At 44.5% G+C, this 275,953-nt stretch overlaps 4 protein-coding genes across 8 annotated transcripts; all 4 read right to left on the bottom strand.

Moving 5' to 3' along the window:
* Positions 1-99,376: 99,376 nt before the first annotated feature.
* Positions 99,377-175,246, bottom strand: LOC118092250 (uncharacterized). Of its 5 annotated transcripts, none has more exons than XM_088654309.1 (7): positions 175,047-175,246; positions 147,063-147,150; positions 146,297-146,397; positions 130,739-130,855; positions 124,687-124,838; positions 105,392-105,508; positions 99,377-100,760 (listed from the first exon to the last, which is right to left on the bottom strand). In XM_088654309.1, the coding sequence occupies exon 7, from the start codon at positions 100,743-100,745 to the stop codon at positions 99,738-99,740; it is 1,008 nt and encodes a 335-aa protein (XP_088510435.1). In that variant the 5' UTR covers positions 100,746-100,760; positions 105,392-105,508; positions 124,687-124,838; positions 130,739-130,855; positions 146,297-146,397; positions 147,063-147,150; positions 175,047-175,246; the 3' UTR covers positions 99,377-99,737. The 5 variants fall into 5 exon arrangements, with proteins under 5 accessions (XP_088510435.1, XP_088510436.1, XP_034986007.2 ...); XM_088654310.1 differs by having other exon boundaries at positions 147,054-147,150; XM_035130116.3 differs by lacking the exons at positions 124,687-124,838; positions 130,739-130,855.
* ARL4A (ARF like GTPase 4A) lies at positions 171,726-175,246 on the bottom strand. The gene is made up of 2 exons (XM_035130120.3): positions 175,047-175,246; positions 171,726-174,280 (listed from the first exon to the last, which is right to left on the bottom strand). Exon 2 carries the CDS (start codon positions 174,180-174,182, stop codon positions 173,580-173,582), a length of 603 nt encoding a protein of 200 aa, XP_034986011.1. The 5' UTR covers positions 174,183-174,280; positions 175,047-175,246; the 3' UTR covers positions 171,726-173,579.
* Positions 175,247-184,656: 9,410 nt separating this feature from the next.
* SCIN (scinderin) lies at positions 184,657-239,555 on the bottom strand. Its single transcript, XM_035130115.3, has 16 exons — positions 238,728-239,555; positions 234,680-234,834; positions 233,072-233,233; positions 225,487-225,636; positions 212,467-212,559; positions 212,194-212,326; positions 211,970-212,058; positions 209,624-209,839; positions 208,026-208,147; positions 207,133-207,223; positions 203,905-204,075; positions 202,796-202,973; positions 202,247-202,368; positions 193,065-193,142; positions 190,394-190,454; positions 184,657-187,612 (listed from the first exon to the last, which is right to left on the bottom strand). Exons 1-16 carry the CDS (start codon positions 238,927-238,929, stop codon positions 187,479-187,481), a joined length of 2,157 nt encoding a protein of 718 aa, XP_034986006.3. The 5' UTR covers positions 238,930-239,555; the 3' UTR covers positions 184,657-187,478.
* Positions 239,556-249,517: 9,962 nt separating this feature from the next.
* On the bottom strand, positions 249,518-265,424 carry C11H7orf78 (chromosome 11 C7orf78 homolog). The gene is made up of 6 exons (XM_035130119.3): positions 265,208-265,424; positions 263,549-264,010; positions 259,573-259,657; positions 256,032-256,180; positions 252,635-252,715; positions 249,518-251,579 (listed from the first exon to the last, which is right to left on the bottom strand). Exons 2-6 carry the CDS (start codon positions 263,987-263,989, stop codon positions 251,310-251,312), a joined length of 1,026 nt encoding a protein of 341 aa, XP_034986010.2. The 5' UTR covers positions 263,990-264,010; positions 265,208-265,424; the 3' UTR covers positions 249,518-251,309.
* Positions 265,425-275,953: the final 10,529 nt, after the last annotated feature.

The raw sequence follows: 275,953 nt of genomic DNA on the forward strand, positions 1-275,953 counted from the left end.
TTGGATTCTTATCTCATTATACATAATAAGTGATCTTCAGTCATCTCAACCCTTGCTTTTTCATGCAAGACCATTTGCAGTCGTTTACAGTCGTCAACAGCTATCAGTCAGTCAATCACCCATTTCCACCACCCTTCTGAATGATACCCCCTCCCCACCCTTTCTCTACATAAGCGTCTGGGGACTTCTATTTCAGTGTATCTGAAGAAGTGTGCATGCACACGAAAGCCCATACCAAAATAAAAACTTAGTTGGTCTTTAAGGTGCTGCTGCAAGGAATTTTTTTTATTTTGAAAAGTGCTAAACTTTGATGGGACCATAAGCAATATTCTCAATTAATGTGTTGCTGGACACCTTTTCATCTTGCACTTTCCAACTTAGAATCATATTCCTGGCAAAATAAACAACACCATGCTCAGAGGTTTAAGAACATAAGAAGCACGTAGCATCAGCCCCAAAGCTCACCTAGTCCAGCATCCTGTTTTAACAGTGGTCGATCAGACCTGCGGGAACCCCACAAGCCGGACCTGAGCAACAGAGAGCTCTCTGCATCTGCAATTCCCAGTAACTGGCATTCAGAGGCATATAGCCTCTGAAAGCACAGAACAGCACCATACAGTGCAGCATAATGCAACACAAATTGCATTGTATTGTCGAACGGTCTACTCTGCTAAGTGCAAAATTTTTATATTTTTAGAAGGTTCTTGGATGGTTTATTGCTTTAAAATAGAATAGACAAGGCCCTGGAACAAAACACAGTAGTCCACTTGCAAAGATCAAACAGCGATCAGCTCTGTGTCTGCCCTGGGGAAGCCGCTACTTCACTTATGACCTGAGACTCTGTAACCAATTTTGGGGATTCTTCTTTTGCAGAATGTTGTTATATTTTATTGTTTATGTCCCTGGTAGCCTTAGGCTATGAAGGACATAAGGATGCTTTTGTGTTTTATTCTTCAGAAATCAGCTGTACTACAGGTATTAGAACACTTTCCCCCCTTCTTTGGCATTTTATAAGCTTGTCTGCTTGTAAAACATTTGGTGGACGAGGGGGTTCAAGAAAAGAAAAGTAATATCCTCCTGAAGCAGTATATAGTATACACATGCATTCCCCTGGGACGAACTCTTATTTTATTGTTCTAACTCTTTTGATTGTTATTATTTGTGTTTGTTTTATTGTACATTCAGGATGTTTTAAAGACTCAATGTATTTGTTATTGTGCATTTTAACTATGTATAGTTTTCATAGTTGTAAATGGCTTTGAAGCCATTATTTGCCATGTAGGCTGCAAATAAAATAACATGCCGATATAAATAACAAAATATAAATAAAATAAAACCAGCATTCATGATATTCATGAATATTGAAATTCATTCTACAAAACAGCAATGCTGCAATTAAACTCAGCCTTTAAAATGTCAACAAGGGGGGGAAACCCAATACCAAACACCTTCAGCTGATACAAAATGCCACCCTAAAAAGCCAGGTTTCAAAAGTGAAATATACCGTATATTCTGGCGTATAAGACGACTGGGCGTATAAGACGACCCCCAACTTTTCCAGTTAAAATATAGAGTTTGGGATATACTCACTGTATAAGAAATATGACCCGGCGTATAAGACGACCCCTGACTTTTGAGAAGATTTTCCTGGGTTAAAAAGTAGTCTTATACGCAGGAATATACTGTACTTGGAGACGTACAGTGATTTCATGCTCTTTATTGCAGCTCGGAAAACAGTGAATGAATTTCCCCCCAAACCTCAGGCTTTATATACATTATTACAATGAATCCCATCTGATTGGTTGATTGTGTTTCCCTCCTGGAGACTGATTGGGCTGCTACTGCAGGCCAATCAGTTGTTGTATTCTAGCGTCTTATCGGCCTAATAGGCTGATTAACTTCCTCCTGGGGTCTGATTGGGCTGCTCCTGCAAGCCAATCAGGTTGTTGTGTTCTAGGATCCTACCTGCCTATTGTTCCAGGATCCAAGCTTAGTACATAACAAATAGGAAAGCAGTCCATTTGACACATCAAAGTGCAGGTAGATAAATAGGTACAGCTCCGGCGGGAAGGTAAACAGCGTTTCCATGCGCTGCTCAGGTTCGCCAGAAGCGGCTTAATCATGCTGGCCACATGACCTGGAAGCTGTCTGCGGACAAACGTCAGCTCCCTCGGCCTATAGAGCGAGATGAACGTGCAACCCCAGAGTCATCTGCAATTGGACCGAACGATCAGAGGTCCCTTTACCTTTATGACTACTATGTTCCTAACGGCATGTTCCACTCAAATGATGAGCCACAACATTCTGTACCACCTGAGGTTTCTGAACTGTCTTCAAGGGCAGCCCTACGTAAAACACATCATCACAGTTCATGTCAATGTTGCATTATGACAGGATGGTCTTCCCTTTTCCATAGATATATTCTTGTTTGCCTAATGTTCAGCAATCATGTTTACTCAGAAGTGAATTGTATTGACTTCCATGAGGCTTCTTAGTAGCATTGCTTTTTGGACAGCCTGATCCTATGCAGGCTGACTCAGACATAAGTCTCACTGGGTTCAATATGTATACTTCTTTCAGTGTTTGCTAAGCCTTCTTCAAGGTCATGAAAGTGTATGGAAGACTAGGGCCTAAATCCAATACTGACCCATTGAACGCAGTGTGACTTACCTCTGAGAAGAAACAAAGGATTGCACTCCTCAAAACTTAGCTTCAAAACTGCTGAATCCACAGACCACAACATTTCCCATATCTGTCAGAAAAACATGTTTTATTCCTTTTCTTTTACAAGCATTCTCAACTGAATGCTTCTAAAAGAAATTTTTGCTTGGGCCCAGTTATCAAGAGCACACACACAAAAAAACTTGCACAGCCTGTTCTTGTGCCTCTAACAGCAGTATAATCTGACTAAATCAGAAGGTGGAAGCCTTTCAGAGCATAAAGATCCTGTTTGCTACTGATTGACAATTGTAGAGCATGCTGATGTTAAAAAGTAGAAGAACAGGGGCTGGTGAAAACATGGGGGGGGACCTTCCATTCTTCTTTTAATGTGCAGCACCTGCCTAGAACTATTGTCAATAGCCACCATAGAGACATTGATATGATTCACACACAAACCATGGGTTTAGCATTATGGGAAATGAACCATAAGTCAAGGTTTGGAGATGGTTTTGTTGAAACAAGTCATAAGCTATAGTTTTAAAATAGCGTTTTTCAACAAACTACCGTATGTTTACCATGCAGCACAGCTCATTGAGTTTGGACAACATGGCAACTGGTGGTGTACCTAAAAAATGAAGCAAAACATACTCCTCTTCATGGCTGTGTTGCATAGGGAGTGTACAAGGCCCAAGGAAGCTTGGCTCTTTCTCAAAACACTAAACTATAGCTTACTTTGAAGCAGCCCATACATAGTGTTACCTAGGGTTGTTGTTTTTTTGGCAAGCCTAGCCCCAGTCAACAATTTATTCAGGCTTCTCTCAGGTCCCCTTAGTCAGCCCCCAAGTTCAATACCTCTTCTGTCAAGGAAGTAATTTCCCATTGTTTAGTCAACAGCTTTGCAATTTCCCTCCATTATTTCTCCATCTTTGTGCTGTGGTCTCTCTTTTAACCATTCCCCACTCCTTTCCCTCAAATGAGTGCTTCTAACTTCTGCAGCCCAGCCTACCTCACCTTGCCTCAGCCTTCAATCCCATCAGAAGTTTCCTGCTTCCATATCTCCATGCAGTCCCTTCTCATGCACATAGGCCAAGCCAGAGTAGGCAGGCATCAGCCTGGCCTAGTTTCCCCAGCTATGCCATAGACACTATTTAATATAGGCTAACTGACGCCAATGGTATGGAACACATGCTTTTCTTTCAGTGTGTGCCAAGCATTCTGCAAGGTCATGAAATGCTCAGCACTTTTCAAAATCGAGTTGAGAGGCGGGGAGAGAAACTGGGATCAAATTTGCTAGTGGATCAGCAACCGAAATACCACCTAACCTGTTCCATATTTGGCCAGAAAGCAAGAAACAGTTAATAATTGCCTTGCTGATTCAAACAGGAATGTGCAAATCCACCATTTTAGGTTTCTCTCTGTTGCTCATTTTCCAAGTCTTAAATTCTTCACATTTCCATGTCAATTTGCATTATAAAAAAAAGTCTTCATGAAAAGTCATTAGCATTCTAATGTGGATTTCTCCTAATATACACACCTTTGCAAAGCAATTTCCCCTATATATTCATGAATACATGCATATTTATGCATACTTCACATTATATTTGTGATGTGTTATTATTACCCTTGTTTCACAAGCGGGTTACACAACTTAAAGTTCAGCATTGAAAACAGTTGAAACAAAATCCAGTCACAGGAATAGAAATATATGCATTTTGGTACACCTTACTTCGCTGGCAAAGGCACTGAATAATTCTGAGAAGTGTGAATTTCGGAAGGTGGCTGCATTTTTGGTTCATGCCTTGTTTCAGTAAGTGTGGATTGGGTAATGCGACTAAATTAAAATTCTCCCCCAGCCCTAGACTCAAACCAAGCTGCATCTAGTCCAGCATTCTGCTTTCAAAAGCAGCTAGCCAGATATCGAGTCTGGCACATTTAATCTCTTCAGATGAGGTAACTCTAAGCACTGTTTATGAGATCAAGAATCTAGTCAAGGAAACCTGAAAAGAAAACCAAAACATCGACTCAGTACTAACGGAAAGTAAGATTTAATTATCTCAGCTCTCACACACCTACGCCTGAGAGAATGTATTTAGGATTATACACCCTGATCATGTTTGTTTGTGGGCTTTTTAAAGTTGTTTTTTTTTTGTAACCAGGCCTCTTTAGGGCTTATGTCACACAGCCTTCTCCTGTTTCATCTCATATCCAAAGGTAGATGCTGCACGGAAAAGAACATAGGGTATCTGGCACTGGAGAGGTTGTGTAACCTGCAGGGATGACTCAGGATTATTTTGGAGAAGCTTCAAGACTGCAAGGCTTCCCTGGCACTTGTGGTGAGAATCCCCCGGAGCTCAAACCACTTGACAGTCAACAGAGAGGTGGATCTCCCTGCTGTTTCAAAATAGACAAGTTAGAATAGAAACACCTAAGGAATGTGTGCACACCAATATAAAGCACAAGCCCTTCACACAAAGAATCCTTTAAACTGTAGTTTGTTAAGGGTACTGGGAGCTACAGCTCTGTGGTGGATAAACTACAGTTCCCAGGAGGAGTGTTCTTTAAACATGCTTTAAATGGATGGTGTGTATACAGCCAAGAAAAGCATGGAAAAGGAGAATGTACAATTTAGGCTGTGTGTGTGTGTGTGTGCAATGGAATTCAGATTTTGTTGTTGTTGTTGTTTAGCCGTTTAGTCGTGTCCGACTAAAAATTCAGATAAAAGAGTTAACTAAGAAAAATAGCTCAAAGGGTAAATTCATATCCATATTATTACATATCTGTTTGCCGTAACTTTCATGTTAACCGGATGTCCTTCAATTTGTCTTCTTGAGCAGAACAATTTCTTAGATTACTTCAATGTCTCTCTCCCCCAGTAATTTGAAATTTTGTGCTCTGTTCAGTCAGAGTCTAAGGGGAAGACATTTTCATAACAGGGTGCTGGGGAGGCTGCTGGGGAAATGCTTGCCAAAAAGGAAAACACAAATACAGTCCAGATTCAATTGCCTCACCAAGTTAAGGCATAGCTGTCAAGTCTCCCGCTGAAAAATGTGGGATCAGCAGCAGCGCAACACCGGAAGTTGCATAGAAGCAACTTCCGGTGCCGGCACCACCTGATTTCCGATGCCCACACATGGGCAGAGCGACACCCGAAATGGAGCCTCCCTCAGGTAGGAAATCTGGGAGATTTCCAGGATTTTTTTCCATTCAGGAGAACAGCGGGAAACGGATTAAAATCCGGGGGTTTCCCGTGAAAAATGGGAGACTTGGCAGCTATAAGATAAGGAAAGCTAAAAGCTTGCACCAACTGAAATTCTAAAGACATTCTCAACTGCCCATAAGGCAGAAAATGGGAATAAAACTTTTGAGGCATTAGACGATAGGGTTGGGCACAGCACTAATCTTGTGCATGGAGTTGTGAGGGTGGGTGCAAAAGGTCTACACCTATGCTCTTGCAGAGCCAGTCAGTATACAAGAGACAGAACTCAAAGAAAGCAAAACATTTTTTAATCAGAAAAGTATCTTGGGCACCTCAAAGTCAAGCAGGTTTACAGTGAGATAGACCTTCATGGATTAGAGCTCCCTTCATCAGATGAAGTGCAGATCTTCATACACAAGAACTCACCATTGCCCAGCAGCTCGATATAATCCCTTTGAGATCTCCAGAGACAGGCAAAAAAACATTGTGCCTTTGCTTGCGTCAATAGATGACTTTGTTTTTTCTATGAATACCTCCAGTCTCAAAAAATGCCAGCAAGGCAGATTATATATGTTTTTTTGCTTCTCTAAATATGCTCCCTCCAAAACTGGTGAGAATGGTTCAAAGCAGCACCTGTGATAAGTAACATTATCTCCTTGTAAAATGAATAAACATTTGTGATGGAAAAGAAATATAACATCTGCGAAAAAGAGTGCATTGTAGCTTCATCTATTCTGTGCCTTCATCTATTCAGTGTCCAATCTTTGTTCTTTTATTCGGTTCTGTTGTTGTTGTTGTTGTTGTTGTTGTTGTTGTTGTTGTTGTTGTTATATTCAAATTTGAATCAGTTCACAGCAGGCCTGCCAACTTGAATAAAATATTGTAGGGGCCCAGATAAGCCCCGCCCCACATAATTGATCACATGGTACAGTGCACACACACCATTGGAATGGGAATGACCATCAACTTTGTAGGGGGCCCCAACTCCCTCAAATATTTTATTGTGGGGGTTGAAGCCCCCCACAGCCCTTAGGAGTTAGCTGCTATGGTTCACAGCATAAAACACAAGATACTGTGCTCTCTCTTCCTATCTGGCAAATTTAGCATTGATGTTCTCAGGCAATACCTAAAACAGTCATCTCCAACCAGTTGCCTTCTGACCATTGGCCATAGAGGCTGAGGCCAATGGGAGATGCAGTCCAAACCATCTGTAGGCACCAGCCTGGGGCAGCCAGGAACTTCTTTGCATCCTCTGCTGAAAGAGTTATGGATCAAAGCAAAGGTCCATCTCATTCCAGCAATCTGCTTCCCACAGTGGCCACCTTGATGCCTTTGGAAGCCCACAAGAAGATTGTGAAGGCAACAGCCTCTCACACAGCATTCAATGGCATATTGACTCCAGAACATAAAAAAAACTTTCTTCTAGTGTGTGAGACAATTGAACCATCTACTTGTATGTGGTTGTTAAACCACTCTGGGAATTTTAGCTCTGTGAGGTGAATAGCACCCTTAGCAAACTACAGCTCCCACCACTCTTTGGGGGGCTGCCATGACTGTTTATATAGTGGTATCATAGTCATTTAAATGTAGGACGTGAATGTGGTCTAAGCCCCCTACTTGTACTTAAAAAGAAAGAAAGAAAATGGATGCAAGACCAAAAAAAAAGCAGGGATGGATTCTGAGTTGGTGATGTTCTCAACCCCCCTGTTTTTGCACACACACACACACACACACACACCAAACAAAGGACTTGTGTTACTAGTAGTAATACAATAATCTGGCAGGTAATAGAAAACTCTTGAATAGAAGGAAAACGAATGGTTGTGGAACAGGAAGACAATCACCGATTCAAGCACAGCACAAAGGAAGCACTGTGCAGGCATGTTCTGTAACCTTGACAGACGAGTTTTATATATCTTATGCCTTCAACACAGAGGTTTATGATTTATCTGTGCTCTGAAATGAAGACAATGTTAGCACTTATTCCTAGTAAAAAGAAAGGAAGAAATGTGTACGGGGAAGGAAAGGGACTGTTCGGCTTTGTACAAAGAGGGAAATTTAAGGACCAAGGATGGGTGACCTGTCTTTTCTGGGTTCTCTCATTTTCTCGTTCACCCCCCCCCATCTTAAGTTCGCTTCATAGTTCCATATCAGTTTTATTTTTAAGTCTTAATGAAAATTCATCAGCATTTCCATGTAAATTTATAATATACATGTGTTTGTAGGCAATTTTGTCTAATGTGCACACTTCTCGCCTAAAAGAATATGTTTTTGATTATGATTTTATTGACTATTTGCATTTTATGGACAATTGGCCTTAGTTATTTTGTACACATTACTGGACAATTGGCCTTAGTTATTTTGTACACATTCAGAGAACTGAACATTTCAAAAGATAAGTTTGTCTTTTGGTTCTCCTATTGTTTTGTAAAGTGTGGGTTAGGTAGGTTAATCTCTAAATGTAAATAGAATTGAATTTTTCTCTCATCCTAACCTGGAAGTGAGAAACACAGAAAGATGTGCATTTGAGCAAGGATGTGCTGTTATTCTATTAAGCTGTGATACTGCTGCAAAAATCTTAACTAATTACAATAAACACATTTAACAATCTAAAACACAAATAAAGGCATATATGCAAATCAAAGACAGGTCAAGCAGCTCCTGCCCCACCAAAAGAGGCCACAAATACTTAAAAAAACCTCTTCAAATTAAGGGCCAGAGGGCCCAGACAAAACTGTACCCTTTTCTGGAACTATAGAGAGTACAGGCTACTCTGAACACGGCGGCCAGGATGCTGTTATCCCAAAGATGGAAGGACGACACAATACCTAGAAGAGAAGAGTGGACAGTAAAATTGATGGACTATGCTGAGATAGCCAAAATGACTGGAAAAATCAGGAATAATAAATGTAATAATAAATGTAAAGCAACCAGGGAGGAGGGATGAAAGAAACTGACAGTTTAGCTGAGGGTGGGAGAAAATAAAGTACAAGTTATGTGTGAAAGCGGAATAGGAGAAGAAATTACAGGAGAAGAGTAAAAATACTTTGAGAGGTATGTGGAGGTGGAAGGGGGAAACTGTGTGTGTGCGTGCGCGCGTGCACGTGCCTGCGTGCGTGCGTGTGTGTGTCTGCTTAAAGACACAGGATCAGCAAATTCTGTGTGAGGAAAAAAAATGTCTGCGCCTAACTCAGGACTCAGTAATTTTCAGACATCTCAGGTGGGTCCTAAGGGTACGGGGTTTGAGAGGCTCTAGTCTACACTGACTGGCCCTCCCAAGCTTCAGGCAGGGGATATTCCCAGGCCTACACGATGATACTAGAGAATGAATCTAGGACCTTTGACATGAAAAGCAGGCTTTCTACTACTGCGCTGTCCCTTTCCTTTCGCACAACACACACTCCTTTGACCCAGCCCTTTTCTTCTAGTTCAGCTCTGATACTGAAAGTGAGCTGGGTTGGGAGCATGTGTCTGAAGCGGCAGACCAAGATGGGGGGAGGGTTCAGCTCCCCTTACCCACACATTCTTCTGATCTAAGAAATCAGTTTCCACCACACATCCCTCCCTCATAGACAAATAAACAAACATGGCTTCCTCCATTGCTTCGCATCTGGCCCCATGCAACTGTCAGGGATGTCAAAATAATCAGACTAAACACTTCTGCCACCACAGAGAATGCAGCTCATTTCAAGTCAGTCCCTCCTTGGTATTCATGTTTCCCATTTAATGTCTCATTAATGTTAAGACTAAGTGGCAAGGCAACCCCATCAGAATTCAGATCTTGCAGCCGGCTCTTGTTCATAAAATTTTAAAAACACTTTTAAGAGAGTATTGTCCAGCCAGATGCTGTTGCAAATTAATTTGTGCTCTGGGAATTTCACTTGCTATATGAGCACATCCACCACTGCACAAAATACAGCTATTTTTCTAACATGTATGAAGCTGACTTTCTTTCTTCTTGAATGTAAACAGAAAATTGAGGATAAATAATTTTTATCTTAGGACATGAATTTCTTTCAAGGGTAGTCCAATGCATGGCCCCTGACACCTTTTTCAGTGGCCTTTGACAACCTTTGATTCCCTCCCCCTGGCCTCATGCTGCCTTCCCAAAGAAGGAGGCATGAGAACTCTGACAGGGTCCTAGAGTCCTCCCGCCTTCTTCCCAAAGCCTAGTTATTGCTTTCCCAGCTTTGTGAAGGAGGTGGGAGGACCCTGCCAGAGCCTCACGCCTCCCTCCCAAAGCCCTTAGCCAGCACTGGGGAAACAGCATGAGGGCTGGGCTGTGGTGCTCCTTCCTTTCCTCCTCCCGTCCCATGACCACAGGTTCTCTGTCAAAGTACTCTTGTGGCCCACGTGGCATGAAAAGTTGGGCCACCCTATTTTAAATCAATCTATATATAAAAAAATGTAGGCATTGCGCACGCGGATGAAACAGCCTTTCTCCATAACCACTGAACCGTAATGTAACAAATTTGGCCACAACATTTCATGCGCACCAGGGAGGGATCTGGCGTAATTCCCCCCCCCCCCAAAAAAACACACACCTTTCACACCTAAAATAATGATTGCACACAAAAAAGTGGCGTGCAAATTATACATCATCAGCAGAAGCTCTGAAGACTCCAGCAGCATCCAATAGCCGCGCCACCAGATGACATCACAAAATTCCACAGCAACCAACTGAAAACAGGCCTTTTGTAGCAACAAGGCCCAGCTTTTTCAATAGGCCGCAGCATTGCCAAGCAGGGGGAAACAAACCAGAATAGGGCCTTCCACAATGGGGGGGAGGGGGTTTGGCACAGGGATGAGGCACAACAAAGGGAGGGGGAAAACACATAACCATGGGGGGAGGACCCTGAGTCAGCCAAAGCAGTGGGGGTGGGGGGTGGGACAGGGAAAACTGAGTAGGCCGCAACATAGCCATTGGGGGGAGGTAGGACCCTGAGTTAGCCAAAGCAGGGGGGGGGGACATTTTCAGGAACACGCATGGGTGGGGGAGTCTTATTTTTGAAACTTACCGTAGGGGAGTCAGGGTTGGGACAGGGCAGGTGAGGGGACTCTAAAGGGAGACTGTGAAGGTCCATTTAACAGGAAAGGGTCCATTTAACACAAAAACCCTCAGCAACGCGTGGCCGGGCCAGCTAGTAAATAATAAAAAGACGCAACATTTTGGCCTGGTGAGATCCTCCATTGTCTAGTTCATGTCCCCCTTTGCGTCAGCATTGGATGTGTTCTTTGATGACATTTTCCCTTCTACAAATAAGGAAAGATAAGGTCTACGTTTATTAGAATTATTGATGCTGGTGGGTGTTGCATCATTGGCTGATTCTTCCGAACCTATTCAGACTCATCTTTATTTTCACAGGGGTGAATGTTATCATCCAGCCTTGCATGCAGGCATAGACCTAGGCACAATACCGTCCATTCCAGGAGCCACATAATGGCTACTAAGGGAGTCCAGCCTGACTTTCCCCTTACAAGAGGAGGACGGTTTTTTGCCCTCCAGATAGCACTCTGCCTGCATTCATCTTTGGTATGAATTATGCATATGCAGGACTGCTTGAAGAGATAATAAGGTGCTTTGGGCTGCAGAAGCCTCTGCCTGATATTTTTGTACAGCTCAGACAGTCAGCTACTTAGAATTGTTTGTCAGGGGAAGGATCAATGTATGTCAAAAAGTTTCACTAACATACGGCACTCCAATATAATGTTACAAAGTTACCTACTTAGCATCCCTCATTCTCAAAGACCTACAGATCCATAATATTGAACACAACTGAAGCAAAAGTTAAGCACCTCTAAGTTTCATTTATTTCAGTGGGAGTTACTAAAGCTGGTTTTCAATTAAGTGTCGTCTCCTGCAATATGCCAAGGAAGACAGCATGATAACAGCTATTTGATAATATCCGTCATGTCCCTATGGCGCAAAATTGCTTGCTGTTGACTTTTTGTTTCTGTTTGCAGAGAGGGAGCAATGTTAGTCTCTGTTTCAGAATACATAACAAAGCAAAAAGTCATGCTGCACCTTACTTGTCCCCTGGGTACCAGTATTCCTGGGTGCCAGTATGGCCCCGATAAACTGCTTCTTCATTTCACTAGGAATTGTAATATTGTTTGCAGAGAGCTAGCTGGGCTCACAGGGCCATAGTGCCACCACTGCTTCCTTTAACATGCTGTTGTTTTACAGCCCCCCAAACAAGGTGAGTGAAGGGGACAGAACATAGGGAATGCATGCCCATACATTTTGCAATTGCCGCTACATTCCCATACACACATGGACATCATCATCTTCATCATCTATTATTTATACCCCACCCATCTGGCTGGGTTTCCCCAGCCACTCCAACCGAATATTAAAAAACAATAATCTATTAAACACCAAAAACTTCCCTAAACAGGGCTGCCTTCAGATGTCTTCTAAAAGTCTGGTAGTTGTTTTTCTCTTTGATATCTGGTGGGAGAGCGTTCCACAGGGCAGGTGCCACTACCGAGAAGGCCCTCTGCCTGGTCCCCTGTAACTTGGTTTCTTGCAGCGAGGGAACCGCCAGAAGGCCCTTGGCGCTGGACCTCAGTGTCCGGGCAGAATGATGGGGGTGTAGATGCTCCTTCAGGTATACTGGACCGAGGCCGTTTAGGGCTTTAAAGGTCAGCACCAACACTCTGAACTGTGCTCAGAAATGTACTGGGAGCCAATGTAGGTCTTTCAAGACTGGTGATATGTGGTCTCGACGGCCGCTTCCAGTCACCAGTCTAGCTGCCGCATTCTGGATTAGTTGTAGTTTCCGGGTCACCTTCAAAGGTAGCCCCACATAGAACGCATTGCAGTAGTCCAGGCAGGTGGGCAAAGTGTGTGCCAGCTGGAATGGTCAAGCCAAAAGGAGAAGGGCACAGGATGGGAGCATTTGCAGAGGGCAATGGTTTCCCAGCTCCTACCCCCTCAAAGCCCTACCAGGCATCACTTGCTTCCCAGCTAAGCTATGAAGGGAACATGCTATCAACAGTGCTGGATTTATGTATAGGCTATGTAGGCTAAAGCCTAGGGCCTCTAAATCTAGGGGGCCTCGCCAGCTCGCCAGCCCGCTCCCCAGCGGGCAGTCTCCCCTCTCCCAAAATTGCAAACCCAAGACTTCATGCGAGGGCAAGGAAACTCGGGCCTCTAAATTCTTTTTTTTTCACAGCCAAAGTCTGCAAAATCTTATACAGTGGTACCTCAGGTTACAAACAGCTCAGGTTACAAACACTTCGGGTTTCAGACTCCGCTAACCCAGAAGTAGTACCTCAGGTTAAGAACGTTACCTCAGGATGAGAACAGAATTCGCGTGCAGGCAGCGCAGCGGCAGCAGGAGGCCCCATTAGCTAAAGTGGTACCTCAAGTTAAGAACGGTTTCAGATTAAAAACGGACCTCTGGAATGAATTAAGTTTGCAACTAGAGGTACCACTGTAGATATAAATGAAATCCATCTAGATTGCCCTGGTGCGGGGGGGCCCTTAGGAGTGGCACACGGGGCCCAATTTGGCCAAATTGCTCCAATTGCCTTAAGGTCAGTCCTTCTAGGTCCCTGGTGTCACTATTCAGAGTATAGACTCAAGGACTTGTTCTGGAAATAAAGGGGGGCACTTATTGGAAATCAAAACCCCGAGACAATGAGCCCAACCACCTTTTATTCATAGTCGCATAAGCACCACAGCATGGCCATAAACCTGTACGTTCAACCACTGAAACATACACCCAGTAAGTGCCCAATCTTGTTTTTGTACAATTTTGTTTGTTCTCAGCAACCAAAATTATATTAACAGTAATCCTTCTAGATGGTTAATTGGTTTGGCAACTTCCATGCACATGACGTGTGATGCTAATTATTTCCCCAAAGAGTTGAAAACTAATCAGAGGCAGCTACAGTTGCAAATGGCAACAAAATATCTGTGAAAGGAAGAGGAGCAGGTTTGCTCAAGTGTGTTGCAGGTAGAAATACTGTTTGTAATGAAGTAAGAGCAGTAGTTTACTTGCTCGAATTAACAAATAAGAAAGTTTTGAGAATTAAAATTCTAGATTAAAATTGATTACTTAATTGAGAAGGGGATTGTAATAAAAACACTGTGGCCTAATTTGAATAGTAGAGTGCCTGGTATCTGGTGGGCAATCTCATCCTTTATTTCCACACTGTGGCTGCAGACCAAATCACCTGTCAGGAGAGTTATGAGATTCAGGTGAGGGTCAGATGCCCTGTCAATCCCAGCAGGTATATAAGAGGATGACCGCCTTGGCCAGACCTTTGCCCTGGCCTACTCTATTACACTGGTGTAAACCCTGGTGTGGGACATGGTTGCCGCCATTGGTTAAACCATAGAGCCTAGAGCTTGCCGATCAGAAGGTCAGCAATTTGAATCCCCGTGAATCGTCCTAGCTCCTGCCAAATTAGCAGTTCGAAAGCACGTCAAAGTGCAAGTAGATAAATAGGTACCGCTCTGGCAGGAAGGTAAACAGTGTTTCTGTGTGCTGCTCTGGTTTGCCAGAAGCGGCTTAGTCATGCTGGCCACATGACCTGGAAGCTGTATGCCGGCTCCCTCGGCCAATAACGCAAGATGAGCACCGCAACCCCAGAGTCGGTCACGACTGGACTTAATGGTCAGGGGTCCCTTTACCTTTAACCCTGGTGCACCGGAAGCCTAGAATAGCAGCAAATAAAATCCGCTCATTCGTGAGTGACTGATAAGACTTGTCATTCCAAAGCTCCAAAATAGAGGCCTCTCTCCAGCCAGGCCTTTCGCGGTTTTTTAAAGAACTTCATTCCCCCCCCCCCAAAAAAAAGCTTATTCCACAAAAGGTTTACAAAGTTCAGTTATTGCTGAAAGGGGTAAGGACAGTGAGGTGATGTAAGCAGGAAGCAAGACCACAGTTCCTCTAGTTGGCCCTCTTGCTGTGAAACAAGCGAGTGGTACTGTGGTCTAAACCATAGAGCCTCTTGGGCTTGCTGATCAGAAGGTCAGCAGTTCAAATCCCCATGACAGGGTGAGTTCCCATTGCTCTGTTCCAGCTCCTGCCAACCTAGCAGTTTGAAAGCACACCAGTGCAAGTAGATAAATAGGTACCATTGAAGTGGGAAGGTAAACGGTATTTCCGTGTGCTCTGGTTTCTGTCACAGTGTTGTCCGTGGTGTAGGAAGAGGGGTGCGGGGTGTATGGGCTGCCCCGGGTGTCATCACTGAGGGAGGTGACCACGGGGCCTGGCCTGGCCTGCAGCACGCCCAAACCACATGTCTCTCCTCGGGAGTGACGCGGTGGCTCAGGCACATACAGGCTCCGCGCTGCCCAAAATGGCAACATGGGGCTTTCGGACTCCGTAGAGGTTCCACACAGTGTGTGCTGCTCCGGCTTGCCCCAGCCCCGGGTGCAGGGCATTTGCACCGCCCCGGGTGCCCAAGCAGCTAGCTACACCACTGGGTGTCCCACTGCACCAGAAGCAGTTTAGTCATCCTGACCGCATGACCTGAATAGCTGTCTGTGGACAAATGCCAGCTCCCTTGGTCAGAAAGCAAGATGAGCGCTACAACCCCAGAGTCGCCTTTGACTGGACTTAACCATCCAGCGGTCCTTTACCTTTACCTTTGTGAAACAAGCACATGTATAGAGATGGAAACATAAGCCATGTGGCCTGATCTAGCATCTCTTTGTGATTAAGACCTAAATAAAAAGCCATTACCTGGGAGATAGCTCAGTTGGTAAAGCATGAGAGTCTCAATCTCGGGGTGTGTTTCTGAGCCCCACATTTGGCAATGGGTTGCTGAATTGCAGGTTGTTGAACTAGATGGCCCTCATGGTCCCTTCCAACTCTACAATTCCATGATTCTATTATTCTAAGACTTGGCTCCTTGCAAATATAAAATGGCACCACCATTCATTACAATGGATGGGATAGATCAGTGAGCATGGCTAGATGGACATCACAGACCATGCAAAGTTCTGGTTCAGAGCATAAGCCAAATGAACTGCCTGCCATATGAAGGACTTCTATCAAGGAAGAAGGAGAAAGAATAATACAAAACATGTGTAAAGTGCACAGCTTTGGATTTGACAGGGGCTTCTGCAGATCCTTTAGATCTGACAAACACTTGCGCCATGCACTTCGCCAAGCTCTGTGGGAGCATTTCTACAAACAAGAACAATGTACAATTCAACAGGCGCTGCTTAGGGCATCGATTTGTCTCTCTCTCTTCCCCATCTCTCTCTCCAACTAAAAATGTTTCTGAATATTGAAGAGTCCCACTTCAATAAGAGGGGGGCGGGGGGGGGCGGAGAGATGTAATAGACTTGTACTATTCTTGAAAGCAATTTCAAGGTCACAGAGGTCTTAATCAATATATTCTTCTCGTTCATAAACACATTAATTGATTGAATAGCACATGCTGGGCAAAGAGGCGAAATGTGTGCCATTGAAAGGTCTGCTAGAAAAAAAGTTGTTGTTCCCTTTTTCTTTTCATTTTGTTCACATTATAAATAGCAAATAATAGCAGCTCCCCACTTTCCCCAGTTAACAGATGGGGGGGGTTGTTGTAAAAGGTAGCTTTTTCTTTGCCTGCAGTAACGCCAATTATTTCCTATGGCTAAATACTTTTTAAAGATGCAAGATTATCAACAAGTGCTGCATTTAACTGATGTGTGGAAATGTATATGTATGAGCATATTTCTATATTATTATTATTTTAAAAAATACAATCTGAAATGAAGTCAGATAAATGTTACCTGCCAACAGCTTGTAGAAGTGGTCAGATTGCTTTATTAAAATTCTTTTTTGGGTAAATTAAACACTTGCTCAGTATAAGAATATATAGCAGCCCACACGGGCAAGAACAAGAATTTGGGTTCTCCTCTCTTCTTAATCTGTAAAACCAGGGGATTGTCTAGCTCCTGGCAAGTCACGCTACACATTGGTGGACTGAGTTTGGGTAGATTGTGTTGCATTGACCTGGTAGGTAATCTAAGAAGTAATCCAAATATGTTTGTATATACTTATTAGAATTCTACCTTACCCTTCACCAGTTTTGTTATCCAGAGAAGGCAGATAACATGAACAAACACGCATTTGGGCGATGTCTATGATCAAAGAGCAGAGTGGGTGGGAACATCTATGCAAGACCACCTCAATGCTCCACCATAGACTGGCTACACTGCCAGCGGAGGAGCTTCATGCTCTGCCACCAGGGGCAGAGAGCAGGTGCAATGCCCCCAATGACGTGGCGCATGTTCTGGGGGCAGGGCGTGTGGCACGTTTTGGGGGCAGGGCGCACTGTGTGCAATGACATGGCACACGTTTTGGGACGGGGGTGCCGCATTTTGGGGTGGGGTGTGCCTTTGGGGGGCAGGGCGGGCAGCAGCAATGGCACCCCTGGGATCGCGTCGCTCGGGGCGATCCACCCCCCTGCCCCTATCTTCCTATGCCCCTGTACACTGCAGACCTTGGGTGGTGTGCAGGGTGGTCTCAACCACCAAACCTCTCGAGCTTGTTGATTGTAAGGTCAGCAGCTCGAATCTGCATGACAGGGCAAGCTCCTGTTGCTTTGTCCCAGCTCCTGCCAACCTAGCAGTTCGAAAGCATACCAGCTCAAGTAGATAAACAGGTACCACTGTGGCAGAAAGGTAAATGATGTTTCCATGTGCACTGGCACTCGTCACAGTGCTCCGTTGCACCAGAAGCTGTTTAGTCATGTTGGCCACATGACCCAGAAAGCTGTCTGCGGACAAATGTCAGCTCCCTTGGCCTGAAAGCAGAGATGAGTGCCACACCCTAACTGAACCGTCCAGGGGTCCTTTACCTTTTTACCCTACTCAGAGTAGGTTCATTGGTGCTGATAAGTCTAATGAAATTTGGTTCATTGATTTCAGCACATCTACTCTGAATAGAACTTAGTTGAATACAACAGCCCCTTCTGAGAATCTTTAGATAAACACAGTTCTACAACCTTGGCACTCAATGCATGAAGGTTGGAAATAGAGCCAGTGCATCTTGGATTGTTTGGGTTGGAGCTTCAGCACGAGTCCTCTCCCCAAGTTAAGTCCAGTCATCCACCCAAATGCATGAATGTTTTGACTGCTGTCTGTCTGTTTCACAAGCCCAGCCAATAATGTCATTCCCACCAGAGAATTTATCTGAGTAGCAGTCTCAGATCAAGTGCAAACTGCAAATGCTTTGATTAAAAACGCATAATGGAAACCCTTGCAGGATGGCTGTTTGCGAACATGTTCATCATCCTCAGTTTGAATCAGAAAGATGTTTTCAGGCTAAACCTCGCACTTGCTAGGACTTGAAGCCAAACCATAAATCTAATCCACGGGATCATCCAGTTCATATTACCACAGCATCTGAGTGCTTTATAATCTTTGCTGAATTTATCCTTCCATGTCTGTCAGGAGCATACAGACACAAACAAAGTCATATTCATCTTGATACCCAAATTGCTCAGTTGGCTCTGGTCCAATAAAATGAACAGGGGTTGTATCGGTGATGACATTCCAGGGCAGCAATGTTTGTTCATTATGCTTGTTTCTAAGCTCTAGATTTGCATTGTCTCTCAAGACGTATGGACTCTTTAGTTTATGATTACTGAAATATGCATGAACTAGCAGCCTCAGTTCCAGCATTGCACAGGAATCATATAAAATAAAAATATGTGCAGCTTTAAAATCAGTGGTTAAAATCAACGCAGTTTTGAAAAGTTCCATCCACCATCTTGATTCAGAATGGTGTCCAGTTGTATCCAAACAAGGGCAAAAACTTGCCCTCTGACCTCAGGGACCATGGTGCACAATTTGGTTACAATAGCATAAAAGGAATCCAAATGCAACTTTTCAAAGTGTATTGTAGCTGAAGAGTGGCTGAAGAATGTGGAATTTTGCAGTGGTTGGGTTATTCATGCAGAAGAGACTACAGAAGATCAAGCTCTAAGACACACTGTCCCTGTTCAGATGTTCCTCCTCCTCCTTCCCCTCCTCCTCCTCTTCCTCCTTAACAAGCCTTTTGGCCACACATGCAAGACCCTTTGCTCATTCATGTGAGAAAGTAAACAAACCAGAATGTCTTCCATTAATTACAATTTTGTGTTTTGTTTAACAGCTTTGGAACAACCCAGGATTTTAAGCCATGGCTCACAGTTCACTTCCTGTCCTGGCTTGGTTTGATGTTCTTAACCACAGTTTGGGTGAAATGGGGGACAATGGTTAAAGAGAAATTTCCTGATTTGCTTGCCCCCACCACAAAGGGTGCTGTGAAGGGACTGTAAACATGGCTGAAAGGCTAATTCACATCATTAAGATGAGATGCGATCATCTGAGCTTTCCCACTAACCATCACTTAGTTCTCTTTTGCAGCACACTTTCAGGACCATAACAAAATCCTACCCCTTTTACAAATCTGCACAAAGTTAACTTCTCGTAGACTAATTTAGCTGGCAGGTTACCATCAAAGGTCACGACCCACAGATCTCATTGCTGCCATAGCAGAAGATGATGATCCTCAAGTGTATAGGGCTCTTTCTCCTTCCACAAGTAATAGTGGCAAAACTCAACTGGCTCGTGGCAGCTTTCCTACTGTGCCACACCCAGTGATTATGATATACTGCAATTGGTTCGACAGCAGGGGTGTGTGGAACCCTTTCAGCTAGAGGTCTGCATTCCATCATGGGAGACCATCCAGGGGTTGCTTGCTAGTTGTGGGTGGAGCCAGAGATATAAAAAGCAGGTAAGGCCAGATATAAAGTGGGTGGAGCAACAGATTTGACTCTCTCTTTCTTATATAATTTTTATTCAATTTTCTGTTTTACAGTTTAAAATACTCATTTACACATCCTTAAGATATCAATGACTTCCCTTCTTCTCTTTCCATGGTTCATTTTACATATCATTAACCCCCCCTTTTTTTACAGAAACTATACCTTTCAGTATTCCATTATTACATCCATCATAACTTATTTACACTGTTGAATTTATCTTAATGCTGCCAGAGTTTTCAGCTGTACACAGTTATTTCCCATACATTCAATAAACGTTTTCCAATCTTCTCTAAACGTATGTTCTTCTTGTTCTCTTATTCTGTATGTTAAGTCTGCAAGCTGAACATATTCTGTCAACTTAAATTGCCACTCTTCTTTAGTTGGGACCTCACTCATTTTCCATTTTGGGGCTAACAAAACATGGGCCACAATAGTGGCATGAATAAATAACCTTTTTTAGACACCTGGGAATTTCAGTCTGAATTATCCCCAACAGAAAGGACTGGGGGTTTTTGGGGGGGAGGGGAGTACTTTTAAACTTTTTTTTTTCAATTTGTTATGGATCATTTCCCAATACTCTTTTACCCTTTGCAACAGATTTGACTCTCATATTTGTACAGCCATGCACAAGTCACAGGTTTCAGACCCAGAAACATATCTCTCCCTCCTGATGCAAGAGGCACTGTCTCACTTCAAGGATGTACCCACTCAGGCAAAAGGACCCAAGGGAGACATGGAGCAGGAACATGATCTGGGGAGAGTCTCAAGGGCCAGGTGGAAAATCTGGAGGACCACATTCAGCTCCCAGGCCAAAGGTTCCTCACCTCTCTTCTACAGGAGAATAATAATAATCTATAAGCCTTTTGAACCTTCTGTGTATCTTTTCAGTGGTCATTTCAATGAAGATTGTAACCTGCTGGCAAGAATCCACCCAGCATGTCCGCTAAGATCCATTTCAATTTGGCTTGCCTGGGATCCTTCTACCTGGAAGTTTCCTTTGTTGTCACAGCAAACTGGTGGCAAGTCAACTAACTTGAACATGTAAGAACACAGACCCATTCTGCCTTATTTTTTGCTCTGAAGACCTATATGCCAGACAAAAACCTTCCAGAAATCCGAAAGCCTCAGCCTGCAGAACATTTCTGAAAAGAAGAAGAGTTGATTAGATATCATCTGTACTTATTCCATGTCCTTCAGCAGATGCTGGCACACATGTATCTCTCCATAATTATAAGCTTTGCAAAGCTGAGAGAAGAATTATAATTAAAAACAGTCACGACACACTGAAAGAATAAGTTCTAGAAGATCTATTGCACACATCATGTAATTAATTATACCATACTGTTCTTGGCTTAAATGCTCTGATGGGGTTTTTTTTAAAAAAGGGGGAAGGAACTGAAGACAAGAATAATTGGGCCATTTGGTGGGTGCACCCCCCCACACACACACACAGCAAATCAGCAGCAGCATTGATGCTCTTAATAGACCAGTTCTTGAAGTGATGCATTGGCAGAAGCCTCAGTGAAATGAATGAAGACAGTGTTGCTGGCAGAGTTATTTAAGAGCCGTGCCACAGACATACATTAATTCCTATTGCTTCTTAGCTCGAGCCTAACTGAAGGCCGCTAAGACAAAACGCTTACAATGGTAGTAATCATAACTCTCCTGCAAAGGAGAAGCGAAACTGTGGAAGTGTGCCTAGTGCTCATTGAAAGATCTAGGGTTGGTTTTCTGCAACTCCCTTTGGCCATGACCCTGATGGAGATACCACCTTAACAACTAGACTGTGTGTTTGCTGGAAGGGCAACAGTAGGGATCATTCCGTCTGTAACTTAAGGGTTAATTCTGTTATCAGTAAGTCAGTTAACCAAGGGGTGTGTGTTGCTTAGCAACCAAGCAGAGTTGCATGGTTTCTAGTGAGGAAACACATGCAGTGATCCTGTGTGGCTCTGAAAGAGTTTTCCACTGTATCTATAAGGCCTAAAGAAGGAATGACAAAACTTCTCTGTTTATTTCTTCACAAACTGCTGTTGAACAGTGGTTCTTTCCTGACATAGACACTCAGATTCCCCTTTCACTTCCATGGAACATGCAAAGATAATGTTGTTGTTGTTGTTGTTGTTGTTGTTGTTGTTGTTGTTGTTGTTGTTGTTGCTTACATCTGTTAGTTGGTTTATAAAAGAAGAAGAAGATATGTCTCAAAGTGATTTAGCAACAAAATAAAACAAATAAAGTAAATGAAAAGCCAAATTTAAAGTGGTGTGCAATACAATGTTCTTAAAAGTGCTTGTCCACAAATGCAATGCCTCACCCCTTCTAAAAGAAGATTACCACAGGATGTCTAACATCTCAGTATGTCAACGAAGCACAAAGTACATTATCACCGTAGAGATTAGCTGACTTTTGCATGTTGTGTGACGAGAGCCGGAAACAGTCTCCCCTATATTGTTGATAGACTACAGCTCTCACTTTTGCCATGTTGGGTGGAGTTGATGGTGCTTGCTCCTAGACATCTGGAGGGTACCAGGTTGGGGAAGGAGGCCAATCCAAATAACTTCATCAGAGGAATTTTAATGTTGGGCTGCTCCCAGGAATGAGAAGGGTTTTGGGGATTTAAGTTCTCTTGAGTGGGTAGAAATTAGCTGTGGCACTGAGCTATCCAATGCATGCAGGATGTGCAGCCACACATTCAAGTCCCTGCAAACAGACTCCCAAGATTTCGTGTGTGTGAGAGAGCTATGCAGGCAGCTGTTGCAAAAGCATGTGGCATCGCTGTGGAATCTGCAACAAGTGATGTACGAGGAGGGAGTTTTTCCAGAAGGAAATATAAATACCAGAGGTGCATATATAGACTATTCAGTTACCACTTTGAGATTTTTTCATGTCTTATTTTGTTAATTTGCTTCAGATAACCCGGAAAACAACAAAAGTATGTCAAATACTGTTGTTAACTGAATTTCAAAAATTTATAGAGACAACTCTACACACACACACACACACACACACACACACACACACACACACACACAAATCTGCACTATACAATATAAATAGGTACCACTCCGGTGGGAAGGTAAACGGCATTTCCATGCGCTGTTCTGGTTTTGCCAGAAGCGGCTTAGTCCTGCTGGCCACATGACCCAGAAAAACTGTCTGCAGACAAATGTCGGCTCCCTCAGCCAGCAAAGCGAGATGAGCGCCACAACCCCAGAGTCGTTCGCGACTGGACTTAACTGTCAGGGGTCCTTTACCTGTACCTTTACCTACCACATTAAACAGCCGTTGCTTCCCCCAAAGATTAATGGGAAATGCAGTTTTTCAAAAGTGCTGAGAGCTGTTACGAGATCCCTATTCCCCTCACAGAGCTACAATTCCCTGAGTGGTTTAGCAATCAGGCCCTCTTCCCAGGGAACTCTGGGAATTATAGTTTTGAAATGGAAATAGGTGTTTCCTAGCAATTCTCAGAATTCATCATGCGAAAGGCTGGACTAGATGAATCCCAAGCCGGAATTAAGATTGCCGGAAGAAATATCAACAACCTCAGATATGCAGATGACACAACCTTGATGGCAGAAAGTGAGGAGGAATTAAAGAACCTTTTAATGAGGGTGAAAGAGGAGAGCGCAAAATATGGTCTGAAGCTCAACATCAAAAAAACCAAGATCATGGTCACTGGTCCCATCACCTCCTGGCAAATAGAAGGGGAAGAAATGGAGGCAGTGAGAGATTTTACTTTCTTGGGCTCCTTGATCACTGCAGATGGTGACAGCAGTCACGAAATTAAAAGACGCCTGCTTCTTGGGAGAAAAGCAATGACAAACCTAGACAGCATCTTAAAAAGCAGAGACATCACCTTGCCTACAAAGGTCCGTATAGTTAAAGCTATGGTTTTCCCAGTAGTGATGTATGGAAGTGAGAGCTGGACCATAAAGAAGGCTGATCGCCGAAGAATTGATGCTTTTGAATTATGGTGCCGGAGGAGACTCTTGAGAGTCCCATGGACTGCAAGAAGATCAAACCTATCAATTCTGAAGGAAATCAGCCCTGAGTGCTCACTGGAAGGACAGATCGTGAAGCTGAGGCTCCAATACTTTGGCCACCTCATGAGAAGAGAAGAATCCTTGGAAAAGACCTTGATGTTGGGAAAGATGGAGGGCACTAGGAGAAGGGGACGACAGAGGACGAGATGGTTGGACAGTGTTCTCGAAGCTACGAACATGAGTTTGACCAAACTGCGGGAGGCAGTGGAAGACAGGAGTGCCTGGCGTGCTATGGTCCATGGGGTCACGAAGAGTCGGACACGACTAAACGACTAAACAACAACAGCAATTCTCAGCAACTTTAACAAACTACAGCTGAAGAAGGGTGTGAGAGTGTGTGAAGAAACTAGCCCATTGCACAAAGTTAACTTACATTTGTTGCTCTGCCAATTTTTGCCTCTCAACCCCCCACCCCCGGCATTTGGCCCTCAAGTTTAAGATTCCTACATTGCAAGGGGTTGGGCTAGATGACCCTTGGGGTCCCTTCCCATTCTACAATTTTATGATTCTAAGCTAAGGTTACCAGACGTCCCTGTTTCCTGGGGACAGTCCCTGGATTTACAAATCAGTCCCTATACAAAATCCATTGAAGTTGAAAAGTGTCCCCGGACTCATCGAAAAAAACCTGGTAACCTTTTTCTAAGCTAAAACGGGTTCTCTAACCCTGGTCTATAATGAGAAGCCACATAGGAAGTGCATATTAGCTGTGAGGTGGAGCTTCCTTTTCTTGCTTTCTCAAACTCCACACATTCTGATCTCTACCTGACAGGGGTGCCAACTTGAATAAAATATTGAGGGGCCCAAGTAAGCCCCACCCTGCATAATCAGTCACATAATGTGGTGCGCACACCCCATTTGAATGGCAATGCCCACAAACTTTGGGGGAGGCCCAGCCTCCTCAAATATTTTATTGGGGGGGGCAAAGAACCTTGGCCCCTAGGAGTTGGCTCCTATGCTACCTAATAAGTGAAGATTGATCTGTGTGGAGCATAGCTGCCAAGTACCCCGTTTTCCCCGGGAAACCCCCGTTTTTACGTACCATTTCCCAGTAGGCCCCCATTTCTCTTCGTCTCCTGTTTTTCTCCCTAAAAGTCTCCTGCCGACGGCCATTTCCCCCCCCCCGCCTGCTTTGGCCATCTATGGGCACCGAAAATGGCCGGCGCCGGCGCCAAAAGTCGCTTCTACACATGTCCGGAAGTGCGTAGACGCAACTTCCGGTGTCAGCGGTGGCCATTTTTGGTGCCCATAGATGGGCAGAGCGACACCGTAAGTTGCGTCTATGCACTTCCGGACATGTGTAGATGCGACTTCCGGTGTTGGCGGCGGCCATTTTTGGTGCCCATAAATGGGCAAAGCGACACCGGAAGTTGCGTCTACGCAACTTCCGGTGTTGCGTGGCTGCCGGTCTCGGATTCTGCAGTCCGGGACTTGGCAGGTATGGTGTGGAGTGTTTCAGGGGTATCCTCTGTGTGTGAAGTTACCTTTGCTTTCTCTGAGTAAAGCGAAGTGCCTGTTCCCCACCCCTCTCTCCTGCCAACAACGAAGCATCAGTTGACATGGAATTCAAAGTGCCAAAATCTGCTGGATGTGCACAGACATGACAGGCTTAAAAGCCCTCTTAAGTGCCAGCAAAAGCAGCCTGACAAATTTACATCCAGCGGATGATTAACACTGCGCTGTCTGGCTTCTGCCTGGTGTTCAGAATTAATTCTTGTTGCATTCTGCCTGTTCATGCAAGTAAGCGTCATTACCAGGCAGATCTTCTGGCATCAGTCAGGAGAAAAGTACAGTATGTTAGCAATGCTAAATGTGCCAACACGATAGCTTCTCATATTAATATGGCAAAGAAAATACAGCTGCTCTCTCAACAAATGGTTTCCCCAAGCTCAAGATACAGAAAAGCAGGCACCACTGTTATTTCACCTTTGGTTGTTCCATAGGCCCATTTAAATATCACATCTCCATTCTTACCGACTCAGCTAAACCAAGACAGTTGGCAGGTAAGTTACAGTGGTAGGTGCAAAGTTAGTGCAAAACAAACCAACGTAGGAGTATGTTGAGAAATAAGATACTGTCCCTAGACTCTAGATATTGCGCCCATGGAAATGAGTGTAGTTGTAGGGCATGATACCTATTGCACTCCAACACAAACCGCTTGCTTGTTTGTCGTCCAAAGTGCCCTAACATTATGGAATTATGTAAAGGGGGAATCATAGGGATGCCACAAGATTGCACTTCTCCCTGTTTGCGTATAGGATGAAAAGGCTTAATAGCCCATGACTCAGCTGGATCAAAACAAATCTGATGATCTGCTTGGTGGATAAGAGAGTATCATGGGCAAAATCCACCCAACAAGCAGGAAGCAGATTTCTGACTCTTATTGAATGATTCAGAGCTCTTTGGCTCCAGAACAGGTCCTGCCTGCAGAAGGAAGTGTTGCAACCAGGCAAACTTTCATGAGATGCTATCCTTTTTCGCTAAGGGTGTACCCACTCAGGAGTCCCATGCTCTTCCCACTGTGACCCCCTGCACCCTGGTGATGCAACAATGGTTGAGGGTGGATTATTGTGTTTACAATAATGCAGAACTTCTCCTGAAGGGAGGGAGGGATTCTGTATATGCGTTATGCAAAACTAAATCACCATGCAGAAAGGTGCTGATTCAGATGTTCCTATGCAAAAACAGCCCTTGAAGCCCCTTGATGGGTGAGATTCCAGGAGCGGGTGGCAACTATAGGGAGCCGTTAAAAAACAATAGCACAAATCTGAATCCAGTCAAACATTCAGGAAACCATGTTATTCTGGAAAGAAGAAGCAAGTTGTTTATTTTGGTGAGTTTGGCTTTGAAAAATTCATTAGATCATTCCTAGAGGACAGTTTCTGAAACTGATTCAATGTAGGAAAAACACTACTAATTGTGTCTAATCCTGAGAACCCAGATGGTGTAAAATTATGTGGTTCCCTTGAAATCAGTGGATTTACATCCATTTTAACAACGGCTGCTCTGGCCTATTTTGAATTCTACTTTTTTGAGAACGGGAAGTTAGATTGACAGGTGAAATGGCTTGGATATAATGAGAGCCACAGCCTTCCCATTGGCAATCCTTCTGCCTTTGCCAAAACAAAACAAAAAACAAAAAAAACTCCTAAAATCAACTCAGGCTAATCTATTTTTCTTAGGTTCCAAAGCAGGACAGATGGGTACCGAAGCAGAACTGCCAACATTTAGTGTGAAAGTCTGTTCTTGTGATATTCTCAGCTCTAAGTAGTAAGGGAAGAAAATGCAAAAGCAATAGAAGCATGTTTCTTTGGAAAGAGGGAAAAAAGGGGGAGGGACCCTTCAGTGCGCTGACTGACCATCATTTCTATTTAGTTCTCTGTGGGTTCCTATCAGCATGTTGAATTTATTGTTCCAGCGCATTGAGGATCCAACTGAGCATCCATTATGTTGAGTTACTTGTTGGCAATTGGAAAACTTGCTCTGCTTATCCAGTGTGTTGGTCAGGTTGATTCTGAGCCTTTCTGAATAAATAAATTCTTTCTTTTCACCCAAAAGCAAAGGGAAACCGCAATCTTGTCTGAAAAGCAGTAGGAACATAGATCAGCATTGGTACAGTAGTACCAAACCAGGAAATATCTGCACTGCTTGACTGAATTTAAGGTTTGTGCTGCTGGGTTGTTGTTTTTTGGTGGGGGTTTTTTGGACTCCCTATAGCTTGAGACCCACTCCTGCAATCTCATCCTGCTGGAGATCAGGGCCTCAACAGGGGGTTTTTTTTGGTGACCTTGCCATTATGTCTTAAATCAATCAGTCCTCAGGACTTTGATGGCACAGACATTGCCCCTCTACTTTACTCTGGATTGTACTGCTATGGGGAGAAGAGCTCCAGGATCAGCTTTCTCCAGCCATATTATCAAAGACTATGATTTTGTTTAACATGTTTATGCCTTTCCCCCTTTTCGGTAACCAAGACAGCATTTAAATCACAAAATCAAAGTGACAATAAAGGACTCAATAGACATGCATGCAAAACCCTACAATTTGCCCCTCCCGTCAGCGGCAGAGCAAGCCAATCGGGCTGCCATGGGGTGGGGCGAGCCGGGGCAGGACACTCCATGGGGCCTGCCTCCTCCCACTTAGCCGCCCTACAGCTGAGGGGGTGGCGGCGGATGGACCATTTGGGGCAGCACGGAGTCTGCGAGATGCGTTGCTCAGGTGCACTGCAGGCCCCATGGTGATTGCCGCCTGGCATTTTGTTGTCCCCCCTCAGTGGTGACATCTGGGGCGGACCGCCCCCACTGACCCCTCTTCCTCCGCCCCTGCCTCCCGTTTGCTTTCTCCATCTAGACCAGGGATGGGAAACCAGATCTTGCTGAACCACAACTCACATCAGCCCTAGACAGCATGGTCAGTGGTGAGGAATGACAAGAGTTGTAGCTCAGCAAAATCTGGAGGGCCACAAGTTCCCCACCCCTAACCCTTCCACACTGCAGTGCATGAGGGGTATTTTTGTACCTCACAGTAAGATGTTCCACTAGTCGCACTCTATCCAATGGATAAAAATGATATGCGGGATATGTTAATAACAGTGCATTAATCCATGCAGATGAGCAGAGCCCTTTGGCGCATGGTGTATTCCCCGTTTGGTCCATAATGCCCTGTTCAGAAGGAGGCTTAAGTTATTCCTATTTAAATCACCAAAGCCTTTCTGCAATTAGCAGTGTTTTCACAGTTGTTCAAATTAGGCTGGGCCGTTAGAGACATTTAATACATATTCCCATTACAAGTGCTGTGATTAGAGGGAAGGTCAAAGAGTTTATGCCTTTGACACTGCCTAACAGAATACAAATTCTCGGCTGCACGTTGCCTTGGAAACCTTGCACATGGACATTCGCACGACGCTTTCCTTCTAAAGGCCAATCTCTATCTAGGCCCTTGAAGATTTTGTACAGTCCGCGAAGTGCAAGTGTTTGTGTTTTTTTCCTAGCACGCTTCCTTCAGCTAATAAAACAAAGCGCAGAGCAACCAGGCATAGCTGAGGTAAGGTGTCTGCCACTTATGTGCCTTATTTAGTGCTTCAGCCTGATGCTCAGGGCTAGCTTTGAAAAAAACATTAACAGTTTAAGCAGCACGAGATATTTTGATTGGCCCAGTGACCCACACATTAAGCACCACTCACACTTGGTCATCCTGCACATTGCGAAAACAGTTTTTGTAGCACAAGAGGAAACATCACTTGCGTGGTGAAAATAAATCATCCTGGTCCTTGTCTTCTTTAAACAGGAATGAGATGGATGTAGTACAGTAAATCCCCTCTTGAATGGACCTCTGGGGAAAGGCGTCAACACAGTGGATTTGTCAGTGATTGGTGCCTCTTTTCTGCAGCTCAGGGGTGTCTAACCTGCGTCCTTCAATCCAGCATGTGGAGACTACACTTTTTAAAGAAACTAGTTCCAGTTCAGGTCCATTATTGTGCAAAGAGAGGAGCCCAGGGCAAGATCAGGGCAAGGAGTTCATAACTGCACAGAAGCAATGGAGTTGTCCCAATTGGTGGGCATGCCCACCAGCCAAGCTGTTAAAAGACAGGGCAAGGCATGCTTACTTGTGAGACTCCTGAGCCCTGTGGGATTGTGGAGCATCCAGGTTAGGCTTGCCTGACATGTCCTTGTTTCCGTGTGTAAAAATGGCACCAGGGGGGAATTTTGCCGAATCGGCAAAATATCTTGGAACTTTGCGGGTGTCGGGAAATTTGCTTTTTGAAATAGGGCAACCCTAATGCAGGTGCTTATTGTGTCATGGAGGATGTATCGGCTCCCAGCTATGGGGATGCCACTGGGTCCTGGGTGACCAAGCTGTGGATTCCTCCACTCTTAGTGGTGGGCTAACACCATCCCTGGATTCCGCTGTAGCACACAGGAGAGAAGAGGGGAGACGGGAATCTTGCTTCCCTAGCCAGCCAACTGCCTCTTAGGAGGGGGAAACACACACACCCTCCAGCCTCCCCCCACCACTTCCATCACAGTCTGCCACTCCACTCCTGAGCCCAGGAGTGGCTCAGGACTCATGACAGATGTTGGTTTTCTCTATTTCATTTTATTACTTTGAAAATATTTGATGAAGAGCAGGCTCCGAATACTGTTAATAAAAGAATTTCACACTAAAATGCTGGCAAATCTTCATGCAGATTTCTTTCTTTTTTTAATGCTAACTCCTGTATATATCTGGAGAAAGGAATTTAAGATTAGAGAAATGAAATAAATGAGAAAGTGAAATTGACCGGATTCTGCCATGCCTGCTTTTGGATGACCACTTTATTGAGCATTCATCCTGCTTTGTCTGCACAATTTTTTCAGAGAGGTCAGATGACATTGTTCTAAGCCACCCAAAGTGGCTGGGGAAACCCAGCCAGATGGGCGGGGTATAAAATTTATTATTATTATTATTATTATTATTATTATTATTATTATTATTATTACAATGACTGCCTGTTGGTTTATTTGCAGGAAATTTCTACAGCGTTGCTCCAAGCCATTGTCATCTGACACTTTGGAGTGCATTTTCCCATCCCTCTCCCATCTCAAGTCCAATTTGGGGAGTGGGGGAAAACTAATCAAGTTGAATTGTGCAACCTGAATTTGCCAGTACAGTGGTGCCTCGCAAGACGAATTTAATTCCTTCTGCGAGTCAATTCATTTTGTGAAAAATTCGTCTTGCGAATCGCGGTTTCCCATAGGAATGCGTTGAAATTTCTTTTTCTTTTTTTGCTCATAGGATCGCATTAATTAAATTTCAATGCATTCTTATGGGAAACCGCAATTTGCAAGACGAATTTTTCGCAAAATGAATTCGTCTTGCGAGTCACCATCAGATCGCAAGACGCATTCGTCTTGCAAAAAATTGGTCTTGCAGGGCATTCGTCTTGCAAGGTACCACTGTACATGATTGAATCACACCTAAAAATAGCAAGAGTCTGGAGGTGCCCATAAAGGTAAAGGTAAAGGGACCCCTGACCGTTAGGTCCAGTCGCGGACAACTCTGGGGTTGCGGCGCTCATCTCGCCTTACTGCCCAAGGGAGCCAGTGTACAGCTTCCAGGTCATGTGGCCAGCATGACTAAGCCGCTTCTGGCGAACCAGAGCAGCACACGGAAATGCCGTTTACCTTCCCGCCAGAGCGGTACCTAGTTATCTACTTGCACTTTGCTGTGCTTTCGAACTGCTAGGAGCTCACCCCGTCGCGGGGATTCGAACCGCCAACCTTCTGATCAGCAAGCCCTAGGCTCTGTGATTTAGACCACAGCTCCCATATTCTCATTTAAAAGTTATCCCTGATTTATTTCTTGGAGAAATGAGCCTCAGTTCATTGCTGACATATTCAGGTCTGAGACCGATTGAGACTTCTTAGCTGGGCTTGACACTTAAAACCTGAAGCATTGATGGGGTTCCTGCTGTCTTCCACTACATTAGAGTGGAAATTCATTTAGACAAAACATTAATTTATTATTATTATTTTCAGGGAGGAAATGACTGACTTAAGAAATGCGGGAGAGGGAGAGAGGACTATGGAACTGCCTGACTTTTCCCTCATTGAATAATCCTCTTTTCAAAATATAATGTCTCGACCACTATCACCACACCATAAAATGTTCTCTTTGAAGAATATCTGTGCTTTTTCCTAATGGCTAAGAGAAAATCCTCCTTGCTTAAGACTTCTGGGAATGATTTGCTTTGCAAGCATCTTTCTGCTTGCAAAATCTCCTACCTAGTTTCTGCCTGGACCCTCTTCAGGTCTAGGTTGGGGAGGCTGATATGTGGGTGGCAGGGAGATTGAGGTCCCAATTACAGGACAGAGGATATACAGAACTTGAAATAAGGCAGCTAGTGCCCTATGTTCCTGTATTATTTTGGGTTATTATTAGTCAGAACTGTACACAGCATTCCAAATGTGGTTGCACCATAGATGACTAATTCACAATACTAATAGATTTGCATGACCGTGGCACTACTTACATTGGCATGAAAAAGAAAATAATGCAAGGTAAATAAAAGACAGCAGGTAATGGGGATGAGTTGGCAAGTGGGGTAGAGAGGTTTTGGGGGTTTTTAAGGCTTGGGTGTGTTACCTTTAGGAAGCCTTTGCTCAGAGCAGAAACTAGCCTTGGCACACATGCCCCATGTGGGTTTGCGTACACACACACCTCAACGCATTTGTTCATAAAGGGCATAGAGAAAGTAGTTTGAAAGAGGCTGGAGAAGAGATAGCCTTTCCAAATAGTAAAATTGTCTGTGTATGTATCTGGCTTTCATTCAACCTTAAAGTAGATCTCCTCAAAGAGTAACAGATCATTTGAGGAATTCTAAGAAGTATTATGACCGGGTGATGACCAAAGGGAAAATGAAAAAGTAAAAGTAAATTGTTTGTTAAAAGTAGAGCTTCCATGTGCAGCAATTGTCTATCTGAGGTCAGGTTTTGAATTGGATTTCTTTGGTTACAAGGCTTCATTTCCATAAGAGCAGCCAAGATCTTCTGGTGTGTGTGTGTGTGTGTGTGTGTGTGTGTGTGTGTGTGTGTGTGTGCGTGTGTGCGTGTGGTCTTTTTGAGGCTTTTACCACCCCTCTTTTTGTTTCCTGACAAATACAGTTCCCTGGCAAGCACTGGTCAGCCAGGCTGAATCGAAAGGGTTTGCACAGAAAAGCATGGCATTAAAATACCTGGGTGTGTTTGTCTAACTTATCTTGTTTTCCTAAGATCCTGTTGCATATCTAGGATAACTGGGAAATAAATAACACTTATTAAATTCATATACTGCCCGATACCTGCAGGTCTCAGGCTGGTTCACAAAATAAAATCACAATATAAAAACACAAAATACATAATCAAAATAAAAGCAAAAGCTACACAATAACCCCCTCCAACGCATTTTAAAATGGCATTGGATTATTTTTTAGAGATTAGTTAAAGTCTTTAAAAGTTCTTACACACTGCAAGTCTCAAGTCCTTCCCCATTAATATAAAGAATTGTAAATAACATGGTTAAAGCAGAAGGGGGAGTGAGATCTGAATCTGAAAAAGCCAATGCACATATTTACAACAAGCTTATCACAGGTTTTCATGACTCTAAAGAGAGAGGGGAGAGTGCAAATATATAAATATAATAGATAACAACAGATGTAAGATTAAAGTGGGGGGAATTCTGGCCAATGCAAATTCTCCCCACACTCATAGAACTCACCGCTCAATTAGATCTCTCCTTGAGTCATCCGTTGGCCGGAAATGATGAAGGTGGCTGTAAAGCCTAGTGGTCTTGTCTTTCCCATGCCCTCCCACAGTGCCAGACCCACATAATGACCCACATCAGAAATGTGAGGCATAGGTTTGCCTGAGGGTCTCTTGATGGTGTTAGTCACAGGATGGGGTAGTTATAGATATGCTGAGATGTGTGTGCCTGGCCCTTGACCCCTTGTTGATTGGGTGTTCTCTTGCAGGTGTGGGGAAAGAGGTTCTGCATGAGGAGGGACACTGAACTGGGGAGTTCTGAGGCATTGCAAGGAAAGTTTCATACACTAATTATTATTATTATTATTATTTCTACCCTGCCCATCAGGCTGGGTTTCCCCAGCCACTCTGGGCAGCTTTCAACAGAACATTAAAAACGGAATAGAACAGAACATGGAAAACTTCCCCAAACAGGGCTGCCTTCAGATATCTTCTAACAGTCGGATAGTTGTTTATTTCCTTGACATCTGATGGGAGGGCATTCCACAGGGCAGGCGCCACTACCGAGAAGGCCCTCTGCTTGGTTCCCTGTAACCTCACTTCTCAAGACACACTTCTAGATACGAAAATATCCGGTCTTCTGCCCAGATACATTTTTACCTTCAGAAATCAAGAGTGTTACAGTGGCGAAATAAAGCTGAGTTTAGAATCAAAACGAGGACTACGTTTCTCTTTATCAGGCTGGCAACAGGCACCTGTCTTTTGACTCACTGAATGCTCTGTAAATGAAGGATTAAGATGGGAGAGAGAGAGGAGAGAAATGGTTATCTGATCTACGGTATCTAGGAGCATGGGTGCAAGCAAAGGTCCACTCCCCACCCCTTGCTGACACGCTGAAAGACTGGTGCCCTCTGGAAAGTGTCACCCGGGGCAGAGATACTGACTGCCCACCCCCCACGCCGCTAAGGGTCCTGCCTTTGCTAAATACTCTGTTTTAAGGAACAGCATAAAAGACAGCGGGGAAATGCCTTGACAAATAGAGGGGCATTTCCTCTCAAGCTCTGTTGCTGCACACACAGAACATTTTGGACACATGAAAGAATGAGAACTCCTCTCTTTCTCTGCAGGCTCTGCGACACTGTTATGAAGACAGAGGCAGTTCGACATCTGGAGGCCTCCTTTACAAACAGTCCTCTGTGATTGACTTATTTTTTGAAATATGTATTGAAATCATCTTTATTTGGATCTTCCATACCTTATACCAGACTGAGAGAGGACTGACATAGACAGACAATGCCAAGCAGAATCACATCTAGACACTCCACACGGCTTTGATTTGTTTTATTTTCGCAGATAAAGTCTCTGGCACTGAAACCGGAGGAAGGATAGTAAAGTATTTGGATTCACTTCACACAGCTCTGTTGTCATGCCTCAGCTTCAAAGGCTTTTTGTTTTTAACAAGATCAGGGTGACTCAGCAGCTCTGGTAGGAAGATATTAAAATCTGATGGTCAAAGTAGAATAAACAGAGATACCGGGAGATACCGAAATTAAGAGACAGTTTATCAAGGAATCTGCCTGAGCCTGCCATCTTGATTTATCACCTTAAAATAGTTTGTGTGTTCTTAATCAGATGTGCCCACAAAGTGAGTCAGTAGCGGATGGGGACACGGGTGGCGGTCTAAACCACCGAGCCTCTTGGGCTTGCCAATCAAAAGGTCCGCAGTTCGAATTCATGTGACGGAGTAAGCTCCTGTTGCTCTGTCCCAGCTCCTGCCAGCCAAGCAGTTCGAAAGCACACCAGTGCAAGTAGATAAATAGGTACCGCTGTGGTGGGAAGGTAAAAAGCGTTTCCGTGCCCGTGTCCTGTTGAGCCAGAAGCGGTTTAGTCATGCTGGCCACATGACCCAGAAAGCTGTCTGTGGACAAACGTCAGCTCCCTTGGCCCGAAAGCGAGATGAGCGCTGCAACCCCAGTCGCCTTTGACTGGACTTAACCGTCCAGGGGTCCTTTACCTTTACCATTACCTGGTGTGACAGAGGCACACCACTGACCTCCAATTGGTTGTGATGCTGCTGCTTACTGGGAGGTAGAGGGAGCAGGGAGAGAGGGCAAGGTCATTTCAGAAGGAGAAAGGGCTGCTTCACAGCTGCAGGAAGAAATGCCTAGTTACGACATAGTGGAGGAGGAGGGGGGAGTGAGAGAGCAGCCAGCAGAGACCTCCCTGGAGAGTCTGGAAAATCCTCATGTCCCTACGCATTCAAGAACAAAGAATGCGAAGGACCATTACTCCCGGGACTTCCCATAAACTTTCAGGATGTTGTTGGGGACGGAAGAGGAGGGGCTCAGAGTAGCCAACTTCTCTTCATGTGTGGAGATATGGATTCTTTGTCTCACAGCCAGATGACTGAATAAAGGCACTCTAAATTACAAACTGCTCTTAATTTTCACCTCTGACGCTACCAGTGGAGGAGAGAGTTCTCCACACCTGACAGGTGCAAACACATTGCGTGCAATCTGCCAGTGCATTTGCACACCATCAGCCTCACTGCCATCACACCCCTCTCTCTACCTCCCAGGAAGCAGCAGCAACGTGACCAATTGGAGGTCAGATGAGAAGCACTGACAACCCACCATGCTGCCAGCTACCGAAGCCAGTGTACTATATACCCTGTGCTTATGCTGTGGTGATTGATTGCTCTCCTACGCTCTTGAGTGCCAGTCTGCGTCTGAGGATTCCATACGTGTAAATGTTTCTAAACCACCAACATCAAGGGTGGATGGGGGTTGGGCAACAATGACATTCGTAAAACAAATACAAAATACAGCCAACATAATGAATTCATTTTCTTATATTTATACCCTGCCTTTCATCCATCATGGAACCTGAGGCTGCATACAGTACTTCTGATTACTCCATCCAGGCACTGAAGCTTTTTGAGGTTTAAGGTTTTATTATGTTTTTTATATACAGTATGTTGGAAGCCACCCAGGCAGGGTACAAATAATAATGTTTTATTATTATAGCTTCAGCAAAGCGGTGGCCTCATACGGTGGCCTTAAAACCATTGGAACCAGAATCCAATATGGAAATTATTCTGCTATGGTGACATATACGGTATCAGTTACATAGGCATTGTCTCTTTTCGACACATTTTCAGTGCCTTCTTTTTCAACAAACCTTTTACGCTGAGATCTTTCTCCCAATCAGTATGTATATTGAGTTCATATACATATGGGCTCATACATTTCCACATAGGAGATTGCTTTTGATTCTCTTTCTACATAGAATTTATTTTTAATTCTTTTTTACATAAGGATCTCCCCCCCAAAAAAACCCTGTTTTTATTGTTGATGTGTGGTTTGGTTTTGGTTTGTTTGGGGGGTTTTTAACTGTAAAACCACTTTGAGATCTTTTATGGGAAGTGACTCACAAATGGAATCAAATCAAGGAACAACAGAAAATATATGAAATTTGCTGGAGGAAGGAATGCAAAAAACAGAATCTCTGCCCGAACACCTACTCCTGTCAAAAACTTGCAAGAGATGCTTTTTCCCTGGGGTTTCTATGCTTCTTCTTTTTTGTGTGTCTCCAGGCAGCACTTCAGTCCCATAATAGCTTACTGAGATTTTACTTCTTCCCCCAGCAGAATGCACTGCCTAGACAGCTTTCAGGGCTATAAGTGGGTCTCAAAGTCTGGATACACTCCGCCTTCCTTCTCTGGGACTGCCTTCCCTGTGGTTTTATGTAAAAGTGCTGTCAGTTTGGGAGCATTTTGGAACTGAGGGGTATGGAAAAGTAGGGCAATGATTTCTAATGAGATGCCTGAATTAGCAAAATGCTCTTCTGTATGCACAGGGCGCAGCAGAGACCAAGGCTGCCTTCACTATCCTCCTCTTTCCGGCAGCTGAGCTGGGTGTATTTGTGACACAATCCCCTTCTCAGAGGTAAATATGTCCTCCTTGTGCAATCAGACACCTTGTGGCGCGATTGTCTCATCAGGTCATCACTTTCTATTCATTTCTATTAGAGCTTTTCTTCTTCTCCCACACTTGAATGGGGAGGAAAGCACCACTTCATCACACTTCGCCGCTGACTGATTTAGGTATTCAGCCCATATCAATTCATATGTCATTCTTGAGGGATTTGGGTTAAGCAAATCTCCAGTTTCCGCGTGAGCCGCCCTTCGGATTATTTGCCTGTTCCTCCCCTGTTGAAAGAATCAACAGAAAGAGACGAGCTCAACGTAAAGGCATAAGTACACATTGCAGGCACTACTGACCCACATCTCTCGCTAGTAACGTCATGCAATTGGGAGGAAAGTCTGATACGACATCGCGGCACACGCATTCTCTCACCTTCCACAAGCAATATTGAATGAAACAGAGCAGGGAGCGGAAAAATGCTAACATGAGGACATCAGATCAAGGAGTGTGGGTTTTATTTTTTCTTTTCCAGAAAGGCAAGAGGTGAGACACAAGTTGGTAGCACAAATGCATCTTACTGTAATGTACAGAGGAGAACTCAGGGTATGTTTGTTAGATGGCATTCTGAACAAAACCCATTGCAACTACAAAATAATAATAATAATTAATAATAATAATAATTTTTATTATTTATCTCCCAACTAAATATTTCTTTTTAAAAAAAACAACAACAACAGAACACTAAACTTTAAAAACTTCCCTAATATACCAGGAGTGGAGGAACAACCTACCAGCTGAATCCTTTCCCCACCCTCCATGGGTGAATCTTGACAGGTGGATGGGACCGCCCACCTGTCAATCACCTGTTGCAGTTATGATCTGAGGTGACAACTTGAAAGGGGTTCGCTGTCAGTGCCAACCAGCTGATTTGTGCAAGAACTCACTTTCAAAGGGGGATAGTTCTTGGTGCAAGCAAACAGACCTCAGGTCGGTGGCTCTCAGCACCCATCAGCTGATTAGAGCTAAAGTCTGTTGGCAAGTGGTTTGAAAAGAAGTCACTTGCAAACAGACTTCAAAGGGATGGGTCTCAGTGACCCATCATCTGATAGGCCAGCCCCATTTAAAAGCAAGCTCTTGCAATCATCAACACTATATTACACATTATACTTCATTCTTGGCCAGGCTAGATGAGATAGTATGGGGGTGAGTGATTCAGATTGGGACAGTGGCACTGGAAAAGGTGCAGCAAACTTGTACCCACTACCACCATGCCATTTTCCTTTTGAAAATTATCGCTCAAAGCTTCTATTTGCACTGCTAGGGAAAACGTACGTGTTCACCCTTCCCAGTGTTTCAGTTCTGATCCAAACATCTCCCACCATCACCCAGTTGCTTATACATACACCCACACACACCCCAACACACACACCAGGAGATTCTATCCTGAATCTCCACTGTAACTATCAGCCCCTGAACACTGACTTGTTCACTTCCCATCTGATCTAATCAATATCTGGTTGGCACTTTCAATCTACTTCCACTGTGCCTTAGACGTCGTAATGGCTTTTCAGCATTGGCTTTCAACACATTTCCTCTCTGCTTCAGTCCACAGTCCACATCTCTCAACTTCTCCTAATCCAGGACAAAGGAGCCTTTTGCTCTCCAGATGTTGTTTATCAACCATTGACTATGCTGGGCTTATTTATTCTGTGATAACAGATATTAACTATAGGCACATGTTTGAGTGTCATCCACCTAGGCACTCATATAAAATTGCAACCTGATTCCTAAAGCACTTGGCAGATAGAAGGCCCAATGCAATTGTCCAAGACTCCATTCCCTTGTCTTGAAACAAGCTTCAAGAATAGATTGACACAGATGGGCTCTCTGTGTGAGCATGCAAGAAGCACTGGGGGGCGGGGGGAGAGACTTCTAATTTAGTTTTCATATACTTAACCAATATTGAGCTAGACATGTTAAAAGCACCTGCTATTTATGCTAGCTTTATAAATACTATTTACAGATCTCTCGCCCACACTCTAATCCTTGGGAGAAATGTACTTCCAAAACGGCTTTGGATTCACATTAAAACCGCCTAATCCTACAGGCTTGAAAATATCTGAAAGCAGAACGAATGCCATTCCTGGAGGCCACCACCTCCCACAAGATGAAGGGGAAGTTCTGCTGTTTCCATCTTCCCCAGTGGTAATGCTATTGAAAGCTGCCACCTGCCGTGGATTTACCATATTTAGTTAATTCGGGTCTTGGGAAGATCCATGAGATTTGAAGGGATGCTGTGTGCATATTATGGTTTTCTCTGTGCAGAAGAAATATCTCTCTTATTTTAATAACGCCATTTAAGATCAATTCAAGACAAAGTGTTCCATCAAAGAGTTGGCGCACAAAAAGGCAAAAATTCAGTGAACGGAGGAACGGATTTATCTAGAGGAGATTCATCCTGCTGCCTATTTCTAAAGATCTTTCATAATATATAATATAACAGAAGTTGGAGGGGTTGCCAGCATCGTGCCCATGGGCAGAAATGCAGCCACAAAGGCCTCCTCCTGGTGCCTGCAGGGGACTTCCCCTTGTCTCCCCACCACCACGCTTGAAATTAGGCCTTAAAGAAGCATACTCAAAAACTGCAGCTAGTAAAAGGGAGAACTTTGCAATCTCATTCTTTCACCCTTTAGCAATAAGTGTCCAGTCCTGCTCTACTCATCGTAATAACCGCAGAATAAACAAACTCTTGCTTCTGACTGCAGGCAAACAAACATGATTCTTTCTTGCTGGCTGGGTAGAGAACACAACTGAAACTGTAAAGCAGTGGGGAGTCCAAAGGCCAGGGTCTCTAACTCTAGCCAGAAATGCAAAGTTCTAATGTTTAACTCTTTATGGGTCACGTTCCCATATGGACTGTTCCTCCCCACACACACAAGATCTCTTAAGAAACAGCAGGTTAATTGCGATCATGGAAAACCCACCCACTCTCAGTGTTCACTGGGTAGATTTGTGAGGAGAGTGGGCTCTTCCAGGTACAGTTTTTGGGGTCCCTTTACCTTTACACCCTGCCTTATTCACTGATTTTTATTTTTATTTTAGGGTTCTAGTCTTAAACTGCTCCAGTGTTTACTTTAAAACCACCTGTTGTTCTTGAAATATAGGCTGTCATTGTTTGTCATACCACAAATTAAAAATATAATTATCTCCTTCCCTCCCCCCCCCCCCAAAATGGAGTGGGGGCAATGCACAGCTCTGTAGAGGGGATGGTGCACCCTTTAAAAGGGAAAAAAGATAAAGGACCCCTGGAGAGTTAAGTCCAGGCCAAAGTGACTATGGGGTTGAGGTGCTCATCTTCCTCCCAGGCCAAGGGAGCCGGCGTTTGTCCGCAGAGAGCTTTCTGGGTCATGTGGCCAGCATGACTAAACCATTTCTGGCACAACAGAACACCGTGACGGAAACCAGAGCACACGGAAATGCCATTTACCTTCCTGCCGCAGTGGTGCCTATTTATCTACTTGCACTGGTGTGCTTTCAAACTGCTAGGTTGGCAAGAGCTGGGACAGAGCAATGGGGGCTCACTCTGTTGTGTGGATTTGAACCACCAACCTTCTGATCGGCAAACCCAAGAGGCTCAGTGGTTTAGACTGAGTCCCAGTGCACCCTTTAGCCTCACCCTGGCTACAGGGCTGAGCCCCCAGAAATTTGGTCATGCTCAGCCTCCTTTTGCCTCTCATTTCACCTGATAAAATCTTTTGCACAGAGATCCTTCAAGGTATATCCCCTGAATGCCAATTCTGATAATCAGGTTTTCTGTTCCATTAACACTGTTAAGGAAAGTATAAACTGATATCTTGTGGTTAGGCGGGAACCCCACACATTTCTAGTGAGGTTCTGTTAAAAAAAAGAAAATGATTTGTGAAGTTTCTTCTTCTTCTTCTTCTTCTTCTTCTTCTTCTTCTTCTTCTTCTTCTTCTTCTTCTTCTCCTCCTCCTCCTCCTCCTCCTCCTCCTCCTCCTCCTCTCCAGGATTGGTCTTATACTGTAGTTTTCCTGCTGGGAGATCCTACTGGAGTTTTTGTTTGTTTTTTTAAAAAAAACCAAAACGTGTCTTTCCCCCTCCTCTCCAGAAGTAGAGTACACCCACGGCTCTCCAACTGTGAGGCAGGCCTCCCCAAGGAAGTGTGGGCAGCAGTTGCTAAGAGAAGTTTGAAGCAGTAGCAGAAAGGGAGGAAAGCATAAGAGAAATTCAGATTAAATATAGAAATGCAGAAAGAGATGATAAGAGAGAGCGAGGGAGCCGTGGAGGAGGTGGGAGGCAAATCTTTCCAATTGCTTTAGCAAATGTTAACCTTGAAATCTAGACACTTGTGTGTTCTCAACGAGATCCTTCTTTTGATGAATATATTATTTTAAGTTTACGTTATATATAAGTGCATTGTTTTGGTTCGATCGTTTCAATATTATATGAAGAGGCTCTCTGGAGAAATAGCCATGCTAGTCTCTTGCAGGAAGAGTCTTGCTATAGCTTTTGGGGAGCACAGTGCACCCCCAAAGCTTATGCCATAATATACATTTGTTGTTCTTGAAGTTCTCACAATTTTAAAGCTCGTAAATAGCATGGGTTCAGCAGCAACTCCTTGATCAGGGATAGGAAATCTGCAGCCCTCCTTATGTTCTTGGACTCCAACTCCCATCAGCTCCAGCTAGCATGGCCAATAGTCAGGGATAATAGGAGTTGTAGTCCAGGAACTAGGGATGTAAGAAGGCAGCAATTTCCATCCCTTCTGTAGTCTTCACAATCAGTGCTGTTTCCTTTCCGCTGCAGTTATATGCTATGTTGTGCATCTCCATTTAATGTAGGCTACGTAAGTTACGTAACTGTTTCTGTAACTTACATTCATTTAATTGTAAATGAAACATCCAAACAATACTTTAAAAAGTCATTCGTTATGTATCATTTGTGGACTTTTGGGGGTAGGGTTGCCAGGTCTGCTTCCAAAAAATAGCGGACAAGCGGGGGGGGGGGTAAATTAAATTAAATTTTATATTTTCTTATTTGCTGCTGCATCTTTTTCTTTCGCGCCTCTCCTTTTTGTTCTCCCCGCGAGTCAGGAACAGGCGGGGCAGAACTCTGGCAAGAGGCGCCTCCCCCCCCCCCATTTTTTAAATGTCTTGTGAAACAATTGAGTATGATTAATAATTTTTTCGGAGAACCGAGTTCAATGGATATTCGATCTTTGTCTCATTCTTACTTATGAAAAAAAAAAGACAAAACGCGATTCTCCTATCCTTATTCTCTTAGACTGTACAGCTTTAGATTACGTACCATTTCATCATAAAGCTTTTGAATTAAAAAAATGTCCACTATTTAGTGGAAAAAAATAGTGAACATAATGTGAAAAAAGCGAACTGTCTGGTCAAATAGTGGACACCTGGCAACCTTATTTGGGGGTGGGAACAGGATGTGAATACCAGTGGCATTTGCATGCCTGATTTCCTATTCTTGACCACAGACAGAAAGCAACAGTTTCTGCTTCCTTTCTCTGACATCCCTACCAGTGACACCAAGGCCACAGGTTAGTCACCCCTGTCCCACAGAGGGTTCTGAGTAGTAGCTACACATTCCCACTGATTTTAACATATATATATATATACACTAGGAGCAACAAGACAGATTGTGGATAATGATCTTCCAGCACTATTTGTGTTACACAACTTAAATAGAAAACATGTGTATGCACAGCATCAGACAAAACAAAACAAAGTTTCCCAGGTGATGAGTTCCAAGCACAAGAGTGAGGTCAACTTTTTAGAGATGGGCTGGAAGGAACAACCAGAAATAGATTAGGAGTGAAGGGATAAGGCCAACTGCACAGGGTGGGAGAAAACAAGCTGGAATGTTAACCATTAAAACCATTACAAGAGGCTAAAGAGGTAGGAGAGATGGGAAACAGAACTATTTCACCAGCTCCTCTGAATGGCCAATACCAGTGCCAGATTTACGTAGGTTTAGCTTAGGGCCCCATTCTCTTGGGAGCTCAAAAAAAAAAAAAAGGAAAAAGACCTGGATATACATTTCCAAAATATAAGATAAAAAACTAATAAAATAAAACCTACATACAGTGTTTTGTGTTGTGTATGGACCTATTAGGTCCATAAATTACCAATAGCATATATTCAACACAAAAACAGTTGACAAAGGACAGCTGGACATATAAAGGGCCCCATTACCTTCAGTAGCTTAGGGCCTCATCAAACCTAAATCCAGTCCTGGCCAATACCTTCAGGCTCTGAAGGTCCCTGAACTGTTTTCACTCCAGCTAGTAAAGATAAGAGCTTTAAGAACTGGTACCCAATCTTGCTTTTCACCTCCTCTTCCCTGCCCTTAATTTCCCTTAATGGCAAATTAAGCTGACAGAAAACGCGCAGTTTGCAAATTTAACATATAGAATTAGAGAACAAGAAGAACATACATTTAGAGAAGATTGGAAAATGTTTATTGAATATATTGGGGGGGGGGACTGTTTACACCTGAAAACGTTGGCAGCATTAAGATAACTTCAACAGTGTAAATACGGTATGGTGGGTGTATTAATGGAATATTGAATGGTTTAGTTTTTGTAAAATATGCAGAAATCTATGATATGCAAAACGAACCATGGAAAGAGAAGAAGGGAAGTCATTGATATTTTAAGGATGTTAAAGTATTTTAAATTGTATAACAGAAAATTTAATTAAAAATTATTAAATAAATAAATATCCTGATTAATAAAATGTTTTCTGGCATTTTATTTTATCTATTCTTGCATTTATATCCCCTCTTTCCCCCATGGAGCTGAAGATGACATATGCTCGTTAAAAGGGGTTCTTCAATCATGGGTTGCAGGAGGGGAACCAGGATGACCCTGGGTTGCTAGGCAGATTAGGCAAGATGGCCACGGGATGACTGGGCAGTTTGGTGCTGTTGCTGGGGAGAAAAGCATGTTGCAAGTTGTGAAAGGTACAGCCCCTAGCGTATATAAAGCCCCTGCATGGTTCTATTGGTTTCACTTTTGCCAAGCGCTTTGGATCTCCCGCCCGCCCACCTCCTTTTTAAAGGTTTCTTGTGAATTGACATTGCTGTGCCTGTCATGGGGTCGCCTGCCTTGGGACAGGGGCCCGGTAGGAGTTTTGTCCATCTGGCTGATTGGCTGTTGCCATTTGGTTTTTGCCTACTGCATAGCAAATCGTCACAACTTGTAAGGTTGGCAGTTAGGCATTGGTTAAAATTGGCTGGTAAGAGGAATATGGAAAGGCTGGGCTGTTACGCAAAATTGCTGCTGCTTATAGAGGTATTCCGTTAATGGAATCTTGGGGCTCGAAGGGCTCTCGTCAGTACTCCGGTAGGGGATTGGGCCAAACACAGAGCAAATTGAGCCTCGGGGAACATTCGAGGTGAGGACAAGGGAAGGGCCTGTGGTACACAGCTCCGCCCTCCCTCAGTGAATGTTTACCTACCCTGTTTCTCATATTTTAAGACATACCCATAAAATAAGCCATAGCAGGATTTTTAAGCATTCAAGGAATATAAGCCATACCCCGAAAATAAGACATAGTGATAGGCGCAGCAGCAATGCCGGCCGCGGCAGGAGGAGGAGGAAAAAATAAGACATCCCTTGAAAATAAGCCATAGTATGTTTTTTTGAGGAAAAAATAAATATAAGACGTGTCTTATAATATGAGAAACACGGTAGTGACTTCCACAAATGGCTAGAAGAAGTCAGTGCAGATCTGTCCCAGGGCGGGGGACAGATGGATTAACCAATGCCTAAGCAACCACTCACATTTGAATGTATTTAAATAAAGTTGTGGCCAAAATAATGCCAAAAACCTTAAACTTAAATTATGTGTATTGTGTGAATTTATTGGGGAGAGACATCCTGTGACCTCGACGCACAATCTTCTTCTCACAACTACCGTGTGAGGTAGATTAGGCTGAGAGGTTGAGCCCAAGGTCACCTAGTGAGCATCGTAGCTGAATAGGGATTTGAACCCTGGCCTCCTTGGCCCCAGTCCAACACACTAACCCCTACACTATGGTGCTATAACGAAGTAATAAAGCATTTTCAGGCATTGCTAAATCATGCAGCATCTTGAAGAAGCAGAAAATAAATAAGGTTTTGCTCAAAAGAAATTCGGGGAAGGGTGATTGCAAAACAGGCTATTGGAAAATAGTCAGGACTCGATTAAAATTCAAAAATAGTTAATGGATTATGAAGAAAAGTACACCTGGTAATAATCAACAGGCTGTTGCAAGACGTTCACAGCGCAATAAATAAAACGTACAGTCGTGCAGCACAACTTTTTATGTTAGCATCTGTAAAGCAGCTGCAGATTATTCGTTCTTAACTTGTTCTTAAAGGACCCCAGATGCTTAAATCCAATCCAAGGCGAATATGGGGTTGCAGCCAGTGCCGGATTTATGTATAGGCTAAGTAGGCTGAAGCCTAGGGCCTCTAAATCTAGGGGGCCTCACCAGCCAGCCCACTCCCCAGAGGGCAGTCTCCCCTCTCCCCAAATTGCAAACCCAAGACTTCATGCAAGGGCAGGGCAACTCAGGCCCAGCAGCTATGAGACTCAGGGCTAGCCAGTAGAGATGTAAAATTTCTGGAAATGAAGTGAGAGCAGTAGTTTACTTGCTCAAATTAACAAATAAGAAAGTTTTAAGAATTTAAATTCTATATTAAAATTGATTACTTAATTGAGAAGGGGATTGTAACAAAAACACTGTGGCCTAATTTGAATAGTAGAATGGCTCCCATACTAACTCATGGCTGGCAGCAATGGGGCTTGATGGGACAGAGGCAAGAAAAAATGCCCTCTGCTGCACCAACTTGCAGCAAATATAGCATCAATGTAAAATGTAGTCCCTAATTTAGTCAGATGTAACTGAGTGCTGTTCTGTCTGGTTTAAAAGAGATAATAAAGTTCTTATCCAGCATCCTGGCTGGTATGTTCTCCAAGCCTTTGTTCTCGCTGAACTGGAGAACCTCTTTACACACGTACTTCAAGGCATGTCACTGTGTTGTCTCTTCCCTGCCACAGTTGACCAAGGTTTCATTTTTACAGGTCAACCAGATGACTGCTGTCTTATCAGCCCAACAGCTGCATTGCTGTTACAATTAACTCATCATGCTATTAAGCCGCCACTCCAAATACGCTCTGTGGACAAAGCATTATAATGGCACCCTGCTATTTCATCTTTTCATCCCTAATTTCTGTAAGCATTCAACCCAAGACAGGCATTAATAACTTTTGAGATGGAGAGGATTATTTCAAAATTGCACAATGATAGGTTCCTTTCACGAGATTTCTTAAGGCTAAAAGGAGCATGAGTGGGAATAAACAAAAGACCTTGAAAGGTGAAGCAAAAGAAACTTGGAATGGATTGTTCTTCTTATATCCCCTCTCGGAATGCCATGGTAACACGAACAAATATGGGGTCATTATATGACATGCTAGTCCTCTGGAATGAAAGACAATGGCTGTTTGTGTCCTTGCACACACATGGGCTTTCATGCTACAGCATGGTTTAGGGGTTTGAATGTCTGACAAGGACCTGGGAGACCAGGGTTCGAATCTTCACCCAGCCATCAAGCTCACTTGGGTGACCTTGGGCCAGTCATTGCCTCTCAAACCAACATACCTCACAGTGTATTGAACCATGTACATCACCTTGAGATCCTTGGAGGAAAAGGTGAGATACAAATGCAATAAATAAACCATAAGCTATCCTTGTAAAGTGAAGACACAGTTTAAAAGTCTTCTGCCTGTTACTCTCCAAATACGGTTGGACACTGGCTCTCATCAGCCCCAGCCAGCATGGCTTCTGGTCGGATGGGGAGGGGTGGTGCATGTGGCTCCATTGCTCCCCTGGCTTACCAAAACTGGATGTCATTGCCTCTTACCAAAAGGGGGAGGGGGAACGCACACAGTGCTTGGTGCATGTTGGCAAGAGCAATGGATTGGCTCTGCTTCCACACTGGGCTCCTCAATAAGTGGTAGTAGTAACCTGCAGTTTTCAGAAGTCAGGGGAGCAACAGAGCCCCGTTCCCAGAGCTTCTCTTGCACCACACTGTCATCCACTGCTGCTTCTCATCTTCTCATGATCTGGTTGATTTTTGGGGGCAGACATCCCCAAACTTCGGCCCTCCAGATGTTTTGGACTACAATTCCCATCTTCCCTGACCACTGGCCCTGTTAGCTAGGGATCATGGGAGTTGTAGGCCAAAACATCTGGAGGGCCGCAGTTTGGGGGTGCCTGTTTTTGGGTGTGTGTGTATGTGTTCAGGGCCAGATTTAGGTTTGATGAGGCCCTAAACTACTGAAGCGAATGCAGCCCTTTATATGTCCAGTTGTCCTTTGTCAACAACAAATTGCTGCTGTTTTTTCTGTTGAATATATGCTATATGGTAATTTATGGGCCTAATTTTGCACATAACAAAATATGTATTTTATCAAAGTAATTGTTGAACTGGAATATAATTAAGAAGAAGTAAAATGATAGTGAAATAATTATTAAGCTCTAACTGTACGTAGGTTTTTTTAAATTTGTTTTTTATCTTATATTTTGGAAATGTACATCTATTGTTTTTTTTTCCTTTAAATTTTTTGGGGCCCCCCAAGAGAGTTGGGCCCTAAGCTATAGGCTGTTCAGCTTATATGTAAATCTGGCACTGGGGATGTTTCTAGTTAAACCAGAATCCAGTGAGAAGGGAATGCGGGTCAGAACAAACCCACAGAAGAATAATGGAACAAAATGGGAGGAAATTCCTATCTAGCAGCTAATCGGGAGTTGCTCACCCTGTGGAGCAGAGCTGCAGCAATAAGATCAAGGAAACAGATAGATTTTACAACATTATATTTAGACACCAAGTGAACTGGGTGAAATAGGAATGTTGTTCCTTAAAATTTTGACACACTATCCAATCTTCTAACAGTTCAAGCAGAGTCATCTATTTTCTATGGATCAAATCTAAAAGAAAATATTTATACCCTGCCATCAGCACACCACCAATTTGGGGAGTAGAATAGTTCACAAAACCTGTGAATGTGAATGTTATGGGGCTTGAAGAGGAACTCATTTCAGAATTATTATTTTTCCCCCAGAATTTGCTCTGATTTTAAAGGAAAAGTCAATCTCAACACTAGCGCAGTGAACCTTGAGCTGATTTTTTCTTTTAATCTGCCAACCGTAGCTGGTTGAAAAAAGTACGTCCTAAATTTAGACTGCGAGTAGATTGCTGGAAGAATAATTAGGTATTGTTACACAGTTTTTAAAGAAAGAAAAGCTGTCAGAGACTTGTCCTACTCGTAGTAGCAATATGGTTAATTATATGCTCTTTTCAAAGTAATTGAGTCTGATCAGTCCATCATTCTTCCTCTATGGCATGCTAGAATAAAGTGATCACATTTTAAGGAGAGTTATAGCACAAATAAAGAGCTCGGCGTTTGAAATAAACTCTTGTACCCTTTGCAAAAGGGCCTGGAGTAAATTGCCTCCAGGCAGCAATTTACTGTAGGCGGCAACAAAGCTTCAGCGCACAAATATGCTCAGTTTCACCACCCCTTAGTGTTTCCCCCTTTCACCTCAGCAAAGGATACAGCTCTCTACAGACATCACGCAAAAATTGTGGAGCCATCTTTTCCACTCAAATTAATGGGGCAGCTCACCATCCAAGCACATAAGGGGCATGGAAAGATGCAATCGGTTGGCATCCGTCTGTGTTGGGAGACATTGGAGGAGTGTCCCTTTGTAGGCGAAGTCAAACTGTTGGGAGCTTACAGCACCTGCTGTGGCTGTATGGGAGAGACATGTTTTGTTGCAGCTGGGGCAGATGAAGGTGTCTGGTTGTGCTGATGGAGATGTACCATGTCGTTTCTTGCACCCCTCCCAGCAGTCATTCTTCCTCTGGTCACTGTACACAACCTGACTGTCTCCAGGTTGTCTGCAAGGGATTTGCTCACTGCGGAGTTGATGTTGCAGCCTTTATGTCACATTTGAAGACATCTTTATAACACAGAGTTGGTCTGCCAACAGGACTGGTGCCTTAATACAGCTTCCCATAGAGCCACATCCTTGGGGATCCTGCCACCTTCCATTCTGTGGACATAACTAAGCCAACCTAGATGTTGCTGAGCCTGAGACAGTTTCTCCCACTCCTGCTGTGACAAGCTCCCCCCCCCCCCGATCTCCCAGAACCAGGAGAGGCATGAAGAGGGTAGAGAAGAAGTCTCAGATTACTTAGGGGAACTCTGGAGAGGAAGGGACTTAGGCACCTGTGGGGAGGCAGGGACCTTCAGCCTCAGCAACTGCTTCATGGGGGGAAACCTGCTGAAAATGAGTTGATGTGCTTATTAGGCCTGACACTCCTGTGCAGATCCTATTCTTAAATAAAGAGTTAACTCCAACTAAGTTGGTGTGATTTACTGCTAGCTCGACCCTGTCAAAGGCTATCTCATTGCTTCTGTTGAGCTGCCAGCCTAGTTGGCTCTTCTATGTGGAGTGCAAGGGGACATCATTTCCTTTGCCTCAAATGTATTTGGCCAACCATGATTTCCTGTTTCATTTGAACCAGGAAACTGACTATAGCACCTTCTGAACAATCCAGGATATTGGACTGTCTTCGAACTATGGTTTGATGTTGCAGCTTGGGGACCACTGTTTCGCAGTTTAGATGAAATATTAAATTGGGGTTGATCGGAAGGCTCCTGGCTAGTTCACCTGCTCGTGGAAAAGGAGTATTGAAGGGGCCATGGGCACATTTATTCATGTATTAGCCTATTAAGCAAAGTTATGATTACCCATGCCAGTAGCTCTCTTTAAGTAGTTGCCTACATTCCACTTTAATAAAAGTATTGAGAAAGACTTGCTTTTATAAGCCCTGAAAGGTCAATAAAAGGGAAACTGATTTCACCATGTATTTATGACCTAGTATATTTTCTGGGGCCTGTTGAGTTGCAATTTGGTTAGCTGGACATGCTGGGTCAGATGCTATTACCCTTTTTATACTAGTGTACATGCACTTAGGTAACTTTTAATTATAGAGTCCTGACTGCTTGTAAAATAGATGACTCCTGGCTCCACCTAAAGCCATTGTTAAATGGACATATTTAGATGGCTCACGTGCACCAAGGTTTTATTTTGCTGTCTTTCCCTCTCCTCTTTCTCCTACCATTAAAATGTGCCCCCCCCCGGAAAGTACAATCAAAGGAAGCACACACATGTGCTGCCATAGGTTTCCAGCACTGTAATAGAATCTAGGGGCAGAATGACCTGGTTCACACACAATGGTAAGTCATTTTTTTAAATCCATGGCTTAGCATGGTGTGTGAAACCAGCCAAATGGTTTATGTACTGCCATCATCTGGAACTCACCAACATTGAGTTCTGGCACCGCTTTGTTGCGTTCCAACACCTCTGTGTTGTGGTGTTGTTCCCCTGAGCGCTCAGGACTGTATGGCGGAGATGGTGAGCAGCAAGGTGATTTGGGTTGTGCAGTGGCTGCGGAGGTTGGTGGTTTATAAAACAGGTCAACAAGTTCTGGCACCTCTTTTCCTAGAAGAAGAAAAAAGCCCTGACTACCATGATACCTCAATTTGAACCTTGGTTTGTTTTAACTATGGTTCAGCATCACATGCAACTCCAGCTCCCTTCATTTACCATAGTTTGTTTTTGCCACCCCACTGCAGACATCACCAAACTTCTTCTTGTTGTTGTTGTTGTTGCTGCTGCTGCTGCTGCTGATGCTGTTGTTGTTTAGTCATTTAGTCGTGTCCAACTCTTCATGACCCCATGGACCAGAGCACTCCTGTCTTCCACTGCCTCCTGCAGTTTGGTCAGACTCATGTTGGTAGATTTGAGAACACTGTCCCACCATCTCGTCCTCTGTCATCCCCTTCTCCTTGTACCCTCAACCTTTCCCAACATCAGGGTCCTTTTCCAGGGAGTCTTCTCTTCTCATGAGGTGGCCAAAGCATTGGAGCCTCAGCTTCACGATCTGTCCTTCCAGTGAGCACTCAGGGCTGATTTCCTTCAGAATGGAGAGGTTTGATCTTCTTGCAGTCCATGGGACTCTCAAGAGTCTCCTCCAGCACCATAATTCAAAAGCATCAATTCTTCGGTGATCAGCCTTCTTTATGGTCCAGCTCTCACTTCCACACATCACTACTGGGAAAACCATAGTTTTAACTATACAGACCTTTGTCGGCAGGGTGATGTCTCTGCTTTTTAAGATGCTGTCTAGGTTTGTCATTGCTTTTCTCCCAAGAAGCAGGCGTCTTTTAATTTTGTGACTGCTGTCACCATCTGCAGTGATCATGGAACCCAAGAAAGTAAAATCTCTCACTGCCTCCATTTCTTCCCCTTCTGTTTGCCAGGAGATGACAGGACCAGTGGCCATGATCTTGGTTTTTTTGATGTTGAGCTTCAGACCATATTTTGCGCTCTCCTCTTTCGCCCTCATTAAAAGGTTCTTTAATTCCTCCTCACTTTCTGCCATCAAGGTTGTGTCATCAGCATATCTGAGGTTGTTGATATTTCTTCTGGCAATCTTAATTCTGGTTTGGGATTCATCCAGTCACCAAAATACAAAGGCATAAGGCAAGAAAACAAGCTAATCCTTGGAGACACAAACCATGGTTTGTTTGATCATCTGTTTCAAGGTTTTCTTGCAGACAGGAACAGGAACAGGATACCTAGCAGACCTCCTTACCGAATATACCTCAGATTGATATCTGGGATCAGGAGCAGGGAAGCATCTTGAGCCCAAGGGCCAGATTCCCTTCTAGGCAACCTCCCAATGGTCGCATTCCAGTAGTGAATGGAACTAGAGATAAAAGTGGGCAAGAAAACAAATATAATTATTACCTTTCTACAGAAGGCTAGTTTCCAGGGAGGTCTTGCTGATGGAATGCTGATGATTGGTGGAATGCTATTTTATGAAATCTTATGAAATCTTATGAGAGTAGATCTTCTCAGTAATGGCACCCATATCCTGGAACACCATCCCACATGCAGTCAGAAATGCTAACAGCTTCTAAATGCCTTCTGAAGACTCGTCTGTTTATGCAGGCTTTTCCTGGCTTCCCATTGCACTGTTATTTTACTGATGGGTTGCATGCCAAGTTCTCTCCCTAATTTCTCAAATTAGTAAAAGTGGGGTTTGACCAATGGATTTCGCAAAGCCTAAAAAAATAACTCAAGCTAGCTTCCTCAGGAGCTTGGCTTACAGAGATGCCATCAAAGACCAAAGGCAGGTGATGATGGAGTCATTACCCTGACAAAAGGTGAGACATTCAGTGTCAGACATGAAGGGGGGTGGAGTTCCTCCCCCCTCCCACCAACTGTGTGTTGGTTAGCAAAGGACAATGGCAGAGTTGGGAGGGGAAGGTTGCCAGCTAACAGGGGGCATGATGTGACCACAGGAAGAAATGTTGCCTTTAAAACTGAGGTTTTTGAGCAAGGGTTTGGGGGAAGGAGGAAGGAGGGGCCAGAACTCCATGTGTGCTGGCACCAAGGGGGGGTGGCCGCTAGCTGCTGCTTTGGGCTCAAGCTTGTTGAAGCTATGAGAGGAGCAATGAGAGACATCAAGACCCCAGGTTTTAAATAGGTGTAAAATAAAGCGTATTTCTTATAGACATTGGTCTCTGCTGGGCCTCATTCCAAAGGAACACAAAACTTTGTTAAGTGCCAAGACCTCTGGAATTTTGCTAATGCTTGGCAGAGATTGGGGTGGTCCATATTTGGGGGGGCACCAACCAGCATGCCACTCATTCCTTTATGTATGCAAAACAATTGCTCTGTTTGAATGAGACAGCCCCCCTCCCAATTAAAGGAGGATCCATCTGGGCAAGCATGAATCTCTGGCCTGGAGCAGCTTTTTTGAAAAATAATAATGATTGTTTAGAAGTGTCCAATTATTATATTACCTAGGGACAAAGAAACTCTTTCTTTAAAAGATAATGACAACGTGAAACTTTGATTACCCATTTCACTCCTTGCTCTCGCTGGCATCCAGGGAATGCCTGTGACCCAAGCAATAAAATTTCTAAACATGCTTTGTGGTGGCAGCAATTTGTTTCCTAATTGGGGCATCACTTGCAAAGTTCTCATTAAAGAGATTAAAAGACCCTGTACCAATGGCATTCCCAGCTTTAAGAAATCTTTCACCTCTCATTTATTGCAACGCTTTATTGCCTCTCTAATGAGCCCCCAATGATAACAGATATGCAATGTGCTACATTCAGTCAGACACCTAAATGGCTTTTTAGGTAATCAGAGCAATGGCTAGGAACCTGATTTCTTATATTGGCTTTCGCAAGTGGAGCTCCTCTGAAAACAATACTTTGCTCAGATGGCTCAGGTGAATTCCCACAATCCGAAAACACAAGCACAGCCCCCTGCTTCACTTCGCATGGGAAAACATATTTGGTCAAACTATTTCGCTAGTTAGCACAAAATACACGGGCTTCCTAACATCTCTCTGTACCCTCAACAAACTACAGCTCCCAGAATTATTTGGGGGAAGCCATGATTGGTTGAAGCGACATCAATAGGGCTTTTAAATGGATGTCGTAAATGTGGCCTTAGCCTGCTATGCAGTACTAGAGTTGCCATACATCCAGAATTTTCCAGAGATATCCAGCAGTGCCTGGATGGAAATTGGCAAAAAAAATGTCCAGGAAAATATGGACATGTGGGAGCCCATGTCGGCAAGCTCAACAACTTTCTGTCCAGATTTTCACTGCTTGAAATATGGCAACTCTGTGCGGTACAATCCTATATATGTTTACTTGAAAATAAAGCTAGCTAGCTATGTCCAATGAGGTTCACTTTCTTGTAAAATGTGCTCATGATTGTAGCCTTTGAGTCTTCCACCACATTTCCACACACAGCTCATTTTGGCTGGTTCAAGAATCAACTGTATTAACTTGCTGCATCCAAATGTCTCAGCTGGTTCATAATTGTCACTAAATTTTGGCGCAGACTTCCACTTCATTTGCTCATATTTGTATTGGTCTATTGGTTTCTCCCACCCACCCCCTCTACTTTATGTGCCAGAGTTGCAGCTTAGTTTTTATTCCTGCCAGATCTATTTGGGATTCAATATTTTTCTTTGCAGAGAGTGCTTGTCAGGAGAAGCAGTAAATAACATGATGGATGCTGTTCTTTATATAAAGGAAAATGTGGCTTTTTCCATTATAAAGCACGAAACACAAGTGTGGAAAGCATGCAACAGTGTCTTCTCAACCTCTATTCTTATACAGAGTGGCCCAATGAATTCTTACTTGTTTAAACTGGTCATGGTTTGCTATTTAGAACAAGTTAAATTTAACACAATTGTGGCTACTGCACAAGCGAATGGAAAATATTTTCCCCTCGTTTAACGTATGTTTTATTGGCTGTACCGTGAACTCTGTAAACAAGCTGGAGTTTTCAAATGCACCATGCATGCTTGTTTGGAATGCCCTTAAGCAATCATTTTTGCTTCTGTGATTTACTTCAAGAAAATGATTATCCTGTAGTACTTTACTGTGGAATGAAGCTTGTTAAATGGGAAGATGATTTTCCACTGCCAGACAGAGGCAGCTCAAATACCACTCCCCCACCACCACCACCTCTAATAGTCCGGATTATTAAAGCATGCTGTCATTATAATGTTAACAGCATTTGTAAGAAGTGATATGTTGGCTGTAGATATAGTAGATTGCTAATCTGTATTTTGGATGGCTTGCAGCACAAGTGCCAGATAAAGTGTTTCAGAGTCGCGGTTAACATCTGTTGCGGGCAGTGTTGATTTTGCAAGGAGAAATTGCTTCCAACATCAAACTCTAAATCCAGAGTTTCAGCAATACAGGTGAGCAACATCATAGGATAGCGCAGCTGATGGAGCTGGTTTCATTACCAGACACAGGCAATAAGCGATAGCAAGGCTGGATAACCCCTTCTTCACCACAAGGGAATGGCAGCTTTCTAGCATCCCAGATCCCAAGCCAAAACAGGGTGCTTTGGAAATATTTGGTGCTTCCCAGAGGTGAAGTGGGAACTGTATGAGGCAGCAGGAATCAAAGCAGGAATCCTTGAAGGACTTTGCTGCAACTCAGATAAACAGACATTTAAAAAATGGCTGTAGACCAGTGTCTCCAGAAAGCATAAGTAATGGGTCTAAGATTAGGCAAGGTAAAAGGTAAAGGACCCCTGGCTGGTTAAGTCCAGTCAAAGGCGACTATGGGGTTGCGGTGCTCATCTCGCTTTCAGGCCGAGGGAGCTGGCGTTTGTCCACAGACAGCTTTCCAGGTCATGTGGCCAGCATGACTAAACTGCTTCTGGCGCAATGGAACACCGTGACAGAAACCAGAGCGCACGGAAATGCCGTTTACCTTCCTGCTGCAGCGCTACCTATTTATCTACTTGCACTAGCGTGCTTTCGGACTGCTAGGATGGCAGAAGCTGGGACAGAGCAATGGGAGCTCACCCTGTCATGGGGATTCAAACCACCGACTTTCAAATCGGCAAGCGCAGTGGTTTAGACCACAGCGCCACCCACATCCTTGGTTCTAAGATTACTATGATGCCATAATGCCAGGGTGGGTTGATGGTCTATCTTGTAATCAGAGGAAATGGTTTTACCAGCACTTTCCATTTCCAGCAGCTTTGAAAGAGTGAAATGTATACCTATATGCTTGAAGGAGATGCCAGGGTAGGGAGGTAGAGCTCTTTTGTGATTGACAAGTCACATCTTAAGTAAAAGTAGCCAGTGCAGTTCATGGAGTGAAAAGAACAATTCTGACATAGAAATACAGTGGTGCCTCCGGTTGCAAACAGGATCCGTTCCAGAGGTCCGGCCACATCCCTAGGAATTTGCAACCGGAGGACCGCTTCTGCGCATGCGTGCGGCACGGTTTGGCGCTTCTGTGCATGTGTGCGGTGCGAAACCCGGAAAAATACTTCTGGGTTTGCCGCGTTCACATCCCAAAGTTTACATATCCAGAGGGATACGTAAGCGGAGGTACGACTGTACAGTATGTATTTCAGAGATGATTTGCTGCATTTCCAGTTTGGTATTAAAGCACTGAATTGGGAATGCAGAAGCTTCCCATGCTTACTACTGAAAGTGCAGCTAGTGGGACATGGATTTTCACGTTTGTGTTTTTCAAATGTTCACCAAAACCTTTCATCTTGCATTTTAGTAACAGTCACCTGAATCCAAAGGCATAATCCATTGTGGAAACAGCCATCCCACCAAAATCTGCAACAGTTTAAGTTTCAGGAGGAGGCAATAAATAAGAGCTCGGTTAATTTACTGAGAGTGTAATTGAAAAGGCTTCCAATGTGTTAAAATGAAAGCACTCAAAATCTTAACAAGGCAGATTTAAGTATTTGCACCTACAATAATCTCTTCACACTACACAAGAGGTTAATGTAAGAAACAAATGGTGAGAATTAAAATAGTAATTTGAAGGGAAACGAGAACGAGAATGATAGTGAGCTTTGTTTTAATCCACACAATTAGAGAACTTGCACATCACAGATAGATGCAAGGTAAATAAAATAAAGGAATCCCCTCAGGGTGCCATATAGTACACCAGGGGGCTATAATAGGATTTAGCTTCTTGATCACTTGTTTGTTTTGCTGCAGAGTGTTTGGCAACGCTCTTAAGTCAATTTTGCATCGTTAAAAACCAAGAGAAATACAATAAGAAATAATCGAATGCAATACAACACGGTCCTGAGCATAAAGGACACTCTGCAGGGCAGACCAACCACAGTAATTATTTGAAAAGGCAACCTAACGTTTGCCTTGCACCTGAGGAATAACAACATCTCTGATGACCACTAAAAGTAACTGAACACTTCTCCCAAGATCACACTACACTTTCACCTTTGCCCTTTAGGAAAAGTGGGGGGTGAACAATTAATCTGCCTTCACTCATCTGTGGTCCTCCAAATGTCATAATTCAGAGACATAAAAGCAAAAGTAAAATAAAAAAATTCCTTCAGTAGCACCTTAAAGACCAACTAAGTTTTTATTTTGGTATGAGCTTTCGTGTGCATGCACACTTCTTCAGACCTCTGAAGAAGTGTGCATGCACACGAAAGCTCATACCAAAATAAAAACTTAGTTGGTCTTTAAGGTGCTACTGAAGGAATTTTTTTATTTTACTTCGATCCAGACCAACACGGCTACCTACCTGTAAATAAAAGCAAAAGAAGAGCCCTGAAAAAGCACATCAGAAGATACTGCTGGATCAGGCCAATGGCCCGGCAATTCCAGAACTCTGTTCTCACAGTGGCCTGTTCTCACAGAGAAGCCTGTAAGCAGGACCTGAGTGCAAGAGCACTTTAGTGCAGGCACCCCCAAACTTCGGCCCTCCAGATGTTTTGGACTACAATTCCCATCTTCTCCGATCACTGGTCCTGTTAGCTAGGGATCATGGGAGTTGTAGGCCAAAACCATCTGGAGGGCCGCAGTTTGGGGATGCCTGCTTTAGTGGTTTCTAGCAGCTGGCATTCAGAAACTTTAATTGCTGCCTTCAACCGTGGAGGCACAGCATAGCCACCATCACTATTATTATTTATTATTTATTACATTTCTATGCTGCCATTCATCCAAGGATCCCAGGGCAGTTTGCTATATGCAAACGCAAAAATACATTACATAATAACAAACAAAAACAACACACACCCAGTTTAAAAGGCCATAGATTGATTAATTAGCCAAAAGCCTGGGAGAAGAGGAATGTTTTTGCCTGGTGCCTTAAGACACGTAATGAAGGTGCTAGGTGAGCCTCCCTGGGGAGAGGATTCCTCTGCTCATGGAGGAGGCACACGAAGAAGGGCCTCAGGTGATGATCTCAGGGTCCAGGTCAGAGAGAGGCAGTCCTTGAGGTATTGCGGTCTAGTGTCAGGCTTCGGGGATTCCGATCCCTCCCACGATGGCAGCCAAGAAGCAGATAAACAATAAAAGTTCTTACCAAGCCATATATTCAATAATTCACAGAGAGCGACAAAGGATGCAGTCTCCCTAAAATAATGGTGTTGCTCTGAGTAAAGTCCCACCCCTTCCATCTCTCCCATTCTACATCACCCCTGTCTCAGCTAATCTGAGCTTTCAGCCTCTGAGCTTTCTGTTCTATATGCTCAATGCTTGCCTGGTCCTGGGAGAGGTGGAGGGGAGGGGTCAGGAATACTTTCAAAGGACACCGAGTCTGTCAGCTGTCTCTCCCCTGGACTTTCAAAGGACACTGAGTCTGTCAGCTGTCTCTCCCCTGGTGCTTCTTCTTCCTGCTGCCCCTCTCCCAATATTTCCCAGCTTCTCCCCTCTGCAGCCTCTGAAGTATGACCTTCTGCAAACCACTGTTCTAAATCTATACTATCCTCCTGTTCTCGGGAAGGTGCAGGAGAAGGGGTGGCAGTCCCCATCATTCCTTCCTCAGCCCAGCCCCTGACATATAGTAGCCATTGATAGTCTTATCCTCCATTAATTTGTCCAATCCTCTTTTAAACCATCCAAGTTGGTGACCAACAACATCCATCTGGAGGGCACCAAATTGACTGCTTCTGCCTTTAAAGTACAGTATATTCCTGCGTATAAGACTACTTTTTAACCCAGGAAAATCTTCTCAAAAGTCAGGGGTCGTCTTATACGCCGGGTCGTATTTCTTATACAGTGAGTATATCCCAAACTCTATATTTTAACTGGAAAAGTTGGGGGTCGTCTTATACGCCCAGTCGTCTTATACGCCGGAAGCATAGAGATGCATTCAGTGCTATTTTTCTAGAAAAATTGGTGACAGAACTCACCATGAACACCTCCCTTGTTCTCTTATAATGACATTAGCAATGATGCCCACTTGAGAGGTGCTGGAACTGAGGTCCAGTGAGTTCTGGCTGGGGGGAAAAGCCCTGGATGTATTACTATTAAACATATTAGATAGTTCTGATTTATGTCAGAGGCAATGCCATATACTGTAACTGCAGAAACAAGATTGTTTGGGCAGACAATCCAGAAAATCTAGAAGTAAAAATAGGTCATTTCTGGCATAATTCTCATACTTTCCATGCTGCAGCCCAGCACACACACACACATATCCTTGCCATTTGGCAGGGAAATTCAGGCCGCAGATCTTCAGCAATGGCCATAATTAGCATGCATGCCACATATCACTTCAAATGAGAGGCATGTGGTTTTGACCAAAATAGATTGCATTTCTTACTTGCCATAGATGAGTGGTGAAAGGTATTCCTAAGAAAGATAGTTTTGATTACACTTGGTGTCCCTTTATCATATACATAAATAAAATAGGTGCATTTTTCCACCTCCAGCCACTCAAACTGGCTTATGGAGGGCCTATCTTGAATAATGAACTTTGTCTAATCATACTGCTCTTCTCTCTGAGCTGTATATGTATTTTACAGAAACTAATATATTGTGCAACTGGACTCATTATTGTTTTTATTTTATCATAACATTCTATTAAAATGACAATAAAAATTTATTGGGAGGGGAATAACTAACCCAAAATGAGGGGTGGGCCACTACATGCAAATCATTGCCCTCTTAATGCATACAGACATTTTGGCAATGGGGGAAGGGGCTGCAATATGAAGCTAAAATGCTCATCATTTGCAGGAAACATTTCCCTCGCTCTGATTTGGCTTCATGATGCTGTCATGTAGCCGAATCTAATTGGCTACATTTGAGTTGTCAGGCAGATTAAGAACAATGCTTCTTGACCTTCCTCCAATTTGACCTAATGATGTCACAGCACTTGTGTGGTTCCCAATTGGCTGAGATTGCCTAAAGAATCAGCTCTTGATGGGGTGGGTTTTTTTGGGGGGGGGGATGGTGGTCTGCATTGAAATTTAAGGTAGGAAGTTTCTGGAAACTTTCCCTCCCAAACCTTTTGCTCCAAAATAATTTGTGAGCAAATATTTGATGTAATACAAAAAAGAGAGAGAGAGAGGAGTGGGTGGGAAAGCAGTATTCCAGAGTGCTGAGTTTCTTGTTCTGATATCCGTATCCAACCTATTTGTCCTTCTGGAAGTTTTTAGATGTTTAGACTGGTTTATTAATCTTTTCCTAATGAAAGGCAGCTAGTCCAACTTGCATTAAAATTTCACCACAACTGACTATTGTATGATGGATGGCCACCATTTCCACACAAATGGAGTAGATCCCTTAGCTAATGAAAGCAAACAGAAACTGCTCCTCATTATGCTACCTCCCAGACTTTTCTAACTGCCTTTATCTCAGTGTCCTTGATGTATTACATTAGTGTTGTGTGCCCGTCCTCCAAACTCTCAAAAAGTTTTCTCTCCCCGCTCTCCCAAGACAATAGTGTTTTTCTGACACATTCCACAGGACACCTTAAAATTTATTTTAAATGCCTCTATAATTTTGGTGGGGGTGGAGTTCGGTAGCCAAGGGTAGTGCATGTGATTTCATTCCAGTAAACATTTTTCCAGCAGGGCCCAGGCTGGGTGGCGCAATGCGCCAGGGCGCCTGGCCACCAGAGGCGCTGAACGGGCACCGAACGGCTGGTGTCCGGTTGAGCGCGGCAGCCAGGAGCTCCATGCAAGGTGGCAAAAGCTACCTCTCCTCCTCTTCTTGTAGAACCAGCGAGACTCCTGCCTAGAGTGGCACCACGCGCCTGCTGCCACACTAGGCAGTAGTCTTGCTGGTTCTACAAGAAGAGGAGGAGAGGAAGCTTTTGCCGCCTCACATGGCCGCACGTAGTTAGGCAGCCCCAAAAGCGCCCTCCACCCCAGGCTAAATTTTGGGAAAGGGGGGGCACCGGAGGGACCTTTGCACCACGGTGCTGGATGTGCTTAAGACGGCCCTGTTTTCCAGCGCCCTCTGCAGCCTCCCTGGATGCCCCCACTTCCTGACCTGAAAAAGCCGCAAGGGAGGAGTTACCTCATGATTTCTTCCCTTGACGTTTGAGAAGGCTGGAGATTTCGCCCATGACGCTCCTGTGAGCACTCACTTATTTTGTTTTTAAGGGAAGTGATCCCTTCCCTTATTGATTCCATACTGATTTCTCTAAAATTAAAAAAGACTTAATTTTTTAAAAAACACTAATTAACAGCTTTCAGGGAAAGGTGGGTGCTCAGTATAAAAAGGTAACGGTAAAGGCCCCCTGGACGGTTAAGTCCAGTCAAAGGCAACTAGGGGGGTGCGGCGCTCATCTTTCTTTCAGGCCAAGGGAGCTGGCGTTTTTCCACAAGCAGCTTTCCAGGTCATGTGGCCAGCATGACTAAACCGCTTATGGCACAATGGGACACCGTGATGGAAGCCAGAGTGCATGGAAACACCGTTTACCTTCCCACCACAGCAGTACCTATTTATCTACTTGCACTGGTATGCTTTTGAACTGCTGGGTTGGCAGGAGCTGGGACAGAGCAATGGGAGCTCACCCCATTTTGGGGATTCAAACCACCAATCTTCTGATCGGCAAGCCCAAGAGGCTCAGTGGTTTATTTTTTTCCCCCATGGTCTACATAAAAATAGATTTTATTTTATATTTGTTTTTATTTGTTTTTTCAAATAATATTTATTCATTTTTAACATGAAAAAGGCTCAGTGGTTTAGACCACACCGCCACCCGCTTCCCATATAAGAGTTGATCTGTAGTGCGCAAAGCTCAAACAATCAGATCCATCAAATTCCACAGATAAATTCATATAAAACAGATGTGCCTTCTATCCCTAGTCATGCTTAAGTCCTGTTAACATCAAGGCCTACATTAGTGGTTATTAACTTGTCCCCTGGATTTCAATGAGGCTTAAGCATCACTACGTACTTTCAACTAGCCTGGTGCCAATGGTAATATTAACTAGCAATTCACATATCCCATTAATCAAAGGCGAGCATAATATTTATTGATTTATCATATTTACAGGCCACCTTTTCTTCTGCGAGCATGAGGTGGGATGTAGGTTTCTTTCCCTCCCTATTTTGTCCTCCTAACAAAGCTGTGAGGTAGTAGAGGAGAGCTAGCCTGAATTTGACGGATTAGTTGGGCTATAATAGAAAATTCTGATAGGAACAAGTAAGTAATAAGTGGAGGAGATAAAAAGCAGGCATTTGCTACAATATGTTAATAGGTTTCTAGCAGCATTTTTTAAAAAATCATTAAAATAAATATTCTTTTGGTGTTTCATGAACATTCGGATGACAGAAGTCGAAGGGTCCGACTGCAATGTGCTCCAATTATTTTAATTCTGCCTGCTTTAATCACAAGGTGATAACAAACACAGCTGCATAGGCTTCCTTTTCCAAAAATCTCGTGCCACATTCCATGATCTCAGAAATTTGGAAGCCGATCAAAAATGGCAGGCCATCTGCCTCTCAGACAATTTATCTTCTCCTTCAAAGCTGTGCATGTTCACCAGGAAAGATTTGTGGAGACAGAGCTATTTCGCTCCGGAGACAGACCCTTCCTTTCCTCAGCAAAGCACTGCCCCTTTCTCGCAGCCTTGACAGTAATTGCTCGAGTGCCTCCGAGCCACACAAAGATGAGAACATTAACCACCTGATTATTTTTATAAGGTCACCACCGCACCGCTGAGTTAACCACCAAGTTAAGAAGTGCCGTCCCTGACAGATAAAATGAGCAGCCTTGATTTCCCCCAAGTTTGGCCATAATAATCTTAATTTCTGACTTGCAAGGCTGCCAATTACTTCAGCCTGTCCTTCATCACAGTGACCACCCAAAAAAAGGACAGGAATTCTTTCTTCTCCTCCTCCTTCTTCTTCAGGCTTCTCATTCCCTGTTTCAATTAAGAGCTAAGAACCTTTAAATAAAGGTTAGTGAAGGAATAATAGTCAAAAGGTTCAGAGCTCAAAGGAAAAAAATGCAATTACATTTAATTAGTTTGATGACTAATGCTCACCCAGATTAATGGGGCAGTTGAAAGTTCAGCTCACTCCATCTGTCCCAATTTGTGTGGCAATTACTTCTTCTGTGGTCTGACTCCACGAGGTCTTGACCTGCCTTATTTGGGTCTTCAGCACAGAGAATCCCTAGATCATCATCATTTGGATGGCGTGCAATTTCAAGCTAAGGATGTACACTTGTAATGAAAACATTATTAAGCATTCATTTGGCTTCGTGAAAAGGCTTTTGACTATAAACAGAAAGGCAGTGAGTGAGGACTGTGATATAGTGGTTCGGTTCACTGAAATTCATAGTTAACAGGAAGCTTAGCTGCGGTTTGGAACATTGACTGAATTGGCAATCCATGGTTTGTAATCAGCCAGCAAACCAGAATGGGAAACCACGATTTCAAATGGTTTTGTTTTATTTATAAAGCACTTTATAACAAAATGTGGACTGTGCAGGGTGGGACCAGATTGCCCCCCTGAAATAAGCCAAAATCTCAACCCAGTTGGATTCTACAAAGCTGTATCAAATATGGAAATTCATCAGATCTTGTCTTATATTCAGTGTGTGTGTGTGCGCGCACACACACAGACACACATGCCTTTTCAATACAGGGCAGACTGCGCCTATTGAATAATAATAATAATAATAAAACAGATGGATTGTGATGGATGATATGAGTGAAGGATCTGTGATTTGAGGAAGTTTGGCAGTGTGTTTTTCTCCCATTCATCCTCTGGACTATTGAAGATCCACAACTACAGTAAATTCTAGATTCTACGTTACACAATATCGGTCCACATCAAGACCAGTTCCAGCTTTGTGAATACAGCAAGACATAACTTCATTTTAGGATACATCTGTCACAACAATTTTGACCATCATGGCTGTGAGTCCTGGAAGACCTGTTCCTTGCCTTGCAGGCCTTTTCCCACTTGACCTGGGAAGGTGAGGCCCTGACTGAGTCCAGCTACAAAATCTGAGGCTGCTGAAAAGACTATTGGGTTAGAGCTTGGGGGTGGGGGTGGGGTTGTTGCTGCTATTGATATTCTTTTTTCTATATTTTTAGATCTTCTTATGATTTATGTGGAAATTGTTGAATTTGGTTGTGTACTTTTAGATGTGTTTTATTTATTGTTCATGACTACTTTTGTTACATTTGTGATTATATGATTTTATTTCATGTTGTAAGCCGCCTTGAACATGGTTTAACTATGGAAGGGTGGCATACAAAGAAAATGATGTATGCATGTAATTTTGACTTGCGGGATTTATATGACAATGACCATGAGTTCCTGTCATACATAGTGGAGGAACTGCTGTTTTCTTTGTCATGGTGGAACTTGGTATTGAGGAGGGACAGTCGTTGCGCTGTCATGGAAAATTCAATGCAGCAGAAATCCCTTAGGATGTATTTGCTCCCAGCCAGCAGGTGTCACAAGTTATTACATTTTTATTGTTTCACATCTCACTATCAAAATACTATACCCCAGCCACTGGAATTATTAGCTCTGCTTCCCAAGGAAGACAGATGATATTCGGTCAGCTTAACGATCAAGAAATTATATGCCTGGGAGGAATTCTGCCATTTGTGCTTTCAAAAAATATATTGAAGTTAATTAGAACAGTGTTAATGAATTAGAGGTTCCATTTCTGACCATCATGCCCCTCTTGATTCAAGACAGTCACCACTGAAACTTCATGTTACCCAACCCTCCTTTAAGCCTGCCTCTCACCATCTACGGTTTCAAACATTACTGAAAACCAAACCAAAATGAATGCCTACTTGACACTTTAAAAACTATATGCAATAGGGTTAAACGTTCCCTCAATGCCTTTAGTTCGTTGTTTTTAGGGTCAGGGTGCTAAAATGAGTACCTGAAACATAACCCCCAACCGTCCCACTTTGAACATCCTAGAATTACAGAAGTCATCCCAGCTTCTGATTGGATCCCGGAATGTCCTGTTTGGGCTCCCATGACAGCGCAGCCTCGAAAGAGGCACCCTTTGGGGGGCCATGCACCCCAGTTTTCCTCTGTGGCATGTTGGGGGGTATGCTGAAATTGTGAGCAGGCAGCTGTTGTTTTAATGTTAGTGTGCATTATTTCTTATTGAATGTATACCTAGCCTTTCTTCTATTATATCATGGGGTCAAATGCAGCCCACCAGTCCTCTCCTGGCCCTTGGACCCCTCTCCAGGCCACACCCCCTCCTGCTAGGCCACACCTCTTACCGGCCCTGCTTCACACCCCAAGCATTTTTGATGGGCTGCAATGTGTCCTGCACTCTGATTGTGTCTCTTGCTTGCCCGGATAGAAGATAGGGAGATGGATGTGTGAGTACAGAAACTAGCCTGCTGTACAAAGGTAACATTTTCATTTGTTGCCCTGCCTACTACTGGCGTGTGGAACCCGGAAGATTACCCAGAAGGTAACGTGGCCCATATTCACCACTCCCATGTTATGTAATTCAAAGGGCTTTTCAAAGAGGCCCCAAGCAGTCTCTCATCAAGGTGCTGGCTAGAATCAGATCTGCTCAGCCTCAGGAATGTTGCTGCATCGTGGACCTTAATATAGATGTTCTTGCATATTGCCTTTCATCTGCCTACAGCCTCTTGAAACCGTCTGCAATTATCAATTTTAAGTGACATTAGGGTTTCAGCTACTGCCTCACAGATTATTATTTTTCAAACATATTACAAGTGAGTCAATAATTTTTATGGGAACTAGTCATTTTATTTAAAAAGTCCATGCAAGCTTTCACACTGAAGTTCAACCTCAGGCATAGGTGTTCAGAGCCAAAAGAGGATAAAATTATAAGTTACTACAGATACATAATGAGTTCTGCACCTCTTTAGAACAAATATAGGTAATGATAATTGCAGAAGTCTTAAGTAACAAAACCCAGTAGTGATTTGTGAAGGCAAAAGAGAGAGAACATTTTTATCAGGTTTGGTGACATTGTGTTTTTGTTTTGTTTTTCTTTCTTCTTTGTAATATTTTAAGATGATCATGTATTTTTCACACAGAGAGGAACACGGCCAAATAGCTAATTAGCAGTGTGTGAATTGAATGGGAAGAGTCAGTTTATTTTGAAAGGTATACGTTTTGCATGCAAAAAGGTCCACATTCTGTTTCCAACATCTCCAAGTAAGACAGGGGCTAGGACCTGACTGAAACCCTGGAGAGCTGCTGCCAACCAGTGGAGAACAAATGGAGACCAAATGGACCGATGGTCTTTTCTCGGTGTAAGGTAACTTCCTATGAGTCTGGGGTGAAGCCACGCTGTTCCATAATGCAAGGCCAAGCAATTGTTTTTCTTTCCAGTCAATCTGGTTCTAGATATGTGGTGATTATTGGATAATCAGCTGCATCAGAATCTTTGCCTTTGGGGGAGGTTAGCCACTAGAGTGCATGGGACTTCCTTGGAAGATGCAAGACCCAGTTGCCTAGGCTTAGTGTATCAATGAGGGAGCAGAGGTGCTGGGGCACTACTGCTGAATTAGCACATCTTGTGTATATACATCAGGCTGTCAGGCCACTGTTGATGTTTTACTAATGAAATGGATTATTAGAAAGATGCCACAAGTTCCCATTCCTCTGCCTTCCAAAGGACTCTGATCAGTATAGGCTGTCCATGAGAAGATGGAAAGAATCAAAACTTTGTGACTGATTGGATAATTTGTTTTCTGACCCTCTCACAACCAAGATAAATCCACAGGCCTTCTCAGAGCTTGGTGACAATCAGACTTTCATCTTCCTTGGGTTCATAACTAATGTAGGACTGACCTCTACAATGTATTTTCTTTGGTTTGCTTTAGTGTGCAGGAATGATGGATAAGCAGCCATTTTAAAGTAGAAATGCGGGCTTCATTCATTCACAGGAAGCCCGTCCTTGATATATTTCCTCCTGCCACTTCATGGCCTTCTCTGAGAACTGGAAAGACCCAGAATCCATTTGTTGTCCCATATGTGCTCCCTTTATACTTGACTATGACAACTGTAAGTAATATAATAACATGTGGAGTAAAGGTAAAGGGACCCCTGACCATTAGGTCCAGCCGTGACCGACTCTGGGGTTGCGGTGCTCATCTCGCTCTATTGGCCGAAGGAGCCGGCGTACAGCTTCCAGGTCATGTGGCCAGCATGACAAAGCCGCTTCTGGCGAACCAGAGCAGCACACGTAAACGCCGTTTACCTTCCCGCTGTAGTGGTACCTATTTATCTACTTGCACTTTGACGTGCTTTCGAACTGCTAGGTTGCCAGGAGCTGGGACTGAGCAACGGGAGCTCACCCGGTCATGGGGATTCAAACCGCCAACCTTCTGATCAGCAAGCCCTAGGCTCAACCCACAGCGCCACCCATAAGTCAATAAAGCAAGGAGAGGAAAACCCAGTAGGATGATCGTGATATTTCAGCCCTCTTACAAGCAGACGCCAATAGAGGACAGAAAAGTAAATGTTTCGGATTGAAATGGTGTGGTTTCATTAGAGGGCAGAAGAAAGTCTCAGCCAACCTAGCTCTATGGAAAGGGAAAGGAAACTCTCATCAAATGCACTAAGCCAAGCATTCCTTAAAACATAATGAAGTAATATTTCTTCATTAGTATCATCACTATATAATATACAACTACGGGGCAAAACTAAAAACAAAACAAAATGATGGCTTCTTGTTTAGAAAAGGTCTCCAATAAGAAGTGGGTTTCCACACGCTAAGATAAAGGAAATCACAATGTTTTCCTAAAATGGGGGGGGGGGGAAGGGAGAAAAGGAAGGGAAGCAAATGATTGATTGCTAAAGCTGTAATTCAATCACAGGGTAATCTGATGGTATCTCAACCTGCACAAGATTTCCTCTGGAAATCCTCGGTATCCTTCAGCTGAATAATAGCTTGGTCATTAATCTCTTCTACCCATTATTCTACACCGATATAATGACAAATGCATTAATATGCATAGCCCCATTGACAAGTTACTTGTGTGAAGGGGCATTGTGTGATTAAAGGGGCTGTGGGGCCATGCCTCTGCACTCACCTCTGATATGTGGCCTTCCCACAGAGGCACCCTCCCATCACCACCCACACATCAGCACGATTGTCTGGGGCAGGAAATCCAATGAGTGAAGAATTCTCCAGATGATGGAATTGTGGCTGTGCAAGGTTCAAGGATGAAGTTAGGTTTCCCCATCTCAAATCTCCAAACTAATGTCTGGGCAGAGGAAACAAAGCTCATCACCACATCCCCTTTAATTCTGCAATGCCCCTTCACATGAATACCACAGCTCCTAGTCCCTGGTGAGATTCCACTGTCTTTCTCTTGTCTTTTGGAGATAAATTGAAATCATTTTTTAAAAAAATCTCAGCATGCTTTTAGCATGTAATTATGCTGCTGTTTTTAGACGAATTCAATCAACTGCTGTTTTTGATTGCATTGCTTTTATTGGCATTGTTTAATAAATTCCTTGCTGCAGTTATTGCCATGTATATTTCTACTGAGGCAACAACTTGGAGGGGGGGGGACAGAGAGAGGTGATGCTTTATGTCCGCTGTCCCCATTTTGTGTTCTGCAAATACTATGGACTACAACTCCCAAAAGCCCCTGGTAACATGGCCGGTGCCAAGGGACCATGGGAATTGGTATGCAACAACATTCACAGAGAGCCAACTTGGGGGGAGGCTCTTATAGCTTGTAATTTGAAGACTCAGCTAGCTTCCAGGTGTTCAGAAATGGATGAATGAAATATGTGTGTACCTAGGTGAACCTTGGGTAATTATTTCATTCGCATTTAAAGCAAATGTCAAAGTGGGATAAGCAATTAATGAGTGACTGCTTGCTCTTTCTTAGCTAATAAAACAGCAAACGCCAATGAACTATTCCTATTGTGATGAGTTTGTGGGTGCCAGACCTCTAATCCCTAAAATTATAGTAAGGGACCATTAAGAGAACGGAAGAAAGGGGGCTCTGTGCCAGAGGTCAAATGGGTGGGGCCCCTCCTCCAGCTCTCTGATGGTTAGAAGGACAAAACCTATGTTTTTTAGGGCAGAATTGGCTTTGATGTGAGCTAAAGGAAGAAAGGCGGAGAAAAAAGCCATGGCTAATTTCTGCTGGAGTCCAAGGCTGTGGCTATGGGAGAAACAGTACCCTTTCGAGGTGTTAATGCTGTGAACCCCTCCATCATAAAGACTTCACTGTCTCCAATGTGCCTCATTCCCAAAAGAAAACACAAACCCTGGGATCCCCGGAGTCTTGCAGCATTTGAAGATTAGGGTGGCGTGTAGCACTATATAACATTTATCACCCAAGCATAACTTCTTTAATTTTTGTTTTTAGACAATACACTTCTTGTGGTGCCTTCCAAGTATTGTTGGAATACAAATCCCATCATCTTAGCTTTTTGGCCATGTTGGCTGGGGCTGATAGGAAGAAGAATCTGTAGGGTACCACACTGGCTTACCTTAGCTGTATAAGAGAAATTGCTCTGCAAAAAAAAGGTGCATTTAGCAAAATTGCTTACAAATGTGTATCAGGAGAAATTTGCAGTAAAATGCTGGTGAATTTACACGATAACTTTTTTTAAAAAATAAAGAATCACAAACCTATGCAGAAATGTAGAGAACTCTAACTTAAAATTGGAAAACTGAAAAACCAAAATGGACAGGTTTGGCCATCCCTAGCTTAGAGTGTATATAGGTTTGGATTAAGCAGACACCAAATGACCCTGGCACTAGTTTTCAGAGCCTGATTCTAGAGATCTGCATACACAGATGGCAATATGATTAATACTGTGATGATGTTCTAAAGTGCAATCTGGCAATGTGGTGCCACAACCACCCCTTTTGCATGTTTTGAACTGTGCTTAAAGCCACTCTGGTTTCAACCTGCCAGTATAGCAGGGTGCCTTATCACTTAGCCAAGACATGCATCTGTGGCTAGGCGAGAGAAACCTTACATAAAAACGAGCCCATTACAACAAATCTATATTCAGTAAAGTCAGAATTAATGAGGTTGCTAGGATGGAGAAAGAAAGGAGTCCAGCTAATGAACCCTTTCTGATATGTATATGTAAAAAAACAAAACCACAATTAAATATAACTCTACTGGGCAGACTCCCATTAATGTTTCACCTTCAAGACTTTCAATCCCTTCTAATTACTATTAACATTAAAAATTAATTAGATAGTCAGGAATATTAATGAAAGATTAAGTAGCTTTTCTTTTAACATAGATCTCAAAAAAAAGAGAGGCGGGGAACAATAACAAATGACTTCTCCCTCCAGCACCGTCAAATAGCTTCTTATAGCTGAGATAGCTCAGTCAGTAGAGCATGAGGTTCTTAATCTTAGGGTTGTGGGTTTGAGCCCCAAGTTGGGCAAAAGATTCTGCATTGCAGGGGGTTGGACCACACGACCCTTGTGGTCTCTTCCATCTCTACAATGATTCTATGAAAGTACCCACCTCAGAGTTTTCAAGAAAATTCATCTCACAGACGACGGCTTTTCTCACACTTTTTGATTAAAAGCCTTCGCTTTCAGTCATCTATACTTCACAAAGCCAGAGAAAAGAATGAGTGGGAAATTAGCATTGATCGGAATTTGCATAATCAATTGGAAGGGCTCGCTGGTAGAGCAGCTGCTTTGCATGCAGAAGGCCTCAGGATCAGGCCCAGCCCATTGATGATGCAGGATTCAGCAGATGATTCAGCAGTAGAAGCCCAAGAGGTGTCACCCACATCACCTGCGCTGCCTGCCCCCTGCCATCTCCAGCAGCAGCAGAGCAGCTGCAATGGTTTCCAGTGAGATTTCAGTGAAATCTGACAAAATCTTGCGAGCTATCACCAGAAACGCTGCCACTGCTAGCACTTCATGGCCCCCAATGCCAGTGCTTTGCAGGTGCCACCACTGGCGCACAACACAGGTAAGAGAGGCACCAAGGGAGCAGGGCAGCAGTGGGGTGGAGCAAAACAGGACAGGCCACAACTCCCCTACTCAGGATCAATCCCTGGTCAGGGGAGGAGGAAGGGGGTGTGGTGGGGGCAGTCCACCCCCGGTGTCACCACTGAGGGTGGGTGACAAAATAATAATAATAATAATTTATTATTTATACCCCGCCCATCTGGCTGGGTTTCCCCAGCCACTCTGGGCGGCTTCCAACTGAATATTAAAAACAATACAGCATCAATGTCAGGCAGCACTTACTGTGGGGCCTCCAGCACGCCCAAGCCATACGTCTCCCCTGGGAGTGACATGGTGGCTTGGGTGCCTGCAAGCTCCATGCTGCCCCAAACGGTCTGCCCGCCGTCTCCCCCTCAGCTGTAGGGTGGCTGAGTGGGAGGAAGCAGGCTCCTCGGAGACCCCACAGAATGTCCTGCCCTGGCTTGCCCTGCCCCGGGTGCAGGGCACACACACCACCCCAGGCATCCAATCCCTTGGTGTCTCTTGGTAGGGCTGGAAATGTCCCACATCTGGAAACCCTTAAAAGTTGCTGCGACTCAGCATAGACAATGCTAAGTTGATGGAGCAGTGGTCTGCCATACCAAAGACTGACAGGGGCAGGGCCGGCTCTAGGGGGTAGGCTGGGTGGCGCGGGTCGCCAGGGCGCTGGGCCGGCAGGGGAGCGCCTCGCTGCGCTGTGCGCTGCGCCCGCCCACCAGCGCCGGAGCGATCTCCGCACCATGGCGCCAGGGCGCCCAATCTGCTTGAGACGGCCCTGGACAGGAGACAGCAACAGAGGTAGGAAGCGCTCAGTTAGCACCATAGAAGCCACAATGAGTAAGTTAAAACAGCAGGATTCAAACCTGGAGAAACAGCGACATTAATTTAGATCTCCTGCAACAACTATGTAATATCTGCACATTTTAGGACTAAAAATAATTCATCGTCAGCCCACTTCCACTCCTAGGTCTCTGTAAGACAAGTGTGGATGTTTTGAGACTTTCTTATTTTGAAGGCATAACCATCTTTCTCCACTTAAAAAAAATGTCTTCCCTTCAGAAACATTATCTATCTTGTGATTCATGCCTTACATTATATGACATTTAAAATCTGGCAGACATTTTTGGCGTTTTAGAGGTGGCTGCAATTTTGCAGTTGCTCTATAGTAAAGAGTGCGAGCGGTGTCATGCAATAACCAAACAAACAGTGCCAACGGGTGTGAACTCCAACTTCCCAATTCTTACCCTTTTGCCTTCCCACCACCCAAGAAGTACCTCCTAATACCTTGTGTTAAAATTATTTTTGAAACATGCTAAGCCTGAACACAGGAAAGATAGCAATTTCAAAGCATACCACCCAATGCTTAGACGTAAAGATTCTAATTGGCTTTGGGTTGCTCACCTTTTCATTACCCAAATCCTTCAAATGCTCTTGGCAAACGTTTTTCTCCTTTGTCTTTAGCAAGTTCAGAAAATTGTTACAGCAGCAAAAGAGAGAACAAGAAAGCAGGGAGAGGCAGAATGAAGTATATGATCTCCCACATGGAAGGGAGGTATGTGTCCCTATTGCTGATCATATTTTCTTCAAGTTCAGTCTAATCTCACGGGGTTGAAATTATAGGAGTGACTCAAGTTAATTGCACATGCTCATAAAACCACATAATCACACAAATGCAGGAAGGTCATCCGGGTCACACTCTTTTCCTAGAGCAGGATCTGTCCCGCATCCCCACGCATCCCTAAGGGATAATTAATATTATGGTGCAATGTGACCTGTAATCAACCACAGCACTGCCACAACCAAACGATTGCCTAGGTGTGAGGTCATACAAATGAGAAGCCAGGAGGGTGAAGGAAATCCTTCCTAATCCCAGTACGCCACTGCCAAGCCACATCGTACAACTGATAGTCGCATATGTACTTGAGGAGGTGAACTTTTCACCTGGCCGGTACGTTTCATTGCCTAAAACAGGGCTGGTGAAGTTGTGGCACTCCCGTTGTTGTTGAACTATAATTCCCATCATCCGTGGCCATTGCCCGTGCTAGCTGGGGCTGATGGGACTTGGAGTCCAGCAACATCTGAAGGGATACGGCTTCCTTGCCCCTGGTCTAAACAGAGTGCCTGTCAAAGCTGGCCTATCCGTGAGGCAAGGTGAGCTGCCTCAGGTGACAGGATGCACAGGGGCAGCGGATCCAGTCTCCAGGGAATGCAGCATCCCCCTGCCACTGCTACTGTGGCAGTGACAGCAGTGGCACTCTCTTTGGAGGCCAGATCTGCCGCCTCATTGGTCCCTGCGATGCCACCTCTACAGTGGGTTCTTGGCAAATGGAAAGCGCTTCTGATTTTCTCCTTCACCCTTGTTCCTGATATAGATGTTTATTCCCCCCTTCCTCCTGGTGTATATCTTCACTCCTCCTCCTCCTCCTCCTCCTCCTCCTCCTCCTCCTCCTCCTCCTCCTTCTCCTTCTCCTTCTCCTTCTCCTTCTCCTTCTTCCCTGGTGAGAGGGGGACAGGCAGCACCATTTTGTGGCTCACCTCAGGTGCCAAAATGCCCATTAAGCTGTACATGTGGGAGCTATGTCCAGGCACCCAGTGAATGTATATGGACTGAGGCCTGCCGCATCACTGCTGTGTTCATTTCATGCACTTCTGGACATCTGAAAAGTCTTCAGCATTGTAATGGTGTTGTTGCGGCTACTCTCAAGTAAGGACGCCCAAGTCCGTACTTCTCTTTAAAGGTTTTATTGTGCATAGTATTTACAGTGCAGAGATAGCAGGAAACATGGCCGCTTAGTCACTCACAGAATCCGGGAGCAGATATTTCCTGTTGTGTGACCAGCATAAGAGCTTGGGCACCCTGAAACGCCTCCTCCCGACCTTACGTTTAGTGGCGCGCCTTAATTCGGGCGCCGGAGGGGGCTGCCTGTTCCCCTCCACCTCTTGGTCAAGACGGTGCAAGGGCTCTCTCCCACATCACTGATCTTTGCCTCCTCCATCCTGCTAACTTCGTCATTCCTCCCACCTGACCCACTGCTGCTGCTCTCACTGGGCAAAGTGCTGGTCAGCAGAAAAGGGGGAGGTTCCCTGCCGACTATGCTCTGGTAAGCTCTAGGTTAGATTACTGCAACGTGTTATACATAGGGCTGCCTCTGAAGACGGTTTAGAAACTTCAGCTGCTGCAGAAATCAATGGCCAGGTTGCTCACCCGGGCAAGATGATTTGAGCATATATAACACCAATCCTGGCCTGAGTGCAGTGGCTGCCTATGAGTTTCCAGCCCCAATTCAAAGTGATGGTTTCGACCTAGAAAGCTTATTGTGCCCCAGAACCACAATACCTCAAGGACCACCTCTCCCCATATGAACCGACCTTGTGATCATCACCTGAGGCCCTTCTTCGTGTGCCCCCTCCATGAAACATCCGGAGGGCGGCAACACAAGAATGGGCCTTTTCTGCAGTGGCTCCCCAGTTGTGGAATGGTCTCCCCAGGGAGGTTCTCCTGGTGCCTTTGTTACATATCTTTAGGTGCCAGATGAAAACATTCCTCTCCAACCAGGCCTTCAGCTATTAATCAATCTATGGTATTTTAAACCGGGGGTGGGGGGATTATCTTTCTCCAGTTTCACTGTTATTGTATTATGTCTTTTGTGTCTTACGTTGTAAAGCACCCTGTGGTTTCTTGATGAAGGGCAGCATATACATTTAATAAATAATAATCGTCATCTGTTCGGTGTACATGCGTTCAGTGTATCTACTCATGCGATCAGTCCATTTAATTATTCCTGCTGGTGTAAGTTAGCTTTTGGATGGAATCCCACTTGGCAGCACAAAGAGGATGATGTAGGTAACAGACCTGGAGAAACTCATCTTGAACTCCTATAGATCAGCAACATGTGCTGGGTAGAGAAATTGCACTACTCTACACTGACACCTTTACAAAAGTATGGAGGACCACTTTGTACATGTAGTCACCAGGGGATCAACTACTCACACAGTGATATGTTAGGGTTGCCATATGTCCAGAATTTCCCGGACATAGCTGGAATATGGCAGTCAGAAGCTGTGTCTGGGTGGAAACCGCTGAGATGTCCAGAAGAATCCGGACATATGGCAACCCATGTTGGAAGTCTAGATTTTGCTGATTTCCCTTAAAAACAGCTCAAAAATGCAAAGGGTTTTAAAAAAAATATTTTGCAAAACAAAAAATAAATAAATCCACAAAAACTCAACAACTTTGTGCAAAACTAAAAGAAGCTCAACAACTTCGGAGGAAAAAAAAACACCCACAACAACTTTCACTTTTTTAAATACGGGAACCCTATGAAATGTGCTTACAATGAACATTTGCACAGGTAAAATGCATGATTGTCACGCCAACTTTATTGGGGTTCTTCTGTGCACATGCGCTCACTCTGATGTTCACTTGCACACAAATAGCATGAACATCTATGAACAGATGGAACAGGTAGGGCAGAAGGCAGAAAGGAGGTGGAGCCAAAGCCAAAGGCAGGCAACTCCAACGAATTCTGGCATTGCCCCTATCCTCTCACCTCTTGAGTTCCACAAGAGCAATCCTAAGACAGACGAGGAGGAAAATGACAGGCTGTTCCACCTCCTGGGATAGATGTCAGTAAGGAGGTTAGCAGGTGTGGGCTGGCTGAGGGCAGACTTTGGCTGATGGGGCAGAGTCCCCTTTGCCTTAATGGACCAGCCTCCATCTACCCAGGATGGAATTTACCATCAGTGGTATATGCATGAAACTCATGAAGCTTGAGCTTTGGGACCTGAAAATTTAAGTCCGCCACAGGATATATGTATTAGGCTGTGGTTCTTGTGGGAGCACAAAAGAGGCAAGGAATGTTGTGTCGGTCACAGAATTCACCTTCCTGAAAATGTCAGGTTTCATTAGAAAAGGCAGCTGTGTACTGATCTTGGTTAAAATTCCAAGATAGATTCAAATGTGTACAATGGTGTGATGGAAAGCACATGGGGAATGACTTCTGGAACCTAAGGGAGAAAGGGATTGTAAACTAAGGCACTCAAGGTTTTAAAACATTACAACCAATGAATGCTGCAGACTGTAGAACAACAGAGTTTTCAGGCTGTTGAGGGCCAATTGAGGAGATGATGTTATCTGCTCCCTGACCTGGGCTTCTCCTGTTCTTGATATAAGAATGTTGACTCTTTCCCCTTTCCTAGGATTAGCAAAATAAAAATAAGTTAGACGAATTAAAACATCACAGAAGGCTATATTACTTTAGGATGAAGACAGACAGACAATAGGAAGTGCAATATACATTGTTTCAACCAACATTCATTAATTTGGGTGAATGGCTTTTCAGACCACCACCATCACATTTACACTGCGTGACTGTATGCATGTGTTTTTTTTTTGTCTAAGCACAAATCAGCCAGCATGGTGTAGTGGTTAGTGTGTTGGACTAGGACCTGGGAGACCAGGGTTCTAATCCTTGGGAAACTCACCGGGTGACTTTGGGCCAGTCGCTGCCTCTCAGCCTATCTCACAGGGTTCTGGTAGGGATTAAATGAGAGGGGTTAAATGTGCCACCTTGAGCTCCTTGGAGAAAAAGGCAGGGTATAAATGCAATTTTAAAATATATACACAGTCTCAGGTGCATGCAGGGAATGTGCATAGAACAGAACAGGACTGTGGCAGCAAACTTCCATTTAACCATCAATATGTTCTCTTTGTTGGTCCAAAATGTTCTGTGTATAAGGTCTCTTTGTGCAGTCCCAAGCCTGGTGAAAGCACTGCCCACAACTGTAGGTACAGCAGCCATGTGGGCCTAAGCAGCATCTACAAGGCCACAGCTTTGGGTGGAATTTGTTACCTAGGTGCAGAATCCTGTTTTGTTTGTTTGTTAACTCAGAGTTTACTCTCAAGACTATGACAAACCTTAATCTTTGGAAGGCAATTTGGAAATTTTCGCAAAAGGCAGAAAGAGACAAGAGAATTCTCTAACACAGTGGTTCCCAACAGGTGGTCCGGGGACCCCCAGGGGTCCGCGAGCTATGCCAGAGGGGTCCTCAAGATGCTATTAGATGCCAAGCCTCTGGCCCGCTGGAACCGGCGGAACTGCCGCTGCTGGTCCGCTGAGTGCGCCCGGCCGGAGACTCGGCGGAACCCCTGGGCCTAGAGGCCCGAAACCGCCTTCCAGGCCGCGGACCCCGCGGCGACCGCGTGGGCGTCGGAAACGTCCGGCGGAGCAAGCGAGGAGCCGCTGAGGCCCCCCACAGGCCCGCCAGGCCGAAGCCGAGGGCGCCCGGCCGACGGCTGAGCGGAGCTCCGTGGCCCGAGACCTCCCACCGCGCAACGATCCTGGGGGGCCTGCTTCGCGACTGCAGTCGCCACCACCCCTAGCTGCCCAAGAGGGGGAAGGAGCCCCCCAAGCGAAGGCCCCCGATCCCGCAGCTCCTGCGCGCCACATGGGGAGCCTCGTGGGGACCCGAAGAACAAAGGCCGCACCAAACCTGCTGGCGCTGCTACCGCCGCAAATACAGCCACCCCCAGAGTAGGAGAAAAGAAGAGGGGACGACAGGGAAGAGAGGGCCCCACCACCACCCTCAACCCAGGTGAAAGGGTAGAAACCTCCCCCCCCTCCAGAGGGAAACCCCCTGACCCCCAGACGGCCATCACACCGCCGCCACCACAGCCACCACCACACCAATGCCCCCCCCCCAAGAAGGATAAAGAAAAGAGGAAAACAACTGAAAAATAAATAAAACCACTTTTTAATTTTAGGATTAGGAATTAATGGGGGTCCTTGTCACAATAGCGGCTCGATAAGGGGTCCTCGAGAAAATTTTGTTGGGAACCCCTGCTCTAACATTTGGGGCTATTGCATCCTCTGTTCTAATGCCTACACACCCAGTTCTTTTTGTTTGCTAAGAGCAGGAACTAAATCCATCTGTGCATGCCCACTGGGAGTTAGTTGCTGGCTCTTTTTCATGGCGCACAAAAGAGCAGAAAGCTCAGAGCTCCTCCACTAGATGAAAGAGATGGTCTGAATTGCAAAAGGGAAAGGAAAAAAGACCAGTTTCAGATCTTGTGTGCCACTGTGACACGTTCATCTTCTCCTCCAGAACAAGTGGTAGACAAAGGACCTTTAAAAGTGTAACTGGTTGACAAGAAAAATATTACCCCCTCCCTTTCTCCAGAGTGGTCTCAGGCGCCATCTTTATTAACAAAGTTAAACAAAGTTCTTCCAGGAGCTCAAGACATGCTCCTTCTGAATATCTCTGGTTCAGCTGCAGTAAAATGCATATACTGTAGATATTGATCAAAAGAAATCAATAGACCTGCACGACCAAGTTTTACACATTCTGTAAAAATATGTATTTTCTTCTGATTTCAGTGGAACAATGACTTTGGGGCGTTATTGTGAGGATTAACTGGGATAACCCCATTTGCACCACACTGATCTAACACTGCTGTTTGAGGTGGGATTTTGCTTCCTCTCCAGATTTTCCCAGTCCTGATGTTCATGGCAGGATTTCTGTAGCTAAAACATAGTGTCTTGTTCCTCCCCTTCTTCCAGATTTCCCCCCTTTTGTATCATGCCACTTAAACAGTGGACCTGAAGGCAGGGACTGTATTTTCCCTGAAATAAGCGTCTTTGGGAGCCTTTATCAGCTGAAGAGCAGGATTAAAATGCCAACATTTACTCAAATTTATCTCCTCTTACTCTCAACTAGGGATGGCCAAATCTGTCCATTTTGGGTTCGCTCAGTTTCTCACATGTCCAGGGACATGCTATTTTACTAGAAAAAGAGGTGCCAGAACTCACCATGAATGCCTCCCTTGTTCTTCTATAATGGCAATGGTGCCCACCTGAGAGGTGCTGGAACTGAGTTCCGGCGAGTTCCAGCTGAAAGAAACACCCTGCGTCCAGCCTTAAGTTTAATTTGCTATTCCTCTCCCAGAGCTACAATTTCCAAGAGTGCAGTCCCGCTTCACAGGGAACTCGAGGAATTGTACCTCTGGGGGGAGAATCGGGGTCTCCTAACAACTTGTAGCACCTTTATGAAACTACAGCTCCCAGGATTCTGTGGGGGAAGCCATGACAGTTTAAAGTGGTATTGCAGCATTTTAAATATATGGTGTGACTGAGTCCAGCAACGTCAGAAGGCCAACCAAGGGTACCCCATCCCAGACACAGGGCTTTTGCTGCTTATTATCCTTGCCTCTTCCTTCCTCCCCTTCTGCTTCTCAAATACATTTCTGCATCTTTTCCCAACGTCATTTTATGAAGCTGCACACTTATGGTCCTGCATAACTTTCTTCCTTCATGAAATAATCAAATTGTATTGCTTGGTTCTTTTGTCTCTGAGTTATAATAGAATTAAAAGTGTTGGATAGCTACAACTAAAATTAAATGAAAAACAAGAGGGGAAGCTAAGAGCTGCCCCCAGAGAACTGGCTGTACCGTGCAGCCTTTTCCTGTCTGGAGAATCAAAAGATTTTCAGTAAAGTGTTTGTGTGCTCAATGTTTTGGCAAGTTTGCCAATAAAAGCAGGGAGTCAACATGGATCACCAGCAGGTCTTTCCCCCCTCCTGTGTGGCTTTTAGCAAATGTTATTTGCTCGGGAGCTGGATAACATACCCTCCAACATTTCTCCAATGAAAATAGGGACGTCCGTCCCATTCCATAATGATAATTTTACTATTTATAGCCCACACATCTTACTAGGTTGCTTCGGCCACTCTGAGCAGCTTCCAACATATATAAAACATAATAAAACATTTAAACATAAAAAACCCTTCCGTATACAGTATTGCCTTCAGAAAGCTCGGGGGTCGGATAACTCCATACTCTCCAAAATTTCTCCAATGAAAATAGAGACATCCTAAGGAAAAGTGGGACATTCTGGGTTCATATCAGAAATCGACATGGCTTCTCTAAATCAGGGACGTCCCTGGAAAAGAGGGAAACTTGCACAGTCTGGAATAAGGGTGTCTTTTCCTACAGAAATAGGCTGTGTGTTGTTTTTTTAAGTTGACAAAATTGCCTGTAGTGATTGGTGCCCATTGGAACTTGGTAGGGCAGAAGACAGGAAGACCAACAGTAGATGGCGCCAGAGACAGGTGTCCCAATCCTCCTTACAAGAAGTAACTCTGAGCTTAAGGAGGAGGATAGGTAGGCCATCCTCTGATCTGGTTGTAAGTAAGAAGGCAGGCAGGTGTGGTCACTGTCCCACAACACAACACACTTGACCAAACAAAGCAAATATGTGTACAAATTTCAAGCAGCTTCTATAGAAGACACACAGACAGGGCATAATGTCCTCCATTTTGATCCAGCCAGCTACAAAGGTCCCTGGATGACAAACTATTATCTCTCAACCTAAGGTAAAGGTAAAGGGACCCCTGACCATTGGGTCCAGTCGTGACCGACTCTGGGGTTGCGCGCTCATCTCGCATTATTGGCCGAGGGAGCCGGCGTACAGCTTCCAGGTCATGTGGCCAGCATGACAAAGCCGCTTCTGGTGAAACAGAGCAGCACATGGAAACGCCGTTTACCTTCCCGCTGTAGCGGTTCCTATTTATCTACTTGCATTTTTGACGTGCTTTCGAACTGCTAGGTTGGCAGGAGCTGGGACCAAGCAACAGGAGCTCACCCCGTCACAGGGATTCGAACAGCCGACCTTCTGATCAGCAAGCCCTAGGCTCAGTGGTTTAACCACAGCGCCACCTGTCAACCTAATATACCTTTAAAAAATTGCTGAATGAATAGTAAGCCTAGCCGAAATGGGGAGCACCTGCAGCTCACTGATAGAACATCTGCTTTGCATGCAGAAGGTCCCAGGTTCAATCCCTGACATCTCCAGGTAATACTAGGAACATCCCCTGCATAGGCGCCATCTCTGGGCGGCCCTGCATGTCGAGCCAACCACAAAAAAATCACTCTGGGTGTCTGATTGGGCCACCAAATGTGATGCCCAATGAGGCTTGTCGCAGCTGCAGGAGCGTGCAGCAGGCCCCACCAGATCCCGTCACACTGTGTGACGTCATGCACTGCATTGGGTTGCATCGTGCCCTGTGACACCATGCATGCAGCACACATGACATCACACATGTGCGCCAAGCACCCCCAATGTGGGGCGGAAACTAGTGCACCGGATCACTCAGTGTAGACAATATTAAGCTGGAGTGACCAGTGTTCTGGCCCAGAATAAGGCCTGCTTCCTGTGTTCCCATAACGTGATATACACTGCCATGAGTTATCTGAGGAACAAGGCGTGCAATTAAAAACAAACTGGCTCTTCTGCACTGCTAGTTGCAATTCCTGCCAGCTCCTTTTGTCCAAATTCCCCCACCTTCTCCAAGAAGGTGGGGAAATTACAGATAGTTTAACGGAGCCAAGCATTCAAATAGCTTTTTTCATGGTATACTTTCCAGGGGCAGAATAAGGGGCATTATACCACCCAGGAATTGGCGGGGGAAACCACTTGAACAGTTTTAGCACAGAGAGCTTTTTTCCACGACTCACAGGTGAAAGGACAATGTGAGATCGGCTCAAATTACATGAGGAAGCAGATCCTGTCAGCAGGACTTCATTATGCCATGATGTTCCTGATTCACATGTGGAAGAGCACTTATGCAGAGCACTGGTGACAAGCACAATGCAGATATTGCCTTGAGCTTTGGCATTATATTTTCCCCTCCATCTCTTAGCCTCTATTGGCATGCTTTCTTTTGCTTTTAAAAAGAAGAGAGTTATATTTGCCACAGCGCTGCTTGTTTCAAGGCAGAGCTAGCCTGGAATCTTTGTGTGGTTCCCAAAGTCACATTTGCTTACCATCATCTATTCTTACTGCACCTGAAACGGCTTTTGGAAAAGAGGGGCTGAGACATGGAAAAGCAGATGGGACACGGTGATTCACAGAGAGAATGCTAGACCAGAACTACAAACCTTAAGGGAGCAAGATTTGCAAACATTAAAAAATAAATAAAAAGTCAGTATACATATCCCACCACTTGTGGAGAGAGAGAGACAGAAGACACTCAGTTGGTGCCCCATTCCTGGAAGACACTAATTCTGCTCTATCCAGGTTGAACAAATAGTGTGAGGCCATTTCCTCAACCCATCTGTGTTCAGTTAATTATAATAATATATCTTCTGCATGTACAAACTGGTCATGTGACTGAGAACCCTGAAAAAAGCAGGTTTCGTCCCCTCAGAAGCAGTGCTTTCGCTGCATTTTGCATCCAAGTTAAGGGACTTCTTTCTTTTTTAAGGAAAGGAAATACATTTTTAAAGGTTCCCTACCTGGAAAACCCCTAGACTGATGTGCCTGAAACTTGGTAGACTTCATCCACCCTGGAAGAGCTCGTTTGCCTGCAAATTTCATCTACTTATGTAAACAGTACAGAAAATCATCACAGCTGGTTTTAGATTCCCCATTATAGTCAACTGAGTGAAGACAGGACTTTGGTTTTAACAAATCAGATTCGGACCCAAATAACTAACTGAAATTGAATGAAACTGAGCAGATCTGAAAAAGATTGGGATTCTTCCAAATGTTACATATACAAGCTGAATCTTGTGGTTAGCTGAACCCCTCATTTACAACAATCATTGCTATAGCTTTATCCTCCATGATTTATCTAATCCCCCTTTAAAATCACCTAACCTGATAATTGTCACAACTTGTGAGCTTCATAGTTTAACTATGTTGATGCACGAACAACTACTTCCCTTTGTCTTTCCTGAATCATCCACATTGGATGGGCCCTGGGTTCTGGCATTAATGTTGCACAATTGTTTCATCACAACTTGTGGGCTGAATTGGTCCAATGGGTTCTTTTTTCAGCAAGGATTATCAAGGCACTGGGACAGTTTGGGACAGGAGCGAACGGCTCCCCGGAACCAATTGCGTCCTTAAACCAAGGTACCACTGTAATGCTATATCAGCACAGGCAATGGACTACACTGCAAACATAGGACTGGGGTGTCCAAATGCATCCCCACTGTTTAAAGCTGCCTTCTCCAACCTGGTCCCCTCCAGCTGATTTTGACTAGAACTGCCTTCCGACATCCATGACCATTGGCCAGGAACCAATAGGAACTTAGTCCAAAACCTCTAGAGGGCACTAGGCTATGGAAAACTGACATTTAGACAAACTGATTTAGAGCTGCGGATGAAAGATGGAAAACCTGTAGTCCTCCAGGTATTGCTAGACTACAATTCCCACCATCCCTGACTTTTGGTCATGCTGGCAAGGGCTGAGGGGCATTGGAGGCCACCAGTGCGCCATCCCTGCTATAGATGGCATGGCGTCTTTCCCCCTTCCCTTGTATTCATATATGGGCAGATTCATGTTGATGCTCCCGAAGCATATCGATGAAAGAGCGGAGCTAATAATTATAATCTAATTATCTGAGAAAACGTTCTCCTCACCGCAGGCTCCCTCCCCTTCTGTTAAATGACTTTCTTTCCCCTAAAGTGGCAATCATGAACAGAACAAGCACAGCATGGGATGTCACAGGTACAAAAAAAAGACGGCAGCGTGAAACGGCAGAATCTCCCAGCATCTTCGATAATTGCATTCAGCGCCCCATTGATTATTCTGCAATTAGCAACTGTGTCTCTCCTGCCTCCCGGACGTCAGCCAAACCCTTGAAGGATGCTGGATGTGGCACAATCACTACAAGTCACAAAAAAAAACTATAGTGACCTTTAAAAATAACAAAGTTTTGATGTGCAGAAAAATTACAGTGCCACAGCCTACTCCAGCCAGTAAAATCAGCACACACAGCGCTTGTGATTCTAGAAAAACTGTGATAATATTTTGGTTCTGGCTATCTTGCAGTCAGAATATTTGTGTTCTTAGTAGCAGCAGGAAGCTCTGGGATGGGTAACTAGTATCTTTCCAATATGTTCCCACACATACCCGGACATCTCGGCTTCAGTTTTGCTGGTAAACATGGACACGGGCACAGAGCCCAATGCTTTTTTTTATAAAAAAAATTTTTAAAAGAAAGATCCAAAATATAATCTGCTAAGAAAGGCACTCAGATATAGCCTTGATTGTTCGCAAACTGGCAAGATAACCATCCCGATTTCACCGGAATTAAAGAATCCATCCTGGCTTCTGATTGGATGTCCTGTTTTCGATTCCAAGCTCCTACACATTTCAGCTGGCTCCCACAAGAACTCAACACCCAAATACGCATGTCTTGCATGCGAAAGGAGGCGCCTGAGATGGAGCCCATGGAGGAGGTAGAGGGAGAGCTGCTGCTGGTCCAGGCCAGGCTGCCCCCACCGAGCCCAGAGACTGCGCCTCCTCCACCCCACCAGAGGAGGAGAAGGTGACGAAGAGGAGGAGGATGACAATGGAGAAGAGGAGGAGGAGGAGGAGCTGGTGCAGAGCTGCTGCTGGTAACAGAGACAGGGGGCTGGGGCTGGCTCACATGGGAGGCAGCAAAAGACGCACGTCCCGGTTTTAACCAGCAGAATGCTAGATGGGATGGCTAGAAACTAGCATTGTTAGCCTTAAAGATTTGAAGATAAATAGTGCAAGACAGAGAATGTTAGCACAGGGATAGTGTGTAGAACTTGGCACCAAAGTTTCCAAGTGCACTGGCTATCCTAACATTAGTTTTTCTCAGGCATTTTCCTCTCAAGCACCTGAGAGAGAAAGGGGAGTCACGGCACCCACCCCGTTGGTGAGAAGGGCCTGAGGCAGGGAGCCTGCTGTGCTCACATAGGCTCCCCATGCATTTTATAATCCCATTCTGATTCACACAGGGAGCATGCTGGACCAGATGGGCCATTGGCCTGATCCCGCAGACTCTTCTTATGTTTTTATGTACTAATTCAGTCCCAATGGTCCATCTAGCTCAGTATTATCTAGCTGGTATCGACTATCCAGTAGCCTTTCTCTGCCAGGCCTATTTGGAGATGCTGGAGATCAAGCTTGAGACATTCTGCATGCAAGGCAGATGTTCTCCTCCTGAGTTACAGGCCCTTGCACTCTGAACTGTAGAACTGAGTTATAAGTCTTCCTAGCGTGGGTTTGGAAATGCAGACAGGTGCCCACACACTCCTGTAGGGTTTAATTTCCTCTTGATTCAAAGCAAGCATCACCCAGGGCTAGCATCCGCTATAGTCCCGCTCATAGGAAAGCATATGTGGGTCACTTGAGCTATTATCTAACCTTCTCAAGGCGCTGCGATTTATTATGGTTGTTATTTTTTTATTTTAAAAAAATCAGTTTACGTTATTCTGCCCCAAGGCACTCATCATCACTTGTGGAACAGATAGGGAGCAAGTGGCAAATGGGATTAATGACCAGGATTAAGGTCTGAGTCACTGTGGGGGTTGTTTGCTGACGTTGGCAGGCAGGCAGGCAGTAGCCGCCACTCTGTGGGGAATCTAAAGCAAACATTTCAAGGTAAATGTGCAATCAAGCGAGCTTCTGTTTTGTTTCATCTTGCTTTAGATCTTGGAACACCAGGCTGTTTATTCAGGTTTCTGCGTTTACCTGTTGCTGCCATGACTACACTTCCCTCAGCACACCTTAGCTTAGTGCTGGTTGAAGGCACCGGGAAAATGATGGCCGCCTTCCAAATCCACCTGCCTACGTCAATATCCCATCGTTTAATGGTGCATTGCACCGTGTGAACTCTTTGGCAGTGTATCCTAATGTTTAGAGGAGCTGGAGAACAATTGCAGCTTGTCTCTTCCGTCAGGCTTGCTGACACACAATAAACCTGACAGAGAAGCTCCAAACAGAACATTCCTCGCAGCTCAACTTGCCCACCTGTTTAATGCCGAGGCTCTGAGTTTTCTCAGACTTGATTTCTGAGGCTCAAGTATGTAAATAGTACTTCAAGGGAACCACAAGTCAAGCTCAGCAGCCCATTTTTTCCTGATCATCTAGGGAAGGAAATGTACTCATAAATTGCTTTCATGTGAAAAGGACTAAACCCTTCTGAGTAATACCCCTCCCCGCCCTCTGACTATACATAAGGGTCTGGTGACTTCTGTTTCAGTGTATCTGAAGAAGCGTGCATGCACACGAAAGCTCATACCTATGACAAACTTAGTTGGTCTCTAAGGTGCTACTGGAAGGAATTTTTTAATTTTGTTTTTTTTCTGATTTGGGTTTGTTTTTAGCCATGGTAATTTATTTCTTGCACTTGCACCATGGCTTTCCTCTAAGGTGCTCAGGGTGGTGTTCATGGTAGGGCTACGCACCAGATTCTATTGAGGCCCAAATCCCAAGCCAAATCTGGTGGCACCCGGGCCTCAATTGAGTTGGTTGGAGAAAGCGCCAGATCGCTACAGGTTGGGTTGAGTAGATCAGAGCCATCCAGGGCTGTCAGAAGGCAGGAAGGAAAGAGAGGCATGATTGAGAAGAAGGCTAAAAAAACTGCAAAAAGAAACCTACGAGGCGGCTACATCTTTAGAGTAGAAGATTAGGCAGGCCTCTCCTCCTTGCCCCCAGAAGCAACACAGCTGTTAAGTAGGACCATGAGAGCCAATTCCTAGAGGTCAAGGGTTCTTTGCCTTCCCCCCCCCCCAAATAAAATGTTTGAGGGGACCAGGGCCCCCCCAAAAAAGTTAATGGGCATTGCCATTCAAATGGTGTCCGTGCACTGCATCACAGGAGTGATTTTTGGGGTGGGGCTTACCTGCCCCCCCCCACCAATATTTTATACAAGTTGGTACCCCTGAGTAGGAGGATCTGTTCCTGGACACATTCCCTCATGACTGTATTTTAAAATGAGGTTTTGAAAACTCTTTTAAAATCCTTAGCCCCACCACCCTCAAATTGCTTCAGGGTTGGATGTGTGGCCCCCCAGGGCAACACTGGGTGAATCGGGCCAATCCAAGGTCTACAGATCAGGGCTATATAAGGCAGATCAGGGGTCTCCACACAGTCCTAGTTCATGGAAGTTCTTCCTACAAACACACCCATTTTATAATTACAGTGGTAGTAAGAACTTAATTTGTTCTGGAGGTCCATTCTTAACCAGAAACAGTTCTTAACCTGAGGTACCACTTTAGCCAATGCATACCTGCCAAGTCTCTCGTGGAGAAATCCGGGATCGGCAGCCCGTGCCGTTTGTTAGGATTCATTCCCCGTCTGCAGTCATAGGGTTATTGTGTATCATATGACTGTATGTGTTTTCATTCCCACAGAGTGGAAGTGACGTAGACAGGATGTTTACGTGGGACTGTTGTTCCTTTGTTCTTTCTCTTTACTGGCTGTTATGCCAGAGAGAGGGAGCCATGATGTAGAGCTCCCAGTTTGTTTATATGTAAATAAAGCAGTTTAGCCTTATTTACTGACTTGTGTGTTGTTCATCATGTTTGTGAGAGCAATCACATATTTGGCCTGTGGGACCAGTCTGACAACTGGCCCCCGGGACGGCTAAATTATTGACACCGCTTTGCCCATCTATGAGCACCGAAAATGGCCGGGGCCGGCACCGGAAGTCACGTCTACGCATGCCCGGAAGTGTGTAGACGCAATTTCCGGTGCTGGCACCGGCCATTTTCGGTGCCCATAGATGGGCAAAGCGACACTGGAAGTTGCGTCTATGCACTTCCAGACATGTGTAGATGCGACTTCCGGTGCCGGCGCCGGCCATTTTCTGGTGCCCATAGATGTGCAAAGCGGCACCAGAAAAATGGCCGCCGACAGGAGCCAAAATAAGGGAGATTAACGGGAGAGGAGCTAAAACGGGAGACTGCCGGGAAACAGTAAGGAAAAACGGGGGTTTCCCGGGAAATACGAGGTACTTGGCAGCTATGGCTAATGGGGCATTCCGCTGCGGCCGCGCGATTTCTGTACTCATCCTGAAGCAAAGATCTTAACCCGAGGTACTATCTCTGGGTTAGCGGAGTCTGTAACCTGAAGCGTCTGTAACCTGAAGTCTCTGTAACCCGAGGTACCACTGTACAACAAGGTGGTTGAGAGTAAGTACTATGGTGGCCAACGTGGTGATGACCTCCAGGTGTTTTGGGGCAACACCCATCAACCCCAGCCAGCAGGGTCAGTGGTCAGGGATGATGTGAGTGGCAGTCCAACAACATCCAGAGGCCAACATTATACCCCGCCCATCTGGCTGGGTTTCCCCAACCACTCTGGGCGGTTCCCAACAGAATATTAAAAACACGATAAAACATCAAACATTAAAAACTTCCCTAAACAGGGTTGGCATCAGATGTCTTCCAAAAGTCAGATAGTTGTTTATTTCCTTGACATCTGATGGGAGGGTGTTCCACAGGGCAGGCGCCACTACTGAGAAGGTCCTCTGCCTGGTTCCCTGTAACCTCACCTCTTGCAGTGAGGGAACCGCCAGAAAGCCCTCGGAGCTGCACCTCAGTGTCCGGGCTGAACGATGGGGGTGGAGATGCTCCTTCAGGTATACTGGGCTGAGGCCGTTTAGGGCTTTAAAGGTCAACAGCAACACTTTGAATTGTGCTAAGAAATGTACTTGGAGCCAATGTATGTCTTTCAGGACCAGTCAGTGGCCACTCCCAGGCACCAGTCTAGCTGACGCATTCTGGATTAGTTGTAGTTTCTGGGTCACTTTCAAAGGTAGCCCCACGTAGAGCACATTGCCTTAGTCCAAGTTCAAGGTGAGCCGGGTGGGGATTTGAAGCTAGGTTTCCTCAGTGCTCCCAGTCCAAAATTCTAAACGCCACACCACATCTCATCTCTGTGTGAGGCGTTTAGCTGTATCAAAATTATTTCATAGTATCTTTTGAGAGAAAATGCATCACTCTGTTTACCTTTTTGCACCATTATCTTCTATTTACATATCTGTTGATGCCTGGGCCGATTCACAAAACTACGTTTTGCAGAAGGGATTTTCCCCATGTGCGAAAGTGCCTGTGGTTGAGAAATGTTTGCCTGTATGGAATGCGAAGCATGTGGTGGACATGCATTTTTGCTGTGATCCTGATTTAATGTGCCCATCGTAAATACTTCCTTGGAATTTGGGTGAGGTGGAGCACACAGACGTCAAAGTTACTACAATCTATCCAGGTTACGACACACACACTTTCTGGACGTGGGCAAATAAAAACACCATAGAGTAGCAAAAGGAAGGGGGGGGCGAAGCTGGTTGTGTGCACTGTCTTAGTCAACCATGCTTAGTGTTTTAAACTTAAATGCTCACGCAGAAAAACCTTTTAAAAAGCAAGAGATGAAACAGAATACAGTAGACTGAGACAGAACAGTACCAGATTGCATTGTTCTATTCCTTTTGCAAAACGCATCATCCATAAGTCTGGTCCTTGAGTACAGTATGTATCGTTTTATTTAGAACAGGGACGAGCTAGTCTAAAAACAGCATGCGTCTGCACACACACAAGAGAGAGACAAATGTCTTAAAGGCTGGGCACAGCTTACCCTCCCTGAGCCCCTCTTCAGGGCTCTTCTGGCTAAAAATTCTTCAGATGTTCTTGGCTGACTGAAGCTATTTTCCTTGCCTGCCGCTTCCCTGTCTTAACGCACAGATCTATGGAAGCTAATGAATGCCCTGTATCCCAGTGAGCTGCTCTGACCTAGCTATAAAATGCTTTTAGTCAGCTAACTGGATAAAAGAGCTTAAAATAGTGTGGCCTTTACTTTTTTATCAGCTTGAAATTTTCCAGCCAACCGATCCTCTTTATTTATAGGTTGCTCCACTGTTGCAAATGGGCGGTTTTAATTCTAGGCTGATCCTCAGGAGGAGGAGGAGGAGGAGGGGAAACCCACAAGATTTAACTCTGTACGATTCTTATTCCAAGGGCTGCCCCCGAACACCATGGCAGTGTCCAAAGGATGAGCTGTTAACTAGCTTGTTGGCACAGATCCTGGAGGGTGGGCCATAGCAAAGGGATAGAGCCTCTCCTTTATATACACAATGTATCGAGTCCAGTCCTTGACATCTCCAGAAGATTGCTGCTGCCTGAAACCCTGGAGAGCTGCTGCCAGCCAGTGTACACACTATTTAGCTCTTATATTTATTGGTGTTCATATCCCACCTTTTGTCCAAGGTGCTGGCAGAGCTCTCCCTTAACCCCATCCCCTATCCTAATAACAACCCTGTGGGGTAGGTCAGCCTAAGAGACAGTGACTGGTTGAAAGCCATGGCCAAGTGGGGATTTGAACCCTAGTCTTCTGGGGCCAAGTCCAGGACTCTAACCACTACATCACACTGCCATAAGTCAGGTTCCTATGTTCCGAGGAGGACGTTTTTTGTGGCTGTGGGTCTTTGAGCAATGCCAGTTGCTGTTTTCTAGTCCCATTGTGAGCATAAGAAATGCCTTATTGTTTGTTTTTGTTTACACTGTAAAAGCTCTTTAATAAACGTGATAATGAGAATCCCATGTCTAGAATTTGCCACAGTCTCGCACAGCCATCTCCTCCTCAGCAGCATACTTCCCAGATGGCGCAGAGGAACGCTTTCCCATGGGAATTATCGCTTCGGCCCCGAGAAGGCACACCACTCTCATGCGCTTGCCCTCGGTGACGTCACACGTCAGCTTCTGCCTGGTACTCTGCAGCATGGCAATGGATGCTAAGGGGGTGTGTGTGTGTGCGTGTTTGTGCGTGTGTGTGTGTTGCATTTCTCACATCTGTAATTCAAATGTAAAACTCAAACCAGCTAAAACATACCTGTGATTGCAGAATGCCATTGTTCAGCTTCCCAACTCTCAGGGACAGCATTCACATGTACACATGCACAGAGTGCTACAGAGGCTGAGAGATGTATTTAGTGTGTGAAAATCACGAGGGTTGTTTGTTTGGTTTTTTTTCAGCTATTCCTCTCTTTGCCCTTGGAAGCCTTGTAAGAAGCGGCTGCAGGAGAGGGACTGTGAACAATATCATGAAAGGGGTGTTTCCAGGATTAAAGTGAAACTGTGAAGCTCCCTTTTTATTGGATACTGTCACAGTGGCCGGAGCGGGCTACTTCAGAGTAACGACTCTACACAGCTCTGCATTTTATCTTTTATTGGTGCTGCGTATTTACAGTGCTGAAGGCAATGCTATTTACAAGAACACATCTTCTCAGCTTGAATCAAAACCTCCGAATGGCGTTTGGCGCGTTTTTCTCCAACATAACAACTTGGGGAGACCCATCCTCTTCCCTCTCCGCTTTCTGCGCAATTCCGGAGTTGGGGGGATGGGTCTGCCCCCCTTGCTTGCCCCTTCCTGTCCCACCTGGGACCCTGGCTCCGCTACCTTGTCTGAGCCTCGGACATGACTTCCTGCTTCCCCACTGGAATCGGAACTCTCCCTGCTTTCCCCTGCGCTCGGGGATGGGCTTGAACTCAGGAGGGGAGGGACTTCGCGATATCCCCTGTCCCTCACAGATACTGCATGTTGTTTAAATAAACTTGTTATATTCATAGTATTGGTATTGGGGTTTGGGGTTTTTTGGTATGTTATTGGATTTGATATTTTTTGCTATGATGTTGTGAAATTGTTCCTACGTTATTGTTTTGCTATGCTATTACAATTTCTTTGGTAGCGTTTGTCTGAAATGTATTCCTGATTTCTTTGTTGTAAGCAGCTTTGAGGTGATTTTTTTTCCGTGGGAAAACAGCATACAAATGGATGGGTGGATGAAAATTACCCTGGTAGACTGTTTCTTCCATGCCTGGAATTTCCACCCTTTTGTTGCTTACTTTTTACACTCCATTCAAGCATTTCCCCCAATTTACGTCTGCTTCCCAACCCCAGACCTGATCTGAGGAAGTTGCCCCATACGTACACTACTTGCAGTGTCAGCCTGTCCAGTGTAGGCCACTAACCCACGATTCAGGTTTTTCAGGGTCACTGTGCCTTTGATTAGAAGCTTCCTTCTTTGTGGATTCTAACTGCTCTAATTGCTTCCTGTTCAGCCATGCCAGCATATTATTGATGAATTGCCCCTTAATTCCTTATAAATTAGTCAGTGCCTGTTCCCCATGGGAAGCAGCTTTAAACCCCTGGTATCTTTTATTTATTTTTTCCTTCTCCATTTTCATTCCACGCTTTTTAATTCCTCTTCCACTTGGCTGCAGAAAAGCAATCTGTAACAACACTCAAGGGCCTTCATGTGGAAACAACCTGCCTTTGCAACTGCCCACTCAGGCCTACAGTTGTCTTTATAAACTAGGGACAATTTCCATAGAATCTGATACAATAGTCATTTCCAGAAGACATATACCAGTTTGGGGCAGGAGAAGGGGAGCTTATTATTGTAACAGTGTGAGTTGTCCTTCGCTTCTGCTTCTCTTGTCCTTTGACCATTTCTAGCATCACTCCTTTTACCCTTGTTACCTAAGATTCCTGTGCTGCAGAGGGTTGGACTAGATGCCTCTCGGGGTCCCTTCCAACTCTACAATTCTATGATCTTTAAAGGAACAAAAAGGCTAGGAAAGCCTGCTTGTGTCCTTCCTTGCACAACAGCCTTGCAAAGTAGGGCAGTTGTGTCCCAAACTATATGGCAATCACTGCTATCACCCTCCTCCCTTTAACACTTACAGCCCCCGTTTGGGAGGGAATTCTGGGGGAGGGGGGTCAAAGTGGAGCATGCCCTGCACTTCTCAGCCAAATTCTCCACATAATTCATCAGAAACAACATACCCTCCAACATTTCTCTGATGAAATTAGGGATGTTCTGTAGCATGCAACTGGCTTTCCCACCCTGGAGGTTCAGCCCAACCTGCCCTGTGAAATGATATTTCTTTTTACATTTCTTGCACTGCTCATTCTTGCCCCTGGCTCCACCCACTCCCAGCAGGCACTCCTTGGAAGGTTGCCCAGAAAGGAACCTTGGTCCGCAGCTGGAAAAGGTTGTCCAGATACCATACCCTGGGCATCACATTTTCCTCTGTGCAACCCACTAAGAAGTAAAAGTGGTAAGTGCAAATTAAAGCATGGCACTTGGTTTAATTTAATGTGGTTGTTAACCAATGTCTAGCTAATAAGTGCACGCAGTGCTCTTTAAATCATAACTAACTTTTGGTACAGTGGTACCTTGGTTTTCGAACAGCTTTGTTCCCGAACAACTTGGAATGCTGCAAACCCGGAAGTGGGTGTTCCGGTTTTCAGACTTTGCCTCGGAGGCCGAACGTGCTCCTGAGCTTCCGTTTTCACTGTTGCTCTGCTCATTTGAGTCCTCTGCATAGTAATTAAGCCTTTTCCCCTCCTGTTTCTGCCCTTGCACCACTCATTTGAGCCCCCCCCCCCATCATAATTAAAACCTTCCGTTTCTGATTGCAGTGTTCTGAGGTGATATTTGATGCTTTTGGTTCTGCTATTTTTTGCATTTTTCTTTGTGTGGCTTTTTCATTTTTGTGTCTGTGGCTTGTTTTTCATTTTATGAATGATTGGTTGATTGATTGTGTGACTGTGGAAATGGATAAAAGCCCCCCATCCAAACAATGATTATAATCAGTGCAGGTTTATCATCTGCAATACTGTCTTATTTATTTAATAGTACAGAGCATTGATTATTGCTTTCATTTCATGGATCAATGGTCATAGAATCATAGAACCGCAGAGTTGGAAGAGACCACAAGGGCCATCCAGTCCAACCCCCTGCCAAGCAGGAAACACCATCAAAGCATTCCTGACATATGGCCATCAAGCCTCTGCTTAAAGACCTCCAAAGAAGGAGACTCCACCACGCTCCTTGTCAGCAAATTCCACTGTCGAACAACTCTTACTGTCAGGAAGTTCTTCCTAATGTTTAGGTGGAATCTTCTTTCTTGTGGTTTGAATCCATTGCTCCTTGTCCGCTTCTCTGGAGCAGCAGAAAACAACCTTTCACCCTCCTCTATATGACATCCTTTTATATATTTGAACATGGCTATCATATCACCCCTTAACCGTCTCTTCTCCAGGTTAAACATACCCAGCTCCCTAAGTCGTTCCTCATAAGGCATCGTTTCCAGGCCTTTGACCATTTTGGTTGCCCTCCTCTGGACACGTTCCAGCTTGTCAGTATCCTTCTTGAACTGTGGTGCCCAGAACTGGACACAGTACTGGTCTTGTTAGATAGTAAAATTCACGTTAAATTGCTTTTTTAGGGGTTGTTTTTAAAAGTCTGGAAAGGACTAATCCATTTTGCATTACTTTCTATGGGAAAGTGTGCCTTGGTTTTGGAACGCTTTGGTTTTGGAACAGACTTCCGGAACAGATTAATTTGAGAACCAAGGTACCACTGTATATGAATACATGATATTATCAAATTATAGTTTATAGGTTGTATCCAATGTTAGTCATACTCAGATACATCTACTCTGAGTAGAACTCCCATGTATACATATGTGGATGTCCTATTTTATTTATTCAATGATTTTTTGCAATTAAAAAAAAGCTAAAGAAAGGAAATATAGTTCTTGATTTTGCATTGAAGAGAATGCTGAGGGATAGCTCAGTTGTCAGAGCATGAGACACTTAATCTCAGGGTCATGGGTTCAAGCCCCTCAGTGGGTGAAAGATTCCTGCATTGCTGGGGGTTGGACTAGATTATCCTTGTGGTCCCTTCCAACTCTACAGTTTCATACTGTACCTTTCCCTTATCCGTGATCACCTTCAGTCAGAGATTGATTTTTTTAAAGAGCTTTTAAAAATGGGGCCATTGGAAGTCTCTTTTTAAATGGGAGAAATGTTTCATAGGTCTGGAAGCTTTGTCAATTCTAGCTGTTATTCTTGCCAAAAGGAGTGTACTGCAATACTATCATTAGTTTTCTGTTTTGTTTTTTTTATGTCCCTGCGATGCCTTCGGATCCAGCACTGGTGGCAAACTTCAATGACAAAAAAGAAGGAAAGCTAGCTGTTGTCCCTGATGCCAGGTATTCTCAAGCCAAGAACAGCAACCTTGGGAACTTAGCCATGCGGCCTTTTGATACTCAGAACTTCGACAATGTGTTGGCTGCCACATGTGATCTCTGGGAAAGAGGCTGCAACTACAGTTTGTTTCCAGCTGGCTTTGCCAGGAGCCAGAGAAGGCGTTGACAGCCGAGAGATGACAGGCAGCAAGCGCTCAGCAAGCCTGCCTTGCCACACAGATGTTGTCTTAATATAAACCATTGTGAGGCAGGAGTTACAGTTTTGGGGGTGGGCTTGGGAGGCACAGTCTCTACAACACAATGCTCATGCAGCAACCTTGAAACAAGTCACAAAGTTTTAGGCTGGCCTTCGCCACAGAGTCATGGTAAGGCTCATGTCCCCAATCCTGGTTTTCTTGACAAAAAGGTGGGGTTAGAATGTAATGTGTGTGCATTTACACTGACTAGCCTTTCAGACCCTATTGTCCCTATTTTCCAGGGCCAGTCCCAGATTTAAAGGAGCCATCCCAGTTTCTGATTTGATCCAGAAATGTCCCTCTTTTCCTTAGGACGTCCCTCTTTTCATCAGATAAAATGTTTGAGAGTATAGGATTATGTGACACGCCGCTTGGGTGCCTGGAGTGGGGGCGTGTCCTGTACCCGGGGGGTGGGGCAATCCGCGCCCATTGGGGCAGGGCGATCTGCCCATGGGGGCGGAGCGAGCCTCTTCGATGCTTGGAGCCTCTCCGCTGCCTCCCCCTCAGCTGTAGGATGGCTGAGGGAGAGGCAGTAAGCAGATGCAAGTCCCACGCTACCGTTTCAGGCGGTGCGGAACCTGCAGGCACCTAAGCCACCACATCACTCCTAAAAAGTTTCGTGAGCCCAATTTATTTTTTATTTTTTAAAAACCCTCATTTTGTCAATACGCCCCCAGGGATGACACCCGGGGCGGACCGCACCCCCCCACACACACCCTCCTTCCTCCCCCACTGGTGACACCCCAAGCCAAGGAAATAAGCAACTATACAACCTTTGGAAGACATCTGAAGGCAGCCCTGTATAGGGAAGTCTTTGAATGTTTTATTATGTTATTATATATGTTGGAAACCTCCCAGAGTGGCTGGGGCAACACAGTCAGATGGAAGGGTTATAAATAATGAAAAGATGATGGTGACGATGATGATGATGATGATGATGATGATGATGATGATGATGATGATGGAATGACCTACCAAGCCAGGCAATTGGTCCATCTAGCTCAGTAATGTCTGTGCTGACCAGAAGTAGCTCTCCAGGGTTTGAGGAAGGGGACACACCCCATCCTGCTGGGAAATGCTAGGGATTATATCTGGGACTTTCTGCATTCCAAACAGGCCAGCTCAATTGCTATGTACACAAGTGCACAGATTGTGCCCTCGTTGGATGTGATGTGTGGACACCCTTAGATAATGTCCTTGGTGGGGAGGTGGTGGACAGGACAGAATAAAGTAAAGCACGAATCCTTGGAATATCTTGCTTATCTCCGTGTGGCCGCGTGATCAAAGCACTGACCTGAGTGTCCCATACAATAAAGACCTCCAAAACTTGGCAGGCTTCTTTCAGGCGTCTGGGAAGCAACTGGCTGCTGCTGCTGAGATTTCCTTCCTGATCCAAGTGACACTTCTGTGAGGAAGAAAACATTTTGAAATGCAAAGCAAAGGCTATGAATCATCAGGAATGTGATTTCACCCGCCTCCTGTTAGAGCAAAAACAAATATGATTGCCTCAGAATCAAATCAGAGCCAACTATAAGAAGGTGGCGGCAAGGGTCATTTAGGGTCATTGCTATTTTTTAAATATTTTTTAAGCGTAGCTGTGTTTCTTCAGACTACAAGTACATTACAGGTATAGAAGCAACTGTATTGATAAGTGACGGTGTATTGATAGTGGACTACCTTCATGGTTAGAGGTAGCAATATTTCTGGATACCAGTTGCTGGAAACTGCAGGAAGGGTGAGGGCCCTTGTGCTCAGGTCCTGTTTGTGGGCTTCCCACAAGCATCTGGTTGCAGAAGGCTTTTCTCATGTGAGCCATAGGTGTGGTGTTGTGTTCAGTCCAGGGACCACATCTATGGCTCACATGAGAAAAGCCTTCTGGAACCAGATTTGTAGATTTGTAGCCCTCTGTTTGAAAGAGTCTCCTATTTGAAGGGCTGGTCTGTTTAAACATAAAGAAACTAAATCTGCAGTCCTGACCCCACGAATAAGCCTGTTGAATTCAATAGGACTTGCTTATTGAATGGTAAGGATTGTGTTGGAAGACGAGACGGGAGGGTTCCTGAAGCTGCCCATTTGGTACCTGGACAGCACACTGAGCAGGCACACAGATCACCTGGCTGTATTTCTATTTAAACAATGGGTTTTTGTTTTACAACTTGCCTCTATGCAACTTTGCCTATATAGATGTGTGTCCTCTATTTGGGAGGCGGGGGGATGCATAAGCTGCCACTGTAATTCAAGAAGTGAATCAACTTTGTGGTGTCCCCTTTTGTACATTCCGGCATCTCCTCTCCTTGGGTTGGATCAAGAGCAACGGCTTGTTCACACACACTACACTGAATACAAGTACAAGCTGTCCCTAGGCAGGTACAAATGCTTGTCTGAAACAGTGTGCATTTGTTGATTTGCACAGCTCCATCATAGTGTACGCAGGTACACAGACTATACACTTGTTGAACATTGTTTGTGAATAACCGTATGACTGTCCAGCTCAGTTACTTTTCCGGAATGTAGTGTCCACTGTGTGAGCACTCCTCAAATCACCCACACTGAGGTCCCATGAAATCTATATGAAAGTATACACAGGCTTAAGTGTGACTGATTTGCTCTGGATCCAGCCCCCTCTCAGCTAGCAAGCCTTCCAAGTAGCTGTATATATGAATCTGTTGAGTTATCAGCACCAAGTTGAGCCTATCAGGGTTCAGAAGGCACACTAAGCCATGAAGAGCTGTAACCAGAATTCCCTCCCTCTCTTCCTCCCCTGCAAAGAACCCTTGGAATTGTGGTCCTGTGAAGACAACTGGTTATCTCTAATCAAATAATACTAACCTTTCCTTAGAACATATCTGACGATCATCAAGGATGATGCCTTATGGATTTTATTTCCAATTCGTGCTTTAAGGTCATGCTTCTATCAAGCCCCACTTATTGGAACCAGAACTTCCTCTGATCATATAAGAGTTTTAGAATCATCTTTCTGAGCCAATCCTTTTAACACTGCCAGAATTGGCGACAGCTTTGTATGCTGTCTGAAAGGGCTCCAAGCCGGGAATTAGCTGTGTTTTGTCCGCACGCTGCTCTGCAACGAACCTTGGAAGGTCCCAGTGGTGGAGCACTTTATATTCATTAAGTATACTTTTATCCAGCCCTTCATCTTACAATTTCAGAGCAAGCTACAATTCAGTTTAAACAGAACGATTGACAGTAGATAATAACACCCCTGAAGTCGATCTTAAGAGCAGTCATAAAACGCCCCATGGAGTTGTACTTTTCCTCAGAACAACCTGACTAGTCAACTAATCCTAACATCCCAAAACATAGGTGCACAAAAGTTTCCAGTATCACGTATCTGGTTGGGAAAGATCACTGTCTGAAACCCTGGAGAGATGTTGCCAAGCAATGGCAATATTAAACTAAATGGGCCAATGGTCTGATTCATTGTCAGACAGTTCCCTGAGTTCCTGTGTGTCCTAAGCTGTCCACGTAGATCACAGTACTGTATCCTTCACTGCAGATGCCTATGACTGCATGTGCTGTATCGATGCTGGCATTATGATCGCAGCACGGTGTGATGGAGGAGAGCTGGTACAATGTCTGCCAGAGTGCCACATCACTCATGGTTCAATGTACCATGCTGTCTGCCCCATCACCCCTCTTCCCACATCAGCCTTCTGGCTATTGATAGACGAGACAAGGCCTCTGAAAATTGCCCAGGAGAATGCGACTCAAATAGCTACTTATGTTATGAAAATCAACACATAGCGGTTTTATTCCTTAACAATGTGATCCTCTCAAAAAAAGGGGGGGGAGCTCGCAGTTTGGAAGTAGCCTCATCCAAAAGCACTTATTTCTGGCTTCCTAAGTAAACATGGCCAATCTGAGTCAAAATGATGAAGTGTCATTAGAGAACCACATTCTGGGGAAAACCTGGGATTTGTGGACTTCAGAATATCCATAAGTATAGCACTGTCTACAAGTGCCATTTAAGTGAAGCCCAGTTCAGAATTACTGTACATCCCGCACTCCATTCTCAAGGCAGAGATGCAAACGCAATTCCATTGTGTCTGTAAAGATGGCAATTATACCTGGGGGAGGGCATGTTTCAGAGGAACACGAAAGGGTGTAAAAAGTCTGTTTTGCTATTATTTAAATCAGGGGTGACCAACCTGGTGCCCCCTGGTGCTGCTGGACTACAACTCCCATCATCACTGTGCTGGCTGAGGCTGATGGGAGTTGGAGTCTGCCAGCTTTCGGAGGGCCATAGCTTAGCTATCCTTGTACCGGTATCTCAGGTTTGTTTTGTATACAGAACTGCACATACTGGAGGAGGAAGGGGGGCAGGGGGAGTGCACCACCCCCAGCAGCGTGATCCGGGTAAGGTGCCATTGTGGCTGCCCCCCCCGCCCACGCTGGGCACCACGCCCCCATAGATGGTGCGTCACACCCCCAGGACACGCACCACACCCCTGCGAGCAGCACGTCACACACCCAGGACATGCGCCACACCCCAGGACACATGCCACGCCCCCGGGGTGTGCACCACGCCCCCCAGGATGTGCACCAGCCACGCCCCCACCTGCTCTCTGTCCCCCAGTGCCAGAGCATGAAGCTCTGCCACCGACTGCAGATACATTTGGCTAGAGAATGAAAAGGTAAGAAATACATCATGTTTCAATAGTAGATTTTATTAATTCCATAAGTGCTAGGGTTTATTATTATTATTATTATAGGAGATTACAAAGAATACAAAAAGCCACCCCAGTACACCATATCTCTTGTGTGCCCCATTCTGAAGTTGTCATCAATGCATAGCTTTTTAGCTTGATATATGTGGGAACAGGACTGGTACTAAAATGGCGTCCGAGGCTGGACTTAACTCAAGCCATTGATTGGTTTAGAACCATCGTAAATATTGCAATATGGGGAGGGGCAGCATCTGCAAATTGCTACAGTGGTGATAGCGCGGCAAAGCAGCAACTGCATGCACATGAAGCCAATCGCTAAGCTGTGTGCAGGGCGAGTTAATCACTGGTGGTCAGTGGAACATAACATTGGTTCCTCAACAGAGATGGCAATGGTGTAGGCAGGCTGATAAAATGTGCTATGGAGGCTGGTGTAAAAAGCTAAGCGCAAGATCTCCACAGAGTTCAGGTTTTCTGGGAAGAGGACATGAGCAATGGGCATAGCACTCTCCTTGGTCATTCCTATCTCCAGCTCCACGCCTGTATAATTGACACCCTTGCAGAATATATCCTCTTGCTTGTAGAAACGCAGAGTTTCCAGAGGTTCCGAGTCAGGAAGGCTGGTGACGGAGGCGATTTTGTCGATCAGATGGACGGCCTTTTTGAAATCCTCCTTGGTGGGAGGGAGCATCCTATCCCTCCTTTCTCGGCGGAAGAGAATCTTGCCTTCGTTCTGAGAGATGGGAAGTTTGCAAATCTCCACCAGGGAGGAATTGGTCTCAGAGTACTCCCATACACACTTATTCTGGGCCCTGCGTCCACAGTGATCCCAGAGGCCATGGTCGTTATCCATGTGGCATCGGTATTTATTGGTTCCATATTTTGCACAACGGTAGTTGTTGTGGCAGGGCAAACCAGTGGGGGTCACATCGTGGAACGGAGAGCAACGTTGCCTGCCATGGCCTGTATCGCAGTGAAACCCCTCTTCAGTTGCTCGGCATCTATCAAAACACATTTTGTTGTCCTGAGCATATTCGGCGAAGCCCTTCTCGCTGATCAATCCACAGTAGTTCCATTTTCCATTTTTTAAGTAGCAGTAGTGGTAGGAGCCCCCCCAGAGATCACACAATGTGGCACATTTTTCACCTGTGCTTCCCAAGCCTTCTTCTAAGGAACAGTAGTCCCAATCTTTCCCGTTGCCACCACTTTGCTTGCACCAGGTATAACTATAGCCGTGAAAGTCACAAGCGTTTGTACATATCCCCTCGGAGCTTGTATGATGAACAACAACTTGGGAGAGAGTGGAAGGCAGAACAGAAAAGAAAAAGAGTAAAGTCACAGGAACACCCATGATGTTCTTCAGACTCTAAAATGAAAAGACAAAAAAATTAAAGTAACTATATGCATCCAATAACATGTTACATCTCTGTAGGGTCCCCCACCCATCTTTTATGCCTGTCTCTTTCATTACAAATCCATACACTCCAACATTTATCCAATGAAAATAGGGCTGTCCTATTCAATGAAGATGATGATGATGATCAAGGTTATATAGTAACTCATCTCCTTGGCTTGGGAGTCACGTAACTCCATACCTTCCAACATTTTTCTAATAAAAGAGGGGTGTCCTAAGGAAAAGAGGGACATTCCGGATCAAATCAGAAACCAGGACAGCTTCTGTAAATCCGGGATGGTCCCTGGAAAATAGGGACACTTGGAGGGTCTGCAAATCTCTTCTAATAAGTTTCTTTTGTAATGCTTTATACTGCTTACACCTTAAAGAAGCGGAGCATTACAACATATTTTTTTTGTCAAGAGCCATCCTGAGAAAGTTATGAAAGAGTGGTCTATATAAAGGTGTTATATAAATATCAATCAATCAGTGACTTGAAATGCATTCCCAGCAGAAAAACTTAACAGGGAGCCCTCATTAGAGACATTGCCTAATATCAGAGTCAAACGGCACCAGCTATTTCTGGGTTATATCCAGGGGGAAACAGCTGCTGCTGTCCTATGCTGTCTTGCACTGTCCATATCTAAGGCTGTTAGAGGAGCAGGGGCAATAACCCCCCTGGAGGCTCCACAGGAGCAATGGATTGCCCCATACCACAAACTTTTCTGCTTGCTGCAGACGGGAGCAGCAGCAGGGAAAGATGTAGAATAAGCCTAACACAGCCTTCTCCAATCTGGTGCTCTCCAAAGATTTTGACTAAAACTCCCATCAGCCTCAGCCAGCATGGCCAATGGTCTGGGACAATGGAAGTCATTGTTGAACAACACCCAGAGAACACCAACTGACCCAACAACCAAAACATATCACATACTAAGAGTGCCTTGAAAGACCTTTCCAAAAAATGATCTTCAGGGCCCAGGAAATTTGAACTTGGATTGGAATGCTTTCTCTTACAAGATTCTACACCCATTACAGCTGGGGCAGCCAGCATAGTGCCTTCAGGATGATCAGCCCAGCCATCATGGCCAGGAATCTTCATCAGAGGTCCTACTTCACATCCAATTGCCAACATTTGGCTGAGACATGGGACAGGGCCTTTTCAGTTGTGGAACCCAGGCTCTTGAGCTCTCTAGGAAGTCCCTTTGGCCCTCTCTTCATTGCCATCTCAGCAGGCTGCCAAACCTGTTCTTCTTTCTTCAGGTCTTTGGTATAATTTCTGTCTTCCACCCTGTCCTGTGAGTTCATTACTGAACTCATAGTTTATAGCTTATTATTATTATTATTATTATTATTATTATTATTATTTACTCATCTCTTTTATTAACACCCTCTTTAGCACTCTAACCATTGCAGCATCCTTCTCTTCTGTTTTGTGAACCATGTGATTACATGATCACTAAGAGTTAATGCTGAGCGAATCCATGATGATTATGGACTTGAATCTAGGTCTCGTAAGTCAAATGTGACCCTTTGGAGATCACTGGTTCCAACAATGAATAACAATGAGATAAATTATCTGTGTTACAGGCAGTGAATTCAGAAAAGCTAACTCAGCAATGAATTCCCTGGGCAGGGGAGTAAAGTGCAATCAGTCAGCCAATAGGTTTCCAAATTTAACAGAAGACTATGGAATTCCTTACCACAGTCTAAGCATCTTCCAGGAAAAACAAATCATTTTTTAAAAAAATGCATAAGCATGGAAGGCAAGGGAGTCCAGTCTGTCATTCCTGGAGGTCCTACAGGCACTATCAAGTTGGGGCCCATGATATCTATGTAACCACTTTGCACATAGGACATGAAATAGCAAGGCACAACAACTGGGGAAAGGACCATGTTTTCCTAGAAATAAAGGGTTGTAGGCAATGTTAGTCCCACTCAGAGCAGACCCATTGAAATGAAGGTGTGTGACTAACGTAGGTCCATTCTTTTCATTGTGTCTGCTCTGAGTTGAATTTAGTTGAATCCAACCCAAAAATTTTGTAGTGCTGGAAGTATGCAATTTCTTTGCAATATAGGAATCTTCCTTAAAGGAAGACATCTGGATTGCCCAGAACAACTTAATAACTGCACTTTTTACCATGGGGGCAGGAGGGATGACTCAACCTCTCTCATTCACAGTCTCATGTTTTGCATTTGTTCTGAATTTTAGCAAAACACGAAAAAAACCTGAAACCAACTCAGGGGTGGTGCTGGTGGGAGCAGAATGTTTGCTGCTTTGAAACTTTCCCTTCCCTTCCCTTATGCACACAGGTTATATCTAATATTACTCAGACTCAGAGTAGACCCATTGAAAATAATGGACCTAAGTTGTCATGTCCATTAATTTCTACTCTGAGTAATACTGGATACAACCCACATGACATAATGTCCCTTAAAGACTATTGTCCAGCATATCAAATTTTGACAGTGAAAAGACTTTATAAGTCTTGGCCAGTATCTCTTCACAATAAAGTTGTGGTGTAGATTACTCAAATGCCCATTTTATACCCAGGGAACAGATCCTGAGAAAGTTAAATTGTTCCTTTTTAAAAAAAAATTTAAAATTAACTTTATTGAAATTCAAATTAAAATACAATCACATAATCACATACACATTCAAAAAAACAAAACAAACCATAATATAAATAATATAGAAATAATAACATACAAAATCATATATAAATAATAATGAAAACATATCATATAATGAAATAATGATGAAAATGTAATGTAAAAATTAATATCATATAGCGTCAAACAGAAATAATTATACTCATAATCATAAAGAAAATACAGATTAAAGAAACAAAATCCATACATTCAAATATTCATACCCAAAATCATAATAATCAAAATAATCCAGATACATTTCAGCTATATTCACCTCAAATTATTCCCCTATATCTCCTCCTTTCCTGTCAGACTTCCACTCATCTCTCTCTCAGGTTCTTTAAATACTGTATTTCGGTACTGCTTCCCCTCATTCCTACAAATATATATCCTATAGTTCTCGAATATAATCATAATTCACAAAAAAGAAAAAAAGGATTTATCATATTTCAATTTTATCAACATAAATTAAATCAAATCAAATCAGCTCAATACGAGACTTTAGAAATAAACCCAGGATTTTATCGTGGGGCACTGTCCCTTCATGTATTCTCCAAATTTTTCCCAATTATGATGAAATTTCCAACATGTTCAAGCAGGTTCAAGGTTGAATGAGTTGTTTTCTACCCATGTTTTTAAAGTTTAAAGTCCAAGTGGTCAAACTGACCCAGCCCTTTCCCAATTCTGCTGAAATCCTTTCCAATTCTGACCAGTGGTGCTCCCTGGTAGGCACTGAATTGATCAGTGGCACAGACCAGTCCTATGTAAACATGGGGCAAATCTATCAAATTCACACTTCGAAAGCAGTATGAAAAATGAAACGCAGCTATCTTTTGAAATTCATCACACATATCCAAATTTTGCAATGCAGTTCTTCAACTAACGAAAGTTTACAAAAATGCATACATTTGGGGAACTCGCTAGCAAAAAAGCAATGTGTACATTAGCTGCATACCCACATGTGATTATTAGGAGAAATTCATGCCAAAATACGGATTAATTTTCATGGGGATTTTTTTTATTTAAAAATCATATATTGCTGCAGAAATGAGGAGAACTGATTAGCAAAATGAGACATGGAAAGGACCAAGCTGCCAGATTCTTCCACCCCTAGTCATACAGAGAGCATACACCATCAATATGTTAATTTTTCCCCAGCTAATGAAGAAGCTGCAGGAAGCATTTCTGATAAAACCGTACACAGGAATAGGAAAACACAGATCTCCACCATGGCGTTTTAATTCAACAGCCTCATTTCTGGGGATAATCGTTCAAACTAAGAATGGCTATTTCCACAGTTACAATCCTGCTAACTGTACTTGGAAGTGCAAAAAGAAAAAGAAGCCCAACAAAGCAGAAATCAATGGGGGGGGGGGAATTGTTAGGCACTTCCCACAGAAATACAGAGCTGTGGTGATGGAGGAAATGCTCAAAATTATATTGTCCCAAATGCCACCAGCAAAACAAGATACGTATATCAGACTAAAATTGCAACTGGATAAATAATATATACAGCACCATCCTTGTGCTTGCTCAGAAGAAAGCCCAACAGATGTCAATGGGAATTGCAGCATGTTCCCAACCATGTCTCCTCAGAGGTATGTTTTGTTGAATTCAATGGAGCTCACTCCCTAGAAATGGAGGCTAGGTTTGCAGCCTTATTTTCAAGTATGCTTATCCAAGCATTGCTTTCCCTCATCCCCACTGCGTATTCCTTCTGTTCCTGAGAAGTGAAACACCCATTTCTCCTCCTCATTGTGTTTCTAACCAAATAAGCAATTTGGTTTTGCCTTGAAATGGGCATAACATGAAGCTCAAAAATAGGACTTTATGAGTTTCATTTCTGAAGGAAAGAAACCTGACTAATGCGATAAATCGTCATCATTATCCTTGTCCCACTCTTATTTATCCTAATTAGCCAGAGCTCTGCTAAACAAGTTGTCTCGGATACTTACTTTTGTCCTCTCTAAACTCTCTCCTTGCTCGCTTGCTCTCTGCTGAACCCCCAGGAGCAATAATGAACAGGCAATACTTTTTGCTGTTTATATGCTGAGGAAATTCAAGCCTTTGACCTAATTCAAAGCAAAAAAAAAAAAAGTTGGGGAGGGAGAAACGAAAGGAAAACCTTACATGAGGCGGCTTGGACACAGATAGAAAACTTCTCTCCAACTCTTCATCTAACTTAAACAGATATCCAGGCAAGGGGTTGATGGAGCAGAGTAAATGGTACAAAAAGTTTCTGCCTACCCGCTACTCCCGCTAAACTTTACCCTAACCCTCCCTAACACCCTCCGTTCTTCAAAGAACTTACCTCAGTTCTCTTGCAGGCTGATTGCCATTATTTGAGATATTTTTTTCCTGCATCTGTTCAACAAATATGTGCAAACCTTAAAGGTAAAGGGACCCCTGACCATTAGGTCCAGTCGTGGATGACTCTGGGGTTGCGGCGCTCATCTCGCTTTACTGGCCGAGGGAGCCGACGTACAGCTTCTAGGTCATGTGGCCAGCATGACTAAGCCGCTTCTGGCGAACCAGAGCAGCACACGGAAACGCCATTTACCTTCCCCACTGGAAAGTACAATGAACACAATTGGTTGTGGATGTCTGTTCGTAAACTGAAGCGAACTTTCCCATTGAAAGTAATGGAAAGTGGATTAATCTGTTCCAGACGGTCCGTGGAATACTTAAACTGAAGCGTTCATAAACTGAAGCGAACTTTCCCATTGAAAGTAATGGAAAGTGGATTAATCCGTTCCAGACGGGTCCGCGGAGTACTCAACCTGAAGCGTACTTAACCCGAAGCATGGGTGTAATTGGTTCCGGAAGTCTGTTCATAAACTGAAGCGTTCATAAATTGAAGCAAACTTTCCCATTGAAAGTAATTGAAAGTGAATTATTCCATTGCAGATGGGTCCGCGGCGTTCGTAAACTGAAAATTTGTAAACCGAGGTGTTCATAAACCGAGGTTCCACTGTATTTGCACTTTGATGTGCTTTCAAACTGCTAGGTTGGCAGGAGCAGGGACCGAACAATGGGAGCTCATCCCATCACAGGGATTTGAACCGTCAACCTTCTGATCAGCAAGCCCTAGGATCTGTGGTTTAACCCACAGCGCCACCCGTGTCCCACGTGCAAAACTTACTACACCTAAATTAAACTGGCTCAGTTTTCATCGAATTTATAGTTTTCTAACTAAGCCCCAGCCAAGTTTGTGCCCACATAACCAAGTCTTTACCCTCAAGGAAGTTGTATTTTTCATGGCCACTATTCACTTGTGGCACACGCGAGTGAGGTGAGCACGTTGGGCGGCAGCTGCCGTGGAATGTCGAGGGGGCCCAGACCCCTCCTTGAAATTTTGGGGTGCCCTCGGCCCCCCACTTCCCCAGATGGTCCCCTTCAGTAGCATGTGCTTAGAAAATCAGCAAAGCAGGGGAACCCCAAAAATTAGATTTTTGATTTTTTTTAAAAAAGGATCAAAGTAGTCATTGAGAAAGAAGCTATTTTGATTTCAGCGTGCATGTAACTTTTGTGCCATTTTGAAAAAAAATAAAATGTACTGTATTTATTTTGAATCAAATATGAGGGAGGTTCATAATATGTTCAGTGCTTCAGGCCCCTGCAGGTCTTAATCCGGCTCCGCTTACTCTCAGTTCCCCTTTGGCTCTTTAAAATCATCGAGGATTCTGACATTTCTCATCTTACTGTCATAAACCACCTCCACATTTCCAGAGAAGTTCATGCTCTTTTCAAAGCCTTATTATCTGTTTAGAAAAGCATGACTTATTGGGGGGGGGGGGGAGACGACCACTGAAAGTGAACTGGTTGCACCCTGTTCCTGAGAACTCTTTGGCTATGAGAGTGCATTTTTTAAATGGCATACCTTATTTTTCATTTTCGTTTTCATCCCTTAGAATGACCTGCGGACAAGAAACTTAATCTTACTGTGGCTGGTGAAAGGAACGGCAATCTGCCCTGCTTATCCGAAAGAAAGACCAAGTGGGAACTTCACTGTTCTAGATATAAGCACCTTTATGTGGTGAAATGGTTACATTTAGGAATGAAGGGCAGGATGTGTGGGTGGGTGGGTGTGTGGGTGTGTGTGTGTGTGTGTGTGTGTGTGTGTGTGTGTGAGAGAGAGAGAGAGAGAGAGAGAGAGAGAGAGAGAGAGAGAGAGAGAGAGAAGCACTGGGCCCAGGATTCTTTGGGGAGAGGCCATGTTTATTTGGGGAGAGGGCATATGTTTAAATATGCTTTAGATGTGTGGTGTAGATGTGCCCAAAACGTCCAATGTTAAAAATTCTGGACATATTTACTAGGGGCATGCATTGGTTATGTGTGGGGATGATCTGGGGGTGCATTTCCCCCAACTTGAATTTAAAACAGGGGTCCCACAAACCTTGTGTTTCTTTGCCACTCTTTCAGTAATACACAGTTTTCCTATACAGTCGAACCTTGGATTCTGAACGCCTTGGTACTCAGACGTTTTGGCTCCCAAACGCCGCAAACCCGGAAGTGTGTGTTCCAGTTTGTGAACAATCTTTGGAACCCGAACGTCCAACTGGGCTTCCGCAATTGGCTGCAGGAGCTTTCTGCAGCCAATCGGAAGCCGCACTTTGGTTTCTTAATGTTTTGGAAGTCAAATGGACTTCCAGAACGGATTCCGTTCAACTTCCAAGGTACAACTGTATCTCTGTTTCTCTAGGCTCATAGGCTTTGCGAGAAGTGAGGAGCTCTAGATTAGTTTTGGCTGAAGTACAACAGTGGATTTTTAAAAAAATGTAAGTTAAATAAGTTGCTCTTTTTTAACAAATAGAAAAGGTGTTTCCGGCAATTTTTTAATTCTTTTAATCCCTGTATGGTTTGTACACCACTGAGGGATACTAATGATTAAACAGAATATACCGAGGGTTGCCAGGTCAGGAGCATCCTCAGACACGGAGATTTCAGGGCTCAAACTAAAGCCAGGTCCAGTGATGTCATGGCATGGGGCTCAAGAACATATCATTCAACTTAAAAAACAGAAAGTCTAACAAATGAGCAAATATGTCACCAGTTGGAAAATTAAAATAAAATCCTTAACTACTGTGGGTGTTCCCAGGTCCAGCTGAAGTGTGGGGATCATTCCTTGTCACATGCTTAGGTAAAAGTAAAGGTAAAGGACCCCTGGATGGTTAAGTGCAGTCAAAGGTGACTATGGGGTGCAGCGCTCATCTCTCTTTTCAGGCCAAGGGATCTGGTATTTGTCCACAGACAGCTTTCCAGGTCATGCGGTCAGCATGACTAAACCGCTTCTGGTGCAACGGGACACCGTGACAGAAACCAGAGCGCACGGAAATGTCATTTACCTTCCCACCACAGCAGCACCTATTTATCTACTTGCACTGGCATGCTTTCGAACTGCTAGGTTGGCAGGAGCTGGGACAGAGCAACAGGAGCTCACCCCGTCAGGCGGATTCAAACCGCCAACTTTCTGATTGGCAAGCCCAAGAGGTTCAGTGGTTTAGACCACAGCGTCACCCTTGTCACATGCTTTGGGAGCTTGAGTAGGGAACATTTAAGGTAGCGTACGTGCTTCTCACCCAAAGGGTTTAATTGAGCTCAGGCCAGGCTGCTCATGAGAAGGCTGTTTTAAGAAGAGCAGAAGCTTGCCTGGTGGTTTTAGATTGGGACACTCACAATGAGGAGGACAGAGCACAGGCAGGTGCCCCTGAAGGCTGCAATCTGAAACCCACTTTCTAAGGACTAAGCCCCACAGAACTCTATAGGACATTCTTCCACAAAGCTATCCATAGCCTACTGAAGTTCATTTGTCTTTCAAAAAAATCCAACCGTTCTTTTCAGAAGGAGCCATACATTACACCCAGCTACAACATGACTGCATTTGTAACACATGTGCAGGGCCGGCCCTACGGCAAGGCTGGGTGCTGCGGGCTCTGGGAAACGGGGCGGGGGGGGGGGGCGCCGGATATGCTTAAGACGGCCCTGCACATGTGTAATAATCATAATAGAACTGCAGTATTTCTCCCCCCCCCCAATATATTACATCCTACAGCAGTGGGAAATTTACATTGTTTCCACCACCATCGAAACACACCAGGTGTGAGATCTACACAGTGGTCCCTGGACCATGATGAAAGGAGTCCATAGCAAGAAATTGCACTTTTCTGTAGGTAACACTGTTTGAAGACAGTTCACATTCTTAAAATGGACAGAAAAAGGATGATCAGTCTCCTCCTTGCACTGAGCATAGTTGATGCTCCTGACCGGCAGTGAGGTTATTGCTGCCTTGCCTTGCCAGGAATTTCTAGTGCATACTTTCTGTTGACTAGACAATCACAATTTCAACATTACAGCTAGCACTAAGGTAAAAAGGTAGAGAAAATGAAGAGAGAAAAGGAGAACCAACAGCAGCAGGTAAGGTTAGAAACCATTTCTTTTAATTAATGGACACTATGTCTGTTAAAGAACAAAAACAGGTTGCATCAGCAATCATTCAATTGCTCAAACAAAAATTGGTTAAAAAATAAACCAAATATCCCATTGCTAGAACAAAAGCAGATTTCATCACCGATCCAATTGCTAGTCCCAACTAGAGCAGACCTATTAAAGGAATGGAACTTACATAAGTGTTGACTTAAAGGTAAAGGTAAAGGGACCCCTAACCATTAGGTCCAGTCGTGACCGACTCTGGGGTTGCGCGCTCATCTCGCATTATTGGCCGAGGGAGCCGGCGTATAGCTTCCAGGTCATGTGGCCAGCATGACAAAGCCGCTTCTGGCAAACCAGAGCAGCACATACCAAGCACCAATTAATGGGTCTACTCAACTTGAGAGTTTCAGGTGCATTTAGTCCAGTATCTCCCTTACAGCAGGGGGTTATTCTGCTGCTATTATGTGGCAAGAAACGCTGTAGATCTCGAATACTAAAGGCAGAACAAGCAACACGTTTCTTTGTTTTAAAGCAGCAGGTTTTGACAGAAGAGAACAGAAGTGTCAGAAGAACTGGATTTAAATAAAGAACAAAAATACAAGTGTTCAGAATACGTACTTTGTATTAGAAATACAAGTCATAAGCAACAGTGGTCTCTGTCTTACACATTTGAAGAACTGTCTACAGTTCTTAAATTTTGCACAATGCTCTGCTTTCACAAGAGGAGTCAACACAGAATTCCTATTGTCAGTCCATGTGTTGCCCATATGTGAAAGCACCCTCTCGACATGAGCATTGCTTACCAGGATAGCGAGTGCAGCACTGACAACTTGCAGCTGAAATCTGCAACTCAGTAACTAGCCATTTCTGATCTAGAGGAAGATGTGATTTTCTCACCACTGGCAGAAGCTTCTGAACCAAGCTTGAGCTCAACAAATAGCTCATCTGCCTTGACTTCAACACCCTGGTCTGTAGCCACAAACATGGTCTAGGCATAGCAGCAGTGATGGGAGTTCTCAGGGTCCTACCATTTCTCAAGGTACGGTATGTTATTGCCTGATTAAAATCTGGCGGGTACCTTTCGTAATACATGCATGTTGAAAATCAGATCGCTGTTTCAGACTTAAGGACAATTTTCCTCCAAAAAATACTTGGTACCTGGAATTTATCAGTTTCTCTGGCATGTTGCACATTGAACTGTGGAGCTGTGCGTGCTTACTGAGCACTTTGCTTCCAAAACAATAAGAAAAAATTGCATAGAATGATGCCCCAAATAGAGGTAGCACTCTGGGAGAGAAATCTGAGAAGCGGTGTCGCTGGTTGCCTCATCAGCCTGTTCCCCAATAAACTGCCACATAGTATCACTTGTCTGCTCCTCCCCAGGCTCATGGAAATTTGCTTTTATGGCAGGCCACAACTGAAGTAGCCACTCAACATCTGGGAAGAGAGAGAGAGAAAGAGCCACCATAGGATTCTTTCAGTTTCTTGTTTCGAATCTCTTGGAGAACTCGATGTATGCTTTATGACCAAGGCCTCCACATCGTTTTTACTTTTCAAACAGGCACGTCTGGCAGAATTGTGAAGAACGTGGCAATAGCCGTTTGCCATTACAAGATAACTTTTGTGTGCCTTTAGTATTTGACTAAACATACGAGAGCCCTACCCAGCAAATGAGACTCAGATGACTTTCTAGAAACGTGGTACCCTTTTGTAGCACATTCTGTCGAGAAACTTTACCATCCACCACAATCACATCTGGGATCCACAATATATTTCTGTAATATGTTTGTCTGTACTTCCTGGGGAGTGTGGAGGGATGGGTTCTACTGTAATGGTTCATCATCATCGTAATTTTTTAAAATCAGTAAAATACATTTAAAAAGATTGCGGCTGGGAAAAGCTGGATAAATTCATATCAGAACTGTGACCCAGTTTTTAACAGGAAGGGTGAAATCGTTTTTTTTGTCTGCCAAGGGTGTTAGGTTTTTCAACACATGCAGTCGTCAAATCAAGACTAGCCACCTTTTTAAAAAAGTTAATCCTTAGCCATACAATAATTATTCCAATTTAGCAGTATAGGAGAAAATTCAGTGGCACATATATTTACAACTCTCTCTTTTCTCTTATGGACATGCATTATTAATTAGGCAAAGAAAAATGTAGGATCCAATTCAAATCAAATGGCAGCTTTTCTGCAGGGTCTCCAAGGAGTTTTTCAGCTGGATGAGCAAAGAATTGCTCTCCCATTAACATTAATGAGAGCTGTGCTTCTGATCCCGTCTCAGCATAAAGACAAAAGCCCACAGTTGGGCAATACTTTTATTGGAACCAATCAAAACGTCACAAAATAGAGAGGAAACTTTGGGGTTTTCCAGAATTCTTCTTCCTCATATTAGAATGTTACACAAAGTTGGGGGAGAGGTACAATAATTAAACCGGATGTTGTAGCCATGAGAACTCAGGGTCCCTCCATATGACCAATTTGTTGAGCATTCACCATCTTGATTTCCTGGCACAAAGTTCATGTGGAGGTTAGATTATATCTAGTCTTAATTTATTTGTGGGGCAGTTATATGACAATAGGCATTCATCCTGTATCTATACTGATTTACTTGACAAATGTTTATAAGTCTTCCTGTTAGTTTCACAGCCACATCACTGCTGGTGTGGAAGCCAGTAATGCATTTTTAAAAATGAGTGGTCTCTCACATGTGTGAATATGTTTTGGCGGGTGGTATCTATTGCCACACCAGTCCATCCATTTGCACCTCACCTGAGCACAACCTGTTTTTTTTGTTTCCAGCGACCCAATCAGTATGAGTGCACCTATTTCCACTTATTGCCTCATGCTAAAGGCACAACAGTCCAGCTTCGAAGGGTCTATTCTCAAAATCTCAACACATGTAGGATATTGTCTTGGGTAGTGCATCAGAGCTTTAATGTTTCTTGTGCCAACTTCTCTTGGGGTAAGCTGCAGAAATAACCCCAGCAAATACTTGAAAAGCATCAAGCCACTTCTCAAAGGTTCTCACCACATTAAGGGAGCTGGCGTTGCCCTTGCCCGATGTAACCTGCTTATCCTTGTCTGTGCATTCATTCATTCATTGGGGGGAAGGAGTTTGAAACGTACACACAATAATAAAAGGACCCTGGAATCAAAATGGTGCTCCCGCCAAATTAACTGGGGCTAAAACCTCCCCCAAATCGAAAAGGAGGATAAAATGGCAATCGGGCTAACAAAGGGGGGGGGGTTTCCGGCCCTAGGAAATTCCCCACCAGCCCCCAAGCAGAACGGTAATGAAAAATTAGCTAATCGCTCAGAGAGGGAACTCTCAAAGATGCCCAAAGCGATTGGCTGGACAGAACAGTCCAGACAACGAAATGCACAAATCGCCCGATAAATTCAAAGCCCCGAAGCTGCAGCCACAGCTGGAACCGAGAACAAAAAAGCCGCTGCGCAAAGAGCCCAAGGGAAAATTACCGTAAGCGGGCAGTGGCAAGCTCCACAGACCGGGAGTGCTCAGGGGGCAGAAGCCCCATGGGGCGAAAGCCCCTCTAGGGGGAAGGGGAGGGAAAGGAAGGAAAGGGAATAATTGGTTGAGGGGAAGAAAACAATTGGAAGGAATTAAAGGGAAAGAAGGGATAACGGAAAGAAATCACCAGGACAATCCGTCAAAGGTAAATCTCTCTCGGCTGCACAAAGAACACGCTGTTAACTTTTTCCGAATGCACGCACCAACAGAGGAAGCTCTGAGTCACGTGCATGGGTATATATAGGTCCCTCAATCCCATTGGCCAGATTGAACCCAACATTGAGGGACCTACCAATCTGGTGTTGTGGCTGACCAATCTTACCCACCCACAACACAGGAGGTCGGTCTCCAGGTCTCACCGCAACACGTGCCCACCATTTTATATCTAAATGAGCACCAAGCTGCAAGGAGGCTGATGTAATTTTTTTTTATAAAAAAAGCTACATCATCATGGTCATTTTGAAATCCTTCTGTGGGCCCTGCATATGTCCTAGAAACAGGAGCACTAAAGTGCATGTCAACAGCAACAGCCTGAACCTTGTTTGTCACTAGATTAACTAGAGAGCCCACGAGGACAATGATTCAACCCTTCGTGCCCATTAGACCTGTTGTGAAAGGTTTCATTCACTTACCAGCTGGCAGGGTGGAACACAATCTAAAGATGGGAACAAGCGCAATGTTGAGAGCCAGACTGGCCTCCCTGCAATCTAAAACCAAAGTGGCAATTAATTATGGATGGAATGTGGCCAGGCGCTCCGGCATTAGAATCCAATGAGACCACACAGAGGAAAAGGCAGCCCTGCATCACGTCCTGGGCACTCAAAGGGAGAGTGGGGTTTCCAGAACTCCCAGAATAGTAAGAAAACTGACCCGCAGACCATTATCTGTCTTGGATTAAGGCAGCATGGTCATAATTTGGTGTGTTTTCTTCTATGTCTTGGATTTATGTGACTGTTTTTCATTCACCCGGTAATTTTCTTCCTTCGAGCAGCCAAAAGTTGACCTCTACACAGACCCACAGGGGAAAGTCTCACAAATTTAGTATGGCATAAAGGTAAAGGGACCCCTGACTATTAGGTCCAGTCGTGACCGACTCTGGGGTTGCGGTGCTCATCTCGCGTTATTGGCCGAGGGAGCCGGCATACGGTTTCCAGGTCATGTGGCCAGCATACACCAGTATGGCATACACTTCTGTAATAATACATTTGTTACTTTTTAAGGCTCTTGTTTTTTGCTGCAACTGACTAACACGGCTGGAAATGGGCATAAAGAGTCCGAGAAGACTGGAGAAGAGGAGATTAAGGAGTGACATGAGAGCTATTTTCAATATATGAAGGGTTATCGAGCAGAAGAAGGAGCAGGCTTGCTCTTTATTGCTCTGGGGCAGGACTTAGGGGCTCCTCCAGATGACTTGTTTATTGAGTATTCATCCCAGTTGACTTGCACAAAGTTTACATGGGGATTAGATTATATCCGGTCTTTATTGAGCATCCATTCTGATTTGTTTGCAGAAAGTTTATATGTATTGAGGAATGTGCAGCCCAAAGTGAGGTGGTTCAGGGCTGCGATGTTAGACAAAGAGGTGAGTCTAGAGGGTGCATATTTATCCTGTTCTGTTCATTTCCTCCACTTAATTCAAGGAGCTCGGAGCAGTATGCTAGCTTCGCAACGTCACTTGCCCAGCACCTGCTCCCGCAAACAGAGCTTTTTTTTTATTATGATGCTGCTGGTGATGATGATGATGAATGTTAATCTTTATTAGTCGCTTGTTACCAAGGCAAGTGCGTCAACTCTATGGGGCTGAAACCTCTAGAACCTCCCCCCCCCTGGCAATATCCACTGGAATGAGGCTTAAAGGTAAAGGTAAAGGGACCCCTGACCATTAGGTCCAGTCGTGACCGACTCTGGGGTTGCGGTGCTCATCTCGTGTTATTGGCCAAAGGGAGCCAGCGTATAGCTTCCGAGTCATGTGGCCAGCATGACAAAGCCGCTTCTGGCGAACCAGAGCAGCACCCGGAAACGCTGTTTACCTTCCCGCCAGAGCAGTACCTATTTATCTACTTGCACTTTGTCAGGCTTTCGAACTGCTAGGTTGGCAGGAGCTGGGGCCGAGCAATGGGAGCTCACCCCGTCGCAGGGATTCGAACCACCGACCTTCCGACCGGCAAGCTCTAGGCTCTGTGGTCCCACGTCCCACTGGAATGAAGCTTAGCCCCCCCAAAAAAATAATAATCTTGAGGAAGCCTGGCAGGAAGTCATCCCAGGCTGCACAGCGGTGGGAAACACTGCACAGACCATGGCGGCCTGGCAGAAAATGTCACATCAAGAAGAGGTCCGACTGGCCTCTCCCAATACGACAGTCATCACACACAGAACGCACAACACACATCACATGTGTGATGTCAGCCCCCCCCCCCATGTCGGGCACAAGTCAGTGCCTGTAACTGACTTACATTTAAAAGCATAAACATAAATATATTACACCCTTACAAAATTATATAAAACCTTTACATTCTCATAGAGACACCTACAATTCATTTATACACCCACACAGATACACACAAAACACCCCACACTGGGAAACTTTGATAGCCAACTAACAGAAGATCCCTTCAAACCAAGGGCTTCTTCAAACAGAGCAGAGATGGGAAACATGTAGCCTCCCAAATACTGCTGACCAACAATTCCTATCATACTTTTTAAAAACATACATTTTTATTAAACAAATTTAACAAAAACATTGTCAATTAATATAGCTAATTACATTTCCCCCTTTTATACCCTCCCCCTCCCTTCAAAGACTTCCCTCAGCTCCCCCCTCTGATTTGTTTACCCATGTTATTCTCTGCATGTTATAAAATTGTACATATCATTACCTTATCCAGGCATCCCCAAACTGCAGCCCTCCAGATGTTTTGGCCTACAACTCCCATGATCCCTAGCTAACAGGACCAGTGGTCAGGGAATATGGGAACTGTAGTCCAAAACATCTGGAGGGCCGAGGTTTGGGGATGCCTGACCTTATCTATCCTATGTTCTACTAATAAATTGTGGATGTTTATTCAAAACCTGCCAAGGTGTTCAAGTCCTTTTGTTGTCTTTTTAAATAGTTTGTAAAAAGTTCCCATTCCTCCTTGAAGTCACGGTTATCCTTCTCTCATAGTTTGTATGTTAATTTTGCCAGTTCCGCATAACTCATCAATTTTTCTTGCCATTGTTCTTTCGTTGGGACCTCCTCATTCTTCCATCCTTGTGCCATCAAGACTCTTGCCGCTGTTGTAGCAACAATTCATATCATACTTGACTCTTGGGCCACACTGGCTGAGGCTGATGGGACATCTGGAGGACCACAGGATAGCCCGCCCCTCCCCCACCTTAGCCAAGCTGACATTCTTTCTATCCCAACACAAAGTCTCCATCCTTAAGCTGCACAATAACCACGCCACCTTCGCCACTCCTTTTTCACCCCCTTTCTTCACCCCCCAAGATCCTTCATTGTTGCAAATCTTAGGACAAGCAAGCTCTGCACAAGAAATACGTCTCCCCGTCTGCATTCACTCGTCCTGTTGACTTTTGGCATTTGCCAAACGCTGAACTGCTAACCAATGGGTTTATAATAGCTGCCAGAGAAGAAAAGAAGTGCTAATGAGCATTTGCTCCTTTGTCATCGCCGTGTGTTTTTTCCATGGATTCTGCTATTTGTCATTGGCTTCTATCTTTCGGCGGAGGACAATCGTGCCAGCTGCTATCTGAATGGGGACTTTCCAGCTACATTTAAAGAGAGTGTTTGTCTTCATTAGGGTTTTGTACAAATTCATTCAGAAGATACGGTCACACTGTTCCTTAGGCGGACCCTATCTCTGAGCTCTCACACTGCTTAGACCAAACATTACAACTCACTTTATGATTTTTGTGTCACTTTCTGCCTGTGTTAAAATCTGCCCATGATGCACTCAGACCATGTTATGCAAATAATAGATTCAAACTAATAATTTATTGGAAACATTTTTTTCTAGTTTTAATTTTTTTTGGTCCTAGCGCAGAGCTTATTTAGCCATAAAATCAAAACACTACGGCTTAGCAACATAATAGACATGACATAAACAGGATGATAGTACAGAACATCCACACATACGGTAGTCCTTGGAGAAAGAGGAAGGAAATAGGATAAGTGAAGAATAAAGGAAGTTCCATTAACCACTGTAAAGGGGAAGCAATCTAACTATTTGAAACCTTTGTGTTTTCAGCATTTTTCAATAAGCATCACTTCTTGGGTCAAAAAAAATATGCTCAAATCACAGTGCAATTTCTTGTTCACAACCATGTTCAAAGGGAGGACGACAACACAGTCCTATGCATGTCTACTCAGAAATAAGCCTTACAGTTACTTATTCCCTGTTTCTCTTCCACAATAGAACTCAAGGCAGTGTATTTGGAGTTCCAAAGTTGACTCCCACCCAGCCACCGCTTCTCTTCAATAAAGTTCAGTGGTTCAGCTAGGGCTGGACCTCATGGCCTCACAGTACAGGTTCCCACAAGGCAAGGGGCTTCAAATGACCACCCAGGGAGTAGCAGATAATACAAGCTTCAGCAAACAGGCCTGGCATTTGCTAGTCAGTCACCACAGCATCTTTTCTCTTAGCAAACATTTTAGGTATTTTGTATTGTACATTGCTTCACTTATTTCCCTGGTTATCCCTCATTTGTATTTTATCATGTTGAGTTCCTTTGAGATTCCTTTACATGAGGAGGAGGAGGAGGAGGAGGAGGAGGAGGAGGAGGAGGAGGAGGAGGAGGAGGAAGAAGAAGAAGAAGAAGAAGAAGAAGAAGAAGAAGAAGAAGAAGAAGAAGAAGAAGAAGAAGAAGAAGAAGAAGAACTTATAGTCATCCAGCCTTATCCATGGTTACAGAAGTTGTTGTCTTTAAAATGTATTTTCCTTTTCTGCAGCAAATGGGACTTATATCCAAGTAAATGTGTTTAGCATCACAGCAACAGAAGCAAACTCCATTTTCTTCCTGAAGTCATGATTTAAGTACCGGTAAGTATAAAATGTAAAACTGCAAATTATCAGAGAATTTTTCTTATGCCAGTGTTGGCAGTCTTCTCCCCCCGCCCCAATGTATTGACAAGGTTGCTGGCTGCATCATTTGCAAACGGGATGCGGGTGGCACTGTGGGTTAAACCACAGAGTCTAGGCACTCTAGGGCTTACTGATCAGAAGGTCGGCAGTTCGAATCCTCGTGACAGGGTGAGCTCCCATTGCTCGGTCCCAGTTCCTGCCAGCCTAGCAGTTCAAAAGCACGTCAAAGTGCAAGTAGATAAATAGGTACCGCTCTGGCGGGAAGGTGAACGGCATTTCCGTGCACTGCTCTGGTTTGCCAGAAGTGGCTCAGTCATGCTGGCCACATGACCCGGAAGCTGTACACCGGCTGCCTCGGCCAGTAAAATGAGATGAGTGCCACAACCACAGAGTTGTCCACGACTGGACCTAATGGTCAGGGGTCCCTTTATCTTTACCTTTATACCTCTGGGAGCAGGCCCTAGAACATTTTTCTAGAAAATGGAAAATTCAATAAAGAGGCAACTCATAACTGAGAACATGTCATGTAATCCCTGCTGAGCAAATTGGGAAACGGAGACTGAATGGAGAAATGGTACGTACCAAAGTTGCAGCTGTGATTTTCATGAATGAAGTACTTTTAGAAGCTACATTGATCATGGAAATAGTAGCAGAAGGGTATCCTTAAAGATCAAAAATAAAAAAATTCCTTCAGTAGCACCTTAAAGACCAACTAAGTTTTTATTTTGGTATGAGCTTTCGTGTGCATGCATTTTTATTTTGTTTCGACTCAGACCAACACGGCTTCCTACCTGTAACTTAAAGACCCAGTTCTTAACATTACATTTCACCCAACTATCCCTGAATCCAGATATGATCAAGAACCTTATGGTGAAATCTTGATGAAAAAGCCCTAACAGTACATTCACTGTTCTATTCCATTTTTACTTAGAAATATTATTTTCCTTTGTTTCCCTCCCCCATTCAAAGTAAAAGGAAACCAGCAATGCAACTCAATTAGAATATGCACATTGCAAATAAAATTGAATCCAAAATAATCTGTCACTGGATAATTTAAATGTAGATTTAAAGCTCTACATAAAAATGTAACCACAAACCTCAAAACCGGAGGAACCTGTTTCACCAAAACCACATTGAGAGTGATGCACCAGCCTAATCTTCATCTGCATTTAAAATGCAGATCCCATTGAATTGATGGGACATAACATTGAAATGGAGATGCTCATCAGCATGATCTGGGGCCACTGGTAGTTGCATTAGTAGCTCACAACTTGAAATGGGTCTTGGTATTTGACAAAGAGGCATTGCCAGAGCAAATTTGAAACTCCACAGCTGTACCTTGCATGTATTAGAACAGGCACGTCCAACAGGAAGATCATGATCTACCGGTAGATCACTGGCTCCACCCAAAGAAGCTCAACAACTGTGGCTCCCCCCAAAAAAGCTCAACTTCTTTGCCCTGCAGCCCAGAAACCCGGGGCTCCCCCCCCCCAAAAAAAGCTCAACAACTGTGACCTGAACCCAAAAAAGGGGGTAGATCACTGCCAGTTTTTAACTCTTAGAGTAGATTGCAGTTTCTCAGGAGTTGGCCACCATTGTATTAGAACTTTAACTGAGATTGCCCAGTCCTAAATGCATTTGCCTTGAGGCATAGTTCTGGGCTCCAACATGTGAAAAGACCAGGTGTGGAGAAACTGTGTCAGCTGGAGGGCCACATTCCCTCAAAGGCAACTTTTTAGAGGGGAGTGGGCATCAGGCATTCCTACATGTAGAACTCTCTGTCAGACAACCAAGAGGCATTATCACAATTTAAGGGCACAATCAAGGAAAGCACAGGAGGTGAAGGGTGGAATTATTATTATTATTATTATTATTATTATTATTATTATTATTATTCCATGTGAATTAGCATATGCAGATCTGCATCCTCTTTCCCCTTCTTTCTTTCACGAGTTTAATTTTGGCAATGCACAAGTAGTCATCCTATCCAGCAGATCTCTGCGCCTCTTCTTATTCCTTCTTTAAAAATACCAGCCACAGGTTCTGATTGCTGAAATTTCCATTTACACATTGGAGCCCCTCTGAATGCAAGACGATAGACTGGAGCTATAATTTGAAATAAGCGCAGTTAGAAATAGTAGGATTGGCTCCAATATAAAGTGAAAACAACTAACAAAAAAAAACTTGGTGGGAAAGTTTTGTATGGTTATTTGGCGTATACCTGCGTTATCTAGCAGGTTGTTTCTTATGACAGTACTTCTGAATAGGCATTTACCAGTAAGTTTCTTAAAACAGATCCCGCACATATGTATACTATATATTGTGATGGGTTTCCTATCAGATTTCTGGGAACAGGGTTCTCAGTGTGGGTGGGCTTGAGTCAGGGTTGGGTTGACATCCTTGAGATGTCATCACCTTGACTAAAGAGTGATCATTCAGGCAATGTGCTACTATGGGAAGGAAGATGGCCCCAAAAGGCAAGTCAAAGGAGATAACCCATCCAGATTCCACCACCATCTAGCTGGGGACTAGCAGCAGGGTAGGGTAGGGGAAGGTGTCTGCATGTGAAAAGAATAATAAATACTGAATATTCCTTTGGGAACCTTTCTCAACCCCAAGGGTGCATTCTCTTCTGTGCAGCCTTACAAGATCCACATGTCAATGCTGGGTGGAGCCAGGAGCAAAAGTGAGCAGAAATACAGATTCAGTTGTTACCCTGGGACAATAGGCCTTCACACTCTCATGCAGCCCTCTTTCCAGGCAGATTAGAGGCATGATCAGAGTTCAAGAATGCTTTCTAGTCAGGCAAAAGAAAAATTATATGACCATTTCATTTTATTGGTTTGGTTCTTCAGTTATCCCACTTATTTTTTGAACTACTGCATAATGTATTCTGATTTGGGCTGTAAAAAGATCCTCCTTGAGCAACCTCCTCTGGAACAAGCCTATTGATTTCCAAGTGTAAATGGTTTTAAAATGCCAATCAAAAACCATGCACTGCCACATATGGCATCTTTCAAGAGGTGGAAGTTTGTAATATTGAATATAACTCCTCATTAGCATTTTCTTTCAGTTCACTTTTCCTCATGTATTTAATCCCTTTATCTCCTTTATTTGCAATATGCCAAATATATTCTCATCTTTCAAAAGTGCAATTATAATTTCCTGTCAGGGGGAGAGAGAAGTGGGGGGTGGGGGGGAAAGATTAGCAGTTTTGCACACCAGCTGAAGCAGATGCCTTTGGAAAAACAGCAGCTGTAATTTGAGGATACAAACTGTTTTTTCACATGTTAATGGCGTTCATAATACAAGCCAAATATGCCTGTTACAAAAAAAAAAAGGCTTGCAGGCTCTTCTCTTTCTTGTTATCTGGGCCGCTTTGTGCAGTTCTGGCCCTTCAACTAGAGAGAAGCAAACAGGGCTGGACTTACCAAACAGGAAAACATCAGGATACTTTACTTTGTTTCATTTCAAAAGGGTTACCATGGAAAAGGTTCCACAAAAGGCAACCAAAATGATTGAGGGCCTGCCCTGTGAGGAAAGGTTGCAGCCTTTGGGACTTCATAGTTTATAGAAAAATAGCAAGTAAGATGCTACATAACAGAAGCTTATAAAAATACACATTGCATAGAGGAAGTGGATAGAGACAGGTCTTTCTTATTTCATAGTGCTAGAACTCACAGACATTCAGTGCACCTGAATATTGAAAATTCAGGAAAGATAAAAGCAAATATGACTTCACATAGTGCAGAATTGAACTATGGAACTCACTCCCACAGGAGGCAGTGATGGGTTCCCACGAGGCAAGACACAGTGATAACAGCAAGAACCTTTATTGAACTAACAGAGCTGGACAACATGGGCAAAGCAACTGCATATATACATTTCTGAAGGCCTGGGCCACTCCCACTCCCGACATGATTGGCTGTCTAAACTTCCAAGCTGCGAATCATAACTCAGAGTTTAAGGGCCAATGGCAGAGGCCCAAATCCTGAAATGTTCTGTGATTGGATATCATGTATCAAATCAGAACACAGGAGCTCAGAACCCTTAGTCCAGACTCGACCTCAGACAGACACAGACCACTGAATACATAACAGCCACCAACTTGGAGGCCTTAAAAGAGGATGTATGGAGGACGAGGCTATCAGCAGCTATGAGCCACCATGGCTATATTCTACCTCCACTGTCAGAGGCAAAATGCCAGCTGCTGGGAATTGCAGGTGGGCAGAGCGCTGTTGTGTTTGGGTCCTGCTTGTAGGCTTCCAACTGGCTGGCTGCTGTGAGAACAGGACGCTGAACTGCTGTAATCATGGATGTGCAATATGGAGGAGCTCTGTGAAACTTCCTTTGAAGTCCTGAATGGAGTCACAACTTTTTTTTCAACTCTAAAGTTGTTGAGCTTCCTTCTTCAAAAACAGCAAAAAAAAAAAAACCAACCCCCCCGCAATTTTTCGATTGACATGCCTAAGGACAAAGTGCCACCTTTCGGACACTCCCCCCAGACATTGGTGGTGGTTGTTGTTGGGGAGGGAACCACTGTCCTAGAAAACCACGGAATAATCCTTTCCCTTATAGCATTTTCTCAGTTATAATCGCCTGCCTTGCTGCAATTTGCCTTGCACTGCAAAATGCAATCTTTACATTTTGCTGCCACACAGGGCAAAACAAGAGCAATTCTACCAATTTGGCCATCCTAAATCCTCTCCCACCAAAGTTCCTATTAACATTAAGGAGAGGGAGGGAGAGATGGTGCCAACATCACATCCTATTTGGCCCAGAGATGCTTTTTTCATTATTTATTTTTTTTTTAAATTTCCTTCTATTCTTCCTTTTGGGATATGCCTTTCTTAAAGTGGCTTAAGGGGGGGGAACAACTGAGCCACACAGGGCAGTCTCGAGCAGGTCGCGCGCCCTGGTGCTGAGGGGTGGAGATCGCTCCGGCGCCCCTGCCCTCGCAGGGCGCAGCATGGTTTCCGCGCCGCTTTGGCGTGCGGCGCCCAGCCTACCGGCCCGGCGCCCTGGCGCACCGCACCACCAGGGGTCTACCTAGAGCCTGCCCTGGAGCCACACTCAAATAATCCCATGTAGATCAAGCTGGGCTATGCATTTCATGTGAATCCTTTCTAAGCTGGAGCCACATTCAGTGCCACCTTGCCCCATGAGGTCATAGGTAGGTAGCTGCCTTAAACTGAATCAGACCATTGCTTCATCTAGCTCAGTATTGTCTACACTGACTGGCAGTGCCTCTTCTAGATGGGATCTCTCCCAGCTCTCCCTGGAGATGCCGGGAATTGAACCTGTGACCTACTGCATGCAAAGATAACAACAACAACAACAACAACAACAACAACAACAACAACAACAACTGTCCTGAAATTTCAGCATCTCATTCAGAGCTGTTGTCAAAAACTCCATGGTTCTGGAGAGCTTCTGAGAAAAAGCTGTTTGATGCTCCCAAGCCAATCAGGCGACAACATCAGATGTGTGTTTGTGCTGCGGTTGACAGATGTGTGGCCGGCTTCTGTAGCCTATTGTCAGACATAGCCTTGGAGCATTGCTCTGGCACAAGAACTATTAGGATGGACAGACCTTATGTGGTGGACATGCGATAAGGTTAAAAAATTTTGGGAGATGCTTTACAATGAATTGAAAAAGATGTTTAGATATACCTTTCCAAAAAAACCGGAAACATTCTTGTTAGGAATAATAGGAGGAGAGATTAGGAAAGAAGATCAAGTACTGTTTATGTATGCGACAACCGCGGCTAGGACATTGTTAGCCCAAAAATGGAAATTACAGCAATTACCTACAATCGAGGAGTGGCAGATAAAAATGATGGACTATGCTGAACTTGCTAGATTGACTTGCAAGATCCGTGACCAAGGGGAGACAAGGTTTCAAAAGGACTGGAGTAAATATGTGGATTATATGGAGAAAAATTGTAGATCTTTAAAAACTCTTGCAGGACTGAAATAAATCCTACGAACTGACTAAAAAGTTAAAAAGGAACTGCAAAAAATGGAGTTGATAAGAAACCCGCATGAAGGGAGGGGGGGAAGTCAAAGCTCGGCAGAGCAAGATATAAGATGAAAATATAAGATGTTTTGTATAAAAGATTGGTTTTTTTATTTTAATTTGCTAAATTTGGAAAATGGAATAAAAATTTATATATATATATATATATAAAAAAAAGGATGGACAGACCTTGCAGGGATGATGTAGTGGTTTATGCGGCTTCCCAGAAGATGAGAGGTCCATTTGCTTTCATCTCAATGGATTAACAAAAGCCTATACAGGCAAAGTCATCACCATATTCATACATAGAGCACCTCCTGTATTCTGTATAGACTTGTGCCCTGAGGAACCAAGCAGAGGCCAATAAATTACTTTGCCAGGACCAACAAGCATCTGTCAGTCAGCAAAAGCTATCAAAGTACTATCATCTCTTTTGTCATTTAGAAAAAACGGCTGCTTTTCCTTCCAGGGATACTGCACATAAAGACAAATTGCTAATTGGCTTCATTAATGCTATGATGAGCAAATTGGAAAAGACTTGAAGAAATGGCCCCTTCCACTTTATGGTTTTTAATCTTATTTCTTTACAGGATGGAAGGCACAGTGGGTCAGTTTCCTATTCAAGTTTGAGTAGCAAGGTAAAAAAAATGAATAAAATTGGGCTTATTTCTTTGACGCCTTCATAACAGAATAGAGACAGATAAGGGCGAATGGAGTGCATTTCTATTATTTTCTAAGTTAATGAATGGGAAAGGGAAATCATTCCAAAGAGGTTCTTATATGGGGGGGGGGTGTTACCTATTAAAAGAACAGTTTTCAGAGGGCTGGAATCCCAAGCGCATTTTTAACCTCTTTGCAATTTGTCAAATCTTGAGCAGTTACCAAGTGAACTAGGATTTGCGATGGGGAAGTGTCTTTTCTAGCTGCCAAAATGATTTTTTCCCCATCAAAAGATTGGAAGAATGGCCATTATATTCCAGGTGCATCCATCTTAACAACCAGCAACCCAACTTTTTGAAAAGCTGGTGGCAGATAGTTAGATGCACTCAGAGACCCTCTGCAATCCAGCCAATCTAAAGATTATGGGAGAAATAATCCCAATCACTGCACAATGTGGAGAACTGGCATGGGAAATGTAATTATACGTAATCGTTGGCTATACTGAAAATCGTTATCTTTTAAAAAACCTAATATCCATCTGACACAAGCCATGTCACCAAGGGAAATGCACAATTTCAGTGGAAACATTATAAAAATAGCTAGCAGAGGCAGAGAAGAGACACTATAGAAGCGGCATCCCATTTTACCCTCACAAGAACTTTATGAGCTACATGAGATGCCCAATAGAAGGTTGTTCCCTAAGGCTAATTGCAGTGTGTGTGTGTGTGTGTGTGTGTGTAAGAGGGGTTATCTCCATCAGGATCCCAGTCAGGGAGAGGAGGGTTAAACCTCCCCCATGCACTGTGGTCCCAATTACATTACCCCATGCCTATTATTAAATGTTACAAACCCTAAAGTGGTTTCTAATGGTACATCTAGACCAGGCATCCCCAAACTGCGGCCCTCCAGATGTTTTGGCCTACAACTCCCATGATCCCTAGCTAACAGGACCAGTGGTCAGGCATGATGGGAATTGTAGTCCAAAACATCTGGAGGGCCGAAGTTTGGGGATGCCTGATCTAGACTGTATATCTATTCATCTATCGCTCTCATCTATACGCACACATACCTGGGAGGCAGTCCCATTGAACTCAGTGGGACTTAGTTCTGAGTATTCAAGTAAAGGATTGAACTTTTAGTGTCGTGTCTCATCTGACCCGCAGTTCTATCGAGGTGGGAATCCAAACTTTAGAAAAGTGTGAACTCCAGGCAGTGGTTTAGCAACTAAGGGCGCAATTGGGAGGGGGGGCAGGTAAGCCCCACCCCACATAATCAATCACATGATGCGGCGCAATGCCCATCAACCGCCTCAAATATTTTATTGGGGGATGAAGACGCCTTGGCCTCTGGGAGTTGGCTCCTATGTATCTGAAGGACTATCTTGCACTAAGAGGGTGGGGAGAGAGAAAGCAGTAGTCATTCTTTTCTATTAAAAAAAATATATACATAAACACCTAGCAAGCCATTCAGGATGAATGTGAGACGCGTGCTCATTGCCCTGTAACTGTCCCCATAAACAGATCAGAATGAATCCTCATTAAAGACTGGATGCAATCTAACCTCCACAAAAGCTTTGTGCAAGCAAATCGGACAAATACTAAATAAACAAAAAATAAACAAAATATTTTATTTTGTTTCGACTACTTCAGACCAACACGGCTACCTACCTGTAACTCAATAAACAGGTAATCTGAAAGGGCCTTAACTGCATCAAATGATAAATAAGCAAGGCTGTTTGATGGAGGGTTCTTTAATGAAGAGGGCTAGATTCAAGAGCTTCTATTTTGTGTGAGTCAGCTTTGTGAAGAATTGCGCCTGGTTTGGTCCAAAGGTGACAGACATTTTAAGGTCCCTGGGAGACTTTTCACCACTGTGGGGACTTTTCCTCGGCAGAGCTCTTCCATTTCAAGCAAAATCTGTCACTTGAAATGTTTGGTCAGTATGCTGCCTCTCACAGAGGCCTCCCATCTGCCCTTTCCCCTCCCTTTCCCGAGTCATTTATATGCAGGCAAGCAGAATTATTTAGCTGTTATGTATTATAAGATGATTGAGAGGCTTGGAGACCTGCATTTCAGCAGGTCAGACACCGCCTCCTGAGGGGCCCCCAAGCGGATTCACATGCAAATAGTGAAAGGTTTGAGTGCAAGTCGCAAAGAGGCAGGAGTGGAATTGCTGTTGACGAGGCAGAGTCCCACATGTCTGCCTATCCAGGAGAATAAAGGAAGCAGGAACATTTACACAGGCGAGGCAGGCCTAAGCATTATTCATACCCATCACCTGTCTCCGCCACAAGACGGGCAAATCACAATCATTGATTGCTCAGGCACTCCTGCTGGAGGGAAACGCAACAAGCAGAGCAATAAATTTCAATTCCGCTTTGCATTTGTGAGTTTAAAGGACAGCGCTGGCTATTCCAATCACTGACTGTTAAGCAAAAATTCTCCTGCCATTGCCTGTCAGTCTGGTCAGTTCCAGATCTGTCTTCCTGGACTTAAAGCAATCCTGGGGAGCCTTGGGGGCAGAAGTCCAGGGCGCCACTCAACACACTTACACCCCACTTTTCGGGGTAAAGACGTCCCCTTTTCCCCAGGCTTTCAAAGGACTGACATGATTTTGTTCTGCTGTTAGCGTGCTGGCAAATCTTCCTGTGGCTGCTATGGGAAGGGGTTGTGTGTGTGTGTGTGTGTGTGTGTGTGTGTGTGTGTGTGTGTTTTGCATGTGTCTGTCTGACAAATGGCCATCCAACCCCTGCTTAAAAACCTCCAAGGAAGGACAGTACACCACCTTCTGAGACATAGCTGCCAAGTTTTCCCTTTTCTCGCGAGGAAGCCTATTCAGCATAAGGGAATTTCCCTTAAAAAGGGGGAGAACTTGGCAGCTATGTTCTGAGATACTCCATTCCACTGTCAAACAGCTCTTGCTGTCAGAAAGTTCTTCCTAATGGTGATAATGGTATACAGTGTATTTTGGTTTATGTCAGGCATCCCCAAACTGCGGGCCTCTAGATGTTTTGGCCTACAACTCCCATGATCCCTAGCTAACAGGACCAGTAGTCAGGGAAGATGGGAATTGTAGTCGAAAGCATCTGGAGGGCCGAAGTTTGGGGATGCCTGGTTTATGTATTTAAATGCAAGTTGCTTGGAGACCTTGGTAACAAGTGATCAGAGGCATAGCATGGGAGCAGGGGGAGCACACATTTTTGAGGGGCACAGGCACAATCAGGCGCCCCCACAAGAGGCACAGAGCTCTGGCAGCTGAGGCACAGTGGCAAGTGGGTTGGTCTAGTGGGTGGGTGGGTGGGTTTGTGGGTGGAGGCAGCAGGCGGGCTCCATTCACCCTCTGTGCAGGCCCTGCGTACGCCTCCCTGGTGTGCCCCACCCCAGCTGCCCAGTCCATCAGGGGCCGCAACCCACGCTACACCACTGCAAGTGACTATACTACTGAATCTAACAACAGAATGAGCACCAGGGTCCCAAACACATCTGAGCTGCCTTACCAGTGGGAAGGCTCTTGGCTCATTTATGGCTATTAGCCATGATGGCTGTGCTCTGTCTCCATAGTCAGAGGCAGCAATGCTTCTGAATACCAGTTGCTGGAAACCACAGGAGGGGAGAGGGCTCTTACATTCAGGTCTTGCTTGGGCATCTGTGTGGCTAGGACAGGCATAGGCAACCTTGGCTCTCCAGATGTTTTGGAACTACAACTCCCATGATCCCTGACCACTGGCCCTGTTAGCTAGGGATCATGAGAGTTGTAGTTCCAAAACATCTGGAGAGCCAAGGTTGCCTATGCCTGGGCTAGGAAATTGCCTTATCAGTCATTCCCTCTCGCTTAATGACAAGGATTTCAGGCAAAGGACATTGCCAGCTCAACCTGAAGATGCCTGGAATTGAAATTGGATCCTTTTGCATTTGACGCAGGTGTTCTACTGCATTAACTGCAGCCCTTCCATGGGGTGGGGAACCTGTTGTCCTTCAGAGGTTGCTGGATCACAACACTCATCATCCCTTACTGCTGGCCAGGCTACAGACCAAAAGTTTCCCCATCCCCTGCTCTTGAAGTACAGAGGAGTTTTGTAGGCACTTGCATGAGAGAATGGAAAAGGAAGTTGGGGGCTTCTGTCCTCTCTGAAGCTAGCCTAGCCTTTATCTTCTGTGTTGATGCTTCCCTTCCACCTACTAGAAGCCTGGGTTTGTCCATACATGCACATGGGGAATAATTTCCACAATGATGACAGCCATAGGAAGAAGCTGCCCTATACCTTGGTCCCTCTTTCAGCATCAGTCTACACTGAGTGGAAGCAGCTCTTCAGGATCTCAGACAGGATTCTCATCCAGCCCTACCTGGAGATGTTAGGTATTGAACCTGAGACCTCCTGTATGAAAAGCAGGTGCTCAAAACCACTGAGCTCCGGCCCCAACAGTCAAAGTTGCTGCTTGCAGACTACCAGTTGGCCACATCAGATTTGGAGGTGATGGACAGAGGATGTGAGTTCGCTTTCCAGGAAGCTGGTGTTTACTGAGTCTGTTCATCGGCCAGTTAATTTGAATTTGACCAGTTAATTAATTTATGTCATTTGTGTGTGTGTGTGTCTATAAAGGGTGGAAGGGAGGAAATCTTTGGAATGATACTTTGGTCCAGTTCCAAACTAAGCTGGTGTAATGACAACTGCTTTTTCTTCGGGGAAATGGGATGCTATATCAAAGGAGAACACATTCGAAAGGCACGCCCAGAGCAGTTACTGGAAGATCCCAGGGAGTTGGAATTGAGAATGAACGATAATCTACAGAAATACAACATTTGGAGTTCATTTCTTTGACAACACTCAGACCATAAGTTCTCCTTTATATATATATATATATATTTAAAAGCCAAAAAAGAAGGTGTGGTCTTTTCCCTTTTACATTACACTACCTGAAATCCTTGCATATCTTTTGGGGTTTTGTCCTTGATGTCAACTCAGAATGGATTGAATTGATTTCTTTTCTTTTTCTTTTTTATTACAGTTTGGATTTTTTTTATATAAAAAAATGTACAGGAAGACCATTGCGAAATTGGCTTGTAAAACTGAAAGGGGTGGTGGAATGACCTGAAAGATGTTTAGCTTCTAGTCTTTCTTCAATATCTTTCGTCATAATTCCCTGAGATCATGAGAGCTGGGGACGGCATAGCACAGGTCACCCTTTCAATTCCACAGGAACCTTATTATGGAGTGTGAATAAAAAGTTGTAGGAAGCTGCCTTAGACCCGGTGGTCCATTTGGCTCAGAACTGCCAACTCTACACTGGCTGGTGGCAGCTCTCAAGGGTTTAGGATCGGACACTTTTCGAGCCCTTCCTGGAGATGCCAGGGATTGAACGTGGAGCTTTCCCCTTAGAAACATATGCTTGACCACACGTACAATGAGGAAAGGCTCGTTATATAAATCCACCCTCAGCTTTACGCTAATATGACTACTGTACTTCCAATTTGAGAAGAGCTGATTATAAATTCTCTTCAGATAAGACTTTTAGAATCCCTGTAGTTGAATTCACAAAAGGATACACACCACTCGTCTTGAGTAGAATTCAATAGGAATTACCTGGGTCAGCCTTGGCAGGTAAGATGTGCATGGCAAATCACATTGTTGCCTCTGCCATTCCTTCTCTTCATGGCAATGGTAGTTCCAACCGCTTCCTCAACACCACTAACCTGGGCTCTGTAATAATAATAATAATAATAATAATAATAATAATAATAATAATAATAATAATTTATTTATACCCCGCCCATCTGGCTGGGTTTCCCCAGCCACTCTGGGTGGCTTCCAACAGAAATATTAAAATACACTAATTCCTTTACAGCTGCCCTGCCTCCTCTATCCTGCTTGGTGGGTTTTTGCTTTTGCTTTGAGGTTGGCAGTACCAGTGACGCCCTGCAGTTCCTCCTTCCCTGCCTCCCTGTAGGGAAACAGGAGATGGAGAGCCTCCTTGGCTGGGCAGGAGGCAGCAGGGCTGGCCAGACAGTGGGGCTGCTGGCTCTGACCCTCAGCGCCAGGCACACAAACACCCTAAAGCACAGGGCCTAAGGCGGGTGACCCTATTTGTCTCCCCCTGGGATGGCCCCAGGAACTCCAATAAGAACAGCCGAACCTCATCACTCATTTCTTTAACTACATTGGACCATGCTTCATAGTACCGTGGTACATTGGTTCTCAAGCTTAATCTGTCCCGGAAGTCCGTTCCAAAACCAGTGTTCCAAAACCAAGGTGCACTTTCCTATAGAAAGTAATGCAAAATGGATTAATCCGTTCCAGACTTTTAAAAACAACCCCTAAAACAACAACTTAACATGAGTTTTACTATCTAACAAGACCATTGATCCATAAAATGAAAGCAATACACAATGTACTGCAGTCACACAGTCAATCAATCAGTAGGTGAACTGGGTTCCACACAGTCACAAAAAGAAAGAAAAAAGAGCCACAAAAACAGAAATGCAAAATAAATTGCAAAACAGGCAGACCTTAGCGTAGCACTCAAAACGGAACTGTGGCACTCAAAGCTTAACACTCAAAACGGAGCACGTTCAGCTTCCAAAAAAAGTTTGCAAACCGGAACACTTACTTCCGGGTTTGCAGTGTTTGGGTTCCAAGTTGTTTGAGTTCCAAGGCATTTGAGAACCAAGGTACCACTGTACATTAATTCCCATGCTTCTTTGCCATTCCAAAGAGTAGAGGAAAAGCAGCAAGGCAACAACCGGGGCAAAAGTTGTTCCAAAATGTCTATTCAAAGTTCAAAACAAGTATCATGAAGATTTCTCATATGAGCACAAGTTAACTAGTAATGCAATGCATCCAGGTACAAGTGAACCCCCCCCCCAAAAAAAAAAGAAAGGGGGGAAAGATGCTGGCCAGACATGTCCTAAGGAGATTAGTTTCACTACAATGGATATTAACCGAGTGATATAAATTGCATTGGGTCTTGTACACAGGTTAAGCTGGTTTGGCTGTCGAGGGCAGTTAAGATCAACCAGATGCAGGAGATTAGGTTTGCCTAGTAAACCCTCCAGCCTCTGAGACGGCAGAGCCCTTGCCTTTGACCCCTGCAGTACTATTTAAACAGCAGAGACATCCCAATCTGTTCTCTCTGACAATAGGCTTCCAGCCAGGCTCCTCATGCGCCTAACTCCCCTTTGTCCTCGATAACGTAATGCAGAAAGGAAGCCAAGGCTGCCGCCTGACTCGGTTTTCTTTTTGTTTTCTGCTAGAAACCTCTCTTGGGGAACAAGACTTAGGTCGCCTCCAGACTCTCAGTGTTAGGGAGGGAGAGGTGTGAGAAATATGGTTCCATTTGCATTTAAAGGCGAACCTTCCTAATTAGCATTTTACAAATCAATGCGCCAGCTGGAATGCAGCCGTCCTTCGAAATTTGCATTTCTCCAAATTTTGCAATGTGGTTCTCCGGCCATGTAATGTGTACAGTTATTCAGTTTTTCTTTTCATACAAAGGCCTGGGTGTGCCGAAAACATGTTTTACTGTCAGGCAAATAAACAGGAGTAACTTTTTCATTTATTTATTTTATCTAAAAATATGTAAAGAAGTCTTTACTCCTTCAGCAATTCCCTTTTGCCCTTTCGAAAGCGCCCTGTGCCAATTACAGTCTCGGGATAATGAATCCATGGGGGGGGGGTGCACCCCTACACCTCTATAGGCATCTACTGTGCCCACTTTTAAACGTCTGCGAAAACTTTTCTATTCCACCAGCCCTATGGAGGCAATTAAGAACACATCTTTCCACCATGGTTAATTGATGTCTGTTTATAACTTTCTTTTACTGTATATGGTTTTTATTGTATGCTTTCTGTGTTCTCACTGTAAATCACTTTGATATATTTCTTCTTGTGATAAAGTGGTATATAAACATTTTTTTATAAATAAATAACTAGTTTGGCAAATGGCTACTTAGGGATTGTTCTGTTTCCTGGCGCAGAAGAATTGCATTTTGAATTGGATGTTTCACTGTGGCCACAACCACAATGTATATTTAAAGCACTCTTACCCCAGAGTCATGGCTTTCCCCTCAAAGAATCCTAAGAACTGCAGTTTGTTAAGGTTGCTCAGAGTTGTTAGGAGGTCCTTAACAAACAACAGTTCCCAGGATCCTTTAGGAGAAAACGTGAGCCTTAAAGTGGTGCAACAGTGCTTTAGATGTACAGTGCAGGTGTGATTTAGGGATTCACTTTTTGTGAATCGGATTGTGTCCCTCGTTTTACATAAGTCAGGCACGTCCAACAGGTAGATCATGCTCTTCCAGTAGATCACTGGACGTCTGTGGTAGATCACTGGTAGATCACTGGCTCCCCCCAAAAGAAGCTCAACAACTTTGTCTCCCCTAAAAAAAGCTCAACATTTTTGCCCTGTGCCCCCCAAAAATGTGGCTTTCCTCCTCTCTAAATGAAGCTCAACAACTTTGATCTGAACCCCTAAAAACGGGGCTTTCCTCCTCCTCCCTAAAAAGCTCAACAACCTTGACCTGAACCCCCAAAAAGGGGGTAGATCACTACCAGTTTTTAATTCTGTAAGTAGATTGCAGCCTCTTGGGACTTAGCCACCCCTGATATTTTTTTAAAAAAATGCTTCAAGGAAGTGAAGATTCTTCTTTGCAGCTGTAGGTGCTGGTGGAGACAAGTCTGCAATCGGAGTGGCTGGTGTTTTGACCCACAGAGTTTGCCGGCCGTGGTATTACCATAATTACAGATTGCTGTCCTACAGCTCTAAGCGGCTTCTGCTGCTTCTGACACAGATGCATGTTGACTTGCAGCTCCCACTGTAGTTAAGTTTCAGTTTCCAGGCAAGGATCAGTCTTCCACGCCATATTTCAAATCTTGCCATAGCGCTGGAAACAGCCAGACGCATACAGTAAGCGATTAGGCGGCAGCGACTGAGGCCACACGCAGACTTAGCCCTCCCCGCGAAATCCAATTCCTCCAGCTCCAGCTCAGAGAAAGTGCCCCGGTTTCACTGCTTTGCTGCTCCGAGCTTCATGCTAGGATTTAATATCTGCCTTGTGGCAAATCAGCTACTCAAATAGCTCTAGAGTTATCTAAAGGGAGCTAATCGGATGTGGTTCCCAGGCAAATGTGTCTTGTCGGGCAGTGCTCATGCTTCAGTTCCTCGCTGTGGCTTGGTGTGCAGAAGATTGAGCACGTAGCAGGGTTTATGGCTTCCTTGTACTTATTTGCACACCTGCAACGAGATGTTATTATGGGCAATCTGAACGAAAGAGGACAAAAAGCCTTTGCATGCACTCTTTCTTGACCTTTGGCACAGTGTTCGTCTTGCCAGCCAAAAACTCCACCTTTACCCTGTCAAGAACGGTTTGCCTTCAGAGGAGGGGCTGAACTTCTCTCCTTGATACCAAGAGGAATTCTGACTTCTCACTGATGGCAGAAAATGAATATATAGGTACACAGGAAGCTGTCTTATCAGACCATTGGTCCACCTAGCTCAGGATTGCCTACACCAGGTGTGGGAAATTGTTCATCCTGAGGGCCGCATTCCCCTCTGAGCAACTCTGTGAGGGCCATTTGCGATATCAGGGTGTGTACATGCCATACATTTAAAGCCCATGGGGGGGGGGGAATCTTGGGAACAGTAGTTTATCAAGGGTGCTGGGAATTGTAGCTCCGTGAGTATAGTTCTGAAGATTCTTTGGGGAAAGACATGTGGTGTGTACACAAACTCCAACCCTCACTTGGGAGCACCCTCTCTGACGCAGACTGCATTTTACACATAGGCACACACGCAGAAGCCTCAGATAAGGCCTCCCTCACCTTTAGCTGTGGTTAGGAAGAGGGATGAGTCACCTTCGAAAGCTGGCTGCTTTCACAGAACAGGGGTGCCTATCTCTTATCATTAACCAGGCGCGTAGCAAGGGAGGGGCGAAGGGGACGGGCCGCCCCTAGCTCCACTCTGGCAGGGGCAGTGCGCGGGGGCAGCGCTCCCGGCCCTTGGCCTACCCCTCACCTCCTCCGCCCAAGCAGGAAGAAGCAGAGCGCCGGCCAAGCAGAGCAACAGCGCCAACCCAGACGGACTGTGCATGTGCGGACATGCGCAGTCCGTCCTGGCTCGTCCTGGCACACGTGTCGTGCGCCGTGACATCACGACGCATGCGTCAGGATGCATGCATGCTGCAGAGCGATGCCCTGCTCCCAGGCAGCCAAGCAGTACCGTTCGCCACTGTCATTAACTTCTTTCATTGCTGATCCAGCTCTCTCCCTTACAGTAAGAAAACACAGCAAGGAATGACTAAAGAGATGTTCAAATCTCAACTCTCCCATGTAAAGTACCCCTGGACAGTTAAGTCCAGTCAAAGGCAACTATGGAGTTACGGCATTCATCTCGCTTTCAGACCGAAAGAGCCGGCGTTCGTCCACAGACAGCTTTTTGGGTCGCGTGGACAGCATGACTAAACCGCTTCTGGCGCAGCAGGACACCGTGAGGGAAACGAGCGCACAGAAATGCTGTTTACCTTCCCACCGCAGCAGTACCTATTTATCTACTTGCACTGGCATGCTTTCAAACTGCTAGGTTGGCAGAAGCTGGGACAGAGCAACGGGAGCTCACCCCATTTTGGGGATTCAAACCGCTGACCTTCCGATCAGCAAGCCCAAGAGGCTCAGTGGTTTAGACCACAGCACCACCCGTGTCCCATTTTACCTTTTATCTCTCCCGTGTACTCACTGGATGGCCTTAGCCAAGCTGTTCTCTCCCTCAGCCTCTCCCCTCTCTGTTTGTGATGGAGGTGGGTATTAATACTGATTTAATTTTTAGGGCGCTTGTAAGGGTGACAATTTGTGTGAAGCATTTTAAACACTTGAAAGTGCTCTACAGATGATAATGATTTCAGCAGCTCCAGTGTGGAAAATGGCAGAATGTACACTACCTGGTACCCTTAAAGGATACATGCATCTGTTCACAACTCTTGAGATTTAACTTCTGAAGCTTTAAACCCTGAAGACATGAGAAAGTCACACGTACATATGTTTAGCAATGCATCCCTAGCAAGCAAAAAAAAATAAAAATAGAGGGAAAGTAGGGACAGTGATTTACCAGGAGAAATAGGAATTGTTCTGGCAAACAGGGAAGCATATTGGAGTGTATGAGTTTGTAGTTGATGAGTGATGATAATGGGAATTATTTCTAGAGCACCCTTCATCTAACAATCAGAAAAAACCCTACCTAATATAAGAAAATAAACACCATATAATTGTAACCCAGTCGTTTTTTTCTTAGTCTTACCTACCTCACAAGATTGTTGTGAGGATAAAATAGTGAGGGGTAGAACCATGTCCACCAACTTGAGATCCTTGGAATTATTATTATTATTATTATTATTATTATATACTTGTAGAGTTGGAAGGGACCCTGGGGGTCATTTAGTCCAACCCCTCAAATGCAGGAATTCTACCAACAGCCATCCATGCAGAGAGCTTGAAGCAACCTTCTGGTTAACAGCCAGACCCATTGACCCATTGTGGCACTGGGATAATAATATCATCTGCCCTACCAGTTCCAGTAGGTATGAGTCACCATTTCCAAGGTCATGTCCAACCCTGAAATTCTCTGATTCAAGACTTGGCTTTGCATATTTTTGGACCTGAAGCTGCCTCCCTAAATGACACTTAGAGAGTAAACCTCACTGAATACAGAAGGACGTACTTCTGAGTTAAAACATATAGCAGTGTGTTTGAAGAACATTTGCCGTGATTACCTTTTTATACTTGATAATAACCACAAATATAGAGGCCCAATTAGACATTATGCATTCAGATTCCTGTGGGTTAAAATACCAGCTGCATGGCTGAAAATTCATTTTAGTTACACCTCCCACCGCTCCATTTAATGACACCAAGTTTTGAATTATTTAGTCCATTGATAACCAAAACTGGCAATGCACCCAGAATGTTGGAATGCAGTTGAAGCTGATTTTTACTCCAAGAAAGGAACATTTCCAATACAAATTATTATGTCACCTAGTGGTTGTCATGCAGGAAAGGCAACCTATTTAAGAAAATGAAAATATTTCCTCCTGGAAGAAGCAAAAAGAAAAGAGGGGGGGTGATTGTTCAATGGAACAGGATAAAATAAAAACAAAAGAATCTCCTCCCCAACACCACAGGTCATAAAAAAGCAAGAAATTATTTTGGCTTCTCCTGTGGTATTCACACACACACACACCCCCCAAAAAATGACAGAGAGGTTTATATTGACTTGTCCTTTACAAAATTGTCTTCAAAACATTGAGGTGTCTGCTTCTGGATCCGAAAGATCCCAAACAACGGCCACACAAGGGCTTGTTCACACATTACATTGAACACACTGGTACACCCTGCCTCTACCTGTGTACAAGCATGTGTGTGAAAGAAGGTGTGCTTGCTGATTTGTACACAGAGAACTAAACACAAAAGCTGGTGTGGCAGAAGAGAGATGGGTGGGGTCTTCTCCTTATTTCACCGCAGGGACAATGAGGTCATCTGCTGGGGTTCTCTTTGCAGATCCACTGCTTGCCAAATAAATAAAAAAGTTTTTCTCAGGGAGAAATGCACCAAAAAGCTATGCAAGGGAAGTTGTCGGTGACTACTAAGTTGTTGCAAGACTCCCTCCCCACAGAGCTGCGGCTGGCACCATAAAGGTAAAGGCAAATGGACCCCTGACCATTAGGTCCAGTCGTGACTGACTCTGGGGTTGCGGCGCTCATCTCGCGTTATTGGCCGAGGGAGCCGCCATACAGCTTCCAGGTCATGTGGCCAGCATGACTAAGCCGCTTCTGGTGAACCAGAGCAGCACACAGAAACGCTGTTTACCTTCCCGCCGGAGCGGTACCTATTTATCTACTTGCACTTTGACGTGTTTTTGAACTGCTAGGTTGGCAGGAGCTGGGACCGAGCAACGGGAGCTCACCCCATTAGATTCGAACTGCCGACCTTCTGATTAGCAAGCCCTAGGCTCTGTGGTTTAACCCACAGCACCACAGCCTTTGTCAAATGCTGAACATGCACCTCTGCACTCTAGCCTCAGTCTGCTCCTTGTAATGTGTGGAAGGATTATTTAGTTTGAGGTTATGAGTGGGGCGGTGGCTGTTTTATTGTTTTGGTTGTGTTTTTATATGCTGTAACCTTTCCTGGGGCCTTCTGGTGAAAGGCGAGCAAAAAATTAAAAATAATGAAGTTGGTGGTGCAACCGATCTTTGAGTCCACCAGAACTCTTATCCAGACTGGTTATTAAGGGAAAGTGGGCATTGAAGACACCTGACTTGGTGCTGAAGCCACAAGTATCTGCACTGGTCAAAAGTTCATTTTTATAATTATGTGTTTGGGGGTGGGGGGTCAGTGTGAACAATGCCCTGAGTCCCTTCCAGGTGTTGGGATCCTGTATCTGTGGGCCTAGAATGTGTGTGAGCTGCTGAACCTGTTCCTTTGTCTAGGTAATGGCTTTGGCTGGCTACTTAATCGCCATGATTAGCATAACCAAAGAAGGTGCTCCGTGCCATAGAACAAATGAGTGGGCCTCCCCCTCCCCACCCTAGCTGCTAGGTAGCAGAATAATCCTCCGAGTGATGTGTGACCTGGGCTAAAAGATGGAGACGAAGCTTGCTCCATGCTGCATCCAAAGCTGCAAAGAATGTCAAAACAAGATCTTTCAGGACGGCAATGCTGTGAGCCCCTCCATCCTATGCTCAGGTTGTATATACAGTCGTACCTCTTGAGAGTTGAACATTCCGGCTCCTGAACAATCAAAAACCAGAAGTGAGTGTTCCAGTTTTTGGACTTTGTTTGGAAGCCAAACATCCAGCGCAGCTTCCACTATAGTTTCCAGTGTGCCTGCGCAATCGGGAACCAATCAGAAGCCGGGCCTTGGTTTCCGAACTTTTTGGAAGTCAAACGGACTTTCAGAACAGATTTTTGTTTGACTCCCAAGGTATGTCTATATGTGTCAATAAAACCATATATCCTAAAGACACTACAGTGTCCTCTGAACTTTATTCCATGGAAGCTGAACTTTGGGTGAGCACTGGAAACCCCTTTGAATGGTTTCTAACTATGGGATGGAATTCAACTTCATGCTGTTATTATTGCTTTATCAGCGCAAGAACTTCTGCTTGCCAGACAGAATGACACCCAACTTCCTCCTCCTGCTCCCACATGCTGTTCTGGGGGTTCTCATGACACTCCCTCCTTGAACCAATTTGGAGGGGCATGGGCACAATGTGGAGAGGAAGTCCTGTTGAGCTAGCAGGAGTCTCGTGCTGTTTCCTACTAGCACAATTTAGCTGAATCTGTCCCCGGTGTCAAAGGCATCAACTCTATGGGGCTGAGGACAGCTCAGTCCCCCCAAAGTATGTAGGGATGGGGCTGAGCCCTGCTGGGCCTCCCCGCTGCAGCGGAGGGCGCATAATAATAGGTGACTCAGCTGTAAGTAAGCATCTATGAAATTGCGTTTGAGTGCAAAGGATTCTGCTCAAGGATGATATCTTTTAAAAAATCTGTCCTTGGCAGAGTTTCATGCCTGATTCTCCCTATGACATACTCACCCCTTAACAGCAGCCCAGCTGTGCTCCGCTTTCCACAGCAAAAGGAGGCATCCAGCATGGAGCAAAGGCTGACGCAAGGGTCAGAGTACACAGAACTCCTAAGCAGATACAAAGTGTTCTGTTTATCTTGCGCCGAGGTGTGGCTTTTGCCAGTTGTAAAACATCTATGCACAGGGAGTTCACTTCCACCAGGAAAACCCTGCTACTATGCTCTCGGTGTTGAAAGTGGTGGGAAAGGAAATGTATTCTTAGACTTCGAGCCCCACCAAGCAAAGTTCAATGATGTCACAACTTAAAAGACTTTAGACAGAAAGGAACGATTGCAAGGGGATGATTATTCCACATTTGCTGATCATGGTGTTGTTTCCTTACCATCGTTTGCTATGGAACTTCATTTTGATATATTGGCTGTTGGCTACGCTGGAAGGAAACTAGGCAGAGCTTTAGAATCAGCTTTAGTCCAATAAGCAGAGGATTTACGAGGACGAGCTTGCAGGCTGCTACTCCTGTGCTTTGTACTGTTCCACTGTTGATGCTTTTATTGTAGTGTTTTATTTTTCAATAGAAAATCACCCTGGGAGCTTATGCTGAAGGGTAGCTCATGAATGGTGTGTGTGCATGCGCAGAGTTCAAATTCCAGAGGGATAGCTGTGTTAGCCCATTAAACTGGCAAAAAAAGTCTTGAGTCCCTTACACATTGCATATATGGTTCAGCTCACAAATATGGTGAGAACCAGAGGGAAGAGTCAGATAACGGCTTCACAGAGAAATGGATACTTTTAAATATAATTTATAGGAGCAGTAAGGTTCAGGGGAAGGGCCATAGCTCAAGGGTAGAGCACTTGCCTTGCTTGTAAAAAGGTCTCAAGTTCAAAAGTCCCTCTGGTCTTTTAGTTGAAAGGAAGAAAGTCACATAGATCTCATTTGAGTTTTTTGTGCTTAGAATCACAAGGGAAGGACAGCAATTTTGGCTGCTGTTAAGCTGCTCACATTTTATCATTTTATAAAATTTTCTCATTTCACAACTATTAAACAATAATCAACAAGACTCTGCTCCAGGGGGTGGGAAAGGTACTCCATATCATATTATTCTACACAGAGATGTGAATTAACATACCATTACAATATTTATTTTAAAAGAATTCAAAACCTACTTGAATATGCTTTCACTGGAGGTAATTATTTTCTTGGCAATTCTGTATTGCGTAATGGGCAACCAGTTTGCCCAGAATTTATTTCCATATTCACTGGCGATACTCGCTCTTGGATGGTATTTTTTTGCCGTTACAGCAAAGTCCTAAACTTTATTAAGCCATACGTACCAAGGAGGGGGCAAACAACATCCTTGCAGCTGTTAACAAAGAGACTGTAAGTTCCTTATGAGTTGACTTTACAACCGGTGGCATTTTATAATTTTAACCACAAACTCAAGGTGGGTAAAATTGCTCCAACTTGGCATGGCAGCTGAATTTCATGAAACATTCATTGCTCTCTCTGTGTATATAAAGGTAGCAGGTTGCTTTAGAGGGCAGTTACCATGATTTATGTTTTATAGGCACAAGCTTTCTCTCACATCCACAGTCTTGCAGCACATCAGACAACAGATGTTCCTTCTGGCACACTTTTCAGCAGGCTTAATCTCTGGATGTAGATCTGAATCTCCAAAGTTTGAGAATGGAACCTGCTGATCAGAGATCAGGTTAGCTGTAAGCCATGCATTCACCTTGAGCAATATCTGGCCAGCTCTCCCCATTTTTATTAACACTGCCCCGCAATCGAGCAAAGGTGCTGTAGATTTTCTTCTGGATCCAGCTCTCTTCATCATGAGACAGGGTGCTGTGCAAGTCAACCCTCTTCTGAATTCCCATCTGAGGTTACAATTTTCTTTTCCTCATTGATGTCGTTTTTGAGTCAACTCAGCCCAGCAGCATATTTCTTTTCTTTCTCCCCTTTTCTCGACCCTTCTGCAAGTTACCATAGCCCTCTATTCCATCCCGACTTGACAGGAGGAGAAAGGAGCTCTGGTCAACATTTCTTCCTATCAAAAGTGGCACAGCTTTGTCCATTTCATTTCTCTGCTTTTTGAAAGACAGCAAAATGGATTGTGCTTCAAAACAGTGTGATGTGTAGTTCGGGAAAGAGGCGAGAGGGAGCCGCACAGCTTTATAAGGTTCCAGGAATGATGGTGACATTTCTGAGGTGTGAGGCTGGTAGGTCAGACAGAAGTCTGTCCAGTTTAGCATTCTGCCTCCAAAGGCCAACAACCAGATCTATTATCTATCATTACATTTATATCCCACCTCTCCTCCAAGGAGCTCACGGTGACATACCTAGAACCCCACCCACCAATACATACTCCATTTTTTATCTCACAACAACCCTGAGTGGTAGGTTTCATTGAGTGACCATGACTGGCCCAAGGTCACATAGTCAGCTTCATTGCTGAGTTAGGATTTGAACTCGAGTCTCCCAGCACGCTAGCGAAACTGTCTCGTGGAAGCTCCCAAGCAGGCTGCACCTCCTTTAGTGTGCCTCCAGCTTATAGGACTCAAATGTATGCTGCATCTGAACACTGAGATTCTGTGTGGCTGCCATGCCTATCAATCATTAATAGCTCTGTCCTTCACAAATATTCTCCCTCATCAATGATTGACTACAACCGGTTCTGCCCACCCAGGATTTCAAAGACAGGTTTTCACTAGGCTTGTCAGCCAAGATAATTAGTCAATTAATTAAATCTGCATAAATCTGCAGCTAAGAAAAATAATAGTTCTAAAAAAGAAATAATGTCTTGGGTTGTTGTTTTTTGACATCGTCACAGAACGCTTGTCTCTCACACTTTAGAGAATGTGGCTTTTAAGCCGGCGTTTTGCCATTTGCAGCTTTTACATATAGTTGCATTAAAAATATTTGAGTGATTTGATCAAGGGCACTTTTTTAGTTCATTGGAATGTTTTAAAATCAGTTAATCTAAGTAAACTAAGGCTGCAGTCCTATGCCCACTTAGGTAGCCGCAATGGCTATGTTCTGCCTGTACCGAACCGAATACCAGTTTCTGGGAATCGCAGGTCCTGTTTGCAGGCTTTTCACAGACATTGGTTGGCCAGTATGAGGACAGGCTGATGGACTGAATTGGCCTCACCCAGCAGTGCTGTTCTCATGTTTTTATCTTCTTAATTCCTCTGAACACAGTGGGGCTTAGTGCTGAACAAACACACATTAAACTGTGCTGCAACTAACTGAACACTGCAGCAACTCGAGGTTTTGCATCAGAGAATATTTACAGGCAATCGGAAGGATCATCACCTACTTTAAATACATAATGTGAAAACATGGTACCCATTGCATCATCATCACCACACATAAATATTCCAGCCTCTTAAAACCACCACACTAATAGAAGTTCAGGGGAAAGGCAGGGAAACAAGGAAGAGCTGTTGGGGCCTTTTGCATTGTTTTAAGTGGGTGGCCTTCGCTCTCTTCTCTAGACCCCAAACTTCTCTTTAAACAAACAATGACTTTTCCAGGCCTCTCCTGTATTACAATGGCAACTTTAAAAAAAATTCTTTTGTCGAAACAGATGCATTGTCTCCTCCTTCAAGGCTCCCTGGGAGGAAAATCCCTGACCCACCTAAAAAAACAAGGGCTGGGGTGGGGAAGAGAAGGGGAAGTCTGTGAACTCCCTTTATGTTAATAAAGACCCTTCAAAGCCACACAGAGATTTCTTTATGGGCAAGGCCACTCAATCAAACAGCTTACATTTCAGAGGAAAACCTATAGTTTTGGATTCCTCCCAGTCCCACCCCACCTCCTGTATTTATCTAGGGCGGTTCTCTTCTCCCCACCTGTTCTCTCCTGACTCCTTTCTTGCAAAATTGTTTAGGCTGCAAAAAGAGCTCCCTCCCCTGCCTCTATTGTGTGGGCTGCTCATTTCTCAATCTCTTCTTCCCTGAAGCAAGCCTCTCCTGAAAATTCGGCTATCTCCACACCACCCTTAAGTGCCCTGCAAAGGGAGGCTTCTCCTTGTCACATTTACCACTGCTTCGAGCTGTCACTCAGATGGCCCCGGGGAAATATTGTGGAATGCTGAACAACAGCAGACACCCCGTGCCTTCTCTGGCTGGACACAACACAAAACATTTGCACGGGGCCTACGCAGAATAGAAGAAGCTACACAGTGATCTTCAGAATGCTTTCCTGACCTACTTTTGCTGCTGTGGAAGTGCTGCTTAGGGGACCTTTGTAGTCTATCTGAGAAGTCCACACAGAGATAGAGGGAAGACATTATAGTATGAAGCACACCAGTTAGAAAGCCTGCTATGTGAAACTTCAACAGTCTTTTAATAACATGGATCGGCGATGTCTACGATGGCTTGGCCATCGTCCACAGAATAGAAGATGGAAGGATAGAATAATAGAATTGAAGAGTTGGAAGGGTCATCAAATCCAATCCCCTGCAATGCAGGAATCTCAGCTAAAGCATCCATGACAGATGGCTGTCCAACCTCTGCTTAAAAACCTCCAAGCAAGAAGAGTCCACAACCTCCCGAGGGTGATCGTTTCAAGGACATGCCCTAGAACAGGCATAGGCAAACTCGGCCCTCCAGATGTTTTGGGACTACAACTCCCATGATCCCTAGCTAACAGAACCAGTGGTCACAGATGATGGTTTGGAGTCCCAAACCATCTGGAGTGTGCCTATGCCTGCCCTAGAAGGAGCTGACTTCAGGGACCAACTCTGTGTCACAAAGATGTATGCAAACATGACATGAAGGTTGGATATATCAACCCGACTACGTAGGAATATCTTGCAGATAACTACAGTGCCAGGTGACAAACAATCAGTGGTGGATAGCTCAACTAGTTAAAGCGTGGTGCTGATAACACCAAGGTTGCAGGTTCAGTCTTCATAAGGGACAGCTGCCTATTCCTGATTTGCAGGGCCTTGGATGAGATGATCCTCAGGGTCCCTTCCAACTCTTTGATTCTATGAGGTTGTGTATCCACAGCAGCGACCGCTGGGAGGAGCGCAGAGTGGAGAAACACCATGTTGCATCTGCAGCAGTGCAACCAGATGCCTTTATCTACCCCAGCTGCAACAAAGCATGTCTCTCCCGTATTGGTCTCTACAGTCACAGCAGACGCTGTAACCTTCTAACAGTTTGACCTCGCCCCCCCCCCAAAGGCACACTCCTCCAGATGCCAACCAATCCTACACAACACACATGGGCATGTTACAGATGCGCTGGAGTTTGAAAGGGGTCAGTTAACTGTGGAATGATCAGGTGCAAATGTGAGATCGGCTGCTGGGTTGCTTTAACAGTTGTCCGTGCTGTCTGGTGCCCACTGGGACTGGTGAGGTGGCAGGCAGAGTGAGCCACAGGAAGCAGAGCCGCAGCCAATGACAGATGGAGCCACCCCTTAGCTGGTTGAGGTCGATGGGACATAAGTGCAACCCACTGAGAAAGAGGTAGATCAACCAAAATTAATCGTCGCTACAGCAGTCGTGGTAGCAATTCACAGCTTGAGTTTCCATAAAAGCAGCCTGGGGTTGAGACAGCACTAAAAAACATAAGCTGCTGACCCAAGTAATACTTCTTGGTATATCTTAGCTAGCAAAAAGCCATTCTTTTGAAGATCTGGCCGACTTTCCTTTATCAAAGGCAGCTAGGGAAAAGCCTTGTTGCTAACTGATATGAGAAAGGGACATTTCGAAAGATAATATAGGGATGCTATAAAGACTGCTGAGGTAATATTTGTGTCACACCTTGAGCTCTCTTAAGACTGAAATGATTATTATTACAACTATTAATATTGTTATTCATTTATTTATACCCTGCCCTTTTTTCCTAACAGGGGACTCAAGGCAGCTTACAGATAAAAATAAGAACAGCTAAAATTACTACTACTATTATTATTTAGATTGGAGAAATGCTAGCCAATTAACCATGTGAGTTTTAACAGATTTGATATGCATAAATTTACATAGGAATAAAAGACTGCAGGGCAGGGAATGCCTTTGCTAAGAGGGCACCAGCTGCCTGCCCTTCTGATAAGTATGTTGTTGTTGTTTTTTATGAAAAGCAGTTTTAAACAATCCATTGTCACGTTTTTTAATGCATTGTTTGGGCCGAAGCCTTGCAGCCCCAGTAACTGTTAATATTTTCAGCTGTCTGAAATCCTGGGATTTAACTGTGTCGCAGAGCATTCAGCTGTAGTTTGTTAAGGTTGCTGAGAGAATTACACAGAATTACAATTCCCAGTACCCTTAACAAACTACAGTTCCCAGGATTCTTTTGGGGGAAGCCATAGCTGCTAAAGCAGGACGGGGTCCCTTACCAGTTACATTCCGCATTTTTCACATCCCCATTCTAAATTATGAATCTTTCGAGTCACAGAGTTCTGCCTGGTGCCTGAGTTATGCATAACCTCTGTCACTTTCATTAGCTTAAGTAGCATTCTTGGTATGATTTATAAGGCAACAAAACAATGCATCATTTGCCCCTCCTCGAAAGATCATGCCCCATCACCAGCAGTATTAATGGTAAAAATAAATCTTTCCTACCACAACGTGAGCATGTGGCATCCCTAAGTCCCAGCAAATGTCCTCGCTCTTCCTCCTCTGGGCAAGTTAGAGAATTCCCGAGGGCAATGCAATTATCATAACTGGGGGGAAACACAGACAAGAGGGTTTAAAACCATTCTGAGACGGTGTGAACATAGGAATTTGCCTTACGGTAGGTCACATCTGCACCACACATTTAAGCACTACTGTATACCACTTTAACAGTTGTTTCCCCCCCAAAAAAAAGAATTCTGGGAATTGTAGTTTGTTATGGGTGCTGGGAATTGTAGGACTGTGAGAGCTAAACAGTGGTACCCAGGATTCTTTGGGGCAAACCATGACTGTTAATGTGGTATAGACGTGCTTTCAATGTCTGGTATGGATGTGACCTTATACTGAGTCAAACCATTGGCCCGTCTAACTCAGTGTTGTCTACACTGACTGACAGCAGCTCTCCAGAACTTCAGCCATGGGACACTCCCAACCCTAACTGGGGATGTCAAGGATTGAACCTGGGGCCTTTTGCATGCAAGCAGATGCTTCCACACTCAGTCATGGCCCTTCCTTAACATCTTGGCACATGGTGACATTCATGCATGCGCATAAACCATTCCTTGTTTGCATGTTAGATGATTAATGCGAAGCGAATTTTAATCTACAACATTTTAGGGCACACTTGTTTATTTTTATTTCTGGTTGATTTGGGTTCCAATATGTCAATGTCATAGGAAATGGAGAAGACGTTATTAAAGATTACCTTTCTTACCAATGAACTGCAGCTTTGTGCGTATGTTACCTCTTGCTTCCTCAGAGCAGGTGAAGCAAAATGGTGGACCGGCCTCCACTTCTATAACCTAACAGGAATCCAAACAGACAGAGGATAAGCGAAAGACAAAATCGCTGGGAGTTTCAAGAGTTTTGTGCATAGCTTTCTTGAAACACAGTGGATTGAGGCAAGTTGTTCAAACATTCCCAATGGTCTAGTGTTGTGTGGCCTTTCCATTGCCCTTGTTGCACATAATGATTGGGATCAGGCTCCTGGCTATAATCATCCCAACAAAACACATATTTGTCAAAATGGGATTCTTTCTGCCTCCAGAGGGTTCTGCTTAAACAGACATTTCCCTCTTCAAAAAGGGAAATAAAAGGTTTATATCCCATCCAGACAAAAAGAAACATTTTCATTAAAATAGCATTTTTCAAGTTGTTCTGTCACAGCGACAAGGTAGAGGTACTTTCCTCAGACTGAGGGTTTAATGACCAGAGATTATTCATAACTATTGCCCAATAGATAGGTCATGCAATCATACACCTCAGTAGTTCTCTCATACCTACAGTATATAATCTTCCACTTTAGGTACTTCTTGAGAGCTCTGACACAACCAGGGTTTCACGAAGTGGATAAATTCAGAATAGCACAAGATCCACAAGAACTCTTGACAAGTGCGAGACAGTTGTCTTTCCACAGAGTAATAAAAATGTTCCCAGTTAGCATGTAATAATTATCCCATTCTCAGATAATCCTTGTCTTCGTGCCCTTTCGATGGTAATTGGAGTCACTGCCTGTCTCATGGAAAATAATATAACCACTGGTGATAAGAAACATGCAGGGGTTGATTTATGGACTTATTAAAAACACATTAGGAATTATTGAGGGATTGGGGCTAAAGATAGTGGTGGCTTAATTGGCAGCCAAATCATTTGGGCTGACTGGCAGAGAAACTCTAGGGCTAGGACTCAGCTAGATAAAGTGTTTTATATGTGATATAATACTGTGACACCACATGGGGCTGTGGAGTCCCATCTTTCCCTTTTGGATTTCCCCATATGAGTTTACAATGTGTTTAACTGAAATGCTTCTAGATCTAGCCATAGACTGGCAATTCAGGGCAGGACAAGAAGCAGAGGCTGTCAAGCCTATCAAGTATTTCTTGCCCTCCTGGGCATCATTGTTGGCCCTTTTTTATTCATCCACTCACTGTTACAAGCTCTCAGGCATTTGTCCTGATTTGTTTGCAGGGAGGTTAGATGAAATTATATCAAATCAAGTGCTATTTCACATTTTACCAATGCAAATAGGAGAAAGTCTGCTCTTTGGGGGAAGCAGATTTGTTGTGTAAGTCAGCTAGATTTGTGTAACCTGAATTTTCCAGTATATGATCAAATTCCATCCCAAAATAGCCACAGCCTGGAAGCATCCAGAAATAAAAGGGCAAGAACAAGACATGTTCTAGAATTTTAGTAGCCCTTGTGCAGAATCCATGAGAGTTTCCCCCACTAAACAGAGGAGGGAACGTGAACCAATGGAGTCATTTAACACATTCTTCCATCACTTCTCCAGCCCCATCTCTCTTACAGTGCTTGTCTTCAGGTCCCTAAACCCAGCTGTTGAGAGAGATTTGTTTGTTTCTCCTGAGGTCAGGGATGGGAAACATGTAACCCCCATTGATGTTGTTGGACAATTCTTATCATGCATGTCCATTGGCTGTGCTATTGGAACTTCTGGAAGCTGAAGGCCAACACCAGCTGGAGGACCCTAGTTGGTACTGATAGGGGATGCAGCAGGAGAGTGTTCATGTAAGGCTCCCAGGATAAATGGAAGCCAGGTACTGGTAGGTTATTTTGTATTATTTTAGGTGTCCAGGAGTCCAGCACTCTCTCATAGAAAGAAGAACAAGAGGAGGAGGAGGAGTTTGTATTTGATATCCCGCTTTATCACTACCCTAAGGAGTCTCAAAGTGGCTAACAATCTCCTTTTCCTTCCTCCCCCACAACAAACACTCTGTGAGGTGAGTGAGGCTGAGAGACTTCAGAGAAGTGTGACTAGCCCAAGGTCACCCAGCAGCTGCACGTGGAGGAGCGGGGACGCAAACCCCAGATTACGAGTCCACCACTCTTACACTGACATAGGAAGTCAAATAGAGTCAGAACATTGGTCCATCTAGCTCGGTGTTATCTACACTGACTGGCAGTAGCCTTCCTGTGGTTCAGGCAGGTATGTCTCCCAGCCCTACCTGGAGATGCCAGGGATTGAACATGTGACCTTCTGGATGCAGAGCAGATGCTACAACCCTTCTCTGTCACAGCGGCTCAGTGAGTAAGCTCCATGGGCTTGTTACAAGCCACTGAGCTCCAGCAATTTCCCTACCTGATTGGCATCGGGCAGCACCTGTGAAATGGAATGTGTTTGGCTTCTAAAGCCCAAGTGATACTTCCTTTTAGGATGGACAGAAGAACTCAAAAATTCCGGAGCTTCTTGTTCTTAGCCCAATAAGCTTCTCGCGACACTAAACTTGTTTTCGCTGGGCTGCTCCATCCAAGTGCCCCCAGAGCAAGACAAACTAGACTTGAAGCGAAATTGTATTCTTTAAAGAAAATAAAGGTAGAGTTTTGTTTTACTTTCTGTCATGTAACACAACTGAATATTGTGGTGTATAAACTTATTTTTATAGTACTTCTTACGCAACATACACAGCCAGGTATTTTTTAAAAAAATCCAATCAAAACAAAGGTTGATGGGCAAGGTTCTGAGCTCACTGTTTTATATAACTAAATCACTGGTGCACCGCCTGACTTCAGAAAAGCGCACATAGCACAGGATTAAGTCTCTGCTTGGCAATAAATAGAGGCATGTTGGTACATATTTCAGCTCATATTGCCATTGGAGCTTGAAAGGATAATGGCAAAACACATTTAAGCCCTGAAACAATGAACCCTAACATGGAGACTGCAATTACCATGCTAAAGGTTACCTGCAGCACAAAAACAATTGTATTTCTGCGCTTTTCTGCTCTCTGCAGTGTATATATATCAAGGCGGTATGAAAAGGGCTTGGATTGACTCTCTTTTAAAAAACGCTGATCTTTAGCTTGGCATTTTGTGTTTGCGATTCAGGCTGGAGCAGCTTACGGCAGAGCTTAACAACGGGAGGGCTAAGACAACGCCGAGCCAACCATGAAAAAGAAGTCACGTGTGACACAGGGTGGTTGAACTTTTGGTCTTAGATATTAGACCAGCAACATCGAGAGAGGGTCCACACTTTCCCCACCCCTGGCACAACCACTTTTCAGGTGTATAAGGAATCTCCCTTAGTATCTAGATTCATTTGGGTCAACTCGCTGGTAGTTAGAAAAACAAAGGCCAGAGTGCAGACTTGAGTTATACTGAGCTAAAAGCTGGAAGCAAGGCAGCTTGCTGGGAAGGCAGAGGGTCAGAGCCATGCCTGATTTTTGCTTGAATCCAAGGCTGTGGCTATGGAAGAAGCAAGACCCTCTTGCGGTGCTAAGGCTCAGATTGTATATATGTGTAAATAAGCCATGTATCAAAAAGTCTCTGCTGTCCCTCACTCCAAAGGAGCCTGGGTGGACACATGGAAACCCTTGAATCTCACACCGCTTGGAAATTGGGGTGGCTTGCAACAGTATCATCTAGCATTTTCAGATAACTTGCTATTGAGTGTGCTCATAGTAGAGACCATGGGCGTAGGCAGGGGGGGCAGGGGGTAGTTGCCCCCCCTAGAAGCAAAAGGCTGAGGGGCGCAGTGTGGCGGCCCCAGGCTTACGCTCCCCACGCACCTCTGGAGCTTCGCGCGGGGAGCGGGAGCCTGGGGCCACCTCCTCGGAAGAGCTGGGAGGCGCGGAAGAGGCAGCCACAGGCTCACGCTCCCCGTGCGCCTCCGGAGCTTCGCGCGTGGAGTGGGAGCCGGGGGCCGCCTCCTCAGAAGAGCTGAAAGGCGCAGGCCTCCCCTCCCGTGCCCCCCCTAATTTTGATCCTGGGTATGCCCCTGGTAGAGACCATTCTCTTTCCCAGGTTGTATCTAGGGCCACATTCACACCATACATTTAAAGCACCATGATACCATTTTGAACAGTCATGGCTTCCTCTAAAGCAGGCATCCCCAAACTGCGGCCCTCCAGATGTTTTGGCCTACAACTCCCATGATCCCTAGCTAACAGGACCAGTGGTCAGGCATGATGGGAATTGTAGTCCAAAACATCTGGAGGGCCGAAGTTTGGGGATGCCTGCTCTAAAGACTTCTGGGAGCTGTAGTTTGTTAGGGTGCTGAGAGTTGTTAGGAAACACCTAGTCCCCCTCACAGGGCTGCAGTTTCCAGAGTTTCCTCTGAAGCGGGATTGACTGCTAAACCATTCTGAGAATTGTAGCTCTGCGAGGGGAATAGGCGTCTGCTTAATGTTATGCTAGTCTACACAAAGTATTTTGTTTCCTGACAGCCGCATAGTACAGATACGCAGAAATGTGCAGAGTTACTTCATAACTGGCATGATACTTCTACTCTCTGAGAGGCTTTAATTAACTAAAGGCTATCAGCAGTTTGCCTACAATCAATTTCATTTCAAAGGTATTTTATCAGCAGGAGACGAGAGACAAGAGTCAGCAAACTACAGGTGAGGAAAGGGATCACTCTTGCTTCAAACCAGACCTACCGAGATCAGGGGCTTTCAATTTTTCTGCCTTCAGGGAACTATTCCCTCATTGATATATGCCACAGAAGCCCTGCATATTGTAAAATATTGTATATCATTTTTTGTGTATGCAGCCCCCCCCCTTTAGAATTTTTTTTAATAATAATTTTAAAAAACAGAATGCCCTGGCCACCATTTTGTACTTGCCACAAGGCTCTGGAGCAACACTACATTAGGAGCATTATGGGAAATGAAAACAGAGACTGCCTGATGCTTCTCAGGGGAGTTTACCAATCCATCCATCCTCACAGGGAACTCTGTGAGAGGAATAGGTGTATTCTAACAATGCTCAGTGCCCTCAACAAAGTACAGCTCCCAGAATTCTTTGGGGAAGGCCAATGACTGTTTAAAATGATATAAAAGCGCTTTAAATGTATGGTGTGAATGTGGCCAATGTCAAATAATGTCCACCTCATCCCTGAAGCCATCCCTGGAGCCAGTCCTCCACGGTCTTGTCACGGTCTTGACATTGCCGTGATGAATGCAAGACATCCACATTCTCCTGCAGTTGTATGTTACAGAGTTGTAATTGTGGGCAGCTGTAGGCAAGCCATCTGTCAGGAATGTTTGCCCACTGTTGCTGATCTTCTTGCTGAAGAATCACAGAGCTCTCAGGAACCCACTTTGAAAACTATAAATCTCCAACCACCCAATAAAGATCTGGCCATTTGTCCCCATTTAAGTCCATTCGCTCACACACCAACATTTCGGCATCATGGCACCCCTCTCCTCTTTGCTAGACCTAGCTCTCCCCAATTAATATTCTTAATATTCTTAAATGAAAAATTATGAGCATCCCATGGCATTCAGTTCATGGATGCTTTTTTCTGAATTCCCTTCTATATGAAACACTGGAACAGGAAGCATCTCCCAGGCTTACCCTTTCCCCTAAACACTGCTGGCAAACTCAGTCCTCTTCAAATTTGAAAAGGCTTTTTAAAAAAGAAAAAGAGAAAAAGAAGTCTCCCAGTGTCTCCCTCTAATTTGTAGGTTGCTGACACTGTAAGGTTTGCTTGTATTAGCATGCCGGTCAGATAGTCTCTTATTGAAATGGTTGTGTGAAAGAATCAATGCCAAGCCACCTTGAATGCTTTGATCTGTGACTTTGATCTCTTGTTTTCTAGCATTTTAAGCACTTCTGTCCTAGTACTTCTTCCGTCTAGTAGAGCAAGCGGAAATGTTGAACAAAGGGTTAATAGAGTTTAGGGGAGATTCACATCTTCCAAATTCGCAGATATTCTGTACCCACTGAACACTGGGTCCAGATCGGTCAGGATTGCCTCTGAATTGTACCCAAACAGCTGCTGGCTGTGGTGCATTCATCATGCCTTGTGGGGCCATTTCAATGTTTCTGAGAGCCCTTCTACATGACCAGGCTGAATGGCTTGAAGAAACTAGAGTAACTCTGTAAACAAAGGCCCTGGTACTAGCTAACGGCCTTTGTTAGTTAGAAAACTAAGAACAACAATCCCTTTCAGTCTGGGAGCTAATTATGGTTAGCGATACCTTTGCTCTTGCATTTTAGCTAACCGCAGTTGGTGCCAAACCATGCCACAGTTTGCAAACATGGTCCATGAAGCATGTTTTCAAACTGCAGTTGGAGACAACTATGATTAGCAAAAATGCCAGTGCAGACGTAGCACAAACCATAGTTAGGTCTCGGAGTCGCATAGTGATTTCATGCTCTTTATTGCAGCTCATAAATCCGTGAGTGAGTTCCCCCCCCCAAAAAAAAAACCCCAGGCTTTATATACATTATTTACACAATGGGTTCCGTCTGACTGGCTGATTCTAGGGGTGCCAGACTCAATAGTGGACAGGACTTCTGTGCCTTTAATTGCCCTGCTCTCTTTTGAGTCTGGAAACCTTAAAGAGAAACCAGCAGACCCTTTCATTAATTTCCAAGCAAAGGGTCTGCTGGTTTCTCTGGCAACCCTAGCTGATTCTGCTTCCCTCCTGGAGCCTGATTGGGCTGCTACTGCAGGCCAATCAGTTGTTGCATTCTAGGATCCTACCGGCCTAATAGGCTGATTAACTACCTCCTAGGATCTGCTCCTGCAGGCCAATCAGGTTGTTGCATTCTAGGATCCTACCTGCCTATTGTTCTAGGATCCAAGGCTCAGTACATACAGGTAACAGGTGTGAACAGGAAGCAAATGCTGATAGCAGAGGGGAGGTAGGAGAACAGAGAGGTGTCAGGAGCCCACAGGGGGCTTCCAGGATGTCAGGTAGCATTATGTCTGCACCAGGCCTCTAAGTCTGGGCTGAGGAACCTATGACTCTCCAATGTTGTTGGACTCCAACTCCCATCAGCCTCAAGCAATTGTCAGGGATGATGGGAATTCTAGTCCCAAAAAATCTGGAGGTCCAGTTTCCCCCCACAATGTTCTATGAAGATATCAAAATGCATACTCCAGCTCCCAGTGTGATCAGCAGATCAAGAATTATGTGGCAAGAGGAATCTTCTGCAATGTTCTTAGAGGAACAACATCTGGTGCTCTGTTATTTTCCTCTTCTTCTTATAAGAAGCAGCCGAACACTCATGTAACAGTGGACGATTCCTCATCAATCCACCCCCAGACCCTGAAGCAGGTTGCCTAATGAAAAAGTTGGAGAGCCCTAGGTGCAGAGACGCACTCTGAGAAGGGCTGGGAGCATATGGAGGCAACTTCTCTGAGCGGCTCACACCAAAGAAAAAACCAGGTGGCTTGCCTGGGGGATTCAGTCTTGCTTTTAACCTGGGGGGACTGTTCAGATCCCGCAGATCAAAAGGGATCTGAAAGGAGCGGGCCAACTGCCCCCAGATAATCATTTAATTTAATTTAATTCAGTCTCACCAGTCCTGGAGGCATGAGACCCATAACTACATATTAAAACCAAATAGGAATTAAAGTCAGAATATAACTCCAGATGAAAAGGTCTTACAGCTGGCTCCTTGGGCTCCCCACCTGGGACTGTTGTTGGCATCTATCTGTCTTGAGAGACAATGGAGTGTGCCTCTGAAGGTGAAGTTAAACCGCTGCATTAGCAGCACCGAAGTGACTTCTCCGGGGTGCAAGCCTGAGCAGTGTGCATGGAGGTCCTGGGCTCCCCAGACGACAAGTCTCCTCCCCTCAGCCTCACTGATGTGGTTCCAAAGGAAAGCAGAGCACCATTCAACTATCTTAGGGGCTTCATTCCGTATTATTATTATTACCCATCTGGCTGGGTTTCCCCAGCCACGTTTACTCCTTGGCCTTTTCTTCTCCTGTGGGGGAATACTAATTGTCAAGAGATACACAACAATATCAGCAGTACAAACAAAACACCTTATTCCCACATTAAAGTGGGTTCTTCCAGTCATTTTCACTGCAAATTTATGATTATATTTGCTCATGATGCTATTGGGTTTGTCCTATGCGATCCCACATACAATAATGTTTGTGCCTACAAGTGTTTGGCTTTTCAAGAAAATTGCCATTTTTTAAATAATCCCTTAGTAGTCTACTACAATATGTCCACCTTTCTGATAAATCAATCTTCCAAACTCAGTTGACCACTTGTAGGACCAAACACTCTCCCCTGTGGGACCTGACTGTGACTTCAGTGTGAAGGAAAAGCTTCCAGACTTCAAATATACTGACCCTGTCTTGCTAATATTTTGACTTCAGTCTGGATGCAACACGCCCTCTTTCCTCAGCTGGACTTCCCACAGTACAACTTTCCCTTTTATCATTCTAATAGCTCTCTTCCAAATTGTTCCAGTCTATTGTCATCTTCATTCAGCTATGACACAATGATCCAGTATAATATTCTACATGAATCTAAGCAAAACTGAACAGAGTAGTATTATTACAATCCATTTCTATGATTAATAAAAATGATTATTATTCATAATTAATACCATGAAATTTATTTTTTGATTTTTTTTTTTTACTGTGGGAAGTGATTTGTAGAAGAAAAATGAGCTACAACTTCCCAATTCTACAACCCCCTGCTTCTGTTTGTTTCTACATTCCAAAATGGCATTGACTTTTAACCCTTTTTCCACATGTGATGCTTAAATTAGTGTGAGCAGAAGGGAGGGAAACACTGATCAGACAGGGACTTAGCACGCTGAGGTACACACTGTACCTGAAAAAAGGAGATATATATCTTCTTATGTTAATTCCTTTATAGAAGTGTGTGGTGATTGGATCACTATATGTTTATTGTTTTGGGGTTTGTGCTATCCATGACAAGGACACAGTTCTATCAGTCTATATTGGATGTTACAGAATGGTTTTGTTTACCTACCTGAATAGGAGCCACCTTTTCATACCATATGAATAAAAACTGAGCCATATGGAGAACATTTCATTATTTATGGATTTCTGTTGTTATTTGGATTTCTAAGATTTCTATTATTTCTAATTTGATTGTTAGTTGTATGAAGGCTCACCCTTTTCTGGAATATACTGTCTTGCAATATGCTGTGGGTATCAATATAAGAAGCAAAAATAAAACTTTGAAATCTAAAAAAAAATGATTTTGCTTTGCATGCATTTCTAATATTTACAGGAACATACACATTTACGGTGAAACTGCCATGTTTTGTTCACTCTTTTGTTAATAAAAGGACATCTATCGGTGCCTTTATATTAGTGTTTTGCAAGGAGATTTTGAGTGCATTCCAGAACGTTAGGTTTCTGCAATGAAATGGATTGTTCTGTTGCCCTAGACGAGCAACAGATTCACTTTTTTCTTTTCAGGTCTGGGCCTGATCAGTGGTTGGATGAAAGACCACCTGGAACAACATGTACTTCACTTTGGGGTCCACGATAGAAGAAAAGGTGGCATTTCAATGTACAAAAAATAAATAGAAAATCTGCACCTGTGAATATTGTGACTCTACTCCGCTCTTTTCAAAGAAGCTGACCTCTGTGTGCTCTGCCCGCCTGCCATGTGGATGACTCTGAAGAGCAAGATGGGTACAAGACATCTTACAGTACTCTTCCTGATTGACCAAGCCTCCTCGTAAAATTTCATTGCATTCCTTGCATTGTAGCATTCAGGAAGGAAATCCAGTCAGTTCTGAACCAGACGAAATAGTTGATTCCATTTTTGTTTTCTGTCGCTACAAACCAGAGATGTCTGAATCCTGCTCACAGCCACCTCAGTAGGCAAACCATCTAAGGTCAAGTACAAATCATTTGAAGGCAATCCTATTTTGTTAATTACTTAACATCAAATGATCATACGGACTGCTAAATTGGTATGTCTGCTCCCAGCGCATCTGAATGTTTTGTTTTGTTTGGAACAACCGGAGAAGTAATCAAACGGAAAAGGAATGGCCTCATAGGTGTAAATATTCCCCTATATGGAAGAACATGAACTCAGCTTGATAATAGACCTCGGCTGGATTAGCGCAGCGTAACTACAGCACTGTAGAAATGATACATAATAATTAAATAAGATCAGAGTCTGTCTCATCCTTTCTAACAACAGACACACACGGAAAAAACAAAACAAAACACCAGAGCCTTCCTTACGAGCAAAGCTAACTATGCTCTGCACGGTAGCACTATAATCAAGCATGTATATTGGTTCAATTGAGAAGAAGCTAGTTGAAAGACCAGATCATCTTATGTGAATCAGCCCATCCTTTAAGCTTGGCTGTTCTGCCCTACTGCGTGGGTCCAGAGCATAGGTAGGCAAACTAAGGCCCAGAGGCTGGATCCAGCCCAGTCGCCTTCTAAATCCGGCTCGTGTACAGTCGGGAATCAGTGTATTTTTACATGAGTAGAATGTGTCCTTTTATTTAAAATGCATCTCTGGGTTATTTGTGAGGCATAGGAATTCGTTCACCCCCCCCCAATATAGTCCTGCCCCCCACAAGGTCTGAGGGACAGTGGACTGGTCCCCCGCTGAAAAAGTTTGCTGATCCCTGCTCCAGAGTCATAGCGTCACTTGCTGGTGCCCAGGGCAGGTGTGTGCACCAGGCGGGCAGGTGCACCAAGAAGGGGGTGCATGGGAGCCAGATAAGGAAGCACCAGCCCTCAACACCGACACTGCCGGAGCAACCGCACTCCCACCGGAGCAAAGCGGGGACACGCTGAGCCACCTGGCTGCCCACACAGGGGGGAGCCGGGCCAGCCGACATGGTCTTTGACAGGCGGAGAGGAGCAGGCGGAGAGGATGCGCTGGGCCTGGCCTGAGGGAATGGTCCCCCTGGCACCCCACATGCTGTGTGACACACACACACACACACACATACCGCATGTGTCATTGCCTGGCTCAGAGGTAGTGTGATGCAGCAGCTTAAAAAAGCCAATGCAATTCTGGGCTGCATCAATAGGAGTATAGCATCTAGATCAAGGGAAGTAATAGTACCACTGTATTCTGCTCTGGTCAAACCTCACCTGGAATATTGTGTCCAGTTCTGGGCACCACAGTTCAAGAAGGATACTGACAAGCTGGAACGTGTCCAGAGGAGGGTAACCAAAATGGTCAAAGGCCTGGAAACGATGCCTTATGAGGAACGGCTTAGGGAGCTGGGTATGTTTAGCCTGGAGAAGAGAAGGTTAAGGGGTGATATGATAGCCATGTTCAAATATATAAAAGGATGTCATATAGAAGAGGGTGAAATGTTGTTTTCTGCTGCTCCAGAGAAGCGGACACGGAGCAATGGATTCAAACTACAAGAAAGAAGCTTCCACCTAAACATTAGGAAGAACTTCCTGACAGTAAAAGCTGTTTGTCAGTGGAATTTGCTGCCAAGGAGTGTGGTGGAGTCTCCTTCTTTGGAGGTCTTTAAGCGGAGGCTTGACAGCCACCTGTCAGGAATGCTTTGATGGTGTTTCCTGCTTGGCAGGGGGTTGGACTGGATGGCCCTTGTGGTCTGAAACCCTGGAGAGCTGCTGCCAGTCAGTGTAGAAAATACTGAGGTAAATGGAGCAATGCTTTGACACTGCATATGACAACTTCCTACATTCCTGGTGGCAATGTGTGAGAAGGCCTTAGGTTGTAGGTTCTAGGGGGCACCAATGGAAGTCCCTGGCTATTCACACCTGTTGGAAATCAGAGCTGTATGACACAGGCTTGCTTTGTGTTCCCTAAGCTAGCTTGTTGCCATCAGGTTTACTGGAGGACACTATCCTATTGCCATTGTCAAAGTATGATTCAGTTGACAGTCCATTCAACTGCTGTGCATGGAATTGGGAGCTGGGCACCGTCTTGTCCTTTGGGGCAGGCTGTGCTTAGTGGGAAAAGCAAGCACTTCTGGAAAATTAGTTTTTCTATAGCAGGACAAAAGCCCTGGTCACCTGTACTTCCAGATAATGGCAAACGCCACCAATCTCCATTATTTGAAAGATGAACTGGAAGGCTCGTTGCTCATCAAACTGTCAAACTTTACTTCAGCCAGCACATCCATCACATTGCAACTCTGGCACAAACTTAAAATGAAGCAGTGGACTCATCAGAATGTCAGGTCCTATCCACTGACATCCATTAACATCCGGCCCCACGATTAGCATCTGTCAGATGGGAAATTGATGGCGCTCTTCAACCCTTGTCCTCAAACCATGACCTGTGTCCAACGCACTTTCATCTCTTTGCCTCCGCTCCACCTGACCTCCCTGGAATGAATATGCTATAGCAATGAATCCCATGTCAAACCCTTTAGAAGACAGGCAAGAATCTGGCCAGCCCAAATAACAAAGATGACGGAAATGACAATTCTCCAGAAACAGATTCCAAGACAGCAACACTGATGGGGCCGGGAGGTTAAACAGAGCCATCCCTGATGACTGACTGTGGAAATGCAATGAAAAATGACTCAGAAAAAATGCTTTAAATTCATGGTCTATGTCCACACACAAAAAAAAATATACACACATGTATTACACCAGAAGCGGTTTAGTCATGCTGGCCACATGACCCGGAAAGCTGTCTGTGGACAAACGCCGGCTCCCTTGGCCTGAAAGCGAGATGAGTGTCACAACCCCATAGTCACCTTTGACTGGACATAACCATCCAGGGGTCCTTTACCTTACACACACACACTTAATACCAAGGTTTTGTGCTTCTTCTTTTTTAAACAACTGTTGCTCGATTGTTTATTTGTTTAAAGCATGGGACCCACGTATATCAGCTGAATATTTTACAACCTAGAGGCTATATAGACTGGGTTGTTGTTTTTTATACTGAGGAACATCTGATCATTTTGACTTTTTTTGTATCAGATCAGACTGTTATTATGTGTGTGATCTTTGCTGTCTATTTTGTTGTTTCTTCAGCTTGTAAACCACCTTGTGTATAGTAATATAGAATATATATACATTAAAAGTGAAATGAGAAATGAAATGATTGACGGTATGATTATTGTGGAATTTCCTCCCAACAGAGGTGCACCTGGCTTCTTCACTATATACAACTTTTGTTGAATACAGCCGTACCTTGGATCCCAAATGCCTTGTAAGTCGAATGTTTTGGCTCCCGAACGCCGCAAATCCGGAAGTGAGTATTCCAGTTTACAAACATTCTTTGGAACCCGAATGTCCGACAGGGCGTCCGATTGGCTTAAGGAGTTTGCTGCAGCCAATCGGAAGCCCCGCCTCAGTTTCTGAACGTTTTGGAAGTCAAACGGACTTCCGGAATGGATTTCGTTTGACTTCCGAGGTACCGCTGTGCATTGAAGTGTCTGGAATCCTGAGCAGCAGCTCTCAAAGCTGCAACATTTCATTGCAGCCTGATCTACTACAGTATTCTCCATTACAGGAAACACTTGAGGTAAAAGCATACCCCTAAATACAACAGCACTGGCTAGAATGTAACTTTCTGCCTACAAATGGGGAATAGTGCCATGGGGAACTGTTTTCTGTGAACTCCTGTTCCTTTGGAGACCACCGTCACCATCTCCTCTTATCTATAGCAACACTTTTGCTCAGTGCTCAAAGGGCTTCGTATAAACTATATCAGTAATTGTAAGCAATCCTATACGGTGTTTCAGCATTATTATCTTCCTATTGCAGCTGGGTTGGGGTAGGAGCTGTAGGGGAGATGCAGTGAGAGCACAGCCAATGAACTCAACTCAGCTGAGATTTGAACTGGGGACTCCAGCTAGGAGAAACGAATGGAACTGATAGAAGCCTCTTCCTCTGTTCACAGTCCATGCTGGGCTCTATTTCTTCGTCACAGGATCATGTGACAGAATGTAAGGAAAGTATCTATCAATAGATAGATAACCGCATGCCATGAATGTCTCTGAACAAGTAAATCTTGGCAACAGCAACTGTCAGAGCTCCCAAAATTGCTTCCCAGCTGTGAAAAATAATGAGGTGCTACTCCCTGACCAGTAAAACACATGACCTTTCCTTTATGAGAGCTCTGCTTATGTTAAGACTTAAAAGAAAGAAACAGAGCTGAACTATATTTTTATTAGATTTACTTTATCAGTTACCTGGCCCCTAAATCAGAAATATTTTTTAAAAGCTATGGGGGGGGGGGGGGAGAGAGAATTAACTCATGAAAACAGCTTCTCGTCTAATTTATTTGCATGGACAATTGTCAAGTCTGGGACATTCATTTTTAGTGCCTCAACACACTTTGGCAAACCTTTTAATTTACAGTAATAATCATGGTGTGCATAATTTCTCTTCACAGCAGGCCAATTCTGCAAGCATGGCACTCTGAATCATTTTGGAAAATAAACTATGCTTAGGGCAGTGGTACCTGCTGCAACGGATGGGATAAACACCAGCTTTTTTTTTTCTGTAGCAAGCACAAGAATCATGAAAGCCTTGAGTAATCCTATGCATGTTAGGTCAGAAGTCCCTCTGAGTTTAATGGGGCTTGTTCCCAAGTAACTAAGGATTTAATGTATCTGATAAAGAATATTGGTTAGTAAGGGCACGATAGACCTTGCAAAGATTTAACTGGCTGCCACTCCTGCAAGTAATAGCCCAGTGGCTCAAACTGGGTAGGGTGGCAAATCCTGAGTTTATTGCTGCTGCCCTGAAAGTAACCATGGATGTTCAAAGGGAAACTGTAGCATGAAACTGTTGGATTGCCACACTAAAGTAATACATTTATTAGGACCAACAAAAAATGCACCATTTTCATTTGTCCTAATAAATGTATTACTTTTCTGTGCCAATTGGATTTTTTTCTCCGTGATGGGGTGATGCAAGTACCTAATGTATTTTGAATATTGGAAAATAGTTTGTGTGTGTTGAGTTTTATTCTTTTAGTTTAGAGCTGGATCAATTATATCTTTTTCCAAGCACCTGCTAATTAAAAAAACACAATTATTCAGACTTTGCTGTCACCTATTGCTAGATGGCTGAATTTCTGTGTAAATTAGGGCCCCACATTAATGTTGGAAATGTTTTAACAGCCATGATTTCCACTAAATAATCCTGGGAACTGTAGTTTGCTAGGGAGAGATCAGTTTGTAAGGAAAAGATGAGGAACTTCCAGTTCTGTTTTTGATTAACCACAGTTTAGTGTTATGTCTGAACACTAAACTGCCGTTCAATTTAAGTATTGTTTACTTAAACAAGCCAATCTCATAAACCACAGTTTGAAGCTGGCTTCCTTTTAGAAAGCTATAGATGGACAAACCATGGATTGTCTAGGTTTGGACATAAGTTGTGGTTAGTTAAAACCAGAAGCAAGAGCTACGAAGTTCCTCGCAGCATTGCCATAGGAGAGAAGGCAGCAAACTTGCAGCTTGCTCAGGCTCACCCTCTTAAACCAAGCCACGACTTAGAATTACGCGCAAAAGCATCTTGTTGTGCCATTTTAATATTATACTGTCTGCTGCCTTGGGCATTTTTTTTAAAGTGGAAAGGCAAGATATAAGTACTTTAATCAATAAAATATTACTGCTGTTGGTCACTATACTTATCTTGTTTTACGCAGATTTGTCAAAGACATTACCTCTTGCCTTTCATTGTTATTTGACTCCACCATTGATATTTTTCTGGTTTGTTTGTTTATGTGCGTATGATGTGGGAGGGTGAGACACACACACACACACTTGCAGGGCAATTGTATGCACCCCAAAATCAGAAGGAAATCCCCTGGCATTCAGCAGGCACGCACACACGCGCACACACGCACACATGCACGCACACACACACACACACACACACACACACACACCCCTTAATGTACCTGATGAAGTAGCACCAGTCCATAAAAGCTGATGCCACACTAAAATCTACTAGCCCTCAAGGTACCAGAAGATCCTTTGTTGTTGCTGTTGCTGCAACAGGTGCTCAGCAGGGAGATGGTCTGGCAAACTCTGCTAACTTATTAGATGAATATCTCTGCCCCATGGGCTCAGAACAGCTTGCAGCAGTTTCCCCAAACATAAACCTTTCTGTCTCCAAAGGGGTTCACAATCTAAACTCCTTGAACTTTGGCCTGTTTTGCAGCTGTCCCAAGGCAAGGAGCCTCAGAGGCAAAACAGAGAATTCTCAAACCTAGCTGAGAAACTGAAACTTGGCTGGACAAGAGCTGGTGGGGGAGGGTAGGAAGGGGAAGGAGGGAACAGGAAAGAACGATTCTGTTGTCAGCCTGTTGTAATGTAAAACACTGAGAAGGTACCCCCCCACACACCAAGAAAAAAACCCCTATTAAAAACAAAAAGGTGAAACTTGGCCAAATGCCAGCCTATGAGTTTCACAGTTCAGCAAGAAATTGAACTGCTCTGAAACTGCCACAGCAGCTTATTTAGCAAGATAGAACCTGAGAACTTGTGTGTTTGTCTAAAAGACTAGCATTGGCAATTTTTAAACCTCTAGTATTTCTGCTAAGAACCGTGACCTAATACTATTTCATTTAACAAGGAATAATCCAATTTTGATTTATACATATTACAAAAAAACAAACAATGCTCCCCCCATTTGTTTCATTTGCCTACACTCCAGTACGAAATGTCAAATTAAATAATCCCCCCTCCTTTTTTTCTTTTTTCTTTCTTTTTTTGAGAGAAGTCCTAAAGCAGAAAGTCTACGGGCCAGTTTCAGATTAGTATGTAATTCCATGGCTTTTAACTTTATTATGCTTCCTGAAACAGTAACAGAACAGAAATGCTGACAAACCCAAACTCTGAGCCAAATCTAATTGCACTATCCTAAATTTAAAACTTTGTGGCACTCACATATTTTGAAAAAAAAGCATAATTTACAATAAAAGAAGCAAAGTGAACTGTGTTGTGTTCATTCTAGTAATTCCATTGCAGGCGCATACTCAGTGCATACACAGATATTTCACATAGAAACATGATGCTTCATGGCTGTACATGCATAACGGAACATGTAATGTGATTACCAGACAATTCTAAAAACAGAGGAATCAGCATTTTTTATTGATTACCAGCAAAACTCAAAATTTGAAGCCTATATTGTAGCAGCAGCTATCAGGACTCGGGGACAATGGGAATCAAGGTGTTTGTGGGGCTGACTGCTGAGCTAAACAGATTTTGTACCTTCAACATATTTGGAGAGAGGCCTCAGATTGGGAAGGGTTCCAAAAGTACCATAGCAGGCAAGCATGTATACCCACACTTGTAGAATGCAAAATGCATTTATACAAATAAGAAGAGCGCTCTTAAGCACTACTGTTTTTCCTTGCCGCTAACCACAACTAGTCTTTTCCATGGCAGTAGATGTGCTTTCAAGACAAGTTGGAATCACCTTTCTTTGAGGGTAGAGGAAGTACAATATATTAAGATGTTAAAAGAGTCAACATGATCTACCAAATAGGACTTCACTCTAAGGCCTGTTTAAATCTTAGTTCCATTGTAGTTCCACTGTGGGCCCCTGGGTGAGTCTCTCTCTCAACCTTATTTGCTCACCTGTAAACAACAACAACAATTTGCCTACCATTGTAAAGATAAAGAAGTCTGAGGACAGATGTTTCCCTACAGGAGAGACAGGGAAGATGTGGCCCTTCAGATGTTGGACTCCCATGCAATGCTGACTAAGGCCAATGAGACCTGGATCCAACAACAACTAAAGGGCTGCAACTTCCTCGCGCCTGTCTTGTAGCACCTTCTGGGCAGGATTGCATCCTTTCTGCGTTGTGTACGCTACTTACTACAGTGCTGGAATAAACACTGGGCACTGCTTTCAGGAATACAATAATGCCACAGCATTCTCTCTCTCCCCCCAACCCCTCTAAAAGCATGGTTACTACTGTAAAGGTAACAATGTCAGGACTACTAGTGGTATGAGGTTTTAATTCAGAAAGCAAGGGTACATTATTCCCTAACACAAAGTTCATGCAGCAGAAGCAAGTGTATTTAGATGGATTATCTGCCCCAGTTCCTGTTCTTATTATGGGAAAGCAATCAGTTCTTCGTGAGAATCCAGCACCACGCTGAGTCACCCTGGGGCTTCTGATAGTCCAGCCTTTCACTCTGCATTATCATCTGGTAGCAGCAACATCCTGTGCCACAGCTCCATTACAAAGCAACAAAGTCAGAATGGAAGATCTATGAAGCCTCATGTCTGGGGATGGGGGGTGGGATGCTTTCAACATTGCTAGACCTGGATTAAAGGAGACAAAGGCACCTCTTTTAAGTCGCACCTTTTGATTTTATTTTTCTTCTTATGGTCATGCGTCTATAAGGAAAACTAGCTGTTTTAAGAATTCAGGATCACCTAGCTGTGATCTACTTCTTGAATATGGAGTTCATTCATAATTCTCTCTTGCTTATCACTACCCAAGCTTTCCTCCATCCATTCAAAAGTTTCACTGAATGTATCCCTCTGTCAGTCAAGGGTGGCTTTTCCATTTTGCCAGACGCAGGAGGTGGTAGAAGCAAAGTTTTCTACCTGACAGCAGCATACGCATGGAGGACATAATGTATGCATACATTTCGTACACGAATCCTCTAAATTCAGTGTGTGCCCAACACATTTTGCTGCCTGAGGCAAAGGACAAGTGCCAAACCACACCGCTGTATATATTGAAGGCAACTGGACTGGTACTTTAATTTTACTTCGGCTCCAGGGGTGAGACAGCTTCCTGCACCACACCTGAGGACAATAGACTCAACTTAAGGACTGCAGGGCAAGCTATGTAGCACACACAGCTCTCTTCTTGAAAACCTCATCTCTGCTGGCCACCCCCAACTGCTGCTGCTGCATGGCCATTGGCCACACATTATTGACAGAAGCTAACATGGAGAAATTCCCCATGTGTTCTAGGGGAGCCCTAATTGCGCAACTTGTGACCTTCCCCCAAAGTGGCTCTCCAGCCACATGCAGATAGTGGTGGCCCCACCAGCGCTCTATATGGCAGCGTACACACCATACATTTAAGGCACATCCTACCCCACAATAATCCTGGAAACTAGTTTGTAAAGGGTGCCGAGAATTGTAGCTCTTTGAGGACTACAGTTCTCCGGATTCTTTGGGGGAAAGAAATATGCTTTAAATAAATGTATGGCATATACACAACCTGTCTTCATTTCTTGACACATGCCTACAACAGCAAAGCAGGGATAGGGTGGTGTGTCATGTAGAGCAGCCTGGCACATAATGTATGGCTAGTGCTGCACTCAGCTTTGTAAGACACGCACAATTGCCTTAGGCATGGCCTTGGAGATTCATGAATCTTTTACCTTCTATATTCTACCTTTCTTCCATCATGAGTTGTATGTGTATTATGATTCCCAGGAGGTCTCCCATCCAGGCAGTGACCAGAATCGGACCTTCTTAGCTTCAGTGAGAAGGTGATCTCATCTGCCTTCAGACCATATATCTAGGAAAGTGGTGCTGGAAGGAGCTAAAAACTTCCTGCAGTATGTAATCCCAATGCAACTTGGAGTCCCCTTGAACTGTTACCAGTCTTTGAATGAACAAAATATGGGTAAGTCAACCAGAGGCCTCCAAGATCCCCCCCCCCAATTCCTTAGGGGCAATAATGGAGGGTTGACTGTGCTAAAATGCAACAGTGGCACAAAGCAGATCTATGCTACATCTTACAGATGGCAGAAGTGGGGAGAGAAAGGGAAGAAAAGGTCTCCTGAATTTCCAGTGTGGTGTTTAAGTGCCAGGTTGGGTGGCTGTAGCAGTGGGGGGGTGGGGGAGAGATTGCCACCTTTTCGGCTGGTTTTACCCCTGTGCTTTTTAACAGCAGTTTGATGCACAAAATAATCGAATATAACGTTCCCCTATCACTTTATCTTCGTGCCAGAAAACCATCGTGCAACTTCTGTTCCTTGCCCGATGTAGCTGAGTCAGGCACATCTGTTCTGCATGAAAGCATTTCTAGGAGGAAAAGGGAGGAGAACCGGACAAGTCATGAGTGCTGTTACCATTGATAGAGTTTGGGTGGAGGCTAGATAAAGGAAGTAAGGCCCAGCCTTTTTAGAGCAATAGCCTATCATTTGGATGCACACTCTGCAGATGAGTGGGAGCTCCCTGCCTTCCCAGAAATCGCTGCTTCATGCAGAAGACGCTCTTATTAATAATGCAGAAGTGGTATTTGGCATATATATCAGTAGCCCATTTCATATGCACTAAGCACAACTTGCATTTCCAAGACTACAACGAGAAATTACAATTGCCAGATACCTTCATGCAATAATCAAAGAAAGATCTCTTTTTCCCCAATGAAAAAGAAAGTGGCTCAACAGAGCAGGATGCGTTTTCTGGACATTTTCAGCATTTTGTCTACCACATTAAAGCACGAGATCTGTCATGCTTGAGGTTTGCCAAAAACTGCAAGCATTTAACATCGGGTCACATCACGAGATGGGTGTTAAAAATGCCAGCAGAGCATTTCAAGCAGGGCTCCCTAAGGCTGCTAACACAACGAAGCTCATCTGATCTTAGCAACAGTGGGATATTTTTAGAAATTGTCCCTATTGTACACAAGCTGAAAATACTCCACCTTTCCATTGCTTCTCAGATAAGTCAGCTTTGCATCGGGATTTTCTCTGGCAAGCATGAATAGAACACCAACACTGCAAAATGTCCCCCACCCCCATCCCATAATAAGCTTCTGAAATAGCCTTATCCCAAAGCTAATTTTGCCATCAAGACCCTGATAATTCTGGCAAGTACTGTAATTACATTGTTTTAAGTTACTTATAGTACAGGGGGTGGAGGGAAAGACTGTTCTACAAAACTCAGGTTTATAAGAGATGGAAAAACAAAGACCAAGGTTTGATAGGGAATTGGACAAATGAGTTCTAGCAGGCCCCCAGCTACTCCAAACAGCTGCAAAAACCTTAGCATTAAACAGGAAACTGAACTAATTTTCAATTTGTTGGCCAAAACAAGGTGCTAGATAGCTTAATGCCAAACCCATGTAGGAGTCCCCAATCACTAAAATCCTGACTGCCAAGTTTCCCATTTCCCCCTACTGTTCCCAAAACTTCCAGACCCCACGTCTATTTTCTGCTTCCTCTGCACTGCCACAGTATTCTCATTTGAAAAGGAACAAAACTATTGCCACTTTCTTTCTTCTTTCCCAATCTGCTTACAGGGCAAAAACTCTTTGATGACTTTGCCCCTAAGCAAAATATAAGAATGCCCAAAACCTGCACAGGCCCCATTAACTCTCTTAAGTGTGTAGCAGGATACTACTTAAATACTACTGTGGTTTCAAACAGTCTCCTCCCTCCTACCAAGAGAAGAATTGTTCTATACACCTCCTGTCCATCCCAAAGCCGAAATCATCCTATATCCAATAGTTTGTTAATAGTGAACTAATTCTCTGAGTACAGGTAGGTAGCCGTGTTGGTCTGGGTCGAAGTAAAATTTAAAAAATTCCTTCAGTAGCACCTTAAAGACCAACTAAGTTTTTATTTTGGTATGAGCTTTCGTGTGCATGCATGCATGCACACGAAAGCTCATACCAAAATAAAAACTTAGTTGGTCTTTAAGGTGCTACTGAAGGAATTTTTTTTATTTTAATTCTCTGAGTGTTGATCCTTATGAAACCAAAATAGCACCATCCATCTGCAAGAAGGAAGATTATCAGGTGAGAGACCCTCTCCCCCTGCCCATGTACGCACTAGGGGCGGGAACTACTTGGGGGCTCAAAGACACCCCAATTAGGACTGAACATGCTCAGTGGCACACAAAGGGATGGGGAATGAAGTACGGTATTCCGAAAGAAGATAAAGCAGACTGACTGGCACCCTGATTGGACCACTCTACACTGCTTTATTTTGTTGTGGTCCCACTTCTTCAGTGTTTTTTTACTCCATACAGCCATTGTTGGAAGCTGCCCAGAGTGGCTGGTGGGGTATAAGAAAATTAATCATCATCTGAATTTATTCAGTCCGTAAACACCTTTTAAATGCACCCTATATTTAAAAACAAACAAACACTGGTGCTTTAACAGGTAGCTGCTAGAGAACCAACAAGGGAAGAGCCAATCGTGCTGTCCTGGGGAAAAAAAAGATGTGATTTTGTCAGCAGCATGGGTCAGCTCTGAAGTTAGGGTTGCCAGACTCAATAGTGGACAAGACTTCTGTGCCTTTAATTGCCCTGCTCTCTTTTGAGTCTGGAAACTTTAAAGAGAAACCAGCAGACCCTTTAATTTCCAAGCAAAGGGTGCACTCCTCTGGTTCGCCAGAAGCGGACAAACGCCAGCTCCCTCAGCCTATAGAGTGAGATGAGCACCGCAACCCCAGAGTCGTTTGCAAATGGACCTAACAGTCATGGGTACCTTTACCTTTACCTATGTTAAAAGTAATAGGGTTGAAGTGCAACTAACTTAATCTGGCTCCAACCCATTGTACCTATCTTGGCCACACATTTATATTCAGCATGATATGGTGCTTATATACAAAACCTTTCTAGCTATTGCTTATCAACATAGATAGCATCTCTTTCAAAATATTCAGATAAGGGGAAACAGCCAATCATACTTTTAATGAATCACTGCAACACAAACGATGGATTTCCCCATAGAAGAGCTGTAAACAACCATCTCCCATACTGCTCTCCCTGCTGCATTTGTGTATCTGCTACAGCCTGGTTGAATTCCCTAATCCTAAATGGTTAGATCTCAGAAGAACTAGTAAAACTTTCCTTCAGATTAAGATACTTTCAAATGTCTGGAAACATTCATCCTGCAGTGAATGTCATCCAACTTCATTGCCACACAGAGACACAGAGAGATAACTAGTTATTGCTACTGAGGAGTAACACATACTACAGATGTGTGGCTGGTTAGAAACCACATGTAATATTGCCTTGGCTTCAATCATGGATGGAATAAACCAATACAATTACAGTTGCACTACCAGAACAAGTGTGTCTTGGTGTATCATATCGCAAGAACCTCTTTCAATATCATACTAAGCATTACTAAAATGTTCCATAAATTAGCCTTTAGAAGCACAACAGAATTTTATTTTTTTAAGGATTTGGGGCTGCCGAGATTTCTTGCAAAACTGGGTGACCAAAGTACCATGGATAATTGTTGTGCCAACAAAAAGAAAATTGGCTGCTTTTCCCCACCCCCCTTTTTATTATTATTAAGATTTTCTTGGTTTACAAAGGTAGTACAATGTCTCATATTCTTTCCCATGTATCGTTTTTACACATTAAGCTTGACTGTTAAGACATTAGGAAGAAAAGGGGGAGGTAGGTGACGGGGTCCCCACCCTCTTAAATCTGTGGCTGAAGTGTAGTTACTGAATGTCCAAAGAACCAACCTTATCTACAGAGTGAATCCTATTAATCTACATCAAAGTCTTGCACAGGAAGAGGGACAAGAAAAGAAAAGAAAACGTTTTTCCCACCCACTATTTATCTCAACAGGTATTTCCTCCTTTTCCTGTCCGTGGAAAGTTTCAAAAAGAAATCCCTAGCTTTAACCCAGAATTGTTAGTTTTGCTTCTAGTAAGTACACCCCTTTTAAGCAAGAGTAAGGAGAAAATGAACCATGTTCAGCAAACCCTGAAAGGGGGCAGGGAGAGACTCAAGCAATCGGCTTCCTTCTCTGGCACACACAAAAAAAACACATTCAATGGCCACAGAATGCTGAACGTCTGGCTTGGGCAAACTGGATCTTTCCCAGCAGCAGAATACTTAGTTCTTCCTGGTGCTGCCACAGATAGTGAGGTGGGGAGAGTAAAAAACACCTTACTGCAAATTCTCACAGCAGTAGTTTTAAGAGGACACACCTTTACAAAAATATTGAAAAGGAGTACTCAGCAGACAGCTGTCTCCATCTAGATCAGCTAAATTGACTATTCAGTCTCCAAACAACACAGCAAAATCGCACTGCTTTAATAAGACACCACCTTATTTGTTTTTATGAAGTATGCTACACATATTGGAAAACCACCAAGACTTCTAAAATGCTTAAAGGCTGAAGTACACAAATGTAAGCAACGGTAGCATGACCCTGTCAGTCACCTACTGAAGTCCACAGGATCAATGTAGAGGAATTTTTGGCAGCTGCGGGTATTTTCACCCCTCTCATGCATATAGGACACAGCACTATAGGTGCATGCAAGAATTGTTTGTGTAGCATAAGAGTCTTATGTGAAACTCATCTGCATTGGGATCCTGTGGTGCTCAGTAGCTTAATTCAGACAGTCAGGATCCTGCTACTTTTGCTTAAACTCCTGTTTGGCATTGGTTATTGATAATCACTGAAAAGGTACTTAAAAACTATGTAGCTAGGGGAGATAAAACCCATGCATACTCTTCTGGAAATGTATATGCTATCAATGAAGGAAGGGAACACCATGGCTAGCCCCTTATACTTCATATTCAGTTGTGTACATAGGGCCTCAGAGCAGTTATGAAGAATGCTGAACTGTGACAAAGCAACAAATAATGTCACACCTTTTTTTTAAGCAGTTGAACTTTTCCACAATTTAATGAGAAAAAACTATTTTATACCACAGTATCAGGCACTGTAATAAAAAAAGAATTTTAAACCACAAATGACTGTATCAATAAGATTTCTGTTGTAAACATAGAACGTAATGCAAATTGCCATTAAATCTTTAATAAGATACCTGCGATTTTTAACATTGTCACATTTACAAATCTCACATGAATAAAGGGTTCAGTTTCATGCACAGTTCTGATAAAAAGTATGATCCGCACAGTAAAATGTTGTCAACTTCTGTTGCCGATGACTCATTTGGAGTTGGGTTTATTGAGGTTTAAGAAGTTATCCACATTTCTATAAATATAGACATTAAGTGACTTTTCAATGTCACTAGTGCAGGTACATATAACCAACGTACAAAAGCTCCATTGGAAGCTACTTCAATTCTCTCAAAAAGGACCAGGATTTCATTATTTTTTTAATTAAAAAAAGCTGTCACTTTCAGTATTGGAAAACACTAAAGTGCATTTTTGGTTACCTTCTAAGCAGTATCTGGCTATAAAATTTGATTTTATACAAGTATCAATAAGTTATGTTTCCTGACATTCAGATAGCCTCCCTATTTTCCAACTACCTGTAATCCTCCCTATTATCTGACTAGTAGGTAAGAGAACATGCTACAGGTAACTGTGTTGTGGGTTGTGCCAAGTGGAGAAGTCTTGTTGTCCCTTGAACTGTTCTCTTACAATGGAATTATTCTTATGTTTCACAGCACCAGTAGAGTAATACAGGATTCACGTTAGCCCTTTAACCTGCTACCCAAGTTGCCCATTTATTTTTTTTAAAAAAACTGTACCAGTAAGAAAACTCATTTCTTTCCATCATATGCATGACTGTAAACAAGGAAAGCTTAAAGCATAATTTGAGCAGACACAGGCCATCTTTAAACTCTTGTTTTTCCACAGTGTCAAAATGTTTCAAGTGTATAAAGCTTCAATACATTCCTAAGAGTACTGCAAGGATAATAAAATAACCTGGCAGTACATTTTAACAGCACTGGGCACATGGGACGTAGTTTTGTTGAATTTAGCTTAATTTACAATTAATTATGATCAAATTTTATTGCCATCAATTTCATTTAAAGGTAATATTGCACTATAAAAATCCAGAAACCCAAGTCCCTTATGGTCATAGTTTACTTTTGTCTCATTGTTCAGTGTTTGTTGTGAGCAAACATTTTAGAACATGTCTCCAAAGGACAGATAAGTATGGTCCGAACCTGATTAGCACTGCTTAACGATGCACAGCTATTTCTAAAGAACCCCTACACACCAAGACATGCTACATTATCAGGAAACTCATCCATGCTCTTATATATTCCATACTTTTCCCCTCTATCAAGCTTCAGATAACATGAATACCACAGTAGTGGTAGTTCAAATCATCCAAGCCACAAGTGTTATTTTAAGAGAATAGATCTAAAAGCATACCATACTGCCAACCTCTCATTAAAAACCCTCCACATTCACAGCCTCCTTAAATAATGGTATACTAGCTCCATATATGTTAAAGGATACTATTTTAAAGCTGCATATCTTCATCTAAACACTCCACATACAAGCAGTAGTTGAAAAAACACTGAATGCCTTGAACGCAGTTTTCTTGCAAAGGCACTCTCAAACATATTACACCACCAAGCAGAACACTCTTCATTGTTTTATTTGGCTATTTAAGATATCCAGGTCACATTTACCCACCCATCTGTTTCCTGATCATTTTGTACTATGCAACAAGGGAGCTGTTTCTGTTTTGCTTTCTTTATATATATATATATAAAAGTAGTTGTAGTGCCAATAACTTGTGGGGAGACCAGGTAAAAGGGTCTGCGTCTGCAAAGCTTCCCACCAGGCTGTGTTTTATTAGGCTGTACAAGATCCAAACAAGCAGGCCAGGTGCTGGGAACTGTTTTAGTCCAATGCCAAGAAGGAATTACCCCTCATGCCTACAGCAGCTCATCTCTTCTTCTTTTGCTGCCTCAGCATTTTCCTTCGCTTAATTATCATATCGTGCAGTTTCTCGAGTCCTTCTTTCAGCCCATCTCCTATGATAGCACAGGTAGGCTGCAGGTGCCACGGCGTGGAAGCGCTCAGCTCCCCTGTGGCCAACATCTTTTCCATTTCCGAGAGCGACAGCGAATGTCTCAAGTCCTGCTTGTTGGCCACTATGAGCACGGGCACCCCTTGGTTCTCAGAGATCCGCGTGATTTTGTGCAGTTCCGTTTTGGCTTCTTCCATCCTTTCAACATCCACAGAATCCACCACGAAGACGATGCCGTCCGTGCAGCGGGTGTAGGACTTCCAAAGGGGCCGCAGCTTCTCCTGGCCTCCGACGTCCCAGAAGTGGAAAGTGACCGTCTTGTTGTTGCCCAGCGTCACCTTGATCTTCTCGGTGTTGAAACCTTTGGTGGGGACGGTGTTGACGAACTCGTTAAACTGCAGCCGGTAGAGGACCGTGGTCTTGCCGGCGCAGTCCAGCCCCAGGATTACGATGTGGAAGCACTGGAAGGAAGGAAGGCTCGACAGGATCGACGTCTGCTCCGACAACCCATTCCCCATCGCAGGGGAGGGGCCCGGGGCGAGCTGGGGGCACCAGTCGCCCGCCGCCGCCTCAAGCCGCCCGTTGCTAGTCTCAGGCTCCTAGTCACGGTCCTTTCCTGCCAACGAAAGAAGCGCAGGGTCAGACCCTGAGGACGATCACGGGGCCGGGCCGGGGCAAGGAGGACGAAGAAAGCCCGTGGCCGGCGCAGGAAAACCCTGTCGAGAGGCGCCCACCACCGCCTGGGCGCAGCTTTCCCTCAGCCGCTAACAGAAGCTCCAACAAGTCTCCCAGTGACGCTGCAGCAAAGGAGTGCCGCTGCCTATGGCCCGGCCGCGCCTCCTCCTCTTTCACCTAACCCCACTCTTCCCGCCCCTTTTCGCACAGCGCGCCTCCCATTGGACGCAGAGAGCTGCGGTGGGCGGGCAGCGAGGCGACGCAAAGGCAAGCCGACCCTCCAGCTCCCTCTTTTTCTCTTTGGGCCAGAAACATGCCACTCCGCCGGACTGCTCGCGTTCCTTCCCGCCCATTGGTCGCCGCGAAGCTGCTGGAAGGCGGGAGGTAGCTCTCGTAACCTCCCCGCGGCCACCCTCGCTTTTAACCCACCCACGCTTTCTCCTTTGCAGCGGCCGGGAACGGGACGTGCTGCAGCGCCCGGCCCCTTTAAGTCATCAAGGTAAAGGGAGTCACGTCTTGAGGGTGAAGAAGTGTAATAATAAGCACCCAGCTCTAGCCCCCCTCCACCCTTCAGCCCCCCGCCCCTTTTCTGACAGGACACCCGACCTGCCTCCGGCAGCGGCGAAGGTCGTCCAGCGCCCCCGACACGAAGCCCCTGGGTTTCAGGGAGCCGCCTAACGGCCATTCCTGACGGTCATTCCTCCCACCTGTTAGCCACGCCGCGGCCCATCTCTGGGAACGCCACCCTCCACAGCCGTGTTCTTCGGTCACGAACAGAGGGAAGGAAGGGACGCCGCGGTGTCTCGCTCATCACACGACTTCGCCTCAGGCAAGAAAAAAAAAAAGACGAGCTGGCTTCAGCCGCGCCACTCCAGCCGCCCGCCCCTTCGCCTTTCCCCTTCAGACTGGCGGTGGAACGCCGTCATTGTAACGGAACAACCTTTCCGTTGCGTTGCCGCCCCCACCGGCGAGCCGTCGCCTAGCAACCCCTTTCAAATGACGCCCTCGAAGAGCTGCAGCTTCTCAACGGCCAACGCCGAGGCCCCTCCCCTCCCGGAAAGCCCCGCCCCTCTTAGAAAGAGTTCCGTGAGCTCGCTCGCCGCACGCTCAGCTCTCCCTAGCGGCCCCTAGCCCGTCTCGGCGGTCCATGTGCCACGTCACGTGAGCTGTCAGATTGCTGGCCGCGTGTCCGTCCGTGCGCCACCGGAGCTTGGGCCACGCCCCCTCTCGCGCCTCTACAGCTGCTAGTTCTAAGCCACGCCCCCCCCCGCTGCTGCTACGCCGCCTCCCAGTCCTTTCCTGCCTGTTGCCTCTGCTCTGCGGTTTCTTCCCAGTTTCATTCCGCGCAAGTCCTTGTTTGGGCGCGTTGCTTGCTGCTTTTCTTTCCTGCCCAGGGCTACTGGTCCCATAACTGGGTCTAAAGAACTGAAAATGTGGGATGTTCATAACCAAAGCAGTAGATTTTAACCAGTAGAGAGGAGGGGGAAGCTTATTTCACACCAGGAAAAAAAAGGGACACCTGTTGGATTTCTGCCTGTTCCATTGAAGGTGCTGGCATCTGGTTAGAAAAGGGCAATGATAACTTTGGAGAATTCCTCCAGACTTATACACAAGCGCAGGTCACAATGATGAATTGCAACTGCGGAACAAAGAGAAAGATTCCCCTCCTCCTTACTTAATTTTACTTATCTTTGTCCACCCACTTTCCCACCCTACTCAATATTTGTACTGGAGAAAGGCTTATTCCTCACAGAATTGGCTCATGTGGTTGGAAGCAATCTTCAAAAAGCGCCCTTCATTTCTAATTTACCATATCAGTCCACCCTAACAATAAAACACACTGCAATAAATCATTTTTTAAAAAAGACTCTTACGGTTCTGTTCACACTCCTGCTTACTGTGCACATTCTGCATTTCCAATACTGGGTTTTTAATCCATATTCACATGACATCCCAAATGTGTATGTATCCTGCTTGTTGTATTGTTTTTCAAACCAACTTCACACCCATTGGAATCCTTAAGCCATTTCTAATTCATCTCTAGCTAAGATATGAACATTTTTGCATAGGGTAAAGACATCCCCACCCAGTCATCACCCCCTGGTGTGTACACAAACAAAAACTAATTGAAGTTGTGCTGATGTGAATTTAATTTACCTTTCATTTTATCTTCCAAAAATACTTTTTTGGCATAACTCATTTGTTTCAGATGCAGAAATCTTGGACTTCACTTTCACCCTCCTTTAATTTGTTCTTTTCCAATTTATCTGAACATTCTACAACCTTGTAGTCACCAGAGTATTTGCCCAGGGCTATCCAAACAGGGCCACATTTTAAGAATGTGTATCTACGGTAAGTGCACAGGTTTCTAATAGATATTTGACATGTCAAGTATTAGCCCTACATTTGCAGCTTATATTGAAAAAGGCATAATGAATAAACAAGAGGACTGTTGCAGCCTGAGGAGTTCCATGGTTACCTCAGAACTCCTGCTTTATTGGGGAATTTACTTAAGTTGCTGTCTTTTTTTAGTTTTAGTTTAGTGTTTTGTTTACTGTTACATATGTGTTTTTACATGAATAAAATGTGGTTCCTTTAGCTGTTGGTGGACTTCAACACCCAGCAACCCCAGCCAGCATGGCAAATGGTCAGGGATTGTGGGAGTTGCAGTCCAACAGTTGGGAGAGCCATTACTTCAGCATCCCTATGCTAGGTTTCTAGAGGGTACAAAAGAGTTTTCAGAAGACCATGAAAGAACAAACATTGGGAACAGAGAAATATATCGTTAATTTTTTAATCCTCAATTTAAACTCAAACATTTCTTAAACTGAGTTCATTTGCAGTTTTTAAAAATAAGGATCTTTCATGGCAAAATGGCATGCATGTTCTATGGGGGTTTTATTACTAGAGTATTAACATTTGACTGAAAATGTGGAGAAGCCCAACATAATGCAAATAACAAGTAAAATTAACTGGCATGCGATGTAATTTGAACAAAGTAGATTTTCATAATCTCTGCAATGTCTGCTGAACACTTATCCAATAATTTACATGTTGCCAGCCTGAGTTGTTTTGCTTTGATATTGGAAAAAGTAGTTGCTGGACGAAAATCAATTTTATTCTTCAGAAAATAACAAAGCTTATAATCAGCAGGAGTTGGCAGTGATTCATATTATGATGGAAATTTGTTTACCTGACTGGACTACTTGATTAACATTGCAATCCTGCTCCTTGTTTAAGCCATCCCAGGTGGTGTTAAGATTGTTCCTAAATCCACCTTTCTCAACAGAGCCTGGAGGTGCAGAATCCTTATTCTATCGGAGCTGGGTGACGTTGGAGAGAAGGTGGGATGAGGAACTGTTCATTTACATAATAGCGAGTATTTTGTATTGTTAGTGTTTTTAAACTTTCTCTAGTTTTAAGTTGTGTTGTTTTTTTTCTTGTCAAATTGCTTTGAGGCTTTTTACTGGAAGAAGCAGCTGATAAATGAAAGCAATAACAACAGCCACTTGCCTATACTCACCATAGCTGCCAAGTTTTCCCTTTTCTCACGAGGAAGCCTATTCAGCATAACGGAAAATCCCTTTAAAAAAGGGATAACTTGGCAGCTATGATACTCACTCAGTCTCACGTGCAACAACAGCGTACCAATACACCTAAAAGAGAGGTGATGAAATTAGCAATACAGGTGACTCCCAAATTACATGGGGGTTACATTCCAAGACACCATGCGCTTAAGTGAAATTGTGTACGCATATTTGAATCACGGTTGAGAAAGCCTGCAAACACCCCATTCTGCCCGTTCCACCCCTTTCCATGGAGTTTTTGTGACATTTTTGGGTCACTTCTGGGTTTGCCGCGATGTGTGCACGCAGAGTCGTGCACTTATCAGACACTGTCTGTATTCCTATTGGAGTCCATGGAAAGACCAAGCAAGTGCTCCCTCCTCTCCATTGTCAGTACAAAGACAACGGATTCAAACTAATTCTGCAGGTAATCACAGCACATTACCAAGTAGGTTTGTCACCAGCTCCTTATTTCGGAATACATTATTATTATTATTATTATTAAATGAGGAATCATTCCTTTAAATGAGGAACAGGAAGCAAGCCTACTGCAAAACAACCATCTAAACAACTCTCCTTTACTCAAAAGGTGGTAGCAATGATGGTCACATGCATACATTGTAAGTATGCGGAATTCAGAGAAGAGCTTCATTTAGTGGCAAATTCCGCACCTAGTATGCACTGGGCTTATTGTGCATGGATGAAGGCTGCAGGGAGCATCTCCTATTTGGATCTTAACCGTTGCTTCCCATTCATCAATTGAACCAAACTTATTGGTCTTCTTATTCTCTTGTGTCTTGCTTGGCAATATTTTCTCTCGCTTTGTTGAGTCCCCATATCCAAGAAATATATCAAACTTTCACAAAAGCAGCGATGAGTATTATAATTGCTGCGGCTCATTACAGGCTGCTTGTAGAGTTATAGGCACTGCTATTTTGCAGATGATTAATGGCTTTTTTCTGCTAGGGATTTGTCCAGTCATTATACAGTCAAGGCTTGTTCCTGAAACTGGGAGCCTCTCATCTAGGATTAGAGCAAGAAAATGAAGAGAAGGAAGCTCACACAAACATAATTGGAAGTGGAGGGTGGAAAGGCCTCATCAGAGCAACATAAACATTAGCAGTAGTCCTTTCCTGCCACCTGCCTGAAAACTATCAATGTTTTCAATCCACTGAAAGACATTAAACCTGATACTGCTATTTTTGTAGTTTATGAGGAGGAAATCCAAATGATGTCAGACAGCAGAGTGAAAATGCTGACTGGGTTTTATCATGCCAAGTTCCAGTTCTTAAATTGCAAAGTAGAATCCTTAGGAAATTTTTTGTTACAATTATCTGTACTAATTTATAGGGAGGTGCATGTGCATAGGCAAGGAGATGCTGTCTGTAAGGAAGTTCTCCTGATGCCAACTCTGACATTATTTCAGTGTCAGGCAAAAACTGTACTGCTAGGCATCCTGCTGATTCTTGCTTCTTGGGGTGGAATTGGTTTTACAGGTTAATTATGTGGTGTTCATGACAATGGAATGGGGGTTCTTGTGAAGGATTTCTTTATGAATACACCACAGTGTTTTTAATTTTGAATCCCATGTGTCTTGTATTTGAGATGTGCTATTTTTATATTATCCATCACCTTGAGATGATTCATGTAAGGTGATTCATACCTAATAAATAAATCACATTGAATCTGGTATCCAGCCATTCTTGGCAATAAAATATTAATTCCTGGTTGACATTTTCCTTCAAGACAGCTGAGTCTGAACAAATGCTGTGTTTTTTGTGGTTATCCGTCTAACCTAGCCACAAGGCAGACAGAAGAACATTACACCTTGCCCCCAGGTTAATGGATCTGATTTTATTTCTAACCTCCACAATCCATACTAGTGACACAAGGAGTGCCATCTTATCCAGAATGAAGTCCCATTGAGTTCAAATAAGCATTTTTCCAGGTTAGTGTTGTTGAGTTCAGAGGCCTGAGGCTTTATTAGAAATGAGAACATGGACCTAGACTATGGTTGTTAAATGAATATGTTTGTTTTAGAATACTCTCCTTGCTCACAATTACAGATGAATGCTCTTCCTTCCAGAATTCTCTATGTCCTGGGGTGAACTAGTCTATGCTTAGGACAGAGCATTCTGGAATCCTGGTCTGGATCAAGGAAGGGATCTGCCATAGACATTATATAGGATTGCAACATTATACCTTATTTTACTCTGGAATGTATCCCTTGCAAATCATGGTGATGTGAGAAAGGAAAGCCCATTTTTAAAATGAAACATTCATTCTAACCCATATACATCTTACATTCAAATAGCAGATGCATTAAATGCAAAACCAAAAAATGATCCAAGGGTTACTTGCAGAAACCACATTCCATATTCTATCTGGAAAAACCATATTCCAGATACTATATCAGGCATACAATAGGATGGGTGCCAATACAACCATCACATGCATATATGAGAGAAATGCAGCTCTTCATTCAACAAATATATACCCGTGCACATGGTGTTCTGCTGCACACACGTTTCTGGGATGACTGCAATTATTTCAACAAACCAGTTTGAGATCATCACCTCTGTATGAGTCACATTTTTAAGTTCAAGGGAGTGCCACTAACATGCCCATTCTAAAATATGTTTTAAAAGTAGATTGCATGCATAAACTTGATTAACAATCATGTTGTTCTCATGATAGACACTCTTGATGTACAATTTAATGATATAGAAGTATTATGTACACACTGTACAGATAATGCCAGTACTGTAGAATAAATTGATGTTCAGAGTTTTTGCTATTGGGTTAATGTCAGAATCAGACAACACAGAGAACAATTTAAGTTGCTTACTGGTGGTGGAAAATATGGCATTGCATTTCATTTGTCTTTTGTTGATTGCATTATAAAAGGAAATTGCTAATCAGGCCTTTCATTGTTGTGTTCACGCAAATAGTAATAAACTTTGTTGTTTTCCATAAGGTGACCCCTTACAAGTTGTGCACATCTCTTGTGAGAAAATGGGATGCAGCTGTACAAAACTTTCTGTTCTGCATATCTGGAGCCAAAAATAGTACAGTAATAGACTTACGGTAACAACTATGAAGCAGCTGAAACCTCTATGCATGTGAGCTATGATGGCCAGTGTGTTAAGAGGTTTTGACTAACATGGTGTGTCTGACGAAGTGTGCTTGCACACGAAAGCTCATACCAAAATAAAAACTTAGTTGGTCTTTAAGGTGCTACTGATGCCAACAAGGTGGTTTTGATGACTTATTCACTCCCACATAGAACAGAATTGTGCAATCTCCAGTGCACTGCACCTAGTGATAATCAAATCCTATTGTAGGATCTATATTCGTGGCCAAATCCTGATGCTGTTTTATTTTCTTTTGATTTATTGATACATATTGATACTTTTATTATATATTTTATTTGCATATGTGTGTGTGTGTGTGTGTGTGTGTGTGTGTGTGTGTGTGTGTGTATTGTTGTTCACTGCTTTGGGGGCCTTGAGTTAAAAAAAGCAGTATTTAATAACAATTTAATAATAATAATTTATTATTTATACCCCATCCATCTGGCTGGGTTTCCCTAGCCACTCTGGGCGGCTTCCAACAGTATATTAAAAACAATAATCATATTAAACATTAAAAGCTTCCCTAAACAGGGCTGCCTTCAGATGTCCTCTAAAAGTCTGGTAGTTGTTTTTCGCTTTGACATCTGGTGAGATGGCGTTCCACAGGGCGGGTGCCACTACCGAGAAGGCCCTCTGCCTGGTTCCCTGTAACTTGGCTTCTCGCAGCAAGGGAACCGCCAGAAGGCCCTCGGCGCTGGACCTCAGTGTCCAGGCAGAGCAATGGGGGTGGAGACGCTCCTTCAGGTATACTGGATCAAGGCTGTTTAGGGCTTTAAAGGTCAGCATCAACACTTTGAATTGTGCTCGGAAACGTACTGGGAGCCAATGTAGGTCTTTCAAGACCAGTGTTATGTGGTCCAGGTGGCCACTCCCAGTCACCAGTCTAGCTGCCGCATTCTGGATTAATTGTAGTTTCCGGGTCACCTTCATAGGTAGCCTCACATAGAGCGCATTGCAGTAGTCCAAGAGAGAGATAATTAGAGCATGCACCACTCTGGTGAGACAGTCTGTGGGCAGATAGGTTCTCAGCCTGCGTACCAGATGGAGCTGATATACAGCTGCCCTTGGCACAGAATTAACCTGCGCCTCCATGGACAGCTGTGAGTCCAAAATGATTCCCAGGCTGCGTCCCCCAAAAACAGTATTTCTGTCTTGTCAGGATTCAACCTCAATCTGTTAGCCGCCATCCATCCTCCAACCGCCTGCAGGCACTCACACAGGACCTTCAACACCTTCACTGGTTCTGATTTGAAAGAGAGGTAGAGCTGGGTATCATCCGCATACTGATGAACACCCAGCCCAAACCCTCTGGTGATCTCTCCCAGCGGCTGCATGTAGATGTTGGAAAGCATGGGTGAGAGGACAGAACCCTGAGGCACCCCACAAGTGAGAGCCCAGGGGTCTGAACACTCACCCCCCCACACACACACCACTTTCTGAACACAGCCCAGGAGGAAGGAGCGGAACCACTGTATAACAGTGCCCCCAGCTCCCAACCCCTCTGGATGGTCCAGAAGGATGTTATGGTGGATGGTGTCAAAAGCTGCTGAGAGATCCAGCAGAACTAGGAAACAGCTCTCACCTTTGTCCCTAGCCTGCTGGAGATCATCGGCCAGTGTGACCAAGGCAGTTTCAGTCCCATGATGAGGCTTGAATCCTGACTGGAAGGGATCCAAATGGTCCGCTTCTTCCAAATTGGCTGCATCTAAAGATTTTTTTAAAATAAAAGAAGTGGTTTAATAACCGCCTCTTTCAGGGGGTCTGGGAAGGCTCCCTCACAGAGAGAAGCATTCACCACCCCACGAAGCCCATCGCCCAGCTTTCCCTCCTAGCTTTTATAAGCCAGGATGGCAAGGATCAAGGAGACAGGTGGTTGGTTTCACTTGTCCAAACAGCCTGTCCACATCCTGGGAGGTAACAGACAGGACTCTAGCACTCCCCTGCCCCGGCCCTGCTCCCACGGTGGAGTCTACCTCTTCCTGAATCTGAGCGACTTTATCTGCAAAAAACTTTGCAAAATCATTGTAGGAGATCATGTGGCCCATACTGGGCCCCGATAGAGCAGGTGGTTCCACTAAATTACGAACCACCTGAAAGAGTCTCCTGCTGCTGTTTTCTGCAGATGCAATAGAGGCAGTGAATAAAGTCTTCTTCACCATTGCTACTGCCACTTGGTAGGCTCAACATTGAGCTCTAACCAGTGTCCGGTCAGCTTCAGAATGAGTTATCCGCCACCGGCGCTCTAGCCATCTCAGCGATTGTTTTATTGCCCTCAGATCTGTGGGAAACCATGGGGCTGTCCGGGCTCCATGCAATCGGAGAGGGCGCTTCGGAGCCAAACAGTCAATAGCCCTGGTTAACTCCACATTCCAGCGGGCCACTAAATCAGCTGAAAGGCCATCAACATGGGATAAAGCATCCCCTACCACTCTCTGGAAACCATTTGGATCCATTAAGTGGCGGGGGCGGACCTCAAACAATGACTACACCTGCCTCCTTGGTCATGGTCTGGTCTTAGCATAACTCCTCCTCCTACCCGTGATCACTGAGATCGGTTGTCCCAGTGCATCTCCCCCATATATGGTATGGTATTTAAGTAAACCATACCATATATTCTTTAGCATTCAAATCTTAAGTGGTATTTCAGTCAGACAGGAGGCTGTAATGAGGTGGGTGGGGGGAGTCAAAGATAATCAGCCATTAAATGGCCAATCACTCCCATGAATACTAAGCATGGGCCATAAAAGTGGTGTCTTTACCCTTCCAGGATGAATGGCTAAGTGTTGTGCAGGCATAGGCAAACTCGGCCCTCCATATGTTTTGGGACTACAACTCCCATCATCCCTAGCCAACAGGACCAGTGGACAGGGGTGATGGGAATTGTAGTCCCAAAACATCTGGAGGGTCGAGTTTGCCTATGCCTGGTGTAGTGAGTTGGGATGAATCTACACCGGTTGTTTAGAATGCGTTATTAAAATGTGACACCAGAGGGCGCTGCAAAGCAGCGATCTGTTAGCAATGGCAAATTGCATTGAAAGCTATATAACTTTTTAAAAATAGCCCTTAATAGCATTTTTACAGATCAGTATAGATCCATCCTTGGACTGGTTGACCTCTAAGGTGCCTTCCAACTCAAAATCTGTTTCTAGACTGAATTATCCCTTTTTCTGAAGGCAGCTACATCTCATTTGAATTTTAGTAAAGCATGAAGAGTCATGGTATGCAATATGCACTGCATTACTAAACAAGTACTAATCTCAGTGTAGCATTTTTGAAGCTGCACATTAATTATCCTGCCTAGCAAGAACTAGTGGAGCAAAGGGGTTAAGAATGTTATATTAGCCCCAGCTGTGTAGCTCACTGAGTGACCTTGGAGCAGGCACACTGTCTTAGCCAAAGCAACTCCACAGGGTTGTTGATGGGAGTGACCATGTACAATACTCTTTGGAGAAAGGTGGGATAAAAATGTAAGAAAGAAATATAAAGAAATATTTACATCTACCTCAGAAAGCTGAATAAAAGATAATTTCTTCAGTTAGTGGGAAAATAAACTATGAGTATAACATCATGTCAAGATTAGTTACATTATGATAAAAGAAGGGGAAAACACAATGTAGTTAGGTTCAGGATTGGAAAGCATTTATTTATTGGATTCATACATCTATAAATGTGTCTAATTTTTTTTTGTAAAAATGCATAATTTAGAAAATTTATAGTCATCAGAGCTGTCACTTTTTTGTAATGTGTATGCTTCTTTGAAATATACACTTTAAAAAATAGCAATGTATCAAAATATGACTTGGCACATATATGCTCAGGTCCAGAAAAGGAGCGCTTTATGAAGAAGCAGGCCTCTACCGTACATGCGGGTTTCTTGCTGGATCAGGAGCCACACATGCCTCCAAACAGCAATACGAATCCACTGTGATCTTCATTCACACTCTATGGTGTGGCATTCATTTGCTCATCCATTCTTTACAGCTACTTCATGAGAACTATTTGACATACATCTTATTCCTACATTCATTTCCAGTTCTGTGGGCATCTTGCTCACTTTTTGCCTCTACTCATATAACACGCCATGGTCTGGATTTGCAGATTGATCTAGAGAGGTGACAGAGGAAGAGGTGGTCCCAATGTGTGGGGGTTTTTTTGGCAGGCCACAAACCTCCACACAATCCTGCAATCATGTGAAAAGAGTGGTAAACCCAAAACAGTAGCATGGCGTGGAACCAGGCTTTGCTGAAATGTGTTTAGACCACATTTTTGGCACAGAAAGAGGAACAAATACAGTTTTCAGCAAAGGAGCACAGGTGGAAATGGCTTGAGTATTTCCCTCTAGGTTGGGACTTTTACCAGTTACATGGGCTAAGGCAGGCATCCCCAAACTGCGGCCCTCCAGATGTTTTGGCCTACAACTCCCATGATCCCTAGCTAATAGGACCAGTGGTCAGGGATGATGGGAATTGTAGTCCAAAACATCTGGAGGGCCAAAGTTTGGGGATGCCTGGGCTAAGGGGAGAGCTCAAATATAGAGACTCTACAAACACACTGTGCTTAAGCTTTGGCTCACTGGGATCAGGGAATTCCCTGAGCTTGGTCAAACAAGTTCAGGGATGGTATAGCTCCCTTGAATGGCAATGCCCATCAGCTTGGGGGGACACCCCCCTCAAATATTTTATTGGGAGGGTGGAGGGACCTCAGCCCCTAGGAGTTGGCTCCTATTTCAGGAATTGTACAGGAACTGTAAAAATGTACAGTATATATATATACTTATCTTTTGAAAGATAAGTCAGGATTAGCATCCAGTACTTGAACTAAAAATAGGAGGCATTTTTAGGGGACAATGAAAACTCACTGAAAAATACAGTGTCAACAATAACTAAAGCGAAAGCAATCTAAAAAGACCGCACCAACATGAGCTAGGCGAGAGCTCTGAGAAATCAGGTGAGCTTCTGAATGCTCACTGAGAAGTCATGATTACCAAGCAAGGTCTGAGCTGAGTGTAACTCACCCATCGCTATTCCTAATGGAGACCCAGCACTCAAGTACATAACAAGCCAAGCCACTGGCACAATGGAATGCCATGCAGTGGGCGTTCTATTGATCCCTTTCAAAACTGAATTAAGCCTTGGATTTGGGGGAGTTATGCGCAGACATGGAACTGGAGAAGGAGCATTTCCAGTTGCATGTTTGTAGAATGTGTGCATATTATTATACCGGGGGTCACCAATGTGGCATCTGCAGGTCATAGCTGTCAAGTCTCCCGTTTTTTGCGGGAAACCCCCGTATTTAAATCTGTTTCCCGCTGTTATCCCGAATTGCAAAATACCCCATAAATCCCCCGGATTTGTAAGAAAGCAGCTCCTGCTGGCCAGGGAGGCTCCTCAGCTGCATAAATGTTCCAGCTCCCGGCTGGCTGCTCGCTCACTTGGCTTGCCGAGTGCTGCCGGAAATCACCTCTGTGCATGCCCAGGCATGCACAGAAGTGATTTCTGGTGCCCAGACATGCGGACATGGGCACCGGAAATCGGGCAGAGCCGGCACCGGAAGACGCTTCTGCACATGTCTGGACATGTGCAGAAGTGACTTCCGGTGCCGCGCCACTGCTGATCCCTTATTTTCCAATCTGGAAGTTGACAGCTATGCTGCAGGTACCTGTGCAGGCTTTTCTCAGTGCTCATAGGGCCCCATTCCTCCCCACCCCTCACTGAAATTAGGCTTGAAAGAAGCATTGTATTGTAGCCAGCCAAAATAATAGGTTGAGCTGTGTGTGTGTGTGTGTGTGTGTGTGTGTGTGTGTGTGTGTGTGTAGTAGGGATGGGGGAGAAATTTTATTCAGTTTACATTTAAAGCTCAATTGATCAAATTTGCACTCTCCGAAACAATATGAGAACCAAAACACAGCCATGCATGTTTCCAAATGTTGTGATGCAGTTCCCCAACAAATGTTTACAAAAATGCATATATCGGGGAGAAATGTGCATAAAATTTAACATTATTAGTGAAAATAGCATGAAAAAAACGCATTATATTAGAAGAAAATGCTTGCAAAAATGTATACATGGATCAAAACTGCATACAAAAATGTGTTTAATGTGATAAATTCTTAAGAAAACACTTAAGAATTTTCATGAGGATCTTTTTGTTTTAATTGCAAGTTGCTGAAGAAATGTGGAGAATTCAAAAATGAGAAACTGAGAGAACCAAAGCTGACATGTCCTTCACTCTCTTGTGTGTGGTGCCCACAGCAGTTTTTCCAGTTTACAAAATTATTGGCAACCTCTGTGCTGTACGCACACACACACACACACACACACACACACACACAACTGGCACATGGACCACAACAGCAGCAACGTATACAGTGATTTGCAAACACATGCTTAAAGCTGCCAGAGAATGGCTGTCCTGGGATATCTCTTCTGCAATTGAAGCTTCAGTTTTTCCATTTGTTGTAATCCCAGCCCAAGAACCAGCCTGTGAATGTGGGGGGTTCATAACCTTGCTTCACAATAACAAGTGGAGTCCCTTTATCTCGCCCAGAAGGATCAGTCTCAATGTAGCGTTTGGCTGAAACACATGAATATGCAAGATAGTAACCTGTTAATTTATCAGTGAGGAGGAAAGTAACTTGAACATTACAGCTCAAACACAGATCACCACCCGCAATCCTAAACTCTCTTTGCTCACTGCAACAGAGAGGCTGCTCTGTGTGCACCTCTTTTCACGTGGGTGGGTGGGTGGAGTGGCCTTGCCCTCGGTGGAAAGATAAGTCCATATAGTTTTTCCTGCCCTCCACGTCCTACCCTGGCTCCAGTATGTTGGTGCAGTGGACAGTCGCTGAAAATCACACCTAGCCTGTCCCTGCCCTGATCTGTAGCCTGCGTGATAGACCAGAGGAATTAAAAAAATCAGTGCAAGTGGTAAGTCCATGCTGGAGTAGCCATTTTCCTGGCACTGCTTCCTTCACTTCTACGGTAGGTTCTAGACCAGTGGTTCCCAACCTTTTTTTGGCCATGCCGCACCTAACCATCTCTAAAATCCTGATGCCCCCTCCCATGACATATAATTCTTACTATTCAAAAAGTGAACTCTTATTCACGTGGAGGAAGCCTAAAAGGCCATTAACTGTTAATAACTCATTCTCGAATTCCCCCTTTAAAATCAAATTGCCCCCCTGTGGAGAGTGTGCCCCCATGTTGGGAACCACATTTCTAGACCAGCCATCCCCAAACTGCGGCCCTCCAGATGTTTTGGCCTACAACTCCCATAGATCCCTAGCTAACAGGACCAGTGATCAGGGATGATGGGAATTGTAGTCCAAAACATCTGGAGGGCCGAAGTCTGGGGATGCCTGTTCTAGACCAAACTGGGATCACTTAATCTTCTCATACGGATGTGTAAGCCAATCCTCACTGTAAATCTTTGCCATTATTCTGTTCCTGACACCATAATCCTATGCATAGTTCCTGGGAATAAATCCATTTAAATTAATTGGGACTTACTTCCAAGTAAACATGCATAGGATTGTAGTGCAATTGACTTATAGTACTATCCAAAACACTGTTCCAAGCTCCATTGATTAGGTGCTGAAGGATCACTCCATCCCTTGAGTTGTAGGGTTCATTCAGACATTTTTCAAAGTGCAGAAGCATCTATGAAGGCCTGCTCTTCAACACCCACACCAGCATTCTCTCATCTTTCAAAGAAACTTCCGCAACTTTTTCAAATGAATGAGTTTATTGATTTCATTTTGGGCTGGATAATGTTATTTGGGTTTGTGTTGTAAGCTTTGATTTCATTGTTTGTCTCATTGTAATCTTGTTTGTAAATCGCTAAGAGCTTTGCTACAAAGCCATCTGGAAATTTAATAGGTACACATTTTAAAAATGCAAAGCAGATCCTGTCCATACAAAAGATCTGAGTCCTGCAGGCATTTTAATAATCAGCAAAATGCCTATTATTACAACAAATGGGGAATGTGTGGGCTTTTATACTGCAAGGACTATTGGGGGCTACAGTCTGTCTCATGTGAGATACACATTGTATTGTCTTAATGATCTCCTCCCCCAACACAGAATCTCTAGGGCACCCAGTGGGCTGCTTTGGGCAATCAAATGCACACAGGACATGGATCTTAATAAGCCGAGATGCAAATAGAGTTTTCTGGATGTGCATGCAGCTTCTTTGCTCTTCCTTTTTGTGGAAGAAACAAACAAACCAGAAACTGTTCTGTAAACTATAGTTTCCCAGTTTTGTCCAGACATGGTTAATTGTGATTAATGTCTTTGGAACAAGCAAAGATATTAAGACAACTTTGAACCAAGGGTTCACAACCAGGCTTGTTCTAAAGCCAATAACCATAGTTTCCTGGTTCAGATGAAATAGAACAGTTAATGGAAGACTTTGGCCTGTACACTTTTGTGAAGAAGATGCATGCATGGAAATTCTTATCTCAGTTTAGTAAGCTGAGATGTTAAGATCAACTTTGGCTTTTCTCACAACAGCGCCCCCAAATATTCCTTATCAAAGTGTATAATGCTTCTTTAAATGAGATAGAGAAAAAGAGAGAGTTGGGGGGGGGGAGAGATTTCTGCTTAATAACTGCTTTGATAAATTGTGTGGATTTAAAATTTTAAGTGACTATCATGCAGAGGTCATACAAAGAGGTCGATCAAATAATACATTGGGGGGGATTAAGGCATGTTCACAAATGCAGGGCAATCACAAAACACACACCAGCTAAATCTACAATTCTCCACAGTTTTCACTGGCAGGTCAACAAGCAAAGTAGAGGCATGATAACTCATACACAAATGAAGATGTCCTACATGGACAGAGGCTATCATTATACCCCAAAGGTAATGTGGGAACAGGCCCAAAGTATTCTGGATCAGCAGTGGTGGCTGGCACCCAGTGGGGCTGGTAGGGCAGAACATGGAGATGGGGGCAGTCACAGGAAGGGCCACAGAATTCAACCTTTGCCCCATTATCCTCCCCGAGGATTTCTACATGGGCAACACTGAGACCGAGGAGGAGGAAACTGACAGCCAGCGCCACCCTGGGAAAGTGGCCTTTGCCTCTCCCAAGAGCCCCATCAATGGGCTTGTCTGGAATCTGGATTGGCAGAAAGTAGGGGTCAAACTGAGGGCTCACTGAGGGGTTGGTGGGGCAATACCCCTGACTACAAGGCAGTCAGAGGTACTACCCCATCTGCCCAAATAGGCCCGCCTCTCCTGGGGTTACCTCTGACTACCTTGTCTGATTAGTAGAAATAACTTGGGAGCAGCTCTTCAAATATCCCCTTTCATTCATCTAAAAAAGACTACATCAATTTTAATCATAGCTTACCTGCTTTAATTGATTCAGTGCGTTCCGTTTCATTTGCATCCTTACCAATCCAGAGAAATACCTAGGACGTGATGAAAAGAGAGACCTCCTCAACAAAGTGGTATAAATTTGAGGTTTCACCACAGTTTGACCTGTACATAAAATACTAATGACCAGCATTCAAAGACGGATGATTTCTAGTCAATATTTAAAATTCAGCCCCATGATTTGCCCACCTCTGTGGGTTTGCAGTCCCATAGCCTTGAAAATTTCTTTCAGGCTGCATGTAGTCTTATTTCCACCTCATTTCTCTATTGGCCACAGGGCCGGCTCTAGGTAGAGTCCCGGTGGTGCGGTGCGCCAGGGCGCCGGGCTGGTAGGTGGGGCGCTGCGCAGCAGAGCCGCGCGGAAACCATACTGCACCCTGCGAGGGCAGGGGCGCCGGAGCGATCTCCGCCCCTCAGCGCCAGGGCGCCCAACCTGCTCGAGACTGCCCTGATTGGCCATCAGCTTTTCCCAGTCTTCCCCAACCTGGTGCCCTCTAAATGTTTTGGACTCAGCCCACCCAGCATGGGAGTGATCAGGGATGATGGGAGTTGCAGCACAAAACATCTAGATGGCAAAAGGTTGTAGAACTCTGACATTAGTCTGTACTCCTCTCCTTCAAGCCATTTGCACCCCTTAGGACAACAAACCCTCTTTTTTTGGTGTCCACATCATCAGAGATGTGGCAGGTGGCTTCATGGGAAAGGGCCTGCTTGGTGGTGACACTCCAACTGTGAAATGCTTTTCCCAGTGTGGCCTGCCTGATGCCTACTTTGATGTCATTTTGATGCAAGGCAAATACCTTTATACCCCCTCAGTTTTGTCCATTGCTTTTGTGCACATTGAGCTCCTTGGAGGAAAGGTAATAAATGTAATGTAATAAATGTAATAAATAGCCTGGAAAAAGCGCCCCCTCCTGCATATGCTTCCCCAAACCATGGGCTTCGGAGGGGGGAGGCTGTTGGCTCCCTCCCCACAGATGAAGCACAACCCCCAGATTCCCAATTTTCTTTTATTTATTTTTAAAGAGCAAGTTTTTATTATTTTTACAGCACGAGATACAAGACAAAATGTGCAGGCACTCTTCTCCTCATTCAGTTTTGGATGCATATTTGTTGGTTGGTTTGGAGTGTTTATTTGTCCCCCTTCCCAGAAAAATTCCTTCGGATACCCATGCCCCAATTCTTAAGATACTCCTAAGAGGCTGCACTCTGGGTGACCTTGCCAAGTGAAGTCAGGTGGGTGCCTAGGAAAGTGAGGGTTTGGGGGGGGGGGAGGTTTGCTAGTAGGACCCTGGCTAGGGAATACCTTTCCCGGAGAAGCTTGCCTGGCACCATCTCTATGGTCTTTTGAACACCAGGCAAAGACCTTTTTATTCACCCAGATCTTTTAATTCTGTTTTGAATTCAAGCTGTTTTAGACTTCCTCTGGGTATTGGCTGTTTTCTGTTATTTTTTCAGCAGTTTTTTTTTTTTTGCTGGTTTTAATTATGAGATATTGCAATTTTCCGCATTATTTTGCTTGCACGCTGCCCAGGGAATATTTATTGACGGGCAGCTTAATAAATTGTGACAGAAGAACTAGCGGAAGAATGATTGACAGTAGGGGAGTGGAATGGGGTTGGGACTGAGTGACTGCTAGCGTGTGCCAGCTGAGAAATGAGAGTTGGAGAGTGTGGTTGTGAGGGGCAGAGAGGAGGAAATGAGATGAGAGAGATATTAAATTACATATTTAGGAGAGTTGGGAAAGCTGTTATGAAACGGAAGACAGTCAGTTACTATTAAAAAAATGTATATGAAGACCATTTGTGCTGAATATCATGTTCCTTAATTAAAGACATGTCTTATGTTCAACTGACTTGTTTTCTGGTTTGGGTGGATTCTCAGATACACATATATAAATAGTCTTTTCTTTTTTACTTTTGGCAGGGCATCTGCTAAGTTCTTCAGGTCATTTCTGAGAAAGTGGTGTGAATGACTCATTTAAACAACATGTTTTCAAGGGAATTGCTCAATAGCCAAGCCAGAGATGCCAAATGTCATGTTGAAATGGGCCCCAGGAAAGCCAAGCATCTACCGGTAGGATATTCTTCTGGCAAATATAGTCATTTATCAAATACATTCAAATAAACATCTTTTACAAGTGCTTGCTTTTAAACAGAGGTCTCTCCCTTCCCCCAAGTTTCCTCCTTTAACTTCACTTCTGTGGAGTTCTGTGCGCCATTCATTTCCTTCACAGCACATCCCAAGATTTTCTTTTATCATTCTTTGAAGTGCTTTACACAACAATTCAGTTAGACCATGGCTACAGAATGAGCCTGGAATAGGCTATACCATTCCAAACTAGAAATAGGGGTGGCTACTTTTGAATCTTTCCCCAGGGAAAACAAAAACAAACACACAGAAGCACAGCTCCCTGCACATTAAAAAAAAACTAGCATTACAAACCAGCCTGCTGTGCCAGATGTTTATTTGCAGGTATCTTTAATGGGATCAGGATTTGAAGATGTGATTACTCCATCTGCAACCTGAAGTGGTGCAGTCCATTCTTCATCTTACAGGTCCTTCCACTTAATGCTGCTATAGGTGTAAACCAAATCGTATGTCTCTTTTGTCCCACACAGCTCCGTTAATAACATGTGCCTTACCTGATCCCAAGTATCTAGCAGCATGACGTCATCTTCAGCCAAGTCCTCCTGAGTGAATTCTCCAGGAACCTCCTCAATCTATGTTTTTAAACAACAACAACACTTGGAGACATACGTTCCTGTATACAAAATAGCGCAGACTAGTCTACAATGATTTATGAGTGGATGTCGAGGTAGAGTCCAGCTTATGCTGGAAGTGGCAGAAGCTATTTAAGGGTTGGTGAAGGTTGGGGGTCAAAATCACAAGCAATGGACAGTATAGGTTGGACTGTGGGAGGTTGAAAGGGAGAAATTGCAGCCAGGAGAACATTTAGAGTCACAGTCAAGATACTACAGTCAGGTGTTCAGGACCAGCTGCATCAAGGTAAAGATAAAGGGACCCCTGCCCATTAGGTCCAGTCGTGACCGACTCTGGGGTTGCAGCGCTCATCTCGCATTATTGGCCAAGGGAGCCGGCGTACAGCTTCCAGGTCATGTGGCCAGCATGACTAAGCCACTTCTGGTGAACCAGAACAGCGCACGGAAACACCGTTTACCTTCCCGCCGGAGTGGTACCTATTTATCTACTTGCACTTTGATGTGCTTTCAAACTGCTAGGTTCGCAGGAGCTGGGAAAGAGCAACGGGAGCTCACCCCGTCGCAGGGATTCGAACCGCCGACCTTCTGATCAGCAAGCCCTAGGCTCACTGGTTTAACCCACAGCACCATCTGCGTCCCAGCCACAGCAAGAGGGGAGGCCAAAGTGTCAAGGGTTAGAATAGATTATATCTGGTCTTTACTGAGCATTCACTTTGATTATACAGTGGTTATATGGCAGTGAGCACTCATCCTAATTTGCTGGTGGGGTGTTCATATGTCTTTTCATAAATAATTTGTTCATCCCAGATTTTCCAATGCATTCCCCCATCACGTTCCAAAGTTGTGACAGTCAGGAGGCACCCATATTTTCACAAACCAAATAATGTGGAACACATCCTTCTTGGCCAATCAGAATCTAGGACTAGCCAAAAGACAGAGATGTTCCAGGTGGCATTACACCTATGGCAGCGCTTGTTATTTAGCTGTCTGGAAACTTACCCAGGCAGTGAATTTGAGGCTGTTGCTGATTTATTTTTAATAAGAAATGGACATATTGTGCTTGCACTGAGGAACCAGGTTTAGAAAGGATTTAAACAAAGAATGAAATGCAGTAAATCTGTTAAATTAACTAGACACCCGGTGACTTTACTTTATTTTTTAAAACCAATTAGCAGATTTTTTAAAAAAGAGAAACACTTTTTTGGTACAGAACATTGCATTTTAGAAAATTAGGGCAGATGTGTGTGGGAATTTGCATTGCGCTTGTTACTTGACTAATGAGTAAGCTGCCATCATTCGATACAATATAAAGCTACCAAATAAGAGAAAATAGGATAGTGACTACTAAAAAGTTCATCTCCCTCTCCCTTTGTACACAGAGCAACTAGGCTGCTGCTAAACGATAAAATTAAACTGGATACTTCAGTCCTCCCCATACAACTTTGAAACCCTTACACTGCAGAAGTACATGTTTTCATAATCAAGCCAAGCTTTGTTCCATTAATATGTTCTTCCTCAAAGCTTCCTGTGTTTTTACAGAAAGGTATCAAGTTACTATGTTCAGATACGTTGAGAACAAAAATATCCCACAAAGGGCCAGTGAAAGATGTAGGGCCAACAGAGGCAAGCTGCCCTTCCCCCCACCAATTTCCTCTCATTGCCTTGTCCTGCCTCTCTCCGAGAAAGGGGTAAGGGGCTCCTTCCTCATAGTGAGGCATTCTGGGTGAGATGCCCAGAGAGCACCCACACAGCTGTGGCATTGCTGCCAAGCCTACAAGTTCGAAGTTAACTAGGTTTAATTAGAACTTGTAGCTGCCTCGGCAAAGTGATGGCTGCACTTTCCCAGAAAACCTCAGCCAGCATGCTTTACTTTGGCAAGGGATCCCCTTCGGTCCTCAGAGTAGGGCAGGGTGGAAGAGGAGGCGGAGGCCCTGCAGAAGGACCTTGTGCTGCGGCAGTGGCAAAGCAGACAGAGAGGAAAGCAAGCCGTAGGCCCACCGGTTGACAATTCCGTCCCACCCACTTCTTGCAATGACTATCTCCTGTGTTCCCTCATCAGAGCACCAGCCTTCATCCCCCTTATTCTATGTTTTTGTTCTGGTCAGAAACATGCGACTGGAAACATTCGAAGTTGACCACTAAGCTGTGACTATTTAGTGGGCAAATAAAAAAAGACAATTTTTTCCACCATTTGCTCTGACTTAATTATATAGCAAAACTGGAAGATCTCAATGGAGTATCAGATGAGTATGCATGTATATAAGTCAGTTGCTTCATTTCTTCAGAGTCCAGATACACTTGATGGACACAAGGAACCATGATTTATTAGACATTTAGGTGAAGCAATGAGCAGATAAGAAACTCTCTATCTTGTTTTAATTTAATTAGTATTATTTGTTATCAATGTTTGTGTTATGGAAAGTGGTCCTGGAAAATGTTTCTTCTAGTTGTTTTTTTTAAAATTATATGTATGTGTGAGGGACAGGGGATATCGCGAAGTCCCTCCCCTCCTGAGTTCAAGCCCAGCACTGACCACAGGGGAAAGCAGAGGGAGCTCTGATTCCAGTGGGGAAGCAGGAAGTCGGGTCCGAGGCTCAGGCAAGGTAGCGGAGCCAGGGTCCCAGGTGGGACAGGAAGGGGCAAGTAAGGGGGGGAGACCCATCCCTCCAACGCCAGAATTACGCAGAAAGAGGAGGGGCAAGAGAATGGGGCTTCCGAGGCTTTTGTGCTGGGGAAAGACGCGCCAAAAGTCATTCGGAGGTTCTGATACCGACTGACCACATCACTCCGTGTAAATAGCAATGACTTCAGCACTGTAAATACGCAGCACCAATAAAAGAATAAAATGCAGAGCTGCGTAGCGTCGTTACTCTGAAGTAGCCTACTCCGGCCACTGTGACAGCAACCTCCGAATCCTTTTTTGGGCTACTTTGGAGTTGCCGGGATGAGTGTGTCAGAGGCGGAGAGATGGCGGCAGATCGCGGAGCAAGCACAGGAGGAGCTGCAGCAGCTGACGCTGCAGGCACAGGGAGAATTAAAGGCAGCTAAAGAAGAGACTAAGAAGGTCCAGGAAGACCGGCTACAACTTGCGGAACAGGTGAGAGCGCTTCAGGAAAGAGAGCAGCAATTAAGGGCGGTGGCGGTAGACCTCCAAAGCAAGCTGGATGCAGAGAAAGACAAGGCGGGAGGGGCCCCCCAAGTCCAAGTGCTGCCAGGAAGGAGAGCCGGGACCCTAGTAAGCAAGTTCAATGGAGACCCGAGGGAATATCATGGCTTTGAGACTGAGATCGTGTATGCTCTTGAGCTGCACCATAATGAGTTCCCCGATGATGAGCACAGAGTAGCGTTTATTGTGGAACATCTCACCGGGGCAGCCAGGGAGTGGCTGAGACCGTTAATCGCAACCAAGAATCCTTGCATGAAAAATGTCCAACAATTTCTAGAAGGTTTGAGGACGATGTATTCGTCCGATAGTCATATGGACCAGACTAAGGAGGAACTTCATAATTTACGCCAAGGAAATATGACAGTTCGCGCATATTGGGCGAAATTCACCATGCTGGTGCACAGACTGGGGTGGGTACTGGAGTCCCCTCCTATGCAAGCGGCGTTCTACTTGGGTTTGCACGAGGAGGTGAAGGATGAGCTCTCGAGAGGTCCAAAACCCAGTACGATGGATCAGCTGAGCAAAGCGGCTCTGGCGGTGGGGGTGAGACAGGAATCCCGGTGGAACGACAAGCAAGCAACGCGCGCAAAGCGGGCTTGGTTCCCACGGTCGCAGGAGAAGCCACTCCCCCAACAACCCTTTCAAGCCACGCCTGGGGCCAGCCAGGACTAGGAGCCCATGCAGATTGATAGCGCGCGCGGGCTTTTCAAACCCCAGCGGCGCCAAGACGCAAGGAGGGAAGGGGCGGGAATTGCTTTCTCTGCAACTCCCCCCAGCATCTCGTCAGAGACTGCCCACATCGCAGGGAGTGGCAAGGAAAGGCGGGAACGGTGGTGCCCTCCCCCACTGACGCAGCACCACAGCAGGGAAACGGGAAAGCCTGGCTGCAGGAGACAAGGGGCAGCAGCCAGGTACAGTCAGCAGACAACAGCCCCAGCCCACCCACCCGCACAGAGAGGAGCAGAGCCAGCCCACCCCTCCCAGAGCAGGAGTGGTTCTAGAAGTCACGCTAACGCTCCCAAATGGATATCCACTGACAGTCCTAGCCTTAATTGACAGTGGTGCCTCAGCCAACTTCTTCTCGAGAAACTTTGCAGAAGAGCACCAGATCCAGCTTCTGCAGCTGGATTTTCCTCTGCACGTGGCAACCATTGACGGCAGAGAGCTGCTGGGAGGGGCCATCACTCATCAAACCCCCCCCCCCATGAGAATGACGGTGGGGAGGCACTCAGAGACACTGGCGTTCAACGTCACCACCATCTCAGACCCCCCCATCGTCTTGGGTATGAGCTGGCTGGCGCGCCACGACCCCTCCATCAGTTGGCACCAGAGGTGCATCACGTTTGGGTCGGACTTTTGTCTGGAACATTGCATGCAGCACCAACCAGGGGAGGGGCCTCCGATAGCCACGGTGGCCACCATGCATGTCAAAGGGGGTGAGGCGATACCCAAGCCGTACTGGGACCTGCAGGAGGTCTTCAGCGAAGCGGAGTCCGACCACCTACCCCCGCACAGGCCTTTTGACTGCCAGATCAACCTGGTGCCAGGGGCGACGATACCCCCAGCCAAGCTGTACGCCATGTCAGACCAGGAACTGGAGGATCTGCGCGCTTTCATCGACAAGAACCTCAAGCGGGGGTTCATCAGAGAAAGCAAGGCAGCAGGGGGCAGCCCGGTCTTCTGGGTGGACAAGAAAGACACGCAACAGCGCCGTCTTGTGGTGGACTTTAGACGGCTGAATTCGGTGACAGAGCCAGTGGCTTTCCCCATGCCCAGAGTGGACGATCTCCTGACAGCGGCACGCAGGGGCAAGATTTTCACCAAGCTGGACCTACGGGGGGCGTACAACTTGATCAGGATCCGGGAAGGCGATGAATGGAAAACCACGATGTTCACGCCTCTGGGCTCTTTTGAATATCTGGTGATGCCCTTCGGGTTGCAAGGGGGCTCAGCATGCTTCCAGGCCTTCATGCACCACGTCCTGGGGTCCCTCCTCTTCAGGAAATGCTTGGTCTTCCTAGATGACATCCTTATCTATTCAAATGACCCAGTGCAGCATGTGAAAGATGTCAGGGAGGTGTTGCAGCGCCTGAAGCAGAACCACCTGTATGTGAAGCTGGAGAAGTGCAAGTTTCACACCAAAGAGGTGGACTTCCTGGGCTACAAGCTGTCAGACAAGGGGCTGGCGATGGACAAGGACAAGGTGCAGGCCATCCTGGACTGGCACAGCCCCAGGACACGCAAAGATGCCCAACGCCTACTAGGCTTTGCCAACTTCTACAGGAAGTTCATCAAGAATTTCTCTCGCGTTACGGCTCCCATCACTGACTGCCTGAGAGGCAAGCAGAAGTTCAGGTGGACACCAGAGGCGCAAGCAGCGTTCGAAAGCCTCAAGAGGGTGTTCGCCTCAGACCAGAACCTGTTCCACGTGGTTCAGGACGCGCCCCTACGCGTGGAGACAGATGCTTCTGATAAAGCTGTGGGCGCCATTTTGTTGCAACTGGACGCCAACAGGGAGTGGAGACCCTGTGCCTTCTTCTCCAGGAAGCTGACACAGCCTGAACGCAACTACACAGTGTTTGATAGGGAACTTCTCGCGATCCACGCTGCGTTCCAGCACTGGCGACACTTCCTGGTGGGCGCAAAGCACCCCATCCAGGTGTGCACAGACCACAAGAACCTGGAGTTCTGGAGAACTGCCAGGGTGCTCAACCAGCGGCAGATACGGTGGGCAGAGTTCTTCTCGAACTTCAACTTCTCCATCCACTACATCCCGGGAGAGCAGAATGTCAGGGCGGATGCCCTCTCCCGCAAGCCAGAGTACATGGAGGAGGAGGCGCCACCAGCACCCAGGCACATTTTCCCCCCGTCAGCATGGTCATGCGGAGCAGCAGTGGTGAGCGAGGCAGAACTCACAGCACTGACGGCAGCGGATGAATTTGCCAACCGCATCTTCAGAGAACTGAGAGGGGGGAGGGAGCAGGCAAAAGACTTTGCAGAACGCAGGGGGCTGCTTTTCTACAAGGGTGCACTGTACCTGCCCACCACCCAGCTGAGACGTACAGTCCTCAAGCAGATGCACGACAACCCAACGGCGGGTCATTTTGGAAGGGACAAAACCGCCCACCTAGTCATGAGACACTTCTGGTGGCCAGGGGTGCGGGAAGATGTTCGAGACTATGTACGGGGCTGTGACACCTGCCAGCGGGCAAAGGTGGTCAGAGCAGCGCCACCAGGATTGCTGGAGCCCTTAGCCACCCCACACAGGCCGTGGGAAGTGGTGTCCATGGACTTCATCACAGATCTGCCTTCTTCCAGGGGCAAGACCGCAGTGTTGGTGGTGGTGGACCTCATGTCCAAAATGTGCCACTTTATACCGTGTGCCAGGGCGGTCTCGGCAGAAGAGACAGCCAAACTGTTTGTGGACCACGTATTCCGACTGCATGGATTACCTTTAAGAGTTATTTCGGATCGTGGCCGCCAATTTGTTTCCAGGTTCTGGCGGCGGCTCATGAACCTCCTGCAGGTGGAGGTCAGCTTGTCGACAGCTAGACACCCGCAGACCAACGGACAGGCGGAGAGAGTCAACGCCATTCTGCAGCAGTACCTGAGATGCTACATCAGCCAGCGGCAAACAGACTGGGTGGATCGACTGCCACTGGCAGAATTTGCCTACAACAATGCGGTGCACGTCTCCACAGGGGTGTCGCCCTTTAAGGCCAATTACGGGCGCGACCTCAGATCTTTCCCAGAGAGGGAGGGGGAGGAGGAGGAGGAGGGCCCACAGGCTGAGGACTGGGCAGAGGAACTGGAGACGGTGCACCAGCAGCTCAGAGAACACTTGGAGAGGGCCAAGGAAGCATACAAAAGGGGGGCAGATCGCCACAGGCGACAAGGGGAGGTCATCAGGGTGGGGGACAAGGTTTGGTTGTCCTCGGAGGGCCTTCCCACCAGAGGGAGGTGCAAAAAGCTGGCGCCCAGAAGGCTGGGCCCCTTCACAGTCACGCAACAGGTCAACCCGGTGGCATACAGGCTGGCACTGCCAGAGGACATGAGGGTGCATCCAGTGTTTCATAGATCGCTGCTGTCGCCGTACAGGGAAAGCAGCAGGCTCCGAGACAGCGAACACACCCCCGAGGGAGGGGGGGAGAGGGGAGGCAGGGAGCAACTCAATGAAGCCACGGCCATCCTTGATTCACGGAGGGGGGTGGGGGGCCTGGAGTACCTCATGGCATGGGAGGACGCTCCGCCCTCCCAGAATGAATGGGTCCCCGCCACTCAGATACAGGAGGAATTCTTGGTGGAAGAATTTCACGCCCTCTTTCCCCACAGACCCAAGCCCTGGCACATGGAAAGGGAGGGGGAGGAGGAGGAGGCACGGGAGAGCAGCTCACCATGGCGCTGGGAGGCGGAGTTTGAGGAATCGGGAGACGAGATATGGGTGTCACCAAGATCCACCCAGTCAGAGGCAGAAGCAGATTGGCAGCACATTTTTACCCCCACCAGCTCAGACGCCACAGACTTTTTGGGATTCCAGTCCTCCCAGGCGGAAGGGGGGGCCTCGCAGGACTGGGCGGAGGTGTTCACACCAACGGGCTCGGAAAGCACTGAGTTCCTAGGCTTCCAGTCGTCACCGACACCTGGGGAGGACCTGGGGAGGGGAGAAGGGGAGCTTGGGAGGGGGGTGGATGTGAGGGACAGGGGATATCGCGAAGTCCCTCCCCTCCTGAGTTCAAGCCCAGCACTGACCACAGGGGAAAGCAGAGGGAGCTCTGATTCCAGTGGGGAAGCAGGAAGTCGGGTCCGAGGCTCAGGCAAGGTAGCGGAGCCAGGGTCCCAGGTGGGACAGGAAGGGGCAAGTAAGGGGGGGAGACCCATCCCTCCAACGCCAGAATTACGCAGAAAGAGGAGGGGCAAGAGAATGGGGCTTCCGAGGCTTTTGTGCTGGGGAAAGACGCGCCAAAAGTCATTCGGAGGTTCTGATACCGACTGACCACATCACTCCGTGTAAATAGCAATGACTTCAGCACTGTAAATACGCAGCACCAATAAAAGAATAAAATGCAGAGCTGCGTAGCGTCGTTACTCTGAAGTAGCCTACTCCGGCCACTGTGACAGTATGTATGTATATGCAGTGCTTTTCCCCCCTAAAAAAATGTTTAGGGGTACTCTCATTTCGACTCAAGAAAATAACCATTTCATAGCTCAAATCGGGAAAAATAAATACAGTAAATGGACAAAAGTACAAAGATTCACAAAATGTTTAGAGGTATGAGTACCCCTGCCTACCCCCAGAAAAAAGCCCTGTGTATATGTATGTTTGTATGTATGGAAAGAGAGAGAGAGAGATTCAACAAAGCTTTCCTTGGAAAAAAATGTTTTAATCCATGCCTCATGAAGATCCTTTGTGTGACCTACATTTTTATCCACCAATGTTGACTCAGTTAATCAATATCTTCTTTGCTTATTCTGGGCTTGAATACTCTGAATTCTTAAAGGACCCTTCTGTTTTCACACCTATTACATTTCTCAAGGCAAAAGGAACTCTAAACATAGCACAGCTATATACCCGGAGGTTTTTTGGCTCTCTTTGACAAAGTCTTTGAGCCGCAGTATATTACAAATAAATATATTTATACTGCTAGGTGGCTCAGTGGACAAGGAGAAAAACACTGGCCAGAAGGAAATGAAAAGGGGAAAAAATAAAAGACAGAATGGCAGGATTGTCAGTGGGTGGGGCAGCATTCCTCCAAAATATGATCCAACTAGAAGGCAGCCTACGTCTGAGTCCCCCATGTTACGATAAACGTGCTCTATGCCCTGCAAATGATGTTCTTCCTTGCCCTGCAAAGGATGTGAGTAATCTGATTTAAGACCCAGAGATGGAATGACCATAGTAATCGAGGGACAGAGCAGAAACTACCTGCCATATACTTACTATAAACCTGCCGGTCTTATTAGAACAGCCATAAAGACGTGGAGGATGGTCTTCGGACTCAGTCAGTAACTGTGCAGATGTCTGGTATTCTTTCTTTCCCCCAAGGGCACTCCAAAATGGCTCTGGAAGATACAACAAAAATACTTCCTTGTTGAAATGCCCTGTGAACAAGTGTTGAGGAAACAAGATTGTTAGGGGCGTGAAATTTCAACACCGGGTGCTGCCTCAATACAGCTCCGTGTTTCCATCACTGGGCGGCTCCATGCAAGCCAGGAAGCGGCCTCTCCAGACAACGGAACAAATCTTCTTATATTTGCAGCTGCAATCTCCTGGTTGATGCGGATGCTGTTAGGCAGTTGAAAGTGCGTGCATGCTCTGTCCGTTTCCCTCCCACCCACCTCCTCCTCTGTATGGCCCTGGGCACTGGCAACCCACGCTACACCACTGATACGGCCAGTAATATTAGAAAGCTATTTCCCCAAATGTCAAGGACTGTGGACATTTCCTGCATTGAATAATAGAATGCTAGAATTGTAGAGTTGTGCTCACCTGGTTCCTGGCCTTCTTCAATCCTTGAGGTTTGGCACCTGAGGACACCAGCTACATACTGCGCCCCCTTCTCTTCTTCTCTGCTTGCTCCTTTCCCAATCCAGGTATACCCAGCATTACTTGGCAGTTTCAAAACAAAAACATCATTGGAATTCAACGAAGTGGCATCCGCATCAACCTGAGACAGGAGTGAGATTGCATCAGTCTCCTGCTGCTTCTTTTTTATTTCCCATTTTTTCAGTTTGCAACATTAATTTAAGCCAAGAACAATTCCTCTGACTTCACAGGTGCCACTCAAAATGCAAGCTCTTCAAAGGCCAACACAAAGAGAGACTCCTAATTATAATGTTAAAAATAAACTAGCAGTGAAATGAAGGTTTTGCTGTACACACATCTCCACTCCCACCCAGCAAAATAAATAAAAACAACAACTTCTTCTTAGGAAAGTGCTTTTGGCAGGACTTTCAACTGACTCATAAAAGTTGGATCTGGATAACACTGAAAAATACATACAAGCTTCAATATAATCCATTTTCAGTGCGGCAATGATACAACCTAGTCAGCAAACATTCATATGTGGGACCTGAAATCAGTATACAGAGCCATTCAGCTGAATGGTTGCACAAATGGAAGACATTGCAAGGATGCAACAGGACTCCCTGAATCTGCTCCAGAGGGTTAAGGATGTGTCTTTTCTGAAGCCCTGGAGAGGTGGTGCTTTGGCCCATTCATACCTCGGTTTCATGTGGATTGTGACCCCCTCACGCCCGTTTTAATTCCCCCTCATATGGCATTCTCCTACAATGACTGCTGCTCCACCCTATCTCTTCCCCAAACCTGGAGATTCCCCATGCTTTGAAAATCCAGAGAGGAGAGCTGCTTTGATTGCATACATACGGAATCAATGTATTCACCACTGAGCTAGATAGACCTCTCTCAATATAAAACAGCTTACTAGAGTCTTATCACACCTTTCAACCTGACTGGGGCATATCTGCATGCAGACAGGTGTCTGCTACCATCACATCTAGTTTGTCCCCAGCTCTGGAATTTGGAGTCCATTTCATCTTGCTACATCGAGAACAGGTTTCCAAACGCCTATTTCTTACCTCGACAATCCTGGTGATGTATGCTAGGTTCCTGCGGATTTGGAACAAGCGGGTTGGAGCAGCAGGCTTCTGTCCACCTTTCTTGGATGTCCCATCCTTGTAAACAATGAGCGGTTTGTCTTTGAACAGACTCAACAAGTGCAGGGGCTCCTTGCCTTGGCTGACTCTGATCTGCAGCGACGTTTGAAGGGAACAGCACAGAAACAGATTTTTACGAGGCTGCCTGCTGCCCTGGCCTGCCCTGGCCAACAGATGCTTCGCTGGAAGTTGGCAAGAATGAAGAGTGGCACGTTTCTCTTGAATAATTCAAGCTTACGTGACTGCAGTGTGTGCGTGCAGCCGTGGCATTCTAAATCTGCTTCTCACGGAAGCAGAAATGCAGCATGCAATCTAAATATCCCTCATATAACATTCTGGTGTGTGCATGTGTGTTTCGTTCAGATTTGAGATTTGCATTCAAATGCAGCAGGAAGCAGCGCCCTGTTTGTGCACCTGCCTGGAACTGGGAGAAAGGCAAGGAGCATAAAGCCATCTGGGAATGGAAATGCACCAACCAGGTCGATTATCAAGAAGGCTGCCATTAAAGAAGGAAGCGAGAAGAGCTCTTTCTTACAACTGATCCCTGGAATGCATTATCAAATGATCTTTGTAGTGCATTATCTAATAAAAATAATAATAACTTATTATTTATACCCCATCCATCTGGCTGGGTTTCCCCAGCCACTCTGGGCGGCTCCCAATCGAATATTAAAAACACAATACAGGATTAAACATTAAAAACTTCCCTAAACAGGGCTGCCTTCAGATGTCTTTTAAAAGCAGGATAGTTATTTATTTATTTATTTATTTATTTGACATCTGATGGGAGGGTGTTCCACAGGGCGGGAGCCACTACTGAGAAGGCCCTCTGCCTGGTTCCCTGTAACCTCACATCTCGCAGTGAGGGAACTGCCAGAAGGCTCTCGGCGCCGGACCTCAGTGTCCAGGCTGAATAATGGGAGTGGAGACGCTCCTTCAGGTATACTGGGCCGAGGCCGTTTAGGGCTTTAAAGGTCAGCACCAACACTCCAGTGCATGGAGGATAGAAATACTAATGTCCATCTATGGACCATGAATCCTCCCACTCAGGTACCTGAGATTTCAGATCGTCCAATGCTGCACAGAAGGGGTTGTTGGACTCCAGCTCTCATCAGCCCCAGCAAGCATGGCCAATAGTCAGGGATGGTGAGAACTGCAATCCCACAAAACGTGGAGGGCCGCAGGTTCCCTGTTCTTGCTGCAAGTTCATTGCAAGCATCTCTTACAGCCTGTTCTGAGGCACCCAATCTGCCATGTGTCAAAGACTTGGTACTTGCTAATATTCATAAAGCGCCATCAGTGTTCTCAGCACCTAACCAGAATACAAGAGGATGCCCCGAGGAGCCTACAATCTAAAATTTGACTCATGGGAAACAGCAGCAGAAGAGGAGACGGGTGAACAAACGTGCTTGTTTTTATGGTTGTACTTCCAAGCTGGAACCATGATAACACCTCTTGCTTTTCTGGGATGGAGGATGGAGACTGTGCGCAGAAACCTCTGACCTTTGTGTATCTGGGATGTAGCCTACTGTACCGAGGTAAGAGTCACATCTGTGCTACCACCCAATTTTTGCCTCTGGCTCCAGCCACCACCAGCATGCAGCCTCTGGAAGGCTGCTCACAAGGGAATGAATGAAAAAAGGCTGTTAATGGTGGTGCAGGAAGGAAAGGACACAGGCAACAGATGAGAAGCAAGCTTCCCCATATGGATGGATGGAATTTGGGTCGGGTGGTACTTGAAGAACTGTTTCCTTAGGGAGCATGTGGACACTAAACTATGGGCAGACCCAACCATACATTTAAATCACATTGCTCCCCAGCCCCAGAATCCTGGGAACTGTAGTTCCCCCTTACAGCTAGCATTCTCAGCATCCTTAAGAAACTACAGTTCCCAGGACTGTTGGTGGGGAAGCAACATGCTTTAAACATGTTCTGGGTGTGGTCTGAACATGTGGCGCTTCTGTTGCGCAAGCACCAAAGAGCACAATGGCTTCCTTTGGCATTTTGCAAGGGGGTTCATCAAATTCCTAATGCAGATGTACAAAAGTTGTGTCCATCTGCAACTCCACCCATAGAGTCCCTGTATACACCTGATCATTGTTCGACTTGCCTAGGACTACAAAAAGGGGAAGGCAGGCCACAATAAATGCTAGGCAGGAGTGGGCAGGCTGCGTTTGGATTGACTGCTCACAAAAGGAACAGAGCTGCCCATGTCAGTCACAATCTCACTGGCGTCCTCCACAATTTAGTCCACATTCTGTAGTGCAGCATTCCCCCTCAGTGCAACTTGGTAATTGTTCAGATCAAGAGAAACTGTTCAGTTCTCAGCAGACTGCAAGACGTTCTTCCTTCCACCTCCCCACAACCCGTGCAGGACTTGGAAGCCAATTTTTTGTCCTGCGCTCCTTGGAGGTGGTTGCCATTGAGGCTGCTCTGACAATGGGATGTACAGGTGCGAGCAAGGGAGGAGTTGGCCAAATGAAACCAACTTCACACACCACGAATTGCCTGTGCAACGGAGAAGGCAATCATTTGCAGGTCCAGGCAAAGACATGGTGCAGGACTACTTACAAAGATAAACAATATTTCAAGAGCCTCCTTTTTATTGTAATGTAGCCTGCAGTGCCATCTAGTGACAAAAGAGTATAGTTGCACCACAAGTGTATTATGATTAAGGATGGAAGGTCAGTTTTGGTTTCTCTCGGGTTCTCATTTTTTCCAGTGTGAAGCTCAGTTCTCCACATTTCCAAATGAGTTTGCTATTTTGTTTTTTCCAAAAAGCCCTCCTAAAAAACTCAACAGCATTGTGGATTTCTCCTAATCGACACCTTTCTGTATGCAGTTTTGCGTAAGATACACATTTTTGGAAAGCGGCTTCTGTTAATGTAACACATTTCCACATGTTCTTTTCACTAATATATGCAACTATGTTAACCTTTTACACTAGCAAATGCATCTTTGTTTATATTACTTGGCTGCAGAACTGTGTCATTGAAAGATAACTGTATTTTCCTCCCTTAAATCATTTGGAGGACAATAGGGAGCATGGGCTTCTAGACCATGCAAGAAATAGAATGTAACTTTCAAGTTGCTTGTGTGATCTCCTGTTTGCACCATCAATATTTTCAGGCTCATCAGGAAGGCACTAACCTGGACTGCGTGCCCGTCTAGTGACCGGTCGAGCTGAACTGTCAAGAACGCTGAAGTAGTCAACTCATCTAGGGTGGCATGAGCTCCTTGCCTGTGGATGGAGAAAACGCAGATAAAACACAAGTCCCCTGTGAAACGGGAAGCTCCTGACTATAGAAGTCAAAGCACGTGGGAGTGGCAGAGGTGACCAGATGGGAGAACCCACAATTGCCTTCGGAACTGCAAAGCTCACCCCCCAAAATTAGTAGCCGGTCCCATCCGAAAGATTCAGGGAGGTTATTGGTAGGGCAGTATGGAGCATGTGGGACCTGAAGAGATCATGGATTAGATGATCTATCCAAGAACTCAGGTCAACTCCCTTCAATTTTCTCTCTAGTATGTAGAACTGGGTTATGCCCCACAGTGTGAGGCAGGAGGGCTCTTCCCATAAGCCAAATTTGGAGTGTCCCTATTGCAAATTTAGCTATTTAAAGCACAACTCAGTCCGATTCTGAAGGCCTGATGCAGGCACGGTGTTATCAGGCAGAGTAAGGTGACTCCTTCAGGTGGCAGGTTGGGGGGGGGGATGTTTTAGCTGCCAATCCAATCAGCTTCCGGTTTTGGAAAGGGGGAGGGATCTTTTTGCCCTTTGCTCCTGGCACCAAACATCTTGCAGCCGCTGAAGCAGGGCCGTCTTAAGTGCCTTTGGTGCCCTGGCGCCGTGGTGCGACGGATCACTCCGCCACCCCCCGCCACCCCGTTTTCCACTCCGCCACCGCCCTGCGCCACCCAGCCTAGCCGTAGAGCCGGCCCTACGCCGAAAGGTATACTGGTTTTCAGAGAGGCTCCTTGCAACGCAGCAAGGATAAAAACAACAGTAAGCTAAGAAGCAGCATGGCTTCCATTAAACATACCACGTGTAGATTATCTGTCCTTTGGGATAGGTGTACAGTATGATGTAGCAATCTCCACCATAAAACTGCCCGTAGCTCTGAGGTTCTACAGGGATTCTGCCATTGCTTTCAACGCGCCAAATCTAAGACATGAAAGATGTCATGGGGGAAGAGCATTTGCAAAAAAATTCAACACAGTGTTTTTTGATAAGGTGACAGATTCAAGGGAGTTAGTTAGCTGTGTTAGTTGCAGCAGAAACACTAATCTGATTTATTGTAGCTGAAGCTTTCATGCGCTGCAATCAATTCCCATGTAAACAGGGGGTCCAAAAGGCCATGAGATGTATTCTATCACTAGTAGGCATCACAATCAATTATCGTTATCAGGGATTGAACCTGAGACCTTCTGCAGGCAAAGCAGATGCCCTACCACTGAGCTACATTAATTCCCCTAAATGTAAGTTTGGTAGGCTCCAGTATAATACTGTTATAGTTTTGGGTACCCCCTAGAAATTAATAAATGGTAGGATTTTGATTATTTGGGGTGTAAAAGGAGAAATACCAGCTGCAGAGGAATTCCTAGGTTGCGTATGCAAAACGACCTGGCTGAGCAAGGCCCATTAAGAAACAATACAGGGTCACAGGCAATAGAAAAGAACTGTCCTTTCCCCATTGCCCTGAGGTGTGAACAGAGACTGGGTGTTTGGAAGGTTGTGAGGTGACAGGGAAAGGGAGTCTTTGGCAAAGGTTGCTGGGTAGAAGGAGGAAGAAGAGAGACTGGGATCCATCTTGGGCAGGCTGGCTGCAGGCCTGCTGGGAGAGATGCATTGGGCTCCAGGGCTGCACTGATGTGGGGTCCAAGCCCATCTTGAAATGACCATGCTGTAAGATCTGGACTCCCCCCCCCCCCCATGCAAACTGAAGGTGTAAACAGGTGAACAAAGCATATTTCTTAAAGCTATGACATACTCCTCCGTGTCTCGATTCTCCAAAGGAGCACAGACCCCAGGGTGAGTGCCTGGAGTGCCCTGGACTCTTGCTACTGCTCGGCAAAGATTGGGGGGAGGCACCCAACTTTTGTAACAATGCTAAAAGCAGAAGTCATAACAGAACCTCTCCACACCTGCAGCGGATTCTGCATTTAGAGAAACCCTTCCCCATTTACAGGGTTCCGATTCCAAGTATTTCTCAGACCCAATTGTATGTCACATACACAATCTAGTCCCATCCCCCCATAAAACCATGTACTAGATGTATTTGTATGGGAGTGGGGAAAATAGGTGCAAAGTACAGTCGTACCTTGGAAGTCGAACGGAATCCGTTCCAGAAGTCCGTTCGACTTCCAAAACGTTCAGAAACCAAAGCCCAACTTCCGACTGGCTGCAGGAAGCTCCTGCAGCCAATCAGAAGCTGCGGAAGCCCCATCCGACGTTCAGGTTCCAAAGAACATTTCAAACCGGAACACTCATTTCCAGGTTTGCAGCATTCAGGAGCCAAAATGTCCAAGTACCAAGGCATTCGGGATCCAAGGTACCACTGTACAGTACTGCAAAACTACGACCGTAAAGCAGAACAGCAGCTAAAAAAGAGAAGCCCGGAAGCTAGATGTCAATAAATACCTCCACTTTTCCAGAGCCATCGTCGACCATGTTGTGCTGGGCTGCCATCTGCGGAGACTCGTGCAACTTGGTAGCGTCAAACTCAACCTGCTCAATCCTCGCCACTCTCTCTGTGACGTACACTTTTCCGAAGCCATCGCTTTGATCCTTATCTTTCCAGTCTCTAAAGAACTGCTTGAAGATCGGTGTTTCACCTCCTTCTGGAAGAACCTGAATCTGAAATCAAGAGGCAAAGGGTTGGAAAGCCTATACCTGACAGCTCTCCTTTTTTACTGGAGTAGCGCTGTGTGCTAATGTATGGGAGAAGAGAAGCAGTCGCCAGTTAATCCAGTCTCTAGATATATACCAGATAGGAGCAAGGGCTCACAAGTATGGACAGGGATTAAGGATGATGACAGTCCTGCAACTTCTGGAGAGCTGCAGGTTCCCCATTCCCGGTTTATACAGTAGTTTTGCCACTTTTTCGCAATGGTATTGTCAGAGGGTCGTTGTGGCTACTCTAGAGTAACTCCGCTTGAGTCCAGTTTGTCTTTAAAGACTTTTATTGTGCATAGTATTTATAGTGCAGAGATAGCTTAAAACATGACCTCTCAGTCCGAATCAGAATCCGGCAATGGCGTACGTCTGTTCCTACGCCAGCAAAGTAGTCGGGGCACCCCAAAACGCCTCGCCCTTGACCTGCGTTGCGGTGCTCTCCTTAACTCTTGCACCGGAAGGAGCGATGCCCTCTCAGCCTCCTCCTGGTCAAAGCATCCTGGAGCCCTTGCCTACATCTCTCCTCCCCTGAGCCTTCCCATCGTTCACGCTGGCTGCTCTCTCCCTTCCCCCCTGGCTGCTTCAGACCCACTGCTGCTCCCTGTGCTTGGTGAGGTGGACGTTAGGATGATGGGGGCTGGTTCCCTGTAGGGAGTCACCCTTACAGGTATATTTCCTTAACATGCTGCCATATCAGAACGGAGAGTGTGTGTTCCTAGACTGGCTTCATCATTTCTACCTCAGCCCCCTATACCAGGTTGCATATTACACCGATCCTGGTTTGACTGCACTGGCTACCGATTAGTTTCCGGGCCCAATTCAAAGTGCTGGGTTTGACCTATAAAGCCTTAAATGGCTCAGGACCGCAATTCCTCAAGGACCACCTCTATCCATATGAGCCTACCCAGACACTGAGATCATCTTCTGAGACCCTCCTTCGTGTACCTCCTCCTCGAGAGGTCTGGAGTGTGGCAACATGAGAACGGGCTTCTCTGCAGTGGCTCCCCATCTGTGGATTGCCCTCCCCAGGGAAGTTCACCTGGTGCCTTCATTTCCCCCCTTAGGTGCCAGGGGAAAACGTTCCTTTTTAACCAGGCCTTTGGTTGACCTGATCAACATCCCATACCCTTTTAAAATGTAGCTCTTTGCGGGGCGGGCATTATTGGGTTATTGCTTTTATTTTTATTTTATATACTGTGATCCTTTTATGTGAACCGCCCTGAGACCTCTGGGTATAGGGTGGTATATAAATTAATAATAATAATAATAATAATAATAATAATACCAGTGGCTGGCCTATATAAACTATACTCAGGGAAGTTCCAGACTGCCACTGTTTTCTGGTGGGATTTAAAAAGGTAAAGGGACCCCTGACCATTAGGTCCAGTTGCGACCGACTCTGGGGTTGCGGCGCTCAGCTTCCAGGTCATGTGGTCAGCATGACAAAGCCGCTTCTGGCAAACCAGAGCAGCACACGGAAATGCTATTTACCTTCCCGCTGTAGCGGTACCTATTTATCTACTTGCACTTTGACGTGCTTTCAAACTGCTAGGGCTAGGTTGGCAGGAGCTGGGATCGAACATCGGGAGCTCACCCTGTTGCGGGGATTCGAACCACCGACCTTCTGATCGGCAAGCCCTAGGCTCAGTGGTTTAACCCACAGTGCCACCCGCACCCCAAACTGTAGAGTTGGAAGGGATCCTGAAAGTCATCTAGTCAAACCCCCTGCAGCACACTTGGTCTCCCATCCAATTTGAAACCATACCAGACCCTGCTTAGCTTTGCAACTGTGCTAACAGTTTTAATTCTGCACCAGCAAATTCAGGTTGCACAATTCAATTTGAATTGGTGCTCTTGCACAACAAAAATGCACCCCACCTACCCCTGCAAAACCACACCTTTTGCAACAAGAAAAGTGGCAGGAAAATGCACCCAAAAGTGTGAGGTATCAATTGAAGCAAAGTCATCTAGCCTCCCTGGAGACAAATTAGGATGAATAACAGATAGACAGGTCATCTGGAAGTGACCTTAGTCACCTGTGGCGGTTTACTTGGGGAAAAACAGAAAGTACAGTTGTTCCCATAGGTATACCTGAGTGTTGGCAGGATAATTCATTTGCTGAATGAATTCTTCAGCCGATTTCATGGCTGCTTTTCTCTCACTTGGATTAGCATTCTTACCTTGTTAAAAACAAAGCAGAAGGAAAAATTACAAAGGCAAAAAGGAGAGCGATACTCCCAGAAGCCTTTGTTGATTATAATAGTAAATTATAATATTGTATTGTTAAAAGAGAAGCAAAGAGATTTGCCACATACCTTTCCACACAAATATCTTCCTAGCTACCCCGTGATCCAGTATAAAGCACTCTTCAGACAAAAGCATTGCCCTCAAGAAAGGATTCTCCTTTGCAACAATCGAAACCTTCATGGATCCACTGGCGTCTGATACCTGATGATGCAGGACATTCACATTTAGATCAACTACAAATCTGCACTCAAGTAATTAAATTATATTGCCATGACTTCTAAAGTTGAAACAGGGTTCTGTGCAGAAACAGCCCTGCAACAAGCTGGTGATTCCGCTCTTACCATGTAGAGTTTGGCACTTTTCCTGTTGGTAATATCAGCAGCCTCATCATCGTTATCATCACCCTCACAAAGTTCTGGTTTCCGTCCCAAGACCTTCGGAACGAAAAGAGAAAGGGAAAAATTGTGCTGGCGGGTGAAGCCAAACAGTATTTCAAGACTGGGAAGATAAAATGATCACTATCAAAGGTCTAAATATCTTGCTCCCCTTTCTGCATTTGAACATATAATCTTGTTATCATCTGCTTGTTTGGTTATCTATTTGGACAGATGGACTGCTTAGATTAATGTGCCCGTTTAAATTAGGATCGATGGGTTATTCTTGTTCACGTGAGCAGACGTTTGTTTCCTTCTTCTTTTCACCATATTTCCGATAAAAAGAAACAAAAGCCAAGCACCCAGACTCAAGTAAGTAAATAATCAAAATGGGGAAAAATTGGGGGGAGGCAGTCATTTTTAGCTATGGCTTTATTAGCAGCATCATGAGAAATTTGGGATCATTTTGAAATTTGAATTTTTTTTAAAAAAAGATGTTGCGTGATTTAGGGCTATATTTGGCATGGTATAAAAGTTCTGTGAACGGACATACTAACATGATATTTTTCTTGGGCAATAAGCCGGTTGGGAGATGATTTGAATTGGAGCCACAGTGCTACCGGTAGGGGTGAGGAGGGGTGGGATTCAGGTTGTCACTCTGTGATGACGTCTCTCCAATAGACATCACTCCCAGATCCACCCAGACTCTGCTCTTAGCCATGAAGTGAGGAGGCAGGACAGGGAACCCTGGTAGCTGTATATTTTCCTATCCGCAACTAATAAGTCTGGGAGCATGAATTCCTTTGGGAAAAGAGCATGGGAGAAGAATGAAAGCCCCCTTTCCTCTGTGCCACGGCTGCTCCTGAGGACGCTGCCTATGCAGGGTTGTATGTTGGGGAAATCTTGCCTTTGCCTTCTTTGAGTGCACTGGCTGCTTCTCTGTGTGAGTCCCTGAGTGATGGGCTGTAATGACCTTTCCAGGGATGCTATGGGCATGCCTGTCATAGTTACAAACTTTTTGCATTTTCAGGTTGCGGGTTTCCCCTCTCCGGGGCTGTTAATAACTGAAGCTTTCCCAACCAAGAATCCTACAGATGTTTTGGATTCCCTTTGGTCCCATCCAGTGCTCTTTTTTTTTAGAATACTGCCTACCCTTGAGTAAGGTTTAAAAAAAGAGTAAAGGACCCCTGGACAGTTAGGTCCAGTCAAAGGTGACTCTGGGGTTGGGGTGCTGATCTAACTCTGGAGGCCAAGTGTCAGGGACTGGGCAGAGGAGGAATGGTAGAGACCGCCTCCCCATCCTGACCCTCTCAGGAAGGAGGAAGAAGAAGACAGTATAGATCAGGGTCTCCAAACTAAGGCCCGGGGGCCAGATGCGGCCCAATCGCCTTCTAAATCTGGCCTATGGATGGTTCAGCAATCAACATGTTTTTACATGAGTAGAACGTGCCCTTTTATTTAAAATGCATCTCTGGGTTATTTGTGGGGCATAGGAATTCTTTCATATATATTTTTTAAATATAGTCCGGCCCCCCACAAGGTCTGAGGGACAATGGGCCGGCCCCCTGCTGAAAAGGTTTGCTGACCCCTGGGTAGATTTACAACAGGGGTTTGCGGGAGGTCACAGCTCAGAGGCAGATGAGGGGGAAAGTTGGGAAATAATGGGAAAGGAGGAACAGGCAGAACTGAAGTGGCAGCTGGCTGACACGGTGTCATTAGAAAGCATTCCAGACCCTCCATCTCCCAGAACCTGGCAAGCCTTAAAAGTAGGAGAGCAAAGAGCTCGAAGACAGAGGGCACATAGCAGCACCCGTAGAAGTGACAAATGAGGAAGTGGGAGAGACAGGGATTGGAGATTCACTCGGGACAACACCGTTATCCAGGAGGCTGTGTGCTATAGCCTCTCCCTGTAAAGATTGAAATATAAAAGGACGGTAAGAAACTTTTCCTTGTCTTTATACTTTTCTGGGCAACCAGCTGGGAGCTGCTAACAGCATCCTGACACCGAGGGAGCCAATGTTTGCCCACAGACAGCTTTCCGGGTCATATGGCCAGCATGACTAAACCACGGGGCATCGTGACGGAAGCCAGAGCACACAGAAATGTCGTTTACCTTCCTGCCACAGCAGTGCCTATTTATCTATTCATGCTGGTGTGCTTTTGAACTGCTAGGTTGGCAGAAGCTGGGACAGAGCAAGGGGAGCTCACCCTGTTGCGGGGATTTGAACTGCCAACCTTCCGATTGGCAAGCCCAAGCGGCTCAGTGGTTTAGACCACAGCACCACCTGCTCCCCCTACCCTTGAGTATCCCCAGAGAAAAAGCAAAGCCAATAATCGAGGATGGTAGAATTCATAGTCAGGCTGGAGAAGTACGGAAGCTGTACTTCCCAGGACAGAGCAAGGCTGGGTAGAATTATTAAAACAGCAGAGAGCATTATTGGCTGCTCACTCACCACCTTAGAACAAATTTACACCACCAGGTGCCATAGAAAAGCACTAGATATATCAAGAGATCCAACGCACCCTGGTCACCATTTCTTTCAGCTCCTGCCATCGGGACGGAGATATAGAACAATGCAGGCAAGAACGAGCCGTCTCAGGAACAGTTTCTTCTCTAGAGCAATTTTGGCCTTAAATGGAAAGCCCGGACTTTGAAGTCATCTTATTTTACTTGTTATTTTGTAGTATATTTACTGTTTTTAATTAGCTTTTTGTAATTTTGGATTATGCAGAATGCTTTATCTGAGTGGATGTAGCAACCGAGTAATTTCGTTGTTCCCGCAAGGGGACAATGACAATAAAGATATCTTATCTTATCTTATCTTAAGAAGAAGAAAAGGTGAACTTTAACCAGGCGCTGAAAGAGAATGAACTGCTAATTGTTCTTCACATATGCCTTCATCAGGGGTGAATTAAACTTCTGTGGTTTAACTCAATGCATGTTGATTCCAAAGGAAGTTTCACTGAATTCAATAGGACTTGCTTCCATATAAGTGGATATAGGAATGCAGTACTGTGGTACCTCAGGTTATGTTACCTTCAGGTAACGTAATTTTGGATTGCAAACTCGGCAAACCCAGAAGTGCATACTTCCGGGTTTCACCACGTGCACATGCGCAGAAGCGCTCTGTCGCGGTGTGCGTGTGTGCAGAAGAGGCGCCTCTGGATACAGACTTTTGGGAGTGAGTACAGACCCCCGGGATGAATTAAGTTTGTATCCAGAGGGTCCCCTGTACCTTCTGATAGAGGGGAAATTTCTGTTGCTGCCCCAGTGAAGATACCGCTTGAAATGCATTGGGCAATTCATTTGGCATTAAAATAAATTGGAATAATAATAGCAAAATAATTAAATAAGCAATTGTGGCTACAAAGAGGGAACCAACCAACAACCACCCATGCAGGAAAGAGGAGCTGACTAATTAAAAGGCATTCAGGAATGCTATAGCTACAGAGTAAGAGAAAATTAATAAAGAAAAAAAGTAAAAATGTGGTCTGTGGAACATTTCTGAATCTAGGTCTCAAGCACAGAGCAAAATAGTAACCCAATATGCCTTGCTGCATCATATACACCGGCTGATAGATATGACAGCATTCCTATAATTCTCCTCCTATTCACCAGAGAAGGGCCTGCTGAATTTGGCTTAAAGTCAAACTAGCTGAAATAAGGTAGGTGCAATGTAGGTAGTATCACCCATTCAAAGGAGATACTTATATTGAGACAAGGAGGGGCATGTTGACAACGTAAATATTTGATAAGGGAGAAATTGCCAAGATAAGGAGTGCAAAGGTAACTGATGGAGAACACCTTAAATATTTCAAAGAGCCACCTACCTATGCGGCTTTCGCTCTCAGCAAGATAAATATTATTATACAGCCTGTAAAGGGCTATATCAGGTTAAATGCAAATAGAATTTCATTTCTCAGCTGGTAAACACAGTAGCAAAACTTGCTATGTATTAGTACTGCTTAGCCAGAAGAAAAGCAGGACAGACATATCTAAAGACAGTGGTACCTCGGTTTAAGAAGTCTGTACTTAACCTGAAGCGTACTTAACCTGAAGCAAACTTTCCCATTGAAATCAATGGAAACTGGATTAATCCGTTCCAGACGGGTCCGCGGAGTACTTAAACTGAAAGTACTCAAACCGAAGCGTACTTAAACCGAGGTATGACTGTAAATAAATAAACCTGTATGCATAGCCCTTGTCACTTAGTGGCCGATAGGTTTAATAAAAACATGGCCCATCATGGCGACAGGCAGGAAATGGCCCAGTGAGAGACTGGTTTGTCTTCTCGGGTACAAGGCAGTAGCGGACAGCATGGTGGGGGTTGGAACCCACCTGGCCTCTTGTTGCCTATCAGAGGCAGAGCAGGAAGGGTGATGCAACTATGAGGTGAGAGTGGTGCAAGCGCTCCACCAGAACCAGTTTGGTGTTCCTGCCAGAGCATGAGCACCTTGTCAACTATGCAGCCGCCTCCTTCCTCTCCTCTTCAGTAAGCAGCAGTGATGCAATCAATCAGAGGTCAGGTGGGTGGCAGTTTAGGAGTGAATTGTAAGCAATGAGGTCAGAGGAAAATTAAATGCAGAAAGTATGTTGACAGTGAAATTGCATAATTAAAAAAGTTAATTCGTAATACAGTTGCTGGTGACACTGACGTCTTGGCCTTGGTATGCCAATTAAAAAACATAATGAGATTTTAAAATGCCTTTCGCCAGATTCAATCCACTGACTCCAGAATATAAGAGATCATCTACTGTATCCACCTGGGTAATCTTGTACACTCCTACTGTTCTCTTTAACAACTTGAGCTATGCAATTTGCTCAGTTCCCATATTATGAATATTTGCTGGCTTGTATAAGCATTGGCACTTTAGGAAACGAATTCACTATTGGTATACTGTATAAGATTACGAGTGGAATGCTCAGAGCTGTAGAACTACAATATCTGCTTCAAACAGAAGGCTTCCCATAGAAATCAGAGCAATAAGACAAAAGACTCCAGGTATTTATTATTTTACCTTCTCCTGCAGTTGTACAATGCAGTCAAATAGGTTTTATTGCACCAGGGCATTCACCCCAATGTGTCCCTATTTATGGTGCTGTAAAATGGCAAGATGGAATTGAAATCACCAGGCAACATTTTCTTTTTTCCAATTTTCAGCTTCATAAGTATTGTGTCTCTTTGTTCACAGTGTATCACTCTCAATTTTCTACAACACAAGGCATTCCACTTTGGCATCATTCCAATAATAATAATAAAGCGTTTGCTGCTTGAAAACACTTTCTAAGGTGCACTTTGAGGTGGCGTGAATTCTCTTCTCTACACTACAACACTCTACACATAGATCTTGCATAAATACTTAGGAATCTCTTTCCCTTTATTCAGCAACATGGCGAGCACTCAGCTTCAAAAACCATAACAGATAATGGACCATACAGCTCTGAAATATTCCCGTATCAGTCAAAGTACTTAGCTTTCTTAGTTTCTGGGCTTGTCGTTATGTACCTCCCTGAATACGGCAGCCAATTTTGAGAGTTGAGATTATTGTTGTTGTTATTTCATTATATATTATTACAGTATATACTTCAACCTGACTCTCCGGTTCAAATGAATATCCAAAGCAACTCACAAAAGATACAGAAATCCAATATACAGTAACAGAACTACAAGTACAATCATTAAAAGTAGCAGTCATGCTTACATGAATGCTTATGACACTCACATACAGTGGTGCCTTGCTAGACGAATTTAATTCGTTCCACGGGTCTTTTCTTATAACGAAAAATTCGTCTAGCGAATCCCATAGGAATGCATTGAATTTTTGTTGGAATTTTTTTTTTTGCCCATAGGAACGCATTAATTGAATTTCAATGCATTCCTATGGGAAACCGCAATTCGCTAGACTAATTTTTCATAAAACGAATTCGTCTAGCGAGGCAACCTCCGCTCAAAAAATCCTTTCGTTAAGCGGAAATTTCATTAAGCAGGGCATTCGTTAGGCAAGGCACCACTGTAATTCAACGTGATATGACCTTTTTTTTCTTTTTTGCTCGCTGATTATGAGTCCTGGGAAAAGGTAGCTTTGCAGAAGCACTAGCCCAAATCATACAGTCATATCAGCTCATGATATCCATGACCACTATTTAATTAAGATTTCCTCAGAGCTGCAGCTGCCACAGCCATGGGAAGATTCTCAGGCACAAATCACTGCAATGATTAATCCTCCTCGTCACAACCGTGCTATTTTCAAGAATTACCCCTGAAGAGTGCCATGTCTTGACAGCAGGGCTTTGGCAAGTCATTCTTTTCTAGCTAACCACCTGATCAAAACAAATATTTATGTCATGCTATGCCACCAAACAATAGGCTTCATATTTGTGCTTGAATACTGAATTCATTATTGGACAATGTAAAGCGGTTTCGAGTTCCTTGGAACTACTTGCACAAACTAGAAAGAAATGCACAGTTGTTTATGTTAGGGAAGAGAGCTGTGTATTCTACAGTGAGCCAGCTGGGAAGAGGATTTTGAGGATTTCATACTATTTAACAAGGAGCGTGACTTTGGAAGCTCAGGTATCAAATGAGGGTTGCCTTTGCTCAAGTTAGGCTGATGCACCAACTACACCCATGAATGGAGACTTTAGAACTGGCCAAGGCAAAGCACACTTATGGCTTCTGATTAACACTTTCTGTTGTTTTATAGTTTCAATAGTTGCAATCAGACTGTTTTACTAATTTGGATGCTGCCTTGAAAACTGAAAAGCAGGGTCATAACGTTTTGATATCTGGCAACAAAGGATCAGGAGACTCACCCAGTTCTGGATTTACATATTAAATGAAACAAGCTATAGCTTAGGGCCCCACTCTCTTGGGTCCCCCCCAAAAAAATTAAAGAAAAAACCTGGATGTACATTTGCAAAATATAAGATATAAAAAATAAAAAATAAAAAATAAAACCTACATACAGCAATAGTGTTTTGTGTTGTGTAGGCTCCTATTTGTTATGTGCAAATGGCTTTAGATACCTATTGGGTCCATAAATTACCATATATTCAACACAAAAACCAGCGGCAATTTGTTGTTGACAAAGGACAGCTGGACATATAAAGGGCCCCATTACCTTCAGTAGCTTAGGGCCTGATCAAACCTAAATCCGGCCCTGGACTCACCTCAAGTGGAATGCCATCTTGGCACAGAAGGCTATGAGAGAGAAGGTGGACCATTTGCTTTTAAGCATAATGAATCTGGGCATCCAGCAGTGCAGATGATACAATGCTTTTAAGTTGGTCCTGCAATAATTGCAGGGACGGGCTTGGTTCCTGGGGAGATAAACCATGACTCTTTCCATGGTAAGGCAGCGAAACACCCCTTTCCCTACCACCTTTCCCCTATCTGATGGGCGGAAGATGGAACCAACAACCATTTCTGTCTCAAGTGAATTACCGGTATAGCTGTTTGATAATAGCCTAGTGTGTGAAAGAAAGCTTCGCTGTTTTGATAATTGTAAGGTAAGGGCACGAAAGTAATTTATAACTGTCTAAGGATCTAACCTTGTGTGTAGTTATGATGCCAAGTAGGAGACCACACAACACAGATGAGTGGGTTTCAACATGCAGATTCTGTATACTATAATTTAATTGTAGGCACTTCCCGCCGCCCCCAAAAAGAGTTGTAATTGCTTTAGAAAACTGTTTAAACACCTAATAAAAGGATGTCTCTGCTTGCTCAAGGAATTAAAGAGTATTTGCATTTGCAACCATCCACTGTAGAGTTTCTCCTGAAGTTTAAGATTAATGCCTTGCAATGATTGCCAGGTGAAGAAACATTGAGGAAGCCACACAAATGGGCATTTAGGCCTCTGGAGAAGTACCGCATCTTGTACTTCAGGCACCTAACTTGGCAAACAGCAAGCTGTAGACCAGGAATGGGGAGCTTTTGGCCAGGCTTCCTCAACCTTGGCCCTCCAGATGTTTTTGGCCTACAACTCCCATGATCCCAGGGGTCAAGGATGATGGGAATTGTATTCTCAAAACATCTGGAGGGCCGAGGTTGAGGAAGCCTGCTTTTGGCCTTTAGGATGTTGCTGGACTACAACTCCCATCAGCCCTTGCGAGCAGGGCTGATGGCCAAGGGATGATGGAAGTTGTAGTTCTGCAAAATCTGGAGGGCCACATATTCCCCACAACTGCTATCAACACTATTCACCTATCCCCATTCAGCAGCGGCGTGCAGTGGAATTTTTCATAGGGGAACAGTTGGGGCCAGAGATGCCAGCTTGCAAGGACGATGGGGGAAGGGAACGTCGCACGCGTGATGTCACAAGGTCCCGATGTCGTGAGCATGAGCATCACACCTCCCTCCCTAAGGTGGGCAGAGGCTTCCCGGGCTTTGGGAAAGAGGTGCCAGGGGAACATTTAGGGCACTAGCACAATTGCACTCTATGTGAACTTGGAATTTAAGGTAGGCTCATTACTTACTGACTCCTGACCAAACTGGAAGTCGGCCTCAGAATCCTCTCTCCGTAAGCAGAAATCAGCAAGTGAATTGGGATCCTATCTATTTGAACCTAGGATCCTCCTAGTGCTCTCGTTACCTTCTTTACCATTGCGTGAAGGAAGATGACCATTGTAAGGGGGAAGATGAAAGCCCAATAAGTTGTTTCCAATCTCACCACTGACAGAATCCTGGAAGCCAAGGAATGAATAATTGTGCCCCGTCCTGAGGTCTTAGGATGGAGGGCAGGACAGAAATGTCCAAATAAAGTCCTGCTCTAGAACAACTGAGCTGAGCATCAGACGAGACATGGCACAAGAGACCCATGATCAGGAACACTGGAAGCTGCATGGACCACTGTCCATCTAACTCACTAGGGTGTGTTTGCTATCTGGCAGTGAGTCTCAGACCTCCAAGTGTCCCTATTTTCCAAGGACAGTCCCAGATTTACAGAAGCCATCCCGGTTTTGATTTGATCCTGGAATGTCCCATTTTCCCTTAGGACATCCCTATTTTCATCAGATAAATGTTGGAGGCCAAGGAGATAAGCAACTATACAACCTTTAGAATACATCTGAAGGCAGCCCTGTATAGGGAAGTTTCTTTTTATGTTGAAAGTTTTATTATGTTTTTATATATGTTGGAAGCCATCCAGAGTGGCTGGGGCAACCCAGTTAGAGGGAGGGATGATGATGATAATATAATAAATAATAATAATAATAATAATAGGATGTCCCTATTTTCATCGGAGAAATGTTGGAGGGTATGGAGTTTTTCCCAGACCTTCTTGCAGATGTCAGAGGCTGAATCTGGCCACTGAGGCTCAAATTGGTCAAGGAAGTAGAACTAAGGGGTAGGATTCTTAATGGCTTGGGTAACTGTTTATCTTTTCATTTCTACTGCTCTACTGTCTGTCTCATTCTGGTTATAGATAGTGAGTGAGTGAGTGAGTGTGTGTGTGTGTGTGTGTGTGTGTTAAGCCCCAACTCACATTAAGGTGAAGGTGACTATACACAGGTGATTTGCTTGTTGGCTTATCTTAATTTGCCTAAATATCACGTGAAAACTTTCTAAGCAGCACTTGAGCACATTATGTTTGTCGCCAACCAATGAAAGATGGAAATTACTGGACCCTGGCCCAGTGGATATTCCCTACTCAAATAATCAACTTGTTTGAAAAATATCTTTCAGTTTACCTTTCCCAATACAACAAGCAGAAGCCCACAACAGATGTGGGAATGGGATAGAGAGGAATAAGTTTACTTTGAGATTAGCTCAATTATCATCATGTTGAAAAGCTAAACAAAGAAATGCCCAAATCCCCATTGTGACAGCCACTATGTAATCAAAAAGCATGAGAGGCAGGTCCAGAGGACATCTGTCCTTGTCAGGCGAAGAGTTTATGATTTCTCGGAACACTGAAGCAGGAGTCTAACTTCATAGCTGCCAAGTTATCCCTTATTTTAAGGATTTTCCCTTATGCTGAATAGGCTTCCTCGCGAGAAAAGGGAAAACTTGGCAGCTATGGTCTAACTTACAAGTATTTTAAGACCAATGTTGTTTATTGTAAAAATAAAATGAAAAAATGAAGATGCACAGAGACTCTATGAAATGAATTCAAATCCATGCACTTCATTGCAAAAAAATTGAAAAAGTGGACATATTCTGTCATACATTTATGATTGACATGTGCCATTTTAGTTACAGTACTCCATGGCCATCTGCCTGAATGATCTGTGATCTTATCTAGAAGTTAACTAGGGAAATGTGCTGTTTGACCTTTATGGCTGAATGGAGTCTATAAGGAAGTTCCCACTGATTTTGGAAGGATGCCAGCATGGGTTGTTGTTTTTTTTGTTTAGCTGCTTAAAGGATGCATACCTTTTTCCAAAGAAAAGGACAGAGGAAAAGACCCCATATTTTAAACACGTGGCTGGTTAACACAGATGAAAACTTTATATGAAATCACTGAGCAGAGGGAACACCCCAGTTTTTTTTTACTCTGTCCTAGAGATTCCACCTCCTAAAAAATAAACTGAGAGCGGACTGTACTCATGCAATGCTACGTTCATAGCTTCAAGGTCTTTGCAGCTGTAAAAAGGAGTGTACTAACTTAGATGGAATTCTGCCAGTCTATGCTAGCTTGGAAGATTCCTCTGGCGACTGTACCGAAGGGGTGAGGAGCACCTTATGCAATCTGAGGGCTGTGTTGGCTTCCAGGGGACACTTGCCAGTGGTGCTGGGGATCCAGAGGCCAAAGTGGACAGATCAACGAAGGCAGACTTTACTTTTATAGGCTAGTTTCCACACATCCGGCACCCAGGCAAGCAAGAGTCATTACCAGGCATCAATTTCACATCCCAGCTGGGCAAAGGCCCTTGAGGAGGGTGTGAAGCAAGGCTGCTGAGAGGTGTGGCCTGGGGAGAAAATGTGTGGTTGGGAACTGGGGTGTGGCCTGGAGAGTTGTCAAGGGAGAGAGAGAGAGAGAGAGAGAGAGAGAGAGAGAGAGAGAGAGAGAGAGAGAGAGAGAGAGAGAGAGAGAGAGATGCATGGAGGGGCCTGAGGTTCCCCACCTATGAACTAATGGAGCCTGGATAGCTCAGTTGGTTCAGTGGCATAGCGAGCTGCTTGGGTGCCCGGTGCAGCGCACGCGTCCTGCAGCCAGGAGTGAAGTGAGCTGCCCATGGGGCCGGGGCAAGCCAAGGCAGGGCGCGCTGCGTGGAGCCTCTTCGCAGCCTCCCCCGCAGCTGCAGGGTTGGTGAGGCAGGCAGACGCAAGCCCTACGCTGCTTGAAAAAGCAGCGCGGAGCTTGTAGGCAGTCCGCCCACCGCCTCCCCCTCAGGAGTGACGCGTGGCTCAGGCATGCTGCAGGCCCCATGGTGTGGCACCCAGTGCCCCCTACCTCACCTAGCTACCAGTGCCATAGGAACGGGGTGCAGTGGGTGCAGGAGGTTTTTTTTTAAAAAAAAAAGTGTGTCGTGAGCCTAATTTTAAAAAATATATTTTAAAAACACATATTTTTGCCATTCTGTCACCCCCCTCAGTGATGACACCCGGGACGTACCACACACACCACACACCCCTTCCTATGCCACTGAGTTGGTTAGAGCGTGATGCTGATAACGCCAAGGTTGTAGGTTCAATCCCTGTATGGGACAGCTGCATAATCCTGCATTGCAGAGAGTTGGACTTAGATGATCCTCAGGATCCCTTTCAACTCAACAATTCTATGATTCCAATACCCTGGAACATATATTAAGGCAGTGGCGGAGCTGGAAGAGCATGACGGTGGAAGAGAGCACATCCCTCCATGTCTCCCTGCAGAGGATCTCCAATCCTCCCACGTCAACCAGGCCCTCATGTCATCAGCTGTTCATGTGGAAAGCCTGATTCACACTAGAGGGAACTTGTACTACCTCAATTGTAAAAGGCAGAAGCAACAAGCCTCTGAATGCCTGTTGCAAGGAACTGCAAGTGGAGCAAGCATTGCTGCACGCAGGTCCTGCTTGCAGGATTCCCAGAAGCATCTGGTTGGCCACGGCGAGAACAGAACGTTGGGCTAGATCCAGCAAGGCTCTCATGATGCGCTGCTCCTCTGCCACGTTGTTTTAGCACCGGCACCAGTTAAATGGTAGGAAGCAGAGCTAAAAGAATTCAAAAGGCTTCAAAAATGGCAACGGGCCTTTCTTTGTTCAGCAAAAATTACAGGCAGTGCTCAACTATGGCCTTCTTCCTCCCCCTCACCAGCCCAGGCATCAATGAATCATGCATGGCCAACATGCCTCGAGGCACAACATCTGTCATACTCGGTTGCTCAAGCCACAATCGGCACGACAAAGCAGAGGCGCAAATATCAGCAACGGTGCTCTCATGCACACTCCACTGGCTTCCCCATGCGGATGTGAGTGGAACTCTAACCCAAACCAATATTAACGTTCCAAACAGCTGTGAAGCCTACCGACTCCAAAAAATAATTAAGAAGGGTTCTAGCACTACTGTACTTAATTGCTAACTTATTTGCCATTAGAAACCAAGGGAGAATGCAACTTAAAAATACCATTCATTAACCATTTATTACCATCTAGGTTAATAGTTCAGAATGTGACCTGTGTCCAGGCCACAAGTGGTGAGCTGCTATGTTTGCTGGCAATGGCACTCCAAGGTTTCAGGCTCTTTCCTGGAGATGCCAGAGAATGAACCTGGGATCTTCAGCTGGCAGTGAATGTGGTCCACCACTGAACTCTGGTTCCCCATGTATGCAATAGGCGGGCCCCATTCTGTCTACTTCATGGTATCTCGAGCTATAGCCGTGAGGCAGGGTGTCTGCTGGACTGGCCAGATAAACAACGCAGCTAATGGAGCAGGGGGTTTTGCCACCAAGTGAAAATAATAATAATAATAATAATAATAATAATAATAATAATAATAATAATAATAATTTATTATTTATACCCCGCCCATCTGGCTGGGCCTCCCCAGCCATATACAATACCTTTAGGAGTTCTTTGGGCTCACTTCCTTCATCCACAGCAATCAACTGAGCTCTTCCGTTCCGTTCATTGTCCCGAATGCCCACAGCAACCTGAGTAGCTTTCAGGCGCTCAAATTTATTGCACGTGGAGCCACACCACTGGTAGATCTCCTAGAACGCAACAACAGATCTCATCAGTCAGCAGAATTATTCAGGGGAAAGCTTCACATGGATAGCTTGCAACATTCCAGAGTCATTACAATTCCAAATTCTCCGTTGGAACGCGGCTGCAGATATTTGTTAATACTGACTACACCTGGATGTTAAGTAAGTTTTGGTTTATTGTTATGCGAACAAGTCTAAGGCAAGCCTAGAGCTTAGCTGCTCCCCACTTTGTTCCTCTGTTTTTCTAGGATGGCTGTGAGGAGTTTAGGATCATGTCAACATCCTAATCTGTGGTTGATCTTAACTACAGTTTATTGAAACAAGCTATCACCATAACCCATGAGAGGGGAAAGCAATAAGCACAAGCCTTACCTAAGTTCATTCCTGACACAATAAACCATGGTTTACTCATTGTGGCATCACAAAGCTGCATCTGTGTCTACAGATTAGTATACAGATCAGTTGCATCTACATGGAAGAATGATTCATAACTGTTTCTGTTAAGGCAGTGATGGCGAACCTATGACACGCTTGTCGGACATGACACGCAGAGCCCTCGCTGCTGACATGCGCCCCATCAGCCCATTCGCACTGTTGTTGGTTCCCCCCCCCATTTGTTCTCCCGCTCCTCCTACAGCTTGTCTCCACTAGAGCTTGTCTCCGCTACAGCTTGTCTCCACTGTTAAAACCAGGATCTTTTGTTGTTGTTGTTGCTGGTAGCCAGAGATTGGTTTTTTAACCCTTTCTGTGCTGTTTTTTCTGGCACTTCGGCAGACTGTGATAGGGTGTAACAGCGTTCATTTTTTAACCCGTTCTGTGCTGGTTTTTTTGGCGCTTTGGCAGACTACGTCAGTGCTGCGTGTTAGTTCCAGTGAAGGTATTATTTGTCATTTATTTCTGTTCTCTTCCCCCCCCCCCAAAAAAAAGCACAGCAGCTTTGGGGCATCCCCCCAAAAAAGCAAAGCAACTTTTGCACATCCCAAAAAAACCTCCAAAACAGCAGCTCCCCCAAAAAGCTCATCAATTCTGGGCATTTGTGATAAATAAGGGGGTTTTGGTTTGGTTTGGTTAAATAATTAGTTTTTAGTTTATTAAATACAGTTATATATTACAATTATACATTTTTGTTATTTAAACTATAAATATCGTGAAATTATGGGTTTTTTCCTCGAAGTGACACACCACCTGAGTTATGCTCGGTTTTTTGGCAAATTTTGACACACCAAGCTCAAAAGGTTGCCCATCACTGTGTTAAGGATTGGCATGAATGGTTATTTGACACTATATGCTGGTTGCTATAGGTTCTCAGAGTTCCTTATGAAGAGGGGTTGACTTTGGAACCAATCTGGGAATTGTAGCTCCATGTGGAGAATAGGCGTCTCCTAAAAGCTTTCGGAACCCTTAATGAATTACAGCTCCCAGAATTATTGGGGGAAGCAAAGACTGCTTAAAGTGGCAACACAGTGCTTTGTAAGTATTTGGTGTGAAGGCAACTCATGGTAGCCCTTGATGGCAGCCCTGCCTGGGGATGCCTTTGCTGCCAAAGATGAAGGCTTCTTTGATTTGCCCTGGCATCCCAGTCATTCGTTTAGCCATTCGTTTCTGTTTTCTTAATTATTGTTTCACAGTTCACAGCTGGCTCTTCTTAATTGCTGTCACTGTGGCTTTGATTGCTGCATTTTGATTGTTTCATTTCATTCTTTTAATTGTTCACCGCCCTGGGAGATTATGCTAAAGGACAGCTAACAAGCTGGCTGAATAAATAAATCCCGCAAACTCATCCAAATAAGCTTGTATGGAAGCAGAAGCTTTAATTCAAAGACAAGCTGCAAATAATTTGACAACAGAATCACATGGAATGAACAGATTTTGGTAGCCTAAAAGTAGAAAAAACAGAAAGGTGGAATAAGATGACTCAACAGGTCCTAGTTTATGTGCTTTGCCTAAAATTTATCTCCAATAATAAACATCTTGTTCCTCAGTCCACAGGCCTTTTGGCATATAATGAATCCATTCTGAGCACATACCCAAGAATACAGCGTTTTCTACTTACCAGTGAAAGGAGTACTAAATGAAACTAAGTCCTCGCCCACTTTCTAAACCAAACAGCTTCACTATTCACAATTCTGAATTCTGATTCGTATTCCAAAAATGCTACTACAGTGGTACATTGGGTTACAGACGCTTCAGGTTACAGACTCAGCTAACCCAGAAATAGTACCTCGGGTTAAGAACTTTGCTTCAGGATGAGAACAGAAATTGCTCAGCGGCAGCGGGAGGCCCCATTAGCTAAAGTGGTGTCTCAGGTTAAGAACAGTTTCAGGTTAAGAACGGACCTCCAGAACGAATGACGTTCTTAACCCGAGGTACCACTGTAAAAGCACTTGGCATGTGCCTAAAGTCAAGACAGCTATTAATTCCCCTGCCTGCTGTGAATGGGTCCCATTTGGTGAGGTCTGACACAACTCTTTACAATTTTAATAAAAGCCGAGTATCTGAAAGCCAGCTGTGAAAGGCTTCTAAACTTTCAGAAAAGCAAGAGTAGATAAACATTCCAGATTGCTAGGCAGCAACATCTAATGCAAATGACCTCCCTATTTGACCGACAAGTCGGGTTTTCACCAAGCCACATCCTTCATCATCAGGCGTTGGGCACATAAACATGCAGCTCAGCTGAAAGAGGTGAGGACTGCTGTTGTTATCAGAGACAGGCAGGACTCTGAGGGGGGGGGTGAGGAGGCAAGAGGGGTGGGGGGTCATGGGGCCAGTGATTTGTGCACAAGGCAGGAGTCAGGGCTTGGGGAAGAAGGAAACTCAGGGCTGTCGGAGATAGGGGAAGAGTTGCAGGGAGGGCAGGAAGAGGAGAAAGAGCCGGTCCCTGAGAGAGTTGAGCCATTAGGATCTCCTCAGTCCAATGTCTCCAAGGCCAAGGAGGGCCCCTATGCACCAGGTGCGAAGGCGGAAGATGCAGGCTACTTACATGAGCACCTTCAGGCAAAGGAATTTGAGTTTGGGAAGAGGTGTGGTCATGCTGTTGCATCAGTGGTCCAGTTCAGGGCACAAGCTTGGAGGGGAGTAGATGCCTAGCTAGTTACATAGCAGGAGGCGTGTACTGTATTTTCCTGCGTATAAGACTACTTTTTAACCCAGGAAAATCTTCTCAAAAGTTGGGTGTCGTCTTATACGCCAGGTCGTCTTATATGCAGCTGCAGAAGCGATTTCTGGAGCTGCGGACATTTTGGATATGGGCAGTGCGGGCATGTCCGGCCCATGGGCGATCGTAGGAAGAGGGGTAGTCTTATACGGCGAGTATATCCCAAACTCTAAATTTTAGCTGGAAAAGTTGGGGGTCGTCTTATATGCCCAGTCATCTTATACGCCAGAAAATATGGTATATATGCTGTGCACCTTGGGAGATGCTGAAATTCAGTGCTTTGCCAATAAATAAACTACCACCTGCTTGTTCTACTTAGGCTGAGTGTGCACAGGCATTTGTTCACAAGCACCACTGATCACCACTGAAAACCTAAGGTTTTCTTTAAAGCTTTGCTAATTTTATTTGTGTTCTATTGATACCTTGTGTATACTTTTTTAAAAAAATAGTTTTGCTTAATTTGGCTGCATTCCATCAATAATTTTATTATGTACACCATTGAGGGTTTTCTATTTAAGCGATCTATCAATCCTTCTAAAGAACCAATCAAGATCCATGTTCACTTTGAATGGTAATTGAAATGTACATCCTGGTTTTGGTTCCATATTTTAGGGAGACTCCCACTTCCAAACATTTCCAATGACATTTATACATGTGTCTTCTATTCTGCAAAAACAGGTTGCGGCCATCTGCATGGGGGTTCCGTCCCTGGGCCCCCATATGCATCAGTGGAGCAAGCATCAGCTCTCCTCACCCCCATTCTGCCCGTTATGCCCTCTTCCAGGTGGAAAAGGACCCACGTGTCGGCCGTCGCATGTCAACTGGATGCACACAAAATGACTGTCGCCTGTACTACATAACCTACCAGCAGCATGCTGATGAAATATGTCATTAAATCGTTTTCAGGAAGGAGCGGGGAGCTGTGTTGTACCTTGAAAAGGGGTTGTACAAAAGTGGGCACAGACAAATGAGAGTCAAGTGAGAGTTGCTCCTAGCTGTGCTAAGACAAGATTCCCAGACTGGTCAATTCTAGAACATTCTGTTTGTTCTGTCAGTGAAGCCTTGCCCTGGGCTGACCAGAAAAAGTACAGGGTTTTTTCCCCTGACATTTGTCATCTTCCTTTCAATAATTAATTAATTAATTAATAATTTTATTGTTTATAACCTGCCCATCTGGCTGGGTTTCCTCAGCCACTCTGGTTGGCTTCCAGCAAGATATAAAAAATAATAAAATGTCAGACATTAAAAACTTCCCTTAACAGGGCTGACTTCAGATGTTTTGTAAAAGTTGTGTAATTCTTTATCTCCCTGACAATTGATGGGAGGGCGTTCAGTCGTTATTCAGTCGTTTTTATCCCCTGCAGTGGTTGCAACCTTATGGCAGATTTATTGTACTGGGGCCTTGCTTTATCATTTAATAAAATTGAATTTTATCCTTTTTTCCTTTTGTGGTCTGGATGCTTGTTCCCAATTACATGATCTGTTTAACCCTTGTGTTTATGTGTATCATCATTCACACAGTAAGGAATCCTTACTGGCCTGGAAATGAGGTAGTGGCAATGCAGTCAAGTGAGAGATCTAATCAGCCTATTAACATCATTTTTGAGTGTTGAAAGGCATCCCAGAACAATATTTAGACAAACAAACAGGTGTCCCCAGCACAACCTCTGAACTGATAATGAAAACCTCTTTTTTTCCCCTCACACACACATAAACTAAATAAAAGGACATGTGGACATTAAGAAAACAAAAAGAAGAAACAGTAATTGGGATGTTTCAAAGTCTTCATTGCCAGGGCCGTCTTAAGTGTACCGGGCGCCGTGGTGCAATGATCCCTCCAGCGCCCCTCGCACTCCACTGGGCAGGGCCAGGCGCAGAGGGCAGCCGGAGGGCATGGCACAACAGGCAGGGAAGCTGTCAGCTGTGCTCTGTCTCCACCTGCTCGGCTGAAGCGAGACAGCAGCAGCAACAGCAGTGAAGCTGCCTCCGTAGAAGGAAACCTGGACCTGGGCCTGGGCTACCTTCCACCCACACTCCTTCAAGTCACAGCGAGCCCAGACAGTGCTGCCCCACAATGCTCCGCGGCACCTCATTTGCATGCATCCGCGCCAGTCAGCCCAATGGGAAGGGCGGCCCTGTTCATTGCACAATTCTGTACATTAACAGTGAACTCATGCTGTATGTGTGGATTCTTATGTAGCCAAAATGGAATCACCCACGCACAAGAGGGAAGTGTGAGTAGGGTTGAGGAGACCTCGAGAAATACAAAAAAGGTTATTTTTAAAACTCAAAGCTGGGGAAGACCCAATGCAAACTGACAGACTGCAGATTCACTGCTGGAGGACAAATGGAAAATTTGAGGAGGGTAAAATGGAGTTTCCTGGAAGAGCTGGCTGGAACCCTGACAGGAAGCACTTTTACTCTGCAGCATTTTATTGCCGGTCCAAGTTGTTTCAAAGCACATATTGCCTTCTAGAGAAATGTTCTTTCGGCTGCAGCTAATAGCTTCTCATTGCTAATCTTACAAAGTATTCTGCATTTTCATTATCTTAGTTGTGCAATGTTTATTGGTGGCCAGTACAAACGGTTATGCGAACGTAGCAGAATATTCTCATTTAGCAACGCTAGTGTGCATTTGCTATGGAAGGCTTTGCCAAATTAATCAGGTTAATTGTTTAGTAAGGCACCTGAATTTCCAGTTCTTGTTTCGCGTACAGTAAATGCCAAACAGATGCACAACCACGTAGGGATATGAAATGAAAAAATCTCAGCATCTCTTGGCTTAGTCAAGAAACAGAAAACATAGCTCAAAGCATACATATATATATATGCAAATAACATATGAAAATATACTGCATGGACAAACACCAAGGCTCCATGGAAGCTGTGTTTGCAATCCATAGACCTGATCTGGTTACAAAAGTAAATCAACAAGATTTGAAGGCTGTCGTGTGTTTCCTCACCACACCCTCAAAATAATCTGCCACTCTGTCTAATAAATTGTATCACTGCAATCCCAAAATTCCTCAGGACAGCAGTACAACAGAGCTGAATGACCTTTCAACACACAAAAAATCAACATTCTGAAGTGACCCAACTGTAATTATGGACATAAATATGTTTATTCTACAATATTCTTATTCAGAAAAAAGCAAGTCTTTCCTTCAAAACTCTAGATTGGGCGTGGGGGATCTGTGGGCCCTCCAAATATTACTGGACTCCCACTTCCATCAGCCCCAGCCAGCATGGTTAGAGATGATGGGATTTGGAGTTCAACAACAACAGGAAAGCCATAGGTTTTCCCCGTCCCTGTTTTTAGCTCACAGCATCTTCCTTCTGCATTCTCTCCAACCTTTCACAATGGGCTGCTTATTCTCAGTTCTTTGTAATGTTAAAGCATGAACATTCAGCCTGAGTCCCTATTGACCACCTGATAATGAATACTACATCCTTAACCAGGTCTCATGCCACTGCCCTAAGTAAAATTTAATCTTTTGACCACACAAGGGGAGTAAACAAGATGAAGGGAAATAGCAAATCTGATTCCAATCTTGAGAAATCCTGGGTTTTTTCAATGCATCTCACATATGGTTGTTTCTGTCTTTGAATCAGAACTCCATTAAGATGAAGGTATTCCTTTTTAACCAAGCTTTGCTGGGGCTATTTTAAAGGTAAAGGTAAAGGGGCCCCTGACCATCAGGTCCAGTCGTGTCCGACTCTGGGGTTGCGGTGCTCATCTCGCTCTATAGGCCAAGGGAGCCAGCGTTTGTCCGCAGACAGCTTCCGGGTCATGTGGCCAGCATGACAAAGCTGCTTCTGGCGAACCAGAGCAGCGCACGGAAACGCCGTTTACCTTCCCGCCGGAGCGGTCCCTATTTATCTACTTGCACTTTGATGTGCTTTCGAACTGCTAGGTGGGCAGGAGTTGGGACCGAGCAACAGGAGCTCACCCCATTGCAGGGATTCGAACCACCGACCTTCTGATCAGCAAGCCCTAGACTCTGTGGTTTAACCCACAGCACCACCTGGGTCCCTGGGGCTATTTTAGAGCATTACAAATTCTAGCAAATATTATTTCCTGTGGGTCTTTTATCTGCTTAAATGCTTCAAAGGATGTGGTAAGCAGCGAACCAGTGCTTGTGACAGAAGTTATTTTGAGTCTAATATCACAGAGGAAGTGTTTGTAATGTAAAGAGAAGATCTTGGTTTGGGGCTCAGACTTAATTATATGGCAGTTTTTGTAGGAGATTTTGTTGCTTTGGAAAACTTCATTCCTTGACCACTTACCGTTCCAAGATCAACAATGAAGCAGTCTCCTTTGTTGAAACTGTCCCAGCTAAGAGGAACTTCTGTGGCTCTAATCACTCTCCGGCCTTTGATATGCAGAAGTCTTCGTGCGCTGAGGTCATTGGTGATGACATGGTTAAAGCCCGAAGCAACACCACCTGCCTAAATAAAGTGAAGCAGCTTAGGGTTAGTTGGTTTCTGTGATGGAGTATATAAGGACCTAGTACACATATACAGAAGCAGATCATACATCACACCCAACCAGTTTTGCACTAACACAGAAAACAGTTTGAAACCTGAGAAGATGGCCAGGGAGGTAGACCAGTTGCTTCTTCTGGGTGGGCTTAGAATCATAGAATAGAATCATAGAGTTGGAAGAGACCACAAGGGCCATCCAGTCCAACCCCCTGCCAAGCAGGAAACACCATCAAAGCATTCTTGACATATGCCTGTCAAGCCTCCGCTTAAAGACCTCCAAAGAAGGAGACTCCACCACACTTCTTGGCAGCAAATTCCACTGTCGAGCAGCTCTTACTGTCAGGAAGTTCTTCCTAATGTTTAGGTGGAATCTTCTTTCTTGTAGTTTGAATCCATTGCTCCGTATCCGCTTCTCTGGAGCAGCAGAAAACAACCTTTCTGCCTCCTCTATATGACATCCTTTTATATAGTTGAACTTGGCTATCATATCACCTCTTAACCTTCTCTTCTCCAGGCTAAACATATCAGCTCCCTAAGCCGTTCCTCATAAGGCATCGTTTCCAGGCCTTTGACCATTTTGGTTGCCCTCTTCTGGACACGTTCCAGCTTGTCAGTATCCTTCTTGAACTGTGGTGCCCAGAACTGGACACAGTACTCCAAGTGAGGTCTGACCAGAGCAGAATACAGTGGTACTATTACTTCCCTAGATCTATATGCTATACTCCTATTGATGCAGCCCAGAATTGCATTGGCTTTTTTAGCTGCTGCATCACACTGTTGACTCATGTCAAGTTTGTGGTCTACCAAGACTCCTAGATCCTTTTCACATGTACTGCTCTCAAGCCAGGTGTCTCCCATCCTGTATTTGTGCCTTTCATTCCCCCACCCCCACCCCCAAGTGTAGTACTTCTTGCACTTCCTTGGAAAGGACAAGTTTGACGTTTGAGGCTGTACCTGGATCCATCTTTGTCACTGAAAGATCAGGTGGCCTCTGTGCCTTTTACCAGCTATAGCTGATACATCATCAACAGCAGCTATTTTTGGACAGGGGTAGCTAGGTAACCTTAGTGGTGTCCAAACTTGTTCACCTTTTCTTAGGATTGAAGTTGCCCCCCGACTGGTGGGACATAGACTTGATTATTGCAATGCACTCCAATGCCCTATTGCCCTATTGAACTTCCAGCACTTATTGAAGACTTTTTAAAAGAATTATTCCAGCATGCATTTTAATTGATGTGTGATTTTACAGTCTTAATTGATTTTGATTTTTCTTTGTATCGTATCTTTGTAAACCACTTAGAGACTATTGTTTGCTTCAAGCTCTGCTTTAACACTTGTAACTTTCTTTTAGTTCCCTTTTCAAAGGTTCCAATTATTGTAGAAGCATCACACAATCACACTATTATGTACCTTATACTTTATGCCGCCTTTGAAATATCCAACGAATTGCGTAGACTCATATCCCTGGATTTCCCGATGCTGAACAGGCTTTCCTCCAAGATAATCATCCATCTGAACCGTAAAGATAGCTGCTGCGGTACTTTCATCCTGACTGCACTCTTTTCCTAGAACCAGACAGAAATGTTCTTAATAATATTCTCGATTTCCTAAAGTATTTTTCCTAAAATAAGAATATTTAGAGGAGCAAAATAACAAAGAAGGGCAAACTTTTACAGATTAAATGCCTGCCTGTACAATAAAGGTAAATGGACCCCTGACCATTAGGTCCAGTCGTGACCGACTCTGGGGTTGCGCGCTCATCTCGCATTATTGGCCAAGGGAGCCGGCGTATAGCTTCCAGGTCATGTGGCCAGCATGGCAAAGCTGCTTCTGGCAAACCAGAGCAGCACACGGAAACGCCGTTTACCTTCCCACTGTAGCGGTTCCTATTTACTTGCATTTTGACGTGCTTTCGAACTGCTAGGTTGGCAGGAGCTGGGACCAAACAACGGGAGCTCACCCCGTCACAGGGATTCGAACCACCGACCTTCTGATCAGCAAGCCCTAGGCTCAGTGGTTTAAAGTATTTTTCCTAAAATAAGAATATTTAGAGGAGCAAAATAGCAAAGAAGGGCAAACTATTACAGATTAAATGCCTGCCTGTACAATACAGTACAGTTAAATTATTTTAGATGCCATGAGTTCCTCCTAAGGATGATGTCCTCCACATGATGTCCTCCACATACATTGACCAGGTTCCAAAGAGTGCAGTTTTGACTTATGTCTATTTATTTATTACATTTATATCCCGCTTTCCTTCCAAGGAGCTAATGGTGCTCTACTTGATTTTCCTCACCCTCTTGTCACAGGAGCCCTGTGAGATAGGTTAAGCTGAGGCCTAGTGACAGGTCCATGGTCGCCTTCTGAGTTTCATGGCTGAGATCAAGTTGAACTCTATCTAGTTGGGGTCCTACTGAACTGAATGCTACGTAACACTCTTGATGTCTCCATTCCCACATCGCTGTGTCCACTCTAATCCAAATCAGAGCCCCATTTGATGCTCTTCAGAATCTGTACTTCTGAAGTACTGGTAATTCACAACTTCAAAATATAACCTTTAATAATTTCCCATCACATGCAGCCAAAGAAGGTATCTTCAGGTCCAGAATTTTGTTTTGTGTACCAAACAAAAGCCGTGTGTGTGTGTATGTGTGTGTGTGTGTGTGTGTGTGAAACCTCAGGTGCAACCTCAGGTCAAAATGGAAATTGGCAGATGTAGATAGAGAGTTTTCATCAAGGGATATACGAGTTGAGCACAAAACCAAGCAGAAAAAGATTTACACACTGCCAGACCTTCTCCTGAGAGGTCCTGGCCACTTTCAGCATTTTAGGCCCTGGCCACTTTCAGCATTTTAGGCCCCTAGCCATGATAATAAAAAATAAAAAAATGATGATACACGTAAACAAAATAAGTCACCCCTGCCAAAAATAATAATGAATGGTTTGCTTATATAATCAGCATATCTGAGACGGCATGTACATCACAGTCCAATCTTGTGCCATCAGAACGGAAATATTTTTTAATTAATATGGATGAACATTTTAAACTCAGGTTGGATGGCCATCTGTCAGGGATGCTTTGGTTGAGACTCCTGCATTGCAAGGGTTTGGACTAGATGACCCCCGGGGTCCCTTCAAATTCTACAATTCTATGATTCTTTAATGTGACAAAACCTATTATCAGCTAACCCCAAAAATGCCTTTCACCAAACCACATCTCTTCGTTGATTCACTACGCAGCTCTGAGCTGACAAAGTGTGTTGCATTTTGGTCCAATGTGCATAAGCACAAGCTGTGGAACTTATCAAATGCCTCCAAAATCGCCAAGAGTCTAAATCTGAGGGCCCCAACATTTGAGATTGAGACCCAGGCCAAAGGGTCTCCTTCTACCCTCCCCCCACCCATATCGGCCCAGCACACAACCTCTTCTGCAAACCACAGGAGATACTTAAACACAAGGCAACACAGCACTGCGGGTGGCAAAATTCATTAGCAAAACTGCCAACTCCCTCGACTTGCCAATAGCCTCTGGTTCTTTCTGCAGAAAAATGAGTTTATTTATACATTCACCTGGCACTGTGGAATGAGCTGATCCAAAAAAGAGCTCTTTGGAGGAAAGGTGACTATCGATGTAATAAATAAATGTTTATTTTGTTTTCTGCTTTCAATTGTTCTGCTTTCATCGTTTGCTTTTGCGTTACTTATATGCTATTGCGATTTCTGATGCGATGATCTTGATGGAAGTGTCATGATTGTGAGCTGCTTTGAGCTCAATATTGCAGTTGGAAAAACAGTGTACAAAGATTAAATCAAATTCCAACCCCTACTTAGCCATGAAGCTCACTAGGTTATTTGGGCCAGTCATTCTCAATCTAACCGACTTTATAGGGTTGTTGTGAGGATAAAGAGGGAGAAACATATATGCCACCCTGAACACCTTGGGGGAAGAGTGGGATAGAAACATTATTATTATTTAAAAAAAAACTATTTCTAAAAAGAGAGGCAACATCATTCAGGACAGTATGGGAGCCCTGCCATCTCTCCTGGAAGGAAGCCTTGAACCTCAGTTCCAGATATGCAGGGACTTAAGGCATTTGCTCTGTACATGCTCAGGAATACTTTTTACAATTATCATAAAATATTAATTCATAACTGTTTCTTTAAATATGGAGCAGGACCAAAGCAAGGAAAAGGTGACACTAAAAGGGTTGGACCCTAAGACCAAGATTAACATTACCTGCAAGTTCCTGATATCTGCAAAGAAACAAACTCTTATGTCACCTTGAAGACTAACAGATTCATTGTAACAAGAGCTTCTCTTTTGCATTTATTGTAGGTAGGAGGCAAATCTGGCTCCTCCTTTCTGGCACATGTCACCTTGGAAGGCACCGGATTTAGCCACATTGTGGGAACCCACAATAAATATGTTGATAATATCATTCTTTCTACAAAGCCGCATGTGTGTGCAGAGCTTTAAAGGGCACAAGAGGGCAGGTCCCTGCCTGCGGAGAGTTCACGATCTAGACTGAACGGTGCCATAAGATTCCTCTTTGTAGCACCTACAACAGAGATATCTGCTGCTTACAAAACAGCTCGGGTGCTGAGCTCCTTTGCAACTCCTCTTCTGGAACCAGCCTTGCAACTGATATCAGCACCAAAGATGACACACACACACATCTCCCCGCCAGCACTTTAAATCCTATAATCTGTGCCCCGAAGGAGAAACAGAATTCTGCAGAAACATTATGGCACCAGCTGGGTAATACTGCCAAAACATTTTGACAGCAAACTCAGGCGATTGACATGATACTGTGTTGCATCTGCTTTGCACATGAAGGTGCCCAGTTTCAAAACTCAGCATCCCCAGGTAAAAGTTGGTAAAGATTCCTGCCTGAAACCCTGGGCAGTGGATGCCTGTCAGTGTATAACTGAGCAAGTTGCACCAATGATACCAAGCAGCTTCCTAATAATGTGTAGCAGCAACGAGGAAGAGGGGGTATCAGGAGCCAACACAGAAGGAGAGACAGTATGGTGTAATGGTTAGAGCGCCAGACTAGGGCCTGGGAGAATCAGGATTCAAATCACCACTTGGGATTTGAAGCTCCTGAAGTTCACCTTGGGCCAGCCACTGTCTCACATCCTAACCTACCTGACAGGGTTGTTGGGAGGATAAAATGGGAACACCTCGCATATCGACCAGGAGCCGCTTTCTCAAGCTCCCCTGAGCAAAGCGTGAGAAAACAGAGATTTGGAAAAAGCACCTTCCTGAGCGTGTCAAACTCTCTTGAGTAGAAGAGATTGGCTCATCCACAAGAAATTCCAGACCGGCGGGGGAAGCAGCCAAAAACAAAAGCGCATCATGTGGCCCCTAAAGCCTAGAAGCAGGTGCCGCTAGACCAGGCGCTGGCTGATTTTGCTCCCTCGCTTCTGCCCTGCATCCACCCCCGCTGTCCCCTACCTAGCCAGTAGTGCAGATTGTAGAAGGTGGCGTTGCTCCTCTTGACCGTGTGCAGCACCAAGTAGGCGTCGCCCACGTAGAAGTTGCCGTGCAACGGTTCGGGCACCGGCACCAGATCCAGTTTCTCGATCCGCCAGATCTGCAGCCCAGCCCGCTGGCCCGCACTGGCGAACTCTTTGTGGTACAGCTCCGGGGGCGCCATCGATGCTCCTCCTGCCCCGATGTCAACCAGCGAAGTCCTTCCCGAAGTGGCGCAAAGTTGAGCGTAAAAGCGCACGAGCTTTAAGCCCACTTTGCAATTACGCAGCCGGACGGAGTTTGCAAAGCCGGCGCTGCAGCTTCCCTGTTTTATGGCACGAGCGCTACGTTTGCACAGCCAAGGGGCGAGGCCTGTCAGTTCCCCAAGAGGCGGGTCTTGCGGTTGTATCTCTCCCCAGAGCCGACGGGGCGGCCGGGAGAGGCCTCGCTGCGCCCAGCCCCAAGCGCACCTATGGCAAGGCGAGGGCGCGCGGAGGGCAGGAGCTGCTGCTCAAAGGCCGCTTGTGCGTCGAGGAACCGCAGGAAAACCTCCAAAGTGCTGCTCAACTCTCCTCTCAATCCCGGCCTTGTTCTCTCTCCTCTTTGGAAGCGATTCATTCTTACAGCAGTTCCAGCCAACGCCTGTCTACAAATCTATATAAAGCTGTCGGTGCCATTTCTTTCTCCAATTTTAAGGACCAGGGACGTCATTCCTTGAATATGTGAAATAAGAAGGTTTTTTTAGTCTCTGAGCATGCACAGAGTGCTTCCCTTTCCTCTGCCTTTGAGGAGCTGGTGAGGAAAGGATCCTGGGTGGATTTGCAGCTGGAGAAAACTCATCCTTCATCTGTTTCAGAAATGCACACACTTTAATAAAGTATAGGCTGCTTTGGTGAAGCAGTGCCAACTCTGGTGGTTGTGCCAGTTTCAGCTGGACAAAGCAGAAGTATTCCTGTGTGAGAAGAGAGGCAGGGCAAGGTTGATAAAGGGATACAGGAAGTCAACATATCTGTTTATACATTATACACAAGGCTGTATACATGCTATTAAAGCAAACATGAAGCACATTTCCCCTTTCAATGAATTCCAGGCCCTGTAGTTTTATCCCCCACTGAGGTACAATTCCCAGCAGCCCTTGACAAACTACAGTACCCACCATTTTCTGAGGGAAAGAATGTATTTTGGACATGTTTGGAAGGTACAGGGTGTACCAAAGGTCCATCTAGCTCAGTATTGCATACTCTGACTGTCAGTAGCTCTCCAGGGTTTCTGATGGAGGATATTCCCAAGCCATACCTGGAGATACCAGGGATTGAACCTGGGGCTTACATGCAAGGCTCTGCCACTGAGCTATGGCCCTTCCTCGCTCACTGAGGCTCCACACTCGCCCCATTACAATGTATATAGGTTGAATTGTTTTTGTGGGAAACTAGTCCATGTCAAAAGCAGTATGTTGCTTTAGCTGAAGGAGCGTCTCCACCCCCATCATTCAGCCCAGACACTGAGGTCCAGCTCTGAGGGCCTTCTGGTGGTTCCCTCACTGCAAGAAGTAAGGTTACAGGGAACCAAGCAGAGGGCCTTCTTGGAGGTGGAGCCCGCCCTGTGGAATGCCCTCCCATCAGATGTCAAGGAAATAAACAACTATCTGACTTTTAGAAGACATCTGAAGGCAGCCCTGTTTAGGGAAGTTTTTAATGTTTGGTGTTTTATCCTGTTTTTAATATTCTGTTGGGAGCCGCCCAGAGTGGTTGGAGACACCCGGCCAGATGGGTGGGGTATAAGTAATTTATTTTTATTTTTATTATTTTTATTGTTATTATTATTATTATTATTATTGTTATTGTTATTATTATTGCCAGGCTGCGTTTGCACAGCCTACATGAAGTGAGTGTGTGTCCCCAGAACCCTCAGTCAGCAGCCTTGAGGAAATGGTACATGGAAACAGCCCGGCTGCTGACAATTTATTTTCCCATCTTGTTTGTTTGTTTGTTATCTGCCTTTTGATTGAATGACATGTCTAAAGTGGATTATGCAATACTGTACCGTATAATATATCAGTTTCAGAATGGATTGCAGCTTTGGCTTCATCAAGCAAGAGTGGATCACCTAAGAGAGGTGTTGAGGAGGATGGTTATTAATATTCATTAATTAAGTTTATCGCCTTCCACACTCTCATGTCAAGGTGATGTACAAGTTACAATAAAAAAACCCAACACCCCCAGTGTGATCAATCTCAGAAGCGTGCTCAATTAAAACATACAGAGTTCTGAGTGCAATGAATCCTTTTTTCTACTTTTGAACCTCTTAAATATTGGCCCAAAGCAAAGGGCAGGAGACTGATAGAACACACACACACACACACACACACACACACACACCGAGCCCTGTGGCACTCTAAAAATTACAGTCATACCTCGGTTTAAGTATGCCTCAGTTTGAGTATTTTCAGTTTAAGTACTCCGCGGACCCGTCTGGAACGGACTAATCCACTTTCCATTACTTTCAATGGGAAAGTTCACTTCAGGTTAAATACACTTCAGGTTTAGTACGGACTTCCGGAACCAATTACACTCATACCTCGGGTTAAGTACGCTTCAGGCTGAGTACTCTGTGGACCCATCTGGAACAGATTAATCCACTTTCCATTACTTTCAATGGGAAAGTTCGCTTCAGGTTAAGTACGCTTCAGTTTAAGTACTCCACGGACCGTCTGGAACGGATTAATTCACTTTCCATTCAATGGGAAAGTTCGCTTCAGGTTAAGTGTGCTTCAGGTTAAGTACAGACTTCTGGAACCAATTGTGTTTGTAAACCGAGGTACCACTGTAATAGGATGGAGGTGGCCTATACTCAGGTGGTATACAGCCAATTTCTTGAAATTCCAGGGGACCCTGTGTGTGTTTATTGCATAATACGCTCAAAATCAGCCTTCTGGGATTCACCAGTAAGAGAAACTAGAGCCACCCTAGGTATCTAGCACACCACAGCAAAATTGTGCCTTTTACCCCTGTCCAATAATGAAATTGGCACACTGGACACAAAAATGTAAGTGCTGTACTCAGCAATTAAAATAAAGAACCCTCCACTTTCCCCCCAGTATTAAAAGAAGGGGGAGAAATCTAAGACAGCATATGCAGCTTGCTAGGAATCAGATGAGATGCTTTGCTTGCTAAATTCAGGGGCCGAAGAAGAGTTTGACTGACTATATTGGCAGCTAACAATATTGATTTGAAACAAAAGACTTAACGGAACAGGTGGGTTTTGAGCTGGGATATGAAAGAACAGCAAGAGACGGCATCGTACAAGGTGAGCTCAGAGGCAGTTTGAAGCATAAGGGGTAGGAAACACAGACTGAGAAAAGTAGACCTTCAGCTTGCTGAGGGGGGTGGAGCTGCAGGAACGAAGGTCACGGAAAGCTACGTATTTGGATATAAGAGAAGGAAGTAAGATGCTTGTTAGCAATATTTGCTAGCGAACAATATCAATGCAGAGCAAAATGCTTACTCAGCAACTTAGGCTGCATACCCGCTAATCCGCCTGGAACACAAAAATGTAGTTTTTCTCGATCTGGAATCGTTCAGGCTTATCTTCCACAAGCTTCTTTCATTCATGATTGATTCTTAATCCTGCCATCTGCAAGGGTGGGTGTGGTTGCTAGTTTTAGGTTGTGTTTTCATTTTAATATTCTGTTTTAATGAAATATTTTTAGACTATACGCCACATAGAGTCTTTTAGACTGCTTTGTGTCTTCTAAACTGCTAACGTCCTACCTGTGGCAGTCCAGCATTTATAATACTTGTTCACAAGTGTTTAGTTCTCCCCCACGCATATGCTAAGTTGTTGAGTAAGCAGTTTGGTTTGCACCAGTTCTGTTAGCTACTAATATTGTGAAACTGGCATGCCATAAGACCCCTGCCCCCACTGCCAGACCTTAGCAACCATCTGCTTCATATGCTGACTAAGTTTGTTTCATGCTGGAGAAAGTGGGTGTCTTTAACTGATGACTACCATACTTGCATTTTTGGATCAATTGTGCCAGTTTCAATATGTCCTGGGCAGGCCAGGTCTTCCTGTTATATACCTGCTGGGATTGACAAGGCATCTGACCCTCACCTGAATCTCATAGCTCTCCTGACGAGTGCTTTGGTCTGCCCACCAGATACCAGGCCCTCTTTTATTCAAATTAGGCCCCATTGTTTTTGTTACAACCCCCTTCTCAATTAAGTAATCCATTTTAATCTAGAATTTAGATTCTCAAAACTTTCTTATTTGTTAAGTCAAGCAAGTCAACTACTGCTCTCACTTCATAAAAAAACAGCACACTTGAGCAAACCTGCTCCTCTTCTTTTCACAGATACTGTTGCCATTTGCAACTGTAGCTGCCTCCTATAACTTGATATTGCTGGATAGTTTTGATGAACTGCAAAAGGACATGTTGCCCTGCCCTCACATGAAGTCTTGGGTTTGCAATTTGGGGAGAGGGGAGACTGCCCACTGGGGAGCGGGCTGGCTGGCAAGGCCCCCTAGATTTAGAGGCCCTTGGCTTCAGCCTACTTAACCTATACATAAATCCGGCACTGGGTCAAGGCAGCCGCCGCCCCTCTGCCACCGCCATTGCTGCAGCTTCAACGTCCTGAATGTATAGTGTTTATTTATTTAGCCACGGCGACACCCCCAGCTGACCAGATTGGTCTACCCAAGAAGTGATGCAGCCGGGGACTCCCTAATGGTGTGGGGGCTGACCACACCCACCGTGCAGAGGGGAGAGCTCGTGACAAGCCCACAAAAAGGAAATGGCTTTGGTGGGCAGGCGCTTGGGGGTCACAAGAGATTGCTTTTTCAAAATTGCCGGGGGGGGGGGGGGCATTTGAAACCAGACTTTGGACATGCCTGCATTAAATGAAATCCGGGGATGGATTTTGTCAGGGGACAGATCACCAGGAAGGTGTGGACACACCCTTCACTGCCAGGACCACCTACATCTGTTTTCCAATGGACACACTGAAGGCTGCCGGATCTCACCATGAACACCTCCCTTGTTCCCTTAAACTGGCAATGGCACCCACCTGAGAAGTGTCGAGTTTCTGCTGAAAAAAAATCCCTGGATTTACAGGGTGGGTGGGCGGGTGTGCAGCAGAACTTTCAAAGGTTTTCATTTCTTTACCAAGCTGAAGTTTCTCACCTGAAAGTGGTTCCAGGTGCTAGCGCTCAATAGATGCCATTAAGTCCTGAGAAAAAGGAAGCTCTGCTTTGAAGATCTCTCAATTGCTGATTGCTACATTTGCACGCACACACACACACTTTCCCACAACATCCTCCTCACAAATTATTACAATGACGGAAAAAGGGAAGGCTGGTTCCTCTTACGTGTCCCGTCAAAGTGCCTGGGTACCCTAAAACAGTATGTGTATCAGCACTGCTGCACTTTAAAAAAATGCTTGTCTCACACCATTTGGTGCAACCTTGGCAAGTATCAAGGTTGAGCAGGTCTAGTGAAATGGTTGTTTAATTGATTCACCACTCTCTCAACTTGTAGAGCAACTTCCTGGTTGCCTTAGCTCACTTTACTTTTTCGAAACACTATATTTCAGGAATTCCTGAGATACTTTAGACAGACAATTAAAGCCCACTACTTGCATATGTAGGCAAATACTGAAGTCGTCAAGAGTAATTTGTGGTTTTTTTAAAAAAAAAATATGACTAAAGATATGCTCAGAGTAGACTGGAAATAACTTGGAAATTGCAAACTCGTTGCCTAACAATCCATCCAATGACTGCTTTTGCTATGTGGCAAACTCAGCGCAGGTCCTGTCATGCCACATGCTGACAACAACAGGATGGTGCTATCAGTTGGCCTTCTGTTCCTATTGTATCTCCACCATTGACAACGTATTATGGCTGCCTTCAAACTGTCAGTATTTTGCAGGTAAGATTCAAGTGCATCCTGGAAATTAGGTTTGCACGATTAAAGTGGATTAGAGTGTTCTTTTGCCCTGGTGCAACAAATCTGCTTCTTAAAGAAACCTGAACTTTTTACGGTTAGGAAAGTGAAACAGGGGATGAATGAATGACTAGTGAGAAGTCACTGAAGGGAAAGCAGATCAGAATGCATGCTCAAGAAATCTTACCTCCACATAAGCTTTGGAGGAGCTCAGAGTTTTTTAATGATATATTTCTCACTCTGATTATAGAGAGATCCCCAAAGTAAAAGTCACTGCTAAATACTGGGCTTAACGCACGTTCTCACTGAGAGTCTAGCTTGCATTTAAACCTGGAATTGCCTTTACCTGACATTTCTTTTACCTGCTTTTTCTCACTGCTTTATAATCCAAACTCAAGCCAACTATTGCTCGCTATACTCTTCAAAAACACCATTATATGCTTCAGATTGAGTCACTATTCCTGAGTTACTTTAGACTGTGCTCATTAATGGCCACTGTTTGGATACACAGCGGAACATTAAGGTCATTCAGAGCAGGTTATGAGGCTTTAGGTATACAAATGCTTTTAAGAGCTACTCCCTCCAGAGAATTGCACAAGGAAGCATTTATGTATTCTTCCTGCTTTTAATGGGGGAAATGGGGAGGTGGATTTACTGGTCAGCAGGTGTGTTGGCTTGTAAGTCACATGGCCCTAATAACAGGCTGTCAAATGGGCCACGGATGGGACTGAAATCTTTTGTCAGTGGTGGAAAAGGAAAAGGAGAAAGCTTTCTGATAGTTGGTCAAAGGGTTCCCCACACACTCCAGGGCTGATCTTTCCTGAGGTTGCTTGGAACTGTGTAGGTGGCCCCTTATGCGTTATCAAAAGAGGAAGCATGTTTTAAAACAACACACACACACACACACACACACACACACACTGAACAACAAGTTTGTAGGCTGTGAGGCCTTGTCAAATAAGGCTCCAAAGACATTGGGTCCCTAGAGCCAGAGGGAGTTGGCTGTCAATCCAAGTGGGACAAAAGCAAATCATAGAATCATAGAGTTGGAAGGGACCCTGTGGATCATCTTCTAGTCCAACCCGCTGCAATGCAGGAATATGCAGCTGTCCCACACAGGAATTGAACCTGCAACCTTGGCATTATCAGCACCACACTCTAACCAACAGAGCTATCCAGATGTGTGGTCCCAATCACACAAGAGGCAGAGACAAGTTCAAAGGCAGCAGTGAAGAATTGGAGGGGCCAGAGGAAAGTTTCTTAACAGATCTGGGCAGGAGTTTAGGTCCCAAGCAGTCCATGTCTTCACACAGGAAACACTAAAGCTCCATAGACATGCATTTATTCTACTTTCCCAACTTGTCCTTACAGTTTCCCCATGTCCACAGAAATGCCTCTTGTGGAGGGCTTTTGTAATGAGTGAAGTGTGTGGAATATGCATTGCATTGGTTGGACTAGAATTCAGGCATGTCCAATAGGTAGATCATGATCTACCAGTAGATCACTGGACGTCTGCAGTAGATCACTGGTAGATCATTGGCTCCCCCCAAAGAAGCTGAACAACTGTGGCTCCCCTAAAAGAAGCTCAACATTTTACCTCCTCCCTGAAAAAAATTCAACAACTTTGACCCAACCCTCCCCCCAAAATGAGCCTTCCTCCTTCCTAAAAAAAAAAAGCTCAACAGTAGATCACTGCCAGTTTTTAACTCTGTGAGTAGATTGCAGTCTCTTGGGAGTTGGGCACCTCCGGACTAGATTATTCGAGTCCCTTCCAACTCTATGATTCTATTATTCTGAGTGACCCTAAGTGTGGGGTAGCAAATATGGCGCCTCCTTGATGTTTTGGACTGCAGCCAGCATGGTCAATAGTCAGGTTTGATTAGGAGTCATAGTCGACTCCACGACATCTGAAGGCTGCCATATTGGCTAATCCTGTCCTAATTGATCCACAGTCCTGAGGTAACAGGGGTCAGTTTTGTCTTTTCACAGAATGTATAGTGTATAGTGACACAATGTATAGTGATGTCACTTGGATTCCCACAACTTCACCCTACAAAAATCCAGAGCAAAAATCCATGAGATACCGGTACAATCCACCAGGGTCTTTTAATAAACATTGCCTGCTGAAGTGAATGGCATCACAAAATCATATATTCATAGAATTGTAGAGTTGGAAAGGACCCCAAGGATCACCGAGTCCAACCCTCTGCAATGCAGGAATCTCAACCAAATCACCCATGACAGATAGTCATCCCATCTGTTTAAAATACTTCCAAGTCCACCACCTCACGAGGGAGTCTGTTCCACAGTTGAACAGCTCTTCCTGTCAGAAAGTTATTCCTGATGTTTAATCAGAATCTCCTTTCTTGTAACTTGAAGCCAGTTGTTTTGGTCCTACGGTAGCCTTCCCTGTGACAGCCCTTTAGATATTTGAAGATGGCTCTCATATCTCTTCTCAGTCTCTTCTTTTCAGGCTAAACACACCCAACTCCCTCAACTGTTTTTCATAAGGCTTGGTTTCCAGACCATCATCTTGGTTGCCTTCCTCTGCACAATATCCTCCTTAAACTGTGGGGCCCAGAACTGGACACAGTACTCCAGGTATGACCTGACCAAAGCAGAACCAAGTGGGATTAGCTTTTTTAAAAAAAAACAAAAAAAAAACAGCATTAGCCTTTTTTGCTGCTGCATCACACTGTAGACTCATGTTAAGCTTGTTGACTTATGATAAGATCACTGGATCCTTTTCACATGCACTACTAACAAGACGTTGATAAGTACCTGGAAAGCTCTGCTTTGCTGGGTGATACATCCTCTCCCTGCTCTTTGAGTTCCTTTGGAGAAGGGATGGAATATAAATTTAATAAACAAATAAACCCTTCATAGTTTGTTCCCGCTTGACACAGTACACCACAGAGCATTCCCACCTTTACTTTCCAACATATTGTTTACACCACACAGTTTGTCTCTCACTGAACAAATGTGCGAAAGGCGTGATCTTTACCAACTATGATTCTATTATTCTTTAAACAGACACTTCCCTTTAACTTGCCATTACTGCCTGAAGAAAACCACAGGAGTAACGGTGAGAAGCATCTAGTCTGTATAAACAAATAGCAAGCTGAGTTTTCTTCGGTACAGCTCCCCTTGACTATCTCAAAAATCCAAGAATCCAATGTTAGCAGAACATTAAGCAGCAGCTGAAACAATCCTCAAGCTATTTAGAGTGCTTGCATTGTTCTGTGATAAAATCTCATGATCATGTTATGAAGTACAGTAACAATCTTTACGAGCTAAGTGGCCAGAATTAAAATCGGGTTTCATATTCTACCGAGCAGAAATCAGAATGGCTGGTGCGGATGAACTGCAACTGTACCAAGCCCGCCTAATTTATTTCCAGTTCTTGTTTTGCAACGGCTTTTCCCAAAGTATTTTGCAAAATGGATGTCAACAGCTAGCTTAGACAAGACATGCACAACAATGCAAAACTGTTTCAGAGCCCTAGGAGCCTCTCGTGCTATAAAACCCCTCCACAAACTTTCAATTATTGTTTCCATTTGAACAAGACAGGAAATGAACTGTTCTACAGCTCTGTCTTGCAAAGGAACAGACAGATTCAAATTCCATTAAACTCAGCGCTTGGTCTTTCAACTGATTTCAAAGGGATCAAGGCCTCACAAGGACAGTCAAGCAAATTGGATCAGAAGCAAGAGGGACGGGTCTATTTCCAAGCTGTCTCAAGTGGCATTTACAGAAGATCTGGCTCTGTCTTCTAGGAATAGAAAGGACCAGAGTGTTTACTTCCTACCCCCCAACATGTTTAAGGTCCTGAGAGAAGCAAGCATTGTATGCTAAAGAGTGGGCAAAGCAACGTTGCCTAAAAGGTTTCCAGTGCTAAGGAAGATCCCTTCTGCATCAAAGCTTTAGATGGTTCCTGTTTCCAGATATTAATAAGCACATCTCCAAAACACAAGGAAATTCCTTTTCTGTTTCTGATGCCTATTTTGACTCCAGGGAACAAGAGGAAGCTGCCTTGACGTTAGAAAGAGAGAAAACTGCCGGCGTTTTCAGAGTTATGTAACAAGCCTAATAGAGAAAACAAGGGTCCCTGTCAAAAATGTGGATTATCGGTCCAAAAAGCTACATGTATTTGACTTGTCTTTAAAAATCTCGTTCGTACTGTTAAAAATACATGGAAGAATTTAAGGCCTCATCTCATGGGTTGTGAATGCCAAAAATAAATACTTTGAATGGGGCACAAATACCATTGCACAAGATGATCATGACAACTTGTGATGTGTCCATGTAACAAGCTGACCTGACGTCTCCATTGGGGGAGCTAAATCATTTTAGACCCTTGACTTAATGGTCTTGCTGGGGTGGGGGGAGTGAGTGAGGGGGAGTAAAGCACACACCGTTTCATGCTTTACGATTGCTTCTACACTCCTTAAGAGTGTTACAGCAAAAACAACCATTTGCTAACTCCTTTTTTTTAAAAGGAATACTCTGAGCATGTGCCCAGTTGTAGGTCCAGAGTATAGCCTGCCAAATGGTGAAATGTGGGGCAGCCCCATGGTCATCATGGCAGCCGTGAAGCCACCCCAGAGCCAGTTGCCTTGGCATGGATGTTGACATTCCCCCGAAACCAGCAGTCTGGGAGTCCTCAACGCCGCATCTTGAGACCAGCTCAATAAAAGGACGAAGTGACCCAGTAGCAAGGATTGCCAGCATAAAACACAAATGCTGGAAGTACCAAAAAAGATGCTGTGGGCAGGGAAGAACCTTTAATGCTTTTATAGTTCAATAAAGAAAATCTACACAGTCAGGGCCAGATTTAGGTTTATTTGTTTTTTATCTTATATTTTGGAAATGTACATCCAGGTTTTTCCCCCCGTTTAAACTTTTCTGGGGCCCCCAAGAGAGTGGGGCCCTAGGCTATAGCTTGTTTAGCTTATACGTAAATCCGGCACCGTACAATGTGAACATCTTTGTCATTCCCCTGCAGTAAGCACTGAATGGACTCGAGGCTTAGAGACCAACAGCAACTGCTGACCCAGCCTTTCATTCTGGTGAGAGCTTTTGGTGCACGTGATGTGCTTTTCCAGGGAAACCACCTTTATACTCATTCATGGAGCTGTGAGAATTTTTTTCCAGTGGCCTGGCGAATGCTGTGTCTACAGTGTGCTTCCATACGCATGGGGCAGATAACACTCATTTGTGACAGGATCATTTCCCCTATATTTTTAGATGCATGCATCCTATTGCCTTTATGTGACGTGAACTTTTACGCACCTGCATGTTGTGTGCTCATGCATGGCCTGAGTGCCTATGTGCCTGCATTTCTGTGTGGTGTGTTGGAGTGACAGCTGTGGCCATGCCCACTTCAGCCACACCCACTTTTGCTTTGGTCACACCTTCTGTGTGGGCATGTGCCCACTCTGGGAAGTTGGCTGTAAAGAAGAGCTCTCTGGCCGAAAAAAGGTTGCCAACCCCCATGTGCAGTAAAGGTACCCCTGACCGTTGGGTCCAGTCGTGAACGACTCTGGGGGGCGGCACTCATCTCGCTCTATAGGCCAAGGGAGCCGGTGTTTGTCCATAGACAGTTTTTCCGGGTCATGAGGCCAGCATGACTAAGCCGCTTCTGGCGAACCAGAGCAGCGCATGGAAACGCTGTTTACCTTCCCGCCAAGGCGGTTCCTATTTATCTACTTGCACTTTGATGTGCTTTCGAACTGCTAGGTGAGCAGGAGCTGGGACCGAACAACAGGAGCTCGCCCCATCACGGGGATTCAAACCGCCGACCTTCCGATCGGCAAGTCCTAGGCTCCGTCTGATCCAAACCCATCTTTATATGCTGTATCAAACGACATGTTCAAATCTCCAAATGTGCTACACAAATTCATGCCTCAAGAGGCATACCTAGTTGGGATGAAGAATGCCCATTCTGCTCCAGAAGGTATTGCAATCAGAAGCCCGTGTGAAATTATTGTGTGAGGGCACATCAACTTTCACCTGTTTCTGGCCTGTTCCTCTGATTTCACATATTGTGTGCTTTTGTTTGCTCATTCTGCTGTGCTCAAAGCCTGTTTCTCTACCCCACACTGGTACAGGTGTTGTCAAGCACCTCGTGTGAGACATACTCCGTAGAATCATAAAGTTGGAAGGGACCACAAGGGTCATCTACCTTAACCTCCTGCAATGCAGGAATCTGAGCTATCCCAGATCTTTCACACCATAACAGTGCAGGTTCTGCACCAGGCCCGTTTGTCTTCTCCTCAGGAAGTTCTACTTTCATTCTCATGGTATTAACATATATATACCTATATATATATATATATTGCTAATTTCCCCCTATTTGAATACGGATTGATGGTTTTGATTATATCATTTTTAGCAAAACACTCCTGAGTGCCATTAGATGTGGGAGTGTATTATATAGAGAAAACCATCCCTTGCTGCACTTGTATGTTTGTTTATTATTATTTACAATTATTACATTCACTGTGCTAAAGAGAGGATGAGATTTATCCTCCTGCAATACAGAACCCTACCGGCACTAGAATAGCAGCAATGAGCACAATACAATCCGAGTATTTGCAGAGTGTTCTGTGGTTTCCCCCTCATTATTTGCACCTCAGTTCCTCGACACTCTGGGCAACGCCACTTGGCAGCAAGAAGCCCAAAGGTTCTGGTTTTATATGCATTGACAGTTGCAACTCCAGTGCCATAGGTGGTGACTGAAAGAGCCGTCCTTTTTGCAGGCTTTTTTTCCGCTGCTTGCTGGCCTGTTGCTGCATCTCAATATCGCTCTCAATGGAAACAGCTGTGCTTGGCGCTTTCTGCCTCAGACTAGATGCAGCTTTTCTTCTGTCCTGGGCCTGCTTCTGGGCTGCCTGGAAAGCAGGGAGGAAATGTCACAAAAGGTCAACATCCCTATCTAGAAAGCCTGCCTAATTTCGTTCTCTCTCTCTCACTCACACACATACACAACACTATAACTTGCGGGCATTCAATGAAGCAAAAATTTGGGCAGATGGAGGACATATAAAAGGCTACACTGCTTCACACAGAGTGCAGTTCAACTATGGAACTCACTCCCACAAGAGGCAGTGGTGGCCACCAACTTGGAAGGATTTAAAAGAGGAACGGACACATTTATGGAGGAAATGGCTACCAACCAGCCACAATGCTTGTTCCTCTTCCTCCACAGCTGGAGGCAGGAATGCTTCTGAACACTGGTTGCTGGAAACCACAGGACGAGTAAGTTTTCATGTGCTCAGTTCTGGCTTGCCAGCTTCCTATTAGGCTACTGTGAGAATAGGAAGCTGGACTAGATGGGCCTCTGGCACGATGCAGAGGGCTCTCCATATGTTCTTAGTTACGCAGGGCCGGCTCTAGGGGAAGGTTGGGTGGCGCCGCGCAATGGAGCCGCGCCCACCCACCAGCCGCGGCAAGAAATGGGGCGGGGGCGCCGGAGCGATCTCCGCACCACGGCGCCAGGGCACCCGACATGCTTAAGACAGCCCTGTAGTTACGTGACCCATGAAGACATTGCTCACTTCTTCTCAGCGGAGGCTGGTCCATTAGGACAAGTTGGGTGAGTCCATTAGGGTCAGTCTGTCCTCAGTCAGCCCCCATCTGCCTGTCTTCTTACTTAAAACCAATCAGAAGGCACTTCCTGTCATTGGCTCTGACTCTACCTACTGCTGGTCTTCTACTGGCCTTCTGCCCCACCAGTCCCAAGGACAACTAGCCACCACAACAACTTCTATCCCAACTTTCCTTCAGTTCCTCCCCTGATGTGGGGAACCTGTGCCTCTCTGTGTGTTGAATGGAACTGGTGGGAGTTGTCTAAATATTCTCTGTACTACTTTATACCATAAGGGTTCCTTAGAGGGGAATAAACCGGTTTAAAACTGAGTCGCTAGATTTCCTGAAGGCAACTTACCTCTTTCAACCACACCTGGCTTAGCGTTTCTTCTACACGTTCCAGAAAGGCACTGTGTGCAGCTCGTTGGCTTCTGTGCCTCTGAAGACAAAATCATTAAAATAATATAAGAAAACTACTGACGGGCATGGTTTTAACCAAATGGGGATTCACAGATATCAAACATCTTAAAACGAAAGGGCCTTGCTCCTCTGCAGCTAGGCTTTATAACAGAAGCATAGCCTGAAGGGAAGATACGTAACATTTACCGGCAAAAAAGGCTTTAGCTGCAATAATTGAATACCCATCCACATTGAATATCATACAGACACCCATTTACTAGTGAGGGTATGTAGTCAGCCTGTTACAAGGGTTTTTAATGCTAGTGCTTCACAATCGCCAAATGTGATGAGAGCCTGTCAAAAAACTTTTCCCAGCAGGCCTATCTCCTCACATATCTGTGGTTGCCTGTGAGGAGCACTGGCCTCAGCAGATATAAGCCTAATACTACTACTACTACTACTACTAATAATAATAATAATAATAATAGTTGTTTTTATTATTTATACCCTGCCCATCTTGCTGGGATTACCCAGCCACTCTGGGCAATTTGCAGCATATCTAAAAACATAATAAAAACATCAGTCATTAAAAACCTCCCGATACAGGGCTGCCTTCAGATGTCTTCTACAAGTTGCATAATTCTTTATCTCCTTGACATCTGAGGGGAGAGTGTTCCACAGGGAGGGCACCACTACTGAGAAGACCCTCTGCCTGGTTCCCTGTAACTTTACTTCTTGCAGTGAGGGAAGACCCTTAGAGGAGGACCACAGTGTCTGGGCTGAGTGATGGGGGTGGAGACGCTCCTTCAGGCATTCAGTACATGGCTGACATGAACATGCAAGGAGCTTGGGGAGAGTAGGTGCGAGCAAACTAGCTCTACGCCACCCCTGCTGTCCTCCATTTGCCTGGGAATAAGCCCCACTGAATTCAACAGGGTTTACATCAGAGCAGACATGGTTTGGACTGGGGTGTTAGCAATCCATTTATGCAACGGGGGTGGCAATGTTTGTGTTTTGGCGCTATTTTTCCTGCAGTGCAGTTTCTTGGCAAAGCCGAAGTTCCTGAAAGCCTCCATGGTGTGTGCTTTGTTTCAAGCGATTGAAGTCCCTTCGACAACAACAGGAAGCACCTCATCCAATCATCCACACAGAGGACTGGCAAGATTTGTACAGTGATATGATTTCCCACAATGCCTAAAAATATGCCATGTGTTTTTTAAATTTAAAAAACCAAGCTGAACGCAGAAGAACAAAAAGAGGGAGGAAGAAATAAAATAACAGAAAGCATAGGCTGGGGGCAGCAGTAAACACCTGAGATTATAGGAGGGACAGGGCACCTAACCAGCAGCGAATCATGGTGGGTCGGAGGGGCCCACTCTGAATCACACTAGGCCAGGCATAGGCAAACTCGGCCCTCCAGATATTTTGGGACTACAACTCCCATGATCCCTAGCTAACAGGACCAGTGGTCAGGGATGATGGGAATTGTAGTCCCAAATCATCTGGAGGGCCGAGTTTGCCTATGCCTGCACTAGGCAGGTGCAGAGTCTAGGAGACTCCAGAAGGCAGCTATTTCCTCCCTAGGGGAGGGAGGAGACCAGAAGCACCTCCTATTAGCCAAGAGACCACTGTAGAGTTGACACTGGGTGGGGTGGGGGGCTACCAAGGAGGCAGCAGATCCAGCTTCCAAGGAGCACACCGCAGCTGTCGCTGCCACTAAAGCAGCGGCAGTGGGCAATAATAATACTAATAATACTGTAATAATAATTTATTATTTATACCCTGCCCATCTGGCTGGGTTTCCCCAGCCACTCTGGGCGGCTTCCAACCGAAAATTAAAACAGTACATCATTAAACATTAAAAACTTCCCTAAACAGGGCCACCTTCAGTTGTCTTCTAAAGGTAAAATAGTTACTTATTGCCTTGACATCTGCTGGGAGGGCGTTCCACAGGACAGGTGCCACTACCGAGAAGGCCCTCTGTCTGGTTCCCTGTAACCTCACTTCTCGCAATGAGGGAACCGCCAGAAGGCCCTCGGTGCTGGAACTCAGTGTCTGGGCTGAATGGTTATGCATGCCTTGGAGGCCAGATCTGTTGCCCCTGTGAATTCTGCCACCCAAGGCAGTCACCTCACCTTGCCTCATAGGTGGGCTGGCCCTGCTTTGCAAGAAAGATCCCTGTCCATTGCTAAACCAGGTTCTGCATGAGAAAGTTGGATTCTGTGCTGCCCAGCAAATGCTGACACGTGAATACATGCATCTGTGATTATACCTACTTTGTGTAGCATCTAAGCAAAGCAGGAACAAATTCAAGCATTTACCATAAATGACATAATTTAAGTATGTTATTACCTAAAGTGATTAAAAATTCTTAACTGATATCTTTGTAGCTATAATCCAAAACTTTGTATGTGCATATGGGCATCCTCACCCAATGTCAGGGAGGTGCCCCATTCCATATGGGCCTCAATGGGGAACCTGTGGTCATCTAGAGGTTTTTGGATTCCATCAGCCCTGGCCAGTATGGCCGAATTTCAGGAATTATGGGAATTGTAGTTTGGCAACATCTGAAGTGTCAAAGGTGATCAGATGGATATCAGGGAATCAGATAGAAGCCTTACTAGTTACAATGGAACTTTCTTCCACATGTGTTAGTGCTTATAATTTAAGAGCATTTGCAGCTCAAGCGATATTAAACAGTAGGCAAGATTCTACATATGCTGTTACACTATTTGCCAACATGCATTTGAATCTCCAAGACTAGCTCAGGAAAATTACGCCTCCCACATTCTGAAATGTCTCTGGCTTGTTTCCATTTAAAACACAAGAGTCATTCATGTCTCATTAGGAAAAAGTCTATAATTTGTCAGAAAGCCCAAGCCGCTTCTGATCCCCGGGAAACTGGGTGAATCTGAGCCTGTTCTTTTCAGCCTGTAATGTAGCCAATGTATCCAAGGTTCTATGTTTTTTGCTTTTTCTATTATTATTTTTTACAAAGTATCTCCATATCTGATGGCGTAAAGCAACACACTGTCGTCCATGGCATTTTGCAAGAGAAACAGTTACAGTTTTCAAACAAAACTATAAATAGCAGCAGGCCTGCAAATATCTTCCTCTTCTACCTGTGACAACCTGTTTATGAGGCATACATTTTAAAAAACAACAACCCACAGCCTGTCTTCTAATTATATCACCTTAGGTTAGAATCTGGCTAGCTATCGGCTTTGCAAAAACTCCCAAGTACTCCAGTTAAAAAACAAAAAAACATTCAGGACACCCACAGATTTCTATTCCAAATATAAGCTCTGTGGAAGAAGATGTGAAGAAGGGAAGGGATTATGGAGTTCTGTACTAACTGTGAAGGAAACCGGTTTAGTAGGCCAAGGCTCCTTTGGCAGAAGTAACTTCGAATCCCACTTGAGTTCATGAGGCTTGTAGCAGGTGGTGAATCTCTCCTTGGATCTGGGCCCCCCCTTTTCTTCCGCAAGAGGATGGAGTCCGTGGACTGAAGGGGGACAGCAAACAAAAGGCAATTTGTGCTCAAAATCCGTATCGTGCATTGCTGCTGCCAGGGAAAGGATTTGAAAGCGCATGCAGCACAATCCTATGGTGTTTACTTGGGAGTAAGTCCCACAAGAGCCAATGGGACTAACAGAATTGCAGCCAAAGCAGCTAGTCAGTTTTAGGGGAGCCACACCGGTCTGGCTGCCCTGGGCGCCAGTAACCGCAAGGGGTGCCACAACAGTTATGCAGAGTGGAGCGTGAGAGGTGGGGTTTGTGTGTTCCAATTTTTAGCACTGCGCAGTGTTTTGTACTAAGCTTGGATCATAGAACAATAGGCAGGTAGGATCCTAGAATGCAACAACTGATTGGCTTGCAGGAGAAGACCAATCAGGCTCCAGGAAGAAGTTAATTAGCCTATTAGGCTGGTAGGATCGTAGAATGCAACAATTGATTGGCCTGCAGGAAAAGACCAATCAGGCTCCAGGAGGGAAGCAGAATCAGCCAATCAGACGGCACTCGTTGTGTAAATAATGTATATAAAAGCCAGAGGGGTTTTTTTTTGGGGGGGGGGCATTTCATTCACTGTTTTACAAGCTGCAATAAAGAGCATGAAGTCACTACAGGACTCCGAGTATATTTCACACTGGGCGACACAAAAATTTGAGAGCCCGATGTCTGCCACTGTGACTATTACTAGATTTTGGGAAGATTTATTAAAGGGTGCGATGTTGGATTACTGGTATGAAAGTGCTTGGATATTAGCTTTAGTGTGAAAATGTACATATAAATTGAAAGTAACTAGGGGACAGCCAGGGGCCTTCTCTGTACTCTTGTCAGTGCCTGGTAAAACAGTTCCATTTAGGCAAGATAGGTAGAACATCGATATGTTTTATTCTGGGGTGGGGTTGTTGTTTTTTGCTTATCGGTGGGTCCCCCCCCAAAATGTTTTAAATAGTTGTTTTTAACTTTTTTTACTGATAATTTCATTGTTTTACTCGTTTTGCAAACCGCATTAAAATTACTTGCTTTTATAATCATAGAATCATAGAGTTGGAAGAGACCACAAGGGCCATCCAGTCCAACCCCCTGCCGAGCAGGAAACACCATCAAAGCATTCTTGACATATGGCTGTCAAGCCTCTGCTTAAAGACCTCCAAAGAAGGAGACTCCACCACACTCCTTGGTAGCAAATTCCACTGCCGAACAACTCTTACTGTCAGGAAGTTCTTCCTAATGTTTAGGTGGAATCTTCTTTCTTGAAGTTTGAATCCATTGCTCCGTGTCCACTTCTCTGAAGCAGCAGAAAACAATCTTTTTCAAGTGCAATGCATATCTTAATAAATAAAGAATCAGTGGCCAGAGTTGCACCAGGCACATCATACACCTGTGCCTCTTGCTGTATCCCATTTACGTAACAGGTGGACACGTATTCGCATGGAGTTTTGTAAATGCAACAGCAGATGTTCGGCCTTCTGCCAAGTTTGCTGCTCCATAGATCGCAACCAGTTAGCATAGATGTTCAGTTCTGAACTCGTCTATCAGTGCCACTTACACATTCTCCAGAGCACCTAGCACACTGCTAAATGGCAGCAGCATGGTCAAATATGGCAAGTGGAATTCAAGTGGGGTGTACGAACAAAAGAGGAAAATTTGGACTGCCATAGCCCAGCTTCACAATCACCCGTTTGTAATGATATGTTGACTTTTGAGTGTTATAGTCAAATGAGAATCTTAGCATTAATGTTTTGTATTATAAATATGCCAGAAACTAACCTTTATTACTATTGTTCCCTAAAGGAAATAATGGCTGTTGTGAGTGCCAACTATTTAATATGTCTGCTTAATGAAGATTAATACTATCAGAGTCTAATAATAATAATTATAATTTGTTGTTGTTGTTACCTCACCCATCTGGCTGGGTTCCCCCAGCCACTCTGGGCAGCTCCCAACAGAATATTAAAAACACGATAAAACATCAAACATAAAAAACTTCCCTAAACAGGGCTGCCTTCAGATGTCTTCTAAAAGTCAGATAGTTGTTTATTTCTTTGACATCTGATGGGAGGGCGTTCCACAGGGTGGGCGCCACTACCGAGAAAGCCTGGTTCCCTGTAACTTCACTTCTCACAGTGAGGGATCCACCAGAAGGCTCTCAGAGCTGCACCTCAGTGTCCGGGCTGAATGATGGGGGTGGAGACGCTCCTTCAGGTATACTGGGCCGAGGCCGTTTAGGGCTTTAAAGGTCAGCACCAACACTTTGAATTGTGCTCGGAAACATACCGGGAGCCAATATTGCAACCCTCTTTCACTTCCTGGATAGCTCAGCAGGGGGTTGTACTACATGATGCTTGGGGTCCCTTCCAACTCCATGAGTCTATGATTCTATTACCGTATTTATTACAGGGATGATTAGCCCTTTTCAGCTTATGGAGGCCACATTGTCTTGTAGGCAACCTTCTGAGGGCTGCAGGCCTGTGGTAGGCAGGGCCAGCAACAAAAGTGGGGAGAGCAGCAGACATTAACGTTGTTGTTGTTGTTTAGTCGTGTCCCACTCTTCGTGACCCCATGGACCATAGCACGCCAGGCACTCATGTCTTCCACTGCCTCCCGCAGTTTGGTCAGACTCATGTTGGTGGCTTCGAGAACACTGTCCAACCATCTCGTCCTCTGTCGTCCCCTTCTCCTTGTGCCCTCAATCTTTCCCAACATCAGGGTCTTTTCCAGGGAGTCTTCTCTTCTCATGAGGTGGCCAAAGTACAGGAGCCTCAGCTTCAGGATCTGTCCTTCCAGTGAGCACTCAGGGCTGATTTCCTTCAGAATGGATAGGTTTGATCTTCTTGCAGTCCATGGGACTCTTAAGAGTCTCCTCCAGCACCATAATTCAAAAGCATCAATTCTAACGTTACCTTTATAGAATCTTAGAATTGTAGAGTTGGAAGGGACCCTGAGGATCATCTCCTGCACCCAACCTCCTGTGATGCAGGAATAGGCAGCTGTCTCATGTGGGGATTGAACCTGCAACATTGGCATTTTCAGCACCACGCTCTAACCAACTGAGCTATCCAGTGCAATTATACCGTAGGCTGCTAGACAGTATATAGTATACCAACTCATACACCCCTATCTATCCTCCACCCAAGTAAGTAAGAAGCATTATCAGATTTCAAGAACATATTTCAGCAAGGCAAGGAGGGTGTAAAGCAGTAGCAGGAGGGGGAAGCACAGGCTGGAGAGAGTTTTGAGAGCCACATCCCACACCACACCCTATGCCCAGCACAACACAAGCTTCCCAATCCAATTTATTACTATGATAACATGATGTTCAAACTATAATGTTCCTCTGATGCATGAAACGGGTGTCATACCTACCTCTGAAGATCAGCGAGGACTTACCTTTGCTTAAACCCTGGGATTTAAGCTTTAGATTCAGAGGGTCTCTGGCATAGCTGGTCACAAAATTCGGTCCATTTGGCTCATACTGCACAGGAAAAAACATGGAGAGGCATGGCAACACCTGGATTTGCTGGCAAACAACTTGGGAGCAATGCTTTGGCGCTTGTCATTCTTACTGCCCATTCACAGCAACTTCCTTGTGGATATAGCAAACAGGGTTATTTTACCGTATGTTCCGGCGTATAAGACGACCCCCAACTTTTCCAGTTAAAATATAGAGATTGGGATATACTCGTCATATAATAAATACGACCCAGCGTATAAGACAACCCCCGACTTTTGAGAAGATTTTCCTGGGTTAAAAAGTAGTCTTATACGCATGAAAATACAGTTTTGCCATGCTTCTATTTTTAAAGGTTTGTCAAGGGTTTTTTGCCTCCTGCTGTGGCACTGTACTTTTAAAGCAAAGGCTATACAAATAGATATACACCACACATTTAAAACACATGACTTTTCCCAAAGAATCCTGGGAACTGTAGTGTATCTTTCACATTATGACAATTCCCAGCATACCCACAAGTTACAGCTCCCAGGATTCTTTGGGTGGGAAATCATGTGTTTTAAATAGACAGTGTGTACATAGCTTGTGAGCTGTTCTACATTTCTTTCATGCTGCTGTTTTAATGGATTTATGTCCTGTATTTTGTTTTATTTATTTATGTTACTAGGGTGGGGTTTTTGTTTTGTTTTTTTGTATTGTTGTGTTTCAGTCTCGAGGCAACACCGGGGTCCTTTTATGGCACTACAGTGGTACCTTGGTTTAAGAACAGCTTAGTTTATGAACAACGTGGATTAAGAACGCTGCAAAACCGGAAGTAGGTGTTTTGGTTTGTGAACTTTGCCTTGGAATAAGATTATGTTTTGCTTCCTGTTGAGTGTGTTCCATTTGTAAATTGAGTCCCCCACTGCTATGGGAAAGCACACCTTGGTTTAAGAACGCTTTGGTTTAAGAACGGACTTCTGGAACGGATTAAGTTCGTAAACCAAGGTACCACTGTAGTCTTCAACTAGTGGGTGGCAGCCTGATTCAAGGTGGGTGGCAACAGGAGCAATCTGCAAATATGTGGTAAAAGACTAAGAAACGGGTCTCCAAATGCATGTTTGGGTTAAAAGTGGGTCATGGGTCTGAAAAGGTTGAAGACACTTATTTTAGCAGATTGCAAGGTAGGTTAGAGATTCTCTAAAATAAATAAACAAACAAGAAGTGATCCTGGAACTGGACAGAGCTCATTTCTTGCCACATACTCAGTTGTTAAACTACTTAGCTAACATCAATAAAACTGATTTGTAAACTTCTGAGGCTCTCAAAAGTCAACAGAAGACACACAGCTGTCGTTAATAATATACAGTCACTTCCTGGTTTAAGGCAGGAATAAGTTATCCAGTAAGTTTAGTAAGGAAATGCTAATCTTAGCTTTTCAAAGCACCTCAGATAATCATCTCCGTATACACATTTCTTAACTGGTTCTGCTAGTAAATACCTGCCCTTTGTTAATACCATAAGGTTCACATGTGAGCACATAAGCAGGGCCGTCTTTCAATGAAAAAAAAACTTTTAAGTCAGGTCTGAGGACCAATTTCTGCCTGGGACCACATTTCCTTTTAAGCAAACTGCTGCATGCTAGTGGTACCTGAGATGAGAGGAAAAAGTAAGAGAGCAACAAATCTAAAGTTTACCTTTGTATGGTAGCCTACTTCCTACATGCACCCTTCTCTGTCCTCCATTGAAGTAAGGGCTGAATAACATATTTCAGCCAGCCAGAAACACTCATTGGGACATAGGAAGCTGCCTTCTGTTGAGGAAGAAGACCATTGGTCCATCTAGCTCAGAACTGCCCTACACCTCTCTGCATCCTCCAGGCAAAACACTCAAGAAGGGTGCAGATCCAGTGAGGGGTTTTGCCTGGGAAGGGGCGAGACCTAGAAAGAGTCCTGAGGACCAGGTGGAAAGGCCTCCTGTCCTAGCTGCAACTTAAAAGTTTGGTGCGATAAAAGTAATGATACTGATTTTTTTTAAAAAATACCACATGGAGGGTTAGCCTGTTAATTTGTGTTGTGGTTGAATGGAGAAAAACAATGAAATGCATTAGAAACGATCGCATTGGACATTAACGTGCCTCTATAAATTAATTTAAGTCTCATGAAAAAATCCAGTCACCAACAGAGTACCATGATTGAAGATGAATATCCCAATGTTTAAAAAGTTTCTGAAGAGCCCTGAGGCTTCAAAGACATTTTCAAAGGCTAATACAGTATAACCACATAACCCAACTACACTATAAGGAAAAGATAAATGTGATCCACATCACTGAATTCATCTGACCAAAGCATTTGTTGCAATAGTGCCATCTTGTGGAGACACTAAATTCTGTTGCTTGTGTGTGTTTCTGGGTGGTGGGTACTTTATAGACACACCAAAGAGAAATGATGTAGCTTCTGTGTTATGTAGATAGAGATAGGCGAAACTGTCAATTTAGGGTTCTCTCATTTTCTCATATTTATTTTGGTTCTTCACATTAGTTTTTGGTTTTTTATGTCCTCATGAAAATTCATCAGCATTGTAGCATACAATTTTTCCCAATATTGACATTTTTGCAAAGCAGTATTCCCGTTGTATGTTATTTTCTCTCATGCTTTTATATGCATACTTTCCTCTAGTACATGCATTTTGGTACATATTCCTTGGCTGGAGAAGCACACCGCAAAAATTGGAGAAATGCAAATTTCAAAGGATGGCTGTGTTTTGATTCACGTATTATTTCGGGAAGTGTGAATTAGGTAGGTTCACCTTTTGAGGAGAATGGAATCAAGTCCCTATGTGTAAAGGCAGAAAGAAAACTAAGCTTTAAGGGTAGATTTCTAGGTGAGTTGAGGTAGATCACAAGGGTTTCTGACTTCTGGCTCCTTAAGAAAAGGATCAAATGAAAATATGTGCCTCACTCTGCTGAAATAATGAAAACTTGTGGGGGACAGACCAGGATTGAATTTCTGTGAGAAACCCACCCTGGAGATAAAAGCAAATTTCTGGGCTGAGCATGTTCTTAGAAGTAGCCTTTAGCCTTTTTCAATTCTATATGTACACCTGTCTGACTAAGCCACTGTGCAAACACTTGGCTCCAACTTGTAGATCTTAGAACTCCAGTGGTACCTCAGAAGCTCCTGCAGCCAATCGGAAGCCGCGGAAGTCGTGTCAGATGTTCGGGTTCCAAAGAACGTTTGCAAACCGGAACACTCACTTCCGGGTTTGTGGCGTTCAAGAGCCAAAACGTTTGACTCGCAAGGTATTCACGAACCAAGGTACGACTGTATAGTTAAAACAAACAAATAAATAAACCACCCCCAACAGTCCCTCTTGGCTGGTTGTTGTTGTTTGCAGGTTATTCTGCAACATGCCATTGACGCAATAATAATGCATTTGTGGTAGATTTAAGCTGTGGACCATCCACATATCATTTTGCTTTATTAGTTGCTCTGTGGAGCTTCCCGGATGTTAGTTACTACATAATAATAATAATATATACATATAATTATAATAATTATAATTATTGCTGTCTGGAGGGACAGTCTTGCACTGCAGCGCAATTAAAGCAGGAAAACAATCAAACAAACCTGGAACATTTGTGGTATGAAAATTTCAATGTTTTAAGCAAGAAGGTCATGGGACATGCATTAACTGGAAACAAAACGGTATGTCCACCCCAAAACTGTGTAAGCGGTATTGAAAGTGAGATTGTGCATAAATGTCCCAATACCACCCTGAATGCACACAAAAAAGGGACACCTGGGGCATCACAAAGTAGATCCCACAAGCCTTGAAGTCTACCCACACCTGGTGCAGAGCATTGCCTTGATCCCCCTCCCCAACAAAGGCCACCCTTTTCCAGTTGCCTCCATTCATATTTATCCTTCCCTTTACCTGTCTATGGTCGAATGGTTTTGGATCTTGGTATTTACTGCTCTTAAACTTTCCCATCTTCACGAACATTAACTGGGCTTCGTAGGGACCCACATGGGGAAACCTTGTAATGATCTTGGGCTCCTGTTCACGTTCCACGATGGAGAAAAATAAATTTGACCTTATCCTCTCCAACTCTTCATGCACTATGCTTGGGGGTGATTTCTTTTTCAGCTCTTTCGACTTTCCTCGCGGCTTCCTGAGAAGGCCTCGGGTGATATAAAGCCTGTAGCTGAAATCGGGAGGTTGCTTTAGGCAGCTATCCTTTTCCAGAGGGGCTGTGTGCGGCTGAGACACACTGACTCGATCTCGTGCAAAGGCTAACTCCAGATGCGTAGCAAATTTCCCCTTCGAATCGAAAGTACACTTCGATTGGTTCCCAGCATGGATATTGGGGAACATTCTGCACTCGCCGTTCTATGCCTAAACAAGGTAAAGAGGTAAAGAGGAAGAGGAATAAGAAGAAAGACTTTCGTTATTATTGATTTATCATACAAATTTGCTTTTCGTACAATTCTGCAGAAAACAGCTGTTTAAAACAACAGCAACAACCCATGAAAATATGCCCGCTGCATCGCTTCCTTTGGGCTGACAGAAGAAGTCACCCTTGAAACAAAATGGCTAGGTCTGGATCGAGACACATCAAAAAAGCATTTCAGTTAAACATGTTGTAAACTTCATTAAGGGAAATCACTTTTGCGAAAGACGGGACTCCACAGCGCCATCTGGTGTCACAGTGTTATAGCGCATATAAAGAGCTTTTTCTTTACGAACGTATCTGAGTCTTAAGTTGTGCTCAGGCAATGAGCAAATTGATGTTGGGGTTGTGGCAATACATGGTACCCAGAAAAACATCGCCACATACCTTTTTTTCCTTTTAAAACACCCTAACCCATCCAAGTTGAATGGTGAAAATAAGACTGCAAAACAAAACAAAGAAAAATGCAAATAGCTAGCTTGTATTCCCATATGCAGATATGTTCGCAGTCAGAAATTTATGCCTTTATAGAAGTATATCTGTACCGCCAAGATATCAAGGCGGTGTACATTGTTAATACACAAAACACCGTTTAGAAATATATTGAAAGTACAGGTAATCTTTAAGGTTACCGGCTAAGCAAAAATAAAAACCAGACAACTGCAAAGGCCTGTCAGCAAAACAAGTCTGCAAGAGACACCTGAAAGTCAATAGCAAGGATGCCTACTAAATCTCTCTTGGAAGGTATTCCAAAGCATGGGATCAGCAACACTAAATGTCCAGCCTGTAGTTCAGCCGGGTGGGCCTCTGCTGCATGGAGGAGTGGGAGGCGGAACAATTGACTGGACTCCTCCAGATGATCACAGTGTTTGAGCTTTATATTAAGGTATCTTGTGCCTAAGTTGTTCTGGGATTTGTATATCAGCCCAGGAACCCTGAACCTGGCATGGAGTAGGCTGTAAAGTACAAACTTGTTTTTTTAGAAATTGTGGTGAGAACTTTTGAAATCTTCCTTGGCTATTTACACAGTTCTCCCCGATATCATCACAATTCTTTTAAGTGTTGTCCTAGTTATTAATAACAGTAAAACTGCAACCTTTATAAAGGAGGCAGAGCTGAAGAAGCAAGGAGATTCTACTCACCCTCTCTAAAGCCAAGTCCTTTCTCAAGTGTTTCATGCCGGATCACATTTTCCCCTTTGCAGCCCTGGTTAGAGCAAAGCAAGCAGAGAGAGAGAGAGAGAGAGAGAGAGAGAGAGAGAGAGAGAGAGAGAGAGAGAGAGAGAGAAGGGTCTCATAACAGCAATGTTTGTTCTGGGAGATGTTTGTGCTCTTCTTTTTCCTTTCTTTTTTGTTATACAAAGAGGTTTGAATGCATAAATGTATTCAACCCATCTGGGTTGCTAAGAAACAGGACAATTCTTGCCTCAGGACTGTCATTCAAAATTCAAAAAGGGGGGGTGGGAAACAACCCTGAAAAGAGTGTCTCTCTTGGCTGTATAAAATGAGCTTGAAACCTAGCAACAGCTACACCAGTTCAAGGCTATTATTTCAAATGCTAGGAAACAGAAAAGTTCACTGAGGGAAATGCAACTGAGGGAGAACGAATAAGATGAAACAGGCCACTGAGTGAGACCCAGCACAAAGACAGTCTTTTTTATTCCTGTTCTTATAGGACAGGGGTAGGCAACCTAATCACCTTCTCAATCCAGCCCATGGACAGTCCGGGAATCGGCGTGTTTTTACATGAGTAGAATGTGTCCTTTTATTTAAAATGCATCTCTGGGTTATTTGTAGGGCATAGGAATTCATTCATATATTTTTTTTCAAAATATAGCCGGCCCACCACATGGTCTGAGGGACAGTGGACCGGCCCACGGCTGAAAAAGGTTGCTGACCCCTGTTATAGGGCAAGCTCTCTCCCATAAACAGTGGTACCTTGTGTTAAGAACTTAATTCGTTCTGAAGCTCAGTTCTTAACCAGAAACTGTTCTTAACCTGAGGTACCACTTTAGCTAAAGGGGCCTCCCGCTGCCGCCGCACAATTTCTGTTCTCATCCTGAAGCAAAGTTCTTAACCCGAGGTACTACCGGTATTTCTGGGTAAACGGAGTCTGTAACCTGAAGCGTCTGTAACCTGAAGCATCTGTAACCCGAGGTACCACTGTACCAGACATGAATCTAAGTGAATGTGTGAGCATGATATTAGCTCCTAATCATAAGGACTGATTTCTGTGTATTAAAGGTGAAGGGAATTCATATATCCGGCATCTTCAGACGTGTAAAACTGGGTGGTTCTTTTCTCCACTAGATGGCAGGGTATTACTTGCTATAGTAATAATAATAATAATAATGAAAAGGTTTAGAAAAACAACCACAAATAGTTCTGCAAAATAAATTTATATTTTTCTAACCCAAGGCATTATTTATTTACATCTAAATGAAAGCAGAAATATTGTGAAATGAATAAAAGCAAGAGGCAATGGCATCCAGTTTGGAGGAAGACGAAAGAAAGACAGAACGAAGTATTCCTTCTCCCTCACAGATGGATTGTTAAACCTCTCTGGGTGGGGATGTTAGCTCTGAGGAGAGAATGGGGATCTGCTAACAACTCTCAGCACCCCGAGCAAACTACAGCTCCCAGGAATCTTTGCGGGAAGCCATGACTGGATGGCCATCTGTCATGGATGCTTTAGCTGAGATTCCTGCAGGGCAGGGGGTTAGACTAGATGACCCTTGGGTCCCTTCCAACTCTACAATTCAATGATTGTTTAAAGTGGTACCATAGTGCTTTATATTTATGGTGTGAATGCAGCCAAGGTAGGCCCTGCAATTGCTACAAGATGCAAGCATGGGCAGGGAAATGGATGCAACTTTCTTGCCATTCAAAAGTCAGAGGTTTCTACAAACACAGATCCATCTTACATCCACAAAAACTAGAAGCAGATCAGATTTGAGGACACATTCCAGCCAGCCCAAAGTGTTCATAGAGGACTTGGAGCAAAGTTAGTCAGAGGTTTGGCCCGGTGACAGAGGTAGGGGCTCCAAAATGCCAGAGGTCCTTAGATTTCCCTCCCCCCATTGATGAAGCACTTGTGAAACTGAAATCCTTTCCCTCAACCCCCCCTCCCCCCAAAAAAGCCCTCAGAGGACAAAGTTCTGATGGAATTTTTTAAAACACACAGAAGTAGTGGTACTACTGCTCCACAGTCGCCATCCCATAACAGGAGGGGGGGGGACTAATTGTTGTTAATATGGTATAAAATTATGTGCCATTAAGTTACCATTAAATCAATTACATTCTCTTTCCCAAACTCTGAATATAATAGATTTGGATGTTCACAGGCTGTAGGTTAATTGGAACCTGCCGTGTATAAAGGATAAGCCACGGCTTTCCGGATATATTTACTGCATTATCATTCTATGTGTGTAAATAATTCAATCTGTTTCCTGTAGGCCCCCATCATCCTAGCACTTACTTTTCCTGATATTTTCTCCAACAGGTTTATATTACCTCTTTTTTTAAAAACTCAATTTCGCTGTGTGAAAATGCTTGACTACACAGACTTCCTCTCATTTCAAACAGCCATAAATTAAATGGGGTTACCTGATGAGTGCTCATTATCTCCTGAGGATACAGGATTAGGAGATTTTGTTACAGATAATTAAAGAGGATGTTTGCGCCATCTTCAGCTAAAAATACCTACAGCTTGGATTCTCAGGTTGCAATCAAGTTTGGGTCACCCCTTCCATGTTAGCTTAATCTATAGATTATACATTATTATATTCACTGGCAAAAACCCTACATTAAACTTACTGCATACTTAATACATTCTTCAATACATAATTTGTTTTTTCCATAACTACGGTAATTAAATAGTGGGGAGCCTGGTTCTCACTAGAGGTGCAAGTACTTAATTTCAGACCCTGGACATAATGATCCTAGGAGTCTATAAACCGTGTTGCAGCCTGAGGCCGTCAAAGTGAAGCAAAACAAGATAAAAACAAAATGCAGGGAATGACCGATTGGCATGCGTTCGATATGTGTCGTAGTGACCCGGAAGTGGCTAGGAAAGGGGGCAAAACTGGGAGTGGGGTGGGGTAGAGCAGGCTTATACACCTTCCCCCGTCACACACAATGACCTAGAATGCAACCCCCACACAAATAAGGGGTTGCCTGTACAGAAAACACAATTTCTAAACACAATTAAACCCATTTCAACAAACTCTAAAAACAACAAACCAGTGTTGTATACAAATGTTCAATTAATATTTCCTAATATTTCACACTTCTGGGACAGCCTTCTTAAGCAAAATGAACTTCTGCAGTAGGTGCCTATTCCAGAGGACTGGAACTGCCAACACTAAAAGCAGGATTTCTAGTGGGAAATTCAGAGGCACCTCTTGTTACAGCTTAAACAATCCCGTCATATCTCAGATTCAAGGCCAGAGCTATGAGAGATTTACTTTCAGAGTTCAAAAGTGTGATTTTTAAGGCCATATAGTCCTAATCCATATACTGTTAAAGAAATTGCAAATCAACTTGCAAATCAACCAACACGCAATGTTCCGTTTTCAGAGACTCCAAGATTAATCTATCGGTCCTTTAAATGAAAACAATACCAGATTAAAGAACTATGTATTAGTGATTTACTTATTTTAAAGTTTGTTTTGTTTTATCCCATGTTGCAATTTAAGTGTGGCGCCCAAGGCTCCTACAAATAAAGGTTTAATATCAACAATTAACATTGAACTAGAAAGTGACATTGAAAGCTGAAGCCAAACAGTAATATCCACCATAAAAGTAAGCAATAAAAAGTGTGAAATAGCAAACGCAGGAGTCAATCACTGATTAAAAGCTTGAGAGAATAAAGTTCCCTTCAGTCTGTGCTCAAAAGGTCACATGCTAGGTGGCAGTCAAGATCCCTGGAGAACCTATTCCACAACTGAGGAGTCACCACCGAAAAGGCCCTGCCTTCACGGGGTCACACCCTCCACAACTGAAGATAGTGGCACGGGATGCACATGCTGTTAATGACATAGAACGACCTACCTCTTCCCACCTGTACTGTAGATCCTGTGCCACATGGTGATTCCCTATAGCAATGGAGGGTCCAAATTCCTTCTTTGTCAACCTGAAAACAGCAATATGTCCTAATCAGTTTATGCCAGAGATGGAGAAATTGTGGTCCTCCAGATGTTGTTGGACTATGCTTTCCAACATCCCTGAGCATCATCCCTGCTGTCTGGGGTTGATGGGAGACGGGGTCAGCAAAGTCTGCAGGCCGACAGGTTTGTTCCCTTCTTCTGTTTTTCTGCTTTGGCAATGGGTAGCTCCAATCTTGCCAGCCTCACTGATTTCAGAGGTATAGAATTAGATACAAGATGGAGTCCTATGTAGGGTTAAGCCGGGTCACTGTATGCCATATCAACATCAACATCATCCATCATCATCACCACCACCACCATCATTAAAATCCTCAAAAGTCCACACCAGGTCATGAAAAATAAAACTGTAGGAATATTGTCTCTGTCTTTAAAGTGGCAGCTAGACTGGTGACTGGGAGCAGCCGCCGAGACCACTTAACACCGGTCCTAAGAGACCTACATTGGCTCCCAGTATGTTTCCGAGCACAATTCAAAGTGTTGGTGCTGACCTTTAAAGCCCTAAACGGCCTTGGTCCTATATACCTGAAGAAGCGTCTCCACCCCCATTGTTCAGCCCGGACACTGAGATCCAGCGCCGAGGGCCTTCTGGCGGTTCCCTCACTGCGAGAAGCAAAGCTACAGGGAACCAGGCAGAGGGCCTTCTCGGTAGTGGCGCCCGCCCTGTGGAACGCCCTTCTATCGGAGGTCAGGGAGATAAACAACTACCTGACATTTAGAAAACACCTAAAGGCAGCCCTGTTTAGGGAAGTTTTTAATATGTGATATTTTAATGTATTTTTGTATTTATTGGAAGCCGCCCAGAGTGGCGGGAGAAACCCAGCCAGATGGGCGGGGAAAGCAAGACACAGGAAAGCTTGTCTTTTAACAAAATCTGTGGGAGAGGCTTAAAAGGGATCACTGTACCAGGTATTTAAACCTAATGATTGTCTGCAAAATCTCTCTTTATGCCACTGGAAGGAAAAAGCAGGCCAAGGGGAACATTTTGTTAATCAGGTATGTTAAAGTTTATATACTCTTGCAATTCAAGGGACACTGCACTGCCCATTGTGGCTACTGCTGAGATTTATACATTTATTTACAGTAACTTCAGTTTTCCTACAGGCTGCATTATCAATCAGAGTTGTGGACAAACTTTTCCCTTATTGGCAGTGCCTCGCTATTGGGCGGAAGTTAATCTGGAATATTAGTGACTCATGCTGGAATTCAGAAAATATCAAGGAAGCTTGGAAATGAAGGAGATCATTAAAGTTCCTACCTATCTGCACTCTTTCCCTGATCCCCCTTTCCCTCTGACTCGGTTGCTTTTAGAACACATACATTAATTCTACCTTTGTCTGCATACAGAAACGAAAGACACTCTAACAACTCCCATTGGATGAGACGCACAGCCATGCAGGCGAATGGCTCAGATCATGACGCTGCTCAATGATGTAGGGCTCCTTCCACCCGGAAGCGTGCCTGTGATCTCACAAAAGCCGATTCATGACAAGCAACCCAAAGGAAGATCCATGCGTGACCTCACAAAGGACAGCTAGGAGATCAGACCTTCCAGGCACTTGTTACTCTAGCCAGGGGTGGCCAACTCTGAAGAGACTGCGATCTACGCACAGAGTTAAAAATTGGCAGTGATCTACCCCCCTTAGGGTGTTCAGGTCAAAGTTGTTAAGCTTTTTTTTTATGGAGGAGGAAAGCCTCGTTTTTTAGGGGTTCAGGTCAAAGTTGTTGAGATTTTTTTAGGAAGGAGGAAGCCCCATTTGTTAGGGGTTCAGGTCAGGGTTGTTGAGCTTTTCTGAGGTGGGAAAGTCCTGTTTTGGGGTGTGAAGGGCTAAAATGTTGAGCATTTTTTAGGGGAGCCAAAGTTGTTGAGCTTCTTTGAGGGGAGCCAGTGATCTACCAGTGATCTACCACAGACATCCAGTGATCTACCGGTAGATCACGATCTACCTGTTGGATGTGCCTGCAAGTCTAGGCAACTCCAAAACATTTTGCTGCATCTTTCCTCCTTCCGGATACAGAAGCCAATCAGATTGGCAATTGAATCTCCACTCAACACAGACAACTGGACATCCTTCTCTACCGTCTTCTCTAATCCCGAACCATCCCTTTTATATTACTGATCACCAAGAGGTGCTTAATACTCTTGAATGAAGTACATTATAAGGATTCACCCTTAAGAAGCAGCTCTGAAGTGACCTCTCCGGGGCGCAAGCCTGGGCAGTCTGTATGGAAGTACTGGGCTGCCCAGGTGACAAGACCCCCTTGCCGATGTGATCCAAAGGAAAGCAGAGCAATATGTTTGGCACCAGCTTGGCTGCAGGAGTTGCTGGAAGGAGTGTACCATCCAACAGTCTTAAGGACTCCACTCCAAATTTGTGTAGGGTCTACTCCCTACTCTTTTCTTCTCCCAAAGATATCCTGCAAGACAGCAGAAGTTTAGGATCAGAATTTCCCTTCTCTTAGATGAGCTCCCTTTCCAGGTTGACAAGCCCCATCTACTTCTCACTTCCCTCCATAGGAGCCAGTTCCTAGGGGCTGAGGTCGCTTCACACACACCCTTAAATATTTGAGGGGTCTGGGAGCTCCCAAAGTTGATGGGTATTGCCATTCAAATGGTGTGCATGCACCATGTGTTGTGATCAATAATATGGGGTGGGGCTTACCTGGGTCCCCCCAATATTTTATTCAAGTTGGCAAGCACCCTTGCTTCCCTCTACAGCACATGCAGAAACTGCCTTCTTGATCATTGGACCCATTTGAAATCAGCCTCTGGAGCTGAGTGCAGTTAAACCCTGGCTCAGATTAACTCCACAGACACATATAAGAAAAAGCACATATAGGGTTTTGGAACATATTCCCAAATATCGGTTTCCTCTCTCTCCGTTGTTTATTTGGCTTGAGACCAGGTTGGAATTTCACAAAAACAGGGCCAGATCCAAAGAACTGTGGGCGGAAGGGAAATAGCTTGCTAGCACTGTTCCCTGAACACTTGTGCAAGAACTTAAACGAGAGTCCAGCCCTGCAATTGCTACACAGATAGGCTTAGGTACTTTGGGAACGTGGTCCGTCTGAAACCTTGGAGAGTCACTGCCAGACAATGCAGACAATCTGAGTCTGACTTGGCAGCTTTCAATGTACGTTGTTGAGTTTAACTTTTCTCATGCAACATTCTAGCACAGATGCACTTTGAACTCCAGCGCCCATCAACCCCAGCTAGCATGTGGCCAAGAGTAAGAGAGGATGGAAGTTGTAGCTCAGCAACATTTGGAGGGCCACGGGTGCCCCGTCCCCAATCTAATAAACCAGCCCTTTTACACATGGGGACAATTGAAAGACTGACATTCTGTTTAGGAGCTCCAAGGAGGAACAGCCTTTAAAGACCAGTACAATTTCTGTGGAAGCATATCAGACAATTCATGGTTTCTCCCATCCATGGAGACACTTGCCTCACTAAGCTCCTGTTATTTATGCTTTTAATGTCCTTGTGGGAGTCTTTCTTTCTTTTTCTTTTTGCTTTTTTTGTCCAAGCTGTAAACCAGCAGATGATTGAACGCACAGGAAATTGCCATATCTTTTTCACAGATGCTGTCAGATGGGTGAAACAAGGAAATGGAAGGAAGCACAGATCGAAGGATTATCACTCTGTGATTCTACAAGCGTTTGGTACGATTCAATGGCCACTTACATTGATGTAGATCCATTAGCAGAGTCAGTGAATTGCTCCCTTGTGCGAGATTTGCTGGCTCTGTGGATGCTGTGCAGAGACAATTCAACAATCAGCTATGAGGCTGCTGGTGCATAAGTTGTATGTGACCACTTTGCTAGTGATGGAAAAGACAACACTCTGATTCCATAGCTTATCTCAGCAAAGAAAGGGGTACTTTTTATTACTGACAATTTATTGTTTTCCAATGTTTGGATTTGAACAGAAGTGTTTCCTTTGGATCTCAGAATGCAATGGTGTCCTTTTAATAAACCCAAAGGGACAATTGACAAATCTTAAAAGCTTAACATTTCCATGAACAGGAAACGGAATCAAAGTTCAGCTTTTTTGAACTACTACCTGGTGCCGACACATATTATTATTATTTTGTTAATAGCCTTCAACACTGAGAAACAGGAAATTGAGAACAGAATGACCCTTTTAAAAGATCAGGTATTTCCCCATCTCGATTGATTGATTGACTGACTGACTGACTTGATTGATGCTTTTAAAAGAAAATCTATGTGCTATTTTACCACACCATACATTCATTAGTTTCCTTAATATGCAGATGCTACCTCACTAAGGGGCTAGGAAATGTTCTAGTCATATAAAGGCACTTAAAAACTGACCTAAAAGTGCTTCCAGGATTCTTTTAAAAACTGGACTCTCTCTCTCTCTCTCTCTCTCCCTCTCCCTCTCCCTCTCCCTCTCCCTCTCCCTCTCTCTTTCTCTGAGTTACTGTTTCCCTTCTTCTTTGGCGATCACTCGTAGCCAAGTAAGATTGTCTTCCATAAACATGATCTTAACAGTGAGTCCATAAGTGACTGTGGAGGCCAATTCTGGATCCACACGTCTTTACACAGTGGGGACATAGGTTTCCAGGCGGGAGTTGATCATGGTGAGGGTTTGCCAAGCATGCCTTCCTCTTGGTGCGTTCCTTCTTTTCGTCCTGAGTTCAAGTGTCTTCAAAGCCCATGACACCTTTGGGAAAGGCTGTTCTCCAATTGGAGCACTTGCAGGCCAGTGTTTCCCAGTTGTCAGTGTTTATACTACATTTTTAAAGATTTGCCTTGAGAGAGCCTTTAAATCTCTTTTAAAGAGATTTAAAGCCAAAGAGTGGTTGACGCTAGAGAACCAGGAGCTATTGGAGGTTGAAGGATTTAGGAACATTAGGGGTTGGCATGCCTATTTGTTATTAGAATCGAAAGGAAATCGAAAAGAATTTTCAGACCATATAATAAAGAAATCTCTATACCAAATCTGGCAAGAATTCAGACTTCTGGTAGAACCCCGAACCCCCTGGTGGGCATCTCCTGTGGAGATGACAACCACAGGTAATTATATGAAATTGGACAAATGGCCAACCTATCGAGATCTGGTGATAAAGGAGGGGATGCAAATGAATTTAAGACCCTATGAGGAAATTAAGAAATATTGTCAAAGTTGGTTACATTATGGACAAATATTAAGCATATTTAACAAACATAGAGAAGATGGCTTCCTGCCGAAGGGTTCAAAATTACAATAAATCATAATTGATAATGAGAATAAAATGTTGGGAAAAATGTATAAAGAATTGTTAGATTGGGAACTAAAAGATGAACTCACCAAAAATGTGATGGTAAAATGGGCGATAGACATTGGTAAACCAATTCAAATAGAGCAATGGGGGAAGCTATGGAATTCGGACATCAAATTTACTGCGTGCATGACAATTAGAGAAAATATATTAAAAATGTTTTATAGATAGTATATCACCCCCGAAAAAATTGCCAAATTCTACAAATCAGGGGATGGGACATGCTGGAAATGTCAGGGGAAAATAGGCAGCCTATACCACTGTTGGTGGACGTGTCCGAGAGTGAGGGAATTTTGGGACAAGATATATGACAAATTGAAAAAAATGCTCAAATTCACATTTGCAAAAAGCCCCGAAATCTTCCTTCTAAGCTTGATCCCAAACAATATCCCAAAGGATAGAATTAACATCCTGCTTTATGCGTGTGCAGCAGCTAGGACCCTAATAGCATCAAAATGGAAGGAGACGATACCGACAGTCCAGGAGTGGGAGGAAAAAATGATAGATTATTTGAAGATGGCAAAACTAACAGCAATAATTAGGAATGTACCGAAGAGGAAAATAATGAAGGAATGGGAATATGTACAGAACTACTTGGACAGCGAAAAAATAAAAAACAACTTAATGGCGTGCTTAGACTGAAAATATGAGAGGTGAGGTTGAATTTATAGACTTTAAGAAGAAAGGAAAACGTGGGAAGTAATAATTATAGCAAGAGAAAACGAATATGGTAAGGAAAGCGTGCGGTAAATAACGGGAGGTAATTTTTTGTTTATTGTTTATCTGTTTTATGTCCCCCCCCCTTTTTATCCTTTTTGTATGTTTTTGTATGCTACATTTTGCTCTATTATAATTTGTTTTGTTTTGTATGAAGACCGAGTTTATTATCAGTTGATTACTTTACTATATGATTTATGTAAGGTTTATAGGATCTACATGATTTTGCGAATGTGTTTTTTTGCTAAATTTTCTTTGATGTTCTGCCTTTGTTAAATGTTTTCTTTTGATTTCTTTTACTTTTTGTTTTTTTGTTTTTTTCTTTTTCTTTTTTTCTTTCCCCCTTTTTTCCTGTAAATATCTTGGAGAGTTTTGTAACTTTTAATAACTAAATAAAGTCTATTTTAAAATTAAAAAAAAAAAATCTCTTTTGTTGATCACCAGCGCTATGCTTTCCATTTTTAAGTTCGGAATAGAGTACAGGTAGCTGCTTTGGAAGACAATAATCAGGCATCCACACAACATGACCAGTCCAACGAAGCTGATGTTGAAGAATCATTGCTTCCACACTGGTGATCTTTGCTTCTTCCAGTACCCTGGGATTAGGCCACCTGTCTTCCCAAGTGATGTGTAAAAAAATTTGAAGACACTGTTGATGGAATCTTTTGAGGAGTTGGAGATGGCGTTTATAAGTGGTCCATGTTTCACAAGCATACAGTAAG

Source organism: Zootoca vivipara, chromosome 11, assembly GCF_965207765.1.
Source record: "Zootoca vivipara chromosome 11, rZooViv2.hap1.1, whole genome shotgun sequence".
NCBI classification, from domain to species: Eukaryota; Metazoa; Chordata; class Lepidosauria; order Squamata; family Lacertidae; genus Zootoca; species Zootoca vivipara.

Excerpts from the sequence above, each read along its gene's own strand:
- C11H7orf78 (XM_035130119.3), bottom strand. The coding sequence starts at position 263,989 with ATGTTCCCCAATATCCATGCTGGGAACCAATCGAAGTGTACTTTCGAT. Across the intron at positions 256,181-259,572 it reads ATCCCAGGGTTTAAGCAAAG|TCCACGGACTCCATCCTCTT; the intron begins GTAAGTCCTCGC and ends GTCCCCCTTCAG. Across the intron at positions 251,580-252,634 it reads GCCAGGTGTGGTTGAAAGAG|GCAGCCCAGAAGCAGGCCCA; the intron begins GTAAGTTGCCTT and ends CCTGCTTTCCAG.
- ARL4A (XM_035130120.3), bottom strand. The coding sequence starts at position 174,182 with ATGGGGAATGGGTTGTCGGAGCAGACGTCGATCCTGTCGAGCCTTCCT.
- LOC118092250 (XM_035130116.3), bottom strand. The coding sequence starts at position 100,745 with ATGGGTGTTCCTGTGACTTTACTCTTTTTCTTTTCTGTTCTGCCTTCC.
- SCIN (XM_035130115.3), bottom strand. The coding sequence starts at position 238,929 with ATGGCGCCCCCGGAGCTGTACCACAAAGAGTTCGCCAGTGCGGGCCAG. Across the intron at positions 212,560-225,486 it reads AGCCCAAAGAACTCCTAAAG|GTCTTGGGACGGAAACCAGA; the intron begins GTATTGTATATG and ends TTCGTTCCGAAG. Across the intron at positions 208,148-209,623 it reads ATGGCTCTGGAAAAGTGGAG|ATTTGGCGCGTTGAAAGCAA; the intron begins GTATTTATTGAC and ends TTCATGTCTTAG.